The sequence below is a fragment of the Poeciliopsis prolifica genome, unplaced genomic scaffold (genome assembly GCF_027474105.1).
Source record: "Poeciliopsis prolifica strain line A6 unplaced genomic scaffold, Auburn_PproV2 SCAFFOLD061, whole genome shotgun sequence".
NCBI lineage: Eukaryota > Metazoa > Chordata > Actinopteri > Cyprinodontiformes > Poeciliidae > Poeciliopsis > Poeciliopsis prolifica.
The window spans coordinates 1,123,790-1,408,649 of record NW_026562436.1 but is presented as its reverse complement, the minus strand read 5'-3'; the positions used below and the strand labels follow the sequence as shown (position 1 = coordinate 1,408,649).

Below are 284,860 nucleotides of genomic sequence, written 5' to 3'. Positions count from 1 at the left end.
TAAGACAGGGGTCGGATTCCCTGGTAAAACCTTGTTCTACACGTTGCTTCATCCACAGACTCTGGACCCTCGACTGCTGAGTAAACAATTGCTTCCTGGGGGTAACATTTAAAACACTTAAAGTTTTAAATGTTACCCAATCACTAACATTAGCCGTGACATACGTAATGGTCCAGTTTGACGCTATGGCTTTGTTCACCTCTTCTGTTGCCATTGCTAAAACTACAGGCAGACTGCAACAATAAAATAGTGCAGAAAATCAATGTCATTGTTCACGACTCTTCCTGTAGATAATCTACCAGGGAAATCCAAGTTGATGGAAGGAAGCTCACAAAGTCTGTGAAGTGAAAATTGAATTGAGTGGGACTGCACAGGAAGGAAAATGACCAGGCTTAGAATAACTGAGGAATCTTGAATTAGTATCAATTACAGCCTTTATTTTCCCTTTGAGATCAATAAAGTCAATTTGAATTGAACTGAAGATGAAGTTAATATGTTAAGTTAGGGAGCAGCAACCATTTGTCAAGCAGTCTACTCATCCTTCACCTCATCTCTCTCCTCTCCCATCACGCTCATCCTTCTCCCTGTTTCCTCCACTCATCCTTCATCTTTATGCATGAAGCCATAATCTACGATGAGTCTTGTCCTCCCAAACCGTGGTCAGTAAGACTGCCCAGGTTACCATCCTCACACCCAGTCATCTGTCACTTTTGACCCCTTCCATCAACATGCCTTTGAACTACCCATGAAGCACTGCACATTTTAGAACTTTAAAGTCAGAACTCATTGACCAGTTTACCTGATCGGCCTGTCTGCCGTTCAAATCTGTCCCCCGGAGATCGGCCTGTCTGCCGTTCAAATCTGTCCCCCGGAGAAAATACACAAAATATCATGAGAAAGAAAATCAACAGCTGGTGTCAAACTGCGGAGCACCTGAAATGTTCCTATGAAGCATCAGAGGATTCCCAGAGACGTTCAAATGTGTTTATATGAATATCCTACTAACATTAATTTCTACATCATTTCATATTTTCAAACTACAGTGAAGCAGGTCAATAAAGACTTTATGCAGATTTTGTGATGTCTAATGTCTCAGTCTAAGTGTTTTCTGGTTTAAACTGGGTTCCCCTCATTGGAGCTTTTGTTCCATTTCAACGATCAGGACATGCTGGTGGAAACGTTTCCCCTCAGTAGAAATCTGTTCTCAATGCAAAGGGAACTGCTCTGCAGCTGCCAGTTGCACTTCTGCAGCAGCGACTGCCTGGGCCACAGTGCAGAGGGGAAATGTCATTCCAGAAGCGACCAACACGGACAGCAGACAGGAGGCTGGAAGCGAGCGGGGTTAGATTCTCCAAACTGCAGGCCCAACCTTGGACATGCTGTTTTCTCTCTTTATTTTCATTTCTTCAGACCTTATTTTGACGTCCCTCCGTCTACTGCTGTGCCCTTTGTTAGTCATGATTAGTTTGGTGGTTAAACCTGACTGATCATAGTGAAGAATCCTTTGGTCATAAACACACTGATGGTGATAGTTATTATTATTTTTTTTTAGCTTGCTGAACCAAAGGTGTACAGGGAGGAAACGTTATGAGAATTCTGAGGGCCCCTGACCGACAGGTGGCCCTCTGCAATTTATTTATTTTTGTATTTTTTCATAGAAATATTTATTTTGCAAGTAGTTGAGTTGTTATGGAGTCTGATAATTTTGCAACTCTTGCAGTCAGTTACACCATCAGCCCATTTTCCTGATGGAGAGTTTTCCCCTTGTCTCTGAGCTTGCGTAAATAAATTTAAGAATCATCCTGTTTGGTCATCTTTGGCCATGCCGATTCCTCCTCAGCCGCTGATTATCTCAGTCTATCTGAAATGAGCGTCTCTGTGTTTGAGGGTATGAACCAGACAAGGATTTATCAGTGCAGCGATTCAGTCACAGCGGTCAGGAGATTAATCAACTGATGCAGCTCATAAAGATACAAAGTTCTTCCTTCCTGCTGACAGCTTCTAAATTACTGAAACACCAATACATCAGAAAGCTTAACAGCTGCCGAACTGCAGGAAAATCTACTGTAATATGAGAGAAGATGAAAAGAACTCAGAAAGAAACGCCTCATGCTCTGGACTAAAGTAACTTAAACACAGATGAGCAACAACGTTCTGGACGTCGTTTTCTGGATATTCTAATTTCATTTGAAAGGTTTTCAACTAAAAGACATTAACAATTCAATTATAAATTCAATTTTAATAATCCACAATAGACTTGTCCAAAACTCAAGAAAATATTAGGTCCTATAAATGCTCACATATGGATAAGCTGAAATTGTAAGCTGTTTTTTTTTTTTTTTTTTACTTTTGCTTCATATTTTAATTTATGCAAAAGTAAAACTTTTATAAAAAAAAAACAGGGGTTGACAGCAGTGACACCATTTGGTTGAAACAATTATTTATTAACATTATAGGTGCCTGCCTCACCTGAGATCTGTTATTAATTCTCTATTTCTAAATGAAGCCATAAATTTACTAAGTTTTTATCTATAAAAAAATTCTTTCACTACCTTTTTATATAATAAATTGTATTACTTTATGTATTAAATCGAGTCGTTTATTTTTAGTCAGTGTATTCAATAATTAAAACCGGAAATGAAACTGGCATACTGATCATTTAATTTGCATTCCTCTATGTGACAAAGTTCTACAATAAAATCATTTCAAATAATAAAACAAACAACTGAAAACGCTCATTTTAACGGAGGCTTCTGATCTTTTTTATGTCTTTTTTTCCCCTCACCATCAATAGAAAATAAAGTTTTTTTTTTTCCAAGCTCCATCAGAGGCGGGTCAACATGCTCCACCATCTTCCACTGGTCTTGCAGTTTCTCAACTTCACCATTTTGCAGCAGAGTTTTTCCAGCATGTTTTCAATATATTTGTATAATTAACGTTTCATAAGGCAAGTGGAGACAGATTCGCCAGTTTCCAGCAGCAGCAGCAGCAGCAGCAGCAGCAGGTCGGCTGGTCTGAGCGCACATGCTCAGTGGGATTATTATTGTTTTTTTTTTTTCAGAGCGGAGGCTTTAAGAGCGCAGCCGCTGCATGCAGACGGCAGCAGAGAGGCTGAGCTGGAGCTGAGAGAGAGAGAGAGAGAGAGACAGGAGGAGGAGAAGCTGCAGGAGGAGGAGAGCTGAAGCGGACCATCAGCTGCCAGATGAGCCATCCCTGACAGCTGCAGACCCGGCTCCATGCTGGGCACCCGCAGCCCCAGGCTCACAACTTCTCCTCAATAGACTCTTATTTTTTATACACATTTTCCTACATTCTTTTTTCTTTATTTGGATTTTTCAAAGCATTTCCATCATGGTGCTGGGCAAAGTTAAGGCCCTGGCGGTCTACTTCGACTGCCTGAACGAGAACAACCTGCCCGTGTTCTCCGGGGGAGACCTGGTCTCCGGGCGGGTGGTGGTGGAGGTGACCGGGGACGTGCGGGTCAAGAGGCTGGACATCACCGCGCGGGGTCTCGCCAAAGTCCGGTGGACGGAGTCGAGAAACGCCGGGGCCAACACCGCTTACACCCAGAACTACACGGAGGAGGTGGACTACCTGCATCACTGCGACACCCTGATCGGAGAGGAGAGAGGTAGGAGCGAGGATGATGATGATGGTAATGATGATGATGATGAGGTGATGATCACCGCAAAACTTTTGGCATAGAAAACTTTAGGAATACAGAGGGCGCAGCTCATCAGTCACAGTGGTACTGATGCAACAGCTGATGCCCGAGCTGCGGCTCCTCTGCTCGGTGTGTTATGAACCGCTTGACCGCCGCCAGCAGCGGGACGGATGGAGGCTTTCAGCTTCAGAAACCTTCTGATCGCCACTTGATTTTTGTTTTGTTTTGTTTTTCCTTCTTCCTTGCGGAGAGTTGCAGAAAACTAAAAAAGTTGCAAACGCTTCGAATATACAATAAAAGCGACCAAAAAACACAAAGTGATCATCAAGGTTTTGAGTTTGAAACCAACTTTTCCTCAACGACACATGCGGAAAGGCGATTTTCACTGCTGACATCAATGATAAGGACAGATCTGGCTACTCCCTTTGTTAGAAGCGGTTCAAACCTGTTCAGAAACTGCCAGAGACAGGGGGAGGGGAGGGGAGAACCAGGCTGACTCTCAGTCTGAGTGCGTGTGTGAGTGTGTGTGTGGAGGGAATTATGCTTCAGCTGCTGCCTGTAAGCCTGCCTCCACTTTTCACAGTCTTGTTGTTCTGTTGCCCTGGTGATAAATAAAATAAGATGCAAAATAGACCGTTGGATTAAACCTTTATGGAAATACAAGCTGCACTCAGAGATGTGTTGACCTCTGACCCTGAAGCTTGGCTGGACTCAGGCAGTGGAGCATCCAAGAGCCGAGGCTCATGTTGTAGCTGATTATAAGAAACTGATTATTCCACTGCATGAGACCCAATACAGCATCTAAAGAAATATTACTCTATCCCCAACATCTGGAAATGTGTCTGCTGTCAGTGCCGATGGGAATGATTTGTTAATATCTTGCTTGGCAAATGATAAAAATAATATGAATATATCATTTTGTCCCTGACAGTTCTTCAGACTTCAAATATTAGCCTATTTGATGCAAAACCCATAAAAAGTTCCAATTCTGGCGTTTGTTAACGAACACAAACAGAAAGAAGGTGTTTTTACTTTTGAACAAGTTTGAATAAAAAGATTATCAAACCGCATTTGAAAAATCACTCGGTTGTTTTTCAGCTTCCATCTTGAAAATAACCACCCGGTTATTCCATATTTATTTTTTAGAACGCACAATGGTAATACAATAGAGTGTGTTTAAAGTTGGGTTTTTTTTTTCTTTATTGTGTCTTGTCACTTTTATCTTTTTCAAAGTAATTCATTTATTCAAACTGACTGCAACACATAAGGATACTTTATGCAATTAAAACAACTTTTCTGATCTGATTGAAAACAATAAGGTCATATTCTCCAGTATCTGCTGTTGTTTTAGAACATGTTCAGATGAACACAAAGGAAAAACTCAGGGAAACAGGCCGGAAACCAACAACTTCACTGGCTGAAATGAAGCAGACATTAACTCCGGTTCGTGTTCGCGTGAGAACAGCAGGTCCACCTGAAGTTCATCTTTAGAGTAACAACACCCTTCCTCTCCTGCCTCACCCCTTCTTCCCCCTTCTCAGGCCACACACTCCACGGGCTCCGCTCGTGTGGGCGGGTAGCTCGCGGCCCAGCGAGCCAATCGGCGCTCGTCCCTTTAGATCCGTCTCACGCGCTTGGCCAATAGGAGGCCGAGTTGCGATGCGCTCGTCGGAGTTTCCAGCTAGAGTAAGCTGCTCAGTCTGGTTCATACCGGTCTACTCCTGCTTGAGCTGCGCTGCCAGTGAGTGGGGCCGCGCGCACGCACGCACGCGCAGCAAACTCCCCCGCGCTCACAAACACACACACACAAATACACGGTCACACACACATCGAGGAAGTGTCTCGCGTCGCGCTCGCGCGCACATTGCAGAGATGCAGGATGAGGTGGCAGGAAGTGAGCAGCGGCGGGCTGGACTGAGAACTCTTACACAAACTCAACTGATAGATGACACCAGAAATGAGGAAGCGAGGAAGGTCACGATGACGTTTCTCCCTCTGAAGCTTTTCCTTTGACTGCTGTTTAGCTGCGCTACACGTGTTGATAGCTTAGCATGCTGAGGTGCAGGAATACAGCTGTAGGTTGTTCAACCAGGGACAAAGATAGTATAAAAAAAACTCAAACACATTTCTAAATATGATAAATAGTCATGTATAAATAAAAATATGATTTATTTATTTATTTGTTTGTATCTTTTTTATGTGAAAAAAATGAGTATTTTTTTATTCATTGTTTGCTCTCCTTATTTTTCATTCACATCTTTATTTCATATCTTTTCTTACAAGCTGCCACATATTTGACTCTATATTTCCAAATATGTTTCTTACAGATATTTAGAATAGAAACAGAAATGGCTTTCATTGTCCCACACACAACAAAGTTCCAAAGATGTTAAAAAATATATACATACAAAAAACAAGATTAGCAACAATAGTAGTAACAATTATTTAATATACAAGATTATAATATAAATATACTGGACACTTATTGAATTAGAAGTATTGTACTCACTGTTGTGCATCTGTGTGAGATGATTTTTAAAAAATGTCCAAATGTGCATGTGTTTGAACTTTCAGAAACACAACAGATAATGTGCTGTACAGTATCTCAGGTGTGCAAGAACAGACGTGCCATTAAAGATAATTAAAACACAAACAAACAAAACAATGCAAATGATTGTGCCAGCACGGACGTAAACACAGTCTAACCAGTGGCAAGTTTTAAGATATCAAAGCACTGCTTCTTATTCCACGGGTTTTGAAATGGTCAAAATTAATATTATCAAAATCAAAGGTAACATTTTTCATAAACACTGTAAATACTGCAGCAGAGCTGGTGTTTATTTGTGGTTCTCAAGTTTTCTGGCCTTCCAAACAGCAGTGGAAAAATACTCAACTCCAACTATCAGCTGAGTTTACATGCAATCTTTGTATAACAAGCACACAAAATTTTTTTAACTCATTCTTGTGAGTTATGAATTGCTTCATAATCCAAAGTGTGGCAATCAATGACTTATCAGATAATCTCACATCGAAACCAGCGGAAAAAATGCGTATTTTCTGGACTGCCAACAGACATTAAACAGTCAAAACGGGGCAGAAAAAGGCTGATTCATTGTTTCATAACATGACGTTTCACATTTCCCACTGACTTTCACTAGAGCAGTGCAAAAAATAGTCAGAATAGAAAAAAAAGATTAAATATGGACCAAACAAAACATTTATAAGACTGGATGAAACTTTTCCTAAAGGAATTGTTGAACTAACTTTTGGTTCATTTGGATTTGTTCTACAAAGATATGTGAATTGTGTAAACCACAATGCTCTTTGTGATGTGAATCATTTTTTTGATTGGTTTACAACAATCATTCATTTACTGGCTTAGTTAAGGATCAACATTAGTCTCTAATATAGAGACTATTCTTCATGGGTTCCACACCACAAAGTCACAATTTTTACAAACATTACAACAAAAAGAAGATTTTATGATATATGTTAAGACACGAACAAAATCAAAACAAATGTTTAGGATTAATCGCCTCAACTATTTTAACACTTTACAGACATTACAAAAGGAAAACATAAAATACCTACAGCATTACCTGTTGGGGGCCTGTCCGGGAATGCTAGGGAATGTTCTAAGAACAAAATGAAAGATTTCTTAGAAATAAAAAGGAAATATCCTACTGCAAAACCCCCCTAAAATCAGAAGGTGTGAGGCATTTATGCTAAACATAATAGTTAGTAAATATTGACTAAGAGTGAGGAAAATCAATCTAAAAGTTGATGTATTGTTACATATTGTTACATTTTCATAAATTACAGTGGAATTCAAACTCTTGTTCTCTGTGTTTCAGATGAAGATGCTCTGGAGGAGGGCATGACTGTCCTGCACGCCGGCCTGCATGAGTTCGCCTTCAGCTTCAACCTGCCTCAGATGTGAGTGACCTCAGAGTTCATTCAGCACGACGCTCCATCTGCAACAACTGACCCTTTTAAAATCAGCAACGTGCACATAGAGACTGCATAACCTGACGCACAGTTCCATTAGGAGAAAGGTGTTCTTTCATGTTGATCATCTGAAGCTCTATTTGGAGCCTCTGAAGGGGCCCCACACCTCTGCCTGGGGCGCTGAACTAAACTAACTAACCAACCGTGTATGAAGCAATTAAAACTAACTCTGTCTCAAGCAGCTTCAGCTCTTCAGAAAATATGCAGGGTCAGGAAAGTCATTAAAGCTTTGGTCTGAAGGAAAGGCTTGAGTTGGGTTTGACCGGACCACCCACGTTTCTGGGCCTCACTCCGCCTCTCTCCTGCAGGGCCCTGGCCACTTCGTTTGAAGGGAAGCACGGCAGTGTGAGGTACTGGGTGAAAGCCGAGCTGCACCGGCCCTGGCTGCTGCCTGTCAAAGTCAAGAAGGAGTTCATTGTGTTCGAACACATCGACATCAACACGCCTCTCCTGCTGGTAGGAGCTGCTGCTTTATTCATCGACATCTTTAATAGTATCGCCTGCTAAATCAGATGGTGTGTGTGTGTGTGTGAACAGGCCCCCCAGGCCGGGACGAAGGAAAAGACTCTGTGTTGCTGGTTCTGCGCGTCGGGTCCAATCTCCCTCAGTGCCAAAATAGAGCGGAAAGGCTACACGCCAGGTGAGCCACGCCTCTTCTTTTTGTTCATCCTCCTCTTCCTCTCAGTATTCCCCTCTAAAGTTTCACCTGTGTCCCTTCCTCTCTCAGTCTGACAGACTGATCTCTTCTCCGCTCTCTCCCAGGCGAGTCCATCCAGATCTTTGCCGAGGTGGAAAACTGCTCGTCCCGTGTCGTGGTGCCCAAAGCGGCGCTGTACCAGACACAGACCTTCTTCGCCAAGGGCAAGGGCAGGCAGATCCAGCAGTTGGTGTCCAACCTGCGGGGAGAACCTCTGCAGCAAGGGAAGAGCCAAAGCTGGGAGGGCAAGCTGCTCAAGATTCCCCCGGTGTCGCCCTCCATACTGGACTGTCCCATCATCAGAGTGGAGTACGCCCTCATGGTGAGTACAGGGTGACTGTCGGGTGACTGCTAACCCTCCTGCTAGCCACCGGTGTCTAGTGACAAACATGCAGCATTAGGAAATGAAAGATGTGAATGAAGTTGCATTCTGAGACGTACATGAGGTGTGTGAAGGACTCAGTAAGCAATAAATAATGGTAGCTGGCCCTTTATTACATGGAAAGGTAATGATAGTTGAAAACAATAAGAAACAATAAGAAAGTTAGTCTACAAAAAATGGAGACATAAAACGACAACAGCTGACAAACCAGTGAGCATCCATGCTGTGTGTTTTATTAGCTTGTCTGTCATCTCCTGTCTGAATGAGGAGCAAAAACAAACAATGATTGTCAGTAACTCATAAACTAGCAAACTTAGTAAAACATTAAAATCTCATAGCAGCAGAAGCCTGATTACCTTCACTAATCTCCATGCTGATGACTCACTGATAGCATAAACTCATAAAACATTGTTGAGGGCTAGTAAAGCGTTAATCCCAGCATGACCGCTCCTTTGTTTTTACTTCTCTGGCTTCTTGAACTTGGGCTCAGTTGTAATATTTTGGGTAAGGTGATATGAGGGCGCAGTTCAGAGCTCCATTGTTTGATGTTTTTCTGGAGAAAAGGTCAATAACAAGGTTAAGATGTTTGAGGCAGGAGGGGGTTAGAATCCCGGGGTATTTATATTCCTCACATGGACCTATTGCTTTGATTGTGAAGTTGTCTCTTGTTATATTATGTGTGTGTATGTGTGTGTGTGTGTGTGTGTGCAGCTGAATTTCACCAACACATAGATACAAGTGGCTCCTGCTAACTTGAAAGCATGTCTTCCCTCCAGGTGTACGTGGACATTCCCGGCGGGTTGAACCTGTCCCTCTCGTTGCCTCTGGTCATCGGCACCATACCGCTCCACGGCTGCGCCACCCGCACCTCCAGCATCAGCAGCAACTGCAGCTCGGTCAGCTGGATGGGCCTGCCGGAGAGACCCGAGGGTACGTTACACACACGTTTTCTGCCCTGCAGCTCTTTAGGGGACAGAACGATATCTTACACCTGCTTGTTTTCTGCAGCTCCACCGAGCTACAGCGATCTGGCAATATCAGAGGCGCACAGGCGGAACTGTCTGCAGGGCTGTGATAGGTCTGACGGGGAGGGAGAGGACCAAGAATCTGTGCTGACATACATCACAGAGTTCAGATATCTCCCCCCGCCACTCTACTCTGAGGTAAACACACACACACACACACACACACACACACACACACACACACACACACACACACACACACACACACACACACACACACACACACAGAGCATGTCAGCGGTTTAGTGTTAACAGGGTAGTAAACGTAAGAAATGCAGAAAACGTATTTAAAACACACAAAACAGGTTTAATATTACTATTCCGAAAGATGCAAAAAATAAATAAAATATAAAGTAAGTTAGAAACTGTTGCAATAAATGTCCACAAAATGTCCACACTGAAGCATTCATGTCTACAATTCTTCACAAAACTGGACCGAAGAACAGAAACCATGACAATGCCACAAGACAAACCAGACAAGCCAGAAAGATAAAAAAAAAAACTTCAATAAAAAAAATGTGCAAAAACTTTGGTGCACAAACATTGTAAAAGTATGTTGATCAAGAGCAGCAAACCCTTTTCCTGCAACATTGTGCCAAATATCATTGAGAAGGTACCGAAGCTTTAAGACTTCACAATGCCTCGGAATAAAAGTTGATAAAATCCTATAAAAAACTAGAGTAGCTTAACCTAAACATTTGAAATGCAATGAATGCAAATCGCTGAAAAATTCTGTATGAATAAAATATGTCCACAATATTTAATAAAAATTTGCTGAATTAAAATGAATTGAAATCGGAGAAACACCAAGCCAAAGTTTTGTGGATGTTTTCTCATCTCTACTTTTTCTAAAACGTTCTCCCATTTGCATCAAATTTTGATGAGCATTCAGAATATTTTTAAAAGCCTTCCTGCTGCTCATTCAGTTTTTTATACTAGGAATTGGAGTTCTTTATGGCGCTCACACTAAGTGAAAAGCAAAGAAAAGTAGCTGAACCTTCACCTGCTGAGTAGCAACAGGTTCTGACAGGTGATTCAGAGTATTCAGTGTCTCTCTTCCTCCCTCCTTTCCTCAGGTGGACCCCTACCCTGACACCGTAGAGGTCTGTGGCACTGCAGACGTCCGGAGACCCGACATGTGTCCGTCCCGCTGAGGGGGTCCGACCCAGTCTACCCATGCTCAGCCAGAAGTCCCACATGACTTCTCATTAGGATGTCACTGTAGATGTGGCCGGACCACTTCTGACCTGAGGACAGCCAACCGACGGAGTCCACAGTGACTCCTGGACGAGACGGACCAGGGTCACGTTGGACAAACCATTTGCTGTCCTCAAGACAAGGACAAATCCAATGTCCTCTGACAGCAGCGCGAAAAACTGTCTCCCCCTCCCACCACCGCTCAGAAGACGTCTCCTCCCGCCTCAGAGAGGTTTGCACATGCCGTTCCAGCGGGTTCCCTCTCAGAACGCCGCGGGCCGACATGCCTCAGTAGACGGAATGTCCGCAGTGCTTCTAACCGGCACACAGCGGCGAGAGCTGTCTCCAGTAGCACCTGAGCTCAGCGCTCAGGCCCGAAGGTGGAGGTCCGGTGAAACTCCCCCGAGATTCTCCAACTCAAACCAGAAACAAGACGATGGTGACAGAAACGTGTCACATCAACGACCAACTCAAGGGCTTTGAGCTCCAGTTGAGAGTGAATGTGTGTGTGTGTGTGTGTGTGTGTGTGTGTGAAGGCTATAGAGTGTGTGTCGACTTAAATGTTAGGACAAAGCACAACTCGGACCAACCCAGACAGTGTACCACAAGTTGCCTGTTGGTTTCTGCTCTGAGATGAAGCCTGTGTAGCTGCAGATTCTTCCACAACGCGGACGGATGTTAGAACGCAAAAAAAAAAAAAAAAAAGAAAAATAACAGATCAATGTTTACAGAGAATTATGTCAGATTAAGAATGTTCAAACACATTTTCTTCCACCTAAAAGTTCAGATTACCAAGTGCAATATATTTTTTTATATCTGAGGTTTTTTTTGCACTAGTTTTTTCATGTACTCTGTTGCTGTTTATTCCATTTCTGTGCATTTTATGTTATTGTCATGATCTCGTTGCTTTCACGATCAACTTTGGATCAAATAAAAGGTTTATTTTCTAAAATAATCCAACGACTCCAATTGTTTGTTGCTATGGCAACAGGATCCAGGACCTTGGCACGTTTTTCCACAACCTGAACCTATATTGGGGTTTTAATTAGACAATCCAGCATGAAGTATTTGTGAGGAAACAGGAATGTAATATATTGTATTAAGAGGTTGTTTTTTTTTTCAGATAAAAATTTTAGGAAGATCCAACAATCCAGAAAGATGAAGCTCCGCACCAATTTCAAACAGTTTCCAGTCATGACGGGTTTTTGTTCCGGATTGCCCTGAATGCATCGCCTCCCCAGGCAGAGCTGCATGACATGAGAGAAATAACCAGAATACTGTTATCATGTGATGACAGTGTCGGCTGTTATTAGCTTTTATTTTCTATCAAGGGAAGCAAAAATACAATGATAATACTAATTGTGCTTATTTAGATAAGGTAGGTTATTATCTAAAACATAATACTATAATACATAATACAACTACTATTTACATTGAAGCAACTATTTCCAAGTAGCTTAGGTGCTACTTGAAAATAGTTGTACTAGCTCACGGTAGTTCTGTGGCACGGTCTTGCTTCAGATCGTTAATATGGAACCGATCAGATCAGTTCTGCATGTCTCAAACTATAGATGAAATAATGACTGTGTTTTTTTCAAGAAAAAAAAATCAAAAAGGATAAAATGGGCAGGGGCTCAAACCCTCTGTGCCCCCCACTCTGCATGTGACTGGAAACCTGGAAATCACACTGATTTCACTTCTATTTCTGCTTGTAATGCTTATTACTATCCATAACAGGGAGCTTCATATTAATGATCAATATTTGATCAACTGATCAGACATTGATCAAGATGGCGCCACAGCCAATCAGAACGCCAGACCAGAGAGAGAGAGAGAGAAAACCAACAGAAGAGAAAAAGTTAGCAGTTGTGTCATGAGGAAAAGTTTTCAGTTCATCTTGCAGCAGCTTCTGCTTAGAGCAGAGATAACTCAGGATGACCAAACGCTTAGAATGAGGCAGGAGAGGGAAACGTTCAGATCAGAGTGCAGATATGAGGAATGCACCGATCCACTTTTTTCACTTCCGATACCGATACAGATGTCTGAGGTTTGGTATCGGCTGATATCGATCTGATGCAGAGAAACAGCTGAGTTGACCTAAAACCAGAACATCTCACTGAAAGACACCAGGAGCTTCACAAGCTTGTTCAAACATGTAAAAACAACGTTCATAAGTGTTAGGAGTAAAACAGCCAACCTGAAATAAATAATAAACTGCAACAAACCTTCTGTCAAACGAGTCTGACCATGCAGTGAGAAATCCTGAATTGAATGCAGAATAAATAATAAAGCATGTCACTTAGAGCACAAAGCGTGTAATTAGAGACAGGCTGACACAGACATGATCGGAAATATGATCTTTTTTCTCTCCCTCTACTTTTCTCACCCAAATAATCCCAGTTCTGTTTGCTTAGTCTCTCTGTTAAGTTTGACACCAATTTTAGTTTCCATTTTAGCCGAAAGACAAACTTTAGTCGCTGTAATCTACAATGTAAGAATCTGCTGTCCAGAGGAAATCTTTTCAGGGCTTCCTTTGGAAAAGGAAATTGGTTTTAATATACATTCCTGCATCACCAAAGCCGAAACTTTGCCAGGCGAGTGCAGAGCCGTGAAGCTCAGCTGCCAGCAGGCCGGGCCTAAAGCAGGCCGGGCCTAAAGCAGGCCGGGCCTAAAGCAGGCCGGGCCTAAAGCAGGCCGGGCCTAAGCAGGCCGGGCCTAAAGCAGGCCGGGCCTAAAGCAGGCCGGGCCTAAAGCAGGCCGGGCCTAAAGCAGGCCGGGCCTAAAGCAGTTTGAACCGGATCCTTCAGCAACATCTCAGTGGAGATTACCAGCTCACAGACGTTTGTTTCACTTGGTATAGTCTGGTTTCTGGTTTTTCAATACGACTCTTTCCTTTAGAATGTTAATCTGGATTATTGTGGACGTTTGGAAGTGCGCCTCGCAATGGAAGGAAGCAGGTCGTTCTACGCAGATGTTTCCTTCCCTGCGCCGGCTGACACAGCAGGTTTACCGAGGATCAGACAAGGAGCGGCGGAGCGGCAGGGATCAGGACGAGACGCTCACAGCCGCTTCGCAGGAAAACTTGTCCTGCCTGAATCCCATCGGTCTGTTTTAATTTGACTCATAAGAACACATGTACACTCACATTCCAACACACATACACATACACACGCATACACATACACACACACACGCACACGCACAAATGATGAGAGGTCACATGAAAAATGTTTTGGCTCTGTAATACAGGCTGCTTCTGTACGGCTGATAAACAGAAACTGGTTTGAACTGGCTGGTGAAGCAGGGAGAGGCAGCAGAGAGAACAGAAGAGTCTGGCATTGTTGTAGCAGTGAGGGCAGTGTAGCAGACACACACACACACACACACACACACACACACACACACACACACACACACACACACACACACACACACACACACACACACACACACACACACACACACACGCACGCACTCACACACCTGGAAGATGAGGAAACACTGACACTGAAAATAGACAGAAATGTACAAAATGTTATTCATGTCCAAGATTCCTGCATAGACATAAAGAAAAACCTATTGATGCATAAAACAGCCTGCATAACATAATACATGCACTGAGATCAAACAGTGCATGTGACCTCCTTCCTAAAATAATGGTCTAAGGAAATTTCTGCAACAACAACAAAAATCACAGCTTATTTATTCTCAAAAGATATTTTTTTTTTTTGGAGGGGGAATCAGTTTCAGCCAAAAATGACTCAGGCCATTATTGTAGGACGGTTCTGATAGTTGTGGCTCATTCCACAAACTTCAGCATTTTCCATTTGGATTTGTTGAAGTAATAAAGTCGAATTTATGTTTAAAGCAGATTAATAACAACAGCTGTTGACCAAAGCGCTGTGCATTTTAAAAATGATGGAAAAAACAAAGAAAGATATGATTCAATTTAAAAATTCAAGTATAGAGTAAGAAACCTGAGAGAAGAAATAACGCGATCGCGGTGAACAGAACTCGTTCTGATCAAAAAGACGAGTCATAAAATGAGTTTCCTTAAAATGAAATCAGTGCGTTCCTGGAGGGAATCACACCAGGAGCCTGCAGCCACAGATCGCTGCCCAACTGGGAAGTTAAAGGAAAATGAGAGCCCACTTTCAAATGTGTTTTACAAACAACAACCTGAATAGTGTGGAGGGCCTTCATATTCAGCTTCACTGTATCAATACTTTGTAGAGTAAGCAAGTCTGTAACTTCCCGTGTCTCTTTGCACTTTTACAGACGGCAATTTTTGCCTCTGAAATTAGTAAGTAACTGTTTTCAGGTGGAGATCTGTCTGGACTTTGACTAGGCCACTTTAAAAATGAACATCTATTATCTGTATTTCACAATCCATACTGATCAGATTTTTATTTGTGAAAACCATGAAACATTTGAGTTCCACTTTGCACTAATGTGCTTCTTGTGTTTGTCATAGAACATTCTCAACTCCCTAAACTAAATAAACGACGACTGAAAACAAGGTCTTCATAGAATAACATTTCTTCCTTTCTTCTTGTCGCTGACCTTCAGGAGTTCCTCTGCCTACGGAGATAAGAACACAGCTCACTGGTCTGATGTTTAGGAAAACACAGACAACAAGCAGACCAGACCAACGCTTTGGGAACAGGTCTGCATCTTTTTGCAGCACAATAAAAGCCAAACTGTAACCATTTGACTTTTTATAAGTAAGATACGCTATAAAGCAGAGATACACAGAAAAATACAGACTGTCACAGCTGGAAACATGCTGCAGACACAGGAAGCACAAACATACTGGAGTAAAACTGCAAATGAAAAGCAAGTGCAGGAATACGCAGAGAAAAATTCAGAGTCCAAACTTTAATTTGCTGCATTTTTAGAATATATTTTATCTGAATCTGCCGTTTGACAATTTGTTTTTTTTTTTGCAATGGAAATAAAATACACTGTGGAGTATTATTTTTGCACAAATCTATTTCCCATCCACTGCAGCTCAAATAGGAAGTCACACAAAGCAGAAATTGGGCCATCTTTAGGAGCAGATCAACACCAAACGCAGCAGCTTGAACTTTAAAAAATAAAAGAAAATGCAAAAAAATGCTAATTACATGAACATGTTTATGTGTTTGCTCAGCCAGCAGATTCATGCATGTGTACATGCATGAATGTGTTGGGACTCCTGCAAGGTGCCGGGCAGGAATGTGGGCTGCAGGCCAACCACAGCCTGTCCTTGACGGCTTCTAAACAAAGCCCGGGTCGGCGTGCCAAGGAGCTCGGCTCGTTCCCTTCGCCCAACAGTCGGTCCGGTTTACGGCACGCAGACATGACATATATTCTTCTGACTGCATCCTCCTTCATGTGCAGAAATGACAGAATGATAATATTTTGGTGTGCTTCTCTTCAGCAGGCGCTCTGTTGTTATTGCACACACTTCTGCAGACATGCAGGCAGTAAACTGAGACAGCAGGTCGACTGAGAGGCCAATGAGAACCAGAGATCACTCCTCTGTAAATACAGTCAGTCCAACTGAGAAGGCCTCCTGCATGTAATAGTCTGAAAGGCTCCTTTCAGATGAGACAACGACGGAGCAAACGGTGGTGTGAAGATTTGCTGGTTTTATAAATTGAACTTTACCTAATATCTTTTCCATCTAACCACAGAGCAGTTGCTGGGTTTCTGCAGACGTCACCAACTTAAATTTAAGGTTTTTAAAAACCTTTTTAATGCCATTATGACTGAACTTCTCTTTCACACAGAATGCATATAGTATCTTGTAGGTTGGCAACAGAAGTGAGCCAGTTTTGAAGAAGAACGTCATCCAATACTCAGGACACACACAACAAAGCTAGGTAATTAGTTAACAGGGGTATAATGAGCAGCTAGTTAGCGGTAGCCTCAACTGCTTTAAGTCACTGAACGTCATGATGTTTCCACGTCAATCAAATGTTTTGCTTGACAGAAAAGTGAGGAAAAATAAACGACACAGAATATGCAAGATGAAATAGTCCAGCCACTACAAAATTTAAGACTGGTGATTAACATATTTAAGGTCAACTTATTGGTCCTCCATAAATGTGATTTTTTAAAAAAATAATTAATTTTAAACATATTGAGCCCTTAATTTCAATTTTATGAATGTAAGGCTTTTTAAGAAGCCGAAACCTTGAGTTATAATAAACATGACTTACTATGTAATGTGGAATAATTAATTGAAGGAGCATCACATGCAGATGAACACTGGCCTCAGCTGGCCCATGATGCCATCTAGTGTTCAGTTGTTTTAATGCTCTCTGAATGTATCAGTCTTTAAATATATTAGAGGAATCGTTTTTCTGTGAAATGTTTCATCCCTTGGTTTTCACATATGAAGTTGAGAAGTCTCAGTTTGAAGTGGGAGTATTTTAGTTGCTAAAAGATCTGAAAAACAGCCGAACTGGTGACGTAATTTTTCCTGTTTTATCCTTTTGCTCCACCCCACAATAGTATCAGTATTCTATTGATACTGATACCATCGCGATATTTACTGTTAATGATTTATCGTCCAGTCCGAAGTGTAATTGTAACTGCAGGGAGAGAAGAACAAACCACACCAGACATGTGGAACAAAAACATCAGCATTTTTATTTTCTGCAAAATACAAACACTACCACAGTTCTGAGTGAGGGAGTTCTGCGACAGCCCGTGTGCACTTGGTTGGTCGGTGAGTCAGGTGGCGACAAAAGGCCAGCTCATGCCGCTAACAATCTCTCAGTACATCCGGAAGCATGTGATGAGGGGAGAATGCAGGCCAAACTTGAAATTGTTCAGAAAATACTTTTTTTTTTTAAATCAGAGCTTTGTAGGTACCTGACAGAGGTCCAGACAGAAACTGGTTGCAGAATAAAAATAATAATAACAATGATAATAATAATAATAATACAAAGATTTGATTTGAAGCTTTTCACGCTGCTTAGCTTACATTCTCTCTTCGATTTTAAAGCCAGCTTTCTGTTTTCATCTGCAGTCAGCTGGAGTGAGCTCCCCACTTTTTCTTTGCTTTTTCGTCAAACATCTTTTAGTTTTTAGACGACCATCCTGACTTATGGAGATGGAGGAGAGAAGTACCTCAGCCATATGGAGCGATTTGCGTTGCTCCACTGTTTTCTAAGAGAATTCAGGCGCAGAGCAGAAAAAAGTGAAGAGTAGCTGAGGGGTCGAGCTCCAAATATACAGTTTTAAGCCAAAATATTCAAATTTGAACCCTCAGCCACTTCTGTCTTTTCAATCAATTCACAGAAAGAAAAACAACAAGAACAAAAAAAAAAGACGGAAATAAAAACAAAAGGAAAACTCTAACAGGGATGATAGTTACAATCGTATGTCCAGTTTGAACAACCTGGATGTGTGGCTGGTGTCAGACCGGCTGAAACACGGCATCAGGGGAAATTATTGGTGTTTTATTTGGACTTGGAGGTAGAGAATTAAATGAGTTTTAATTTCAAAATCTCTAGTGTCAGTGCAAAGCACCATAACTGAATCCTTCTGGGGGAGAGCCAAGAAATAAACCAGCTGATAAATTGGCTCAGATTTCCTTAACTTTGGGAGAACGGATGATATTTACATATGAAGTCGATCTTATCTACCTCAGAGGTCCAGAAACCAACCAGTGTTTGGCTGACCCGCCCACCATGTCTGCATATTTGCAGTTGACAATAGTCACCCAATTGTTGCCAACTCAGCGACATTCTTGCTACATTTAGCAACTTTTCAGATAAAAAAGATAGATCCTGGCCACAAAGGGAGTCGACAGGTCAGACTTCTTAAAAGATAAAATGGTGCACTCCTGGTCTGCCACATCTAGAAGCAGCTAAAAAACGTTTCTCTGAGTGAGGATGGAAATGTTCAGTTGGGTTTTTTTCATTGGATTTTCTTTTCCATGTTTGGTTTGATCAGCCATCAAAAAGTCAACTAAACTTCATCATCTGTATCTATATCTGACCGTACTGTGCATCAACAATCGAATGAGGCTGCCTGTAACTGAATTTAAATCTTCTTATGATTTGATTGTTCATGTAAGCATTGCTTGGGTTTTATATTTCTATAAATATGAACATGAATTGGACCTGTTTGTGCCATAAAGTGCCTTGAGATGACATTAGTCGTGCTCTGTTTTCATAGAAAAAACAGCACTGAAATGTAACCGTGTGGTTACATTTACAGTTACAGTAGCTGTTACTGTAACAGTACAGTAGTAATGGGATGTTGCTGGAATAAATGACCTGAGTGAATGAAAAAGCCCAGTAAGGTGAGCAGCCGGGTCTGACACCAGCCGTCAAAACCTTGTGCTTCCTGTTGCGTGTGTATATGGAGACGTTCAATAAAACACCCCGTTGCTATAGTAACAAAGGAGCCTTTAGTCTCTTAACACACCAGCAGGTTTGTGCAGTAAAGCATCTCTGTTCTGTACATTATGGCTTTATAGCTCCTGGCTCTGACTCGTCACTCTGACGTCTGACTTCATGTGGACAGAAAACTGAAAACGAACCATGACAGAGGAAATTACACAGCATGGAGCCTGATCCAACACACAGGAAACGGACGATTCAGAACCAGGCTCAAATGACTGGATCATTTAGTGTCTGCAGACCAATTTGTGCATCAGAAGCAGGAAGAACAGGATGGTCATCTGAGTCATGTTGTGCTAAGTAGAAGGGGTGGGTGATGTGAACTTAAAGTTGAATCACAATATTCTGTGATAAAGAAAACTCTTAAGCAATATTGATTCCTTATTTTTTAGGTAACTCTATGTAACCACATTTCATCATATTTTTCAAAATTATTGATACTCTCAATGAACAAACAGCGGAGAAAATTGTAAAACTAACGATCCCAACAACATGAACAGTTTTGGGAGGTTGTAAATATTATTAACTGAATAATAAATTAAATTAATTATTAATGAATACTTATTAAATATCAAGATGACGATGCATGAAAATTTATGATCAACGATACAATAAATGCTCACTCCTGCTTAACCATTGTAAAAAACAAAAAAGAGAGAAAAATATTTCATGTCTACTTTTGATAGAAACATTTTGCTTCTTGTTGGATTTTCTTTGACAACTAAAGCAGAACCGTCAGGAAACAAGCCTGACGGTTCTGCTTCTGTCAGAACTGTCAACTCTGCAAATAGAGAGGCTGCAACTTCTACTACGGCCTCTAGATGTCAGCATATTCAACTTAGCTTGGCTTTCTGTGTTGATCTGTTGTTTTTATTGCTGTTGAAGCTTCTACTGTCTCATTAGCTTTGGTTTCAGCGTCCACCCAGCGGTCAGTAGGGACTAGAGGAAACGTTGTGTGTAAATGTTCTGTAGTGGTTCGTTTTGTTAGCTTCCTGTCAGATCCAACCCAAACTGCTCCTGATGTTTTGACGATCTGGATATGTTTTTTTCGTTTGTTTTTTCTTGCCACCAGACTCAGAAAACTCATCAAAAACTGAGCATCTCAATACTAAATAAAATTAATAAAACATTTTTTCTCTAAGCAACCTGTTGCCTTGACTCCATTAGACCTCTCAGCAGCCATCTCTACACCTCAGCCTGTCCAACAACAGCACCAGCAGCATCTTCCTGTGGTCACTGTTAGTGGAGAATCCCCCGCTCAGCACCTACCCCACTCCTTCACTCTTTTCCTACTTTATTCATCGGCTTCTTTGCCCTTCAGCCTGTTCTCGTTTCCTTGTGCGATACGTTTAGAAGCATTTGTTTGTGTTGAACCTGCAACGCAGCTCGTGTCACAGCCGTGGAGCGAGAGCTTCAGCGCGGATCCACGTTCAAAACCGCCAGTAGCTTCACTGTTCAGAGTACCAGACTTCTTAACTTTGCCCTCTTCTTTAGCTTGCATACATGAGAAACTCACTTATAATCCCCACGCTACCTAAACACACACTGAAAACAAGCAGTAAATGTACACCGTCAAACCTCCCCACGGAAGATGGCCTCTGGCGAAAGTCTCGACGATCAGCGTACATCACAAAAATAAAATACAAAACACAAAAATCCTCAAGACTTACTTATGTGTCAAAAAATTCTGTGCGAAAGTTTGAGCTTTGGGTTCAATAATGGGAAGACTAGATTAGAGTGAGTTTATTATCTAAATAGGCAGAACTGAAAGAAAATTCAGGAGAAAGATAAACTACTGTTATGTTTAGAGCTGAAACAATTAATCAGATGAATTAGATTAATCATGATTAATCTAATTATTGAAATAATAGTCAACTAATCTACTAATTGATTAATTGTTAACTCTAAAAAAGGCCAATTGCTGAAAGAAAAAAAAAAAAACACTAAAGCAGGAACTAAACCAAAAACTGTATGAAGACATCTGCAACTTGGATTTAAGATAGAAAAATCTGATCTACCCAGAACTTACGTAGCATTTTTAGCTTCACATGGTTCAAATTTTGCAAAACAAAACAAATAAAAAAAATTAAAATCTTATGTAGTATTGGCAAGAATAAAGCTATTATGGAACACCAAAAGCTGCATAGATGTATTTTACCAGATTTTGAATAAATAAATGTTTAATATGACTGATGTTCAGAATGTTGTGACACACAGAGAAACTTGAGTTTTGTTCTTCAGGTGATGTGTGCTGATCTCACATCGCAAAACCAGTCGCCTCAACTACAGACCACCATTAAACATAAAGCACATGCATTCAGTACGAGGAGAATATGATAGTGATAATAATAATCATAATAATAATAATAATAACACTATATTGTAACTTTACTCCCCCCTGTTCCTGTGGAGCTGCTCCCTCCCACTATGTGGCCCAGCCTTCTGATAGCCTCATCCGTTTTACTGATGGGCTGTGACGCTCCTCCTGACTGGTCAGCGGCTGCAGCAGGAAGCTCTCGTTGCCGTGGTGATCCTCGCGATCCTCACTGCCTTCGTATGAGCTGCCGCAGCTGGAGGCGCTGTCGCCGGGGGAACTGCCGGATTCGTGGGGCCCCCGGCCGGCGCCGAGGGCGTATCCGGCCGCGTTGACGCCTCCTCTGAGTCCGGCCCCGCCCACGGCCCCGCCCACGCCCAGGATCCGGTCTCTGGGAGGAGAGGCCGGCTCGCACTTAATGTGGAGGTTGTTGTGGACGTCCAGGCTGGAGTTCTGGCACAAGTTTCTGTAAGTAGAGGAGAAGATGTGATGATCATTTTGGTTCTATGTGCGAAGCCACGGCTCGTCATCGGAATGGATTCATCGGAATGGATCGGGTCCGGTTTTCTCACCCCATTTGTCCGAGCGCCGAGTGCTGGAGGTTCTGCAGCTGCTGCTGCTGCCAGTTCGCCACCGATCCCAGACCTGAGCCCCCGAACCCAGTCAGGGAGGACAGGTCGCTGCCCAGGGAAAACTCTGAGGGAGGACAACACAATGTCAGGTTGACCTTTAACCTTTAACCTGTAACAGTGGCCTGTTAGTCCTCACCTGTGCTGTAGGACGAAATGGCAGAGGGATAACCACCAATCCCAGAGGCAGCGATGGACACTGCAGGGGTGGACAGAGTCTGAGCTGTCTGTGAGTGATTTATTCTCTGGTTCTGAAAAAAGACAGAAGTTTGACTATTAGAAATACTAAACAAAGACTGAATCAGATTAGGTGATCTTGGTCATTGGTGAAGTTATGATACTGTTATCACTAAGACATATCAGGTTTACTGCAGGTTGGAATATGAAATTGTGTGTCTTTTTGAAAATTAATACTTCACTTTTTACACGCAAGTTTTTGTTGCATTTACAAAATGACTGTAAGTCCCTGAGTCAAGAGCTATAATATTTTATTTTGAACAGTGATGCCCAAATCTTTTGCCTCGTGAGCCAAAACTGCCATGTTGAAAGTACTTAAAAGAAACTTAATTAATAGCACAAAAATCCTATTACGATTTAAATTTGTTTTTACCTGAACATGCAATATTGCAACAAAATTGCAAATCATGCAATATTGTTTGATTTTTGTTTATCTTTACAGAATCTGAAAACCTGTCAGCCTGCCAGTCTGTTTCTGAGCCCAGAATAATAAAGCTCTGCCCAAGTCTGCTCCAGAGTGAAACCAGGTTCACCAAACTGAAATCATTTTGGTTACACCTGATATTTTTCATTCTGTAGAGATTTTAAATGCCAGTAAAAAAACAAAAATATTCAAATTTAAAGTGTCCATGAGCAGAATGGCCACATAAAGGTCAATGCCCCTGAGCCGCAGTTTGGACATAGCTGAGTTGCAACTAATTAAAAATCTACATAATATAAAATGCTTATTCAGATTAAACACTAAGTGACTGTGTTTGCAGTTCATGTTGGTGTGAGATCCTAAGAACCATTAAAGCTTTTTGATTAAATCAAATAAGTATTAAAGTGTTTCTCTATTTTCTGCAGCAATTACTGCTGGATGTTAAGATGTGCCATTTTAATGCCGGGTCATTTTTGGGCTGAACTGAAGTAGAATGAATTATTGATCATTTGAATGATATACATTTTTTAAAATTACACCTTTAATGATATTGATTCAGGGTAATAAATGATGTATTAGTTTTCTTAGCAGTAAGGATGAATAGATTTGGTGGTAGAAAGACAGTTTAATGATATTTGATGCTGCACATATGTATTAGTCTTTGGTTCATTGGTTTTATCAAATTGCTGCGTTGTTGAGGGGTCTTAGGCAAAAACTCAACTGATTATTAACATCTTTCCTCTAAGAAACTAAATATTTTCTGGACAGAAGAAGAAAACCAGATGAGACAGTGAAGTGTGATAAAAACCGTTGGCATGATGGAGCACTTGTTGGAGGGCGGCATCAGAGTGCGGAGGTCAGGCTTGTGGGTCAAGCCCATGTGAGGAGGACTTTTGTCCTGCATGTTCTTAGAGACGCCGGCTGGGGACATGAGGCCGGGGGAACTGCAGTGGGAGCTGAAGCTGCCATTTCCTGTCAGAGATCATAAAGTTTCAATATTACAGTTAAGCACAAAATGCAGGAGAGCAGATTGGTCTCAGAAGGAGGATGGTTTGGACCACTTGCAATTTGTGGATTTGAGAAAAGTGAAGGCAGCCTTACCCACGCTGGAGACCACGGTGTTGGGAAGGTCAGACGCCATCAACCCTGCAGGGAGATGGAGACATGCAGTCACAAAACCTAACCTTTTAGATTCTTTGTGTGATTATTTTCCTGACCACCAATATTCTTGCCTCAGTGCATAATGATGACACATATGTGTCTTATCACAGTCACATGTTGTCAAATCCAATAATATACATCAATGAAATTTGGTCCCAGGGTTCTGGCTACAGTGCCACTGGCCACTGCCGCCGGGCCCCCGGCCCCTGGCCCCTGGTTTGCTCCAGCCCAAAACCGCCGACGGTAGAAAGTTGCAAGGAATCTTTGGTCTCAGCGCCTCTTGGATTAGGAATCTCACCATCTCGTAACTCGCTAATCTGAGTTTATGTCGAATGAAGATTCCAAGAATTTAATCTACTGTAGTTAAGATATTAACTTCTCATAAACCCAGCTTTGAAAATACTCATCAATCACCTTCATGGAAAACTTCTAGCCTAAAGCTAAAGTGAGTATAAACACACCTGCATTCCCAGCGCTACAGGGTCGTTGGGGGGACATAGTGTTTCTCTGCAAGGACGAGTGTGAGATGGGCAGCAAGTTGTGATTACCCACAGCGCCCCCTATGGCCTGGTGAGAGTACAGCAGCCCACTAGGATTGCTGCCTGGGATGGTCACCCCCATGTCGTAGCCAGAGGGAGGCAGACCCTGTTGGATCAAAGCCAAAAAGTGTTTTAGATCCTCCATGAAATGACACCACACACTCGCTATGCAAAAGAAAGAAGATGTAGACGTACACAGATTCTTTGCCTGTTTATCATCAGATCGATGTCTTCGTTGAGTTTGCAGTACTTGTCGTCTAACTCTGGGCTCTGGCCAGCAGAGTCATCAGCTTCGATGTCGGGGCTTTCACAGCCGTTTAAACCCTTCTTCCGTAGAGTCTGTTGAGAAACAGAAGACAAGAGTGGATAAGTCGACTGGTCTAAACCTTCAAAACCATGATTAAATCAAAATAACCATGGTGATTATAAAAATGCTGTAAATGTTTATATTGTTGTTATAAAAAATGCTATCAAAAAAGACTTTTACAAAATGTGACTTTGTGATTAATCTTTCTCAAATTGGGCTTCTGTCTCTTTAAAACCTCCAGGTCTTTCTGTAACTCACAGTCATCACAACATGGCTCCTCTATTAACCCTTTAACAATGTTTTCACTAGTGTTACACGAAGAAGTAGCTGCTACAATGAGCTCAGCAGATGTGTAGTTCCACCAGGTGTTTGCTAATTGCTGCTGGCTAGTCTGGAGGAGCTGAGTGGGGAAGGACTGCTCTGTGAAACTACAGTTCAGAGAAGAAGAACAGGCATTTTTCACAGCTGAATGGTTGTCAGGGGAGATTAAAGGATTTCTCAAACATGCATGAAACAATCTGGTATGTTTTTGATGAGGAAACAATATTACAGCATATATAGCTGAAAAAAGTCGAGTTCACATAATACTGCCCCTTTAAAATTAATATAGCTGACCACATGAGGGCGCTGTCTGAGCAGATACTGTCACCAGTGAGGCTTGGCTTGCAACAAAAGTTGTCAGCGGTGAACTCCGACCTGATCAACTGTTTCCATGGTAGAAGGATTCACTCTTCACTTTTAAAGACATGTTCTGATGAGGACGGGTCCACTGAGCGGACCACATGTCAGTGTTGTCAAACATCTGTTCAGACTTGGATCAGGTGGTGATAAGTGTGTGTGCGTGTGTGTGTACAGTATGCAGTTTGGCTCGCGGTGGCCTGCTTCAGCACTTCACACCCCATCGCTCCAGCCTGTCAGCAGACGGACACTGCAGGCTCCCCCAGCTGCTGGACCAATCACAGCGTCTGACTCATCCATCCAAGTCCACCTGTTTCCCTTTACAGAGAGAGGGTGGAGTGTGGTGAGGCAGCTCCCACCAATACAAGTGTGGCTGGTGGAGGGATGGCCGTAGAAGGCTATTTTTTGCTCCAGAGTGTGTGGGAGCTTCTTGTTACTCCCACACACACATGCACACGCACACACACACACACCAAGTAAAATCAAACACAACGCAACACCCTTAGCTTGTTTTTCGAAGAAAACTGAACGTCAGAGTGAATCATTCAGATGGAGGGTGGAGCTAAAGCTCAGACTTCCCTTCCAGAAGGATTTTTTGGAACTATATACTGGAAGTATCTGCAAGAGGTCCATCACAAAGTTTTAAAAGTATTAACGGGATAACGAAGAATTCTTAGTTTTCACAAATAAAGTGAAGATTTTCCAAATGATAAATTGATATTAAAGAGCAGAAAAATCTTACGATCAGTTTGTTTTAAATTCTGAACTAAATACCCCCCAAAAACAACCTGATGAGGATGGGCCCCCACAAAAAACAAAAGTACCTCAAATATCAACTAACAGCCTTGAGTCCTGTGGTGTGAATATGTTAAATTGAATACTTTTAATTATCTAAGATCAACTAAATCATGCATGTCTAGATGAAATTCGATTTCTGACAAGATGAAAAACTTGAAAAATGAGCAACTTTATAAGGAAGATTATATGCCTGTTAGTAGCTCTATACTGAGTGTATGTTGATGGGTAAATGTGTGAGGAACAGCAGTAGATCAAAAAATCTCAGATGACATACAGCCACTATCACCTCCTACACCCATTCAAACCTCCATCTTCCTGCTTTTCCATTAATTCCACTTTCTGTTTTTAGTCTCACTCGCGTCCCAGCGCTCTGCGTTTTCGTGGGTGGTCTCCCACTCGTCCACCACCACTTCCACACCAGATAATCCTCTGGACGCATGTCTTTCTGTGTCTGCTGTGATGGAGACAGCGCTCTCAGGGCCGTGACGTTCGGCTTTTACAGCATCCCACTGCTACCAAAATTAGAGCAACTTTATTTGGATACCTAATAAATAGAATTGCTTTGTTTTATGGCATCATATTTTCCTAATAAGTCGCAAAAAACAACATTTTTATTGAAAGAATTCTAAACTTAGCTGCCACCTACCAGCAGGAAAAAAGAGAAAAGTCCACAGGTGTTGTAAGGAACAATCATCAGTCTATTTCCAGTTCAATGAGCGATTCACTCGGTTTGAGTTCGCACACTTGTGCAAACAAACCAGAATAAAAAAGTAAAGTTGGATTGGTTTAAGATGCGACCTTTTCAGCATAAAATCAGAGTTTCTGAAAGGTTGAAACAGTTTCAACGTCCAGCTTTTAAACATCAGCTTTTCATGTCTAAATGTCCACAGAGATCCAGGCGTTGATGTTATTAGTTAAGTCATTTTATACTTTTATGACCAGTTGTTGCTGGATGGCATGCCAGTGTACGCCCACTCATCCTGCTGAGCTGCTATAAACTGTTCTGGTCACAAAAGGAAAAAGGAAGGATGGAAGCAGAGGAAGCTGTGGCAAAATAAAACTCAGCCTGAAGTTGCCTGTCTTTCTTTTCTTTTTCTTGCTATTGCTTACACATTAAATAAGACACACACACGCACAAACACAGACAAAAAAAACCAAAAAACAGTCATTCACAGCAAACCACAGTCACCCACACTTGCAGGCTGTCATGGCTATTCTTAGCCGTGTTCTGGGTTATTTTTAGACCGCTGCCGGTTTCCAGTCATTTAGCAGGGAGGGATCTCAGCCAACACAAAGGAACTGGAAGGTCCTGCGAGCGTCAGTTTCATCTGTTTCTAATCTGAAAACAGCATGGTGTTGAACACACACACACGCATACACACATACACAAACACTGATGAGGCAGAGCTCGCCCAAGCAGAAGAAGGTTAACACAGTTACAGCGAGGAATGCAGAACTCCTCTGGTTTAAAAATAGCAACAAGGTTCCCAGACTAAACGAATACAAAACAATACGCTGATAGTTATCTGGCCCACAGCCTGTTCATACACACCCACACACACACACACACACACACACACACACACACACACACACACACACACACACACACACACACACACACACACACACACACACACACACACCCACACACACACACACACACACACACATAGGCGCATGCCAAGAAGCCACATGAGGGCAGAAAAAGATGACCAAAACAAAGGAGCTTCTCTTTTACTGAATTCCTGTCTAGCTGGGTTTTGATCGGTGCAGAGGCCCAGAAACAACAACCTCTCAAAAAAAGGTTCCCCTTTTTCAACCTTTAAAATGATTTGAAAAATGAGTTTGAAATCAGCTTTGTTGCCCAAAAAGGGGTTTTGATTTTTCTTAAATGGTTCTGTAGCTCCAAAATAAGAGATTTTTCAACAGCAAACTTAAACTAAAGGAATGACCAGATCATTCACACCCGCAACTTTATAAGTACTTCATAGACTTTGATACACTTTGGTGTATTATACTTTATATTAGGGATGCTATTAATGTTTCTGTCATGGTCAATAACTGATAACTGATATGCATAGATATGACATTTATTTCACCACTTTTTCTACATCTTAAAACCTCTCTGATCACACCACTGCTTCTTTGCTTCACTGAAACGCTCCACAATCCACCATCACTGTCACATGACCAACTTACTCTCCTCCCCTCAAGAAACAAATATGGTAAAAATAAAAATGAAAAAATCTGGTACACACAGTGGATACCAAGCTGTAACCACAGACGCTAACATCTGCAGATTTCCTCAATCAGCACTAAGGAAAATAAAAATAAATGCAGCTTCTGGATTGGCTGCCTTGCAGCTAACAGTATGTCAAATAGCAAGAAGATATTTCAGCTTCTCAAACTGCATTTTCTTTCAATTATCTTAGATTCGCTCTATGGAAAAATTCTCTAAGCTGTGTATGCAAAAAAAAAAGAATAAAAAAAGAGAATAAAATATCACTTAAATCCACATCACATGATTAGTCTGTCACGTGAAATTGCATTAACAATAACTTAGTTTTTATATGTTAAATATCTTTTTGTAACTATAAGACAGAACTACACAATTATTATCACTTCATCATCTTGACTGACAAAACAGAGTCATTTCACACACGCACACACACGCACACACACACACACACACACACGCACACACACACACACACAGACGCACACGCGTCTCCATGTGTTTCTTGTTTGCTGGTAGCTTTTGATACTCAGCCAGCTCACGCCGCTTAAGTTTGTTGATCTCTGATTAGATGATGGGAGGGATAAAGGTCACAGAGAGGCATGCGTAACCTTGCAGGTTTAGGTAGAAGTGCCTGGCTCAACATGGTGCAGGGCTGGCTGAGCCAAGGTTGCTCCCGCTGTGCTGAACATGCATGTTGGAGCTCCACTGAGCTGGTGGGATATTACAGGACTGGTTCATCGTGCTGGGAGGTGGACGTGTGTCTCTGAGGTGTGATGAGACCTCACAAAGGCTGCTTTCAGGTCATACCAAAGAGACCTTCCACGTCCAGTTGTCCACTGCGTGCAGGACAGAAAACATGCAGCTACATCTAGGTTTATGACTGGCTGCCATGCTACCATTTTTTAAAACTGGTTGCAAAAAGTTAAAAAGCAGCTTAAAGTTATTTTCATTTAACTTGGCAGTTCCTCTGAGATGAGTGATCTCTTTTATAAAGAAGACCTCACCAAAACAACCGCCATACAAACCAAAACAGTATGAGACATTTATATAATAATAAACACTCAAACAGAATGAGAGTTGCTCAGTTAATATGACTTCTCAAGAAAAAACAGACGTTCCTACGTTGTACTTTATTTAGTGGCAGCCTGGTCAAATTATGTATGCTACAGTGCTTCGCCTATGCTCCATAGCATAGGTGATGATCAGGTCTCTTAATAAGTGTGAGTTCAAATGAATGCGAGTGAGACCAAGATCAATACAGAAAATGACAATTAAACTGGTTTGAGACACAGGAGGCAGCCAAGGAGCAGAGAGGAAGAAAACATATCAAGGAGGTCAAAGGTGATGCAGGTGGAGTGAGAGCAGTGTGTGGCATAAATAATCCAGCCTCTGTGGATGTTCTGCAGAGATGAAGAGGTTGCCTGTGGAGATTACCGTAATGAGCTAAACAGGATTGCTGTAGATTACAGAGGATTTCGGCACGTGTAAGCCGGCCTCTGACAGGGCCACCATGTGGACAGGGAAGCTCAGGTAAATACTGTATGTACTGTACATGAAGCTGGAAGCTGGTTGATGCTTTAGGAAGTTATTCAGGAGATATTTCTGAAGGCAATATCCTTCAGGAACATTGCCTGTGGAAATCTGTCAGGGTCTTTAGGGTATTCAAAGAAGTCTCAGAAACCCAAATAATTATAGTAAATAAATGTTACTATAATGAAAAAAAATGAAAAAAAGAAAATATGCTGTGACAACACTTGTTTCATATAAATCAAAATAACCAGAGAAAAGCTTCTCTGTAATTTAAAGATTTATTGATATTACAGAAAACATTTCATCCAATATAATGGCCTTACTGTGATTTTTTAGAAGAGATAAACAATCAAATAAGCTGCCAGTAGGCAAACTTTGTCCATTTGGGAGTACTCTGTTTTCCTGTCTGAAAACCTTCATTATTACACTGAACAGAAGCGTTTTGATCAGTCTTTCATATTTACATTTGCAGTGAGTGTTTCATCTGTTTACTCCAGATGTAAGTTGTTTCTTTGCTGCCTCTGACAGATTTTTTTCCAGGACTGCTCTGTATTTAGCGCCGTCCCTCTTCCTGTCAGCATTCACAACAAAAAACAAGAGCTCCTTCTTCCACTCCTTCTTCACTGCGTCGTCGTTGGCCCGGGTTCTGGGCCAACTGGAAGCAGGGCTTCTTTTGACACAACAGATGTCCTCTGAAGGTCAGATTTATGGAGCATAAATATATGAAACAGCTTCTTCCACTTGAGTTCTGGATTTTTGCAGCTGCTCCAGAGTTCCAACATGTTGCTTATCTGATTAATGCTCTAAGCTTGAGATATTAACTTCGAACATAATCTCCTTTAAACTTTACTCCCACCTGGTTTCTGAACACAGTTTATTAGGAATTGTGCTTTCTGTTGGATTCTTGAATAAAATCCCAATAATTTTTAGAGATATTTTGTGGTACTGTTATGATTATGATAAAGAATATAATAAAAACACTACTTATTTATAGGCAATAAATAGTCCTGCAGGATGGTAACTGCATGGCACAGCATTAATAGCACCATAATCACAAATATTGTTCTTTAAAAATATCTCCGTTTAGGTTTCTTCATCTACTTAAAAACATGTGATTCATATCATTACACCAAACTTCCCTCAGTAACTGCAATTAATGATACTTTTGAAGTGAGTGATGTTTATTGATGCTCTTGTGGAACAAAAAGAAGAGAAAATAGCAGAAATTGCATTTTCTGATCATTCTGTCAGTTTTTTATTTATTTAATGACAGTAAGTGAAGTTTACAATGGCAACGATAAATCAAAATTCTTACCATGATAAGAAATATTTCACCATAAATAATATATGATAATTGCCCAATTTGTGAACATTTTGCTTGGTGAACAGCTGAACAGCTGAAATATTCCCAAAACACAAAACTTCCCGACTAAGGCACTGTGTTTATGAAATTAGAACTGGTTTGCTAGTAGCTAAAAGAAAAAAAACAACATTAAGTCAGATTTTTGCTGGTGAGGGCAGCAGCTCAGTGTTGCAGCTCTTTGTGTTCAGAAAATAGTGAATAGAATAGTATTGATTAGGAGCTTTAGATAATCGTGCTGTCAGCTGTCAGGTTCAGGAGGTTTGCAGCCTCTGCATCAGAATCCTGTCTGCACCTAAACGTCACCTGGGAGTCACACTTAAGCTAATATCCCCAGGTTGGGGGTGTGTGTTTACGTGTGTGTCAGGGCATATGCTTGTGATTGAGCTCTGTTAACACTGTTACATAAGCCCTTCGTCCAGTACGTACTGTATCACTGAGTTCTGGTGTGGCACCGTCACTAACATTCACCAATACAAACGAGTTAAAGAGACTAAAAACCTTCACCAAGCAGAGAAATTAGCACAATAACACACTCAGACTTTAACACACTCAGACTTTAACACACTCAGACTTTAACTCACAGACGCTTTCTGACATGACACTAAAAAAAGCAGCTGCTATTGCAAACAACCTCAACAGTCACTGATCCTCAGATTTTGAACATGGACATTTGTCACAAAAAATTATTTAATGACAAATCAAGGAGCAGACTGTAATCATGGTTATAACATCATCCTCTCTGGATCAAGTTACTGTCCTGCTTCTGTAGCTCTGACAATCACCTGTGAGCTTCTGTAATCACTTGAATCACCAGCAGTCCTGGGCTTTTGTACAAAGATAAAATGTTAACAGCAGCAGCTTTCACACACAAAAACATAAAGAGGATATAGATTTGGTTGCTGGTCTGTCAGGAACATTTTAATTCTGTACCTTACAAGAAAACCTTTTTTAGTTCGCCATAAATTGCTGAACAGAATCTTAAGATCAGGGAAGAAAATGCAAGTATTCATGTGTTGTTCTAATATCAAATAAGCCCTCAAAGTCCAAAAGAAGAATAAAACAACAAGACACGAGAACAGAGAAAGCAAATCATGGAAAATTCCATATAAAGGGAAAGAAGCTGTTTTTCAGATCATCAAAAATTTAGAACCACATAAATGTCAATATCTCAAATAAATACGGCTTTCATGTCTTTTTCTGTCAGGTGTTCTCTCTGTCGTGATTTGCAAGAGGTAGAAGGAAAACAGGCTGTCCGTGTGTGATTGCTAAGCTGCATAAGCAAGGACGATGTTGCTGAAGATGGACTATGAGAGCATGGATGCATTTTTTTTAAAAACATCTCAAGGATCATTTAAAAAAAAATTTAATGTTGGACCTCAAATGAATTGCACTCGTCCTTTGGCTATGAAAGCTTCAAAACAAAAATTTAAACATGCATCTTCTACATTACAAACTTGATCGCTTGGTAAATGGGAGAGTGTATTTTTTTTATCCTCATAAATACAACAACAAAAGAAACTGTTGAAATCCTAAACCTGTACCTTACAGTTTTTGCTTTAAAGCACATGAACCTCACTAGATAATATTCCATCAAATGTTAAAAGATCTTCTCTTCCACTTCACACTGATTCCACATCATCAGTGTGTGTGTGTGTGTGTGTGCGTGTGAGCATGCATGCGTGTGTGTGTATCGTTTCCTTACATCCACAATGTCCGAGTTGGTCCTACTCTCATGCGGCTCGTTGTACTCGGTGTATTTGAGCAGAACCTTGTCCATGTCGGTGCTGGCGTACTGGAACAGCTTGTTGGTGCTGTTGAAGATGATGAGAGCGATCTCACAGTCACACAGGACGCTCAGCTCGTAGGCTTTCTTCATCAGACCAAACTTGCGCTTTGTAAATGTCACCTAAGGGCCAGAGGAAAGTGAGGACCAGTTTTATATACGAGTTACATTTTTGATAAAAGTAGCCACTTGGCTTTTTTTCCCCCTTTTTTAAATATATATATATATATATATATATATATATATATATATATATATATATATATATATATATATATATATATATATATATATGTGTGTGTGTATTTTTTACAAAAGCACAGCTAGTCTGACACTTTAGTGAGGAAGGTAAAGCAAATGTTCTTTGGTTTACTTGGTTTGTTTTAAATGCAGCTAAGGAATAATTTACGCCGTACTGGTTGGAGTTGTTGCCTCTGATTTTGCATTATTATGATTAGAGGTTAAAATATGTTCATAGCTTCCCCTTATTACAAGTCAGATAGTTGAACAGGTCAAGTCATGATATATTATTTTCAAACAGGTTTTTGCACTTGTACAATGAAAAAGAGACTCTATCGACCGCAGAAGTTCACTGTGATCTGCAAGATGTGCAGTTTTCAGACAGCCGCCCAAATATGGGGAAGTTCCACTTTGTCATAATATATGCCACATGATACAGTGTAGCTTGATGCGCAATCCAAAAAATATATTTCCCATCATCCCAAGTGGTAACTCAGGAGTGGCAGAGCGCACCGTGTCGTCTGCAGAGCTGACGTCTGTTTCTGTGTGATGAAGCTGCCAAAGATCCCGTCGTTCACATGGACACAAAAGCTGTAACTTTTGTTGCAAAATGAGAGTTCATCTATTAAACCAATCCAGGATGAAAATGTAAGCTGAAAACTGGAACTGTCTGCACAGTTTTTTTAGTGACCTGCTGATTAATTATTTTTATTGTATTATATTGAATATAATTTTAGATTTTGTGTAATTTTCTCCAGGTTGATTTAAAAAATGAGCTCTCAATTGAAAGCTAATTTTCTACGCATCAAAAAAAAAAAAAATTGGTAGGGCTCCACTGATAAGAAAATTTGGGCAGATATTGGTATTAAAATATTAATGTCATGGCAGTATTTATAAATATTGTATTTTATCATTTGTTTTTTTCATGCAATTACGTGACTAATCGTCAGAACAATCTGAAAATAATTAGCAACAGCCCTAAACAGGCTGGTGAGTTTTTTATTATTATCCCTTTTAAAAATAGCCTGACTGTAAGTTGCTGCAGCGCTATGCGCACTGTGCTGGATGCCCCATCACACAGTCCAGGGAAAAACTGTGAGGGTAGATCCTGTCTGTTTTGGATCAGGAAGCACATGTGCTTGCACTTCCTGTCAAAACAGGAAGAGAAAAAACGTTCCCTCAAACACGACCTGTGTGCGTGTGTGTGTGTGTGTGCGCACTCTGCTGCGTGTTTACTTGTGTGTAAAAATGAACTCATGCAACAATCCCTTTGACAACAGGGCCTCATTACTCAGAAGTCATGTTGCATTGAGCCAGCTGGTGCATCACAATCAGGCTCATAACCAGTGAGTGCTTGTGAGCATCACATGACAATGAGTCTGTGGATGCTGGAACGTTACTTTGTTTCAACTTTAAAGCATTACTTCCATCAGTTGGTGAAATTTGTAAATTTACTTTTGGATAGTGACAACTGAACTGAGATTAAACACAATCATATAAATGTGACATCACTTCAGGTCTCAGCTTCTAGTTAAAACACTGAGACATCCAGTCTGCACTCAGACTCTGAAACTTGGAGACTGATTTTGACTGAAAGCAGTTTTCTGTTTGTTGCTTACATGTCTGTTCCTTTCATCCATTATTCGTGCAATCTGAATCTTTTTCCTCCCCATCTTTGCGATTTTTCCACTTATGCTTCTTCTTTTCTTTCACAGTCGTTGCTTCTTAATGCCTCCTTCAATCCACGTCCAGCTCCTCAAATGTTTTTTCTTCTCAGTCTCAAAGTGCTGGCTGGAACCTGCAGAGAAACATCCGTAAGCACAAGGTCAGTTTCACAGTAAAAACAATTCAGATTTCAACGAGACAAAATCAAATGGTAATGAAAAGCAGTGTGTCTTTTTATTATCAAATTCTAAACTCTATGAAAGTTGCTGGATGACATGACTGAAAAACTCATCAGGCTATAAGTGTTTCATATCAGTTGATAGCTGTCTATATCAATAATTATTGATTAGTTTCCTGTTTTAAATATTCAAAATACTCCAAAAACGGTCACTGCACATGTTACTCATCAGCTTGTTGCTAAGTAACCAAAGAGTGACTGAGTAAGCTGATGTCACTAATCGAGCTTCACTCACTATGAGACATTGAGCAGCTAAAGCCTTCCCTCTGCCTACATCTCCCAGAATGCTGTGTGGTTCTGGATCAGAGTTCGGTGAATATTCTATATGCTCAATACTGAATATTCTATCATACTAATTATATTAATATTGATCGCGTGTTTATTGCAATATATTTTATTACTGGTTTATTGTGCATGTGTGAAAACTTTAGGCAATAAACAGGAGTTTAATAAGATTGTTTTCTTCCTACACACAACAGGCAACAAACATATGGATAATAAAGTGATTTTTATAGTCCAAACCTCAGACAGACATGTGTGGATGTTGCACCTAATTATAAAAATGAGTTCTGTATGTACTAAATTTAACTGCTGTGCACGCACAGACAGGCAGCATGTCTGCGTGTCGCTGTATCTGGAGCCCCTCAGCAGCCTCCCCCCAGACACGCCCATCACCAGCTTCCTCACGGGGTTCTCTGTGCTCAGGAGGAAGTGAAACAGGCGGCCATGTCAGAATGCAAATCACAGATTGTGAAGTTCAGATGTGCTGCACCATCGCATCTGCGGCTTTTGAAAAGCAAAACTAGAAGGCAGAAATTTCTTCCAAACCACTGAGCTGAGCTCAAACTACCTGTTCCTTTTCACAATCTTTATTATTATTATTATTATTTAATATTAATCAACATGAATACATAAAACAGTTAGTAAAAAACAAAACAAAACACACACACACGCACATCATTTACAATAGGTTATATTAGGTGGAAAATCTAGAAATGAACAAATCACATCAACAAAGAAACACAAAACAATGACTGGTTCAAACACGTTCATTTAAAGCATGAATTCATTGCTTGTTTAAAAGCCCTGGTTTAAACAATTTTATAAAAATGTCTAAAGATGTGATGTTTCCCACTTCTACTGGTACTTAATGATGAAAGTGTGATGCTTGGTCTCACTAAAGAAGGTATTTCTAAATGATATTTGATAATCTCCTTACTAGCTGTTCTCTCTCTCTCTCTCTCTCTCTCTCTCTCTCTCTCTCTCTCCATATATATATATATATATATTATATATATATATATATATATATATATAGATATATATATATATAGATATATATATCTATATATATATATATATATATATATATATATATAGATATATATATATCTATATATATCTATATATATATATATATATATATATATATATATATATATATATATATATATATATATATATATATATATATATTTATAAATAAAACACCCCAATAGATGGAGTTAGAGCAAAACTGACAGGAGATCAGCAAAATAAGAAAGTTGAAGTAATCTCAAACTCTGTCATCTTTCAAAGAAAAAATAATGTTGGTGATAGATGGGACATTAATGATGGAAAGGAAGAACTCATGTATGAATATTACTGAAAGGTATCAGTTCAAAACCAAGTTTGAACTGATTCCTATTCTTTTGGTGTTTTATGCCTCAGACTGACTTGACTGTAAAGAGCCCAGGCCGCCTGTAGTTCCCCAAACCAGATTTCTGTCAGCAACAGGAATTTCTGCTTAGAATTTGAAAGCACTTCTCACTCTGTGCCTCTGCAACTTACTTTTCATTAGTAGCATAATGCATGACCAGAAATATCTAAATTGTCATGTAAAGTGTGCACTAGTTGTATGAAAACATACAAGTGATGTATGGAATTTCTCCTCCACATTCTTCAGTCAGTGTTTGTCTAATAAGGGCGTTATTGCGTTACTCTAAACACAGATGCCGGCTTAGAGCCGCTCGTCTCCATTTTTACACCTCCAACCACCAAGCACCACATTACGGACTTGGATCAGAAGAGACCCAAACTCCACAGAGGATTGTTAAGTAATGGAAACTGTTAAGGAGCTCTGTTTTATTGTTGCAGCTTTTCTGTTTGCCAACAGACATGCTTTGCTTGGAACTCTAAAAGGGCAGTATTATGTGTTTTCCAGGCACAGAGTGCAATTTTATAGCTCAGTCAAGTAACTATGTTAACTTTGGTTGTTGTTAAAATGCTGTATATATCAAATATGACTTAAAGCAAATTTCACTTTGTAATTTAACACATCAAAAATGTGCCTCTGTCACTTTAAAATGTCCTCCTCTTTCTGAAACTACGCCTCCTGGAAGTCTTTTTATAGTATTTAAAAGGGTTAAATCAATGTTAGAAGCTCTAATCTTCAAACTTAAAATAATGATTATTCCTATTTCAAGATGATATCCTTGTTGTATTGTGCTAAAGTAAACAGAGATATTATAATTATACTATCGGTTAGATTCCAGACATGGCTTAGACCTGAGAACTTAGAAAACAGAGTGCAACAGTGTGTGTGTGTGTGTGTGTGTGTGTGTGTGTGTGTGTGTGTGTGTGTGTGTGTGTGTGTGTGTTTAATCTCAGTATAAAGTAGAGGTCAGCAGACAGGTCAGGGAGGAAGCAGTGGAGAAGCTTAAAGCAGGGTTAGAACAACTATCTATCATCTTCTCCACAAATCTGATTTTTTTTTGGAGCAGTTGCATAAAAAGCAATTAAGTAGATTGTGACATAAAAAATTTGAAAAATCCAAGTGGTGTGAATAAGTCTACAAAGCACTATGAACAGAATTAAAATGCAAAGCACTACTTTCCACTACTACTGTGGCAATGAAAAATAAATTGATGAATTGCATGATAAATTACATGAGCGTGATTATTTCCATTTGTTTGTTTTTCTCCTTTCTCTCCCTCTTTCTACCAAAGACTGAATAACAAAAAGTTTCAGTCTAACGCAGTGGCGACCAAAGAGGGTCCTGGAGCACTGGCATCGTGCATGTTTTAGTTCTCTCCCCGGTTTAATGCACCTGGATCAAATGCTGGTTCATTATAAGACCAAAGAAGAATATTGACATGCTGAGAAGATTGTTATTACCACCAGGGAGAGAACTAAGACATGCCGTACGCTGGCCCTCCAGGATCATCTTTGGGGACCACAAGCCTAGTGCATTGGTCTCAAGTAGCTCAAAAATTTTATTTGCAGTGCTTTCAGTATCCATTTAATTTATTTATTTATATTTTATTTTGAATCTTTAAAATATCTTCCAGTTCCAGCGTTAAATATTTGTTAGAAATGACAGTTTATTCATCTTTGAGCAGGTGTATGTGTATTATTATTCCAAAATAACAATATTACAGTTTATCACAAAAAACTTCTGGGACGATTTATCAACCAACAAAGTTTGTTGATCGTGACAGGCCTCGCTACTAACTCTCTCTATCTCCAACCTCTGCGCTGACATATAAAAAATATATACTAATGTCTAACATATAGATTTTCAAGTCACTGAAAACAAAACCTTCCAAATGTGTTTCTATTGTGTGAAGAATGCCGACTGTAGCAGTTTTTGGAAAACATTAGCAAGGTCGACCTTTACAGCAAGTTTCTGTGAAACCGTTAGCTTTTAGAAACGGTCACTTCCCTCCTCGTTTCTGAATAGCTCGTTCTTCACCGATTACCTAAAACGCAGAACTCCATATCCAAGGTACATATTTGGTAAAAACAAGCAGCAATTAAAAATGACTAATGTGATTATCAGTAGGAGCACAACCTCATCACCATATGTTGGTTTTCTGCTGGAAGGAAGCATTACCCAAGTGCTTCTCACACCACGCCATAACTGATGTGTTTTGTCACAACACAACAAGAAGATTAAGCTTTGTATTGTGACAGTAGCACAGAGCTCATCGGCAGCAAGTAGAGACATGCCGATTGAGCATTATGTGAATATCTAGTGCATGAGTCAAAGCGCCTGCAAGCGCTCCTCTCTGCAGGACGGCTCCAGAACGCCGTTTAAATTAGCAGCACTCCCAGACACGCTCACTCAGCACGTTGGAGCTGAAAAGGGAATTTTAGGTCAAGCAAAGATGGGAGACGCTCAGGGAAGGTTGCTTCAAATCACAGAAATCAGCACGAAGGTGTCGCTTCGTGAGGAGTTTGATCATTTCAAGGATGACGGCAAATCTCCAACCAGCTCCCCCTCCTGCGTCTTCACAAACCTCCCTACTATTTATAGACCGTGTAAAACAGAAGGACTCCAAAAATAAAAGAGTGAACTTTTTACCCCAAAGAATAATACGGCTGGGTTCTGGTTGGCAGGAACGAGAGAAAACGTTGAACAGAGAGAGAAATGGAAATCAGCTGTCGAGCAATCTCTCCCAATCCGTCGAACACTCTAAGGCTTGCGGAGTGCTGTGTGTTTTTTCGGGTCCACACATGTGTAGAAAGCACATCGCCCAGAGCAACAGCTAATAGGCGACATGTGGACATGCCCTCGTACTCCCTGCCAGGATGCTGCAGATAAGAAAGATCTGAAGAGAGCTGAGATGGCCTGAGGTTGCAGGATGATTGGTGCGGGTGATGGGTGTGTTTGTGAGGGATCAAACTGTCTTGAGAGAAAGGAACTGTATGAAGAAGTGTGAGCGGTTCTTCATACAGAATCAGCTGCTGCTCATTTCACAACTTTGCCATTTCAAATCTTTGCAATTTAACTCCTTTCATAGGTGATTTTCCTGGATACGCAGTTTTGTACTGACCATCAGTTTGTTATCACAAGAGGTATGTTTAGCATTCGTTTTAACAACCAGCAGTTTGAGATAATTTTCTAGATTCTACTATGGCCTAGCACACACATTGCCAGATATCTGGGAAGACGAATAAGTTTTGATGTGTTTTGTCCTTCCATCCAAACAAAAACTCTGTTTCATATCACTAAAAAAACATAAAAACTCAGACCGAAGTGGAGATTTCAGAAAACTGTTTATGTTTGCATGTGTACATGGAAAAACCAAGATTTAGGGCCTTGCACATTACAGACTGCAACAAAAAATACACCAATATATCGATGTTGTCATCAGATATTGATGTTTTGCATGTGTTTTAATAATGTTACATTCTAATACGCAATTCAAAAGTTATTCAACCTAGATACCTGTACATGTAAACAAAGCTCTTGGCATATTTTGCGAGGTTCATGAGGATGGGAACTTTTCAGGAAAAATGTAACAGAAATATTTGTTTTTATAAAGACTTGGTTATGTGCGCACTTGGCCTAAGACTACTGTCAGGATCTGTGGGTTTTGATTCCCAACAGGTAATGTGTGCTAGTCTCTCCACTTGGAATTACTTTGGTTTGACTGGGGGGTCACATTGAAAGATGTAGGACATGTGCGTATAAAACAGCAAGGGAGTCCTCTAGTTGAAAAGAGGACTCACATGGGCAGTGGAAAGCCTTGGACGGCCCACATGAGTTGGAGGGGAAGCTAGGAAGAGGGATATATGTAGATCTTTGCTGAAGTGTTTACTCCAATTATGAGGCATGTCGACTCTCGAAGACCTCAGCCTTGGTTCATCTAAGCGTTTTGCACAACTGAATGGTTGCCAGGGGAAACAAAAGGATTTTTCAAACATGCATGAAAGAATCAAAGCAACAATAGTGTGTTTTTGATGAGGGAATTATAAAATGATGTAGACTAAAAAAGACTATTTTAAATGATACAGCTCCTTTAGAAAATATAACAAACAAACATAATTTTACAAAATTTACAAACTGCACCTTTAATAATTTCGTGGGCGGGGGTTTTGTTTCCATTTTTTTATTTTGTCGATGTCAGCAGTTGCTGCCCTCGGCAAAACCACTTATCTCAACCTATGCCAAGAACTGACCATGAATTATTGTGCTGTTCAAGTATTGTGTTAATTTTCCTCAAATAAAATGAGGTCAGCCACCTTTGAAAGATTAACCACTGGTAATAAAAATTTTATTACCAATTAGTTTTACAGCTTATAAAAATAAAGCAGGTGCCAATGTCTCGTAGTTGTGTAACCTTGTGATAATTCCGGTGGAGATTTTGTGTGACTTGTGCACAAACCCTCCTCTGTCTGAGTCACTTTGATAGCAGCCTGCAGCGCTTTGCTGGAGACGTGAACGGCCTTGAGGGGTGGGGAGCATGAGGTGAGTAGAAGAAGAACAGTGGTGCTGTCTTTGAAGGCTCTATGGATCTGCTTGTTTCCAACAAACCCTCTGTTTAATCAAGCTCGTCTCTACAGCCTGAAGTTAAAACCAAGGCTAGCAAATATGTGGACTGACATAAAACAGGAGCAAAGAAAAAGAGAGAGAGAGGGGAATATTGTTTGCTAAAGAAAACAACCAATCATGTGCTGTGTTCTTCAAATTATACAGTTTATCACTGAATAAAAAGAAGTTTTCATTCAGTCGAATTGGAGTCACCCTGTGAAGAAAAATTCTCTGCAGCAGCAAAGCTTTGAAAAAAACTTTTTCGCGTGTCAGTAGCAACTTACTTCTGCTGGGGGAAATTTGTGATCATTTTTCTTTTTGCAACACACCTTCACTTTAAAACATGCCACATGTTTTCAATTGGATTTAGGTCTGGCCGTTGAGTAGGTTTGATCAAAATCATTTCATTGTAGGTGTAGGGTCATTATCCTGATGGCAGGTGAAACTCATCCTCTGAGCTCTGGGTGGGGCTGGGCAAAGTGGCTTAAAAATAAAATCAGATTTTTGCTTGTGTTTTTCATTTTTTGAACAAATAACATTTTTTATCCTCACTTTTTTTTTTCTCTTAAAGAAAATTACAAATGAAAAAACAATTACTTTTGTGAGCAGACCTGAATTCAAAGTCAAATAGAAGCTGTCAAACATTTCGTCAGAGAAGGTGGTAGTTCTTGGGCAGGTCAACATCACTCTGGAACTCCAAGAAGTGCATTAGTGAGACCATCCAGATTCCCCGCAAAGTAGATCTTTAAAACCAAAAAAATGGATTAATTGATCAAATCGAAGAATTGGGAGCTGTTGAAAGCTTTAAACTTCTCCAGAACCTTCTCCCTGTCCAGTCTGCTGGGTTTCTCAGGCCTCATGATGCTATCAGGTCAGTAATGTTCTCTAAACAGAACCAACACATTTTTACTGAGATTCAATTACATCGACTATACCTCCTTCACATCACACTCATTGTACTCTTTGTGTTGATCTTGACATAAAATAATAATACAAATGTTTTATGAATAACAGGATAAAATGTGAAAAAAATCACAGAGTGTGAAAACTTGTGAGCTAGGATTGTCAAGTGCTGGTTTCAGCAATCTTGACAACTTGTAACACAGACATTTGCTTGTTGAACTATGGATAGAACATTACAGATAATAAAACCCTGAATGTAAAAACATCTTTTGACTAAAGTCTGAAAGTGTCCAACCACTTTAAGACTGCAGAGATAAACCTGCTTGTCTCTGCAGGGACACCAATGCCTACCTCCAGCGGCCAGTGGAAGAGATGTACAGTCTGGACTGACACACTCACTCATGCCTAGGGGTAATTTAGACTAAGCGGTTAACCTGGCAGGCGTATTTTTGGACTGTGGGAGAGTACCTGGAGAGAACCCACACATCCACAGGCAGAACATGCCAACTCCTTGCTGAAAGACTCCAGGATGAATTTGGACCTCCGTGCAGACCTGCTCTGAGCATGTCAAATAAAAACTTTAGTCACTGCTAAGCCAAGAAGCAATCAATCAATTAATTATTTGATCAATTAAAAAAAGTATGATCATTTCCATTCTGATGATTAATATTTTTTGAAGAGCAAATTAGCTTACAGAAACTTAATAATCAATTTTATTTATGGATTTGGTTATGTGCAGATTTTCATTCCCTTTCTGTAATTGGTATTGGTTGTTGTGTTTTATTTTGGATATTTAAAATATCTTCCAGTTCCAGTGTTAAGTGCTCTTTAATAAAATTTAAGTTTATTGGTCATTGAGCAGGCAATTTTGCCATTATCAATATGGGAATTGAAAATGGTCTCAAAACAACATATTATCATTTATCGCAATACTTTCTGGGACAATTTATCGTCCAGAAAAGCTTGTTATCGTGACAGGCGTAGTCACAACGATGCCGAGTGTTTCTAAAAGTGTGAAGAGTACATTTGTAAAGTTTAAAAGTATGTAATTATACTTTCAAATGCCTTTAATCATGAAAGTATGATTAAAAGCACAGAAGTACCGGGAAGAGGCCCTTCAACGTTCTCAATGCGCGTTTCAGACATAACATGACCCTGAATGTGAGATATGATGAGATACTCCTTCTAATAACCAACTCTTGAGTCACTTTGTGAGACAGATACCGAACCACATGTTCAGCTTATATTATCTCACTCCATGCAAGTGATAGTCAAACAATGCATTGTGTCTGAATGTGATTTTTCTCAGCACTGGAAATCAGAATCCTGCTGAGTCTCAGATCAGAAACAAGATGCTTTCCATCACGGACAATGGATGCTGAAATACCTCTTTTACAAGGCAACAACATTCAGGGGCCCAATAAGTCTTCTCTTTGGGTGAGGTTTGTCACCATATGCTTAAAGCTTTTCCTGTGTGGGGGTACTGCAGGAATATGGGCTGTCAGAATCCTTAAAGAAGGGCCATTTGGTCCCTAAACCTGGTGATGAGACACTTTTGCCCTTAGGGAGAAACAGAGTTGCCACTTCTCTCAGTCAAAGGGAGACAGTTAAGCTGGTTTGGGCTTCTGGTTGGGATGGTTTCTGGATGCCTTCTTAGGGAGGTATTGCAGTTGACCAGATTAAGTCACATGGGTAGTGGAAAGCCTTGGACGGCCCACATGAGTTGGAGGGGAAGCTAGGAAGAGGGATATATGTAGATCTTTGCTGAAGTGTTTAAAAGGGGGCCATTTGTAAAGTTACCCAGTCAAAATTAACAGAAATAATTTGGGAAGACAAAAACAATGAGGGTTAATTTCTCAAAGACATATTTTCATCATTTGTTTATAAATGTCACAGTTTCAGCTAAATGTGTAGTTGTTCATACTTGCTTATTTAATATTATGCTCACAAAGTAAATGTTTACTTTGAAACTGTGACATTTATAAATTAATTTATAAATTTCAGTGATTTGTCGGCTGAAACTCATAAAGTATCTGTGAAATCTGTGAATACTCAAGACCCTCTCTAAAAACATGCATAGCTGCCTATTTTAGTTGTTCAGACACAAAATATACTTCAATGTGCTTTAATATGTGCAGTGGAAACTATCGTAGCAGAAGCTAACATGTAGTTTTCCTTGTTTCTATTCTTGGGCTTACAGCCACAGAAAATGAACCATTTCTGGGTTGGCTGCTTCACAAACACCAGTCAATTTGGTGAGAGATTAAAAGGGAAACTATGAGAGAAGATGCTTTATCACTCATGTGATTTTGTGATTTTTAAACCACTTTTTGACCTTCTATTTGATAAGTGAAACCATGTGGCTCAGCTGGATGATGTCATAACATAGGTAATCTAAAACAAAACAAGAAAAACAAAAACAAAACATTGATGCGTGTTTTAAGAACAATGTGAGGCTCGGATCACTCTCACAATACAACTTTAAATAAATGGAGTCAAACGTCTCTCGCTGCAGCTTTTCACATCAACATTTGTGAGTATGTTACATGACTTTTCAATAAAAGCCATTATTTATGGACTGTAGAGCAGCAAGTGTCAGCAAATATTGAGCAATTCAGACAGTGGTTGGACTAAATGTATCATAAGAACAAGCTTCCATGACTGAACCAAAAGTAACCATTTTGCTTAAAAACTAAGCGCTTAACTATCATTGGGAGAAAAAAAGAGAAAAGTTTGGTTAAATTGGTAAACTGATCCAATGATTTATGGATATTTTTTTAGGTAAAAATCCATAAATCTCAGGAGGTCAAAAATCATATCCACATTCCTAGAATCTTTTCACATTTTACCATGTTATCATCTCAAACTTTAATGCTTTAACAAATTTGGAAAGTACAACATACATTTGTCAACACGCACACTAAGCAAAACAGAAGACAACACTTCAGCTCCACCTCACCTATGTGGTAGAACACGGAGGTGGCAGGTTAATGCTGTGGGATGCTTCCCTTCAGCAGGGACAGAGCCGAGATAGAATTTAGATGGAAGCATGTTGGAATAACCTCGCCAAAGTCCAGAGTTATATGTTTTAGTTCAATCTTAAATGACTTGTGACAAGACTTGACGTCGACAGACACTGACCGTCCAATCTGGACCAGGGCTACAGAGACATTCCCCAAAACTACAGCCAAAAGACTGACAAGAGGAAAAGTTGAAGAGTTTAGGGTGTTTTTCTATCACTTACTTTTTGGAGGAATAAAAAAGAATCTCTCTCCGAGTTCAATGACTCTGGCAGGAAAATGTCCAAAGTATTTCCAAAAGTCCAAGGCTGGAAACTGGACCCGTCCTCGGTTGTGTTTAAAAAGTATTCCGTTCAGCTCCGAGCTCTTACCTACAAGCTCATTGTTGAATAAGAAGCAGCAGCTGACACACCGGGTTGGCAGTGAAACTTCTCCCGCTCCTCCACACACACACACACGCACACACACGCACACACACTTTTGTCCAATGTTTTGAATAAGAAAAAGGCGCAGGAAACGGGAAAACAACCACTTTTCTTGCGACCTGACCCTTCAATGTCCACTCCCGCATCACATTCACCGGACTCTGTCCTCACACAGCCGCTTACCTCCCGCTCAGTCCCGCATGATTCGTCACGCCACGTCCTGCTTACAGCGCGTCTCCGTCCAGCGGTTCACTTCAGTCCATCCAGCGAGCCGTCTCCTCCCGGAGCAGAGCACGCGCTTCCCGGGCTGTCAGTGAGTAAGTAAGCACCTGAACGGACGTCAGGCAGCATCGTCACGCGCCCACACACAGAGGAACGCGCAGGGTGAGACAAATAAAGGAAAATGAATTTAGACAACGGCAGAGCAGCGCAGCACCACTGTCTGGTAAAAACAAACAAACAAACAAACAATTAAAAAATAAAATATAAAGTTTACGAATCCTTATTGAAAATGTTCATTTAATTTAAGTTACGTTTTCAACAGGTATTCAAACTATGAGAGCACAAACAGTTTAAAGACAGACGCAGGACAGGTACAACACTGACCCCAGGTGGACACAGTTGAAAGTGCAACTTTTCTGAAAATCTGTTTTTTAAAAATACATTTAGTTCATTTATATACCTAATAATGACGTATCCGGTATTTCGATTTATAACCTTTGTGTAAAGTATAAATTGGAGATTTTACTACCTCTTTAGGAACCATTAATGAGAACAAAAGCGTGTATTTAGTTTAAATGTATTACATTGAAATACAATCCCCTTTTTGTTTCATGCTTTAACAGAATATATATATGCATATATATATTTAAGATTTGGCTTGATTTCTTTACCCCTGTAATATTTAAATATCAAAAACAATGCACTTCTGACTTGATGTTTTTGGCCCTTTGAACGAAATGTTTGGACTCCCTGACGTCACACAAGCTTCTTGTGTCACAGTTTGACCAGCAGAGGGCGCCCAAACTCCTCTTGTAGCTGGGCTCTCAAACATGGTTAAGTTGTTTACTGAATTGCTCTATTTCAAAAATAAAAATCCAGAATCAGGCAGATCATGATAAAACTAATGTTCCAAAACCTTAGAACAGTAATAACCAGACTGAGTTCAATAAAACAGGTGAAGATCAGCGGCTCCGCAATTTCATTTATTTTTTTTGTCTTTTCCTCCTCCTTCTCTGAATTTCTTTTTTCAGACTACGTGTTACTTTAAGCTTACAGAATCTGCTATCATATTCAAAGAAACCTGAAAATATTAAACTGGCAATTACACCAGAAAATGAGAAAACAACACAATAAATCTAATTGATTATTTTCAGTTTGGACAAATTTCTCTTGCAATTCTGTCATTCTTCTTCAACCTTTGTTTCTAAATTTTATTGTGTTTAATTTGTAAAATATATTTGTATTGGTATAAAGTTGATCTTCGACTTAGCAGGCTTTTGAAAGTCCCGGCTTACCTTTTTTTTACTATTATTTTATTTCATTTTAATAGTTGCTGGTTGAAATTTTGTGAAATGATATAATTCATGTTATTTTGTAGACGAAAACCCTTTTTCATTTTGTTTGGAAGTAAAATAAAGCTGGGCAGTGAGTGGAGGATAAATCTTTCCAATAAGACTGTAGCATTGGCTGATTCTGGGCCCCTGATTCTGTTGACCCTTGATTTCTGACATCTGTAATTAATTTTTTTTTCCCCAAATAAAATTTCTGTCACCTATATTTTTACATCCTTTTATTTATTCTCCACAGCTCCCTGTTTGTTCTAGGATGAGTCTGTGTTGATGTTATCACAATAGAGCATAGATTCAGATTAAGTTCAGATTTTTTGCTTAAGGTTTATTTGCCCAAACTTGAACTTCTCCCAGTCAGTCCTCTGCTCTGTGTTCCTCTGACGTTTTCCTCTCCTGTTCTTCCTCTCACATCCATCAAACCGTCTGCTCACTCACCAGTGCTTTCTGTTTCTGTCTTCACCTGGAAGGACTCCCAGCAGCTCCAGCTGTGGGTTTGCTCACTCAGTCCCTTGTATCAAACAAGATGAGCCGAAACAAAAAGGAAGAAAAGAAAAAGGTGAATAAAAGCAGCGTTGCTAAGCCAGACCAGCTGGCTTTGGAGTGCGGGGCAGCCCGAGCTGGGCAGCGTTTGGGTCTGACTTTTCTGCAAAGTGAGCAGCTGAGGTAGTCCACAGTCCAACACCCCCACTCCATGCCCTCCGACACATACACACAAACACTATCAGACACACACACATTCACACACCCTGTGACCTCCTGCGTCCAGCTCAGTGCATGTCTGTGGAAGAGCGCGCTCACCTGTTGCTGTCACTTGCAATATATTTAGCTGTGAAGTGTCACTGAAGCAGTGTGGCCATGTGTGTGTGTGTGTGTGGGTGTGCATGTGTGTGTGTGGAGGAGAGAAAAATGTGTTGCTGACACTCTGGGGCCCTCTGTGGTCTTGGTGCGAGAGTCCAGGATTACTGCTTCTACACTGTAAATCATAACTTTGTGTTTAATTGAAAACAGATGAGTGAATCTGAGGTTTAACTAAGACTCAGTTAAACTAAGTCTAGTGAACTCTTAGCTGTGTAGTAAATTACAAAGTTGACATTGATTAAATGAATTGAGTGGTTTAACTCTTTTTAATACTAAGTACTTGGTTTAAGCATTGAGGTAAAAAGGTTTTTAAAATGAACTTATTTCATTTGCAGTCATGTGAAAGGGTGACATGAGGATTTGTCTGGAAGGTATCCCATAGTGCATTATGCTACCACCAACAGCAACTAATTTAACTAATATTTTATTTGTCACAAAACTTAGTTTTAAGATGTCTAAGGTAAAAATGTCGACTCCAAAGCTTCATATGCAGTCAGTTCATCCACAGTGAGCCGTTTTCAGAGCAGTGCAGCTTCCACTGCCTAAGTTTGAATACATTAAACAGCATCATGAGATCATGAGATGCTGTTTAATGTGTTCATTTTCATCACCACCTGGCTCTAGGTGAGGGTGCAGCTTTGCATAATAATTATGGTTGTTTTACTGAGAGAAAAAGTGAGCAAACCATCACTGCTTCTTGTGTTTTCTGTTCACTTTTCAGTAGAGAAACAAATAAGAAGCAGGAACTAAGAACTGTTTCAATCAAGTTATAAAAAAAATGGACTTCAGAAAGCTTTTTTTTGTATTTATATGTACAAAAAAAACGTAATTGTTTTAACAACTAAAAAAATCCTCAGGTTAACTAAGTTAATTTAAGTTAAAGTGACTAAAATTGCACAGTTTTGTCAGCTAATTTAGTGAAAGCAAACAAAAAGGAGGCAACGAGTTTGTATATACTTTTTTAAGTAAGGAGAACTCCTGAGGTTTTACAGTGGACATGTTACACACAGACTGAGCCTGCTAGCATGTCAGAGGTATCGGCGCTCTGAGCATCTGCTAGCCGGAGGATTACGCTCAGCTGTCCCGTCCTGTCAGGCCCGGCAGACGGAAAGAAGGAGGCAGGCGGACGGATCGGCTGACTCTGACGGTCTGATTCCAGAATACGTTCAGAGACTTATTTGTAAAGATGAGAAAAAAAAAAACTTTAAATAATCACATTTTTCCACACCAAAAAAAAAAAAAAAAAAAAAAAAAAAAGTAGAGAAATCCGGTCTTCAGTCGGAGTTTCTTATTTCATTTTGGGTGGAAACTTTATCGGCCTTTGTCAGAATTTTTGGTTTCCCCATTCAGTCCATTAAAACGTCTTAGCTGTCCTGAGGACGCCGGTGTCCGCTGACTAAAATATTGTCCATTTAAGTTGTTAAATATGCAACACAAGCCATCTGAGTACATTATAAAATGCCATTTAAGGAAACCTCAGATTTTAACCTCAAGGTCAAAAAGGACAGCAGACCAGCTGTTTTTCCTGGACGTTTGTTGTTGACTGTCGCCCCATGCTTGCTCATTCTGCTTAAGCCTTCCGCATCTTTTTTCATGAAAAGAATAATCTGCCATGGCATTTCAGTTGCATTATTTTGGACTTTTCAATATTGAATTAGTAAAGAGCATTCTCAAGGTTTTTGTCTTTTTAAATGAAACAGTCCCACAGCATCACAGATCCTCCACTGTACATCTTGATGTCAGGCGTTGTCCCCACCTGTTTAGCCACATTCTTTGGAGAGTTTGTTACTGAAAAGCTCAATATTTTTCCATCACAGAGTGAAACTCAATTATTTATATATTTTTTATTGTAGGAATGAACAATTTTTTTTCCAAACAACCTGCTGACATGTAGATAGCGTCGAGTGGAAAAGTCTCAGTCTGTACAGCAAATTTCCAACAGTGAACTTTGGAGATTTTCTACTTTCTCTTCTTGTTTCTTGTCTTGTTCTGCCCCTGCGTCTCACAGTTCCTGTTGCTTTCAACAGAACAGCCCGGTTCAGATATGTATGTCAGATTTTAGTCTAGACTTTGACTTTTTGAGAAATTTCTGAATCTCCTTTGGATTTTCAGCAAGCGAGCTAAATTCATCCTTCCATCGGTTACACACTGCAAAAGCACAAAATCCTCCTGAGTCATTTCCAGTTCTACTTATAAATATCTTAGCACACTTCAAACAGACAAAACTAACTTGCAAGTAACTATCAAGCAAGATGAATTCCATAACTTCTTTATATTGATTAAAAATGATGTGTCCCGTTTTTAAATGATTTCACTTAGAGCGTGAGAAAAATGTCTTGAAGTGAAACGCATTGCAAATGCAGGTAGTAATTTTGATCAACATAAAAAAATTATTGACTTAAAACAAGCTCCTTTATCCCACTGGAGATATGAGTGATTTAGTTTTTATCTCCTTTCAAGACATTTGCAATAGAAACTAGTCCAGCCTCTTTCTAGCCGTTAGTCAGTGACATCTGGGAGGTTTTGATGTTGCTCTGGGTTTTTTGGGAACTCCTCAATAAGTTGTCGATGATTTCTTGGTTCCCCATTGTGGACAGTGGTTCACTGGAGCCCCACAACCTTAGAAATGTAACTTTCTCCAGACTGATAGTTGACTTTGTTTCTGATTTGTTTCTTTTTTTTTTGTTGTTTTGTTGAGTGATTCCACTTTATTTTATCAAGTAGCTTTTTTCTAACAGTTCCATCAGGCTGGCGGTAGGCTGTGAAACTAGACTCAGCTTTCCAAATAATAGGTGGCTGTTCACAGTTAATTCATAGTCCAACAAGAACAGAAATGACTTCACTATACAAATCTTGAATAACTTTTCCCCTTCACTGCAAAAACACAAAATCCTGCCAAGTAATTTTGGTTTAGTTTCATTTGCAAATAATTGAAATAAGACAAAACTAACTTCCAAGTCACTTTTCAGCAAGATGTACATGGAAGTTAGTTTTGATTTATTTTAAATCTCCTGGGAAATTTGCACAAGAAGCAAGACCAAAATTACGTGGCGATATTTTGTGTTTTTTGCAGTGCTCACCTCATCTTCGTCTGACGGAAAAGTGAGGTTAATGACAGAAAAGCTCCAAAAAGAAGAAACGTGTGTTTTTCCATTGTGACCCCTGCCTCATTTGCTTTATGATTCCAACAATAAAACATGGCAGAAGGAACACAATATGTTACGGAAAGGTTTTGTGTTTATTGAGAGGGCCCAGTGCTTTATAGTGCAGGCTGAGTGAAGCTTGCATATCCCAGAGATAGAGTTACTGTGAAAGCCATGACCGAGTGTAAACCAATCCTGCCTCACCCAACTGCCAGGGATGTTCCACAATCCAGCGCATGTCTCGAGGCATTTCCTCTCCATGTCCATCTGCTGGCCTCACAGACCCTCTGATCATGCTTACTGCAGGCTTTAAATCTTATACTACTCCAGGTACGTTTTGAAAAAAAAAACATTCTTATGTACTCTTTTGTTTTTAGCTGTAGGTACAATGCCAAGAGAATTCAAGGGTAAATTAAAGCCCACAGGGTGATAACAGTCCATCGGTTTCCATAGTTGCGTCTCCATTACAAATGTGCTCACAACTTTATTGATGTTCTGCTAACGTCGCAAAGACACAATTTTGCAATTGCGGCGCTTCCATCAAACAAGAAATGCAATTGAAATCACACATGAATAAGTTGCTTCATGCGACAAGTCATTAAAAACGTACCAGTCCATCATCATCCTCCTGTCATCTTCTTGACAACAGTAACATCTGGCTGCTCATCATGTGACTTGTGTGCTGCCAAAAAGTGTTTTCTATCGCAGGTTGGCAAAATACCTGCAAACCACCTGACCCTAGCACAAAAACATATCAAAAAACGTGAGTTTCTTTTCAAAATTGCCATGTTTCTATTAAGCAAATTTATTGTACTTCTAATTTGCATAATTTTATGGTTAAGAGTCACTTGGAATACCTGGTTTTATTGCCATTCTCTCACAGAGTTGCTGCTAAGCTTGCCCTTATTGTCCCCACTTGCTGGATCTTACTTGGACCAAGCTGCAGCTGTCGGACATATGGCCCCAAATGTATCCAAAGTATTCTTTGATCAGAATTCATGCAGAAGCAACATGGTCACAATGCCCAGCGAGGATGTCCTGGATTCAAATCTCCATTAAATGTCAACTTTGTTCTTCCTCTGCATGCATGGATACTTTCTGCTCTCTGGTTTTTGTTCCACAGTGTCAAACTGCTGGGAGAACGTACGCTGCACGTAAAGATCAAATATGATCATGAACGGTTGAATCTTAAACATGTTGACTCTGGAACAGTGATGAACGTTCCTACTGGCCTATCAGTGGACAGGTCAGAACAGAACAACATCTAAACCTTAGTTAATGTTAGTGTTCATGGTTCAACAATAAGACAGATAACCTGAACCAGAGAGCTCCAAGGTGACACACAGTAGCTGCTAATTCAAATGAGCGTGAAGCTCTGTCTCACACTAAACCAGGAAACACCAAGAATATCCTCATTTCACTACATTTGCTGGAAAACTGCCTGTGTATTTCAGAAAAGCGGTGACAGCAAAGTGATTGGCTGGCTCTGCTGCGTTGCTCTTTGTGAGAACCCCTGGAATCTGCTCCCTTGAAGGAAAGAGAAGAGAGTCTGGTCATCAATCTGCAACCTCAACACTGCAAAAAAACAAATTCTTACCAAATAATTTTTGTGTAGTTTCTAATGCAAATATCTTAATACACTTGAAATAAAATTAATTTGCATGTAATTTTTCAGCAAGACATAGGAGCTTGATTTGAGTAATTAATATTGATTAAAAATTACAAGTTGCATTGGCAGATAATTTCACTTAAGACAAATCACAAACATATTCCTTACTACTGGTGAAATTAAATCAAGCTCTTATTTCCTGCTGAAAAGTTACTTCTCGGTTTGTCAATTTCAAGTGTACTAAGATATTTGCATTAGAAACGACACAAAAATGATTTGGTAAGATTTTTGTGCTTTTTCAGTGAACCTCAAGGTTTCCGTCTTTCCTGTGGGGATGAGAGGTGTTGGGAAGTTCAGATGCTCACTGGCAGGAGACAACTGTGAGGAGCTGCTTGAAATGCCAGTCATTTCACAGCGGGGCTTAACTCACAGAAATCAGGCGGTGTGAGGTCATTCTAACGGGAGAGGTCAGAGGTCGGTGCACCTACCTGGACACTGGTGTCACACACGAGTCCAGCTGACACCCGACAGAAAACACCCTGGCAGAGTGAGACGGTTTGTGGGAAATGCAAGACGAAATGCATCGTCTTGCATTTCTAAAGACAGGTGGTCTGCACTGCGGTAGAAACCAGCACCTGGTTCTGCACTTTGCTTCGTTCAGAGGGTCTGGGCCCTTTGTTGCAATTTTAAAGGATTAGATCAGATTTTAGAAAATCGCTAACGTATGGCTGTGAAGTATGTAATGCACCAACTCGATAAAACTAAAGGAAATGACCAAAAGTGTGAACCACGCAGTGGGAAGCAGGGCCATGATATCTTTAGAGCAACAGGATTCTTACACATTCTTGTTTCTGTGACTTTAATCGATCAATATGTTCACTTCCTCTGCTGCCTTCGCTAAAACTAAAGGCAGGCTGCAGACTACAGCTCTAAAACAGTGCAGATTATCAACATCGTTCACAACTCCACCCTAAAATCCAGCTCCCTCTATGCTCTCCATTGGTTTTTTCCCCTTTTTTGTCATTTTTTTTTCTTTCTCTGTATATCTGAAAATAGTTTCCTGTTGAGATCAAACTGAACATGCCTCATGTCCGAGTGTCTCGGTCAGGGTCACAGGTTAAGTGTTGACACATGGCTGACATAGCTGAGCCTAATGACTGACAGCTGAACTCACCAGAAGAAACTCTGACTCTGCTCATCAGTAGCATTGCTCTTTTCCTGCAATAGACCAGGGACTGGGGGCTTCTGGGTAGCTGGAGTATGTGACTATAGTTCTGATTTATTGTTTCAGATGTCAAGATTAATTATCAGCACATCTCATTTGTGTCCAGGGTGACCAGAACACAATTCTGCTTGATGAAAACTTCAAGCAGAAGGTTCTGATCCACGGTGAGAAGCACCTCCTCAGATCTACTGTCTTCACAATGTAACAGAAAAGCAGGGACAATATAACACTAAATTAACAAAGAAGAAAAAAAAAGATGACATGGTGTGAAATGTAGTGGAGCCTGCTGACTAATGACCTGCAGAGTTAGCTGCTGGGTCAGATGTACATGCTGTCACCTTCTCATTTCACTAAGCAGAGGCCGGCATGAGTCTCTGATGGTATGATAACCTCGGAGCAACAGGTGGGGGAGGGGAGAGGTGCACCGCTCTACAATCTGTCTTCACTGCAGCTCTCTGTGAAACAGAGTATAGATTTGAGTAATGAAAAATTGAGTTGTTCCGGCACCACAAAGTTTTAAAACTATTGTTTTCATTAAGAGAGGAATCAGAACCAAAGTTATTAACTAAAACTAACACAACAATGAAAACTGAGAAAAAAAATGGATTTAACTGGAGAAAACAATGACTAAATATTGTGCATTTCTAAAACTAAAACACTGAAATCACAGCTATAACATCCTTCATTTTCATTTTATAAATTCATTTATTTGCCTTGTGAACTGATGTGAAATAGATTTTTTTTTCCATAGCAGTTTATGTCAGCCGTCCATGCATAACAGTTCTCCGTTCTCCTCCAAGTGGCACTGACGCTGATAAGCTCAGCAGTGGCACCAAAAGTCAGAAGAAAACTGCAGAGTCAACGTCAGGTTGAAAAAATCCTCCACTATTTTAATTGTGCCTCCTCACGGTACAGAGAACACGTTTCCAACGGCTTTCAAATGACAATAAAATATCTTTATATGCTGCTTTTCTTCATGTAGTCTGTTTGAAGACATAATTGTACTCCAGACATAATTTTCTGCTGATTGGCATCATAACCTTTTCACACAAACATGCCAAGAGTAGCACTATGAAGTTACTCATTTGCAGTATTGCCTCCCCTTGTTTCCCAGTGTTCACATATTTGATATCTGGGTAGTTCCATGGTTAAGAAATGTATTTATCCTCTTCCAGGTTACTTCTTTCCTTGTGTAATGTGTCCTCATCCATTTTCTTAACTGCTGGAAACAAGTACTGACGGCTCTGTTTGTGTAGATCGGCAGCAGAAAGCAAACAGAGCGGGTGTTGGGGTTGTAACCGGGGAGGAACTGGGTTGAGTTATTTCTGGAGTGTGTGCTGCCCTGGTTCAGGGGCTGACAGTCAGACATGTGCCAGTGCAAGGGCGAGTCATGATCCCCGCAGTAAAGAGCAGATGCTGGCTCTGATTAACACACACTTGTTCTGATCTTCAGCCCGAATGAGCGCATACTGACACACACATGCACACACACGCACACATGTCGTGACAATTTTCTGCTGCCTAACTTTCATTTGAACTCCTCAGAATCTCTTAAATGTTTGCAGGACCAGTAAAAGAAAACAAGAAACAATGCAGTGGTTGGGCTTAGCTCAGCGCTGCCATTGTGTGGTTGAAGGAGGTTTTTGCCAGAAGGAACCGGGGCAGTGAGCCTTCTGGGCTTCAGCAGACAGGAAGAGCAAACGAGCAGCGGCTCTTCAGAGGTCAGGGAGTTCAAATCGAGGCAAGAAATGTCATATAAGGATTTTCATTTGAACAACGGAAAGAGGCAACGAGAATGCTAATTTTAAAGAGATAATTGATAAGGGTCAGTTGTGCTGACTGATGTTTCCCGTCCAGATGGAGCAGATGAAGAATTTGTGTTCGCCACTGCGTGGAATATTTCAAGCCTTTATGTCTTTTCATTTTGATAATTATGGCTCACAGATAATGCAAACCAAAATTCTAAAAAATATAAATCTCATACAAGGTCTACTAAAAAAAGTGTCTTTAAACAGAAGTGTCAGATTTATAAAAATTCTGTCGACGCACTCCAAGCTCGGCTGGGGCTCCTGTTGCATGAATTACTGCAGCAATGCGGCGTAGCATGGAGATCAGCCTGTGGTTCTGTACAGGCTGCTTTGTGTTGACAGCTGCCTTCAACTCGCCTACATTGTTGGTTCTGGATTTTCTCATCTTCCTCTTGAAACAGCCCAGAGATTCTATGTTGAAGGTCAGAAGAGTTTACTGGCCAATCAAAGAACACCACTGTTACTGAAGTGAAGCAGTGAGTATTGGTGCTAAATAAAATCAGCATCTCTATAAAGCTTGTCAGCAGCAGGAAGCATGAGGTGCTTTACAGTTTCCCCAAATTCTAAAATACAATTTGCTTGATAATCCTCTCAAGGCTGCAGCTAACTGTTGCATATTTCCCCACCACACTTTTCCCTTCCACTCAACTTTCTACGAGCTATAATTTTCTGATGTATTGAATCTATATATATATATATATATAAAAAAGAGCGAGGCAAGGAGAGAGAGAGACAGATAGATATCAGTATGCTATTATTGTTTACTGTTTAGGATCCCCATTAGCTGGACTTTACACCCAGCTGGGAACCATCATTAAGACACATCTTAGAGCAGAAATCATTCAAACACATGACGGATGATGAATTTAATATACATAGCAATGCAAAAATGAATTACAGTTGAAAGATTTATAAAGTATACAATAATTAACCATGTAGAGGATGGCAGGTACTGTCTAAAAGGGCAAAGGTCAAAGAGGAGAAACTTCCTTCTGAACAGTTCTCTGTCATTCTATAGCAAACAGCCCCATCTAGTGGACAGCTACAGTAAAGCAAGTTTGTGACAGTCACAACAGAGTCAACAGTTCCACTCTTCACTCTTCACTCGTGCTGGATATGATAAAACAGTGAGTCTGAACATCTAAATCTGTCTGACCAGGTGGGTGAGTTGCCATGTCAACAGCGGTGCTGTGTTCAGGTGGTGTTGGGCCTCATGAATCTGCATCCAACATATTCACTTTTACTGGCTGCTGTTTAATCTGACAGTCAATTTAAAAAAAGACGGAAAAATTAGATTACACAAACAAAAATGAGAAAAGAGTTTCTAACTTCTAAAAAGAATGTTTTACCAACATTAGCTCGAGAACATGGCAACTTAAGCCACTTTTGCAAAATACTGTATAACAATGTTTTTATTGCAATAATGTCAACAAGAATATTTCTACATGTCATTAAGATTTAGTTATAAATGTGATACTTTTTAAATTGCTATAGCAGCTTTGGAGTACGATGATGTATTTGAACCACTGTAGACAGGAGAACAGAAAGAGGAGTACAAAGAACTTACATTTCAGATTTTATATATTTTTATATATATATATATATATATATATATATATATATATATATATATATATATATATATATATATATATATATATATATATATTCAGCTCTGTTTCGCTCCTTGGCCAGCCGCCTAAAGAGATACACAAGGGAGAATGAATTCAGAAGGATTAACCGGCTCTTCTCCACTCAACCAGCTAAGGTGTACTCTCAATGGCAGGGTAATAACAACAGAGCAGACCCACCAAGCTGGAGACTGAACAATACTGGAAAGGCATATGGGAAAGGGAGGCGTCCCACAACAGCAATGCACAGTGGCTGATCTCTCTACGAGAGGACCACAGCAACCTCCCTGAGCAAGCCCCGGTAACCATCACTGTGACAGATGTTCAAGAAAGACTCTCAGGCATGAAAAAACTGGACAGCACCAGGGCCTGACATGATCCATGCCTACTGGCTAAAGAAACTCACTGCTCTCCATGAGCAACTGGCAGCCCAAATGAACCAGCTGCTACAAAGTGGGACTCACCCTGAATGGTTAACTGAAGGGCGGACAATCCTAATCCAGAAGGATCCATCAAAGGGTCCAGTCCCACCCAACTACCGACCAATAACCTGCCTCTCCACAACCTGGAAGCTCATGTCAGGCATCATAGCGGCCAAGATAAGCAAACACATGGATAAACACATGAGCACGGCACAGAAGGGTATCGGTGTAAATACCAGAGGAGCCAAACACCAACTCCTCATAGACCGCACAGTTGCCCGAGACTGCAAAACCCGACACACCTACCTGTGCATGGCTTGGATTGATTACAAGAAAGCCTATGACTCAATGCCGCATACTTGGATCATTGAATGCCTAGAGATGTATAACATCAACAGGATTCTGAGAGCCTTCATTGCAAACTCGATGAGCTGTGGAAAACCACCCTTGAAGCCAACTGCAAACCACTTGCACAAGTGTCCATCAAATGTGGCATATACCAAGGAGATGCTCTGTCCCCGCTACTGTTCTGCATAGGCCTGAACCCCCTCAGCCAAATTATCAACAAGACTGGCTACGGATACCGACTCAAAAATGGGGCCAACATCAGTCACCTCCTCTACATGGATGACATCAAGCTGTATGCCAAGAGTGAGCGAGACATCGACTCACTGATCCACACCACAGGATCTACAGCACTGACATTGGGATGTAATTCGGACTAGAGAAGTGTGGTCGGCTGATCACAAAGAGGGGGAAGGTGATCCGCACAGAAGGAGTCTCACTCCCACAAGGAACAATAGCAGACATAGAGGACAGTTACAAGTACCTAGGTATACCACAAGCAAATGGCAACCTCGATGAGGTCACAAGGAAAGGAGCCACAGCTAAATACCTCCAACGAATAAGGCAAGTCCTGAGAAGCCAGCTCAATGGCAAGAACAAAATCAGTGCGATAAACAGCTATGCCCTGCCAGTAATCAGATACCCTGCTGGAATAATTAGCTGGCCAAAGGAGGAGATAAAAGCCACAGATATTAAGACTAGAAAGCTACTAACCATGCATGGAGGGTTCCATCCCAAATCCAGCACCCAGAGACTGTACACGAGCCGCAAGGAAGGAGGCAGAGGACTAGTGAGTGTGAGAACCACTGTCCAGGACGAAACAACTAAGATCCATAAATACATCAGGGACAAAGCCTCAACAGACAATGTGCTCAGTGAATGTCTCAGACAACAGGGAATGGAGGTTGAGGTGCCAGAGATACCATCATGGGAGGACAAGACCCTACATGGGATGTACCACCAGCAAATAACCCAAGTGGCTGATATCAGTAAATCCTACCAATGGCTGGAAAAAGCTGGACTCAAGGACAGCACAGAGGCCCTCATCCTGGCCGCCCAGGAACAGGCCCTAAACACAGAGCAATAGAGGCCCAGATCTACCACACCAGACAAGACCCAAGGTGTAGGTTGTGCAAGGAGGCCCCTGAGACAGTCCAGCACATCACAGCAGGGTGCAAGATACTGGCAGGGAAAGCGTACATGGAGCGACATAACCAAGTGGCAGGCATAGTGTACAGAAACATCTGTGCAGAATATGGACTGGAAACCCCGAGATCAAAGTGGGAAACACCCCAAAGGTGGTGGAGAACGCCAGAGCTAAGATCCTGTGGGACTTCCAGATCCAGACAGACAAAATGGTAATGGCGAACCAACCAGACATTGTCGTAGTGGACAAACAACAAAGGAAAGCCGTTGTGGTAGATGTAGCAATACCAAGTGATTGCAACATCAGGAGAAACTGGAGAGGGCCTGGAAGGTGAAGACCACAGTGGTGCTTGTGGTCATCGGGGCCCTCGGGGCAGTAACCCCCAAACTGGAGCAGTGGCTACAACAGATCCCAGGAACAACATCAGACATCTCAGTCCAGAAATGTGCAGTCCTTGGCACAGCCAAGATACTGCGCAGAACCCTCAAGCTCCCAGGCCTCTGGTAGAGGACCCGAGCTCAGAGGATAAGAACCACCCGCGGTGGGTGAGAAGGGAATTAATTTTAATTATTATATATATATTTAAACTTTTCAAATGTTCTGAGTTTGAAAACTGAAAAAATTCAGACTTTTGAAACTCAGACATTTATACTTGTTTCTAGAAATTTTCTGAGATTGGTCTTGAAATTTCTGTGATTTTTGTCAAAAATTTACTTTCTTTTTCCGCCTTTGTTGTATTGGGGACATCTGTCCAACGCCCCGGTTCAAAGAAAATCTAAACCCACCAGGGTGTGAAGACTTTTGGGTGTTGCAGTATGTATAGTTTAATACTCTAACAGGTTTTGGCAGATACTTGATAGTTGTTGAATTTTCATCACTTGCCTTGTGAGAGAAAGAGATATATTCTGTACACCTTGTGGTCACTAGGTGGTGATATAAAATTAATTTGAAATATTTTCCCACATCTGGGTTGCCTTTATTTTTTAGTTGAAATATTTAAGTGTAAAAAACATTGATGGGAAATGGAACTTCTCACTAAAATGCGGATGAGCACATTTACAGGAAGGAAAAAAGTCAAACTCAACAAACTATAACTGGACAAATTCAAATCTCACAGCTAGTGGAATACTGCAGGGAGTTATGGGTACTTTTCCAACATTAATCAGTCAATCATTTTCCGGCTCACAAGCAGGATTTCTGGTTTTAAATATGAAGCAGGAAACATTTTCAAAGCAAGTGGGATTTTAGTAAGTCAGGTCTTAACAAAGAAAATGTAAAAAAAACTTACTGTTTAACAAAATAAACAGCAAATCCAAACACTGACATGTTCCTGACAAATATAAGCAGTAACACTAAAATATAAACGCAGCCATTTTTAGAAATGACCTGCTGACTTTTCAATGAACCTTTTCAAAAGTCAGAGGAAACAACAAACCCACAGATCTTAACAGTTCCCTCTTTATATCTTTTTATTTTGCACCAAACGTGATAAAAACGAAGATCATTCCAAATGAGAAAGCAGCGTCATGCATTTGCAGGAGTAACTGATCTTTACCGCCACCACCGCCAGGTAATAAATAAAAATAAATCAAAGCTAAAATAAAAAAAATAAAATAAAAGACTCCAGGTCAATGAATGAGTCCAGTTCACTTCAGAGCCACAACGGAAAAGCAGGATGTCATTTAGCTTCTGTCAGTCAGCGATTCCTCAGGAGTCTCCGGTCATAATGGCGAGGAACTCCTCCTGGTTGACTGAAAAAGTAAAGTCAGCTCATCAACACTTTCCTCAATCAGTTGGTTGAGAATGTAGGAAAACCGGAATCTCACGTACTCTCTCCATCTCCGTCGGTGTCGAACTCGTCGATCATGCTGCGCAGCTCCTCGTCGCTGATGTTTTCGCCAAGTTCCCGAGCGACTCGTCTCAGGTTCCTCAGGCTGATCTTCCCCGACTCATCGTCGTCAAAGAGCCTGAACGCCTTCATGATCTCCTCCTTAGGGTCCCGCTCCAGGATGCGGTCAGTCACTGTGGACAGAACACGTTTAAATTAGTCGCCGAAGCCACTCTGTAGCTGCATTTTCGTTACAAATGTGCATAAGTCTTTGATTGTGCTCATGTTGGGGAAAAAAAACAACAACACCATTTTGCAATAGAATAATAAACTGAAATTAAAATCAGACAAGAATAAGCTTGTTCACGCAATAGGTCATTAAAAACCATGAGATATAGTCATAATTCAGCCAAGGGGCGAGCGCTCATCCATCAGCCATTACAGATGTTGGCGTCTTATTCAGGGCTTGGAGTGACATGCCCCGCCTACTTGGGAGCGGCTACACATTTTGGGGAAATTGTAGTCTGTGATGGATTCAACACATCGGAAAGACACACAACCTTTGAAACAAAAACACAAACCTTTATCCTCCGACTACTTCCTGTCTTCTTCTTTGTTGTTTTAACCAGTAGTAACATCCGGCTGCTGATCACATAATTCGTTTGATGCAAAAAAAAAAGTGTTTCCATAGCAGTTTTACAAAATACATCTATTCTGACACTCGCGAAAAGTGAGATTTTCCAAACATGACATGTTTCCATTAAGCAAATTTATTTTTGGACTTTCAATATGAGCAATTTTATTTTTAATGGAAACGCTGCTACTGTTGCTCCTGTCCCCTTACCCACTTCGCTGAAGTCCTGGAATGTGATCTTGCCGTTGCCCTCCCGATCGTAGTCCTTCAGGATCTTCAGAACATCCACTTTCTTCACTTCAAACCCAAGCGCTCGCATTGCCACCTGGGGATTCCACCTCAGACAATTAATCGGATGAAGTGTTGAATGAAACATGACTGTAATGCTGTGCCAGCACTAGCAGTTGATGCTCAGATTAATAATGTATCAATGACCATTGCAAACATATTACACAAATTAATACAAAACAATGCAATTAAAAATTTGTGCAATAGCTGCTTTTTAACATTTCAGATTAGTGTTTAATAACAATCACATCAATTTTTTATTTACTAATATAACATTTATGAATACAGTGTTTACTCTTAATAAGCATGTGTTCCTCAAACACACTTTTCCTTACAGGCAGCAAGCCCAAATTGTGATAGTGGCGCTTCCTGCCACATTTTCACCATGTTTTTAGAAATAACACGGCTTTGTGACATACGCCATGGATTTTGCAACATAACAGCTTTTGTGATAAATGCTACAACTTTTGAAACATTCCTATGTCATAAAAGCCGTGGAATTTGTCACAAAGGTATTTGTGACAAATGACCATCTTTTGCGAGGTATGCCACGGCCTTTGTGACACACAGTATGGATTTTGTCACTCGGGCCACTGATTATGTGACATATGACTTTTGTAACATAATACAACTTTGTGATATAACACGGCTTTGCCATGTTTTGTGACACAGCATGTCATTAAGGTGTGGTATGTGTCATGAAAACTGAGGCATGTATGACATAGGGCCATGTCTTTTGTGAGATATTCCATAGCTTTCATGACATATTCCACAATTTTTATGACACAGCTTTTACTGTTTTCCCCCCCACTCACCTTCAGCTCATGGTAATCTATTTCTTTATCTTTGTCCGTGTCAAATAAATCAAATGCTTCTTTAATTTCATGCTTCTGATCTTCAGTGAGCTCTCTTCTCTTCTTGCGTTTGGGTTTGTCGTGCTCAGTTCTGTTAAGAAACATGCAATAAATCAAAGATTACCCAAGGAAATGCATGACAGAATATTGCACAAGTGCATCCTTACTATTACTTTATTAGTATTAAAATACTAATATACTTTAGAAATTCAAGTTATGCACTGTGTAGTTTGCATATACAAGCTAGTCATTTAGTTTAAAAAAATAAATGACTTTTGGTGTTATCTTTGTTATTGGAATTTTTAATGACATGTAACTGTCTCCAATGAATTTTCATGATCACAACAAATTAGGATGAATTAAGATTTTATTTTCTCACATAATAAAAGGATAACATTTTCGTTCAAAATTATTTTAATTTATGTTGTGTAGTATTTTTTACTGAACTGAATGATCAGGTTCTAATTCGACCTAAAATAAGAATCGAGTTCTGTTCCAGGTGTTTTGTGACGCACATACATAATCTGTTCTATATTTCTGTTTAAATTTAAACTCTGTTCTAAAACGTATAAAATAAAAACGTATCGGTGGTTCTTTTAAAGAGTCCCTAATAATTCTCAAAGGAAGCGTTCTGATTTCAGTTTAGATATTACTTCTCTAAAAATGTCTGATACCAGATTAAGTAGGAATGGTCACTATCCCCCAACACGCTGCTGAGTGCATTGATCCGAGCCCAGCGGCAGCGGCAGAGCGCTGTCCCTGAACACAAACCTCGGCACAGAGCGATGACTGAAGCCGACATGCTAACTGCTAACCCGGTCAGACCAGGCACCTTTATCGCCTTCAAAGTGACTGTGGCCCGGTAGAGAGCAGGAGTAGAGGGGCGCAGCAGCTTACCTTACAGACAGACTCATTCTGGTTTTAGTTTCAATGTCTAAACACAGAACTTCACTGCCAAACACACAGTTAGCTCTGCTCTAATCAACACAACAATAAATCCTTTTATCCGCGCTCACGTTCATTAATGGCATTGGTCGCTGGTTGCTAGGCAGCAGCCAGGGGCTTCCTGATTGCTCAGTCCTTCTTCTTCTTGCCTCTGTTGCGCCCTTTGTAGTAGCATTAGCCCCATCTTCCGATTTACCCGTTCACTACAGTTCTTTGTGGCATTCTATTGTTCCATTGAATCTACCATACAGAGTAGAGTCCAGCCTGGTCCAGGAGGAAAATGATGGTTATACTTACAAAATATAACACGTAATGTTGTATTTTCCTCTTTCGTGATTCAGTGTTTGTTCATGTCTAAAATCAGAAGTGGACATCAGCACAGGCTTGCATGGCAGAAGCTCTGGGTTCAATAAATTTCTACTTATAAATAAGTGGATGTCTTGTTATTTTTCATTTCAACATGGGATATCAATCTGCAGTTGATACATCCTGAACAACATTGCAGATTGCATGTATGGAGGACATTTAATGTATACGTCTAACTTACTCGGGCCCCACATCCCCCTGAATGCGTCTCTGCTTACAATCCATGCAAACATTTAGACACAAAATGGTGATATTTATGTTAGTGAAGTCAGGATACTTTATTATTTCAGGAACTTTGATGTTGGAATCCCTTTCTCTTGCGTGAAAGAACAAATGGCAATAACAGCTATTCCTTTCTCTGAGATAATGCATGATGAAAGGAGCAAAAATAGCTGCTGATTATTCAAATTAACTCCAGAGGCTCATGCTAGGCCTGATTTTGATCTTTAATCAGCTTTCCTATCGATCCGACTTCTGCCTCTTAATCAGAGCTCCTCTTTCATGCCTCCTCTCTAGGCTAAGTCCATCTACCAGCATGGGGTACTGCTGGGGGAATAAGAGGAAATATTTACCTTCTCCAGCGTCCATAAGCTGTACAGAGGCTGGTTTCTTAGAAAGCCACATGAGAGTGTGCTCCCTGCACGCATGTGGTGCAAAACAGAGCGTTCTATATTCAGCTCATGTTATGTACATGCATACAAGCCAGTACGTGTGGTTGTAATGGAGGTGAGCTGAAGAGAGGGAGAAGAGCAGGGAGGGGGGACAAACAGGAGAAGACCTTTTTGTGCTTTACTTCTGACAGAAGACTGATTCAGTCTTTTCTCAAGCTAGTCTCCACATTGTGTCCAGGACTGAACGACATGGCTCTTTATTCTATGAATCAAATAATGAGTTAAGTTGATCAAATAATGGACACCATTAGCAAATTACTCTGGATTATTACAGTTCCAGGGCAGGTCTCATTAAATCACAACATTTTAAAGCTGCGGTATGTAACTTTCAGTTTTTTACACAGTTGTTAAAACTCTTATGTCGTGACAGTATGGTATGAGACAGGGTTTAACTGGTGCTCACTAAACTTATTTGACAAAGAGCTCACCAGCTTACCATTACCCAGATCATCCACATATTTAAGAACAGCTCCAGAGCCCACATGGCTGGCGTCCACGTAAAGCTGAAATAGGTGTTTAAGATGTGGTGCAACTAAATATTACACTCATACTTTAAATCTTTACATAGCAAATTTATTAAACGCACCACCATTGATGAAACAGTCTGGTTTTGTCATAGCATTACGTTTGTGAAAATCTGAGCAAAAATGAGGGGAACTGTCAGATTTAGGGATCAGAATGCATGGTGATGCCCAACTGGACATATTTGGCTCTGCAATCTCATTATCAAGCACAGAGACCACTTCTCCATCCAAGTACTTGTGCTTCTCCAGATTTACTCTGTAAAAGTTTAGCATAAAGCAAAATCTATACATCAGCATCATATTCTATCAAATGTATACATCCTGATGTGTGGGAAAATAGACGCTCTTGTATCAGCGTGCTGTCCAACCCATCCGTTTTGCTGTCAGGTGAAAGTCTTGCTCCCAGAAATAAAATCAGAAATAAAACAATGACCAATAGTAGGAGAAAATGACCATAATCAATTCTGCCTAATCATTCACAAGGAATGGCATCATTGGCACATCAGTTTGATATGTGTTCAGGAGGTGCTGAAGGTTCTGATGACAGACATGTAGAAGTGAAGTTTTGCAATAAGGGTCTTTTTTCATACTACAAATATTAATTTAACAGCATGAAAAGGTGAAATACATCAACAGTGGTGGATTTCAGTATTCCACTGTGTGTGTGCATGTGTGTGTGTGTGTGTGTGGGTGTGTGTGTGTGTACGTGTGTGTGTGTGTGTGTGTGTAGGTGTGTGTGTGTATACAGTGTAAACTAAAATCAGTAAAATTCCAAAAATGAAGGGTTTAAATATTTCGCTCTTTGTAAATATCTATATATTTGACTTTTATTTTCCAAAATACGTCATAAAAAAACTTTGATCTTTTCACAATATTGTAATTTTTGAGATTTAGACAGAGTCCAGAGTTGAGCACGCAGTTAAATAGCTGACAAAGGAGGAAATAAGACACACATAGAAACCCTGAAATACTTCATGTTCACTGAGCTCTTTCACATCATGAATTGTGAATGGCTACTCGGAGTAATTAAGGTGGGTTTAGGTGGGGCTGCAGCTCGTTGAAGTCGCAGTGTTTGTGTTCGCTCATGTCTTTTTAACCAAATTCCACTGAACTCCACCCTGAACCAGCACAAAGACCCCCTGTCTGACGTCCCTCTGCACATGTGAGAGAGTGCTGTTGCAGCTTCAGTGGCAGGAAGATGTGTAAACAGGCAACGGCTTTGGTTTAACTCACATTCAATGAATCAAAAATATCATGTTTTTTTTTTCCTTTTACTAAATTTTGCATGAATTCTCATGCAAATGTATGCAATACTGATAAATCATACTCACTTATAGCTGATTGTGTAAAGTGTTATAAACAGTAAAGTCAGAGTTTATTACAGTGTCAAAGAACTTCAGACATTCACTTCTTTCCTTATATATCGAACACAAACTGGTGCCTCTAAATCAAAGGAATGTACCAATCAACCAAGTTTTTAGTGAAATATCAAAATGGTTCCATGTCATGTTTCTTATTTGCTCAGTAAAGTTTTCAACTGTTGCTTTCAGACCTTGAAAGGGTTTTGTAGTTCTCACAACATCTGGAGATACTTCTGCTTTCATTCAGCTCGATGGAAATTAGAGCAAGTAATTGTTCATAAAACAGCATGTGTGAGGTCTTTGTTAGCTCCCTATTCAGAACAGGATCCACCTTACTTTATTGACATTTCACAAGAAAGTTTTGCAGTATGATGAATGAGACACCAGCTATGTTGGCTTTTCACAAGTCAACTTCCCAACGGGGGACACTGCCTGGATGACATCGGAGAAGAACCAGTCAGTGTAGGGGAAAGTCAGATTGCATTTTGGAGCCAGTAGTCGTGTGAGGACACCCTGCTGTGAAGAGGAGGCAGCATGTGATGACCACTTGTTTGATATAACAAGTTGATTTCATGCAAGCCCAAAGTCAGCCCCAACCAGTGCTGGTAGCGCTGTGTGAAATAAACAAGAGACCTTCCCTGTTTCCAGGTCACTCTTTTGACTGATTGTCAGAAACTGGAGCTGTTTCAATCACATTCATGATTGTTAATATTTTGTCATTTCTGCCTGTCTTTTGCACATTGTGTATAAAATAAGTCAGTTCTTAAGAAAAACTAAAAAAACTGGGACAGCCAGTACTTTGTCCCCTGACACCCAAAGGTTCCAGTTTCTTGTCACTCAAACTGCTAAAATAACTATGACTGGTCTGCATGTGGACCAAATTATGTCCCAACCATTCTTTTCTCTCAAAGTGTTTAACTGATTTTGACATAAAGTTTATTTCTTTCTCCTCAAAGAAAATGGTGCTGTTAAGTTGAGTTTAAATATCTATTATATTAATACCTATGTGTGCTTCTTTGTGCTCTTGTCATGAAGCACAATCGCTATTTGCAGGTGCTTGAGCCTCACAGCGCTCCTTTTTCTTTAGAAACATTCATCTTCCTTTCAGCTCCCCTGTCATCGTCACCTCTTAAACACACAACAAACACACAAATAGGGTATTTTCCACTGCTGGGATTGTTGGTGAACATCACACTCAAGTACCAGCTATTAGCGTGTCACTGTCATCAGATGCTTTTGGAAGATTCCTGGATGTGACTGCTGTGAAATATTGCCCACATCATGTGGTTTATCTGTAAGGAGACACCCAGGAACTGTTTCTCGTCAGTCTAATGACAGGACTCACACATAAACCACAGATGGGCTCAATCTGGGACCCATTTAAATCAGTCCCATACTGATGGAGTCGTACACGGAAAGGAACTGCGGTGAAGTGTAGAGCCGGTTCTTGGCGTTTCCTAGGAAGCCAACTGCTGGACAGGACACTGCTGCAAGAGGCACAAACACCACTGAATTGCATCTCCATTTGGTGAGGTAAACCCATATGTGTACTTAAAGTTACACAAATGAGGAATGACTGGGCCAAACAACAGAACATGTCACCAGTTGACATGGTGTTCACTTGCATTTCTGTCACAAGACCCTGCTGATGGGGCTCCAAATGGCAGGAATAAACTTGATGTAAATAGTTAAACACTAACCATCTGCTTTAAAAATGAATTTATGATGTAAAATAATCAAAACCAGGTAAAGTTTACATTGGCTACAGATTTGGCTGCTTGGTCTTTCAGTTGCTGTGTACAGCAAGAAGATCTTCAATTCAAATCTGGCGTCTTTCTGCATTATTCTCTTCAAGTAAGAGGATCTTCTCTGGGTACTCAGGCTTCTGGATACAATAATGACCGTTAAATAAATTGTGTATTTATTTAGATGAAATATGGAGGAGACAGTGGAAGAGTCTGAAGGACACATATGGCAAGGAGTCTCCTCTCCTGCCTTGAGCGATTCTGATGCATCTGACCATGTTTATTGACATGCAAAACACATTTGGTGTGACTACACACAGTAGTCAGGAGATCGAGTCCCGCCTCGATGACCTTTGCCATCTGCCCCAAATTAATTTTTGTAATTCCAATTTAGACAATATTAGCAATGGACGAGCAGCTGTGAAATATTGCCCACATCATGTGGTTTATCTGTAAGGATACAGATTAACTAATATCCATCCATCCTTTATCTGTATCAACAATTGTCCTTCTCCCTAACGGGGTCAGGAGTTGCTGGTGCCTCTCCAGCTGCGTTCCGGGCAAGAGGCGGGGTTCACCCTGGACAGGTCGCCAGTCTGTCGCAGGGCAACACAGAAACAAACAGGAGAAACAACCATGCACACAGACACACACACACACACACACACACACACTGACACACACACACACACACACACAGCACAGGGAGAATTTGGGAAGGCCAATTAACCTGACAGGCATGTTTTTGGATTGTGGGAGGAAGCCGGAGAACCCGGAGAGAACCCAGCATGCACAGGGAGAACATGCAAACTCCGTGCAGAAAGACCCCGGGCCGGGAATCGAACCCAGGACCTTCTTGTTGCAAGGTAACAGTTGAAGTGTGCAGCCCTAGATGAACTAATAAACTAATAATAATAATAAATCACATACTGCAGCTTTAATTCTGACGTTTTGAAGCTGATGTATATTCTTGTTTGACGAGTGGGGAGCACTGTTGACACAAGGGCTTTTGGTGGAGGAGGGTGGTGGCGGTGGGGTCTCTAAATCAAGTTAACAGCACATTGAGCAACATCAGGGGCCCCTCCCTTGTTGGTTGAAAAGTGTCACAACACAACAACCAAGAGCCTGAACCCACCTCAGAGCGCGTGGATGCGGATTTCCACGACAGAGAGAGAAATCAAAGCGAGGTGTCGCTCTCACCTGCACGCGCAGCGCAGGCGACTCAACACGCACGCACGCACACACTCACCAGAAAGAGCGCGCGAGCCGCAATTGGACAGGAAACATCCGCACCGCCTGGTTTTCCTGCCCTCACCGGGCGCAGTCGTCCTGCGCCGCCAGTGTTCCTTCTGACCGCCGGAGAGTTTTGACCTGAGCCACAACACAGCGCGAGAGTCCAGGTGAAGTGCTCCTCTTTATTACTCTGATTATTACAACAGAATGAGATGCGCCAAAAAGCATCGGCGTGATGACGGATGTGCGCAAAATTGAACGTCATGAGCAGAATTTTTATTACAAATATAAGGTGCACTGCTGTGTTTTTAAGAAAGGCTGAAAGCAGTTTTCTTTTTTATTGAGTAATATTCACATTATCAAGTTGATTATAAAAGATGTTTGGTGTTAAAGATGACATTAACTTTAACATGTTAGTTTACATTAACATGAACCATTTCTACATAAACCACGTGGTTAATCAGTCAATTCATTGATTTAAAGCATTAGCTGCCAATATTCATTATGTATTACACATTCTGAGTCAAAATGTTCATTGCTGTTGATTGAAACAAACAGAAACTCCTTCCAAAGTATATCAAAGAGATTCAAACTATAATGCTCTATGCCTGTTTTTTCTGGATTAATCCTCAGACGACGTAAATAATAGAATTTCTTAGACGTCTGGAACGTCTTGAGTGTTTGTTTGAGTTCTTGTTGGAAGTGTTCGTGCTCAAAGCAAAATGAGCTGTTCTGTTTGCTTTAGCAGAGTCTTGTTCACAAGGAGCCACTTATCTGGACGTTTCCATCACCTTGCTACCCTGTGAGCATGCAGGGGCGGACTCAGGAGAATACATCTGTGTGACCAGGCATTGTGCTTTGTCCTCTCTCTGAATGACAGCGCTGTAGAGAATGTTTCTGATTCATTTTTTACAACTTCCAGCCATGGCAGTGAAATTAAATGCAAATAAAAATCAACATTAGATGAGTGTTTTCCGCCTGGATGGTTAGCGTTGCACACATGCACCATCGAAAGTATTCAGAGGTGTGTTTTCTTTGTTAGAGTGTTTTCCCTGAGAACAGGAACCTCTGCAGGAAGCACCAGAGAATCGTAGATAATTTTACGCCCCAAGGATCCTGCAGAGGGGGGTTGTGTTATCTCCAGGTCCAGGAGATTTCAGTGGGCTGTTTGTATTGTAGAAAAGGGCTGATAGGTTTGCTAGATTCTTTAAAAACCAGTGGGAGCGAACCAGAAGTTGTTTCTTACTGATGATGCGCAGTATCAAGCAGCTATTCGCATTGTGTGTTGATTTAAAGTGAAATGATTTCTACGTCGAGTAACACATGCTTGGACAAATTTGTTCAATCGAGTTGTTAAAAATGTAAAACAAAGACCTTAAAGGTCAAGTTGTATGGTTGCTGCTGGACATGTGGCTTTCTGAGAGCTGAACTCAGAGGAACTGTAATAAACTGACAAACAGTTCAACTAGATTACTAAAGTTTATCACCTAAAAGGAAAACTATGTAAGTTTGTGGTTTAGATTATTATATTTAGGAACAAGATCTTTACATCATTGTGGCCTTACAAGTTTGGCCTTGGGGTCTCGATCAAGGCATTGTTGAATGATTGAGGTCAGAGCAACTTACTGCATCCATTTACAGTCCCTGTTGTCGCCTTCGGATTAATGTGGTCAGACAACCTGGTGGAACAGATAGGTTCTTCTTGATTGTAAAAAAAACCTTCAATGCCGAAAACAAGTTAATCTGAAAGGAAGTCAGGTGGAGCAACACACTTTAGAGGAAACTCTCAACCTGGTGGTGGACCAGTACCATTCACAACTCCCAGAGTCAAATATTTTACTTCAGCTTTTAAGATTTCAGTTTTTGATGGATGCCTCTGCTTCACTTCATGACACACTTGATAGATTCCACATTAATCAAAAAAAGAACTGTTGTGGATGTCCACCAGACTGCTGGAGCTCACACTGGAGAGCATGAGCATGCAGGAAGGGAGACACAATGGAACCTCTGAATAGGTATGCATCTGAATACAGACTTTTCCAGCTGCAAATGTTTCATGACACAGCAATCTTCCTCAAATAGGAATATAAATTCCTCCGATGTTGTTTGCAAGTGAAGAATCCAGAACCTGAGCCAGATCGCTGCGTTCCTCTCACAGCCCCGGCTTTGTTGTGTCAGAATGTTCTCCATGTGCTGCAGCTACTTGCACAGTTTCCCTGCTTCTTCTGTGAATGCGGTGCAAAGCTCACAATCAAAGTGGAACAATGTTAGAAAAAGTGCAAAGTATCTGTGCACAGCATCACCGAAGGAAAGTTGTCTCTTGCTGTCTCACACTTTGAAGCAAATGCACAAGCAACTCTCACTGAACTGGTTTATTTTCAATTGCAGGTCTGGATTTAGTGATGCAACTTCTCCCTGGAACAAATTATATAAATATTTTCTTTCCGTATGTTTAATAGGAAATTATATTTCTAAATACACATATTCAAGATTAAAATTTTCTAGTTAAACTAATGGAATTTATGTATGGAATTTATATATTTAAGTGATAGTGAATGATGTTGTCGATGGACGATGGCATCGACAGACAATCCCGTCATTGAATGGGAGCTTCAAATTCAGCCCCCATTGCTGAATTTGAAGATATTCAGCAGTGGGAGCCGACAGTATTGACACACAATCATGATGAGACGAACGAAATTCATAAAAAGAAACCATAACTAATAGAAATGGCCTTTTGTGAAACACAGACTACGGCTTTTGAAGAGAAGTCTGTTTGGACGTAGAGTTGGACCAGGAGTGATGGGATTGGGGTTAGGATCGGGATTGGACTGGTATTGAACAGGGATCGGGATGTGATGCACTTCACTTATGCAGACTGCTTTCATAAGTTCACCATTTTAATTTTAATTTTCAGACATTGTTTGCATTTGGATTTACTGGATCTTGTGCAGAATTATGACACGTCTCATGTAAAAAGACGGTAAAAAGACAGAAGTTGAACTTTTCAAAATGAAATGAAAAAGTCAGATATGGGTCACATATGGGTACAAAAATTCGATTTGGGTCACATCAGCCTCATTGTGAATGTAGCCATAGTGAGCATCCCTGGTTATTTGGAGCAACACCAGAACCTTCCTACTTGTTGCTGTTAGCTAGCTAACATTATTTTAGGTTTTCTTCATATGTAAATATTTCAGGTAAAATAAATAAAATAATTATAGGAAAAAAAAAGTCATGGTGTAAAAACTAAAGGAACCCCATCCATGACTGAATAGCTCAGTCTCATAACATGATGTTGATTTTCATAACATTATTGTAGTTGTGGTGTGTTGTGTGAGTGTGTGCTATAAATCTTCTGTCGCTTTTTCTTATCTTGCCACATATATTGTGCAAGAACATGTTTCATATGGGCGTAAACATGAAGAGATGAAACACAGTTTGTGAAACATCAAGTCTCTTCGACTCTGTGAAGTGTGTGAAAAAATATTAATACTTTAAAATTAATACTGAATATTAAGTACTTAATGTGAAATTGATCTAGTTATTACTGAGGGCAGAAGATCTTGATCGTGACATCCCTTACTGTTTCCTTAACTCTTGTCTTCCAATCCTGGATATGTTCAACAGAACAATGTGAAGCTGAATCCAGCTGATTAGCTATCATCTGGAGTGAGCTCTCGAAGCAAAACAATCACACCCAGAAATGGGTAGTGACATCACAGTCACAAGCTCTCACTATTTTGTATGGGATTGCAGCTGAGTGAGGGTTTTCCTTTGATAATAATAAAACATAAAAATAATAATTAAAAAAATGAACAGATGACAGACTGAACAGAACTGACCAAATCTGAGGTTTTATTCTAAAAATTTCTGCAAACAAGCAGGAACTGTTTGTAAGTGCATTTAAAGAGTTTGGAGTGAGGTCATAAAAATGATGTTTTTGTTGTAAAAATGTCCTTAGTCTACCTGTAGCTTAGTTAAAATAATCCCTCGTAAGAATCCCGCTCAACTCGCTTTAGCAGAGTCTGAGGAGTGAGTTTAGAAGCATCATCTCCAAAGCAATACTTTCACACTGGTTTTAACTTCACTTGATTCGACCGGCATTGTTTCATTCTGTCTCACCCTTCCTCATTGGCTTGTTATAGACCACTGCATTTCTTCAAGCATTCCTGTCTTACAAAATCCTCCACATTACGCTCGTTCCTGGTCTGCTGAGTCAGAAGAGATGTCCCATATGGAAATACAAATAGTGTTTGAATCTGTTACACATGGACTTGGGGGCCCATCAAAACTGAATGGAGAATTTTGACATGACATGTTGTGAGATCATCTATTGTGGGTAAAGTCGACCTAGTCCAGACAGAGTTTGAAGCTGGACTCTAACTGACAACTAAAAGACTGATAGCTTTAGAGAACCCAGTCAGAAATTTTGCTTCTGGACCAGTCAGAAAACAAACCACAGCACCAGGCTGTGTTTTAACTTACTTTAAATCTGACCAAAGGAAGCCAGTAAAGCCTGTCTCCACTCCACAGGTAGTGTGGCTTAAACCAGTTCTTTCTCAGTCAGTCCTGGCCAGATTTGTCTTTATTTGCACAATTCTTCACAGTTTCTTGGAACCACCTCAGGGGTGGTACAAGTCCTGAGCATAAGTGATTTGATTGGCAGCAGAATGCATTGATTGACCAAACAACAGTTTTACGTCAACAACACAGTTCAACAACAACACGACCGTAGTAGTTGGTGAGACGATGAGCTGTGAATCGATATTCCATTGGTCAAACCTTGAGGTCCAAGTGTTTTTAACAGTAGTTGCTGAAGATTGAATAAAGCGTTAGCTGGACAAGGCAACGTGTAACGAACAGATATAACAAGAAATTTTGTAGAATCTGATCAAAATCCCACACGCACAAAGTGGCATCATCAGAGTGTCGACCACAGCCACAGTGTGCCACAGCTCCGGCACACTCACAACGAGCGCACGTTTTCACATTCCCACAACACTGCCATGGAGACACACCCGACTCGGCTAGTACCAAACCAGACATTAACCGGCGAGAGTGAGACTTGACAACAGAGAGGATGTCACAAAATGCCAACAGCCCCTTCTTCTACCAGCAGCCGACCACTGTCAATCAGTATTGTGCCACAGACATATTTAGATCTAACTAAAGCAGAGCAATTATTTCCCCAATAGGATGAAGAAATATCAGAACGCACAGTTCTGGAGCAGCGTTGTTTGTACGTTGCTGTGAAAGCCCAGCTTTCATCCGGTCACTCGCCGCCCATGCAGACAATCATATTTGTGAAACTCGTCATATTTGTGGTCGAGCATGTTGTGCACTAAGTGATTTAGAGCTGTGAGCCCTGAGCTCGTGAGAGGCTCTGAGCCCAACAACCCCTCTCTGTTGGCTTAGACTTAACGACTCCACCCTGAACCCCCCACCCATCACTCCTTCCCCCTCACAACACACACACTTATATATAAATATATTTCTATATAAAACACTTAAGCAACCAGTGGGTTGCAGGGGCCCATTTTACCCATTGAAGGAAAAATGGGGTCTTATTCTTTGAAAAGAGAGAAACCGTAAACTTCAGGTTGTGTGAATTATGGGGACCACCGAATGAAAGGTCAAAGGAGTTTATGGCTTTTTTTGCATTTATATACAAAGGTGAATGTGACTTTTTACTCGCTCATGAATTCCTGTTTTTGTCGTGCTGACTAATGTGCTTTCCATTAGTGCTTATGTTTTTGTGCTTGTCTCTGTTTAGCATGCATATAAATAGAGCTAGAACCTTGAAAGTTGAGTTTATTTAAAATTATTTAAAAACTGTGGTTTAAAGTTTATTTAAACCACAGTTAACACATGTGGTTTTTGACAGGCCACAACTCAACCCAGTGGGTTGGTGAAGGTGAAGCACTGCCATCGATACACAGCCTGAATTAACTGGCAGTGTTACATATTCACAGCAGCCTGTTGCCCAAAAAAACTAAACTGGAGGAACTCTACTATTTGCTCTGTTGGGTTCATAGTAGAATTGTCAATATTGTGCACAGGCATGTTAAACACATTCAGGAGAGGACTTATTTCTATGTTGATCAGCCATCTAAAAAAAAAAAAAAAAAACACCATAAAATCTCAGAAACTTTCTAGAAAAACCAGGGAAATTTCTGAGTTTGAAAAGTCAACTGGACTGTTAGCCGTTACATGGAGATTGATGTGGCCATGACCTGTGGTCCAAACTATTGATGATTATCTAGACTTATAAAATGCACACTGTAAATCTTTTGGTGTGACAGCATTCAGTCTAATTACCCTTCAATCCATCTATCTATTGCTGTTATTCAGAGGTTCTATTGTAGTCTTTCTAGTGGATCAGGAGATATACAAAAACTGGTAATATTTTACACATGTTGAATAGAAGCTCTTCGAGAATGCCAAATGTTCATTTACTATTCCTTAGAGGTCAGGTGATTTCTGAATGAAGTCCTACACAGAAAGTATCACCCTCAACCCCCAGTATGGTCCATCTAGTCGTCCCATATTAGTTAAGACAAACAACTTGATCCACTTCAGTAAATTGAATAATTAAACTAAGATGTACTTCTGAAGTATTGACCTAGCTCATATTACAGATATTATACCTCTATGACTAGTGCTGCACTCTGACCTTCTTCCTTCACCAGTAACTCATTCAGAGTATAAAGGAGAAATTGTAGACCACATGAGCAACTGTCTGCTCCTTTAAACCACAGCGGGCTGACAGTATGAAGAACGAGATTATGTTTGAACTGTATGGCCCTCCTCTGCGTCGCAACTGGGACCTGACAGAGATGGAAGACCTGTAAATGATCTCTGCGCTGTAGGGCTGAAGAGAGAGCTGGCAGATCAGAGGAGAAGGAAGATTGGGACTGTCAGCTCCTCATGTATGAAGTAGAGCACTCTGTTTTAGAACCGGAATACCTCTGAAATAAAAATTATGTGCATTCAGATCTTTGGTGTGTTCAGCTTAAGGAAAGTTCGAGTCAGAGATGGTTTGAACCTGTGTTGTGTAGAGACACTTTAGTGACTGTTTCTCTGCTTGTCAAAAAGGCAACAAATACTCATGAGATCATAGACATCAAGGACTGCACTAACTACCACAAGAGTGAGATCTCCAGAAGTAAGTGAGCTTTACTTGAGAGTGATGTTGCAGATTTGCCTCAAACCACCACACAGCTAAGATGCATGTTTTACACATGGCAACGATGGCATTGAAAGAGGTCTGCAAAAGTACTCCTAACATGGCTCATTTAAATACCTGCATTTCATTGTGGGGTGCATTAAAACAATTAACAAGAGAAAAATTTGACATTTTTCAATTTGAAATGAATGAACATGAACATAAAGTCACATCAGATGTAGACTTGATTGTTTTGGCTCTGAACTGTGAGTGTTTGTCTTTGCAATAAGTGCTAACATTAGCTCTGGGCTCTGTGTATGCAGCAACATGTTTTGCATTTAGGTGATAACATAAGACGTATAATTCCAATTCATGACAAAGAGACGTTTAGGGGGTTTAGTGGTAACTGAAAAAGGTGAGATTGAATTCATTTATTTACTGCATTGCTTTTTCTGGAATTAATTGAAACCTTGCAAAATTAATATCTCTCAGAAATGCTGTATATTAAGTAGCAATTTATGCTTAAAACACACAGGACGTGTGCACACACACCTTTACTTATATAAGCAATTTAGGGAGACCGCTGTGCTTTTGGACTGTGGGAGGAAGCAGAAGTACCCAGAGAGAATCCACACATGCAAAGGGAGAACATGCAAACATTATGCAGAGACCCCGGACCAGGATTTGAACCCAACGTGTTCATGCTGCAATACCAACTGTCCCACAGCGCAGTCCAAGCCCGACTCTCTTATTTTGCTTATTTTATTTAAAAGTATAAAGAAAGGTGTTTCTTTGAAAAATGAATTTCAGAAAATACAAATTAGTCTGTGTGTACACACTCATACAATCATTTAAAATATCATTAAAAAGTCTGTTTATTTAATGAATTTTACCACTAAATGAAGCAACTATGCAGATTATTTGTGCACAGATGGATGTTTGAAATCCTTTGTTTCTGTCATTTATGGGGCAGATAAATCGTGACTATAATAATAGCACATCAGACTAATAAAAATAAATATTTTTCATACAGAAATGCGGACTTAGTGAAAAGCATGTTTCCTGCTTAAACATTTTCATTTATAAAAGGAACTTTCATTCTGATTAACCAGTTACATCAGAATGAATACTCTCTTAATTTTTTGAATATGAGGAAAAGTGTTTTCTGATTTTCAACATTAACAGGTGCAAAACAAACCAGTTTCAACTGGAAAGAAGAGATTAAACATGACTTTGACTAATCTGCCTCAACAGAAACTGAAACATCTGTTGTCCCCACTGAGCTCCATGCAGAGAAGTCTGCTTTGCCACCATGTTGGTCCAACAGAGATGTCTGATAAAAAGTTGTGGACTGGTTTGAACCTACATCTGAGTGTCATTAGTGAATGTTCTCATGCTACAGTTCTGTTCAGGAAACTGATGCAAGAATTTATAAATGCATGACAGTTTTATTCTCCCACTCACAGGGAAACACTCAAAGAAACACTCTGGGATGTTGAACCCAACATTGGATGTTGGGTTGAATCATTTTCTGGTGACATGCGAACAACCTGCTGTACAATTCTCTTTTCAGCAGTCTTTGTGGTTCATTAGAAATGGTCGGTGTCCTGGCTTACAGAGCTTTATTTAATCTAAAACCAGATGTTATGTGTTTTTAATCATTTTACTGTTGGGGGAAAAAAAACTTATTCTGTCCAAGTTTCAGTCATCTAGATGTTGATTTGAGATTGAAAGAAAATGTCTTTTTTGTTGTTGTTTGTTGATCAATGCACCACTATAAGATAAACCCTGATGATGCTGGACCCCATATGTGTTTGACAGTTGGTTGATGTTTGAAAGACTAATGTTGATATTTTTTTTTTTTAATTATGGGCCAAAAACTTGACTTTTGTCCAATTTGACCAATACTCATTTTCTCCAGAAGCCATCCATGTGGGCGGCTGCAGACTTTGATGGGATTTGAAGGTGTCAGTTTTGGAGCTTCTTCCTCACTCAGGGACCTCTCTGTCCAGGTTTATGTCAAACTCAGTTTCCTGTGGACAATGTTGTGTGTTTCAACATCTTCCAGTGTAGGATAGACTTGAGCTTTGTTGGTTCTTTACTTGAATACAATGAGTGTGCAGAGGAGTTGATCCAGAGGGCCTTTGGACTGAACAGGAACATCAGAAAAGGATGAGAAATGATCCAGGGGAATGAAAGGCTGATATTTGTAAAGGAGGATGTGATGAGCTTATGGTTTATGAGGGGGGAAGTTGGCCAGATGGGAATGAGCAGACTTGTTGGTGTAGCAAGGAGAGAGTTGGGAGGTTTGGAGGGCAGTCAGATTGGGTTTGGAGGACACTGGAGATAAATTTGCAAAATGTGGTGAGCAACAGGAGAGTTTGGGCAAAGGAACCAGAAAACATTTGAAACAGCAGAAGATCTGCAGAGCTCCACAGGGACAGCTGGTGTTATCACTCAGGTGTTGAATGACTGGCAGGCTGCTCCTCATATCCAGCGATTCATCATGCTGATGAGCATGATAAATCCCAGGTGTGTGTGGACGTCCTGCTTAACTCCGCCCTCCAGGGAAAAACTGCAGCTGCTGTAGAGAGGAAACACACACAGACAGAAACTCCAAACTCTAACTATGGATCTATATGTACAGTCAGGACTTTGCATTAACTCTGATTAACAGCTTGTCATTACATATATTTTAACGTGTTAAAAATGATAACACAACTCATGAAGATGTTTTACATTCAAAGGTTTCCCCTGGAACCAGGGGTGCCATATTGGAGGGAAAGTCTATTCTAAGGGCCCCTGACTGACAGGGGGACCCCACAATTTATTTATTTATTTATTTCAAAGAAAAAAAAATGGGGCCATGTAATTACAAAATGAATCATATTATGATTTTTAAAATAGTTTTTCGCTGTAAAAATCAAATGTTCCCTCTCCCAGACCAAGAACTCACTCCCATATCTGCCCTGAACCCCCCTGGATCTGCGGCATGTGTTTCTTGTACAGCCATAAATGTGACGCAGCAGTGTTTTTTTTTTTTTTAAATCTGAGCTGAGATAAAATGTGATTAATTGTCATTAATTAATGATAGCTCTTGCAATTATCGTTATTAAAATGTTAAATCGAGTCCCACCACTATTTCCATTTGACAAATTCCACATTATTTTTTTATTTTTTAGCTTTTACACCCAATTCTTTTTTTTTTAATTCAGAAATGCTCTTGATAAGTGGATGTGAACTTTTGCCCGCTCCTGCATCCTAAACAGGTTTGACATCTTATTGGCTGACATCATGTTGTTTCTGACATGAATTAGCTTTACAACATGCATGTAATAACAACCACATCTTCCTCACTGTGGCTTCGTGGTCTCCAGTGATGCTTCCATTCCACGGTGTAAAGACGCTCCCACACAGCTTGTCAAGCATCACTTCAGGTCAGCTGCTGCATCACTGCTCTGGGCTGTCTGCAGTATTTATCTGCTAATGTTTTGTTAAGCAAAACCCCACTGGAGATCTGAGTAAACTGACAATGCAACTGATGTTCCACCTGCATTATATGATGGTGAAAATGTCTGGAGCATGTTGTAATATCTCAAAACAAATAAAATATGCATTCGTAGCATTTTTCTTCAGGATTCTCTGTGTTGCCTACAGACTTACTCAAACTTTATACCTTGAGAGTTTTAAACGTGAAAACTTGTGATGTGTCCCAACTTCATATTCTTGGAAAGGTTCTTTTTAAACAGTGTTGATTTTAAATGTCTGCCAGTGAAATTAACATAAACTTTCTGAAAAATGTGGACAACCACAGTTAATGTGTGATCTACTAAAACCAGGCTTGGTGAGATAGTAATCTTGCAATGTCAACTTAAATCATTTCAAAACTACATATTATATTTATGAATTTGTCTTTGACATAAAAAACTATTAAATGATCAAAATAGATAAATGTTAAAAGAAAGCAAAAACAGGAGATATCTGTACAGGTGGGAACATTTTTCTCAGCATAGTACCTTTAATTTGGAGTAAGAAAGGAAGTATTTTGATGTAGTTTGGCCCTTGAGTTAGACAAGTGGTCTAAAGTCTACAAAACTTTTATTCTTCTCACTTTTTCAGCATTTGTAATAGTGCTTATATATCAACTGATCTGGCAGGAATCTGACTGAGGATCCATTAAATAAGTGAAGGGAATTAGCATGTAGCACTGTAAATTAGTGCTAGAATGTTAAACTGAAGTTACACAGAAAATAAATGAATAACCAGCAACAGATTGACCAGGATGTTGACACAGACTCTGCAGAGTTGCATTCATTCACTGCAACTCTGCAGATGTTGCAGTGAATGAATGTGAATGTTCTGACCTGACGTTTGTCAACATCATTTACATACAGGGCCTATTTAAAGTTCCTGGCAGCAGAGTGATGTATGGTGCAGCCTCACAGCGAGATGGTTTCAATTCTCACCTGATTCCTTTCAGTTTGCATTTTACTTTCCTCCCACCGTCCAAAAACAAATGAAATATTAATTGGTCAGTCAAAAGGTTCTAATCGTTGCTCTGCAAACCACAAGGAGTTTAAGTTTTTTCCACCCTGAGACAAGAATAAGTCCTGTTTGAGTTCAACTCTCAAGCTGGTCATTTAATCTAACATGCTAATTAATTACAATCACTCATTGCAACAGAGCAGACCTTCTTTTTCAACGTTGCATAAGCGACGTCAGATTATTAAAATAATGAGCAGAATTATTCATTTAACTGTAATGAACTAGTTGGTTTTATTAGATGTGGTTGTTGCTGTGATTTTCCAGTTTGGATTTATTGACTGTTTTCATGTTCAGGTGCAAAACTAATACTGCATAATGGTAACTCTAACTTGAATTTTAGCACTACAAGGTTAATCTTCTGAGTTTAAAACCCATCTGCAGTCATTTTGGGGGTTTGCATCTGAGTCACTCCTTTCCAGAGTCCAATGATTCAATTTAGATGCAAATCTCTGTTTTTGTGACAACATGAAGCTTTAGTAAAAATGTAAAAGCCAGACAGACCCATATATCCTTTTTTAAATATTTCCTCAGCTCTCTGCCTGTCGATTTCTTGCAGCTCGTTTGTTTTTCCCTCCCAGAGGTTTCATGAGACTCTGGTTACGCTTCAGGATAAAGATGTCAACCACAATGTTAAACATGGGATGGATTTAACTTTATTGGAAAGTAAAAAGCACAAGGTCACTAAGGTCACTGGTACTGATACTACTAATACCTTTTTTCCAAGCTGTTGCAGTTTGCCAAGGAAAAAGTGAGGATGGAATCAGGGTTTGGTTTATCAGTGCTGAGTTTCCTCAAGCTTTGTTTCCTGGAAGTTGCAGAAATTTAAAATAAGTCAAAGTGATTAATATATTATTGACACAATGTTATGGCTCCCAACATTACATATAGTCGACCAAATATCACACAGTAAACATTTCAAACCAATAATAATTCAGCTGTCTGCTCTCATCCAGACCAGTTTATTTATCATTGGACCAGTCTGATCTCTATAATATAATATCACTACACTGCATCAAGGGCTGAAAGTTATGACATGATACAGCAATTATAGCATCATTTATAGCACCTGGAGTTAAAAATGAATTGAAGAAGTTTACATTATTTAAAAATAAAAGCATTGTTGGGATTATTACTCGTGTTGTTTGAAATAATTAGTTTTCCTTCTTGTTTCCATATAGGCATCAATAAACACCAGTATATGAACATATAATCAAAGTTATTGTGTGCTAAAAATAAGGTTGTCCAAAGTGTGTCACCTGTGGCCCTAGAAGTGACTTTGTGCCCCCGACCACAAAAAAAAAAAAATATGAGCAGCACACACACAAGCTTGATTATAGTTACACATGGGAGAAGGCAGAGAAGCTTTATTTTTATTTTATTTTTTTCAGATTATCTGTTTTACACCAAACTGTCACTACATAATAAGACATTCAACAAATATGTAAAAAATATTTTATTTAAATAAAAGTTACATTCTGCCTCATTAGGAAAACATCATTTATAAATACCTATAAATAGATGTGATAATCGCTGCACGAATCCATTAGAGCTTGTTTTTATCTTGAACTCAGCCACCGATCATTCTGAAAACGTAATTACTATCTGATGAACAGCTGGAAATCTCTGCCGTGTTACATTAACTGCTGCTAATTGCATCAATAAAGTCTGGAACTGCATCATTTTTCCTGCTGCAGCGTCCTCCCTGCTTCCTCAACCTCCCTCCCTTCCTGGTTGAGCTGAACCTCAGGTTTCCCTCTCTGTCTTCATGTGCCTGCTCTGTCCCGCACTGACATGTCACACTTTGCCAGCACTCCTTTTGTCCTGGAGTGAACAGTAGGTCTCAAAAGTTTTTACCCTTCTTAGAAGGACGTCTTATCTCCTCCCTCAAATAATCACTCTAGCGGGAAAATGACTTTTTGAGGCAGGGAGGGGTGATAGAGGATGTATTTGTATCGGGTGTAGTGTGTGTGTGTGTGTGTATGCTGCAGTTATTCTGCTGACTGCAGGACGTCCACTTGGCAGGAGTGGGCAGTGCATCAGCAGTTTGCAACTGAATGAATGAAGATAAGGAAAATAGAAGCTAAAAGATCAATGTAATTGATTACTATTGCACACACAGCTGCACTTCAGCACAAGATGAAAAAGACAGTCGCTTCATATATACACACACACTTCATAGTTCGTGTCATTTATTGTTCATGTACCATACTTTGTCTGCGATAAACTTTTAAAAACACATATACAGCATTTAAAATCTCAAATAATAGCCAAAGACTCTTATACCTGCCTATTTTAGTAGTTCAAACAATAAATATATCTTTGTTGTTTGAACTACTAAATTACAACTCTTTGGGCTCCAGCCAATCAGTGACAAGGTAAATGAATGCTGCTTCTGGATTGGCTGTCAATGTCAATTAGTATTGTGCTTCGATATCTCAGATCCCCAAACTGCCTTTTCTTTCAAATATTTTCAATACGCTCTATGAAAATAACTGCAAATAGATACATTTCCAGAGATCCTTTACAGTTACCTTGGCAAAATCTCCACTGAAAAAACATTGAATACTGAACTGTAAATAGATGAGGGGTCAGCTGCACTAATTAGGTGACTTCATTAGTTCTTAGTAACCGCAAATGGTTCTGGTGAATTTTATCCTGGCACGGCAGAATAAAAGAGGATTTAGCTCAAATATACCAATTGCCAGTCATGTCATTGTCATTATTTTATTTTATTTTTTTTGTAAATTTCACAATTTAGGATTTTTTTGGCTGTCATTCTTCAGGTGTGATCTGTGCAGAATGTGAGGGTTATCCTGCATGTGCTCACTAGTCAGGGTTGAGATTGAGAGCAGCTGACTGAGGCAGTCACTCTGCGCTGTGGCAGTCTGCCTGCAATCTGGAGCTGCTGGTGATTAGGACATGCTGCCTCCTCACTCTGCCAGTGTTTCTCACACAGTAGGTACGCTGTCCTTCCTTTACAGTGCATTGTGCTTTTTGTGCTCCTCTGTCCTGATGGGATTCTTGTCTGAAGTTCAGTTTCTGCATCTCAGATTTTTTGATATTTTTTTTTGTTATTCTGCTGAGTCAACTTTGCAGTGAGACTCTGAGACTTTGTGTTTGGCTGTGGAAGTGCTCAAGGCGAGCCGGCAGCGCGCCGCTCTGCTGCCCTGTAGCTGCTGGAGATGCTGCAGGGGAGAGCAATGCAGATAGAGATGCTGTTCTCCAAAGCTGCATGCTTTAACATTAGCTTTCTTTTTATCCTGCAATAATGACACGCTTCTACAGGACAAGTTTGCGAAGCATTAACCCAACGTGTGTGTGTTTGTGCAGTGATCGGACCTGGAGTGCAGTGAGTGAAGATGATTCCTGTGCTGATCTGTGCTTTGGTCTCCCTGAGTGTTGCGGAAACCAATTTAGACGTTCTGTACCCCGAGCTGGAGCACTCCAGAACCATCTATGTCACAGGTAAGTTTTGTTTCCCTGATGTTCGCTCATAGTGTCGTGCTGAGCTCTGCTCTATCAGATGAGATGCAGAGTTGTTTTAGTGTTCTTTGCTGTGTTTCGTTCATGACACTCTCTCTGCAGAATACTCGACTTATCAGTGCGGCTCAGAGACAAGGCTGCAGTCAAACACAGATATTGTTCTAGAGTTTGGGTACTGACAGATGAAAACTTTCTAAATGGCAAAATTCCAAAAGCTGTTTGCAGAGTTCTGATATCAAAACTCTGTGTATGTTTGTGGTATGTTTATTTGTTTTCCCACCTGACAGTCCAGTAGACTCGGTTCGATCAGGGACCAAAATTACAATATTTGTTCCATTTTCAGCTGCTGTAGTTCTCTTTCACACTGCACTGTCAAACCCACCAAACCTTTTAAAAAACTTGTTCCTCTCCTGGCCTGTGGGTGGCGCTGCACAAAAAGCCACTAAAAGAAACTACATGAAAACCTCAGAAGAAGGTTTCATGTAAAGCAGTGCTTCTCAAATAGTGGGGCGGGCCCCCTTTGGGGGGCGCGGTGCGATACCTGGGGGGGCGCGTGTGATCCTGGGGAACAGGCTTTTTTTTTGGCCGTACTAGTAGAAAGTGTAATTGCGCACAGTAGGCGGCAGTGGCGCTCTCATTGTTACTTCTGTCACGTTTGCGACAGTGCAACATTTTACGACTTACAAAGACAACAGGTTTGCCTTGGTTAGCAGTGTTAAGTCAACAAAAAGCTCCGACTGCGTTCTGTCTATGGCTTCTGTTATTCAACAACCCCCAACATGAAAAAGTTTTTAACAGGGATGAAAAGAAAAGCGGAGAGAGACAAAGATAATGAGACAACAGAAAGTCAACCGAAAGCTAAGAAGAGGAAATACGACGAATCTTATTTAGCGCTTGGCTTCACTGTGACTACAGTTGGAGAAGAGGAAAGACCGCTGTGTTTGCTGTGTCTAAAAATGCTCGCAGCGGACAGCATGAAGCCAAATAAATTAGCGCGTCACTTAAATACGTTACATCCCAATCACGCCGATAAGCCGCTAGAGTTTTTTCAGCGAAAACGTGCTGAATATTGCCAACAGTCATCCCGCTTTGTGAAGGCTACTTCAGTAAACCATCGAGCGCTGCTAGCATCATATAAGGTGGCGTACCAAATTGCGCAGTGCAAAAAGCCCCACACCATAGCAGAGGAGCTGATATTGCCTGCAGCAGTAGACATGGATTTATTTATTTTTAATTTCAGGCATTGATGCACTTAAAATCTTTTCTGTTGCAGACTTAAAACACGATTTAATAAAGTTATTCTTTGTAAGTTTGACCATATGTCTTTCTTTTTTTCTTTAATGTTAATGAAAAAATGTTATGCAGAGATGGATAGTCACGGTGGGGAGTGGGGGCGCGAATAGTTTTCTTCTTGCTAGGGGGGGCGTAACGGAAAATAATTGAGAAGCACTGATGTAAAGGCATCAGAATTTAGAGGTTGTAGGATTTCTTTTTTGTTTTTGATAAAAGACACAAGACTTGCACATTTATTTCAGTTGCATTTACCCAGAATGCCCTGCGTTTATAGTTCTCTTCCTCCTTTTGGAGCAGTATCCGGTCCAGTTGGCGTTCATATACACATTCAAACCAAACCAGAGTTCACTTCTACCAAACTGAACCCTAAGTTTGGACCAGAGTTTGCTGTTTTGGTCCTCATCAGACTGAATGCACCCTAAGTCTTCATTGGGTTCTAAAATTCTCATATTAAAATGCAAATGTTCCACATTTTCTAATAACAAAGAAGTCAAATTGTAAAATCTATCTGAAAAGCATATTCATGATGATAAATATGCTGATGTACCATCTTTAGAAACATCCACTTGGCACAGTTGCTCTCTGAATAACTCAACTTGTCTCCACTATGGATACATTTTGACCGACGTCTTTATACTATATCAGTTCAAAGTTTGCATAACCCAGTTTGGAGCGGCACACTGCCTCACACTTCAACCTATAATACTTTGGTATACAAAGCTGATGTTGACTCAGTGATTGCAGGGTGGCTGGGTTCTTGTAGCTGCAAAATGAGGCTTCGTCATCAGCTGTTCATCAAGGTTTCACCAAACATGGACATTGTTCCAGTCTTCTGCTTAATTTAGGAGTATTTTTGCACACTGAGGTCATGCTGTCATTTTCTTCCCGGAGAAAAAAATGCTTTCTTTGGATACACATTTCTAATTGGAACATCATAAGCTTCGACATCCCAGTTTGGGCCTATAGCAGCTGAGATTACGTTTCTATTGAAGTAGTTTCTACAATTTCTCAGCAATGAAATGTCAGAGTGATTTCTAAAAGATTGACTGCTGTCTTAAATGTTTACGACTTCTCAATTTTATTTTTGTCTTTAGAATAATAGACTTTAGTTTGCTCAAAAATGGTCCATACAAACTTCATCAGATTAATGGAGAATTTAGCATGCATTCACACCAGCCCTGTTAAGTTCGCTTTAATCCAACTCCAGTCTGTTTGCCTACAACAGAGTCCAGTTTGTTTGGGAAGTTGTGAATGCATAGTCGAGTTGTGGTCCACCTTCAAACCCCAGCAACTGAAGTGACTCTGGTGTGGTATGAATGCCAAGCAAACCAGATACCTTGCTAAAAGCAGGAAGTGGACTGTCGCACAGGGCATTCTGAGTAAATACCACCGAATCAAGTGCTCAAAATTAGTGCCAGAAAGTAGCAATGGATCAGAGTCTTTTACCAACGACAAAAGAGAAATTCTACAACCGATATAATCTGACACCACTCCATTTTTGTTTACGTTTTGTGAAGAGGAAAGTTTTGCTTCTGAGCTTTTGGTGTTGTTTCCTTCAGTGGTTGTTGGTGCAGCGCCACCACGGGCAGGGTGGAGGGGGGGCATGTTTTTAAAAGGGTTTGACACAGTGCAGTGTGAAGGAGAATCAACAGCAGCTGAAAATGTCCTCAATAGTCCCCAATCAAACCAAGTCTACCTGACTATTACCTGAGAAAACATCCTAACTTGTAAGTCACCTCTGATGTTTGTCCTTTAAGTGGTAAAACAAGGTTATGGAAATGTCACAATATGTGGCGTGTTTCCACCCAGGCTACGAGGCGCAGACTGTTAGCAAGGAGTGTCATGATGAGGCACAGGATCTCACTCTTGCAGTTCCTCAGCACAAGGCATGGAATCAATGTGCCATTTTCTGTTTGGCTAATCTCATTCATGCTTAGGCAGCAACTGGAATGAAACATTTTGAAAGTAAGCTCAGTGAAGGAGGGGAGACTTCACAGGCAAACCCAAACTAGGGCCATCAGTTTGCTCAGAATATTCCCGGATCATTCTGAAGCTGAAGATTTGTCAGAAGGTTTATGGATAGGCCAGATGAAAGGAGATCAGGAGGTGGAGCTTATCTAAAACTGCCTCAGTTAGCTTTAAAGTCACCTCTGACTGACATCCTTTGTAAACATTGTAGTCCAACAGAGAACAATATAAATCTGACCTTTATTTACAGAAATAAATAAAGCAGTGAAGGTCAGGTCTGTGTTATTGAGGTTCATTGAGCTATCTATCAGAGAAACTCAACGAAGCATTAAAATACAGCAACAGTTGTGGCTGTTGCCTCTTTCAGTGTCTCTTCGTGTTACTTTGAAATTTGTTTAAAGAAATTCTAACAAATGTATTTGGGTAGGTCAAAGGGATTTTAGGTATTTAAATTTATTTATTTGTGTTTTTGGAAAAACAGATTTTCGGATTGCAACTCGACTTCTTATTTTATTTGTTTATGCACGGAGAGTACATCAGATTGTTGTCGCCTGTAGGAGTCAAACTGTCCTTAGAGATTCTTCAGCATTGCTGTTGACTTGTTATCTGAAATCTCTCTAATTCATTTGGAAGAAACTGATGATGTCTCTAATGTGCTTTTTATCTCATGATATTGATGAGTCCCTCCAGCTTGCCTTGGTGAATGGATAGCACTGTGGGATTTCCTCTGGCCTTTCTCCTGACTGATACTTTTGTACAATTAGATAATTTTTTTATGAAAAATAACAACAACAACAAATGGACTTCTGCAAACATTACTTCTGTTGTCCTGTTTGGTCTTAAATATCAAAAAGACCAATTATTGATATTACTCATTGTAATTACAATAAATCTCTGTTTTGCAGAAAATGGGCCCAAATTCAATGTGATGGCTGAACAAGCCAAGGTCGTAACGAGGCGAGGGGGAAATGTAACACTACCATGCCTGATCCAGAGAGAGCAACAACTGCCACCCAGTCGCAAGATGAGGATCAAGTGGACCAAACTGACGTCAGACTATCTGAAAGAGGTAACAACTGATCTGAGTTAGATGAAAAAGATTTCTATTTTCTCAGTTATAATGACTAAGGCAGAGACTGAGCGGAAGAGACTGAGCAGCTAAAGAACTTTTCTCTGCCTACATCTCCCAGAATGCTGTGCAGTTCTGGATCAGTTCAGGAAAAGTATTGAACATTGTATCCGACATATTACCTATTGATAAGGTGTCTATCTTGATATGTATTGTTCAAATTGATTTATTGTTTAAATATAATAATGACATTAAAATAATTAAATCCTTCAGTGGAATTACAATACAAATAGGAAATAATTGCTTTGGGTATTCCGTTCAATTTTGAAAGTTTTTTATAAGTATGTGGAAAATACAACCTTCGTTCTTTGACTGTGCTCTAGGTGGACGTGTTTGTCACCATGGGTTACCACAAAAGGAGTTACGGGACTTTCCAAGGACGTGTCCAATTGCAAGGCACCTCCCCGATGGACGCCTCCCTGGTGATGACAGATGTCACTTTGGACGATTATGGGAAATACAAATGTGAAGTGATTGACGGTCTGGAGGATGACACAGTGGTGGTGTCCCTCGAACTCGAAGGTAAAATGATTGGGTGGTCGAGTTTTTTAGAACGGAAAGCAATGAGCTCTTGGAAGGAGGACCCAATGTCAGTGTTGTATTGTATAAATGGGTTCTGTCTAAATTTAGCTCCAGGGTCAAAGACTGCTGGGAGGAATGTCAGCAAATGTGAGCATGGTGTACATTAAGGTCAAAGCATTCTCATTATGTTTGTGAGTAGCTGGGAACACCTGCCATTAGAGCCTGAAGCTAAAAACGCCGGCAGTAGCTGTGCTTCATCTCCTGTCATTCATCAGGCTCAATAAAAACTGAAAAAATTCTAGTTTTGATTCCCATGTACAACAGAATTATTGCATCAAGGCTTTCCTGTTGTTGGCCTCTCCCTGCAGGTGTTGTGTTCCCCTACTTCCCCCGCCTGGGCCGCTACAACCTGAATTTTTATGATGCCGAGCGGGCATGTCGAGACCAGGATGCCGTGGTGGCATCCTTCGACCAGCTGTACGAGGCGTGGCGCGGCGGGATGGACTGGTGCAACGCCGGCTGGCTGAGCGACGGCTCTGTGCAGTACCCTATCACCACCCCCAGGGAACCCTGCGGAGGGAGGAACACGGTGCCGGGCATTCGCAACTATGGCCTGAGAGACAAGGACAAGAGTCACTACGATGTGTTCTGCTTCACTTCCTTCCACAAAGGTGAGGGGTCAGACTTTGGGGGTTTCTCCTCATGACACCTGAATTCACCTTAGGGTTCAACATCTCATAGAGAAATGTTTAAAGCTGCAGTATGCAACTTTCATAAAAAATGTTTGTTTTTATATATATGTTTTAAAACTGTCATTGTCAACCGTGATACGAGAGAGGGAATCTGATCAATCTCCTCCCTGAGCTGTTCTGGTTCTCTTTATGTTTTTGCCCTCCAGGTAAATTCTACTACCTGATCCAGTCGTCCAAGCTCACCTATGACGAGGCTGTGAGGGCTTGTCAAAAAGATGGAGCTCAGATCGCCAAGGTTGGCCAAATGTTCGCTGCCTGGAAGCTGAACAAGTACGACCGCTGTGACGCCGGCTGGTTAGCGGACGCGAGCGTCCGTTACCCCATCTACCATCCAAGGCGCCGCTGCAGTCCCACAGAGGCCGCCGTGAGGTTCAATGGCTTCCCCGACAAGAAGCACAAGCTGTACGGAGTGTACTGCTACAAGGAAAACAACTAATCCTGTGAAGGCCGTCCTGCAAACACCTACACACAGTTCACAAGCATGCACAAACATAAACATCAAAGAACACTCTCAATGGGTTGAAATGCATAGAAAAAAGAATTGTAATGATGAGAGATGCTTTCACTCATGGGAGATTTACAATGTTGCATCATCATTCAGGACCTTAAAATATATTTTCCATATATATTAGATATTATTTAATCAATAATAATCGGTTGGGTGGGCTGACGTGTGTGGGTGAGACTTGGAAATGTAAAATCTGATGCAAAAATGTCATACAAGAAAAAAAAACATGCTAACAAAACTAACAACAGCTGAGTGTGTCACAGTTGGACCAAACGTTGGGCACTTATCCTGTTTTCGGTCCCAACATGAAGAGCAGATGAAAGCTCAGCCTCTGTGAAGCTCGTTAGGCAGGACTCGTTAGCTAACCTGTTCCCTACTGCCCCTCCCCTCTCAACAAGGTGCTATAGCTGCATCCTACCGTCCGCTTTTTTTTATTTTATTTTGTCATGTTTTTTCTACAAATGCATTGGACCAAACTTGGACCAACAGCAAAGACAAAAACAAACAGGAACATTTAGCTGTTAGCAACGTGTTTTCTAAGTATGTGGAATGTGATAAACTTAGAAATGTATTTGTGTTGATATTTTTTATACACTGTAGAAATGTTTGTTGTTGTCTCTCTGGCCAATGTCTTCTTGGTTTACATAAAACATATTGCAGTATTAGCAGGCTGGGCTGGGGGGGTGTTTGCACTGATCACACGACATTCAGGATAGTGGACGACATAAACAGCAATTATTCTCCCAAAATGCTTTGCCTGAGTAGAAGCAGCGTTGCTGGGGTCGCTGGGGTCGCTGTCACTTCTAGAGCGATGCAGGGACTGTAGGCCGTCGCAGTGTTTGGCTTCAGAGCATGGCTCAGCTATAAGAAGCACAGAGCTAAGCAGCTTCCAGAAGATTTACTCTCAACTTCGTGTCAATGCTTTGATAAAGTGCTATTTTTGATACAGTTAGTGGGTTTAAGTTGAAAGAGCAGAACAGGCCTTGTTGATGCTTGTCATTATATTCTTTTGGACTCAATACTTTTAGCACGACCTGTCCTAAAAGTTAAAAACGACTCTTTTATGTCTTCATCAGATGTTTGTTTCTGTAGTTGTAGACTGGATGAAATGGCGTTCGCTGTATTTTACGACTTAATTCGAAGGATTTTCCTTTTTTAATGCTCCATGAAGTGGGGATCTTTGAGTTAGTTGCTACAGTGGTTTAAAATAGTAAAGGAAACATTTTAAGATTTTTAAGTTTAGTACATTTCCAGGATAATCAAAGAAAAAAAACATTCAGAACATGCATTAAAAAAGTATTATGAATTGTTTTGGAGTTTTTGCTTTTTGTCACACCTAGCATGATTTAGATTATTAAATAAATTTGAATTTTAGATAAAGACAAACTAAGTACAAAATTCAAGTATGAAATGTATTTATTAAGGGATTAAAAACTTTCCAAATCAACTAATAATATCTGATTAATTAACTGCTAAAACATATTTTTTGAACATGCACATCCAGACTTTCTGCCAGATGCACCTGCTGTCATGTGAACAAATACTCTTGTTTGTACACGGGCCTGATTGACAACACTAAGACACTCCCCTTGGCTCTGATTGATTGTTTTTAAGATTGTTCAGATATCAACAGTAGTACTGGGAAGAAGCAGAGGAGCTCCATCTCTTCACAGTCTCATATTTCACTCCCACCACAAAAGTTACATGATGTAGCTTGAAGAGAATGAAAACATAAAAAAAGAACCAAAGACCAATCGGCATAATTATTCAGTAATTGGGATTCTGAGGGCTAAACTGGGTAGTTTGGTGAATTTGTAAAGTTCTGGTGTGAGTTAGGCTGGCAGCAAAGCAGGAAGAACAAAAACCTGAAGGATCTGACAGGGAGGTGTGTATGCTGGACAGGTGGCTGCTTAGCAGCAAGCAATAGCTGGAGTGGAGGCAAGGATCTGGAGAGAGCTGAGACAGAAATGACTGATAAACACAAAGCAGAACCAGACTCAGCAGAGAGATGAACACAATGCAAAAATGCACAGAAACAAAAACAGAAACCCTGAAACTCCAAACCAGATCAAACCAAAAATCCCAAGACAGCTGCTGTGTGTTTTTTCAGGACTTTTTGGCTTCATTTATATCACTTTTAGGTTTAAGTTACTTTCAAGGTATGTTTGTCATGTTATTCAAGGTTCAAACAGCAAAAATACATGAACCTCTCTAAACCTGCTTCAACCTTCATTTGAAGCAGAAATAGACTGACATCTTTTCAGCTGTTTTTTTTTTGTTGTCTTTTTTTGGTGCTCATAACAAAGGGAAATAATGTCTTTCCTTTTCCATCAACGGATAAATTCGGATTTCCACTGTAATCAACAGTTTAGAGTTCATAAAATCTAAATCTGTGCTGAAAGTGTGCAGCCCACTCCCTGGGTGGCAGGTGACAATAAAAACAGCCGGATGAAATTTGAAGAGGAAACGCTCGGTGACAAAATGTTGAAGGCACATCGTCAGCTGAGGTCACTCTGGATGACCTCAGGCCTGTGTGTGTGAGCAGGGCAGATGTGCTGGCATTAAGTGGCTTCAGACATGCTGTCTCAGCTCTCAAAGACCCTGTTGGACGTGTCTCTCAGTCTCCCAGCATGCTGAGCAAACCACAGCCAACAGTCATTTCTGTGTGAAAGCAGGAAGGGATTCTTCCATATATGGGCATTATGCGTTCACAGGCACAGAGTTAGGTTTAGGTTACCAAGCTGAAGGCTGGCCTGTTGCTACTGTTTCTGGCTGAATCCCTGACAAATTACTGAACGTTATTTCATTGAGTTTCATGTTTTATTTCTTTCACCCCGTCATAAATATGAATAGCTCATGTACCGACTAAAATAAATCATGAGTGAAGTGAGGCAGAAAGGAATAAAAGCTCATAATGTCTGCACCATATTCACATGAAAATGAAGTGAGATATTTAGATTGTTATAAACTTCTAAATGCACAAAAAATAAACCAAGAATCCACCAAACATTGGCTTATTTGGCGTCAAATCACTTCGTCCTGATTATTTCCTAATTTCTCATTTGTACATAATTTTAAAAGCATTTGACTGAACTCAGAAAATTTCAATATGTTTAAGTGTATAAATATTGCATTGTGGGATCTCCACTCCCTCTCTTCTGTAAAAAGAAAATCAAATCTACATATGTTTTACATTTACTACTCCACACTTCCACACAGTATGTCAGATATGGAACAAAATGTGACTTCTACATATTTACCATGTGAAATATTTATCATTTGAAATATTGTTAAAATAGTTTAGAATAGTTTACTTTTACATGATTACACAGCTGGTGTGTCTTATGACAGCCCAATGTCAGCTCTGATTCATATCTCTGCTCTTTGATGGAGCATTAGGACCATGCTTAGAAAATAAAACTATGAGAATAAAGCCATAGTATTATGAGAATAAATAGCCATAGCATTGTTCTCATAATATTGTGAGAATAAAGTCGAAATAATACGAGAATAAAGTCAGCATATTTTGACAATAAAATCATACAATTACAATTCTCTGATTCTCTTATTTTTATTATACATTTATTTTCTGATAAGGCCCCTAATACTCAGTTGTACAGCCCAACCACAGCGCCTGCAAAGTCAAACCTGTCATTTGTGCTCCTGGAGCCAGGATGCTCTGACCTCCCCAGGATGTTAATGACTATCCATGGCAACAGTGACGGTGATGCCCTGAGTGAGACTGAGGCTCCAGAACAGTCGACAGACCTCATGTTGAAGAAACACAATGATGAGAGATCTACTGTTTCCCAATGTGAAAAATGTATCTCAGGAACAACATTGATCCGGAAACAGCATTGATATTCTGGGTATTTCTTCACTTTGTTCTCTTCTTCTTCTCTTCCTCTTCCTCCATGATGCGCTCAGCGTAATGAAAACCGCAGCTCTCTGAAAGGAACGCAGTTATTGAGCTGAACTATGACATGAACAGGGACACGTTTGTTCATGAGGTCCAAGCATCAGATGTAGAGAGGTTTATCAAAATCTTGACTCACGTTGGTTAATTGTTGGTAATGTTGACCTGTGTGGTGACCTTTATTCACTGTCTGGACTGACTGTTGGTCACTCAGACAATGGTCTGATAAGAGCTTGTGAAGGCCTCACACGGTTGGGGTGAAAGTTGAAGGGTTGATGCAGAGGCACGTGGTTTCGGAACATTCGTTTTCTCACACACTTTTGTTTCTGGGTGAAAAAACTGGAAGTTGAGTATTTGGGGCTGTTGTACACATGAACAAACACACACACATCATTCTGGGCAAACACACTGTATTTTCAAGTGGAGAGAGGGGGCATAAAGTTCACTAGAGGGGCAAGAAAGGGAGGACAACAGGAGGATGAGAACAAAGTGACGCAATTTTTATGACACGACTGCGATGATAACGACTGATATGGGTGGATTGACCCGACAATGCAGAGCCCTTATTAAGACCTGATGCTGTACAGATGTTACGTTTTGCTCCTCTCCTGACTAGAAGCACGCTGCTTTAGCTTCACATCATATTTCTGTGCTTCACTATGTTTATCAGTCACAGTATTTTTTGGGGATTTTCTTTGTTCATTTGGAAACCTGTAAGATCTTGAAATAAAAAGTCGACTAAACGCATCATATTCCATGACACCTTCTGCATGTTCCCACTATCACCACGTCAGAGAACAACTAATGAGGCAGGCTTTACAGCAAATAGGAAAGAAAAACGATGTTGGCCAGAGGGAGGCTGTTTGACTCCACACAGGCCGTCTGCAGACGGACAGTTCCTGAGTGATGCAGTAATGCAGCACGTGTGTTTCCACAGGGAGGGGCTACACTTCCGAACACAGAGCCAATTCACAGAGCTCCCGACAGTCGGCTCTGTAACCGTAGTTCAAGCTTCCTGCCAAAGTAAAGGTTGCTTTTAGGAAGCGAATGAGAGCAGCTTCGGTGACGTCTTGGTTTTCATGTTGACGCACATGAAAACACATGAATCCAGTCTCATTCTGGATTCATGAAGGCTGTTTGTGTAAAACATGAGAAGTCAGCTGCCAGGACTCAGGTTATCTGCTACATTTCTGCCACATTTCCTCACAACAAAGGCATCTACCGTGATTATCCCATACAATGAGTTTTTCTGCTTCATGCACTGTATGTGTGGAAGAAAAACAGCTGAAAATAGCAAACAATACCAGCTTTCTTCACTTCAGGTGCAGCAAAGATTGAAAAAGAAAAAAGACGTCACAGTTCTCAGCTGTTCACTATGATTCATATGTTCCCACAGCGGCTCCTCTGTAACTGAGTTTTGCTGTTTGAGGGAATCACTGATGATAAACCGTTAATCTGACAGGAGTCTCTCAATCTGAAAACCTCAGTTTGATAAAATGACAATGGAAAATATACAGATTACACCAACATGAAAATCCACTTATATCATGTTCTTATTGATTTCTCTTTTATGCATTGGATTAATATATTGTGCCATCTGTGAATCTCTTCTTGTTTTGTTCGCTTTTATTTTTTTCCTTCATTTTTTGGCATTGTAATTTTGTATCACACAATAAAATAAAACTTAAACACAGATTGTTGCAACTTAACTTCTTTCGTTTTTTTTGTTTGAGCTTTTCTTAATATAAAATAAGGTTTAAATAATCTAACAGAGTGATCAGGAAGATAACATGTAGATGTTTTAGTTATGACTGTCTTTAGGTTATGAAATCTGCCTCCCCAAAAAACAGTTCATCATCATCAGTTAAAACCAAAATGATTAAAATTGCTGAAAGATTTAGAGCTGTTTCTAACCAGTTGCAGTAATATTATGCTGCAGTTGCCCAGTTAGAGTCCTGACTTCTGGAATAAAGGGCTTCTAACTCAGAGCTGAAATTCATTTCCAGAGAAAAATCATCAAAATATCAGAGGAAACCTGTAAAAAGCTGGTCAGGAATTATTAGAACATGTTGATTAATGTAATGCATACAAGTGATTTCACTGATTATTGAGAAGAGTGATGATACTTGCAGACATGTCATTTATTTCTAAAATGAAAACAAAACCAGATTTTGTTTTCAAACAGTTCCTGTGTACAGACATTGTACTCCTGTTCATTGTGTTATTTTCATTTTGTGAGATCTCAGTCTGATTTCCTATAGATATAAACTTATTGATTATACAAAATAACTTTCTAATTTAGCCTGGCGGAATGAATGACTCCAAGCTCTACAAAATCCAAAATATAGACACAATATAGGTACTGGTGAATAGGAGAGTAAACAGTGCTTCATCGTGTTTGATGTTTTACAATTTCAGTTAAAAAAAAAAAGAATTTCTCAAGATTTTCAATTATTGATTCATTTTCAATTTGGCAGAAACAGATAGTGCGCTGTGTGTGTGGTCACTACTCAGTCAGGACGCATGGAGGTTTCAGAACATAACATGAAGTCTAAAACATCTGTGGGACGTACTCATCTCTGAGTTTCTAAAGTGAATTTAAACCAAACGTCTACAAATGCACAGACTCAGGATCAGCTTGTTGTTCCACACAGTTTGTAGTGACTTCCAATAGTAACAGCTACAAGAAAAATGAGACTATAACCATAATATCGCTCTGATTTCACTGCTTTTTCACCCTCAAACAGCACTCATGCTTTTTGGAATAAACATTCGAAATGCTTTATGTGGTCTAATTTTATGACTTCCTTATTCATCTGATTCTGCATCAGCAGGTCTGCAGACTGTAGAGCAAGAGTAAGAAATCCCACCAGAACCTTTTTTCATAAAGTTATAAAAGTTTATTACAACATTTCAACTTCAAACACAAATACTATAAAACACCAATAATGAGATGTCGCGCAGTTAAAATGGATGGAACAATGATTACATAAAGATAAGCCTTTTGCACCACAGATATAGCAAGTACAGTAATGACATAATGGAGAAAAATATTTCAAAAGGAGCATGAAAAGGTTTATATCTGTCTGTTACTTCAGAACACAGATCCCAGCTGTGCAGCATGTGGATGAAAAAAAACCTCATGATGGAAGAAACTACAAGAATTTGCACGATCAATTTGTTGCACTGTTTTTGAGTTGCACCACGTCGAAACACATACAGTGTGTATCAAAAGACAAACAAACAAACAAAAAATAACTAGTAATGCACCATAAAAGACTACGTGTCTCAAATTCATATTAATGAGAGGAAAAATCTGTAAACATTAAGAATGATGATAATAAAGGATAAATCACCTCTGGCCCAAAAGCCTTTACTTAATCACAGTCCATTCATAGTAAAACTATGTAATAAGTTATAGTCAGATGGCTTCATAATACATAGCTCTTGAATAACCGGAACAGCACACATTGCAAATTTTGAATATTCCGATTTACCTTTGTCTGCATTAATTTCCCATTTTCACCCCAACAACATAAAAAACTCTAAAGAGAAAACAAATCATAAAAACAACTATGCAATTAGAATACGAAAAGATAAAAAATTTGCTCTATATATTATAATTTTATATTTGAAATGTGATCTACTTTTAATATTTTGGACATGTTTTTGATCTGCATTGGAACTGGCCTGTGAATGTACAGTCTGCATTTGTTTCTGTGCAGGTAAGATAGCAACTACTCACAACCTCTCCGCAAATCTTTCAGATAATCAAAACGCTCCTTCACGATTTAAAGATAAAAAACTGTATAAAAGGATCAAACAGGGTGTTTCTGGCTGATCCAGTACTTGGTGTTTTATGAGTAATTTATCCTATAAGCATTAAATAAGGCACCAGTGCAACAGCTCAGCTAACTGACATGTTGGTTTTGAACACACTCTCTGGTGTGCATCACAGCTCCCTCCATGGTCACACCCAGGCTGCCAAATGCGTGCAGAAAGATTACTTTATGGAACATGCAAACTTTATGTTATTAGTGCACTCCACCTGGTAATTTGTGGTAAATTGCCCCAGCAGCTGCCGGCACCACTGCTTCATAAACTTCTGGAGCTCCAGACAAAGTCAAAACAAGATAGACACATGTTGTTCTTTTCCTGGGCCATAAAACCAGGACTGACAGACCCTCAGTCTGATCACAGTCGCACCTTAATCCTTAAACAGTTAGATCAGTTTATGTCGCATTACTTCATCAAATGATGACAGAACCAATGGCCAAAAAACACATCACATCTCAATCACCAAAAGATAATAAAGCCCTTCCATGTTCAATCATTTGGAATTATATTCCAGTCTAAACTACAGTGTCCAAACAAATGACTAAAGGGGCAGTTCTATGTAAAAATCGACTTTTTTTTTACCTTTCCATTATGTTATAATGTTATTCCCTCATCAAAAACATTCCAGGGGTGTCATTTTGATTCATTATTGCATGATTGAGAATTTAAAAAATCCTTTAATCTTCATTGCAACCATTCAGCTGTGGAAGACGCCTGGGTGGACCTTGCCCCGTCTTTGAGACACAGCTCCTCCTCCGAGCTGCAGTTTCCAAGTTTCCACCTCACAGAGAAGCCCTCCCCGCAACCCTCTGCTCCTTCAGACTAGCCAGCAGAAATTAGCAAACATCTGGTAGAACAGCACATCTGCTGAGCTCATAATAGGGGCTACATCTCAGTGAAACGCAGGTAAAATGTGATCAAAGGATTAACAGAGGAACCATGTTGTGATGACTTCCTGGAGGCGGAGTTTCAGAAAGAGCAGGAGTTTTTTTTTAGACCAAATTTCAAGGCATTAAATCACAAAAGTCAGATTTCGTTTAGGTCTTATTTGATATATTGAGCATTTTTATAAAAACGGAAGGCAACATAGTCACTTGAATGTGCCTGGAAAATACATAATACCACCCTTTAAATGATGATGTACACCAATCTGGCGTAACATTATGACATGCTTGCCTAACAGTGCGTCCGTCGCCCTTTTTCTGACAGAACACCTTCGACCAGAGGAATGTTGGATCCCTCTGCACCACAGAGGTGTCCTGCGATGTCCTGCACACTAGCACTTCTGCACCACCAGAAGTGGAGAACAATCTTTCCATTTGTCCAGCACAACCTGCAGATGCTCAGTTCTATGGAAATTTGGGGAATCTGGAGGCCAAGTCAACAGCATACATTTATTGTTGTGTGACTGAAGCTGTTTTATTGTTGCTGTATGTCAGGGTGCATTGTACCTTGACATACAGCAGGGTACAATGCTGGGTACAATGACTTTGGGTTATTCAACATGCCTGTTGGATTGGACTGAAACACTCCTCATCTGGCCATCACTTTGAATATTAGCGGTTCATATGCTATGCAGTCTGTCTGATACTAGCAATGTAATTTATATTGACCATATTCAAAACTTCATGACAAAAATGGTAGTTTCTTGGTGAGCCTTTACAAAAATTGTGTTTTCTTGCTCTATAAAAGGTAGAACTGGAGAGTCCTCTCATCCACATACAAAACCCTCTGCAAAGTGTTCTCAGCATGAACATTTTCTGAAACTTAAAGCAACAAGAAAGAGTGTCAATGACTCAAGTTTTGCGATGTTGTATAAAAACTAAGACAATCGCTGAGTTAAGAAAAAAATGAATCAGTCCCAAGTGTTACAGTTAATATCCTAGTGTTTTTTTTTTTTTTTTTTTTTTTAAGAAAATACATGTTGGCACATCTCACATGTTGTTCTTGTGAGAGCCATCAATAGACAGGCGATCTAACAACACTGCTTCTGTCTATCAATGCCTGCGGACCAACAAGGCCAGTCTGCATTGATGTGTTGCCGTCACGGCTCTTGAGCAAAACCTCAAACTCATTCAGTGGCCGTCCTGATCCCTGTGGTGAACGTGCTTCTTCTGCCGGAACAGCTGCTGAACTCGGGTCTGGATGGGGCTCCAGAGGCTCTGCAGGATCCCGTAGTTCTGCTCCTGCTCCTGGGTCTGATCAGCCTTCTCTTGGCCGTTGGTGTTATGGACGTGGTTCCTCTTTTGCTCCTCCCTCTGGTTGCCGTAGTGCTCAACAATCATTGACTGGTGGTAGGTCGCAGCTGAGAGAGACAGATATAAAAAAAAAAGTGTCAGCAGGATAACTGCTGCAGGCGTTCAGTCCCATTCAGAGCTCACTTACGACTCATGCAGGTGATTTTGGGCGTTTCCCACTGGCCGCTGGCGCAGCAGCGGACGGTCGGGGTGTGTCGCTGGATGAAGCCCTTTTTGCAGTGATATCGGACCAGCGAGTTGATCTCATAGCGGGGCTTCTTTGCTCCAAACACTTCAGCGTGCTTCACTAAAGGCGGCTGGCTGCAGGCCACTGGAGGGTAAAAACAAAGAGCAGCAAGAGCGACAGACACGTTCTGTCGTCAGCAATGGACGGTGCAGCCACAGGTAAACAGTCCTATATGTAATTTGGAGAGAGATAAAATTAACCAGTATGAACTACTGGGAGTTCAGTCATTCTCCCATTCATGATGGTGAGATACATTGTAAACACAGCTGTGGATACAACAGTATCAAAAGTATCAATATTTTATATCTCGGTATCAGGGGGGAATATCTGGTTTGCAGCGTCTGAGAGCGAAAATAAAGTTTGCTGTCAAATTATAAATATATGCTACATGTTCTCACTTTAGTTTTACTATTTACACAACAAAAACACAAAATCTCTTTTTGTGTTTTTGCACACGCACAAAATAGTCTATTTCTATAAAATCGACTTGCAGACTATTTTCTAGTGCAAATTACTGGTGTTATTTTCATTCACTTAAAATAAGACAGAGCTAACTTCAAAGTAAGAAATAGGAAGTTGTTTTGCATTAATAATTCCTTAATATGGATGAAAAAGTACTTGTTCCACTGACAGGTCATTTCATGTTTAATGACCTGACATTAAAAGTCAATGTCAGGTCATTCAAATGTCTTTGTTATAAAGAAACAAGACATTTGTTTATTTGTGACAAATGTCTTGTCATAAATAAAATGACTTGACTTCTTTTTATCAACATTGGGGAATTACTGGCTTAAAACCGAATCATATTTCCCCCTGAAAAACTATTTAAGGTATTTACTCTAAAAACTAGAACAAAAGTACTAAATACAATTTTGAGTCTTTGTAGTGTGAACTGCGTAACACACTGTGTGCCTGTGCTCAGACAGCAGGGGGCACTACAGAAAGAAAGACATTGAGAGTAGTTCTGAACAATGAGGGAACTGACAGGTTTGACATGCGGGTTGGAGCCTACCTGTTCCCTTCTTGCAGGTGAAGGTCAGGTGGTAGTTGCAGGGCACGTCGTTCCACTGCCCCCCCTCATGCCAGATCATCACCACGCAGTCCTCCCCCGACTGGAAGAAGCTGTCCGGCTGGTTCGGCCTCCAGTTGTCATATTGCTGCAGAACATGTTTCATTTTAGTGATGCAGTCAAATAATAATCAGAAGCTCAAATTTCACTTCAGTTACACTCAGGATTGGACTTTTGAAATTCACATCTTGTGTCTTGTACCTGCTCCTTTTTGAGCAAATGATGGCAAATTGCTTGCAGTGAGCATGGTGACTTGTTTAATTTTATTTGATATTTTTCCTGTTTTTGTTCAAAATCAATAAGTAAAATGTCCAAATATGTAAAAATGTTGATTTTTGAAGTTTCCCTGGCTTTTTTTCTAGACATTTTCAGAAATTAATTAAAAAATTTCAAGTTTTTTTTCTATCAAATTCTCAACTTTTCAAACTCAAACATTTCCAAGTGTCATAGTTAAAAATGTATTAGATTTTGTTGAAAATATATTTCTCCTCTTCTCCATCGGTCCTAATATGCTGTTGCGATTATTTATTTTCCAGTAATTTCTCGCAGGCTCATTTTTCTGAGGACCATCTAACTGGAAAAAGGTCAGCATCTGATTCGTTCCTCGTTCTGCCAACCAGACTTAATGAATGAAAGAAAAAGGGGAACAAAATGTGCCCAGAAGCTTAATGAGTTAATGAAAACTGGAAGTTATTTCATAGTAACTGTTCTCTAACATCTGCAGACTCATGTAGGACTGAAGCTGCAAAACACCAGCAGCTACCTTCACTCTTCTTTTTCCTCACCAGGAGCTGGATGCATTTCACTGAGCTACCAGACGGTGGCGCTGGCGCAATAACCCAGAGATCAGGGGTGGAGAAGCTGAAGCCTCATGTAGGTTGGAGTAAACATCTAAACAAAAAGAGTCCTGAGGTTTGGTTCAGACGGCCTTGGTAGTGAGAAGAAGTGAAGCTGCAGGTTTAACGTCTCTGGGTGTGTCCGCTTCCTCAGCGATGACACATCTAAACAACATTTTCCGTGTTGCTCCCATCAACTAATCTGGCTCACATGCAGCCCAGTTCCCCCAGAACACACACACGAGGAGCACACACACGTGTGCAGCTGTGTGCGGGTTCCATGTCACAGAGACACAGGTCTGCTGTCACGGTGCTGCTAGGTCATCTGTATAACAAATATTTTCCCGTAACTCAGCAGAGGAACGACTCTGTCTGATGGTAAGATAAAAATAAAAAATAAAAAAAAGTGAACGTTTTATGTTCAAATTCTTAAACTGTTGCTGTGGGCAGCAATCTGTAGAACTCTGAAGAAAGAAAATCTCTCCAGAGTCTGTGTGTTTATATGATGGTTAATGTGCAAGCTGCTTATAAAGGTAATTTATGTGTTCCTCCAGCATGTGATTTGTTGGCGTGTGTGTGTGTGTGTGTGTGTGTGTGTGTGTGTGTGTGTGTGTGTGTGTGTGTGGGGGAGGGGGGGGGGTGTGTGTGTGTGTATGTGTGTGTTTTATAGCTGTAATCAGTATATTGAACAATATCTGATCACCTATACCTAAACATCCTCAGGCGCTTTGGATTTCTGGAACAGAAAATCAGTTTTAGATTCAGATTGACTGCCTGTCAGAAACAGAATCAGCTAATTGCTTCAGCCTGCTGCACTATGAACAGTTGATTGTTACGATGTGCTTTCCCTGTATGCAGTGCACCTCAGTCTGCCTGGCTGTCTTGCAACAAAAGGAAAAAAAAAAAAACAAGCACAACTAATGATTAAGAGTATTTATATTAGTGTTAACGGGGCAGTATTATGTATTTACAAGCCACACAGTGTGGCTTTATATCGCAATCAAGTAACTTTGTTACCTTCAGTTGTTATAAAAATGTTGCAAATATAACTTACAAGAAATTTGACTTTGTAATTTAATGTTTTGAAATTGGGCCTCTGTCTCTAAGAAACTCCTGCATTTTCCAACACTCCACCTCCAGGAAGTCATTACAACATGGCTCCTCTATTAACCCGTCAACAATGTTTTCACAGCGTTGCTTTGAGCTGTAGCTCCTACAATGAGTTCAGCAGATGTGCAGTTCTGCTAGGTGTTTACTAATTGCTGCAGACTAGTCTGAAGGAGCTGCTCTGTGAGGAGGAAGGTTGGAAGCTGCAGCTCCAAGGAGGAGTTTTGTCCTCCTAGGCGGGGCTAGGTTCAGCCAGCTGAATGGTTTCCCAGGGAGAGTAAAAGATTTTTCAAACATGCATGAAAAACATATAATAAAATCAAGGCAACACTGCAGGTATGTTTTTGATGAGGGGATCACGTTACAACATGAGAAAAGTTAATTTCACTCAATATAACCTCTTTAAGTTTTTTGTTTCAACTGCTTGATCATTCTACCCTTTTTCACTGCTAATAAAAGCAAATTGGAAGTTTCAAATTTGCTCCCTCCGGTCCACTCTGATCAATGAACTCATCATCGGCTCACCATCGGATTCCCGTCGGTCCACCTGAAGTCTCTCTCAAACATTCGGTCATTCAGGCCGATCCACTGGTAGTCACTGCCCAGACCTGCAGATGGACGGACGGCCTGGTCAGTGAAGCAGAAGAAGCAACGCAGCTCTGCCTGCGACAGACTCACGGTTGACAAAGATCTGCTCCTCCCGCGACAGGATGCTGGTCAGGTGGCCCCCGTGCAGACGACACTCCCTCTCCGCAGCGTCCCACGTCCGCCGGTGTTTGAAGTATTTGTAGCAGTGGGACTGAAACTTGGCCCAGCCGATCCCACACACCTCAGTGTCTGCACACACACAAACACAGCATGCTGAACACTGCTAGCAAAAGGCAACAAATACACACAGTTTTTAGAATTCTAGTAATTCTCCATCTCATGGTGGCATCCTCAATATAGTTTAGATGTGTTTCATCATGTAGTATTGCAATTGGTTGGTTTTCTTCATTTGTATTTGTTTGTCAGTTAGCCACTTGGCTACTGTCTCATACATTCACAAGAAAATGTTCAGTAATATTCATTGTTGCAAGTTTAAGAATAAACTGAACTGAATTACAACACAAGCAGAGGATGCTGCTCACTTTGCATGAATGAAAAAGGTTTTATTCTGTCAAATATTCTGGCAAAAATGTTTGCCAGAATATTTGGCAAATATTGGGGCTGAATCTGTCATTGTCTTCAATTATCACTAATCATCATGATTGGTGATTAGTCTGATTAATCACAGCCCTAGATAGAGGTTAATCAGCTTATTTTTTTAATTGACTGACAACACAAAATAAAATAAAAAGGATTAAAGATATGAAATATAAAAGAGGTGCAACAAAATATTTCATCAACAGAGGAATTTCATTTCTTTCTCTCTCACATAAAGAGATGTGATATTTAACTTATACATATAAATTAAATGTAAATGTATGCTAAACAATTAGCTTTTGAATAAGACCGTTATCAACCATATTTGTGTTTTTTTTCCTTCTTTTTTTTCTGACACAAATATAAAGAATAAATTGACAATCATCCAAGTAATCACTCCATATCTATGAGTTGCCTTAGTTGACAGGCTCAAAGTAGAGTAATGTCATGTCACGAAAAGGAAGTGAATGTAGTGACTCAATCACACAATGCAAGTAACTGTCACTGGAAGTCAATGACTCACTGCAACCTGATGGGTTTCCTTAGATAGAAACTTTTGAAACTTTGAATTATTAGCTGAGCCTGATGTCTGGGATCAACTGGAATATCAGTGTAGTTGAACTGAAATGACTTTTTCATAAAACGCCTGGAGGCAACATTTGTTGTGAATCGCTGCTTTATAAATAAGCTGAACTGAGTGACAAATTTTTTTTTTTTATTTTTTTTTTTACAAAAACTGTTTTTTTCGCAACAGGAAAAGTCAAACATCAGCTCTGCTCACCCATCAATGAAACCAAACTTTGGCGAAACGTTAAACTCCGGCTGAGCACAAATGTGGAGACGTTGCGCAAGAACGCCACCCTGAACGGGCGCAGTGGTCAGAAGCATGGAGGGTCCGACCGAGCGTGTGTGATGGCTTTGTTTTGCTTTTTTCGGTCGGGCTGTGTAAATGAGGGAGTTGAGCTGGAGCCACGCTGCCTTAACAATAACCTCCAGCTGCTCCACAAAAGCTTTCATTTGTTTTCTTCTCATCAGACTCGGTTGTTGCGGCGGCCAGATCGATGCTGAAGGGGAATAACCCTCACACACACAAACACACGCACACACACACACACACACACCCACACACACACACACACCTCACTCCCCAACTCACTGAAGGAGTTCAATAATGCACAGTTGGACTTCATTAACCCTCACAAATAACCCGTTGTGTGCAGGTCAAACACACAGACAGGCACATTTAGCTCCATGTACAATGACTTCAAATCTCAGAGTCAGCGCTCTGCATTGTTGGCCTCAGCAAACAAAGCCTGTTTTGTGTCACTGGCTTCAGGATAATGTGAACACCAATAAAAATCGCAATGGAAAGTTGCTGTCAAGGCTTGGTGGTATTAGCCTTCGTCAGCCCACCTCATCCTAATGGCTCCTCTGTGAGCCACCTGGAGGCTCAGGTGAGGCCTGGAGCGCTGCCCTCTGCTTGAGGCCGTGTGAGATGAGCTTTGCCGCTCTGACGTGTTGCGGCGCGGGGGTCACAGGAGGTCAGCCTAAAACACCTCCTTGTCTCCTGCATCCAGGAAGCGAGGTGGGAGGCACCATGTGGCAGGACTGAGTCAGTGCCAAGCAGCTGCAAAAGTTTTCTGCTAGAATAATAGAGCAATTATCTGTTTTGTTTTGTTTTTTTCTTCCAGATCCTTTCCGCTATGAGAACTCAACAAGAGGACATCTGTGTCCCTGTCGCTGTGTCCACCACCTTCTGGACGCAATGAGGAGGAATTCAGAAGTTTCATCTAACGCTACATGCAGCATGCAGCACATTTATCTTGCAAAAGGATAAACTGTGCAGACAAACAATTTGAGGCTGGGGATTTCTTCCCCCCACGGCTCATAATGAAACGGGAAGCAGTGTAAATAATGAGGGCTTCAACAATAGGCCCGGCTCACGAGACGAGAACATGCTACATGATGTTTGGTTCATGAGAATGAGACGAGACCAGATTTCGCTTTAGTCCCTCTGCTGGAGGCAGAGATGGACATCTGGACAATACAGCAGCACGCTCAGTGAGACTTCTACCCAAGATTCACAAGGATGAAGCAGGTTTTCTGCTGGATCAGGTTGAATTAGCACACTGACCTTCACAGACTGCATGGATGACATTCATCAGTCAAGAAGAGAAGTCTTGTGCAGGGTTACAACAGGTTAGAGTTTGTTATAGTTTAGTTATTGCAAGAAAGTGCATACCTATTAAATCTGAAGGTTTTACATATTTTCCACTTATCTCTGGTTTAGGGGGTTTAAGATGATCTTCAGATAAGCTGCTACATTTTCCACATGCTCTGAACACTGCTGTGCATCTGAAACATGATTTTTACCAATGGGTTTTGAAAAGCTGGACAGCAATGTGATGAAGAGGAGCGGACAAGCCAGGCGTGAGACAAGTGAGTGTGAGGCTGTTCACTTCCGACTCTGACGATGAAACCTTCAGTGGTTTCAGAGCAAAGCGGCAGGAGGAAGATAAACCAGCCAGCAATGGCTTTCATTTCTTCTTAAGGAGCCGTTTCTGTTCAGGACAAGTATTTATGGTAAGTATTCAAGTTACAGCCAGTATGTATTTCATTAAAAGCTTTAAAAATTATTACATTTTTTAAAATACTTTTTTAGAGACAAGTGTGGCCTACAGATAGACAGTTTTGTTGTTTTTGAAGTTAGTGGGTGTGGCTTCAAGTCAGATGACCTCAATAGTCCAGAAATTATAATAATTAGTTTTTCAAAAGCTTTACATTTTAGCTTCAATATTATTGAATAAATAATGACATATTAAAGATCGTGGTTTGTATATTTCTACATGAAGATAAATATTTCAACCTGTTTGTTCAAACAGGCTTGTTGTTTCTTTGTCCCATGACCGCAGTCTAGTTCTGTTAAAGCAAATCTGGAGATACCAGCAACAGCCATTTGCTTCAAAAGATTACATGCCTAACTTTTGAAAAATACATGCACCTTTCCCCCAGATGTGAATCCAGTGACTTTAAGCTCTGCTTTGAAAGTTAGATAACTTCTGGCCTGCAGTTTCACAAATCACTTTAGATTAGAAGTTGTGTGAACAATCCTTTTACCTCGAGATATAATATGCTGGCTCACAAATCGGAAAAAGAATGCAACTGGCCTGCCTGAAATTAGTCCAGTGTTCAACATACTGAAGCTTATCATCTTTTTAAATTTACTCAGTGCTCATTTGAATACAGAATAACTCTTGTGGCTGAAAACCAGCCGTCAGCTCTGGAAAATCAGAATCTCAAGCGCCTCTTGAGACCTCGTCCAAACCTGGATGGGAGGCTGAGTAATGACAGAAGAATTGGACGGCAGGCTGAAACTAATCTGCAGAGGAGTCGACGCCCGGTGCTGGAGATTGTCCAGCTGCACTCACAAATGTGTGCACAGCTCATTCAGACCGATGGACAAGTTGGACTTAAGTGCATGTGCACATCGGCGTGTGGCATAAAGCTGGAAATGAACCCAAAACGTTCAGACTGCAAGACAAATATCTTACCCACTGACTCAATACGTGTATTCTTTGAAGTCACCAGTGGAATGATGAAATATTACTGTACAGTGCCTTCCAACATGGAAGTTAAAGTCCCAATTAGATCCTTCAAAACTTGTGTCTCTCATTCATCCTGTACTTATTTTTGTACATCTCTACAGCATAGAGATGGAGAGAAAAATGGCATCCAATCCAAACACAAAAGTGTTGTGAAATAACATTTACATTTGGTGCTCTGATTAATGTGTGGCTGGATAAAATGAACTGTGATTAAGATGAATGTTTTATGAAAGGGGATAGCAAATCAGTGTTAAGTCCATACATTTGTTCAGCTTTTGTAGCCCCTTGTTCTACACTTTGCTTCATACCGAGGGTCTGGACCCTCCACTATTGAGAGACGATGGCTTGCTCCAGGCATGCACTCTGATTAAAATAAAAATTTAACCCAATATTGTGACATTTTTAATACAGCATGAGCGAATGAGCTTCCTGGAATTTGCATGTGATGTGAACAACCATGCTGCAGTGAAGTGCCTTGCTGAACTAGTGATTGTTAATTGACATTTGGAAGCATTGCCAATGCTTACTGAACAACTTTGTTAACTTCCTCCACTGCCATTGCCAAACTACAAGCAGAACACAATTCTAGAACATGCCGAGAGTTGATGATTGGCCCAGTTGAAATTCTACCGGAGAAAGTCCAGACGGATCACTGAAGTGAGATCAAAATCGCGCGGAATTGTGTAGAATGCAAAGGTAAAAAAAAAAAGTTCTAGTTCCAGGTCTTATAAACCTCACATTTATTGACCTAACACAGAGCAGACAGCAGCATCAAAAAGCTTGTCGAGGTGTTGTACTCCACCTTGTTCGCAGAGCTGTCCTGTGTAGCTGGGTAGACAGAGACAGGTGAAGGAGTTGACCCTGTCCAAGCAGGTGGCTCCATTCAGACACGGATTAGAGTTGCACTCGTCTACATCTGCAGACACACAACACAGGGCATTATTATCACACATCATCAGTCTCTCAGCATGGGGATCGAGTGGTCGGCTCTCTGTGTCTGGGTACCCGTTTCACAGCGCAGTCCGCTGAATCCAGGTGCACAGACGCAGATGTTTACTGGGCCTTTCTCGAAGCAAGAACCTCCATTCAGACAGACGTTGACTGAGCACGGCAGTAGGTCTGCACACATTCAAAAGAACGGATGGAATAGTCAGCTGAGCTGTGATGTCCAGCTTCTGTTTGTATGTAGCTACATGTACTCAATTGGTCCAAACCTCATACCTTGGACATTCACAGGGTTGGGCTCCACAGGAGGCTCTAAGCCAGCCCTGACCTCTGTCTGCTCTGTGATTCCACTCTGTACAGAGCTCTCCGGGCGGGACTCCAGCAAAACAGGGGAGCTTTTACTGTCATAGTCCACAGATTCTTCCTTTGGGAGAGCGTTAGCTGAAGGGTCATGGATTAAAGCCCATTGGGGGGTGGAGAGGGTTGTCTGCTCAGCAGGTGTAAAGGCTGCTGTGGTTGGAGCAGGCTTATCCCTCATGCTGAGAGAGGAGCTTGTGGTGGATGGACCTGAAGTATGGTCAGAAGTTGGAGGTGAAGGCTTGTTGGTGACAGCTGAATGTTTCTTGAGATCCGGAGAAGTAACAGAATAATGCGTAACCCTGCTGGTTTTGGAGTATGTGTCCTGTGTTTCTGTTGTACTTTGGTGTCCAGGAATCAGTGGTGCCACACCTGGTAAAACAGTGGCACTGACCCCTGGAGGCAGGTCAGCCGGACCATCCTGATCCCCAGAGGCCTCACCCTCCCCAGACATCTGCTCTGCACCTGAGCCTGTTTCTTGAGCTCCATCAGCAGTCTCTGTAACTCCATCTGTTTCTTTTATGACTGTTGCGTGTATAGGCTGCTTGGTGTGAAGGGTTGGGTGAATTGATGGGGGTGTCTTGGCAAGGCTGGGGATATCTGGAAGGTAATCATCTTGCCCCGAGGCCTCCTCCTGTCCAGAGGCAGATCCTTCAAAGTTGCTTATCTGGGTGTGTGTGGACGGTTTCTGGGACTTTATACCTGGGCTAAAAGTTGGAGGTTCTCTCCCTCCTATCTCTGCCTCATCCGTCATCACACCAGGCAAAATTGAAGCCAGAGTGGGAACATTTCCATCTTCAGAACGCTCTTGCAAAGCCTCGGCATTATTGTCTACTGTGCCTTCATGGACGATGTTAGGGCCGGTCTGGGAAGCATTATGGACAATAGGAGCTGGCAGTGTTGTAGATGTTATTGATGAGACTGTAGAGGAAGATGTGGTGGTGGTGGCTGCTGCTGCTTTTTCTGGTTCTTCAGATGCAGTGATCTGTTGGTCTACAAAGACTTTGGGGGCTAGTTTGTCATCAAGGACTGGAACAGTAACACCCTGTTGGGCTCTATCTGGGGGAGAGGTGGCCGAATCGCTGGTCTTGTCTGGGTGACTCTGTGAAACACTGTGGTCTGAAGGATGCACACTTAGATCGTGTTTGTCTCCAAAGTCCACCTCCCCAACAGAAACAGGTGAAGCCGTCTCAAACTGATCCCCTCTGGCTTCTTCTGGAGGTTGTGGGCTGAATGACATCTGGATGGACAGAAGCAAATGTATAAGTTCATGAAGAATATTGGTCTGACATCACTGACAGACCCTAACAGGAGTCAAAGAGTCACGTGTGAATAATTTTTCTTCTATCTTGCTGGATGGGAACGAAGACTTTAAATCTTCAAAGTATAAACTGATAGAGTAGTCATTTGTCAAGCAGATGACCTTGCATGTTTTTTTTTTTTTTTTTTTTTTTTTTACAGCCAAAACTGAGGCTGACACAACATTGTGCAGTCTAGTCCTGTCAGAAGACTGGCTGAAGCCACTCCTGGTTCAACAAAGTCAACTAGTGGAGTTCTACTCATTTCATTATGTAGAAAACAATCATAACCAAACCAGCAGACTGCGCCAGCTGATAAATAAATAAATTAAAAAAAGCTTTATGAACATAGAATGTCTTAACTTGACAAGGTCAAGGCCTACTACTTTCTCGGTTAACTGATTCACTCAACCTACTTTCAATTACAGTAGAAATAGTAATTATAGAATTGTTACTGCACATCTACTACAACTGATAGAAAAGGAGAGACAACGTCTGGAATGACAGACTGGCTGAATTATCAGGTGACTAAAGTCTCCTCTGTACCTCATGGGTTCCATTGAGAAAGCGGATCGTCTCAGCGAGGAGGTCAGAGTCTTCATTGTTTGGAACAGCCTCACTGGATATCTGAGTGAGTCCGGACATTTGAGGAAATAGAGGATGGGAGCCATTTGATGGCTTGTTCAGGAAATCCAAGACTCGACTCACTGGAGGCAGAGGAGACAGAACAAGCTTTAACAGAAACAGACACACACTGGTCTGACGTAAAAGCCTTTGTGTACTATTTGTACCAAAGTGTGGGCCATGGTGAATATAATGAACCAGGGGTTAATGACTCATATTCATATTCAATGATATTCATCAATGACTCTCGAGAACTACAGTTCGGAAAAAGATAGTTTAGGGTATTTTTTTCTTCAGCTAAACATAGTAATGGGTCACTTTTGACCCGCAAGACAACACAAGGGTTAAACAGATTTTGATCATCTTAAAATAACTGAAAAAAAAGATGTTTTTCTACTTATGTTGACAAAATCTCACTGGCGCCTTTCAGAAGTTTGTAAGTTCTAGTAAAGAACTTTTTTTGTAAGTTCTAGTAAAGAACCAGATTTGCCCCCAACTGCTCACTTGGAATCATGATATTATGACAATAATCTTTGAAAATCTATTCGTTTGTTTTCTCTTCTCTTTGCCGCAGATTTATTGAGTCTTCTGTTTCCATGCAGACTCCGGATCAGGCCGTCTACTTTGAATCCTGCTGGAGAAACACTGGCTGACGGTTCTCTGAAATTTATGTCCTCTAATTACTGTATGCAAACTGTGATGAGCACAGTTGAAACAAGATATTAACATAAGTTTATAAAAAGAAACCATTTTTTCCTCTGTGAAAAATGGCTCCTCCAAAAAACCATTTGCATCAATCAGGATTACCAAAATATGTCTCTGCTAAATACCATAAAGATGAGAGAAATAACAATGAGAGAAAATGTTTTTTTTCTGTTTGTTTTTTTTTTTTGCTTTCTTAAAAGTCTTGGGGTTACATGCTCTAAATTTATGGTGCGTTAAAACAATTTGTTTAGATCCAGAAGATTATGTCAATCTGATAGATTAAATGACAAATTTGAGCTGTGTTCTGTTTGTACATTGTGTTTTTAAGTGTTTGCTTTTGGACCGTGTCCTTGAGGATCTAGAAAAACGCCAAGAAATAAAACACAGTTGTATTATTATTAAATGCATCTGTGGATGTATTTTAATGGAAGCACCTCAAAGACACGCCGTCTTGAGTGACATCATGTGAAAGAAGAGCAGCAGCTGTGAAGCTCAGTGGTGGCAGCATGATTCAGAGGAGACATTGCTGCAGGAGAGACTGGTGCGCTTCACAAAATATACATCGTCACGAGGGACGAATAATACGTAGAAATATCTCGGAATGTCTGAAGACATCAACCGGGAAGTTGAAGCTTAGGCATAAATGGGACAATGAATGTTATTATGCATGTCAGCATCTGAATTTAAAGAAGCGGAGGTGGAAAAACAAATCCCTAAAAACCTTTCTGTGTCAAATTGTCTTGGTAATCCTAACTGACTTAAAGCAGGAAAGGTTTAGTCTGGATTAATGTTGTCATACAGTGAGGAGGAAAAGATTTCTGTCGTTTTTTACATTTATGGAAATGTGTGGTTTCTGCTGTACTTCTTCTGCAACCAGTGTTGCCCCACAGCAGCTCCTTTCTGATATTGATTTAAAGCAGCCACAGATCATAAACAGTTTCTGGCCTCTGTTTGTTATGATTAAGACCCGCCACTGCCAGCAGCTGCTCTGAAACAATGCATGCTTTTGTCTCCTCATTAGGATTTTATGTTCAAAATGGGAGAAAGGTTGTGGGAAGTTGGGTAAAATCCTGCTAGGAGGGATTCAGACTGACATCGGAAGACGAAAAGAACGCCATGCCTACGACTTTAAGAGGCCAGAAATAGTTTCTTGATAATTCAATGGCTTTAGTTCTGTCAAAGTTTAATGAGATGTAGGCTTTCAAACCCTTATTACTTAAGTGATAAGACAGCTAGAACTACAGAGGAGAAGCTAAATGTTTGTACAGTGAGGTGTATGCAGTGAGTGTTTTTCTCATTGAGAGATACTTTTAGACTTTCTTCAAATGCATGCAACAAAGCTCTTCAAAGTTTCCATAAACACTTTTCACATTAGATTCCTTTTTCTCAGACAGGTACACAAATATAAAATCCTTCAATTTCAAATGACCTTCTGTGAATCAGTGAATCAGTATTTTTTTTATAATTTCTTCAATTGAGCAAGTATGCGGCAAGGTTTATCATATTTCTCACTGAACAGCAAAGATCGGGGTCATGTTCAGTGAGCTGATATTTGGGTGATTTATTTAGTTCAGCCTTGGGACGCGGCGCTCCATCAATCTGCAAAGTCCACGGATCAAGAGTAAAATGTCTCTGAATTGTTGCATGAAGCTGGAGGCGTTTTGATTCCACTCTTTGTTCGTGGCAGAGCTTTCGGGCTGAATTGTGAGGAGGCCCACTTTTGGATGACAAACAATCCCACATGTATTGTATCAGGATATTTTATGTTGCATAATACTGTATTCACTGAAGACCTTTTGTTCTCTGGACAAATGATTTCCCAGATGCCCTCAAAGGACTTGGATCAGTACCTCCTGCAGAATTTCAGTCTGCCCTTGAAGTTTTCCTCGGATAGTAGGAGCGTGCCCTTCTGGCCGAGCGAACAGACCCACTCAGAGTTACCTGCTGCCAAAGCTGAGCAAGCTCTGTGCTGGAGGTTAATAGGGCTGGACAATAAATCAATAACAGTATATATCACGACAGACAAATGATCAATATCAATAGATAACACATCTGATAGAATATTCGATGTATAAAATATTGACAGAAGTCGTGGGAGATTTAGGCAATGGAAAAGTTTTAGCTGCTCAACCTCTGACAGCCAGCAAATCAAAGTGAGTGGCATCAACTAACTAAATCATCCTCCAAAGATCTGCCCCAGATTATTTGTGCATCATCAGCAAACACTGCTGCACACATCGGTGTGGTACATTAATGACATCACTGAAGCCCCGCCCATCGAGAGGAGGGTGACTTCTCCTGGTTCCTCAGCTGTAAAAGTTTAAAACAGTATCCACTAATTCTTGACCATCATATGATATGTTCAGAAGCCTACAGGAAATCTTAGCCAATACTTCACCACAAAACTGGAAGTGGCAATAACTTGGCTTTCAGCAGAACTTGTAAGAATCGCTGCTGAACTCGTACTGAACAGGACTGTAGGGGCTTGGTACTGGTCCATGGACCAATTGGTACCGGGCCGCGGAAGCAGTAATAAAATATTTCCTTTTTATGTATGGTTTGAGTCTGGAGGATCCAAAAGTCCAACAGGTTCGATCGGTTTGTGGGTCCAGGAGCAACACAACAAGAACCGGTTCCACAGAACATCCCGGTTCCAGAAGAACATCCAGTAGAACCCCAACATACCATAGTGAATTTAGAATAATCAAACATGATGGCGATGTAGGAGCAGCAGTGATAGTTTGTGGATCATTTCAAGAGATAAAAGACAAAAAGAAAAAACGTTTGTTAAATTGCTGTTGTTTTTTTTCATAGTTAACATTTTTAGCTGAATAAACATGACATATAATAAACAAATATAAAAATGAAATTTCCACATATCACTGCAGATGTCCACCAGACTATCAGTTGCCATGACGTAAGAACGAATTTCCTCCGTTCTTACGTCATCGCGCTTTCTGATTGGCTGCCTGAAACGTTCAACAGGCAGGGAAAACCCCACAGGCTGAGATAAAAGATAATGTTGACAACATGCACCAAGTCCCCCACCAAACACTGCAGGATGCTGTAAGATTGTTGTAACAACGCCCTATCAGATGCCCCCACCCACCACCATTTTTGCATTTGTTATCTCTGATCTCCATGTAATTTTAGAACTAATGCTTTCAAAATGCTTTCATTGTCTTAACCTTTTCTATTTAAGTTTCATTTTACCAGTCTGGTGGTTTCCAGAGTTGTTTTCATCCACTACAGCATTTTGAAAAGCGTTTCTGCTGAGCATGGAGGTTCTCAGACGTGAGAGAAAAGGTTGCAGCGCTTTCCTCAATAAAACGCGCTTTATTGCGTGATTTCATTCAATTCCTCAACCGCAGCTATTTTAAGGCTGGACTCAAAGCCATGTTCTCCGCTGGCAGTTGTATATCCATCACCCTGGCGCGCTCCAGCTTCCTAACATGGTTTGATTTACTTGTTTATAGGAAGAAGATATCACTTTTTATTTTCCATCTGTGTTTCCTGTTGGAGCGGCTGTGTGCAGCACCTGCCTGCTTGCAGGAAAGCAGCAGTAAAGCGACCCCCAGAGCGGTTAGACCCCGACACAAAGATGGCCAAGGGTCAGCGTGTGATGATGGGATGGGAAATAACAAGCTAATAGGTGCTAATAAAAGCATGGAGTGGAAGCGCTGAGGATTTCTTCGATGACTGATGAGTCTGGACTGTTTCTGCCCACCTCAGCAGCTGAAGGCCTCATGCAGACACTTTATAGCCTCTTTCAACACGGCCCTGCTCTCAGGTGTCATTTCACCTGGAAACAAACATTTCCTCTGCTGTGTCTGCTAATATCTCTGTGTGGATATTAGCACTTTTTCCTGCCCTTGTGGCAACATTTGAGAAAGGGAGGACCGTTTCCTTCAGTCTGTTGCTGTTAAGCAACAGGATCTGGTGCAAGAAGCTGGTGAAATCTAAAGAGCTTTTTTTTTCCATAGAAAATGAAGAAAAATGACAAAAATACAGCAAATCCACAAGAAATGCTAAACAACCGGGAATATAAAATCCAAGATAAAAATAATTACTAATTGTAACAAAAATGTCTGTGCATGCCTCAGCTTGTCCACTGAACAGGTGAAGTGATATTTCTGCATGTCCATGTGACAGTCAGCGGTGGCTTTGTGGTGACAAATCTACGTTTGGCCTCCACACTGTCAGTGATATTTACTAACCTGACAAAACATCCTGCACAGTCGGGCCCTGTTGTCACGACGAGCCAATCTGATTTGTTATTCGTCTCAACATGAAAAGTCATCTTGCTGCGCTGTCCAGCCATGTTGTTATGACTGTGGTGAAGTTATGTCTAAACATTTCAGAGCCTCCAGTTTGAATGATCTTGTGAGTCTAAAGTAATGCGGAAACTGGTTTTAGTGGGCTGGAAAAATCAGAAGCATCCATTTTTATACCGTTTTATGTTTCCATGTTTCATATTTTTGAATTATAGATTTTTTTTTCACCAGTTTGCCATGTAAATTTTTGACTCTAAATTAGTTCTGACTTGTATGCCTCCTCTGAGACAGTACTGCATTATTAATGACATTTTTCTGTTGATATTTTTTAATGTTTTCAAACACTGACTTCAACACGGTCAGAACAACAGAGAGGCAGCTTTACATGGAGACAGTAGAGTCCCAAATCCCAACGGCTCAGCAAGACAACAGACACAAAGACATGAGGAGAGACTGAAAGCACCAGCTCCAATGGAGCACCAGGATGACAGTGGATGTGCAAACATGGAGAAACATTTTGGCCACATTCGGACCCCTATGCAGACAAATCTCTGCAAACCAGAAAACTTGATTTCCATGTGACAGTAGATTACTTGAAGTATTTAAGAAAAACATTTTTTTTGCAGGTTTGAGTAGTTACAATAAGTCATCATTATCTTACCTGCAGCTGACTGGTCATCCTCGTTGTTCCCTGGAAGCACCCAATGATATGAAGTGGAAAAAGAGAAAGAGGACAGAGAGTTGGGTTATCTTCCCTGATGCAACGCTTTACAGTTTCAGTGCAGACATCATTACAGACATGTTCACTGCTGTGCATCATGACGTTCATGAGTGGATCTCACATTATGTTTTATAAACTTTGAACCATGAACCATGGTGTCTTTTCATACAAAGGACTTGAAGTGATCACAGCTCATCCTCGGGTCAGATGATAAGGAATGTGTTTCATGACTGAACATAAGAGTGACAGTTTTCTTCAGTGGCCCACTTTGGATTCTTCATGCAAAAGATTTTGCAGCGGTTTCCCTCATAGTGAGCGCTGAGTGACTGCAGCAATTTTTACATGTTTATGAGGATTAATATCAGCATCACCCTTCACTTGATTATTCAGCTTCATTTTATGCATTGTGTTTTTAACTGCAGTCTCCAACTCTCAAAACTTTAGATTAAACTGAGGTTTTCTCACATTTTTGTTTGTGAGTGAAAGATCTATAATCTATTACACTTATTAGTTTTCTCTTAGACCAACTTATTGGTGAGCATACTTAAAATTACAATATAGATGTTTTTAACTTTCCTGACTCAAGAATTTGTCAGTTAATATGAACAATACAGAAGAATGTAATGAAGTGAGATACTGCTGGTCTATAACTTCAACTTGAAGTATCTGGTAGAGGAAAAACAGTTTAGTAAACAAAACAAAAGAACTCAGCTCAGGTCCTGTCTGCAGCCAGAGGAACGACGACAACAATCAGAGTCAATTTTTGGTGACAAGAGCATCAAAATATGTGAATGGGAGCAGCTGTTTGGGAAACTAAACGGATGAAATCTTTCGCTTGTTATGACCTACATATTCTGTATATTTTTACACTTTATTTCAAACTATGAACAGCGTTGTTCAAGATGGAGCTGTAAACCTCTTGCACCATGTTTCAGTGGGGCATATCAGGGTTAGTGTAGATAGAAAAACAAGGAGTCATTTTCTGGCAAAAATACTCAAAGATTTTCTAGAAAATATATAGACAATTACTGAGCTCCAAAAGTTTACAAATTTCTAGAAATGTTGATATTAATCTGGGACATTTTCTAGAAAAAAAACATGGAAATTTCTGAGTTTCAAAAGTCATAAATCATTGACTTTTGATTTTTTTTTTTTTATTGCAAATTGTTAACTTTTGTAACAGAAGTTTTCTTATTTTTACTTGATTGATTGATCTCAGCATTTCTGAGTTTTTGGCAGAAATGTGCTCTCCTTTTTATCGATCTAAATCTGGCTCAGCTGAATTTACAACTGGCTTATTACAAGGATAAACCGGCACAACACTGACGATGCTAAAGAGCTGAAGGGACAGAGTCTCTGCTCTTGCTGAGAGGATCTGGTGTTTCCCAGGATAAACTGACATGTTTGCTGTATGTTTTGACACACTGCCGACCACACAGTCATGTCTACTTCCAATGAGTCAACATCTGGCTTTGCAGAGCAACTGTGTTCATGTGTATATTTCAGAATGTAAACCTAAAGGTAAGAAGCTGTTACACACCAGAAACACGTCAGAATTGTTTGCAGGATTTTCCTCTGGGATTTCTGACAGCAACTTCTGTCAAACCTTGTGTTAAAAGACAAAAATGTTGCTGGCCAAGAGTTTACAGAAAGAGTTTACACAATGTAAGCTTTGTCATATGTTGTAACGTATGATGAAGTGGACATAAGAGGGAAAAGTTTCTGCCTCTCTAAGCCTTGTGCAGATCTTAGTGATGGTACATGAGCCACCTGAACCGTAAAATACAAGTTTGTCCTTCGTTCTACAACTAAATGTCGAGTCAAGTTTTGAACCAGTTTGTTCCGTATTTCCATGAGAGTTCAATACAACACAAACACATCAGCACCAGATGTAACAATAATGAACAAAAAACAAAACCTTCAGTTATTGTGAAGGGATCTGTGTGGGACAGCCACATAGATATATGCATCCCTGTTACCTGCTGCTGGTTTTGCGCTTGCCTAGAGACAGACACTGCTTTGCTTTTGCTTGAATATTTTGATGATGCCATTTGACAAAAGTCTATTGTTTGTTTCATAATTGGTGACTGTGCGATGTTTTTATGATGCAAAGTTCTTTGGTCTAGTCTGGCCATTGCTTTGCTGTGCAATTCTGCTCGATTTTATTCTCGATTCACGGACAGTCTGGACTTTCTCCCATTGACTTGGATTCCCTCTGGTAGATTTTCTACCAGGCCAACGAGTGAACAGAATTGTTTTAGAATTTTTGTCTCCCTGTAGTTTCAGCAATGGCAGAGGAGGAAGTGGAGGAAGTTTTAAAGATTTCAAATTTTACTTTCTCAACTTTTACAAAAGCCTGAGTTGCATCTAAGAAGAGTTAAAGGGCAAGGAGAGCATTAATCAGAGAAGCAGCCAAGAGGCCCAGGGTTACTGTAGAGGAGGAGCTGCAGCTGGAGTCAGTCATGATGACACTTTCTGGCTAGTCATCTACACCAGAAATGTTGTCTTTATGGAATAGTGGCAAGAAAAACAGTATTACTGAAAGGAAAGCATAGAAGTCCTGTTTGCAATGTACAAACCACAAAGGGGACAGAAAATACATGAAAGAAGGCACCGTGGTCAGTTGAGGCCAAAATGGAAGTTATTTGGTCTGTATGCAATAAACTATGAGACAAAGAGGTTTTTCTAAGCTAAGAAAAAGATGAACAGAGTAAAATACAAGATAAAAACCAGGGAGAGGCTGCAGGACAACGACTCTAAACAATACAGCAAGAGCAACAAGATCTAAATCAGAGCATATCCATGTGTTAAATGGCCCAATCAAAGTCCAAACAAACGCATGTCCATATTGAGAATATGTGACACACTTAAAAACTTTCGTGAACAAACACTTCAATAATTCTGACTGAGCTTCAGATATTTTTTAAAAATGGTAAAAAAATGACTTTTAAATGTAAGTACAGCTAAAATGAGATCTACAACATGTTAACTCATGGAGCAGAGTCAAATCTTTTCACTTTAAGATTTGTGAAACTTTTAGCAACAACCTATTGTTTTTGTCCTCCAACATGATTATCAATCCATCATAGAAGATCCTAAAACTATCCTCTGAATTTAGTGGTTACAATGTGACAAATGGTCAGATTCAAAGGATTTGAAGGTTATGAATCAGCAATGATAACCCATGGCTGACTTATTCACATGCTGCAGGTCCTGCAAACCTGTGCAGACTCACCTGACTGATTTCCCTTCAGCACATTGACTACGAGGATGTGGAGCGTTTTGTCTGATGAGTCTCCCCTTAAAAACGCCTCTCCATTTGGTTTCAGCTCCAGCTCAGTCATTGGGCCTTGGCGGACCTCGTCCTTGAACACCACCGCAGGCTGTTGACCCACTTCTGGCTCGATGAGGAGGGAACTTGGCTTTGATGGGATGGCTTTGGGCGATGAGGTGGTGAATTCTCCAGCCAGTCTTGGTGTCAGGATGCTTTCTGGTTTAACTTCTCCTCCCATACCCACTTTGGAGATCAGGTCAGCACGGACTGGCTCTGCACTGCCATCCGGCTGGGGGGTGTCCAGTGGTGAAAACTGATTGCGGGAGGTGGGTGAAGGAGGCAGCTGATGAGACAAAACATCCCCTCTATTTGGCATTGACTCCAGCTGGCCATGTACCGTAAAATCTCGAATGTCCAACTCGTCCATGGTGGTGGAAAGAGTGGGCATGTCTCTGATGTGAGGGGAGGTGACCAACAGCGGGCTCACTGTGCCGGGCTCTGGCGTTCTGCCTTGAAGTTCAGATCTGTCTGGGTGTGCGGATGATTGAACATGCAAACCGGATGCGGAGGAGTCGGGTTGGGATGCAGCTGGACTCGTTGGAGAGCTGACGGTTGTTTCTGGTAGCTTAGCTGACAGACAGGAGGACATGAGACAAAAACATGTTTAAAAAATGTATTTGCATTTAACAAAGAGCTTCTCATTACTTTCAGTCATCCACTCGCTCACATGCTGATGGCGGTGAGCTACTGGATAGTAGCCACAGCTGCCCTGCAGTCTGACAGAAACATCCTCTGACCTCTAGCAGGCAAGGTGGGTTAAGTGTTTCACCCAAGGACACAATGATGGAGACAGGGCTCGAACCAGCAACCAGTAACTACCATCGCCCACATTAAACATCCTAACCATCAGGCCCTCGTGATGAGGGACCTGTTGATCACCAGAACCCATCATGTCCTCTACAGTGATAAGAATGTAAGATAATGAATGGATGAACTTCACCCGCCTTGCCAGGTGTTGCCGGTTCATGGCAGCCTTCCCTCTTTTTTTCCTAACTGCTGAGGTTAGAAATAACTGCTGATCTGGTAACAGTTTGCGGGGCTATGTTTGAAGTTTTCTTGCTTCTTGCAGCAGAGCTCAGGCTGACGGTGTCCTGCTCTGGGAGGACCCGGCAGACTCTGGATCCTCGTCGTGTTCAGGGATTCTGTTTTGCACTGTGAAAGCAACTCCGGCTGCACGCTGAGCCCAGCCCAGGGATGATGTCATGTTTTTTTGGCGAGCTGTGGACATCTGGCCCAACTGAGCTGCTTTCTCTTTACTCCACATTAACTCTCTCCTGCAGCTCTGCCACCGCTCTGAGAGCCTGGCAGAGGCCGCCATGCAGCCATCAGAAAGTACCTCTGCAGAGCCAGACATGGGAATGTTTGTAATTATACAGTGTGGTAAAGCGTCACGCTGGGAGTGTGTGCTTCTCTCTGCTATACGCTGACCTCTTTATTAACACTCTGTTGTGTCATTGCCTCATGTCCACTTCCTCTGTCTGTCTGTCTGTCTGTGCTGCTTGGGCCGAGGTCCAGCTGTGGAGTTTCTGCTCTATCTGTGTTGGCCTGCGCATGCTGGGTTTTCCCCTCATAAAAGCTGCCCTCTATAAACAGGACAGGAGAGTTATTCTTCTCCTGCTTCGGTCTGAACGCGGTTTGCTTCTTTTCTCTGATATCCCCGTGGTCATTAGGTGGCTTGTTTGTGCTGAAACACGCATCCCCAACTTAACAGCTTGCAGCTGAAGTTAAAAGTTCTGGCAGTTAAGCAAAAGTTGCATTTTGCAAGATTTTCCGTGACAACTTTTTATGACGGTTCATGTTGTTAACAGGCAGACATAATGGATTGATCAGATTCATAGTAAATAACTTCAATTTTTATGCACTTAAAATATTTAGTATGTAATAAAAGCACCATAATTGCTTTGCTTTTGTTTAATTATCTGTGTTTTCAGTATGAACTGTGTTTAGCCCCAACCTTTAAAGCAGAACGCTCCGTGTTTGTCAGAGGGATCTGGGAAGCCGGTTTGGTTGGTGTACTTGTAGAGGCTCCGGACCCCCAGCAGGCCGCCTCCACACTGAGGCAGGGGGACGTTCATGGGGTACCGAACGCTGCCGTCAGACAGCCAGCCGTAGTCGCAGCGGCTAAGCCCCGCCCTCCAGGCTGCAAACAGCTGACCCGGGGACGCCAACACGGCCTCGTGCTTCTCACACTCCGCCTTCGCCTCCTGCCAGGTGATCTTCTCGGTGATGGAGGATGGATAGAAGACTTCACCTGCACACAGACGACAGAAGAGTCTGACGGTTGGGTTTGCAATTTTAGACCCATGAAAGTCGTTTCTGTTAGCTTAAAGTCTTCCATATACAGATCCTCTGATTTCCAATTAACACTGAGTGCTTGAAATGTCAACACTTCCATGGTCACATGTTTTTCTAAACATCAGCTTCCTTCCCAAAAATGAGAGAATATTTGTTAATAAGTAACAAAAATAGAGATGGATACAACTTCTAAAATGTAAAAAAAATATGACTTAAATAAAGCACAGTTATAGATAACTGACTTAAAAAAAAATTGATGGAACATTAAAAAAAAACCCTACAATATAAATAAAGTGAAGAAATCAAATCAAAATGTCAAAATAATATTCAAGTCTGAAACTGTAGAACATAATTATTGGGAAAAAACTAGAAAGATAATATATTCTAACAGAAAATAACTGAACAGTGTTTACCCTGCAGCTCATCTACGAAGCAGTACACATCGAATCTCTCTGTGGGGTCGCGGTGGCCGTATGTTCTCACACCCGGGCGGCGCAGAAGGTCTCCTTCACAGCCAGGACGAGGCTGTGTGATCGGATACCTGTAGCAATAAGAACACCTCTGAACCAGCCTTTCTATTTATTTACTCATTTTATGCACAAGAGGCAGGAATCTGCTGATAGAGAGAAACAGATCCATCCAAAAATACTGATATTATTGACACGAGTCTGTATTGATATTAGCATCAGAAGATCGATTCCTTGGTTTCAGATTCCCTCTTGAATTTTTTATGTTTGTGTTTTAGTTTCTAAGCTCTGCCTACAAATGTTTTGATTTGATTTCTAATGAGAATTTTGTTTTGCATTTATTGATTTAGAAAAGAAAAAGCACACAAATTTGTTTCGTTTTCCTAATTTTTCTGCTTATAGTTTTGTTTTAAAGTGTTTTTTAGACACCTGTGAACTTTGTCCAAAGACTCTCCTGGGTTTTAACAAAATAAATCAAAGAAAAAAACAACAAAATACCAAAAGGTCAGAAGTTTGTTCAAATAACAAACTTATATATTAAAAAAGTAGCAGTTTCTGTATCAGTATCAGTATTGGTATCAGTATCAATATGGGCAATGCCAATATCGCTTTTATGCATGAATTGTAATTGTTTATGCCAGAATTTTTTTTCCATTTTTTCTTTATTTTTCGTAAGGCATAAAGAAAAATAAAGGTTGAATTTTTTTATTTGTTTATTTTTTGGGGGGATGATCACTTAGAATATTCTCCAAATACCAAATTGTTATTTGAAAAATACATCAGTAGTATTGTTCTTTATCAGGGGTTATCTGATGTCACAGTATTTATTTTTACCTGCAAGACTTGTCTGCAGTAGAGGGTCGGCTGGCATGCCTTTTTTTTTTGCCTGTTGGCCATATTGGATTTAACAAAAAATTTTTTTGCATTTGCAGCAAATGCAAAAAAATTATAGTAGTATTACTGCAATATTACTATTACAATAATATTTTATGATGCAATAGTGTCCACTTCGGTGGACTCAATCCACAATAAGCACAAGAAAATGGCTTTTAGAAAGCTGTTCACTGTTGTGACCACTATGCTTTAAGGGATATTATTGGTAATGGATCGACATCAAACTTGCAGTATTACACAAACGGTGGCAAATTTAAAGGTGAAAAATATACAGTAAACACAAAGTACTTTACCCTGTTCCAACATACATATAATACCCACTGTATTAGTTCAAGAAATTTCACATAGAGAAAACTAAATTTGGAAAACTCTTTCTTCTGTCCAAATTTATTTATTTCTTCCATTGTAGCCTTTAAATACCAAATGTTAATGTAACTATATTTTGTCTGTCTGATGATGTCATTTTAAATATTAAATTTTGATCAGTAACTCAGTAATTGCGTAGCTTTTCTACTAAATACCTTTTTAATTTCTTTCATAGCTACTTCTCATTTTGACTTGAGTGAAAACATGTTGAAGTAGTAGTGCTACTCTTACTTGAGTACAGCGTTTATGTACTCTATCCACCTCTGCATTGCACTGACACCTTTCCCCCCTACCAGTAGAAAACTGGAATGGATGTGTGAATGGGAGAAATTAGACATGAACGAACCGGACAGTATAGTCAGTGAGCCATCCTGCGTCGCACTGATCGAAGCCGTCATGAAAGGCAGCAGTCAGCTGGTCAGCTGTGGCCATAGAAGCGTTGACAGACAGACAAGCCTCCTTCGCTTGTTTGAAGTCCAGAGAGTAGCGGCTGGAGTTGGCTCTGTAGTGAAACACCACACCTGGACAGACATCAGCAAGGGTGATGGGAGCAAAAATGAACTGAGTTAATGGGATTTCAATGGTCTGAACTGGAATTCATTTACTGGTAACTGTTCTAAAAAAGTTTTCATAATCTTTAATAGGATTAAAAGTTGTTATTTTCATTCATATATCATTTTATAACACAATCAAGTAGCTCTGTTACCTTCAGTTGTTATAAAAATGCTTCCTATATAAAAAAAATGACTTCATAATATAATGCCTTGAAATCAGGCCTCCTACTCTTTTTAAAACTCCACTTTGAGGAAGTCATTACAACATGGCTGCTCTATTAACATTTTAATATATTTTTCACCAGTGTTGCACTGAGAAGTAGCTTCTATAACGAGATCAGCTGATGCTCAGTTTCTCCAGATGTTTGCTAATAGCGGCTGGCTAGTCTGAAGGAGCTGAATGAAGGGGCTGCAGCTTTGACAGGCAGAAGCTCAGAAACTGCAGCTATGGAGAGGAGCTTTTTTTCATGAAGGTGGGGCTATAAGTCCACCCAAGCGTTTTGCACAGCTGAATGGTTGCCTTGGAGATGAAAGGATTTCTCAAACCTGCATGATAGAATCAAGACTCCAGATACGTTTTTGATGCGGGAATAACATTATAATGTAAAGCTCAAAAAGGTTTATTTGACATAATACTGCCCCACCATAAAGGATGCTCCATGAAAGGAGGAAAATAATAAAGAAAACTGGAAGTGTCTCTCTCCTCCACAGTTATTTATAAGAACAGAAATTTGCTGCTGACAGATGCTGAATCAGATACATGGGAGTACAGAGAGAGAGCATTTCAGCTGTCATCCTGGGACGAAATTATCACTGTATCCCTGTGTCATTAGGTCTGGTGGAACATTTCTCATTGAGGGGAAATCCTGGCAGAGCCACAGGAGGACGTGAAAGGATGTCTGAGCCGTTAAATGGAGAGTTGTGTGTCTGTCATAGGGAGGGCCTTTGTGTGGCTGACCCCCAACAAAGAGTCCTGTTCAGCGTTAATGTGGAATCTGTGGAAATGTCTGAGAGAGAGAGGCTGGATTTGGTCATTGGATGAGCCGTTTCCAGGGGACTGATGGATGCCAGAGAGCTCAGAGTTTCAAAGTGCCTCCAGTGAACGTCGGCTCACCAGCCGCCAGGGTTTATAACAGGGGTCACTTAGTGGCTTTAACGAGGCTGAGCAACAAAAAGAAAACAAATTCAAACCTTACAGGGGATTTTATTCTCACCTGCAGCCATGGAAATAATTGGAACAACTGAATCTAATAATTTTGGATACTTATTGTATTTGTCTGACAACTGAAGCTTAGCATTAACTAGTTTATTCAAGAGGTTCAAAGTGATGCAAAGCAGGAGACTTTGCATCATTGGTTCCTCTCCAGCTGGAGGAACCACTGGAGACTGAACTCCAGGACAGAGGGGGGCAGCAGTCATCTGATCACCACTGGAGATCATATTCTGGTTAAGTTAGTCTGTTGTGATTGTTTTCCAGAGTACTGAAGGTCTAAAGGCATAGAAGGTTCTGTAGTCTATGGAAACTCTAGATTTTCTGCAAAAATGATTAAATTTTTGCACACGATGTTCATACAGTTTGTCTCCAGCTTTACAGGACGAGCGAACAATAAACATTTTAAGATCAAGTGCCTTCCTGCATCCAGCTGACAGGTAAGAATGCAGACAGACTGAACCTGTTGGAGGAAGGGGCTTTGAAGGGGGCAGCATGTGGACAAGTTTTACTTCATGCATTTGTTAACACCTTTAGCTTTGAACTCCACCAGCAGTAAACATCTGGAGGTGGTCAGAGAGTTTGTAGACTCTTAAAGGAGTCTGTTTATTTGCCTGTAAAGAGTATATAGAAGGTTTTACTCACCAGAGACACTGAGGTGGACGACGTTCTGCTTTTCCTCCAGTCCTTGTGTCACTTTGCAAAGGTATGGTCCTGCGTCTCTCACCCGGAGCCTCTTGATGGTCAGTGAGGCGTGCCCCAGTGACAGCGGGTCGCTGGGCACTGACACCCTGCCTATGAACTTGTTCCACACCTTTATCTGCCCGTCCTGGGCCACCAGTACAGGCTCATCCTTCTCCAGCTTCACCCACTGGACTCTGACCTTCTCGTCAAGAAGGGATCCCTGTGTGGAGGTAGCAGAGGGACCGCTGGGAGAAGCTGGCATCGTGGGGAGGTTGCACGGCAACTCCACCTTGCTGCCCAGAGAGCCAGCTACATGCACGCTGCCAGGTATCCTCACTGTGGTTTAGGGGGAGAGCAGGAAAACAAGTTTAGAGTGAGGGCACTGCAGTCCAAACACAAAACATTTCAAAATAATAATAATAAGAAGAAGACAGACGTTAGTAAATAGAGGGGAATTATAAAAAGGAAACCACAAAAAAAATCTGTATTTGCAGTGAAAGGTGGAGCGACAAAGCATCGACTCAAAGGCCTCAACACCAATGTGAAAACAATGCATCATTTTAATTCTCTCTGATAATAATCTATGTGGAATGTGGATTAGTGAATTACATGAAAACTCAATAAAATAAGTAAATATCTGTGGTTGCAAATTAGGAGCATGTGGGAAAGTTCAAGGGCTCATTTGAACTGAGCTGTTCAGCCCTGATTCCTTCAAACATGAATCATTGGTTCAGTCAAACATGGAGAACCAACATTTAGCTTAAAACATTACAATTCTAGAACAAATTAAAACAGTATCATCTACTTAGCAACCCAGAACAACTGGAACCAACATTTAGTTTTAGAATCAAACACGGAGAACCAACGTTTAGTTTTATACTCTCTCACCTTTTTGTTATTCTTTTGGTTTTGTTATTTTGTTTGTTTTTCCGTCTGATTCATGTAAAGCACTTTGAACTGCTTGTTGCTGAGATTGTGCAATATATGTAAAATTACCTTGTCATGCCTTACCTTACTTATCTCTCTTTTTTAGAAGCATATGGTCTAAATAACTATTTTCACCTACTCCACTAACCTTGTCGCAATTATAGTTTTGAAACTACATACAATTATAGGGTGAAAATAAAATGAAGATATATTCAGTTGGACTTTTCTGTGACATGCTGGTGAATGGAAAGGACATTTCAAAAAGTGTCATTGAAAATGTGACACAACACGGGTTGAACACTAACAGGAAGGTTCCTCCTGGAGGACATGATTTACCGTCGTGCTTGAGTCACACGGTTTGTTTCTGGACCAACTCACCTGGCTGAGGATGAGCGGCGCAAAGACACACCAGACAGAGCAGGCGTGTGACGATGTGTCCCGTCATCTCCATCCGGTCTGTAAGAAATGTCTGGAGGTCAGTGTGATGTAAGGTAGTTTGTTTCCTTACTCTGATCTAGTGATGTTTTGCATTCTTTCATTTCATAGTTGGGAATATTCCAAAGATTCACCATAAAAAATAACACAGAGAAAAAGTTAGAAAGGAAAATTATTTTGTGCAGTTTCAACATTTGTGTCCACTGTGACAAGATTTCTCTTGCTTAAAATGTAATATTTTATTTTGCAATCTGATAGTAAGTCAACAGATGGAAGTAAAGATTAGGGTGATGGGAAAGAATCCCTGTCTTCTTAATGTCACTACAAGAAAGGTTGGATAGTTGCACTGCCAACAAAGTTTTTCCACTGATTAATAATACTATTAATACTTTTTGATACATCACTATTTACTAAACCAAAATAAAAGCAGATTCTTTCCTAAACTGTTTATTCTTTGTTAGTTAGCAATACCTTTATTTCACCAGGTAAAACATTGTGAACAATGTCTTATTTACAAAGTAAAACTGAAAGTGATAAAACATGTGAAACATTTTATTTAAAAATTGCGTCTTCTAACAGCTATGTGACAATTGGGTTGCACATGTATATGAATTGGAACCACCAGTTAATGTTAACAGAGGAACATCTACCAGCTTTCTCTGCAACTGGAGTAACAATGATTGGATATACCAACCATACTGATGTCACAAAACAGTAATAGTTGAACCATCGATAAATGCCATACATCATTTTTAAAGTGAAAAATATTTAGTAACTTTTTTGTTTTTTAATGGTCAGAGTAGCAAGGCTCTTTTTTTAAACCGGTTGACTTTGATAAAGGCCTTTATAAATTTAGCGCCCCCTTGAGGAACCACCAAGCAACGACAATAGAAACCTGCAGGTCAGAGATCAGACTTTAAGATGATGTTACTTTATAAATCACTGAACGGATTAAAGCTCTACTGGTGTTGTATCAACCTTCCAGACCTCTCAGGTCTTCTGGTTCTGGTTCTGCTCTGCAACCAGAACCAGAACCAAACATGGAGAAGAAGCATTCAGCTTCTGTATCCCACAAATCTGGAACAAACTTCCAGAAAACTGCAAAGATGCTGAAAGACTAAAACTCCACCTGCTTAAGGCTCTTTGATTCATAGTAATTGGAACATTAATCAGTGTATTTGATGCATATTTGCTGGATGATTTTGATGATGGTGTTAGACAAAATGTAATGTTTACTGCTTGCTTCATAATTGGTTACTGTATTATGATTTTGGTCTGTGCAGCTCTTTGTACTGCATTGTTGCTAAAATATGCTATGCAAATAAATAAACTTCAGCTCGACTAGAAACAGGAACATATTTACAAAAACTTTATTTGCTGAAAGTATAAATATTTGCCTCCATTGCTTTAATCACACTTTTTAGAAAACCACAAGCATCCCAACAGTAAAAAGATTTGTTCCTCTGATACTCTAAAAGACTTGAATGTCCTGCCACCAAAACAGGATTCACTATTATGAAAAACAATCTGCTCTAAATGTTGGTGAATATCCTCACAGCTATGATCTTTTTAAAAATAATTCCAACTATTTGCAAACTTATGAACCGGAGTTGCTTTAATTAAAACAAATTAAAAACTAATCTAGAAGCAAAATTACCCAAACATTTCTGACATTTTCACCAAAAATCTTTCTATAGAAAAATAATATTGGTCTTTGTACATGCTGAAAATAACAGAAAGAGCAGCTGAAGTTGTCTTTGTTGATAACAGCATCAGCAGCTGTGACACAGCCTGGTCATTGTGTTTTACAAAGAGATCAGCTGATAACACTGCCAGTCAATGTAACTGACATAATTGGTCCCCAGTGTCAGTTTCCCTAATGAGCTTCTTATCTCCCTGCTTCATGTTGTCAGCATGGGAAAAAGTCACAGCCACCAGAAATCAGCCTTTTCAATTGAAAAACAGCAAGTAAGCACATTCATTAAACATTATCTTTTGACAAAATCCCTTTGAAAAATGACAGGGTTGAGATGCATTGCATACAAGGCAGTGTTCAAGATAAAATTTCAGTTCAGAGACTCTTCCTCCCTTACCTTGCAGTCCTAAAATTCGGAGGGATTTATCATTTAAGACTTCTCAAGTCAAACTTCCCTGCAAGCCCCAGATGAATGTCTGCGCAGAGCTCCTCTCAAACAGATGTCCTCGCCCACCACGAGTAAGTTCAGATTCACTTTGCAGCCACTTATGAGGTAGAGGAGGAGCCCGCAAGGCAAACTCGCAGAAGGAAAGGAAGAAGAGGGAAGTGAGAGAGGAGTGGGAAGTAAATTTGGGGAGTGGTGGGGGGCTGGGGGTGAGAGGGGAAAGCCAGAGACTGGTCCAAATGGAGAGAGTCGGAGTGACTCACAGCAGAGTGCTGAAATAAAGTAAAATACAAAGAGGGTGACACATTAAGAGGCGAGGTCTGCATGTCAAGAACAAGCAAGAAGTTTATTCGTCCAGAGAAACTTATAGATCAATAGATTCACAACATATCACAGTCCATTTGCATTGCATTTATCTTCTTTACAAGGACCTTATTTGTAGAATATATAAACATAATAAAGTTTTAAAATCTTTGTAATAAACAGAGTTGCTAACATCCATACGTCCATCTCATTTACCCTTCAAGATTCAAGGTCGCCGGTCACCAGGCGAGAGGCCGAGTTCTCCCTGGACGGGTCAAAGGGCAGCACAGACACACACACACACACACACTCATGCCTAAGCACAACTCTAAGAGAATCTGTTTCCATAGTAGGAATAGGATATCTATAACAAACATTGTGTTAGTTGATGTATTTCCTTGTCATTTTAACAGCTAGATGAATCAAATGCTTGGATAAAGAGCATGCAGAGCTCCCAAATGGCCCACATATGTGCTGGACCTGAAGCCATGGAGGACAGACAAAACTGAATGAGTAGTAATGGAACAGAAGAAAACATCTGCTCAGGGCCCTGAAGGATCTTTGACTCGAGGAAAGTTGTCCACACCTTCCTGTAGAGCCGGGTAAGTGGTCTCAGTAAATGTCTTTGTTGCAGGTGTTGATTTGAAAAGCATAGTCTGATTTAGCTTTAGTCGGCCGTTATTTTAATTACATTTTAGGCAACTAATGATTTGTTTGGATTCAGGTAGGAGACAAACTGAACAGAGTTTCCACTGCCAGCTGGATTCTCACTGGGTGGGCGGGGCTAAACCCAAACTCTCCACATGGCAACATGCTAATGTGATGACAAATGTCAATAGAACGCCTCACAAACGGTAACAATTTTCTGATCCCTACTCAGTCGACTGTTATATGACAGACTATCGACTACATCAAAGATGACAGTAGATCCGTCTTAGTCTTATATTTTAGTTGCATTGTGTCATTGTTCTATGTTCTGCAACAGTGATGGTGTGCTCCTGGTGGTCATATTGGCCACTTTTACAATATACAAAATAACATAGCATCAACCCGTGCCATGTTGATCATTGGCAATGAGGAATTGGTCTTACTTGAATTTAATTGGCCAAATTTACTTTCAATCTTGACAACTATAAGTCACAGAGAAATGCTTCATATTTAAAAGCTTCTTACATCTTTACATGTAATCTGAACAAAATGTACATATGAACTGTTACTAATGACAAATTCTCAAAGATGTTAAATAAGAAACATCTTTCATATTATCAGGGATTAATTGGAAAACCTGAAACAGGAAGTGCCATCATTCCAGGGTTACAAATAGTAGCCAAAAATAAAGCAGTTGAGGCAATTTGGTTTCTTAGATTTCAGTTTTTGTATCCAAGCTGTTGAATTGCTCTTCCATTCTCTGTGTTCTGTTGTCAACCATTAGAAGAGGTCTTCTATGACTGATGTCTCTTCAAGCCCACAGCTGGTATATCCACACAGGAAATGTCTTTCTGCAGACTCTTCACAGGAGAAACATAACCTTCAACTAAGAATGGACACATAGACTAAGTCTCATATTTTGGTTCCATAGACAAGTGTATAACAAACTAAGTGTGAGTACTCTGCCACTTTTATTAAATACACACATACACACTCTCTTATTGTGAATGTACCTTGACATGGTGAGGGCAACAAGACCTACATTCTGTTTACCAAAGCTGTCAAGACAGGACCATTGACCCAAAGTCAGACGTTATGGAGCAGCTGGAATATTTGAGTCATTTTCATGAGCAACGGTAAGATAGAGAGTTACAGACCAGTGAATCATGAGGCTCACTAATGAGGGCACTGCATCAGTATGTTCCAATCCTAACTTATGATCATCTTAGTTATGACTCAACCATCTAAATAATTAGTTTAGCAGGTATAAAAATTGGGTTATGTTGGGAAAGCTTGGAGCAAAGCAGTTGCTGCTTCACATAAGTAGACCCAGAACTTACCAAGGTTATACGCGTCTTGAAGATTGACAGACAAGTGTATACCTGAGGTATTTTGCTTGCTTTTCTCTGTTTGTGCCTCTGCAGTGCAAACCGAGTCCTTCTAGTTGTACAACTCACTTCAATAATAATTCTTCTGGAATCTCTTTCTGATCAAGTACCGTTTGCAACTTCACAAAAGTGGTATATCGAAGGTTAAAGACTGAATTTGTAATCTGTAAGTTTGAAACTGATCTGCCTTCAATCCAGCTGGAAGATCTCAGTTCAAGTTTATAATTTTACCTCCACGACTAAAAAAGCCTGGAAATTACAATTGTATCCACTTAGCTCTTCGTCTGAACCTCAACATCTGCCAAGAAATTTAAACAGATCTATCAGAAGTTATAATGTAATCAAACATTTGCAGTAAAACATTTTATTGAGACCAATCAACTCTGGAAACTTGAGTTCTACCTATAGTGAGCATCTTTAACATCTTTATCTTCTCTGCCATTTGGCTCCGCTAAAGAATCTGTTAAAGCAAAAAACAAACCAAGATTCCCTTCAGAAAACCTCTCCAGCTTAACTGAGGAAAATACATCTTGATAGTAGCAGGTGGCAAATCTTCAGACCTGCATGAATTCCTCGTGGCCTAGATTCAACAAGGTGGTGAAAATACCAAAGACAGTTTGTAGCACCACAGGGGGCCCAGAGGGTACAGCTCTAGCTCCATTACTCTTCACTTCACACATATCTGACTTTCAGTTTCACTCTGGGTCTTGACATGTCCAGAAGTACTCAGATGACACTGTCATTATAGCAAGTATCAAATCTAGAACACACTTCCATAAAACTGCAAACAGCTGAAACACTGAGCTCCTCTAAATCAAGACCAAAAATAAGAACATTGACCAACATGTTTGATGTGAATTTCTGATTTTTATCATGGCACTTGACAAAATGTAATTTGTATTATGGGTTTTTATAGGTATTGACTATATGACGTATTTATGATTATGTTTTCACAATGTAAAGCACTTTGAACTGCTGTGTTTCAGAAATGTGCAATATTATTAGACTTACCTGAACCCAGTAACAAATGACCTGGATGATTTTATTGCAATGCTAGTTGGACATTGCAGATCTGTTGCATTCTAGTATAGCTTTATTTTGTGCTTCCTTACTTTTTTATTTTTATTTTTCACTATTTAGACAAAATAATTTTTCTGCAAGGACCAATAAAGTGATACTGAATCAATGAAACTCAACAAAATTATTTTGAAATTACGGTAAAAAAGTGACTCAAAAACAATAGTTATCAAACTTTTGAAAGTTTGATAACTAAAGTTTTGTAACAAAAGTTGTTAGTAATGAGACTATGAAACCCAGTGTAATTGTTTCTTCTATTTAATAACATAAAAAATTCAAAACGTGAAAAAAGGCCAAAAAACACAATGCGTTAATATTTATACATTTTGAAATACGAACTACTCATCAATACAAATAATCCATTAGGCTAGACGTACATATAGCAGGAAAAACATAAATCTTACATTTTATGTACACTGTTGTCTTTTTTATTGTAAGGACACTCAAATTCCAATTTATTGTGATATTTGACAAAAAAAAACATACATATTTGACAAAAATATGTATCTTTTATGAAGGCATTGATTCTCAGCATAGATACAAATATATATGTATATGTTCTTCTGCATTTACAGATAGCTCATTATTAAAGGGTTTAGTGTCATCACCATCACTTATTCACCTTACTTTTAGAAAAAAGCCTTTGAGATGAATACCTGCAGCAGTAATGGAACAGAGGCTGTTTGAAAATCAGAAATCATCAAATAGGTCTTCAGCTTCTGAAGTTCCTGCTGAAGCTGCTTTTGTAGCATCTACAGAGCGCTGGGGAGTCTGCAGCTGACTGGATGCTGCAGAGGAGTGTGTCCTGTTCAGTACACACACACACACACACACACACACACACACACACACACACACACACACACACACACACACACACACACACACACACACACACACACACACACACACACACACACACACACACACACACACACACACACAAAGAAAGAGAGAGGGAGAGAAGATGAGTGGGTTATTGAATATGATCTACAGGAGAGAGAAGAAGTTTGTCATGTGACAAGACAAGGCACAGCCTTTCATGGGAGGGCTGGTGTGTGAATGTGACATAGCTGCGTTTCCATTGATCATATATCAAAAATAAATCTGCTTAATGAAAATATGTCAAGTTTGAAAAAAAGCTTCTTTTTTTTGGGCCATATCAAAATTGGGTTATTTCACAAAATTGCAATGGAAACACTTTTTATGCATCACACGAGTCACGTGAACAATAACCACATGTTACTATAGGTGTAACCCACTAAGAGGAAGACGACAGGAAGTAGTTGAAGGGTCACGGCACGGAATGCTTTCTAATGACTTTTCGCGTGAGCAAGCTTATTCATATATGATTAATTGCGTTTCTTATTTAACAGAAATGCCGCAATTGCAAAATTGTGTTTTTTCGAAATTAGCTGAATACTGACAAAATGTTAAGCACATTTGTAAAGAAAATGCAGCCACTGTCAATATGTTAATAACTTTCCTTAAAACTGTCAGGGGCAGGAAGTTGATTCTGTGTGAAGCAGTCACACCCAAATCTAACAGCCAAGCAAGACTACTGAGAATCTGGAGTCGACTAAGCCTTCTTGAACCTTGCAACTCTTCTCACCTTCCTGAACCTAAGAACCAACCTCAGGGCTGAATACAATCCATCATCAGCCTCATACCTTTTTTTTCCTTCTGAGCTAGCAGTAATGACAAAAAGTTGAACATGAGGAGAAAAATACAGCGTGAGAGAGGGGAAAGAGGCCCAGAGGTAGTTTAAAATCATTACCAACTGTATTTCGGGCACTGCTGGAACCAGTTAAGAACAAACAACAGAAGTGTTTCAGTGGAGAGGGAAGTCTTTGCATGCTGCAGAAGAAGACCACTAAGGGGGGCATGACTAGAGGATTTTTTTCTTTTAGCCCCAAGGGGCGAGGTTAAAATCGGGTGGCGAGTGCGAAGGAGCCCCCACAGAGAGCTGATCTGACGAAGAGTCAGACCAGCAGGATGTACAGAACCATAATAACCGAGAAGCTAAACTCGGTTGCCAAGTTTAGCTTTTCCTTAAGTTTTGACTTAAGGAGAATTTGTTTTGCACAGGAAGAACCAGTCAGTTTTTGCTGATGTATGTAATATTGCCATAAGCACATAAGAATCACATTATACACATAAAACTTTCATTCTTCTGAACCATAGACCTTTTCTTTTTTTGAAGAGTTCTACAAGAAAATGACATTCCTTATAAGAATTGGATCCATTCTCCAAACTAAAATGGTAAATGGACTTTATCAGATGCTGATAAAGCGAAGAAAACGAGACCTCATCACCCCAACTCTTAAATATCTCCACTGGCTCCCCATCTCACTCTAGATATAATACAAGACTTCCCCCCAATTCATCCTTGGCTCCATAACACCTCAAAGAACTGTCTGCTCATTCCACTAACAGTAATGTGGGCAAAACTCTGCACCATGGGTGCTCTGTTGCACCTCGTCTGTGGAATACCCTCCAAACAATCTGAGGAAACCACAAACTCCTAATAAGTTACAGGAAAGGACTGAAGACCTTCTTTTTCAAGAGATTTTAGAGTGTTAAATGCATTTCATTGTTGTTCCTTCATTCTTTTATATTTTCAAGACATCTATATTGTCTTGAAATTTAGACAAGACTATATTGTCTATAGTCTTGCACTTTGAGACTACAAAATGTAAAGTGTTGTACAAATTCATTATCATCACATCAATCAAATTATAAATAGTAGTTTTGCTGGGATCCCAATCTCAATAAACGAAGTCCTCCTCCTCTGAGGAAAAGTCGACGGGACACAGATGAGCTCTAACATGTCCAGCAACTTCTAAGCATGAAAAGCTTCTTATTCTAGCATGCCATTCTCTCAACATGTAAAAGATCACAAAAAGAGTTGAAATACTGTAAAATAATTTGGATTATTAACATGTCCATTAAACAGTTAAGGGCCAATAGATTGGAGACAGAGTGACACAGGGTCAATAGACTACAGGAGCTGAGTGGAAATCTGTACTCTCTTGTGGATTATGACCATAAAACAGCAAAGGTTATATGTCAGGTGTGTCTTTTTACTTTTTTTTTTTGCCATTTAGCTGCTTCAAATTGGAATTGGATTGTTTGAAAATCTTTTGATCCTTTACAAGAGTCTCTCCTCGTTCAGTTGATAGAAAATAATGGTTTATGTATACACAGTGTCTGACTTGAGATTAATTTTGCCGCTGGTCCTGGTCCTATTCACATGATACAGTTCTGTACAAAATGCTTCAACTCTTCTGGTGAAGTGTGCCTTCGAGGATGTAGGCCATGTTTACTGAAACTGTTGTCTGCTCTTATTGGAGTAAATGTGTGACGTCAAGCACTAACGTTGAATGAGAAAGTCAGACTGACCGCCTCTTCTAATTTCATTATGACTTCATTATAATACCACCATCATCTGAATGTGGAATATTTAGGAGTGAGGAGCCTTCCTAACAGCCTTATTGCACAAGTAGCATCCTGTCACAGTACCATGCTGAATGCCTATGTGCTGGATTTTATACACCTGTGTCCATCTGGATTTCATTACCAGCATGAGCGAACCAGTACACTGGAGTATGTCAGGTAAAACAACACAAGACCGATACAATATAATCAGCATCTTCTTGAAGATGCAGTTTATTTGGCCATTATGAATAGAGAATTCATAGTGATTTATAATACAGTAAATTTTGGAGAAATACAGTGTCGTGCTCATAGCAGCTTTGTTTTCAATTTGAACAGATTTTCTTTGAACAGAGCTTTGTGTATTTCTGTCCTCAGAGGTCTTTTTCCTGATTTACAATGAAGAAATACAAATGTTATTTGATGAAAATGGTTGTTTTATTGTTTTCTGCTAGTGACCAAGTATATAAAAAAAAAAAAAAAAAATATTGTGAGTCAAACTGCTTGGATTAGTTTATGTTTGCCCACCCAAAAAAAAAAAACTGTTAGCTGATGATGCTCAAAACATAGAGGTAGTTTTGATGTGGATGCTTTGGGAACAACAAAAGTGTTTATGGAAATTGAATCTCTGATTAAATAGTGATGATGGACAAATACTATTGACATAAAGTCTAAATCTCAGAAACAAAAGAAAAAGGGCATTAACCACACAAGTAAACTGATACAAGATTGGAACTTTGTGTACAACTCTAAAAGCTTTATTAGGCTGGATAACTACAAAAATAAAGCTCCTGTTCAAAACTGCACAAAAAGCTGGTAAAATTTCACAATTTTAAATACTGTGGCACACAGTATTTGATAATATTTAATAGAGTATCAGATCTCAAGGGTGATGAATCCATGTTCTGCAACCCAGAATGGTATATCCTTAACCACTCAACCCTAAAATAGACAAAGTGAGACAATAAGGCTCACCAAAAGTGAGAGCATCATTGTGAAAAAAGCTAAACAAGAGTAGGGAAAATGTGGCTTAATTAACCACAAACACACCCACTGTGAAGGCCACCACCAACGTTTGCAAGCTATAATTTGTCTTGTTGAGAAGTAAAGCAATTGTTCTTTATTGCTGTGGTTTCTCAGTTCATTCTTTTGTTTTTTTTTTCCTTTTATTCTCCAGGTGTAGAAGCACACCAAGGTGTTTTTTCTTGATCCTTTTTTCTCTCCTTACTTATCTACTCCTCATTTGTCACACCTCATTAAGTTGGTTTTATTACCCTCTCTTTTTTATCTCCATTGCTTTTGAAATCCCAAAGCAATTTTGAATTCAGTTTGTTTTTATACATCTTTTGGAGTAGTATCAAGATGGGTTCCACTCTGCTTATCAAGGCAAATATGATGTGTGGTCTATTGTAAGCATTTTTAGAGGGGGTCTCAAGTATTCACAGATTTTAGCTTTTTGTGGGCAACTGTGCTCCTTGACCCCCACTAACACTGCGGGTCAACTGTGGTTCACATGATTTTACAAAAACATCAGGATATAATATGATGGTGTGTGAGAGGTTGTGAGCAGATTTAACCACGTAAATTTTGAAATAATGAACAAACAAAGCTAACAAGTGTTCTTTTCATTATGCTTACCTTTTTATGAACTGAGTTTTGACTGGAGTACACTCAGAAGGAACTTGCTGTTATCATCCTTTTACAGCAACCACTGAAGATTTCCATCAAAGATTATTCAAAAATTGTAATGTCTTAGCTTGTTGTGAGCAGAACACACCCCGCAGTTTATCCCTCCTCAGAGGAAAACGAAGAAGTTATGTTTCTAACAATGTACAGATTCTCCCTTCTGCCTCGTTTTAGTCCCTGTTAACACGTCATTTAGCTTTAAGTGTTTGTGTACTTAAAGGAAAGTTTTCTCACGAAAAGCAGCTAACAGAAAGTCACAGTAAAACACTGGCTGTCCTTGAAGCATGCACTGGTTCTGTAAGTGATCAAATATGGCGTCCAGTAATCATGGATAATCACTACAAGACACAGTGGTACTACTGCGGGTTTGACTTTTGGTTTTAACTAGCATAAATGACCACATTTTATGGTTTGAATGGAAAATGTGCATTACTCTGACAGAACATGAAAAATAGTTGAAAATGAAATATTACTTACCCCACTATTCTAAATTAATGTGTGAACATATTTTTTTGTGACCAGACAGAGTGAGAAGGCATGCAGCAAAGAACTGAACCCTAAAAATAAACTGTTTCTATAGTAACTTTCATTAAGGCAGCCATATTGGACTTTGACATTTGGATTAATGAAAAACATTCATAATAAAAAAAATATTTTACTCTTGGAACTTCAGTTTTCTATGGAGCTTCACATCATTTTTTCCAACTTCAAAATTTGAACATTTCAACTTCTGAGTAAGAGTGGAACACACTTAAGCTGCACCATTTAGTGAAAAGTCCAATGCCAAAAACCATTTTAGATTTAACTTTGATATGAAAAAAATACTGAAGTCTGATTTTGTTTTTTTTTTGTAGATGGAAACAACTGAGTGTGAACTGCTGACCGCTCTATCGGACAGATCAATTCAGTCCTTCTGTCATGGTGACTGAACACTGAGAAGATGCTGAACTGTAAAAGCTTCTAGGTGGAAGTGAACCTTATAATAAAGAGTAGATTTTTGTGGTGACATTAACATGATAACATGAAAACTGGAAAGTTGTGGCTAGAATGCTGAGAAACTTCAAACAAAATGTGCCAGATTGTGTTCAGCATCAACTGACTCACTAAACGAAATTGTAATGCCATAGTTGCAAATAATTTCCGAGATTTCACAAATCCTTAATTACTCATCTCTGTTCCTGTTCTCATATGACCATTTATTCCATTCTGGTTCCTTCAGCCAATAAATGTTCAGTTTCTTTTTCTTTAAATCTCTATTCCAAAATAAAAAAAATAAAAAAAGGGAACGAAAAAGGAGAAAAGTGAAAACTGAAAGTATGACCACCCGTCCACTAACAGCCACCAGAGAGCAATGATCTGTTGCTCAGGCAACAGCAGCTGCTCACTGGCAGGCTGGGAATAAAAAGCAAACTGTGGTGCACAGTTTACAATCAGCTGCGCTTGGGAAAGCTGAGATGCAGCGTATTCACCTATTATTTGATGAAAAAGGACTGCTGCAGGGAAAGTCAGACTGAGACAAATCTTTGGATTACCTTCTAATTCAACAAGTCCAAAAAGAAGTTGGCTCATGAAGTATTTGGCCACCAAATCAGCATCTTTTTAAAGTTTTAAATGAGCAGCAACAGAGCTGGAGCACTGACACAGACGCCATAGAAAAGTTACATAATTGCCTCGTTGAAGTCTGGAATTGACTTTTTAGCTTCAAGTCCTAAAAGTCATTTAGAAATCACACCTGAAAAAAGATCTGAAGAAGAAGCAGAAAACAAAACATATTACTGTGAAACAAGGCCAAGTCATTTCTAAAGTCCTTTTTGCACTGAAGGGTCTGGCCTGGCCCAGCCCAGTTCTGTTCGACCTGGTCATACTGGTCCTATAGCCCTGGTCGTTTTGCATTAAGCGGGATCGTCACGTAAATCGAATTCTTGCTAAAGCTGCCGAGCGGATCTCCACAGCGACCTCAGAATATTTTCCCTCTTGGTTCTCCCGTCCCACTCTTTCTGAATGCCCTCATGAGCGAGGAAGCTAAGGGAAACATTTACCTCAGCTTTACATTTAACGGAAAAAAAAAAAAAACTCATCTGAATGTCGTCTCTGAGCTGGACTCCCAGCCAGCTGAACTACCGCTGCTGCTGGTAGGATTTCCCCGCCAAGTGCGGAAATCCCCTCGTTCACAGCCTTGTCGACTTCTGATCGGTTCAATTGGAGAAATGTTATTTATCCAAGGGTGTAACTTTGTGTTGGTGGGGACAGAGGAGCGGGGAGGGGGAAAATTAGGGTGCTGATGCACCCCCAGGCACTGGAAGGTCTTTTCTTTTCTAGTGCTAAGAATAAAGCCAAAACATACATGTCAAAGCCAGACAGTCTTATTCAATAAAGTATGATATAAGTGTCTTTAATATAGCAAATAATAAAGATGCAAAACCTCTTTTGGGTCTGGTTGGGGCAGTTGGTGAATAGAGTGACTATCGATATCACTGCATTCTATAAAATGTGGCTTAAAGATGAGATGCTGATGTTTGGATAGCATTATAATAACTTGATGTAAAGCTCAAAACAGTCAATTATCCTTCAACAGGACCACAAACACAGACGGGCAGCGTTGAGGAAAACATGGAACACACACTCATACCTTTTCTTCTGTGCTGCCTCTGGATTCTGCTTTTTCACAGCGAGCTCTGGAGGACCAAGATGGCGGAAACGACGCTTGCGACAGGGAGCAACATCGGTGATGTCGCGGAGATTCAAAGGGCTCGGAGTAGCAGAATCTGAGGAGAGAGTGATACGAGGCATAAAACATGTCAAAAGAAACTTCATTGATTACCTACAACGTATGAGGTTTAAAGATTATGAATAAGCTTACATGTTGAATATTAGTAATGATTAGCACTATAGCACCATCAAATGGAATAAAACCCTCAGAAGCCCCATATAAAACAAACTCTGATCCCCCTATGAATTCCTATACATTTTAATCAGAAGGAGAATGAACTTCTTCAAAAGTCTGAGTTCCAGCAGTTTGCATCACTGAGTCATGGCCCCATCACCAGTGTTCCTTCCCTGGCTCACTATTGACAAAGATTGGGAACACCGTACAAGAGCTGCAGTTTTGGAGAAGCTCTGATTCATTTGCCTACTTATCATGAGCTGACTCTGCAATGCTTGCACTGGCAACATTTTTTTTTTATTAGATTTTCCACATAACAATGAGCAACATGCATAGACATTCAGGTCACACTTGAGACAGTACTTTGGAGTGTAAGCATAAACTAATACATGACAAGACAAGAACCAAGAATAAAACAAAGCACATCAACAGAACCCTCCAATCATTTCCATAAGTACTTGAATAGAAAGTAGATGACTAAAAAATAAACAAACAGAGGTAACAGAAAGTAAAAAAAAACTATAAATTAGACAGAAAACAACCAAAACGGGGCACCTAAATGGCTTAATGTAGTCTGTGCTACTAAAATTGTTATAAGACTTAGTAAAAGGGTATATGTCAATACAACTGGGAAGTGAGGGGGAGCAGCACTCATGGGGTCACATCAAGTGACAAGGACATAATATGGGCCAAAAATGGTGACCAGCTTCTTACTATAGAAACAGTTTATTTTTAGGGTTCAGTTCTTTGCTGCATGCCTTCTCACTTGAAAATGTGATTACAGAGCCTCTGAGAGTATGCCTAATTTATTCCAGTTTCATGAACGAAAGGCAGCATTTTTTTTTTAACAAAAATCCACCTGTTAGTGGTCACCCAGCTTAAAATCAAATTAAATGAAAGCAAAAGTCTTTTTTCTCCTGGTTATTACTGGGTGTGAATATCAGAGTACACAAAATTTTACCTACTCTGATCTGTGCTCATTTTTTCCCTTGACAGCAGTTTCTACACAAAACAGACTCATTTTCAGACAAAACAAAACCTAACATTTCCTAACACTTCCTTTATCCCTCTCCCCCTGCTGACCATGTTAGTTAGCACCATGGCAACACAAACAACATAAATCCAGCTAGCTTTTCCTCTTAAAATGGAGGAGGAAGGCCAACCGGGACCAGAAAGTTGGGAAAAAGAATTGAAGGATAAACCTAACCTGGCTGTAATGTTCTGGTATGTAAAAAAAAAATTTTTTTTAAAAACTATGAAACAGTGGGAGTTCTGCCAACTTTTGTAAAGGTTTCTCACAGCTGCCTGAAATGTAAATAATGATCTGTACATCGAATTCACTGGTGATGGCGCGCTACTTGTGTCCAGGACAACAGCGAGTAAAAGTCAGCAGGAAAACAAAACGTAATGTCAACATTAGCGGCTGCTTGTATTTAAGGCTGTGTGGGGATGTTGGTTCACAGAGGTCCAACTCGATGTATTACCCAACCTGTCAGTGACGTCATGACTGCTACAGTAATGGAGCAAAAACATTTGGCTCCAATGACAACAGCAGCCAGAAATATCACATTGAACCAAATATTACAAATCTAAAGGTTTTTCATTACGCTTCCCATGAAGGTTCTCAGTGATGTTGAAGCATATATAGCATTTTATATAGACACCAAAATATGCATCTGCTCACTTCAGATAAAACAAAAAAACGCCTAGTAGACCTAATTGAATGTTGACAAACCTACTTAAATTAACCGACCTGGAACTTAAAAACACTACAGTTGGATTCTATTAACCAGGATTACCACGTTTAGACTCATCATCAATACATCATTTGACATTTCTTTCGTACAAAATAAAGGGAATGAAAAGGTATGCTTAGAAACACATTAAAAACATCAATATTGCTGTGATTAAGACGTAAGAAACCAGATTGACTCCTATCCTCTACAACAATTCATCTCCATCTGCAGCAGAATTATATTTTTAATCTCTTAGATCCAATCTTGGCAGTAGAATTGATTTACAAACTACATTCTTATTCTGTTGGGATTTTATGTAATAGACCAACAAAAACTATCGGTTTTTGTTGGTCTATTACATAAACAACAAAAACAATCACAAATAGCAACTGTACTGTGTTGTGCTACTCACCATGTTCCGTTTAACAACTACTGGTAAGTACTATATGTAATTACATGAGGACTTTGTTCATGAGCGATGGAGACAAGTTGTCCATAAATAAACTGAAATAAACTAATTGAAACTGTTGTACAACTTGTTTTTTGAGAACAAAAACTGTTTAAAATCTGAGCAATGTCCTTCATAACCACATAACATAAATTTAAAGTTTGTCATATTCTCCATAAAGCCCTTGTAACTCCTGCAAAATCACGTTTGTGTACTTCGGAATGATAAGTATTTGATTAACAATAATCTGACCTCGAGATGACATATGAGAAGCTCCTGTTGATTTCTCTTCCTTCAGCTCTTCATCAGTACTGCCTCCATATTCATCGTCCTCGCTGTTGTGACCTGCTGTTTGATCAGATTTTGCAGAATCTTTGTTTTTCTGTTCATCAGAATTCCTACAAGAAAAACAACAGAGTAATAAACTACTTTATTATTTATAGCTCTGTAAGATCTAACATATCAATTTTCAAACACATGCTTCTGAGAACTTTAGTCAAAAACATCAATCCAATAATTCTTTTCTGCCTTCTGATGAATGGTCTGGATCCAAGATGGCAACACTACAAAGTCCTTCTTTTGAAATAATTACAGGGCATAAAATAACACATAAAATTGTTTTTTTTTTGTGTGCGTTATTGTTTTGAATAGGGTCGTAAAAACACGTTACAAAATTGAAATAACTGTGGAGAATGTGCATCTATGTTAATGTCTTAGATTTTCACTCAGTAGTTTCTCCCTTTTGTAAGTATATAAATTAAGGCATATATGCTATGAAAATATAATCGCCACATATGAAGAAAAACTCCAAATACATCATTTGTGTTACAAAAAAAAATCTTTGTTCCTTTTTTAGAATAGAACATTTTCTGACTTATTTCTTTTAAGAAACTTTAAGGGGTTTAAAAATAAGTCTGAGTAAAACCATTGTGTCATATATTGAAATAAAGACACCTAAAGTTTATTTTTCTTGGATGTTGCTCCAAAGAAAATATCTCTGAGAGAAATTTAATGCGAGTTTCATCAAAAAGACAATGTCTCAGCATGCAGAACTCATGGACAGCCTGGTTAATGACAGCCCGGCACCTTGTTTCCTGCAGCTTTGTGAAAGCCTCCTGCAGACTCCGAATCTTTGTTTTCTTCTCATTGAGGAGCAGAACAAACCGAGAGTAGAGCTCTGCCTTCAGGGTCTCTACACCTTCAGCGTAGTGCGTCAGCCTGAAACATACACCAACATAGGTCACATATGTGTCAGACATGGAGCAGCAACTTAACACTACTGCTATCCATCTGTGACAGAGACAGAGGGCACAGAGGAATTTCACCTTAGAGAAAGACAGGTTAGTTAGATTTTTATAAGTACTACTTAAGTGGTACTGATATATCATCAACCTTACTAATGAGAAAGCACATCATATATTAGAGAAGTGTGGACATTCAATTACTGTGTCATTGTAATCTCAAGTTGTTCAACAGTTGTAAAACAGTCTTAGTGCATGGTTTGCAGATTTATAAGAAGTAGTTGCCATGCCCCAAGAATATTAAAATAACATCCCCAAGACTTTATACGAGTCAATAAATTATAAACTGGATCAGCTATAATAAGTGGAGAGCAGCCATTTAATGTGTCAGGTCTGGGGAAGCAAGCTGGCTGCTGACTACTCAGTCTGGTTAGTCCATAGAAGGATTAACCACATCTGGGATGGAACACTCAGATATGGGCCGTTAGAAATCCACAATGGTCTTCTCCAATAAACCAGCCTGGATTTATCAGAAGAGGGTAATATTCTCCAGATTTATAGACCTTCTTACGCCAGGGTGAGAAGGTCCATAAATCTCAGCCTATGATCCAGTGTTAACCTCACAGATGTGGGCAGTTAGTTAGCTGGGAGAGGCTTAGCACTTCAAATAAAAAATAGTGTTGACCTCTCAGTGAAGGGATTTAGAGGTTCAGCAACACAAAACAAGGATGTCACCAGGACACGTTACTATGAAATCTAAACTGCTGCCTAGATATTGAGCTATCATGAGTCTGTTCACAGCAACAGTGTCTTCAGTCAGAGGCCTCAACATTAAGAAATGTTGCAAGACAGACTGCTATCTGAGATACTTCTTCCCCACAGTATCACCAATAATTGATGACCCTTTGATTATACTTGGATGGATGGATGGATGGATGGATGGATGGATGGATGGATGGATGGATGGATGGATGGATGGATGGATGGATGGATGGATGGATGGATGGATGGATGGATGGATGGATGGATGGATGGATGGATGGATGGATGGATGGATGGATGGATGGATGGATGGATGGATGGATGGATGGATGGATGGATGGATGGATATGAGTTACAACAACATTCCTTTGGGATGTTGTTCAAGTGAAACCAAAATAAAAATAGCAATACATTGCTTGTGAAAATGGGACGTTGGCAAACGCAAAAGTTCATTGGTTATAACTGTAGATTTAAAGAATAAGACCGCTATTCTCTGTCTTATTGTTTAAGACAAAGGTAAATCTACTTGGAAATATTTTACAACAATGATCTGCTGCATTAGCTAATATGCATGCTGATGCAGCTTTCAGACTTTTAGTTTCCAAACTCTTAATCCAAACATATGGAGTAGGATCAGGTTTAAGCTGTCTAACCTCTCCTGTACAGATTCTAATGGGTTTTGTTGCTAACAATGAATCATATTTTCTTACACTGATCATGAGCTTTAAATGAAAAGCTGAAACTTTGTCAGGTCAATGCTGTGTTGCCAAAGAAGCATAATTTCTTTAAACATTTTGAAGAACAACTTTGGATACAATGAATATTAAACATTAGCTGAACACCATGACAGTCATCACGAATAAGCTAAAAAAAAAAAAAGCTTTTGAATTTTAAAAGTTTGTTGATTTTTTCTTGGGCTCTACTGATACTAATTTGGAATTTATCCAACATGCCCGCCAACTTCAGCCTTCCAGGAGCAGAACTTATCTGTCTGCAGTGTTTTATATGCACCAAGTGTGTGTTTACTTTTCAGTGATGTATTGGTGTTCCTGCATCAGCCTCTGGTTCTCCTCCTTCAGTTTGTGGTTGTGTTGCTGCAGTGTGTTTCCTCGCTGCAGTGTGTGTATCAGCACCTCTCTCACTGCCTCAGCTGGCTCCTCTACGGCTTCTAGCAAGACGGAGCCAAGTTTGAACTGAGGGAAACAAATTTCATACCATTTAGTTTATTTTGTTTGTAAGGAAGTCAATAAGTCTTATTTCCATTCACAAAGATCTGTTTTTAAATACATGAGTATCAGAGTAAATTCAAAAGACACTTTTATTTTCTGACATTCAAAACCTGCCAATGCATGCTTCTCTAGTCTGTAGTATTTTGTCAATTCACAGACTAGACAGAAAGAAAGCTGACTTCTTTCCTTTCTCCAACCTTAAATTAAATTGAAAACCATTAACTGGCCACCTAATTAGATTAAAATGGTGTGAAATAATTTCACACCATTTGCTTTTAGTTTGATAACAGCCGAGATCAATTAGAACAGAAATTATGGCCCAAATTCCTAACTGTACCTGCTCTCACAGCACAAAATAAGATGATTGTATTGTGGTTATCTGCTTGTACTTTGTTCAGTAGTTCGATATACTGGTTGATCTACTTTACAAGTTATTTTCTTGTCATGATGATCTTCTTATTATTAGCAGATAAAAGCCACACTTGTATAGTGGTGTGGTAATAGTGACAGGTGTCTGTGCAGCAGCCAACTTAAAACCGATAAACAGACATTTCTGTCAGATCCACTGACCATTTTGCAATCAAGTTAAAAGATAAAACGGAAAACAAATGATGGTTGTAATTATTAATGTTTGCCTGAATGCAGTAAATCGATTTTGATGCAAATGAATAAAGAATTCCTTTTTAGTATCAATTATTTTGATGTTTTGGTATAACATCCTGATCAGGATTAGTACTCTAGAATATAGGGGGAAAAATAAAAATAAACCACAAGATTTAGTAACCCTGAAATACATTTTGCCGCGTGAAAAAGTACGGGTATTTTCAACATATATCTTGAATAACACAATAAATCTGCCGTCTTGTTGACAAGTAACATTCACTGATCATGAAACCTTTTCTCAATGTTACAAGTATAGTTTTTGTGACTGTACAACACTCACAAATTTAGCAATGGCTAGATTTTAGTAAAAATTGTGATGACAATATCAGTGGCTTATTCTTATTTAGTTCTTTCCTCCTTCAGTGCTTCCATCACTCTGTGATCTTTAGCATTTTGGGAAATATCATTTGTGTCCACTGTGAGCATCTGCTGGTGTGAGACCAAATATTACTTTAACATTAAAAATGCAAGTTCATAACAATTTGATTATCCAACAATTATTGCATTCCAACCAACCCTTTGTGATATAAATATTGCATACACCAATGTTGCGACGACAATTTAGCCAATATATTTTTTAGACCTAATTAGCATCACAATATTCAGCAATAATACTGAAAATACATAATTTGCAGCTATAATTGCAGCCCTAGTTGTTTGAAGCAGAAATAATTCTTACTTTGAATATACAGAGTTATTACAGAGATGTCTATGCTTGTTACATGAAAGTGACCGTAATAAAAATGCAAGAAAACAACTCAAGGTAGATATGACATAGAATTTAGGGTCGATCAAATTATTTTAAAGGACAAATAATATCTGAAGGCAAAGCTCATAAGTTTGAATTTTTAGGGGTTAGAAATCTGCCTAACTCACAAATGATTGGGAAGAGAAAATAAAGAAAGAGTAAGCACCAAGGATGAAGGAAGGGAGGCTAGAATGGGATTTTTCCAAAGTACTCCTCAGAAGGAAAGTCCTCAGACTACTTACATAACTTAAAGACACATGAGAGACCATCTTTTTTGTTTGTGTTTTAGAGAAAGGAAAATCTCACCTGACTATAAACTTCTGCTAAACTGTCACTTTAATCGTCTCCGTTTCTTGCGAACAGTGATTCATTTCTTCCTTTGCTGCAACACATTTCCATTCTATCACAACATCAAGGACTTTTTGGAGTTTCAGCATAAAGGAGGACGTATACACAGCCGACCCTTAAACTGACCCTTAAACAGGACCAGCTGTTTAAGGGTCAGCTGAATTGTGAAAATGTTTTACAAACTAATACTTATGTACAGGATTTGATGAGCGGAGCAACTCTAGTAGTTAATAAGTTTTATTTATATTTGTTGAGAGAAGAAAATCATACTAAACCAAGACTATTGAAAATTACATCAAATAATCAGTTTTTCCGTCAAACAATAAGACATTACGTTAATCTGTCAAATAGATTTCCTGTTAAGGCTGCACTATGTAATTTTGTTCAACTTTTCTTTATTTGTGAATACACAACATGCTTAAAAAGTAAGCAGCGCTCACGGATATGTCCTTCTGCATCTTCTCATATGTCAGAGTCACAGTGCAGCCACTGGTGGGTGGGTGTGGCTTCAAGGTGAAGCAGTAGGAGTCAGAGGGTTCTGGCTCTGTTAGAGCCTGCTGGAGGTCCTGGATGTACTTCTCCTTCACCATCTCCAGTTCCTCTGCCTCTTCATCCACCACCGCCTCACTCACTGCACACATACCAAACACATATCAATGTTATTAATGGTATAAAATGGTTACCTGCATATAAAATGTTTTTCCTTGTATAACCTTCCTTCATACAGTCAGACAATAAGTGCAGCCTGTAGAACAATCTTTAACAGCCACTGTACTCAGTTATTGTTTTCTGTATGACTTTATGTATGAAGAATTTTGGCTCACTCTTCTTTGCAATGTTGCTTCAGTGAATTGAGGTTTGCGCACATTATTTCCTGCACAGCTCCCTTAAGGTTCCTTCCAAAGCATTCCAAAAAAGCTCAAATCTGGACTTACTCTGTGATTTTGCAACACCTTTATTCCTTCTTTTTGACATTCTGCTGCAGACTGGCCGCTGGGGGTGGGATCATTATCCTGATCATAACTCAGCTTCTCCCCACATCCTGCTTCTGGATAGATAGCTTCACATTTAACTAGAGTATTTCATAATAAATGCATTCTTGACAAACACGCTTCATCGTACAGTGTTATGATGGTTTCATCTGCCAGAGGAAATTCTCAAAGAAAACCTAAATTTCATTTAGATGAAACATTATACATCTAAACCTTGAGCTGCTTATTGTTTTGAAGAGAAAGGTTTTCTCCTGGCAATCCTTCCCAACATGCCATAATTCTTCAGGTTTGTTCCTGTTTTAGGGTGTAGAACATATAACATGCTAAGTGAGGCCTGAAGAATCAGTGAGTATTGTATTAACACACACATTTGTGCTCAAAACCGACAAGCTGCCAACAATTCTATTTTTATAGAGCTTTTCACACCACTAATGATCAATTATTAGTCCTTTAAATAGCAGAATGAGGAACCTATGATTCCTTTAATTTATTGCTGCTACACCAACTCCAATCGTTTACTTTGTTTTTATTGGCACAGAGAACTTAGTCATCTGAGACTTCCAGAGCTGGTAAAGGTCATGAAAATACATTAAATTAATTCTTAAAGGCCGAACCTTTAAGACTGGAGGAGACTCGACTAGCACCTGTAAAACCACCAGGACCGACATGATCTTTACAAAGACCTCCAGGAAATCACTGGGAATCCCTTACAACTGACCCTCCAATTTTTCCCAATGGAGGCAGTGATGTTCAAGAGAAACACAGGTGAAGTGGGAATAGTGTGTACAGTTAAATAACTTTAGCAAAAAAAAAAAGAAATCGGTTGTTTAACATCTTCAGAACATTATCATCAAATTACCCTTTCCTCTCCATGCCTTCTGTCCATCTGTCAAAAGCAACTTGAAGCCGAAGCCTAATCCACGCCCGTCCCAGTCCACTCGTAGAAAGTAGGAGAAGTCAGTCTGAGAGAAGAGTTGGATTTCACGCACTGATGTGTTCATCTCTGAAGAAACACAAAGAAATGCATAAAGAGGTCAACCTACAGCATAGTACTCTGATGCAACTTATTGTAAAGAAGAAGTAGGTGCTCCAACTTTTTAGGAAAAAAGTAAATAAGTAAATTCATTTAGGAAATAAGTAAATAAATAAATACTATTAGAACCTCCAAAATCGCCCTAAAACTGACTGCCCAGTTCCAAAATTCTAAATCATATTTTAAGCATGAATAAATTTTCCACAATATATTTTTTATTATTATTATCTTACAATGTTTATTTTCACATATGGTGGAAATATCACTTGCTGTCACTGGGAGCAATATTAGGTTTTTCTCTCTTCTCAAAAGCCATCAACATGGATGTGGAATAATAGTAGTTAATGATCAACAAGATCATGTTACCTGTAAAGACTGAATGACATGCAGAGAATATCTTTACTGAATCATTATGCAAAATGTTGCCTCATGTCTCCACGCACATGTATTCTTCCTGACAAGTCTCCAACTTTATGTCTTTTCTTAAAAAAAAAAAAAACAGCAATAATTACTGTTGAATTTGCCATTACAATAATAATCTACCATCATCCCTGTCTGCATAGTGGCACAAGTTTTAGCTTTGCTGCCTTTCAACAATTTTGCAGTAACTTTTTTTCTGAAATCACTTTGTTCTTAATTTTCTTCTAGACAGTATAAAAACAAGCTCATGATGGTTTATAAGAAGATTACAGTTATTCATCTGAGCTAAAAAAAAAAAATGAACAGAAATGCATGCATGGTCCAAGTGGCACTTATACATGGACTTACAGAAGTATGTCCAGCCTTTTTAGCTTTTTCAGGTCATGAAAAGAAGCTGCACCTTTGAACTATTTTGTCCCATCATTCTGCATCCAAGTAATACTGAAAGAAAGGGGACGAGGGTGCATTCTGTCAGAGCTATTAGCTGCAAAGTCGTATAAATAAAATGCAATAAGTGTTTTTGTTCAAGACAATTTCACCTTCCTGGTTTTGATCATCGTCTTTTTACTATTACTGCAGATATTTGACTGTGCAATAAGAGCTTAAAAGTCAAACAAAACAAGAAAAAAAATCTGCCAGTAAAGAGTGACTGCAATTACAAGCATTACCTAAATACATTCTTCTGGCAAAAAATATTTTCTGTTGGAAACTCTAAGATACAACTTAATAAAATGGAGTCAGCTGGAGAAACCAACATAATGCTTTTCAATGTCATATTACAAATCTGCTCATTAGAGAATGACGCCAGGAGGCACTGACTATGACGCCATGACATATTCCATGAAAATGTACTGTATTTTAGATGCAGTGAAAAAAAAAATCTAAGTCTACCCTCCCAATATGGCGGCGTCTTTGACGTACAAAAGTGTGTGTTGTCATTCTTTTGCCTATTAATTGTTCCAGTTGAAAACCAAAATGACGGTAAACCCCTCCTGACACATAAAATGTTATGACTGAAAGATGACTTCGTTAGTATCCAGCCTGTACCATATTAAGCTGCAGAAATGGAGGGGTTAGCAGTTAGCTGGTCAGAGCTAGCAGACCGTGGAGCTGTTTGTAAACACAGAGCGGCTCGCGCTAACAAGTCAACAGAAGCGCGAGGAAAAAGCTCGTTACCGCTTCGAAAACAACACATGAGTTCTTGTCTTACCGCAACAGAACAGTGACGGTCTGGCGGCTGAGTTTAGAAGAAACCCGGATGTTTCACTTGTTTGAAACAACCGCTGACTGAAAACGTGAAGCCAGTGTCACTGGAGGCCACACAAGACGAGGCTTATATTGCGTCATCAATAAGCGACAAAATGGAATAATGTAATATACGTTTTTCAGTTTGAAAAAAATGCAGACGAAAGACAAAAAAGCCTTCAAATGGGCGAGCGACGTCTGGGACAAGATCCCTGTGATAATCACCTGGGTTCTCCACTTTATGAACTGCTGACATTCATACTGTCATGACGTCAAAGACAGAGCTTGATTTGCAGGAGAATGGTGAAATACATCATTTCAATGAATAGAAGGAATCAGACCAAATCTTGAGCAGATATCCCGAGGCTCCAGAAGACATCCTAATTGTCAAATGCAGATTATACCTTATAAAGCCGGACATTTTGACTCATTCATTGTTTGTCATAGATACTCTTATGTTGACGTTAGCAGTACTTTATTATTTTAATCTGAAAACACTTACACTGCATTACTTCTATGTTTCTTTTTAATAAGCTGGAAATCAACACGGGGCCAAAGCCCTGCTAATGGAGCCACACTAGCCAGAATTTTTGACTGTATTGTGGATTATTTATCTAATTTTTTTCTCGTCCATTTATGATAGGAACACTGCTCTTCCTTAGTGCTATGATTATGATTTGGGCACCAACAGGTTTATCAGGAGGCAGCATGAAAGCAAGACAAGGCAGTTTTATTTATGATTCTGTTACAATAGCGCATCTCAGCCAAAGGCAATTCCAAGTGCTGGTACATAAAGATAAAAACAACACACAAGGTACGAAGTTACACATCAAACCATCAAGATAATAATAACTTAATTAAAAATAAGAGTTAAGATTGGGCAGAAGCAAATAGAAATGTTTCTAAACTAGTTTTTTTTTTTTTTTTTTTTAATGAATCTTACGACGGCAACCTACCTACAGTCAACTGGAAGCTTATTCTAGATTTTTGCTTCATAGTAACTAATAGTTGCTTTATTTGAACATTTCTAATATTGCATCCAAGCTGCCTGATGTGAAGTTCCTGCTGGTGATGTTGCCATGACTCTGATCCAATAAATTTGTGTTGCTCTAAATTAAGTGTTCAGAGAGAGAACGATTTTTGGCTAAAGTGTAGAGTAACTTGGCAAAAAGCAGATTAATGAGTGAGCAGTTTTGACAATATTTTTTCTTCAACATTTTGTCTGTTTGCTGAGCTCAAATCACTGTCCTCCAGTAATCCTTTCATTTCCTCCTCAGCTCCTGAATCCATTAGATTGTTTCTTTAGTCTCTGAGTAAGGAGACTGAAACAACAGAGAGGAGCAGTTAGATCTGGAGGACTAGTAATAGTTTTCTTTTTTGTCTTTGCTCAAAATATTCTCTGTCTTATATTTAATGTGGCTATGAAGAGACAAGCAACCATAGATATGCTCTCTATCCAGATTCTCAGGTTTCGTCCAGTTTCAGCAGGTTCCTCACTTACCTTGATTTTCTTTTCTGTCGTCATCAAATGTTTCTTTATTTTCCAGGCAAATTTCTACAAATATCTCATCTCTGAGATTCGTTGAGGGATTTTCCATTGCCATTGTCTCAGCCTTTCAGCTAAGTGATGGACAGTAATGGAGTATTTACATGATTACTGTACTTAAGTACGTTTTTTGACTACCTTTTCTTTACTTGAATATTTATTTTTGGGGAACTTATGCCAGTGAGCATGTTGCCAATGACAGCAGATGAACGGTTGTTGTGGAATGGTGAATTGTTTCTCTGCCATTAGCACATTGAGCAGCATTGATTAGCAGCACTAAGCCCCACTCCCGGCTCTGATTGGTTGTTTTTGAACAGATGCAATAGTAACCATCTAACATTATATCGTCACAACATGGTGATAGTTTTAACAAATATGTAAAGAACATATTTTCTAAAAGTTACATACTGCAGCTTTAAGAAGTGTGTGTGAATGAGAGAGACACATGGAGCGGACAGAGTGATTTGTGACAGGATGGTTGTAAAAGTGAAGCACATTGTAAGACTGAAAAAGGATGTTGAATATCGTCACCTTCCTTAAAACAATGGACTATATCTTTTTTTGCCAAAAGGGATTTTTTATATATATATTTCTTTGCCCATATCATCTTTTGGGGGGAAAAAAATGTGATGATTCTTTTTTTATTGCTAAACCTCTTTTGGCATAAAATGACTTAGATCATTATTTTAGGAAGGTGATGGGAGCTGCCAAGGAGAAGGGAAAGAGGAAGGCCACAGATAGTTCATGGATATGGAGGACAGTGTTAGGGTGAGATGAAGGCAGATCATCTACTGTGAAAAAGAACATTTTAAAAAATGTTACATTTTTACCAAAATAAAAGCAAAGCAGGACAATTTATCTTTAGGTATCTTTAATATTTTAGCTTGTACAATAACTTTTAGATATTCTCATAATGAACAAGACTTTTCTAAGACATGGTTGTTCTAAAATGTGTTTATTGATTAAATTGTAACAATCCAAATCCAAAATTGGCATCTGAGGTCTTATTTTTAAATTCTCATTATACGATTGTAAGAAACAAACAAAACAAACAAAAAAAATCTGCGTCACTTAATGGCAAGAAAACCAAAGAGCTGAACAGACGACAGAGATTTATTTTCTCCAGCAGTCTCTACACAGATCCACACGGCGCCTTTGCTTTCTGACCTCTTCTCCTGCGTCATTTGCTGTACCTCACTTTCATCTCTCACTCTGTTCCACTCAGGGATCCTTCCTTCCGCCCTGCATCTAATTGCTTAAGGCTCACATTTGTGCATGACTGTGAGCATGAGTCGAGCTCTTCAGGCTAGATACTGCAGTAATGACTTCCAGCTCAGTCTTTAGGTAATGAGCATTTCCTGGTAGCTGTCGCTGGAGGACGATTTACAAAAAATACACTGACTTTCTGTGGACTAGCTGGGGCTCTGTTTTGGAATCTGAATTACATTACTGTTATAAAAATAAAGCATCCTCTGTCAGTCCTATGTGAAGGTCCTCCATTGTACAATGAAGGTCAGCTTTCCTGTTTGTTTGTTTTTTTTTACAAATAGGTTACAGTTTCACCTGAACAAATAAAAACACAACAAGCTCTGATTAACTGAGTTGCCCATTATATTTTTCGCAGGCTGAGACGTTTGTCTTGGATTTATGGAGAAGAGATCGACGCACCTAACTGGAGAGACCCTTTAGTAATTTTGCTACAAAGCCAGCAAGAACGGTGGTTACAACTGACCTTTAACCTCGTCTTTCACCAGCAACTGTCCTTTCACAAGGAAGGCAGTTTAAACACTTTCCATAAATGGAATCAGTGAAGTTTGTTAGGCTGGGCATACGTCCAGTAGCAATTGCACCAGAGAAGCCATAGATTACAAAGACTGCAGCCTTGGAAAATGGATGAGATTTGGGGCATTTCCTGCTCCGTGGATCTCAGTGAGCTGTTTGCAGGAGAGCCAACAGTCCTGAAATGATCCTGCTTGACGGGATTATAAAACATGGGGTGGTCCGCATCCAAGTCAAAGAAAGCAGCAACGTATTTCAATGCAAACTCTCTAAAACACTGTTATGTTCAGCAAGAGCAGCATTAAAGTAGCACTGATTTTGACTCAAAACAGTGAGTTTACCTTCTATAAAAAGAAAACCTTATAGATAGGAAGAGCCTGGGGCATAGTAGCATAAAGGACTAGGGATATTCCCATTGGGTCAATGGGTAAGTGGGCCAGTGTTTATTATGTGTTAGTAGGCCAGTGTATTAGTGGGGCAGTGTATCAGAAGGCCAGTATGTTAGAGGGCACTCTCCCTGACGTCACGCAGCACACTCTTGTTTTGTAGCACCACAATGCCTGAAACTCTGTAATATTAAAAGCCTTCTCTATCTCTCCTTTGCTCAAGTCAGGCAGGTCCCAGCGCACAGTGGAATTCAGCAGAGAGATGCACAGTGCGGTGGCTCTAGCTTAAATATGATTTAGGGGATTTTCACATCACCAGAACATCACCTCCACTAGCTACAGATTTGGTGGAATCTGGGAGAACGGGCAAAGTTTAATTGGACCCACCGTACGTAGTCTAAAATTAATCACAGAAAACTGATTATTTGCTGAGATCAATTCATGAACAAACCAAGATCAAACATAATTGATTAAGCTTACAGCATCAGATTGTCGCTATTGAAACACAACAGTTAAACAAAGGAGATTAGTGTTTGCACTTTTACGATGTAAAATCCCTAATTAAATCTTTTTCATTATTTATTTCTGAAACTTAAATAAAATTTAAAGGAATCGTCATTGTTGATAAACAAATGTTAAATTTTTGGATCTGTAGTCTGGGTTATGATTCAAGAATAAAAGAGAGGGGAAAAGTAAATATGTCCACATTAGTCATAAAGATGTAGTAGCAAAGACAATATACAAAACATAAAGTAAAGAGAATATAACTGAATTGTTTCTGGGCTGCTTTATGGAAATCAAAATATGGTCACCTTAATAAAAAAAAGTCTCACTGCTCATCAATAGTTAAGTGACTCGCAGTGAGTAGAGTAAGCAGACATTTTGCACAAGAACAGCAGTAATTTATAGTGACATTAAGTACCACTAATAAGTAGGATACTGTGAAACTATTTTGTAAAAGCATATTTTTTGCATAGCTAGTTACAACCCACCTTTCCAATCAACATGTGACTGCCATGACAACATAGATCAAATAAGTAAAACTTGAAGTCCCAGCAATATTCACGAACAAAATCTTGCAAAATGTGGTCCTGGGATATTTAGCTCAAGAGGGGAGAGAGATTTAATGAGGTTAAAACAAGTGAATATTTATTATTATTATTATTATTATTATTATTATTATTATTATTATTATTATTATTATTATTATTATTATTATTATTATTATTATTATTATTATTATTATTATTATTATTATCAGACCAGCAAACTTGTACCTGTGTGTGCATCTGTTTGATATTCTAAACGTGTACCTGTGTGTGCATCTGTTTGATATTCTAAATAAACTGATGTAAGTCGTTATTTTTAGAAAGTCGGTTCTATGTTTATATTCATAAGAATCTGGGTTCATTTTGGTAAACCGAGTCCCAACTTCTGCTACCAGGTGGTGGCGGTATCGGCCTAACCACACCTGGAAAAGGAGGAAGAAGAAGAAGAAGACGGGGCTCTCGCTATAAGCTACACGGGCTCATATCGTCTGAAGGTAACAACGTTTGGTTCTCCTGTGATTCTCAGTGTCTTTACAGCCTAATTTCGACCACATCTTCTTATTTTCCTGGAGATTTTATATCAGAGGCTTTTTCCGGTGGCGCAGCTGGCATGTGCTGAAAACACACAGAACTTGTTGGGTTTATTTTCTGCCCACGTTGCTTTCACTAAAGCTAATGGCCAAAGCTGTTCTGTGAAGCTTATCGAATCCTCTTCAGACAGCGACTCTTCCACTTTTTCAGTCCGTTTCGGTGTTTGAATGGAACTCAGCATTTAATTGAAAGAAAAACAAACTACATCCCAAGATCAAGTTTGGATGTAGGCCTACACATGCTGCATTCATACTGTGTTTATTCATCATTTGCCTGTTTTCCATCCAGTTAGTCCTGGAAAAAGAACAATTTATATATATATATACAGATATAGATCTATTTATATATATATAAATATATATATATCTAGATCTATATAAATAGATATGTACAAACATGTGAAAACATTGTATTGTTGTTTTGATGTCATTTTTAAGTGTTATAATGCTGATGGCATAGTAAAGCAAGAACACATTCTCAGAGATCAATACATTTTAAATTCTAATGAACATTTAGCACTGGAACAGGAAGACATTTTAAATATTAAAAATAAATAAATACAACGACAAAAATAAGAATTATAATAAATTATCAAGTATCTGCAAACAAATTTCTCCTTCATAAAAAAGTGGGTGGTTGAAATCAAAGCACCAGACTGAAGGCCTGTTATCCAGTTTTTGGTAGAAAAACCATAAATATTGCAAATTGAAATTATTCTCATGTGTCATGCAATTAATTGGCTTATTGTGACAGGCCTACATATTGTTAGCTTTCTAAAATAATAGCCTAGGTAAATCACAACCTCTTATTTTAGCCAAAGGATGATTCAGGGGGAAAGGAAAAAGTCAGTGTTGGCAAAATTGACTTTTGCCATTATTTTAGGAAGCTGACAATGTAAAGTCGTTGATCAGTTTTTCATGAGGTTAAAAGGTTTTCCTGCTGTTTCTAGGCCTTCCTTTGAAGTCATGACGAGGTGGGCGAGAGCCAACAATGTCCACAAACACAAACCGGCCGAGGCGACTCCCTGGAATCAGCTCAGATCAGCCGGAAGACAAAAAGATGGAGGTGTGCCTGCTGGGCCATCATGGTCAGATCAGACGGACCCTCTGAGAAAGACCTACGCTTCTGCTGAGAGGAAGCCCAACCGCAAGAAGAAAGAGTACACCAGCGAGGACGTGAACGGGTTCCTGGAGTACCTGAAGCAGAGCGGTCAGGACAGCGGCAGGGAGGCGGAGGCGGAGCTCAAGGAGACGGTGGAGGTGGCCCTGAAGAAAGACAGGAGGAGGGAAGACAGGAGGGTGAAGAGGCAGAAGGACAAGAAGAGTAAGATGGTGAGCTCTGCTGAAACTGAGCCAGGAGACGTGTAAATGTTGGCGTACTCGCTTCTTGTTGCTTGGATTTTAGTAGTTCATCATTGTGAAGCGGAATGATGAACTACTCAAATCAAGCGTGACATGCGTTTGTATTAAGTTCATTCTTGAAGCAGTGCTCTGATCGACCTCTAGGCCTGTCACAATGACAAATGTAGCTGGGCAATACATTGTCCCTGAAGTTATCGCAATAAACAATAATATTATTGTTTTGAGAGCATTTTCAAGTATCATAATGGTAATGGCATAATAATGCAATACCATATTCTTAAACTTTAAATTCTGATGAACATTTAACAAGAGAACTAGAGGACATTTGAAATACCAAAAATAAATTAACAAAATAACAAAAAGAAATAAGATGACGGGTGAAACAAAACTGTCTATCAAAACACTCCCTCCCTTCTCCTCTCTCTCTCTCCTCCTGTCTCTCTCTCTCTCTCTCTCTCTCTCCAGGTGTGCTTTAACTGCAGGAAGCCAGGTCACGGTTTGGCCGACTGTCCAGAAGCCGACAGAGACGAGGAAATGGGACGCGGCATCTGCTTCCGCTGCGGCTCCACGGAGCACGAGATCCAGAAGTGCCGAGCCAAAGTGGACCCAGCACTGGGTGAGGTCTCCCCCCCCCCCCCACCCCCATCCCCCACACCTTCACCAAGCCTGACGACACGTCTGCATGTTCAGCTGTTGTAATTGTTCCTCTCTCCTTCAGGTGAATATCCGTATGCGAAATGCTTCATCTGCAGTCAGACTGGTCACCTGTCGCGCTCCTGCCCTGACAATCCCAAAGGGCTCTATGCTCAAGGTACACACAAACACATGGAAATACCCTCTCTGGTTCCTGCTGGCTGTTCTACATATCGAGACGTGACCGACAGGATCATTGTGTTTGCAGGCGGCTGCTGTCGTGTTTGTGGTTCTGTGGAGCATTTTCAGAAGGATTGTCCAGAGCACCAGACAGCAAGTGAGTTTCAAACTTCTGATTGTTGAAAACAAAATTGTTTCCATGAAATGAGACACATAATTCAAATCAAATATGGATAAGTTTGTTAAAAAACAGTAACAACACAATAAGTAGTTAAAAAACAACATGTCCGCCATCACCTGCCTCCCACTTCTTGTTATTTTCTTCATGATTTGGCCCAATGCCAACATCAGGTTGTTGATCATGTGAAACAATGTTTCTGCTTCAGTGTTGCCAAATAAGCAAAGAACCTCCTAAACCTTTTTTCATATAAACAAGTTTTTTCAAAATGTCCATGCTAAAGAAAATTAATGTTTGAAATGTCAAGGTGCTCTATTACATGGTAAATGGAAATGGCGCAATGTTGCTTTCCTCTGACAACAGTGTTCTCAGGACAAACTGACCAAATGCCTTCCTGGATTCTGGGCTGTTATGACATGTTGATGATCAATTATTTTGTATTTTTATTTTTTTGCTTTTCTTTAGAAGTACTGACCCAAAGTCATTTGCACAATCATCTAACAATGTGAGCTTCCATTAAATCAAATGGAGAAACTCTGCAGTTTGTGAAACATTGAATTTAGTCCATAAATCATCGGGTCACGACCTCAAGGATCGGCGCCAGTTTTGACTCGTCTCATGTTTTACAATCTGTGATTTTGCACAGAGTCAGTTCTAGAGAATCAGCTGCCGTGATGCCACATTATGTAATAACATCACTACAAATGTGGCAGAAAGTATAGCTAAATGTATTCAAAGGTATTATTAAAATGTTATTTATAAAGTGGCAATTCACAACAAATGTCGTCTCCAGGGACATTTTCTACCAATTATTACAAAAATCTTTTTTTTTAATAGAAATGATAATGTCATACTGTGACACATATGTAATGAACAATCACAAAGTGTTTGTGTTCATCCTAATTATTATTTTTCTAAGAGTGATCATGTTGTAGATCCTGTTCGCTTCTTAGTTGAAATAAGTGCTGAACCTTTTCAGAACCTTTGTTATTAACATGTCGTTCAAGACAAAACGATTCAAACTGCGCTCAAGGATTTGATCACATTTCATGTTTATTTCTATGTATTGGGGTTTTAAAGACGTATTGTGACATTTTAATTCTGGTTTTATGACATTATTACATATTGTGGCATCACAACCTTTTGTCCCTGGATTGATGCCGATTTCATTGTGACAATAGGAAACTGGCTGTTTCCCATGTCTAGTTTCTTATGTTTAATGACAACGAGAGGCAGGAGAAAACCTCACCTAAACCTTTACGTTGAGTTAGAATCATGTAAGAGTCTTTTGGGGGTTTCATGTGTTTAATCCGTCACATTTATGTGTTGGTCCTTCCAGCTAACTCAGTGACTCTGGGCTGGTTGTCCAACAACATGAGCGCAGACCTGGAGGACGTTCACGTTCCAGTGAAGAAAGCCAAACCCAAGCAGGCCAAAGTGATAACCTTCTGACCCGAGAGGACGTCAGAGCCTTCAGTCTGTGGACTCTTAGGAACCGGACCAATGGGTCAAAACGTGACTCAGTCAGTGAAGTTTTGTGTGGAATGTTTCCTGCGGCGTTGGCTGACGCAGTCTGCTGGAGGTGAATCATCACTGAACGTCTAAATCCTGGCTGATGTTTCACCAAATGACGGAACTCAGGAAAGCCAGACTGTCCAACCTGAGCTGTGAACCGTTGGTGTTCATGTGTGTTTGCAGAATGTATTAATTATGGACATACGTTTTAATTCACACATCAACTGTGCAGCACTTCTATTACTGACGGAATGAATCTAGGGCTGCAATGTACAATCATATTAGTAACACATTAATCTATCAATTATTCTGATGATTACTCGGATTAAAAAAATTGCCATTTTTTACAGTTTTTTTCTTTAACCAGTGAAGCGTCTTGTATGCAATCCATTAAAAGAAAAACATTAAAAATAAATTCAAATCCTTTTCTAAATAAGAAAATATTTGATTTAACAGCAGCTGCCTAAAATGCGATTCTTTTGTGACTGAACCAGGTGAAGCTAAACCTAAACCACTTGTGGAGTTTTGGCTAAAATACATTTACAGTCACAGATGTTTCTATCTCAAATATTAAATTATTTTCTTCTTTTGTTGCCGTTTTTGCTTAATAACTCCTCTGAATGTGTTTTTTTTTTTTTTTGTTTCTCACTAAAATAACTTTTTGGAATCTGTATATTCCAGTTAACAAGTTAGTTGAGGATTATTTAAATAATCGATAAACAGAGTGTCAGATTCAGAGCGCAGCAAGAGAGCGACTGGTCTTGGTAAGTTGGACTTCACTGGGACTGGGTTGGTGGAGGACTAATCCACGCAGCAGCAAAGAAAGTCTTCCTCCGAGGACATTTTCTCCAGTAGGAGGTGGAAAGACGACAAAAGCTTTTATTTTCTTTTGTGTATCTTCACACAGCTGGCTGCAGCTTGACGTTCTCTCTGGCAGACAGTGAAACTAACCAGGCAGCTGCTGCTGGCTGCCAGCTCACTGATTACGCAATTTCTCCACGAGTTTCATCCACAGTGTGTGTGTGCGCCTTATAATAACATAGAGGACTGAGTTTAACGTCTCCTGGTTCCAATTTAACAGCAGCTGAGAGGACTTTGGACAGAAGATTGTTCTGTTCTTGTTGGGTTGCCCAATATCCCGCCTGCGACCCCCAAACTTTAATTCCATGTGTAAAACTTTGAGGGGGAGCCTTGTGGTAATATTGTCATTATTTTTGACAAGTAGAATAAAAATAGACCCTAGTAACTTCTTACGACAGTTATGCAACTTTTCTCCTCCGTGAATGGAAAAAGAAGTAAAGACGTAAGAAATGCTTCCAAACGTACCAGAAAAGAAAAAAAAAAAAGAACAAAGAGGATGTTGTGTATCAGAAACCAGTACCTTGAATCTAAATCAGACATGGAACTGGATGTTAAAAGGTGACACAAAAACCTTTTAAAATCCTATGTTTTTAGGATGTGTAAAAATGAAACCAAGCTAAATCCCTTCCAAACTCTGGCCACCTTTAACGGGCCACATGTCCAGTACAGTTCATCTGCTGCAGAGAACGACATGAAAAGTGAAAAGGTGCAACAACCTGGTTGTGTAAGTGTGAACACTCTTAAACTAAAACGTTGTTCAAGCCCTTTTTGTCTAAATTGCATTCAGGTTTTGTCAGATTTGATCAAGTTCTCCCACCCTCCCCGCCAAAGGTTCAAGACTCTTTGGACGTCTCCAGCACTCTAATAAAGATCCCACACTTTTTATATTCTGGACTCCAACAACCTCCAGAACTTTGATTTCCTTCTCATGAAGTCATTTTCTGTTCATTTTGTTATATTCATGGTTATGCTGCATATCTTAAATAAAAATTTTTTTAAAAAAACATTATTTTTTCATCTTCAACTCACTGTGGTCATTTTTACTGCTTTTGGCAAAATGTGTACAACCCTCAATATGTTTATTTTTAGTGTATTTTTGTTTTACAAGACAGTATGACCAACAAATGATTTAGACTTTAACTTGGATCTAAAATCTGAGTACGTTGTTCGTGTAGTAGCGCTGTTTCGCCACCAGAGGGCATTCACTGTCAGCTGGAAGACAGAGTCCACACAGTGGAGAGCAAGAAAAGATGCAACGAGCCAATAAAATCCATGGACGTCGCCAGACGACCTTTTTATACATAGAAAGTTCAGTATTATTATCAGAACCTGAAGTTTTTCACCAACATTCACAGATACAACTATGCAAACTTACACACAAAGATGCTTATGAAATTTTACAAATTCAGTAATGCACACACACAGGTGTTAACTATTGCCATATAAAGGATGATTATTATTATTACTATCTGCAGTAGTGTGAGACTCCACTAATTGACAATCGTAGCCAAGTCTTGTGCCGGCAAAACAAAATCGAGCGTACCTACTTGAATCTATAATAATAGGTGGAGGCCTGGGGGTCCCAGTGCTGCTGGGTTTGAACAGCTGCAGCTCCCTGCTGACTCCACTTCATTGGGAGCTTGACTGGAACACAGGACATGATGCTTCAGCTCTTAGTGGCTCTAAGTTTTGCTGCCTATGTGAAAAATGGAAAGAGGTCACCCACCCTTTAATCCTGTATTGTTGTAAATGTCTGCAGAAAGAACCACTTTGTTCCTCACTGCTTTTGAGAAATTGTAATCTCCAGTTCTCTGGGGGAGTTGGGTGTTGTGATCAATGTTTTCCTCAGTTATTCTTTATTTATGGATGGTTGATTGGGTGACTTTTTTTGTTCCTCAGTGCCTATGTTTGACATGAAGGTAGCAGAAAATGTGGCCCATGACCCAGAGACATTGGAAGGTAAGGTCACGTTGTCTGTGATTTCAGTTTCAGCTGATGGTTTGGTCAGTCTTGGCTAGAACGAAAATAAAACATTTTTCACTTTCTGCTGAGTAAGTCATGTGGTTTACCACAGATGTCTTTCCATCCAGACTGGACATTTCCAGTTTTTATTATGATATAATTCCAGCATAAAATACACTTTCAGAACCGCACAGGTTCTGAAAGGAGGTGGTAGAATGGGCCAGAACATCAGAGAGGAGTACTTGAGAAAACTCAGTGTTTTGTTTACAAATGTCTTTCATTTGTTAGAGTGCTTGCTGCCCATAAGTGCTCAAGTCCTGTCACTGATTTAATACATTTTAAATGGCAATTGAGTTGCCATTTATTTTAGAAAGGGAACGATTTTTGCTTCAGTGTCATTAAAAAAAATTCTTTAGCAGGTCAGATTTTTAGAACGCCGCTTTGTCCTCCTGACCGCATGGTGGCAGCGATGCTCCAAGAAACCGGCAGCAATGGAACAAAGCAGAGGAAGACCAGCGGCTTGTTTGTTTACATGGTTGAAGCTAATGCTAATGACGCAGCTATAGCTCCAGTTACAGTGGCTGTCTCTCTCTCTACCTGTCGCCGGTGAGCTGGACTCTGTGGCGGTCTGTGTCTCCTGGTCCAGTTTGTCCAGCGGTTGTGAATAAAGGCGGAGTTCCGGAGGGTGACAGCAGCCATGGCTCAGCAGAGAGGAGTCAACAGCCTCCAGTTCAACCAGGACCAAAGTAAGCTTCACCCTGGTCCCGCTTACTTTACTAAAAAAAAGCTTCGAGGGCTTAATTAGATTTATGTGAAAATGGTAAAAACCACCTTATTTTTGCTTAATCTACCCAGGTCGCTGTAGTTCTCCTTTGTAATCGCAAAGATGAAAAGTGTTTGCAATAATAACAGCCAAATCTTTGGGTAATGCTCTCAGGTAAATACAATATTTTGCTGAAGAAAACAAGATGTCTTCCTAAACATAATTTATTGTTCAGCAAAATGTCTTACTGTGACAGATCTACTAATTCATGTACCTAAACATTGAATTTCTGTTTTTCTACGTTTTTTTTAATGTATTGTGGATATAATCACAAATATTCTCAAACCTAAAGTGCTAACTTTAACTTAACCGTATATATGTATATAATTTTTTTATGATTATATGTTACAACTGTTATATGCAACATTAATGGACAATTCACACAATGACCATGCACAGGCTAATGTCAAACAACTTCATCACATCAAGTCAGTGTCAATGTTATGTGAAAAGTTGCCTATTTTTGACCCTCTTTACCTTCCGTAGAAGTCTGTTTGCTTTAGAATGATGTTGAGTGTTTAGAAACAGTATCAACTTCAACATTTAATGGATCCATTGTGTAAGCAGCTGACAGGAAGCTTTCAGAACTAACAAACAGATGAAGTTTGACCTGTTTGTCGTCTGCAGGCTGTTTCTGCTGTGCGATGGAGACGGGGGTGAAAATCTACAACGTGGAGCCGCTGATGGAGAAGGGCCACCTGGGTGAGTCCTGGTGGAGGTTTCTGATGAGCCGCCTGCCATCACTCCGCCACTTTAATGAGAGTTTTTATCAGCCAGTCAACAAACCTGTTGCCTGTTAGTGACTGGAAATAAATGCTTTGCAGTTGAGGTGGGCGATGCGGCATAGTCTGGTATCATCTGATGCTGATACTTTTTACTACTTAGTTTGATATATCGAAGTTCTGACATTCAGCCATTTTTATGGTTTATCAATTTATTTTCCAGCAAAATTTATGACAGGCCTACATATTAACAACATAAACAAAATCAATAGAAAAACAAAACAAATTTGTCTCCATCGTTTCCTGAATATAGTACAAAAATATAGAATTTGAGAAACAAACACTTTTTTTTCTGCATTAGAGTTGAGGAACTACAACATAGAAATATGAAAGTTTGTTGGTGAATCTGTAACTAAAGTATACATTTTATCTACAACACACTGTCAATGTTATTGATGTTTTCCGTGGCTCCGCCCACCTCTGGTTTCCAGCTCAGGCTCTTGATGAGGCAGAGAGAAAATGAAGACCTCTGTCGTCATGACAACTGTCCCAAATCAGTGTATCGGTGCACATACACTAGTTAGTTTGTCCTGTTTGAGTGTTTGTGTCGTTGCAGACCATGAGCAGGTGGGCAGTGTGGCGCTGTGCTCCATGCTGCATCGCTCCAACCTGCTGGCCTTGGTGGGAGGAGGAGTCAGTCCCAAATTCTCTGAAATCTCCGGTGCGTCGGCTTCTCCAGAATGTTCTTTTATTTTTTATAATCAGCCTGACCTCTCTTTATTTATACTGTACCTGCTGTAGATATTTAGCTTCGTAAAGCAGAGATTGTTCTTTTTGGTTTCCACAGCAAACAATACAATAATTACAGCACAAACTATTTCAGTCGTCCACCCATCATCAGACGCCTTTGTCCCTAGTGGGATCACCTGGAAGACAGACATGTTTTTGGATTGTGGGCGTACCCACACAGGGAGAACATGCAGAAAGACCAGGGCTGGGAATTGAACCCAGGGCCTTCTTGCTGCAAGGCAGCAGTGCTACCAACTGTGCCGCTGTGCATTTTGATGTGGCTACGTCAGCCATATCAGAACTAAAAAAAAGATAAAAATAAAACTACAACAGTTTTGTCTGGTATTACAAGCATGTCTGTTGTAAGTGGGTCACTCCTACAGTGAGAATAGAACATGTGTTTCTCATTCATTGAACTCTTGAGCATCACTTGGATTTGCTCTCCTCTGGTTTAAGTTCTGATCTGGGATGATGCTCGAGAGTCCCGGGACCCCAAGGACAAGCTGGTGCTGGAGTTCACGTTCACCAAACCGGTTCTGGCCGTTCGCATGAGACACGACAAGTGAGTTTCCTCTGACCACTCTTACCCGTCCCCGTCCAGCCGCACAGATCCACTGATCATGAGATCGCCTGTTCTCGTAGGATCATCATCGTGTTGAAGAACAAGATCTTCGTTTACAGTTTCCCTGACAATCCCGTCAAGCTTTTTGAATTCGACACCAGAGACAACCCTAAGGGTGAAACTCTTTCTTATTCTGTAGCTTCTATGTTTCTCCTCTTATTGTCTTACTTCTTAACAGCATTTCTCTCCGTCCTGCAGGTATCTGTGACCTGTGTCCCAGTCTGGAGAAACAGCTGTTGGTATTCCCAGGTCACAAATGCGGCAGCTTGCAGCTGGTTGTAAGTTCCAGACCCGAGGGAGGACGGGTGCGTCTGACTGTTGTTCTGGCCAACAAGCTGGCACGTCTTGTCTCTTTCAGGACTTGTCCAACACCAAGCCCGGCACGTCGTCGGCGCCGTTTACTATCAACGCCCACCAGAGCGAGATCGCCTGCGTGGCGCTGAACCAGCCAGGCAGCGTGGCGGCGTCAGCGTCCCGCAAAGGAACCCTGATCCGACTGTTCGACACCACAACCAGAGACAAACTGGTGGAGCTGCGTAGAGGCACCGACCCGGCCACGCTCTACTGGTACTTACTGCAGATCACATCAGATCAGAGTGGAAGGTGGATGCAGTTTGGATCTTTGGTCCAGACCTTCATTTAGTATTTTTACAGTCAGTGTCCTACTGGAAAGAAACCCAAAACTTGGCTCAAAACATTTGACCCAAGTTATACACTAAAGACATTTATCCCTCATACTGACCAAATGTATCTGAAGAAAGGGGAAAAAAATGTTCTGGCTAAATTTTCTGGCTTTGAGCAAAGAGAAATAATTCTGGTAAAAGAAAAAAACAAGAAAAATTTCGTCTGATTTATCTTCAGACAGTGAGATAAAATAAAATGTTTGTGTTTCATTGGATGTATGTAAATATCTGGTTTTAACTGCATTGACCATTTTCCTGTCCTTGTTGAAGAAAAGTATCCCCACAGCACGATGGTGTGTTCAGGGTCATTTCTGCCAGGACATAAATCAAATTAATTGCAACGTCTTATTCAACTCAAAACTGCTGGATTTGTCCCAGAGGGAAAGAAATCGGTAAAACTCTTATTATTAACCTTGAGAGTTATTGTCAGTTTTGCAGTGAATCTGAAGAGGTTTCTGATTGACAGTTCGTCAACTCGTATTAGGGCCATTGCAGACAGAAAAAAAAATTAATTTCTGCAAAATAATTATAAAATTTTGAGAATTTCACACATTTTCTGAAAAAAAGCCATGGAAATTATTGAGCTTCAAAAGTTTTTTCCTAAATTTTGAGATTAATCTCAAAATTACTCAGTTATCTCTAGCAGTTTTTCCACCTTCCAAGCACATAGACGCCGCCGGCTTCCATCCATTGAAGCGTTCCTCGTTTTCTCTCTTTCAGCATCAACTTCAGCCACGACTCGTCCTTCCTGTGTGCGTCCAGCGACAAAGGCACCGTCCACATCTTCGCTCTGAAGGACACCAAACTCAACCGTCGCTCTGCGTAAGACCTCCGCTTGCTCACGTCCTCTCACTGCTGCTGCCTGCTGAACGCGTCTCTCTCTCCCTGCAGCCTGGCCCGTGTCGGGAAGGTGGGCCCTGTGATCGGTCAGTACGTGGACAGCCAGTGGTCGCTGGCCAGCTTCACCGTGCCCGCTGAGTGCGCCTGCATATGTGCTTTTGGAAAAAACACGTCCAAGAACGTGAACTCGGTCATCGGTGAGGAAACCTGCTGCTGCGCCTTGGCTGCGTGTCGTGACGCCCATAAACGTGCCGTTTCCTGTGTGTGTCATGATGCAGAGAATCAGAATGAAGCTCAGTAAATGTTATTGAAAAAAATGGAGCAGTATTGTAATAAGATATACAATAACATCTTTGTTGGTAGGATCTTATTTATACCAATCAGTGCTGCAAGTAATGATTAGTAATGGACTCAATTAGTATTGATCATTCAAAAGCCAGTCATCTTAGCTTTAACATCATCCTCCTGTACTTCAGCTTCACTTCTACATCCTGACAGAAAAAAAACATGTATTACAAGTCTGTTAACTTCCTTCTCTAAGTTCATATTTCTCCAATAATTTTGAGCATCACCATAGTTTTCTATCCTTGCCTTCTCATGCCGTCTGTAAAGCCACCTCTCTGTTCTGCAGCCATCTGTGTGGATGGGACCTTCCACAAGTACGTCTTCACACCGGATGGAAACTGCAATCGGGAAGCCTTCGACGTGTACCTGGACATCTGTGATGACGATGACTTCTGAGAGGAAGGCAGAGGGTCGAGACTGACCTGAGGAGACCGCTGTGGTCTGGTGATGGAAAAGACCACCGCAGACCAACCTACTCAGCTGCAGCCTGTTTTATCAGCGTTTTAATCAGTTGTATTTACAATGAGCAGCTCAGCTTACCTGGATGATGAGCAACACATGATTAATGTACAGGATTTATGGAAGCTGACAGTGAAGTCTGACTAAAATTTGAGTTTTATGAAAACTCTGTTGCTTTTATTGTAAGTAATAAATGGACCTTTTCTTCATATGTTGCTGCATAAGTTGCTGTTTATCATTTGTTAAGATTTCAGTGTATGTTTTGCATTGTTAGTGCGACACTTAGTTGCGGTGTATCAGAGGAATTGTTTGGATCTGTCAAAGTGAGGTTCTGTAGTGTTTCCATACTATATTGCTACCAGGAAAGAAAAAATAAAACCCAGGAAGTCATAATTATAAGAATGAAAGCTATAACGTTCACTTTCTGAGTCCTAGTTGTGAGATAAGTGTGACCTTGAAAGTCATAACTACAACCCTTATTATTATAATAAATTGGAATTATGACTTCCTTTGGGCTTTCATTTTTTTTTTCTTTCATGGCAGAAATGGACTTCCGTACCAGAGACCTTGTAGTAGCTAGCATGTTCCTGTGCAGGAAATGACTCTCCACAGAGTCACAATCTCACCTGTAGTTAAGTTAAAGGGCATAAAATGATGCTACAATGTTATTCCTTCAGCAAAAACCTTCCTGAAGTGTTGCCTCGATTATTTCTGGCATGTTTGAGAAATCATAAAATCTCCCATGGCAACCATTCGGTGTGTCTAAAGGCTGGGTTTTAGTGAGTGCTGCCTTTTCTACAAAGATCCTCCTCCAGCCAAGCTTCAGCGTCACAGAGTAGCCCAGCCCCACTCAGCTCCTTCAGACTAGCCAGCAGCGATTAGCAAACGCCTACATTTAAACAAACAAGTTTACAGCTCAAGACTTCGACATCAATAACGCAACAATCAGTAAAACATTAATGTAAGAATAACTACTGGTCAGAATCTGTATCTAACAGTGCAGTAGACTACTTAGTTATGGCTTGTTCTGTATTCATTAGTTTGTTATATTTTACAAGAGTTAATGAGCCAAATGGTTTAGATCCCCAAGAATTGGAAAGCAATATAAAGTCTTCAGATAATAAAGAGCAGTGTTATGTTTTTTCCAGGTATAGAGTGCCATTTTATAGCTCAATGAAGTAATGTTAACTTCAGTTGGTATAAAAATGCTACATATATATTAAACATGAAAAAAATAAAAGCTGTCTTTGCAATTTGACATCTTGAAATCTTCTCTTTCATCAAGATGAAATGAACATGTATGAAGTAATAGCAAAACAACATACAGAGAAGACTTTTACTATGATGTTTTATTAGAAAGAATGAAGCAGATAGATTAAGGTGACTCATTGTGTGGCAGAAAACCTGACAAATACTATGCAAGTCCATGTAAATATATTAAACCTAGAAAGATTTCAAACACACCACCTGGCTTAAGTCTTATCATACATACAACTCACATTGTTGTTTTGATAACCTGAATTAAGGGCTGCAGGGACAAGGATACAACGTAAAATCAACTTACAGTCTGGTTATTGTAAACGATAAATGTGGTGTTTTAGATAGAAATAACAACCAACTCAAGAAAATATTTGACACAACCAAATTCATTCAAACTTACTTTCTTTACTGTGTAACTCTGTGGAATTTCACAAAAATATGCTGAACACAATCAGTTCAGAAAAGCACTACAATGAGCAAGAAATATACAGAATAGCGATTAATGTACAGGCGTCTGAATATGAAACGATCCTAAAGTGGTATCTCAACTGCAGTCTGCTGGAGCTGTTGTGAAGAACTGAAAGGCACGTCACATTTATCAAAGCTGACATTTAAACCAGATGTCCTTAAAACGAACAGAGTGTTTGACATGGTACACCGCACTGTGTGAGCTTCAGAACTCTTCATGTCCTCATGTGTCGCCATTGAAAACACAGTCAGCTTAAGGCCACCCTGCTCCTGTTCCAAGATGTCACCTCAGTGACTGACATGGCAACTCTAGTCAGCTACAGACGTTCTCACTGGTGCGATGCCAGCAAAAGCAAAACTGCAATAATCCTGCACTTTTACACATTTACATACATTACAAACGATATCGATGTTATTTTGGTTACTAAAATGTTTTCTTTTCTTTCTTTCTTGGACATCGTCATTTTAGCGTCATGGAGGTTTTTTCTTTTTTTGAAAGAGGCGCTGATCCATTTTTAGCACAAAAGTAACCAATTCACTTCAGTTCTTAGCTGAGCTTCGCCTCCATTAGTTTGTGTTGGTGCAAAAGGTTCTAGAGGAGGACTTGAATGATGAGGAAGAAAAGGGTGAAGACAACATGCTTTGGTCCGTAAATGATCTTTCTTGGCAGTTATATATTTTAGAGAACGTGATGGTAGCTCAGAGGCCAAATGTCCACAGTGTGTCTTCTACGTTTTGCTAACCATTCTCCTTCCATAGAACTAAGTGAATGCTATGGTCGGGCATGCTGGTGGCAAATACCAGTCCAGAGTCATTGCCCCCATCCAGGCCGTTCAGCCAGGAGGTGACGCCTGCAAGGAAGCTGGATCCTCGTTTGGATTTCCTGTATGCTGGAAGAGGCCAGCGGCCTGAGATAGACTCTGTCCTCAGGTCCATGACATACAGGAAGTGGTTATCAAAAAGGAGAGCAAACACCTTGCCGAAGCTTAGCAGGGACAGGTTGGCTGGATCCTCCATCTTTATCACTCTGAGAAAAGGAGAACAGAGTTGTAAGGATTAGAGTGACATTGGCTGAGTGTCCATTGACAACAGAAGTTGAAAATAAATTTGCCAAATTGGAAAAAAACTCAGTTTTCAGTTAAGTTTTTCCGCGAGATTGAGGCGGGTTTTCAGCTGAATTGAAACATAAATATTCAGAAAAACGGCAATGAATGCACTTTTTTTTCACATGTGACAAAAGATGATTTTTGTTTTCTCAGACAATGTGGGTGAATGTGCTCCATCAGAGCTCTCACAGCGTCACAGTTCAGAAAATGTTGTGCTTCATTCCGACATCATGAGTCCAAAACTTTTCTGGAAAATCGCAGTCCACAAAACACCTCATACAATAACTGCTCCCAAGTCACCAGGGCTGTTCACTCCAACACCAAAGATTGGAGCTTCCAAAAAAACCCACCAACACTCAGTACACTAACTTTAATATCAACCATTATAAACTTAGTAAAAACCATAGTACCAGACTGATGTACCTGCTTTTAAAAACTACTGAATATCCATGAGTATTGCAGTACATTTAATCAGTATGAATACTGTTAAACATATTTTTCTGTTTTATGATATTCCTGTTTCTTGCTGTATGATATTCTGTTGTAAAATGTTTTAATGTTTTCTAAACATTAAAACATTCATGCCTCTGCTAAAAGTGAGAATTTGATTTCAATCGATTTAGTTGGATGAATAAAGATAGTCTTGAACTAACATGATGTTCTGAACATTTTACCTCAGAATTTCAAAACTGGCAAAATCCCACTGATAAACTCCCAGGTCAGAGCTGCAGATGATGTAACGTCCATCAAACTGCAGGCGAGGCTGAAGGCTGATGCTGCGGTCCTCCGACACCGACAGCGTCTTCAAACACTTGCAGTTGATTTCTCTTCCTAAAGGCCAAACCTGCAGAGCGAGCAAAACATTCAGTTTCATCCTGTGGAGTGCTTCTCACGAGGACGAGAAAACCTCTAACGAAAAGATGATTTCTAGTAGTGTGAGAACTTTACCTTGATTTCATACTTATCAGCGCTTAGCAGGATATAATCTCCAGGACTGTGTACCATGGATTCTACTTCACTCTTCTGCAAGATCACCTGATGGGAGACCACACCAGAGGGAGAGCAAACAGTGAGTTGGCGTTACCAACAAAAAAACACAATCCGTCACCATGCTGATCCTACCTTAGTGACCCACTCGGTGTGTCCAGTGAGCGTGTTGAGGCAGGCACCGGCAGACAGAGACCAGACCTTCACCGAGAAGTCTGCAGAACCGCTGACCAGCACATCCAGTTCATCGTTGTAGTCCACACTAAAGACTGTACCCACACACAGAGACAGTGACCATGATTGTGCATTACCCTGAGTCTCTTACACATCAATGTAGTGAAAACTGTGGAACATGATTGATGTATGTCAATGTCAGGGCAGGAGAGGTTTCTAAATCACGCAAACATTTTGTGCAAATTCTCAAGTTTCTATTGCATTTTTTAGTAGTTATTTTCTCCCTCAATTTTCTCCCTCAACCACCTCAAAAGTATAAAACTAAACTAACGTCTAAGGCGTTGCAAACTCCAGATGGACATTTGGTCAGCATTCATACTGACCTGCTCCAGTGTGGCCCCGGAACTGCTGGATCTTAGCCCCTGTGCTCCATTCCCAGCATGCAATAGTGTTATCAAAGGACCCGGTCACTAGCTTCTGCTCATCAAATTTCACCGTGGCACATGTGTGTGTCTGAATTCCATAAATACACTGTCCAGTTCTCACGTCCCATAATTTGGCAGAGAGGTCATCAGACCCTGCAACAGGAGACAAGCATGACGACAGCAGGCAGAGTCACGTTCTCCACAGAGTCACACTGAGGAACCAACACAGTCAGAGTCAATGAAAGGTACCTGTACAGAGCAGGCCGTCCTTGTAGTACAGGGCGTAGACTCGGGCACTGTGGCCAATCAGGGACGACGTCTCAAAGGCTTCCTGGTCCTTCAGCTGCATCATACGCAGTTTCGCTTTTAGGTAGACGTCCTTCCAGTGGGCTGCATCCTGAATGGATTCATCGATCCGCCAGCCAAGCTCCCGACACACACTCTGCCATACCTCTGTGCACGAGCTGATCACCTACACACACACACACACACACACACACACACACCACACACACACACACACACACACACACACACACACACACACACACACACACACACACACACACACACCTAAATAGCTTTAATATTTGCTACTGGGAGTTAACTTGCTTCACAGAAAATTCAACTAATAAGATTCATGACAGATTTCATTACAGTTCTATGTAGATATTTACTTTGTATTATCATCACCTGATGATAATAGGTGATGATGCAAGTTCCTGAAGCTATTTCAGGAACTTGCTTTAAAACATGGCAAGTTCTGACACAAAGCTATGCAAGTTCCTCAAGCAATTTTGTCATTGATTAATTTTTATTTTCTGATTAATCGATTTATATTGATGAATAGTCCAGGAGGGAAACTGACACATTCTGTAGATTTTTCTTTGTACCATTTTTTTCTTTGTACCATTTTTGTACAATATTAGAAAGGATGCAAGTAATTTGATTCCTTTTAATAAGAAAACATTTTTTTGCCATATCAGTTTTACTGCAGCTAAAAACAATCCTAACATCAACATGTGAAAAGTTTTTCTGCTGGACTCAACATCAGTATGGTGTAGATGTGATGTGTAGGTTATTTTTAGGATTAACTGAATAATAATCAGAGAGCAAAACCTGGTTAGTAGACGACAGTTATTCACTTTTTTATTTTGATTTAATTATTTATTTATTTTGCAGAATTTGAAGCAAGTAAAGCTAAAACTACCTCTTCAGGAGCTTTGGGTAGAAGAGATTTATAGAAGAAGAAATGTTGGTAATATTTTATTTGACGGGTTGTGAATAAGACCGTCATAAACAAACCCGGATTTTAGCCCAGGGCCCCGGCGCTTCGGGGGCCCTGGGCTAAGAAGCTTAATGAAATCTTTATTGTTGGTCCTACTTGTTTCACTTTATTTCAGGTAGGGGAAATATTTATTGCTGTTTTGACAGTGTAATCTTAATGACATTATTATGATTACTATTATGACATTTGATGATTTAATGTATATTACAGTTCAATGTTATTGCTCCATTTACTGTGATGGACTGCAGCCTGCCTGTTGTATCATGAGCTCAGGACCTTTACCTTATTCCACTGTTTGCAGACCAAGCAGCAGGTGAGCAGGGTCTGAGGATCCAGCCACCGCAGCAGGTAGAAGGCCAGCTCCAGGGGAAGGAGGCGCAGGAAATCCCGTTTCAGCAGCGTCTCCAGGCCGTTGGACAGGTGACGGAGCTGGGCGGCGCCGCTCAGAGAAATGAGCTGATCCAGACACTGGTTACGCTGCTGGTCGTTAAGAGAAAGGAAGGTGGCAGAGACCGACTCCAGCCACCCCTCAAAGGCCGTTTTGTCCATGGGCACATGACCAGCAACACCTGCAAGAGCAATGAGTCCAAAGCATGACTTTCAGTTATGCGTTTACTGAATTAAGGATTTATTTTTGCTCATGTGGAAAAAGCAGATACTGTCTTTAGTATTTAAACTAAAACCAGCAGAATCTGAAATGTAAATGTTCAGTGTTGGAGCTGAGTTCTCAAACTCTCAGTTCCTCTAGCAGAACCTGTCTCAAGTTCTGCTAAAGGTTTCTTCCTGTTAAAGGACAGCTTGCTTTTTTCCCACTGTTGCTACATACATGCTCAGTATGATTATGAAAACCCAATTTTCATTTTCTCTCTGCCATCTCCCAGATTATTTTACATTTTCTACTCACTTCATATTCCAGCAGCAACTCTACATTTTAGTCTGCAAGTAGAACATTTAAACTGCTGGATATCATAGTGTTTACATTCAAATACATAAATAAAAACGACCAACTTCAGAGAAAATATTAAAGGAACCGGGGCCTTCCCCTTTAAGCGTCTCCTTGGATACGAGGTGAGATTAACTCTCTCATTAAAGCCGTTTTAAAAGATATTAGCTGGTAAAGTTAAAATATTTCTCTACATTTTTGTGTTCTGAGAGGGCCCTTCACAAGAAGCAATGAACCAATTCATAATAAATTAAAAGGAGCTTGATCATTTTTATTTGTGAAATGGTTTGTTCTCGTGTTTCTCTCTTTCTACCAAAATCTGAATGAGAAAGGATTCAGTCTGATGCTTTGGCCTCAACTGAACCTGCTAAGAAGGGCAATGTTGACAGAGACAACAGTTTATTGTTGTTATCAAATACTTCATCAGCTGAATACCCGGAGTGTCCAACAGAACTAAACCAATAGTGCCAAAAATGTGAAAAAGGTTGTGACCTCTAACATTAGTTCAACAAACCATGTGATTTTTCTCCTTCTCTTTGCATAAACATGTACTATTTCTTTCTGTAGAGGGGATGTTTTTCTAAATCCACAAAACAGAACCAATCATTATGTTTCTGGATACCCCAGAAACATAATGATCCAAAATTTAAATTTGCTTCAAAAGTTGTTACCAAACAAATAAAAATGCTCTGCCAAAGACAGACAGAGCAAAGTCACGGCTGAACAGTTTAGATAAGAGGAATTATTCTGTGATATTTGACCTTGTATGAGCCAGATTAGATTATCTGAACGAGATCATCGATTTTTCAAAAATTGTATCAGTGGTGAGGTCGACACATTTATCAAAGAAGGACGGCGACAAAATAGCACAATCTTCCAATGACAGGTGCATCTGCGTTTAGCTTTAAATGTGCAAAGTGACAGCCAAGAAGGTTCCGTAAAGTCCTGCTCATACGATGACTTCTGTTGTCATCACAGCCAATAAATTAGATTCCATTTCGCACAAGCTGGGTTCTGCAGCAGCTTGCAGGACACACACCGCTGCAGCTGACAGGTAGCAGCTTGACGTAACTTCATTTCTGAATCAAAAGCTCCTGCTCCTGTCAGAGGAGCAAATTCACTCACCTGGACTGACATGAAGGTGCATCGACAGATACACTCAGTTTGTTCGGATTCTGCACCTGAAACAACTTTATTGTCCATAAACATTCTCAGCAACACTTCACATATAGCAACTTAGCGACGTCTGTTGCCGTCTAACTCACGTTATGTGCAAAATAGTTATCATGGGTCGAATTGCCACTACAGCCAGTTAATTACAACACGCATAGGTTTAACATTTCCACCAACCTGTAAGTTGCAAGAAGCTTTTCTTCGCCCCTTTCCTTGTTTAGTCAGTAGCAGCGTTAGCTTCCATAAGCTAACCTGCCTAACTAATTACACTGTCCACGTAACATAGCCGCCTAGCTTCTGAGCGCGAGCTACCATCCACAGTGCATTTGATTGTTTAATGCTTACATGCAACGGTTTTGACCTAAACGTCTTATTCGCATTTTGAAAGCAGAAAAATCAGCAGGGAGTAGACAAGGATATCAGTATTTGACAGCATGAAAACCAGCCGATAATAGAAACGCGTCATCCGCTCCAAAGTGGTGAATTTGCCCTGCGCAATGTCTTAAAGGAGGTATCTGAAGTAAACTACTCTCTGATAACAGAAATGTGCTTGTAGCTTGTTAACTTTTTAGTAGAGTTTCATTTGATTTTTCATAGTCTAGTGAGAAACCATAGCATCGTTTCATTTTCTTGTAAATTATTTGCCTGTACGACAAAACTACGGACATAATTTAAAATAGTTTGCAGGTATCTGACTTCCGGTGTTACACAAATAGCGTAACGGAGTGAAATATGGATGAAAAATATGACCGGGTTGGGTTTCCTTTTGTTAGGCTCCCACAAGTTGCTTTCTGTTGTGAGACAATCGACGCTTGATTGGGGAAAGCCTGCAAAAGAACAGGGGACAGATATTTCTGACAACAGATTCTATGTTTTAAAAAATCTTGATCTGAAAAATATTGCAACAGGGCCGAGCACAATTTGAGCTTCATGTCTCAGTAAATGGGGCTCAACCAGTCCAGAAATAGTTGAATGAACACCTGCATTATTTTAAAGTTATTCAAAATTCAATTACGTCAGTGCGTTTTTTTCTGTTCTCTGTCTCAACTAGAGGTTTTGAATGAATGTGGAATAAAAAAATCACACTTTTCAATTGATGCTGCTGTACAAATTAATTAATTAATTAAACCAAAAGGTAAATTGCTTGTGCTTGTATGACACTTTATCAAGTCTGTAGGACTCAAAAGCATTTCATTCCACAGTCAGTCATTCAGCAGTTTACATGCCAGTGGTGGCATTGATTACTGGATAGTAGCCACAGCTGCCCTTGGGAAACCAGTAAGGAGTAGACAAGGGGCAGTTTGACAGAGGCTGTCATGCACCAGTGGCACCAGATGAAGTGCCTTGCCCAAGGACACAATAACAAAGCCTGATAGGGTGGGAATTGAACCGATATTCCACCAATCGAGGGATGAACTTCTTCCACCGTCACCATCATTGACAGGAAAAGTAATTTGGTAAATTAGATGTTGAGAATAGTTTTTGTAATATTTCAAAACAGTTAAATGATATATTTAAACATTCTTTTAGATTTGAATTTCTGCTTGACAAGGTCTTCTTTTTAAGTAAGAGAAATCTGTTTACCAGCCTAATAATTTTCTAAGTCGATATTTGGTCTTCTGGCACCTGGAACGCAGCTGGAGAGGCACCAGCAACTCCCAACCCCGTAGTAGGGTGATCAGAAAATGGATGGATGGATGGATATTGGTCTTTTTGTAATTTTTTTTAATTTTTTAATCAAATATATAGATCCTGAAAACAAATTCATTCATTGTATGTTTTTGTGTCATTAGCCATGTGCCATATTTAGACTTCTATTTTTGCTTTCATGTTATAGCTGAACGTTTTAGATAATCCAAAAATGTCAATATCAGACAAAGATAACATGTATGCATACAAAATGCAACTTTCCAAATTATTTCATTAATCCATCAACCCATTCATTTATCTACAACTTATGGCAATCGTTGGGCAAGAGATACACCCTGACAACACAGAAAGACAGAAAAACAACAGTCTTTCTTTCTCTCACTCTTTCTCACACACAAACACACGCGCAAACACACAGCAACACACACACACACACAGCGACACACAGCGACACACACACACACACACACACTCATAGGGGCAATGTAGAGAAACATGATTTCATTCACTAGTTTCTAAGCAAATTTGTTTGTTTCTCTAAAAGAGGGTTTTTGAAGATTTTTTTATTTTTATAATGCATCTCAGAATGTACATTGTGATTTATGAATTTAGACAGATTTTAGGACAACTCTTTTGGTAGCTGAATTACATATCTCTTAAGTGGTGGACCTAACATGGAAAAAGTAAAGAACTGGGTCAAACAGCCCATGTTTTGATGATCTAGTCACAAACCAGGAATAAATTGCTTTGATCCTATGTATAGCCAGTGTAAGAGCTTCGCTAATAACTTATTATAAAGGATTTAAATGAGAATGACATTCTAGTGTGAAACAATAAAGCACTTTAGAAAATTCATTGAAACTACTCGTCTTACTGAAAGTGTTGTTTTTATACATGTTTGTGTCTAACATTTTGATTTGATGGCAAATTCAGTTTATGTGAGATTACGATGTGGGAACAAATGGGGGACTGCAGCGAACAAGCAGATCCTGAGCTGTCAGGTCCAGATTGTGCAGACAATCTGAGCACCTGCTGCTGGTGGAGGAAGGGAGACTGAACAAGTGATAGATATCTGCTAATCTCTGGTGTAGGGAAGCCACTTAAACTTCTGTGGACACTAATGAGCTTGGAAGTAAATCCTGGCCTGGACTCACTGGAATGTATACATTTATTATGTCCAAGTTGTTTGGCTACTTCATGCACAGTCCAGCTGTTTTCTTCAGAACATTTAGGCAAGCCAAGAAAATACTGGTTTAAAATGCATCTGATCAACATGTCTTTTTGGGTGAAATTGCACAAACCATGTTTGGAGAGGAAATAGAGCCCACCAGGCTAAGAATTGTTCTAACCAACCATTGCTGATATTTACTGGTCTACATGCTAAGAACTTCAGCAAATGAAGTGTCATGTCACAAATCAGGGATCAGCAAATATTGGACACTTTAATTAGGATGAAATGACAGAAACAACAGTTTTTTTGTGTTTGCCTTTTTAAGACTCCACACTTGGTGTTTTGTGCTAATAATATCTTCCAACAATACATAAGTAGTCATATTTTCAAATTTCCTGTCAATTAAAAAAAATGCAACTCAAAAACATGGTGGGCAGCAGGATGACCACCACCGTGCTTAGCAGGTTTTCTGAGGGAAACCCTGTGTCATATTCATATGTGTGAAAGTTTACGTGAATATTTTTTTCTTTCAGAAAAAAATAGATCCTTGAATTTCAAAAGTCCAGTGAAAGAGTTTATAGCAGCTGTGGCACAGGAGCAGGTGTTAGTCCACCTCATGTTTTCCTGACTGCTCTCTCTCTGATGCTGATCACTCTCCTTATGACCAGGGAAGGCTGTCTGTGGCCAGGCATGGAGGGTGGCTATGGAGAAAGCCAGCCTCTAGACTGAGGCCAGGCAGGAGCAACATGGCGGGGCTTTAACACTTGCCTTTTTGCTTTTTTATTCAGATTTTTTTTTTTTCTTGGATGCACCTCCATCTCCGGCTTTAGCATGGAGCTGGGAAAAGTTCATTTGAATTTAAAGACACTTTTGCTGACAATGATGATGTTCAAGTGGGGTGAGTAGAAACTTTTAATCCTTCTGTTTAATGTGAATGGCAGACTTCAATAAAGGAAATCAACGCAAAACAACTAAATTAAATCATTATTGTTCTACATGTAACATTTGCAGAAGTGAGAGTTTGTATGAGAAGTGTTGTATGGGAAGGAATGTTGTTGTGCCTCTTGATGATGATGCTTTCCAAACAAGTGGCTTTCACAAAGTTCTGTGATGTAAGACCTCTTCTGAGCCTCAGCTACCAATAAAGAAGATGAAGCAATGAGGAGATGTTGTGTTTTGTCACCCTTAACAATCATTTTGAACTTTAATCATATCCAGTAAAACTGAACAATAGTGAAAAGGCTGCAAGCATGATGAGGACAAATCCTTTCAATCACCAAAGCTGTAAACTTCCTTAGACTGGTAACGTAAAGAGAGCGCTCTGAACTGGTGGGAGTCGAGTTAATCTGTGTCTGATTTGACACATGACTGACTCAGAATGAGACCACTCATTCATGCAGACTCAAATCAGAGCAAACAATGGAGGAGGAGAGAAAGTTGGTTCATATCTTTCCATGCTTGAACGAAGCTGCAGAATGAGGTCACGTAATGTCCCGTTATGTTATTTCATTTTCCACAAAGTTCTGATTTATCACATGATGGTTGTCTAATGTGTCCCCTCCCCAAAATAGGATCCGTTGTTTAAAGGTTCTGCATAAATGCTTATAGTGAACTCACCCTTTAGTGTTAATAAGGCAGTTTCTCTACATGCAACTTTGACATATTATTGATAACTAAGCAATTATCCTCTACTTCAGTGGATATATATATATATATATATATATATATATATATATATATATATATATATATATATATATATATATATATATATATATATATATATATATATATATATATATATATATATATATATATATACAAATGTTATATGTATATATATGTATGTATATTCATATATATGTGTGTGTGCGGGTGTGTGTGTGTGCTTGTGGGGGTGTGTGCGTGTGTGTGTGAGACAAATGATTACATAATGTGACTTTAAAGACTTGAACTTGAAGTCCACCAAACATTTTTACAGGCATTTACTGTTAAAGTTCAATTTTATTATTTTATTACCATGTTATTATTTCAAACTGCTTGTGGGGCTTGTATGTGTTCTACAATGTATGCAAGTTCAAATAAGTTCAATAAAATAAAAGCAGCTGCTGTTTTTTATAACTGAAAAAGATGAATGAGTATAGATTTATAAATACTAACAGAACGTTTTATAAGTAACAAATAGGTGTACTAATTTACTTAAACATAGAAAAGATTAAATAATAAAAAGTATATTTCTGCTATATTATTTATACAGCTCATTTTATTTTCTTTTTGCAGAAACTAATCAGTGCATAAATGTCCTTTGCCAGGTATGAATTTAAACTGTATAAAATGGTTTGTGGCAGATGACATCACAAAGGTATGAAATAGTAGATGGCTTGTACTTGTTATGAAGAGAACCCCAAAGCAATTCACACTCACCTATTCACACACAAACACACACACTCACACGATGATGGTGGCAAGCTACTGGATAGAAGCGATGTTCCCATCAGGCCTCGGACCCCCAGCAGCAGGCAAGGTGGGTGAAGGGTGTTGCCCGAAGGCACAACAACAGAAGCAGATGAAGTGAGGATCGAATCAGCAACCCACTGATTGCAGGGCAAAATAAGCAGCTATCAAATAGATTTTATTGACTTTTATTTTCATTAGGAAATGAGAAAGATATGTTATTGAAGCTGTGTTCCAGTTGATTACACCACATCATAAGGATTCTTTGTTGTGTTTGGAATTACTGAGCTGATATAACAGGAAAGATTGCATTAGGATGTCTGTTAGCCCTCAGTCACTATGAAAACTTTTCAACACTCTCCTGTCACTGTGGAGCAGCTCAGGCCAGAACTCAAGATACGTCTCATTCAGACTTGAGGCGGATTGTAATGTCACAGACACAGACTGGACTGCAATTATCATAACTCCTTATATTTATCTCTAAACACCCAAAGAGTCACAACTCACGAAAGACAGAGGTGAACGGGAAGGATAGATGAAAGAATGAAGATTGAATCTTCTGGACTTAATCTGTCCAGGTATCGTGCCAGGAGATTAGAGGAGCACGGGGGATTGTCCTCAAGACGCCAAAGGGATTACAACATGGAGAGGTTGGGGAGGTCAGGGTGGCTCTCAGAGCCGAGGTGAAGGAAAGAAGGATGGCTTAAAAAGAGGATGTATAAAATATCATCATACAAACAAACAAAAAAGTGAGGTCAAATCAAATAGTTTTTCTTGGTTGAAAAAATACCTAAACTCTGCTGGAAATAATGTTATTTTCTGAAAAAAAAAACAGTAAAATAATAAGAATAATATAGGCTAAACATTAGCTAAGTACATTTTAATGTATTTGGAAAAACAAAGATATTTATTGAACTTAGATTATCATTAATTATCAAATATTTCACAAATTTCTTATCCTCTGAGCTCGGGTCCTCTACCAGAGGCCTGGGGATGTCTGATGTTGTTCCTGGGATCTGTTGTAGCCACTGCTCCAGTTTGGGGGTTACTGCCCCGAGGGCCTCGATGACCACAGGCACCACTGTGGTCTTCACCTTCCAGGCCCTCTCCAGTTCTTCCCTGAGGCCCTGGTATTTCTCCAGTTTCTCGTGTTCCTTTTTCCTGATGTTGCAATCACTTGGTATTGCTACATCTACCACAACGGCTTTCCTCTGATGTTTATCCACTACGACAATGTCTGGTTGGTTCGCCATTATATATATATATATATATATATATATATATATATATATATATATATATATATATATATATATATATATATATATATACTTTCTTATGGAATAAGGATTCCATAAGAAAGTACAGAAAGTTGAAATTTTCTGGGGTTGCTTAGGTTTGATGTGGTGCTGCTCAGTGGCGCGGACACACACACACACACACGCACACACACACACACACACACACACACACACACTCACACACACACACACACACACACACACACACACACACACACACACACACACACACACACACACACCACCTAGTAGCAAATCTTGCAGAGGTTCAATGAACTGGGTTTTGTCAAGATGTTTCCTCCACACAAACAGAATAGTGAGTATTCTGAATTCAAACTGCAGTAGTTTTGGTGCCTGTCATGTTTTCCGTCATGTTTTTGATTCCATTTTGGACTCAGTTATTTTCTGAAAACATTTCATATTTCAGCCTGTCTGACTTGCTCCTTTGTTTTCCACACCATGACTGTCCATGTTTACTGTGACTATAAATATTCCTAAACAATTACGTTTGTCTTTCTTAAGTGGCAGAAAACTGTTGCAGCCTTTTTCAGTTGACTGACTGGAATTGCGAGGCAACACAAGGCGGGAGGGTCCCTGTCCCCATGAGAACATATTTCTGAAGAAAACTGGATTTGAGGGATCTTCATGATTTTTTTCTTTTTAATTATTTTTTTAAACACTTGCATATCAACCCTTGCAATAGATCCCAAACATATGACATGTTTGGGATCTATTATCCCAAACATGTCATATGTAACAACCATCATGTTTGTCCTCGGAATTACAATCCAACAGAGAAAAAGCTCATCTTCATTATCAATCCACACAAAACATTCCATGCGCTCTGTAATGTTTACCATTTTATTCTTGACGTGTTTTTTTTCACATGAAGGCTTTAGGCTCAGGTCCAGGACTCCATGTATAGCAGCACTAGGAGTGATAATTGCATTTTGAGACAATCTCTTGATTCTGTGTTGATGAAAATGTTTCTGGAAACAATCCAATGAAGAAGTCCGTGTTTTTGAAATGTTGCCTTTCCCATCACCTCTGATTAAAAGAACTTTCAACTTCAGGAATCACATGATGGATAATTTTGCTTCATACTGGAAAAAACTCCATGCTTCGTAGACTGGGGACACTTTATTCTGTAGTTCCAGTGAAGCTGTAAATTGAAACGAAACAAAAACTTTCAGGCTGGTAGTTCCTAACTTCTGAGCCAAATCACTTCCTCTCTTAATTGCTAGAAACATTCCTGATAGTCTTCTTACACCTTCTTACATGACTTGGATCTAATCTTAAAACTCCAGACAACCACGTGTGATTCTGTTACTGTGCAGGTGGCTAACCCCCCACCGAAGCCCACAGTAATCTGTGAAATTTCAAACATGGTTAGTGTCTCCACCTTAAACTAGAGGCAGGATGCATCTTAGCCAGAATTGGAAATGACATCATCCCTCTGTCGTGAAGGAAGGCGGGGCTGCAGGGGTCACGCTCTTAAAGCAGATTTACAAGAAATGAATAAAAGTGATAAAATTCAATCAGAAATAAAGAGAGCAGACTGTCTGTTGTTAAAAAGGTGCAGAATACATACTAGCATCCACACAAAGAGAAAAATGCTTTACCAGGACAGTTGGACCACTGACACTGGTTAGAGAGCTACCACCTTATCTTCTGTACAGTCACCCCAGATTACATGGCAGCATGATTAACAAGGTGCTCTAATAATCAGCCTGGTCCTTCATCTGCTGGGTGAGTTGCTGTGCATCACATGCATTCGGTCATGTAAAGGAGACACTATTCTTGTAGGTCCTTTAGTCTTCTTGTATCTGTGCCAAATTAATCAGAAAAGGGAGAATAATCCAAGACAAGTTGGGACAGGTTGGACATCAGAACCGACCCAGTCAAGAATCAGTCACAGCGACAGCTGGTCTGAGTGCTTGGTCTTACTTTGTCGGTTTACTTCGCTCCTTTATGTGAATGCAAGAATTAAAACCAAAAGGAGAACAGAGAGATTAACATCCCATTAGAAAATAAATCTCCTTTCAGTTAAGTCACGCCTTGCAGTAAAAGTCCTCGATTAGGAATGAAGCACATTGAACACTGAAAGGACAATCAAAAGTAAATCTATGTTTTCCTAGTGATTTCTCTCATGTATTTGTAGACTGGTTTTCAGGGTGTGAAAATAAACTCTAAAGTACAATGAAGATTATTATAGGAACAATAACACAGAGTGGAGAAACGCAGCACCCAAAGGAAGGTAAGTTGTTAAAAAACAACCTATAAAGTATGACTTTCCAAAATGATTTGTAACATTTCAGACATGGTTTAACTGTCTTTAAACACATCCTCATAAAAAATCATGGCAACGACAGAAGTAAACAGTTTCATGAGATATATTCATATTCCAGCCATGGTGCTGGTGCTCATCATCTAACAGCCAATCAGAGAAGATGTTTGTATCTTATTAATTTCCCAAAAACCCCACCTCATTCTCGTGCAAAAATGTTTTATTGAAAAAAATTGTTGTTTTTTTTAATTGGCATGTTTCCATTAAGCACATTTATTTTTGAAACACCAAATTGCGCAATTATATGGTCAATAAAAATGGAACTTTGGAGAATGTGAAGAACCTGACCTTTCAAACATTTCAAAGTAATGATGCACTACAATATTTAATATAGTTGTCAAAATTCATCATATTCAGTTTATTTGAGAACATGGCAGTGATGGAAATTATCATCACTGTGGCATCTATCATCTGTGGAGGCCTGGTGGTTGCTGATGCTGCTTCAGACCTGGACGTCTAACAGAATGTAGAAGGAGGAGAATCGAGGAAGGCATGAAACTGTTTGCAGCCTGAAATGGGATCAAACCTCTTTATTAGTCAAACATTTAAAAAATGTTTTTTTCAAATTTTGGATGAAAATCCAGAGCAACACCAAGTCTGAGCAGTTTTCAGAAGATCTGATCACCATCACACGACCCGTATGACAGATAGTTTTCTGAATCTTACATCATTTATTTTTACTTGGCTTTAGGAACTCTCTGCTCGGCCACATCAGAAAAATGCCTGTCTGCGCCTTGCCAGAACGGGGCCACCTGTGTGGACACCATGGATGATTATGCTTGTATCTGTACCAGAGAAGGTGTGCTGTACATGGGCAAAAACTGTAATGAACTTTACGATGGCTGCTCCTTTGTGCCGTGTGACGACTGCACCAGCACCCCGGGGACGAGGGAATACCACTGCATATGCCCGGATGGACTCACAGGAGACAACTGCACCGAGGAGGTGGACGAGTGTCAGAGCAACCCTTGCTCCGAGCCTCGTTCTCTGTGTGTGGACCAGCTGTACGGATACTTCTGCAGGTGTCCGGCTGGATTTGGAGGTCAGGACTGCAGGACGCATGTGACCGACTGCATCGATAAGCCTTGCATGAACAATGGTACCTGCGCGCTCCGGCCAAACGGCTTTGAGTGCCGCTGTGCAGCAGGGTTCAGAGGGAGGACCTGTGAGGAAGACGTGAATGAGTGTTTGTCGGAACCCTGTCAGAACGGCGCCATCTGTATCGACGGAGTGGCAGAGTACCATTGTTTCTGTGTGCCCGGCTTTCAGGGCCACAACTGTGAAATAGACATTAATGAGTGTGCTTCTCACCCATGTGAGAACAATGCAACATGCATCAACGAGAAGGACCACTATGAATGTGAGTGCATGGTGGGCTTCACAGGTAAGGTCCACAGTCGGCCCACACACACTCATGCACACACACCTGGTGTTTGGGGCCGTAAGGCATGCATCCAGAGGCCTGCCATGTTTTTGATGTAAAAAATGTTTAAAGTTAACAAGAAACTTGAAAATAACACATGTGTCATTGGAAGATTAACACCAACTATAAAGTCTTAAAAATGCAAACGTTTAAAAAAAAAAAAAAAACTTAAATAAACAAGCAATGCTTAGTCTGCTGGGGGCACAAGTAAAGCCCGCCAGGCTTATAATACACTGTGGAAACCCTGTACCATGATTCAGAATCTTGGTTGTGTATATGAGTAGGTTATGAAATTGAAGTGTTCATCTAACAGCATTGGTAGTGAAAGAGGCTATGTAGCCCATTGTTACAACAAACTAAAGAATTTAAATGGATTGGATCTCACATTTCTCAGAACTTTGTTGATGTTCTTGAAATGTTAGTTTTACAAATGAAGACATTCATTTTTTTATCTGGCATGAAATTTGGCTGAAGTTGCCTGAATTCCAGAACATTTTCTTAAGATAGAAGCTTTTTAAACTACTTTGAATAACTAGTTGAGCACACAACTGTTTGATAGCTTGAATCCATCAGAATGCATGTGTGTTTGAACTGAAATGATTTTTTGAACTGAATTCAATTGCATCTGAATTGAATTCAGATGCAAAAACATCAATGGGGAAATCTCATTTCCTCATTGATGTCAAGTGAAGCAGCTAAAAGTTTGCGTAAACGTGAATGTGACAATAAAGTCTGGAGACAGGTTTTAAAGTGAACAATCTTCTGGCATGTTTTTAACCACCGTCTGATTCTGTACTGCATTGTCACAAGGGCTGCACCTTCTGATGATCTCCCTGTTGTTACTGAGGTGTTGACCGGCTGTAATTGGCTGTATTACAAGGGGTAATATTAAAGCCTTTATATCTTTTGCTTTCACCTGGATTAAGTAAAACATGTGGATGACCTCAGAGGCGAGACAAAAACCTCTGACGTCATCCATCCAAGGACTGAAATTAGAGATGCATCCTTGAGAGGGTTGTTTGGGTTGTGATGTTGCCTGTCTCACTGAACCATGACCTTTGAACTCGCATGGGCTCAGAAAGAGTTGACTTACAAAACAGCTTAATCGAATTCCAAACACTGACTCCTGTACGTCCCATAGGAGTCAATTGTGAAACTGAATTAGACGAGTGCGACTCCCATCCCTGCCAAAATGGAGCCACCTGCCATGATTTGATTGGAATGTACTCTTGTGAGTGCCTGGCTGGGTTTGACGGCATCAATTGTGAGGTTGATGTAGATGAGTGTGCCAGCCAGCCCTGTCAGAATGGAGCCTTCTGCCATGACCTGGTAAACAGGTAAGTAGTTTCCATAACAATCATTCCCACCTTAAGCAGAAAAACAATGTCATATCCACGTTATTGATATTAGACACTCATTACACAGTTGTAATGTGTGTCAGCCTTTTAATTTAATGGCAATAGATGACTTAATTCCATAGAAAAGTAATATTCCCACATTTACTAAGTAAGCTAGCCTGCTACTAGCCTCTAGATTCTGTGAGGAGCATCACGTGTGCATCATTGACGCAGCATTGGCACAAATCAGACACCAATTTTGTAGTAATAAACCAATAATAGCATTGCTTAATTTAACCATTTTCCATAACTTTTACTCACATCGGGATGCCAGAAGCCTGAAAGTCAAGTAGAAACAAGTCATATATCATCGTAATAATTTGGGTAATTATTATTTACTCACATTGTTACTTTGCAGCAAGAAGGTCATGTGTTTGATTCCTGACCTGGGATCTTTCTGCAAGGAGTTTGCAAACTAACCTTCCTCTAATGATTTCACACTTTTCTGTAAATCTTCCGCGCCTTTCTCATCTGTCACTGATGGACATCTGTTTTAAAGAAACTAGAGTGTCTGAAAAATGAGCTCATGTAATGTCTTGAATGTAATGTCTCTTACTGCTGATCCTCTCCGGTCTAATCACTAGTTTCTGTCTTTACCAGCTATGAATGTGACTGCAGTGACACAGGGTTTGAGGGTGAGCACTGTGAAGTGGATATTCCTGAGTGTGCCTCAAATCCCTGCCAGCACGGTGCCACGTGTATAGAAGAAGTCAACGGATATGTTTGTCTTTGTTGGCCAGGTATGGGAAGACCGTCTGTCCCTTTCTCTGCCAAGACAAGATCCAATATGGCGGACTCACAGGGCCACAGTGTGGCCACTCACTTAGGGCACAGGATGAGCTTGTGATTTGAAGTATTATAAGATGATTTAAACTTACTTAAACAGGCCTCTCCAAGGAGAGACGATTCCCTAAAATAAAAAAAAGTAGGAGTAAGAATGGTTTAGTAAAATAAACATTGTTCAGGATGAGGAAGAAAGATGTACTTAACTGTACTTACTGATAAAAAATTGGAAGGTATCTGAGATTACATAGAGATAATTTGAATATATCCATCTGACTATGATGTGGAGCTGTTTTGTACCTAGGAATTAATGCAGGGAAAAATGTTTTTACAAATTCTACAAACTGTTAGCTTTTTTCAAATGCTGAAAATTACGGATTGTTGCATATCCATCAGTATCCATAGTGAAAAAACTGGCAAATATGTTCATATTTTTTCCTTTCTCTTCAGGTTATGAAGGAGCAAACTGTGAAGTTGACATTGATGAGTGTGCAGAGCAGCCCTGTCAGAACAGTGGCGAGTGTTTTGAGCGCTCAGATCCTTCTCACTGGGAGCTGGACTGGGAGCTCAGGTTTTCAGACGCAGTCGGCTACATCTGCCAGTGCCAGGGAGGTTTCGCAGGTTGGCAAAGAATGAATGAGAAACTAAAAGGTCTCTCACACTTCAGCTTTGACGATGCTGACTGATGTTCTTCTACATTTCAGGAGAAAACTGTTCCATAAATATAGATGAATGTGAATCTGAACCGTGTCAGAACGGAGGCGCTTGTGAGGATAAAGTCAATGGCTATGTCTGTGTGTGTCCTACTGGATTCTTAGGTAAAGTTTCTAAATTACAACCAGCCAATCAGAACCAGGAGGAGGAGCTTAGAGCTTTCAGTTATATCATAAATAATAATGGAGAAGCAGGCAAACTGTTTATTCACTGTCATCGGAGGCTATGCTAACTAGCCTATCATTCATGGCAGGCTCTGCTGTGGGGGAGGAGCTGTAGTAGAGCAGAGGGAAAGGGGGGAAGATTATGAGAGGTGTGTACACAAGCTTGATTGACACTGTCAAGACCCTCCTGGCTCTGATTGGTTGTTTCTGATCAATTAATCAAACTATTTCTGCAGGCAGAAGGCAGAGGAGCTATTTTTTTTCATATACTATCCTTCTCATATTATGCTGTCACAACATAGTGATAATTTTTACAAATATGCCCCAAAAAATGCTACTGCCAAAACTTTAGCTTGTGACTTTGCAACACAGAGCAAATCACCTTATACATGCTGAATGTTGATATTTCATGTGAGTGTATGATTCCTTGTTCACAGCAGAATTCTACTCTATCTTAATAGAGCAGAAACATTAGAATATTTAAATGATTAAATCCCCTCTTGTTACTGTGTGTTAACTTCTACAGAGACCAGCTGCACCGTTTGTCTAACATCCAGTGTTCTCTCTCTCCAGGTGAGCTGTGTGAGTTGAACATTGATGAATGCGCGAGCCAGCCCTGTCAAAATGCCGGCTGGTGTGAAGATGGCAGAGGATCGTACACCTGTCACTGTCCTGAAGCCGAGCCTGGCGACCTTCCATGGGGAGGTGACCACTGTGAGGTTAAACTCTACGGGTGTGTTGGCCACAAATGCCAGAATGGAGCCAGTTGTCTCCCGACTTTGGAAGAGGGAAAGCACAGCCACACATGTCTATGTCCACATGGCTTCTACGATGAACAGTGCTCCACCAGAACAACGTTCTCACTGTCCACCCTTGGGTTCATCCATATCCAGATTGCGCTCAAAGAGAAAGTCCGCAGGGAGGTGGAGCACCGTGGTCACCAAGGTTTGGGGTTGCAGCTTCGCTTCCGGACAACCTTACCCAATATGTTAATCTTCTACAGAGGAGATCTGGATAACTATCTTTTCCTGGAGATTGTTAACGGTGGTCTTCATGCAAAAGCTTTTTCTGAAGAGTCTGAATTGGATGTTACATTTGCTGGCCCGGTGAGTGATGGAGACTGGAGGGATGTTCATGTGTTTTTGGATAACGGAAGTCTATTGTTGACCCTGAAGGGTCCTGACTGTGACAGAGATGGATGCACAGTCACAGATGATGGGGAACCTCCTTTCCAGCCCTCTCAAGCCTTCACTGATGTTTACATAGGGGGAGCACCAAATGACCTTCTGGAACTCTCTTTAAGTGGTGCAGGATTCCTTGGATGTATTGAAGACCTTATGATTGACTCGAAACCTATCCTACCCCAATTGCTTCCAGAGGACCAGGATTTTGAGTTGGGCTGTTCCAAGACGGAGTGGTGTAAACCTGATACCTGTCATGGGCACGGCCACTGTGTGGATCTGTGGACTAGCTACCAGTGTGACTGTTTCCGTCCCTTCCATGGGGAAAGCTGCTCTGAAGGTAACTATTTGCTCCAGCCAAGTTCCAACTTCCCAAACTTGGCACTTTCTTTTTCTTTTTTTTTTTTTTTTACTGTAGTCTAAGGCTGTTTTCTGAGTCATCACATAATAGAGGTAGTATAAGGTAGAAGCCGTACCAGATATGAGAATAAGGGTGTTACCTGATAGTCTGGTACTCGGTTTGATTGGAAACTATAGTTGCAACATTTGTTAGATTTTCAGCTGGTGTAGCAGTTCTCTTCACACTGCACCTGTCAAATAATCCAAACCCTTTGGGAAGCCAGCCTGTGGTGGCGCTGCACCGAGAACCACTGAAGAAAATGACACAAAACTCTCTGATGATATGACCGAAACCTTCTTCACTGCAAAAAGTAAACAAAAATGAATTGCCGTCGAATTTCATTATAGATGTATTTACCCACAATGACCTGCGCTATACTCCGCTTCCTGCTTTTGAAGCTGTCTCAGGTCCACTTGAATCCACATATGCATTCGAACCGCGCCGGCTTTAACTTCAACCGAGACCGAAGTTTGTATGTGGTCTAGACTCTAGAGTTCACTTCTTTGGTCCACATTAGAGTTAAAATACACAGAGGCAAACGGACTGCAGTTCAAGTAAAATGGACCAAACATGATTCACACCAGCCCTCATTGTCTTCTTCAGACTGAAGGAAACTTCCTATAGTGGTTCCTGGTGCAGCGCCCCCACAGGCGAGGGCAGGAACAGGTTTTTGAATGGGTTTGGACTGTTTGACACAGTGCAGTGTGATTTTGTTGAGCTATGTTGTTTGCTGTTTTCAAATATGTAGCTGTTGATTAGCAAATGGCTAACTTTAAATTTGCTAGCTGAAACTACCATTTCACTATGATGGACTAGGAGAGATCCCTGAGGTGGCTTTGTGTGTATTGGCTACTCATTTTCTGACTAGGGAAAGGTGAGGTAAATCTTTACACTAATCGTCTTCTTGTCCCTTGACAGAATATCTTTCATGGACGTACAGCCATGAGGACACAGTGAGTTTTAGCTCCTATGATTTGGAAGAGAGCCATGGAAGTAACTTCAGCGTGTCTTTTTTGCTGAAGTCCCTGAAGCCAGACGGGCTGCTGTTCCAGCTGAGAAGAGCCCATGCAGAAGATGAGGGGGAGGCCTACTTCTCCATCTACCTGAGGATGGGGAGGGTTTTCGTCAGCTCCCTGCCTGACAGCTCCCCGCTGACAGCTCCTGTGTTTGTGACCACCGGGGAGAAGCAGCTTCTCTCTGTGGAAGTCAAACACACACATGTGACGTTCGATCATGCAGGACTGAACTATGGACTAGGAGAGATCCCTGAGGTGGCTGTCCGGAGCGGAGATAAGGCTTATGTTGGAGGGCTTCCAGAAGGCTGGGACGCTGCTGAGTGGGGGGGGCATTTTAAAGGTTGCCTCCAGGACTTTCGTCTTGATGATGCACATTTGGATCCGGGTGGGTGGAGCAGCCCAGATGAAGTGGTTTATGTCTCAAGTGAAGCTGGAAATTGGAAGGAGGGCTGCATCAGTGATGATGCCTGCAAGGTAAGAGACCTTCCTTTTTCACTTTGTTGATGTAATTGACTAACAGAAATTTCTTTGTACACTTTTCCATGAGTAACATCACTTTATTTTACTCTTTCTTATTAGATTGAGAATCTCAATGAAATTAATTCCAGACTTTAATTAAACCACAACAAATCTTTTATCTTGTTTTTCGCTTGGTTTTGGTTTTTCTGTACCTTCAGAAATGGACTTGCTGATATGAGATAGATTCAGATGTAGTTTAGTTTATGATTATGAGCCGAAGGTGGGACATTCTCCTTCAGGGGTTTCCACTCAATATAGAAGTCCATCAGTTACAATAAGCCAAGTGGTGATCGTCAACCCAGCCAACACCATATCAGACAGTCAGGATGAAGTCGTTTTCCTGAAATGCTGTGTTAGTCACAGGTCGGACAGAACACACACTCTGGGCCTGATTGACAAAGATTTTGGCCTCTGGGCTGCAGCTGGGCTTGGTTCCTGTTACAACAGGGAAAATTACAGCACATTAACAGGAAGTCCTATAAATCAGCAGGTATGAATTGATGCATTGTAGGTTTAATAATAGATTTTGTTGTTCCCAACGAAATCTGTTATAAATTCATCATCTTCCAGTGCTTAAATATTGTTCATATTCCTAAAAATCCAGAATATTAATACAGCTCACCAATGAGTTTTATACAAAGTGCAATATTTGAACACGCATTAAAAAAAAAACAGAATAAAAAGAAACATTTTTGGTGTGGTCTCAAAAGTTGGGGCCCTGGGCTACTGCACTGTAAGCCCTTTCTGAAGTCTATTATCCCCAACATTCCTGTGGATCATCAAGATGTCTCCATTTGCTATAGTTGTCCTGATGTGCTGTGATAGTTTGACCTAACCAAGTCAGTCGGCACGTTTCCTGTTACAGACCAAACCGTGTCAGAATGGAGGGGCGTGCACCGTCACCTTCAACGACTTCACCTGTTCTTGTCCGGAGGAATACACGGGGAAGAACTGCCAAACACGAGTTTGGTGTGTCAGCAATCCTTGCGTCCACGGCGGCTTGTGCTTGGACCTTCCTAACGGATATGAATGTAAGAAATATGTGCCAATGTTTTTAAGCAAGTTATTCATCTATTTGTTGGATTAATGCAGCTCCTTGTATTTTGGCCCGGACACGTCTTCTATTCATCGTCTCCAGTCAGTACAAAATGCTGCTGCTTGTCTGATGATTGGCACAAAGTGAAAGAGCATGTTGGCTTTCCTTCTCTGGCTCCTTGTCTGTTTCAGGATCCAAACTAAAGTTTTACTCTTTGTTTTTAAATCATTGCTTGGTATTGCCCCTTCCTACTTGTCAGAGCCATCCTCCATTCATGCTTTTACCTTTTGATGCCTTTCAGCATTTTTTATTTTTATTTTTTTTTTGCCTTTTAAAGCACAAATAAATTTGACGGCTGGGGTTGCATAGAATAATACAGCCATTCAGTTTAGCAAAATGCCTGAGTGGACATAGCCTGGCCTTTGAGACAACATCTCCTCATCAGAGCTGCAGGTTCCAGGCTTCTAAGCTTCCACTTAGCAGCCCTTTCCAGCAACTCCCCAATTCTGCTCCTTCAGACTAGCCAGAGGCAATTAGCAAAGACCTGGTGGAACTGTGGAACTGCTCAACTCACTATAGCAGCTACTTCTCAGTGCAACACTGGTAAAAAATGTTGTTAAAGGTTAATAAAGGAGCCATGGTGTGATGACTTCCTGAAGGCAGTTTAAAAAAGAGATTGAGTTTTTAAAGAAACAGGCACCCTATTACCAGCCAATGAGTTATGAAGTCAACTTTCTTTGAAGTTATATTTAATATATATAGCTTTTTTAGAACAACTGTAGTTATCATAGTTATTTGGTTGTGCTGTAAAATGGCACTCTGTGCCTGGAAACCTGACATTGGTGAAATTTGACTTTGCTACCTAACTTGAATTAAAAGCAACAGGAGAAAAAAAGCTGATGTATTTTTATACGCTTTGAGAAAGAAAAAGTTCACAGCATGACTAGTCATTTGATGAAAACCACATGAACTCTTGAATAATCGCAACATTTCATCCATGTTCACTGCTAGGTTTGCACAACGCCACGTTTGAGAGCAACCCAGTGCAGTACAGTGCTGCAGGCTCTCTGGCTGGACCCATCGCTGACATCTACATGGAGCTGCGGACCCGGTCAGAGAACGCTGTGCTCCTGAGGGCCTCCTGGGGCTCCAATCTGCTGGTTGTGGGCATCCTGGATTCTTCAGTCTGGTTGGAGATCCAGACGGACAGCAGCATCAAGTCGCTGACCCTTAAAGGAATCCGTCACGTGACTGACGGACGCTGGCACCGCGTCAACGTCTCCATGGCAGACTGGAAGCGCAAAGCCTCCCCCTGGGTCATCACTGTCGATGGAATCACAGATGCCACCAGCAAACAGGAGCGCACAGGAAGTCTGAGCTTCCTCAACAAGAAAGGAGCATCGCTGGCTGTTGCAGACAGCTTTACTGGCTGTTTGGGTGCAGTGAGGCTGGGTGGGATTTATCTCCCCTTTACAGATGACCATAAAGCTCCGCAGCCCTCTCAGTTTCACATAGTTGGAAAACCCAAAGTGCATCTGGGCTGCAGCAGCGTGCCGGTTTGTGACTCAGGTCCCTGTCTAAATGGAGCCACGTGTGAAGACTTGTTCAATAAATTTGGTTGTGTGTGTGACACGGGTTGGGAGGGAGAGCTGTGTGACACGGACACAGACGACTGCGCCTCTCAGCCCTGCGTCTACGGCAGCTGCAAGGACTACCTGGCTGGCTATGAGTGCCGCTGTGACCCCGGTTACACCGGAACGCTGTGTGACGAAGATGCTGATGAGTGTGCTCTTCATCCCTGTGAACATGGAGGAATCTGTCAGGATGGGGTCAACATGTTCACCTGTGTGTGTCCCACGGACTACAGTGGCCCCCGCTGCCAGTGAGTGCCGGCTATAGCCATTCTTGTTTCCATACTACATCCCATCTGTTGAGGGTTATGAGGTATTTCTTATCTTTGAAATATAACAAGCCATGAGAGAGATCACCCAAACTGTTGATTTTGTAATGACAAAGTGATATGTAATGGATTTACTATATCATGAAGGCAAGGTGTAGATCCAGTATCCACTTTTGAAATTCCTTTTATAATATTTTCTTCTTCTTTTTTTTTTTTTTTTTTTAGGTGGGACTATCCTCCATTACAATGTGACACAGATGTCCAATGTGCAAATGATGGAATATGCAGAGATGGACTCTGGGGAGCTAACTGCACATGCATGCCAGGTTTCACAGGCAGCAGGTAGAACAACCTGAACATTTGCAAAATCACATTTGACAAAAATGTGATTTTTTTGTTTTTTCTATATTTGTTAAAACTGTCACCATGTGATGACACAGTGTCTCATCACTAAACTAAGCTCTTCCACATGCTCACTGAGCCGCTGTTGCCATCTGCAAACACAATCCACTCCTGGAAAAATAACCCCAACCAATCACAGCCAGGAGGAGGTTCTTAGCGCTGCCAATCAACACGTTCATGCGCTGCTCAATGTGCTAATAGCGGAGAAACAACTTACTGTTACAGAAAAACTGCCTATCTGCTGGTACGAATGCTAGTCATGCTAATTAGCCTTAGCATTCATGAGGATAGTGGTTATGAGCAAATCTGGTGGCATGAAGTCATACAAACCATAATTAACATGTAACACATTAAACAAGTATTGCTTAATGCTGAGATAGGTATTTACAGTAACGTGTCTTTTGGGTGTAACAACATTGCTAACTGTGTGGGGAACCCAACTAAATGGATTAAATGGATTTCACACAAACACACTTCCATCAGCCTGGCCGTCACTGCCTTTCACATGACATCATTTCCTCTTTTCTTTAGGTGTGAACTGGAGCTTGATGAATGTAACTCCAACCCTTGTCGGAATGGCGGCTCCTGTTTGGATCGCTTCAACATGTTTGTATGTGAATGCCCGCCGGGCTACAGCGGCCCGCTCTGTGATGTCAACGTACGTTTCCTCCGTTGGTCTTGTTCTCATATTTTCTGGGTGTCTGGGATGTGTGTAAGCCAAAGACTGCAACTAAACAAACAAAAACAAGACCCCCGGGATTATTGCTAGAGTTTGTTTTCCTGTGTGTTTGCAGAAGGAGGCCCATAAACAGGGAATCCCGTGGCTGATGGTGGTTGTCCCGCTGCTCTGCCTCTGTGTGGTGGTCCTGATCATCGGCGCCACCTTCATGCTGCTCACAGCCAGGAAGAAGCGCCAGTCAGAGGGGGCTTACAGTCCCAGCGCTCAGGAGCTGGCCGGAGCCCGGCTGGAGATGGACAGCATGCTGAAGGTCCCACCAGAGGAGCGATTGATCTGACCGCCGGTTGCTGGCTGGAGGGAGTTCGATCTGATTGGATCGCTGCAGGATGAGCTGGGCGCTCTGACGCATCACAAGGCACAGCCTCCGAGTGGCGGCCGACGCTTCCCAGCCCTGTAAATGTTGTTTATGGCGGAGCCTTAACGCTAGTTTTCTGCCAACTGACACTTATGTGGACTGTGTGTGAGTGTGCAGCGTCACAGTCCTCTGGCTCTGCACCTGCGTTAATGGATTACAGCATGTACTGTACTGGACCTATGACTTAAATCTCTGGCTTAACTTGTTTTCCTTGTGACACTGAGATGCTCAGATCCCTGCCGGAGGGAAACGTCCTGCAGCACCTCTGATCTCTGCAGCTCTTCTCGTGGCAGGGGAAATAGTGGAGAACTGCAGAACAGTTTGATGTCATCAATTGTTTTGTCTCCATTAAATAAAGTGGATTTTTACCCTGATGTTAATTTGTGTACAGTGCCTTGCAAAAGTATTCAAACCCGTCAGCCTTGTAACTCCCCTGAAGGAGTTACAAGAAGGAAACTGGTGTTGAAAGAAAATCAAGAAGTTCTGTCTGCATTTTACCAAAAGTCATGGAGAGGAGGCAGCAGGAAGGCGGCGTGGTAAACACACCGGTTGCTTTACTTCAACACAGCCAGAGAAGTTAGTCAGAAGGTCCAGATCGAAAACATGTTTTCTACAAACATGCCTTGAAACTGAGGCACTGACTCACCTTCCAGCAGGACAACATTCAAATCAAGGATTGGACTAGATCAAATCACATTTGTGTGTTTGAATGGCTGAGTCAAAGTCAGGATCTGAACTAACTACAAGCACTATAGCCATATACGTAGGTTCTATTTCTAGAACCTCTGTTGCCAGTTTTAAGTTTGAGCTTCTCTGCTGCCAGAAAGTTTGAGCCAAACTCTGGAGTTCATAACGGTAGAGATGAGCCCCAGAAAGATGCTCAATGAGTTATGAACTCAGGGAAGTTGAATACAAATGTGTGACATATTTTTAAGACGTTTCATTGCCTTGTATAATTTTCCTTCGACTTGACCATAACGCTTTATTCTCGTTACGAATCCCAATGAACGACAATGAAATTTTATGCTCCAATGTGAGAAACTGGAAAAGGTGCGAGGGATGCAAGTACTTTTGTAAGGCACTGTGACCCGAGACAGGAAGGGTCTGGACTCTCTACACCACGCTCAAGTTTTTATTTATTTAACAAAAATCAGAAACTAAATGTGATGGAAGTAGGGGGGCTTCAAACAGTTCTGTTTTCAGTCTGCATGTTCTGATGCTGTTTAAAACGACGACCAGAACGTCAGACATGCAAGTCATGCACAGCAGAACTCTGTAAAAGCCTTTCGCTGCTGCCTTCTTCATACTGGTGTTGCACTGAATTTTCTACAAAGTTCTGTTTTTCAAACCGGTTCAGATTGTTTATTCAGTATTAATTCACAACATGTCATCTGATGGAGGAAATCCCAATTCAGGTCCAGTTACACACTCCAATCAGTTTCTAATACAGACCCATCCAATCCACTGTAATATCATTCAAATGTCCACAAACAGCTAATGAGAACAAGACCTTTAACATGTTTATGTTCCACATGCTAGGCCATTACTACAGCATCCTGCAGACTGTGCTGTAAATAACTACAGATTACTATGGTAAAGTGTAATACAAAAATGTAAGAGTTTAAGTGTGTATCTCCCATTGTACTTGTTGGGAGTTGTTTGATTTTTTTGTCAAGCTGGGTGAAATGTGTCGTCCACTGTAGGATTACAGGACCAAACTAACACCAACTCAAGAGTCACAGAAATGTATGCAAATAGTTTTAGGTTTACATTGAGACCTTATATTGCAAGACTGTTGTTGTCAAGTGAAGGGCGTCTCTTCCAGTTTCACATTATTTATGAGAAGGAAATTACAACTGTCCAAGTACTGTCCGTCTTATAGGTTTCCGTTTTAGATGATTAAGTACAGCATGCAGTTTGGTTTAAAAAGTAATCTCTCCCTGAACATAATTTGTGGTTGTTCAACTCTTGGCAGCAAAAAGTCATTTGAAAGTGTTGAATCCATAACTCTTCTGTAAAACTTCAAACTATTTTTCCTAAATAGCTTCTCCCAAGTAAAGTAGAAGGGGTTTGATCCTCCAACGCTGCCAGTTTTCAGTAGTTAATCTACCACAGGTCAGCTGCTCCCTGGACAGACAGCTGCACTGCCGGGGGGCAGCAGAGGACACACACCTACACACACACACACCTACACACACACACCAGCACACACACGTCAAGAACATGCAAACACCACATAGAGCAAACCGCTGCAATAGCATGCAAGCTCAATAGCAAGTTTAAAATAAACCTGTACTTACCATGTATTTTTATTAATTCATTTGGTCAAATTTGCTCTGTATGATTTCACGTCTCTTAATATTTTGAGGTATGTTTTGTAGATGTGACAGTTATGCATCCTGTTCCCTGATGCCTACAGGCTTCATTTCCTTTCACACTGCTCACCCATTCAGGTTGATCCTGTTTGGCTGGAATATGCCGTCCATCTATGATGGCATATCGGTGCCGTTGCATGTAGGGGAAAAAAAAAGTTAATTTCTGCCAAAAAACTCAAACATTTTGAAATTCATTTTCAGAAATCTTCTAGAAAACATTAAGGTTTTTTGGCAGAAGCATCTTTTTTTCCGTTTACAACGGCGCTAATACTCCGATGTACCATCATGTTAGAAAGAAACAAAAATCGACCTGAAATCTCTTTCAGCTGTTATTCCAGTTTTGCATTAATACCATGATAGATAAACTGATATTTTTTTTGTTTCTGTTGCGAATATTTTCAGAGTACAGTAATTCTGTGACATTATCTAAGCGGCACAAAAACAATGAAAAAATGGTGCATATGTGAAAAGGAAACAAAGTTTTCTCCTCTTGTTGCACTTGAATTCTTATTGCTGCCAGTGTTTACATTAATGCTGATGCTCGTCTACATGAGAAGTTCATTTGAAAAATAAAATATGGAGTTTTTTAGTGTCGTCAGTCTTCGTCATTCCTTTTAGCTACGAGAGCTTAGAGGTTATTTCAGGAAATGTAGTGAATAAGTCAAAGGTCAATTAGACAAAGTAATCCACAACAAAGTGATGCTTTGCAGACACTTTATTACACAAATACAATAGTTACTGAAAATAGTACTCTTGTACTTAAACCGGTGTCACAGCTAATGCAAGGTAGGCCACATGTGACAGCGTAGCTAAATATCTATGGCATGCGGTTAGGAAAGCCTCTCAAGCTTCATAGCAAACTATAAGCAGCGGCAGAAAACATGGAATACAATATAAGAAATGACAACCCAAAAACTGATCCACTAACGTAAAACTTGACGTTACAGAAAGTGACTCAACAAATTATTGATTTTTTTTTGTTTATTTTTTTTTTTAAAGATGCAATTTACTAAATAATTCACTTGAATTCTGCTGTAATAAAATATCTGAGCAGCGGTTCAATGGAAAATAAATTCTCTTGTCCTGAATACAGTTCTGGATAAATGTGCTGTTTTTAGTGAACTCTGGAAATGAACAGAGGAAATAGTTTAGTGGGCCAGAGAGAGAGAGAACATTAAAAAAAAAAAAGCACAGTGGGTTCAGATTAGCCTTTGACAACAAGCAGAAAGCTGCAGCAGCATGTAGTCTGCTCCCCACATGTTACACAGTTAGCCTACAAGATCTGGACTATTTGCCTTGAAGAAAACAAACCAGCAGAAGGCACAGAATCACAAGTGAAATGATAGTCAACCAAATACAATGATGATGCTGAAATGTCATAAGGAACATCAAATGACTTCTATAATCCCAACTGCAGCAACAAATGTCAGGATTCTCCTCTGAAATCCCCATTCATCTCATCCCTAAACTGACACTGAAACACTGGAGGTTTAATCTGAGCCAACATTCAGATTGAGCATCAGCAACATTTAATAATCTGTGACAGGAGACAAACCCGGCTGACAACAGCCCCACCTGGCGGTAGTCTAGGCACTACAGTCACAGGGCTGCAGGACTTTATGAAAACGATTAAAAAGTGAGAGCTAAGAAATAAAAAGAAAATAATACAATAAAAAAAGATAAATAATAAAAACTACATGCACATATTTTTTCTACATAATAATGCATTTGCAGATTTTCTTGGACTTTTTAAGGCTAAACCTGATAATAGTGGACGGTTGGTTTTGGGGACTGTGCTGATAGTTTTACCATGAAGGCATTTCTTTATATATAAAGAAAAATATAAATATAATCATTTTGTCTCCAAGAGTTTGTCAAGATGACAATAAAATGAATTTTATATACAAGAACACATTTAAATATATACATTAAATAGCAATATTGGCAGCTGACAACAGTTACAAAAACAGTGAATTAGCACATGTGAGAAATCTAAGCTGTGTTTGGAGGGGTGTGGGGGACGGAGGGGCTGCCTAAGAGGAGGACTGAGGAGGAGGAGGGCGAGGAGGAGGAGCAGAGTACTCCTCTGTGTCCGAGTCGCTGCTGTCCTCCACGTTCCTCTCCTGGTCACTGCCCTCAGTGCTCAGCTGGTCGAAGCCCTGGCGACTGTAACCTTTGTGAGACGCAAAGAATTTCCCCAGGTTCAAAGTTCCCACTGCTTTACCTGACGGGGAGGAACAGGAACAGGGGAGTTACCTCCTGCTGGAGTTCAGGATCAATCTATAGGACATGCAACACAGGCACAGTCCAGAAATGCCTTTTTTTTTTTTTTGTCTTACCTCGAATTTTGCCCAAGACTCCTCCCACAGAGCGAGGCTCCATTTTGATCTCATTTCTCTCTGAAAACAGTCAGTAAACAGAAAATGAGTGCAGGCCACACAGCAGGACTAACTTAGTTATGGTTAGCATAGAGCTTCCCTCTAGAACACCCCGTGTGCAGATATTTGTCGGCTCTTAGAGAGAATCTGTGCATAAAGTCAGAGTAGTTGTCCTGTTTGCTCATCATACATACTGTTTTTCATCCAGCACATAAAGACTCCCAGGAAGACGATGACCAGCAGAAGGACGAGGAGCAGCGAGACGACAACAGCAGGGAGGACGCTGTTCTCTTTCTTTGACTTGGGTGAGCTTTTCCTGGGTTCCACTTCCACCAGCGGATGGCTCTTCTCTGACACGGTTTGCTTCTCCTTGACAGCCGCAGCCTTCGAAATGTTGGGATGTGGCTTCAGCTTGGCTTGGACGAACGCCTCCACTTCTAAACAGAGAGCAGGCGGGATGATGCTGGGATCTGACAGAGCAGTCAGGTGTCACAAATGGAATTTAGTCTGCTTACCTTCAAGTTCCTGCACCTCGATTCCGGCTTTCTTCACAGAACGGTGCAACTCTGAAAAGTGGAGACAGAAAAGTTCCAAATAAAAACCAATGTATGCAGTTTGTAATCAACAAATCTGCGACAGAAAAGCCCCACAGACAAAATAAAATATGTTGGATAAGCTGATATTGAACCCAGGTGAACAAGATAAAACACATTTAGTTAGAACATTTAGCATAGTGTTATAATAAACATGAACTTACTTTCTGCAGTAAACTTAAAAACTGAATTGCTTCCTGCGTCTCCGACAAAAACACTTCCATCCTTAGATACCACGATGTCATGAGGCATTTTAAACTCCTGTAGAAAGGAAAATACAAAAGTAACCATGTTATTAACATACTGTGCCTTTCAAAAGTGTTCATACCTTTAACCTTTTCACATTTGTCACTTTATGTTCACAAACGTCAATGAATTTTAGTGGGATTTTATGTGATAGATAACCATAGAGTAATGCAGTGGTTCCCAATCATTTTCTGGGCTCCCTATGGATTACAAATCTCACCCAATAAAGGAAAACAAGAATCAACTGGACACACATACATCCTTCAACCAGACATAAACCTATAAACATATTCTGTTTTCAAACTCCACTGAAGTTTATTTCACATTTCAGGTTGCAACAAAACAAACTACAAACCGTCTTTACAGTGAAACACTTTTGTGTAACTTTTTTTTTTTGTTGTTGTTTTTTTTTCCATTCATCCACACCGCCCCTGCAATGACACTGCGCCCCACACTTTGAGAACCACTGGAGTAATGCATGAATGTAAAGACAAAGAAAAATTACAGATTGTTTTGACTTTTATTTAGGACTAAAAACAGAGATGAACTTATTTTCTCACAACATTTAAACCCAGCCACTATCATAATAAAAATACCAAAAACGTTGATTTTACATAATAACCTTGCCTTATCTCTTAAGTTCTCCACAACAGGGAACTCTAACAAGATATAAGTATCAATTACGTCATCACATCTGAAAAATTATTACTTTAAAAACTGATTGTTATTTAAAATGATTAAATAATCTGGTATTAAATTACAATTGCCCATCCTAATCTAAGAATGTCCATTTGGCAAATCTTTATGAGAGTTTCTCAGAGAGTTTCTAGTGTTAATACAACTCACAGAGGAATCCAGAAATGGATTTAAAAAGTCACAAATATCTAATAATGAAGCTCCAGCTAACACGTTTGTTTCTTGTCTAGCAAGCATCTGTTTTTAAGAAAAGATCCGTCAGTGTATGACAGCATGTTTACCTTCTGGGTGGGACTGAAGGAATCCAGAATTTGTTTGGTTGAATAATCTAGAACAAACCCTCTGAGTGGAGCTGAGTGGTAGGGCGAGTCTCCATTCACTGCAAAGATCAGGCCGTCTTCAGGGCGGGGAAGACAGGAAGGAGATTCATTAAAAACAACTAAAATGACACATATTCACAATTCAAAAAACCTCAGCAGAGATAAGTGAAGATGTTGGGAAAAAAAATCATCTGATGTCTGAAAAGAAGAAGAATATGAACAAAACCTAAGTTTGGGCCAACAGTGCCAGTGTACTCACTTCCCACAGGGCTGTAGGTGATGGCAAACACTTCTCCTCCAAACTCTTCGTTCTTTATCTCTTTGACAAACTCGCCGGTCTCAGCGATGAAGCACTGGATCCGGCCGTTTTCCCTGTCAGCCACACACACTTCCTTCCTTTCAGGAAGGAGAACCAAGCTGTGGGGGATCCGGAACGGAGTGCGCCTCCTTCTGTCTGAAGAACCTTTACCCAAAACGTAAAGATGAGAAGGTGAATTTCTGATCCACAAAGCATCAGTGTTAGTAACGTGTAATAACTGTGAATCATTGTTTCTCTGACTGCATAGAAACTGGGATCCTGAAGAATAAGTCTGGCTACATTGATTAAATTTGCACTCTGATATTTGACACTAAAGTGTAAACAGGAATACCTTGAAGTTTAATGAATTCCTGAACCAAGAAACAATTGGTTTTGTTACAATTCTTTGGAATAAAACTGAAACCTCTTGGTTTTAGGGCTTTAACACTCCATGTCTCTGTGTGTAATGTGAGTTGGCTACCTGCTCCCCACTGAGTTAAGTATGTGCCATCGGCAGCGAACTTCAGGATCCTGGCGTTGCAGTAGCCGTCAGACACAAAGATGTTCCTGGTTTCAGGGTCGACGGCCACGTCTGTCGGCTGGCAGAAGTGCTCGGTGTCGCTACCCGGAGTGAAAGCCTCTCCCAGGACCAGCAGGGTTCTGTCCCTGCCATCACCGCTCACTTTCAACACCTGAGGAACAGCAACGCACAAAACAGTAGAAGGAGACTTCAGTGCCACTGTCAGGGTGGGAATTTATCCTGTTGATAAGAGATTTATTATGATAAATAATAAATTTATTATGATTTATCATTTATTATGATAAATCTCTTATCATAATAAGAATTTTGACTGATCGCTGTCACAATAAATTGCCTGTAAGTTCCTCATACTGTGAGAAACTTACAAAAACACGGCGAGATGGGCAAAAAGTTGGTCGCATTTTATGGATTTTTTTTTTTTGTGTGCAGCTTTTCTGTCTGTAGAGTGAAGCTATGACTGCACTTCACTACAATCACAGCCCAAAAACTGAAATACGACTCTTAACACATTTTTCATGAAGAACAACTCATCACTCCAGACATTAAATGCTGCATTTTTATAACTAAACAGAACTACGTTACGTTTTCAGGGTTTGTATTCATAATCATGTCTGATTGCAAAAACATTTTCACACAATAACAGTAAATTGGTACAATAATTGTCCATCCCTATTCAAAAATTCAGTTTATCTTAGCAAAATATCGTTTCATTTTGAGAAACAAAAGCAATTTTGAAGGTGTGACCTTTATTTCACACACACGAGAAAGAACATGTCAGTGTTTATTACTATTTGATACAAGGTTAGCTTGATGCTACTACAAACTGTGGGTTTGTGTAAAGGCTAGGTAGCTCCAGTGTGGTTAGAGCTCACGCTCCAGCTCACCTGATGCAGAGCCACATCAGTCACCCAGTAGTTATTCTCCTGGTCTGTCGTTATTCCATGAGGCAAATAAAACCTGCAAGGCCAGAAAACAATCTGAAGTTTATAAAAACAGACCCAACTCTGCAGGGCTTCAAATCACATCCCAGCATTACAACGCTTACATTTATAACCAGGAAACATTTTCTCACACTCACATGTTCCGGCCCGAAGCCTTCAGGATTCTGCCGTTGGCCGGGTCCACAACCAGAATAGTAGACTGCTGAATGGGCCCCAGGGACCGCTGCTGGTACCGAGCCTGGCTGTTGAAAGAACTAAGCAAACACACAACAGAGAACATTTACTGTGTGTAACCTGGGAAACTGCAGTTCCGAAGAGGAGCTGTGCCTTGAAGGATTTCTCAATCATGAATGAAAGAATCAAGGCAACACTGTAGGTATGTGTTTGATGAGAAATCAACATTATAACATGATGTAAAGACCTATAAAGTCTATTTGCCCCTTTAAGTTGAGCAGGAAGGACTGGGCGTCACACATGTTGATGTTAGGATTTCTTAGGTGCAGATGAATACGTTGCTACAAATGATCAAATCTCCACCAAAGTGAAGTTGTTGTATTTCAGTGCTGTTACAGACCTGCCAGTGAAGCTCAAATGAAGCAAATATGCTTCATTTGTAAGAATGTACAAAACCGGAGGTGAAAAAGCTGCATGTGAGATCTCCAAACAATTTTAGTACCAGTGGTTTTGGTGAAAACAACAGACATTAAAGTGTTTAGATAGCATTTGTTATTAACATAACTATGTGAAAAGTGAAAGCAACCCACTCTGCCCCCCAGTGGTGGTCGCCTCTGTGAAAAATGACCAGGTTGGAATCAGAGTCCAGGGCGAGTCCTGACACCTGGCCCAGCTGAAGGGAACTCTGCGGCCATGCTGACACCTGCTCCAAATGAGAATCTGCAACCACACCATGTACACACACACACACACACACACACACCCACACCCACACCCACACACACACACACACACACACACACACACACACACACACACCCACACACACACACACTTCCATATGAGCTGAAGAATTCTCCACGCTTCTTCCTCATAAATGTTTATTTTCAAAGCCAATTGGGAAACAATGACCGCTTTTTACTGGAATCCAGTCAACCTTTCCACCTGGCCTATCACACAGTCACTACAGTACAGTCAGGCTTTTATTTCACTGTTTAGTGAATTATATCAGATGGGTATATGAAGTCATAATTCAGAGCAGTATGGTTTATTGTCCAGTTGTATCTTGCAGGAAAAGAAAAATTCAAATGTCAAGAAATATCCAAATGGAATATTGTTAAATACAACAAAGATGATATCAGTCACAGTTAACCCACAATTTCACTTTGGAATTTATATTGTTGAAATTAAGGCCGTGTTTCAATATTATAAAATATAACATACTGCTACTTCCACTAATCAGTTTTTTTTTTTTTAACATTTCATCATCCATTTCAGTACCTATAAGCTGGTCATGTAATGTTATGGACATAGTTCACATTTGATTCATTTTGAACTCACCCTGATCCAGAACCGGCTCTGCTTTGTTGGCAATCATCGGCTGTTTGTCATCTTGATTGATAAATACAGAAAAGAATGAATAAATCAGATGTAACTTTGGGAAGAAAAACAACTAAATGAACTGATAAAGACAATTCTATTCAAAAATAGTTTATGTTACACATCTTTGAGATTTCTAACAAGTCGCCTTTATTAAAACCTTTGCACTTTTTTGGCGTCATTTATGTATATTTTTTTGTATTTTTTGACTCAAACCTGACACTTAAAGACACTTATAAAGACAATTTATTTATGTGACCGGATAGACCCAGTTACATTTACAGCTATTTCTGTTCAAATATAATGTATTTGAATTTGATACAGTATGAAATTAGTTTAATGATTGTTCTGTTTATGTTGTCTTTTCCTTTTGTTCCATAATTCAAACAGAATCTCTAGATGGTTTGAATAGAAAAATTGGTTTCTGAATTAAGAATCATTACTGAATCTAATCACGAGACGGTGAAAGTTTAGCATCTCTACTTTGAAGAGCCTCGTTGCTGAAATGTGAGACACAAATAAACTGGACTGCACTTTTTCAAGTCATGTAGAGATTAAGAAACAGGATGTTGTCTTCAAACAGTTGTCACTTGCTGCCCTGTAAGTTACTTCACTTCAGTTACCATGGAGACTGCTGTATCATCCGCGAACAGAAATGGTAAATGGCCTTTTAAATACAGGCATAAGAGGACGTCTAAGCACTTCACTCTACATTCAGTGTAGAGAAGCAGATCTTTGCAGCTGTATGTTGCTCCTGTCCAAACAAGGTTTCAGGTTACGTCTGAGAAAGCTGTGGAAGACTGTGTTTAGTTTTCTAAAGTATTGATCAACTCAAGAGGGAGTGCTGCTCAATTACTAGGAAAAAAAAAAGAAGCCCCACACACATTAATGGATAACGATTAAATAGAAAGCCTATTATCTGGCTTTTACTTCATGCTGGCTTCACAACAAAGCCTGATGGACTCGCTTTCATTACATCACATTCACACAAAATAAAACAGAATGATAATCTGCAATGAGCCGAGAGATTAGTAAAAGTTTAAGTTCTACATATCTCCTCTCATCTGTCCTCATTCCAGCTGTTTGCTGTCACTCATTTGACACATAAGGACACATACTCAGACTAAAACATTTATTTAGTCAGAGTAAATAAATGAGGGGCAATTTTTACAGAACAATAAGGGAGTAGAAGGCATCATTGAAATAAAGTCAACTGATTTAGAAATCAATTAATCGTTAACTGGAGTGTAAAGACAAGAAAAAAAGGTAATTTACTAAAATACCTCTAGTAATTAAGCAGTAATTAAGTGAAAACTGTATGAACGACAAAAAAAGTATGCACTTAAGATAAATTAAGCCTTTGTCTGCAAATATGTTCTACCTAGATCTCCCATTACGCCTCTTCTGCAAACCAATTAACAATTGGTTAATCAAAATAATAAAGAGATCAGATCACTCTGTTGATGTTAAAGTTGATCAGGAAGGAAGGAATTTTTTACATGTTATTATATCTGCAGATGCATTACCTTCTAAAAATGATCAAGCATTCACTGAAGGAATGTTGTTTTTCACTTTAGGCAGTCAAAATGTTTATTTATTTTAATTATGTGCCTAATTGAATCTTTAATGCATTTCTAATAATGTATAAAAACAGGGTTGAGTGGATAAATGAAAAATTTTTAGAATTTAAATCCAATTAATTGATTAATCATCCAGATAATTGATTACTAAAATAATTGAAAATTGTAATGCTATAAAGGATACAGAAAATAGATGGATAAATTGACAAGCTAACTTTACTGATGCTGTACAAACTTGTTCATGTGTTTGTTTGGCTCTGAGCTTTTCTGTGAGTAGTTTCTGTAGAAATGTTGGTTTACCACAAGCTAAAAGCTGTTATTACGCGAGTACGATAATGCAGCAGCATGGTGTGGACATGACACTGCAGTACTATCACCTTCAAAAGGCACTGAGGTGAAGATGACTCACTTATCTGGCTGAAGTAACACAAAGTACCCGACTAAAACACACAGTCCTCCCTGAAGCCTGAGGACGGTGAGAGAAGCTAGAGTTTTAATTGCTTTGGCTGGCAGAGAGGCCAATGAATACAGAATATATTTATATAGGATATTTATTGGCAATGCTGCTCACTCAGTCAACAGTTTCTTAAAAAAAGAAAAAACATAGGCAACTGATGGAGAGAGGGCTATGGCCCCTTGAATCATCTTCATGTTACAGAAAGTCATACAGATGCATCACAACGTAAATCTAAGGCACAATAAATAAACAGATTTATTTATTTATTTAAATTCTAAATAATAATCAAAATTAAATAAATTCCATTTTACTGGCCTGGTCTGGCCATGCCTATAAAGATTTTTTAATGGCGTCACTGTCACCATGTTTGAACATTTCAGATTAAAATCATTGTTTTCAACTGAATGCTGGTAAAACACACTGTTCTTTATAGTGTAGTGTGTCTGACGGGACATAATTTCTAAATCTGGATTTTATTTTATTTTCCTGGACTATTTAAAAAAAAAAAAAAGAAAACATGCAGAACGCCCCTTTTTACAAGGTTCGGATTTCTTTGGCCAAATTCAAAGTTTATGCCAGACATAAGACAGATGTAGATGAGGTAGATTTTGTACCTGTAGCGTTTCCCATTGGCATCATGGTGTGCATGTGACCTGGACTCACAGCAATGGGAACATTTGCTTCTGCTGGAATATGTCGAAAGAGTTCTTTGGAGCCCGTCTCCATGCAGCTCATGAAGGGAACAGCATGTTTGCTGTCCATGTAGTACATCATGTAGAAGTTGCACATTTCATCAGCTGAAGTACCCCTGCAGACCAAAACAAGGATTCCAATAATTAAAACCACAAGCAGCACTGATCGGTGCTACTACCTCAAAGCCACTTCAGTCTGCATCAACCATCAGATGTTGTGAACCTGATGGTGGACATGGAAACTTTGACAATGCTTCACAAGGTTACTTGTGGGCATAGTCACTAAACTACAAAGGTAGGAAGAGAAATAAGAAGTTCAAAGGAAGTTTAATTGAGGAAATATGCATCATTCTATTTCCTAAATCTTTGAAAAAGTTAAATGAAAATGTGAAATATATTACTTATATTAATTTCATAGTCTAACATTCCACAAACAGATGAATTAGACCAAAATCATCTAAACAGAATCATATAAATAATTCAATGTGTGTTTGGATTATATCTAGTAATCCAAACACACATTGTAATCACTCAGTAATAGTAATCACTCAGCACTAACTGCCAGTGATCTGTGAAACTCACCCAATGAGTGTTTTGGAGGTCCGGCCCTCCCCACTAAAAACACATCTGGCAGCCATGGTGTCACCGTATCGCACTGTCACATCCTTGTTAGCAGGATAGAAAGCCTGGAATGGAAACATTCATTAATGAGCAAAGAACAGTGTGGAAATGTACAGGAGATGAATTAGAAAAGCCATTCATAAATGAGAAATAGAACTGCTTTTCATTATTCACATTCATTACAGCGAGGAGATACAGAAGTACTTCTGTTTATTTAAAATAAACAAGACTGAATTATTAAAAACACAGATTTTGACGATGTTCTAATAGAACATAATAATGTGATGAAAAGTCAAAGAAAAGTACTCTTAAAATAATAACTGTCAAAAACCTAATGGAGATTAAAGCCCCTTCCTGATCATAGTTCCCTAATAAACACACAACCAGGAACCTTTCACATCATTTAAGATCACACACCAACATCAAAGGCTGTGTGTGTGTGTTTTCAGGTTGTGTGTGTAGCTGGGACTGCAGAATCAAAGCTGATTCTCTCAGTCCTCATACAAGCCGACTAAATGCATTCAGGGCTCTGAAAACCAGCAACGTTGTTCTGCACCATCATCACCATGTGACCATCTGCCTCAGGTTGGGCTAATCAATGGATTCCTCAGATTGGACACACATTGGACAACCTGAAAACAATACTGCTGTCTTTGTTTTCACCCCAAACTGATTTAGACTGTTTTTTTACTTTACACACAGAATGGAAGACAGTAGCCATGGTTCCATCAATGTATTTTTATGCACATTTTGAATTATCACACTAGATAAGACTGATTGAAACATCAAAATCTAAAATATCTTCCTCAATTTTGCAAAAAATATTTTATGGTCACTCAAGGTTTTTGGATTTTCTTAATAGAGTTAATGTGCTTAATCGTCCCCACTGGTCCTCAACACAGGCACACCGCAGGGCTGTGTGCTCAGCCCAGCTCTCTTCACCCTGTTCACACACGACTGCGTTGCCATCCACCCCACCAACACAGTCGTCAAGTTCGCGGACGACACAACAGTAGTGGGTCTCATTTCAGACAACAACGAGACCCCCTACAGAGAGGAAATTCAGCAGCTCACTCAGTGGTGTTCAGCCAATAACTTGGTGCTGAACACAGGGAAGACCAAGGAGGTCATTGTGGACTACAGAAGGTCCAGGAGGACGGGTCACACTCCCCTTCTCATAGATGGAGAAGAGGTGGAGCGTGTGGACAACATCAAGTTCCTGGGCCTCCACATCACGTCTGACCTCTCCTGGAATACAAACACCTCCCACCTGGTGAAGAAAGCACAACAAAGGCTCTTCTTCCTCAGGAAACTGAGACGGGCTGGACTTTCCTCAAGGTTGCTCGTGAACTTTTACAGGGCGACGATCGAGAGCGTCCTCTGCCTTAACGTGACTGTGTGGTATGGTGGCTGCACAGCACTGGAGAGGAAACAACTGACACGGGTGGTGAGAACAGCACAAGGCATTGTGGGATGCCCCCTCCCGGACCTGGACTCTATTTACATAGGCCGGGTCAAGAAGAGAGCTGGATCCATAGCCATGGATTCCAGCCACCCGGGCCACAGACTGTTTGTGCCGCTGCCATCAGGCAAGCGGTACAGGAATATACGGACTACAACAGACAGACTGAGAAACAGTTTCTTCCCCACAGCCGTCAGAGCCATTACTCCCTGCCGCCCCCTCCCACACATATCATAACCTCACATACCCCCCACCCCACACACAGCCATTGCACTTGCACTGTCACATCATCTGCACTTTACCATAATTGGACCTGCTGCTTCTTCTTTGGTGTGGTTGAGTGCCTTTAGTTAATTTTAGTTGTATATATTATTATTATTGTGTGTTTGTTTATTTAATATTGTATATTTTGACTTTTTGCACGGGAGTTGCAATAGAAATTTCGTTGAATCCTGTTCAATGACAATAAATGCTATTCTATTCTATTCTATTCTATTCTAATGGGAGATGGAAACACTTATTACATACAAGTCTGATAAAAACACCCTGACATCTTTTTATAAATGCACTGTTCAATGTGGGAATTTTTACATGGAAAGAAAATGAGAAAAATTGTAGTCAACTATCTTCCAATCAAAAAGCAGTGACTTTTGAGAGAAAAATTAAATATCTGTCTCAGAAAAACAACAGTCGTATAGAACTGATGTCACAGTGGTTATCTACCTGTGGTAACTGAGGGGACTGTCTCCCAATCAGACTCCATTTTCCATCACGAATCCTATAACCGCTGACCACTTTGCCTGTGAAAGAAATAATCATCAAGGACTAAGGAGAGACAGGAGACACAGAGGCAGTGAATGACCTGACTCCTCACCGAGGCTGTGTGTGTGGGTCCTGAAGGCAAACGGGTAGATCGGGTAGGAATCATAGTCACAAGCAACATCTGCATTTGTAACTGAAAGAACAAAAACAAAACAATGAACTGTATTTTCTGTCAAGGCATTTTTGCTTTATCTCCTACAAGAGGTGTTATAACATATGTGGCTCTCTCAATTTTTGTTTGTTATTGTTACAGTTTCCGTTCGGGATGATTTTATAAAAATTTAACCTGGAGCCAAAATCTGACTGCATACTTAAGTTACTGAAGTATAACTAGTAGTTACTTAGAATAATAAGGATTAGTGCACTAGTTCTCTTTTTAAAAAAGACCTGCTCAAAGTAAAGCTAATAAAAAAGTCATTGTCATAGTTCCCCATGTGGAACGTCTTATCTCATCATCACACACTCACACATCAACACACTTTATCTGCATGATTAATCTGCTCTCTGCTGCTTCCTTTTTTGTTCGTCTGCACAAATGTGTCACAACTTATAGCCAGCTTTATTTTCCCACATCTATTAGTCATCGGAATTTAGTAAAACCTTTTACTGTTTACTGTGGAGACACAGAACCAGATTGTGTTCTTGTTATACATTGGAGACAATATACTCACTCAGAAAAAAAAATATGTATTTATATATATATGTGTGAGTGTTTCCAATCCCAGAAGTCCTGCCAATAGCTTAGGAGGCTATTAGATCTGTTTTAATTGACAGTCACTACTTGTGAACGCTTCACAATCCTGATCAGCTTTAATCAAATGTGAATGCAGCTGATAAAAGCTGACAGGTGATTTCAGAATAAACTGCATGAAAATTGGTGACATTCTGTTATTCTAATGTTAATCTGACATTTTCAAATTGTTGAAGCATAATGTCTCCTCTTTCCTGTATTGGATCTGAAGCTGGTTTCCTGGGCTGCGGCTGGAGTTTGTCTCAATGGTAACACAAGGAACAATGGCTTAGGAAGCTCCAGCACCAGCTGAGAAAGCTTCAGCTTTCCTCTGATTCTCCATGGTAATACTTGATGGGTTGATTAGTATTTAGGGGTTCTAAAGAATCTTTGTAGAAGGAAACTCAACTTCATAAAAATGTTTCCTCTTAAAGTCACAAATCCTAAATTAAAAACCTAAAACCTTCCAGTCATTTAGAACCCTTCCAGATGAGCAGGCAGTATTTACCAGGCATATAGTCAATGTGCTGAAGGGACAATGGAAACACATATTAACCAAAGTCTGATAAAACATCTGTTACCTTCAATTGTTATAAAAATCCCATATATATTAAACATAACTAAAGAAATCTGACTTTGTAATTTAATGTCTTGAAATTGGGAGTCTGTCTCTTTAAATTCTCCTGCTCTTTCTAAACTTTGCTTTCAAGAAATCATCACAACATTGCTCCTCTATTAACCCTTTAACAATGTTTGTATGAGCATTTAGAAGTAGCTCCTATAATGAGCTCCGCTGATGCTCAATTCCACCAGATGTTTGCTAATTTCTGCTGGCTAGCTCTCAAAAAACATTCTGTTTGCATTATAGTGCACCAGTCACAAAGAAGAGGGATTTTATCCCCAAACTGCTCACAGCAAGCACATTTCATCAGTAGAGTAACACTAACAATACAGTCAGTCTGGGAGAGTTTCAACCAGCATTACTTGGAATTTATCATGACTACAGTAAATCAAAATTCTTATCATGACAAGAAATCTATCACAACAAATGACCACCGCTTACTGGAGCTGCACAGATTAATAATATGGTCTTAGAAACTGTAAGCCATCATCAATGTTACAGGGCTACACATGATTACACTACTTGATAACGTTTATGAGTCAACAACCAGTCAGAGAATAATACAGAGACTTTGAGGTTTACCAAGCTAAAGCTTCAGAAACAACAAATGTACCTTTTTTTCCTGGAGGGATGACCGTGTCCACAGACATTAGCAGGTAGATGCCCGCAATGAAGGGCTGCCTTTAATGGACAAACAAAGAACAAAGGAAGCTCTTACATTCTGTTATTGAAGGGATCACACAGGCAGTACCAGCCAATAGGCCAGACCTTCCTTGATTTCACACACAGCTTTAATGGAAGGTGTTTTATGTTTGTCATCCTAGTTACTGCAGGCAGCTACAGTCTCTTTAATATGGCAACTTAAGAAATGTTTACATTTGATCTCTGCTTTCTTATTCCTTCAAAAATGGCCGACAGTATCTTCACTATCTGCATGTGGCATACTTCCCCCAGCTAAACCAAAATGTTGCAGTATTTTTTAAAATCTTTTTCTTTAAGAAAACAAAAATCGTACTTTATCATTTATCTGAATGTATTGAAGGGTCAGTAATCTGGACTGAATGCTACTGCAGTGTCAGTAAGTGAACTTACGGTTTTAAGGTCATTCTTAAAGTTAGTCCAGAGCAATCTCTGTGATGATCTGGAATAGAGGAGAAAAAAAACGATTATTAATAATGTCACTAACATCATCTAGTCTCCATCGTCTGCTCATGGCCGAGAAAACGTTCAACTGCTAAAGCACTGTTGCTAAAATCCATATGCATTTTTCAGGCTCAGAATAGCTCAAACTGACTGAATGTCTGATAGACAGAGCTAAGCAAAAATCCAACAAGTCTTCAGTGAGGTTTTATGGGCTCTGGAGCAAATTATAAAGATATGGATCCAATTTAAAGCTGATAACATTCACTGGAGATTGAACAAAGCTAAGTTTCTAATTTAAGAGTAATGACCAAAAACATTTTAGTTATTTAACGAATCTCCGTTAGCAATTTTTCTAAATATCCTTTGCTATATTTGACTTTTTGGTCACCTTACTTAAAGGATTGGTTAGCAACACCTTGTACTGCTGCAGAGCAGTGAAATATGGATGCTTTTGCTTGGCTGGAATATTTTCACACATGGCCGTCTGTAGATGTGTTCAAGGTTGTTCAGGCTGTTTCTCAACAGCTCATCCACCAGTTTTTTTCAATATCGTTTCTTTATCACAAGAAAAAGACTCAAAAGTATTTAGCAAGTGAAATGTAAAAACATTTAGTCCCTTTTCGATTTGTGAAGAAATACAAGAAGAAAGCTCAACAAAGTATTGGGAATTGAATGGAAGGTGGATCAGGTGCGTAATGTAATGATGGGGTGACGCCAACGCTCCGATTCAATTCACTTGATTGCAAAACGTAAAACCACAGAAAGAAAGATGTTCTGAAACCACTTACAACCATTTACCCCTTTTTGTTCCTTGCAGTAACTAATAAATTGCAGAAACTTGGATCTTTTCAGAAGTTTTGGGAGTTTGATAGAAAAGTTAAGAAACACAATGGCACTTACCTCTGAAGGCACTGACATCTCCATAATGTATCTGCAGCACAAAGTAGGACATTCCTGAATTTCTTCCGACTTTAAAACCAACATCTGATGGAAGAAGAAGAGGAATACAAATCAGTGAAAAACAGACAGCCAGAAAAACACAAAAACTTTTCTCCTAATAAAATAATTTTAATACCTGTTAAAACAATGCATAACTTGAAACGATGTAAATCGTTTACCTTGAGTGTGTGACTTACCTTTAGGTAATTTTGTTGGAGGAGCGTTTCGAGCCCAGGCGTACATAATGGAAGACTGGTCTTCACAAGTTCCCTGTACACTGCCACAGTCCCTGAACAGAGAAGGGATAAAACCAATGCCATGAAAAGACATACAACCTTTTTTATACTCTTAAATTAAATCCAACTAAACTTTTCCTGTTTGAAGTCATTTAGGATCAGCAAAATTATTTCTATTTACTGAATGCCAGAATGATAGAAGGTTTACAAATATTTTCTTGGCATCTCTCCTGTTCCCAACCAGCTAATGTACATGTCAACTGCAATCTCTCATATCATGATGGGGTGTTTTAACGGATCAGAAGGCTTAAAAATAATGAGAGAAAATACATCATTCAAAACTGAGCTCCAGCTTGTAAAAATAATTCTCTTCATGCTATGACATGCAGGTCTTACCAGTAGCTGCTGGTGGAGACAGGAGTCTGGCAGCCAAAGAGCAGCATGTGGTGAACAGTGTCCATACTGGCATGAGGTAGGAAGTCCACTGAGAGAGGAAACACACTGTGCTTAATGGAAACATTTTCAACAAAATCAAGACAGTTTTACCAATTTTTCAAAATTTCCATATGAATTTAATATTTATGTAAGTAACTTTTATAAAATGTTTTTAAATTATTACTCCTCTCACTATTCCTGACAGTATGAAACAAATAATCTAAAAGAAGATGTTTGATTAAGATCCCCTGCCTCTTTCCTGTTGCCCTACTGCCATCTGCTTCCAGTCAGAGACAACTAATCAGAGCCAGCAGGAGAATCGTAATGCTGTTAATCATTCTTGTGCACGTGTTGCTTTCTCCCTCTCCTGCACAGCATGCATGAGCTCCAGCTGTTCCAGTGGTAGGAAAACAACCTAACGTTACAGGAAAACTGCTATTGGTGGCTGATTGACAGCACTACGACCCTCCCCTGGCTCTGATTTGCTGTTTCTGACAGGAAGCGGTGTATTTCTGCAGACTGCTATAAGACCATATCGAGGAGGCAAAGATTATTCATCTCATATTGTACTCTCCATTTTAACAAATATGTAAAAATCATATTTTTAGAAATGTTGCATACTGAAGCTTTAATTCAAACAGACCATGCTGTCAATCATGGTTAATAAAAACATGGCGTTACCAAACATCTGTTTATTTACAACAACTATTTCATTAAGGGAAAGTGAAGACTTGCTCACCGATATATGAATCACGACTAGTTGGCACAGGAAAGGCCATGCACAGGTAAGTGTCCGACTGAAACAAGAGGATGAGGCTCATCACTTTATTTCAACCAAACACAACTGTTCTCCGTAAAATTTATATGAAGGTGAACCAAAAAACTTATCATTACTGTCTTAAATTAGCAGTAGATAAAAAGACTCACCTCAGTTGGTAAAACCCTAGGCATTCGAAGATCCACTGTGAAATTCTGAGAGTTAAAAAGCTGTGGCGGCCTGACTCTGGACACACAGTCACTGGGATTTAAGACATTTTCCCAAACCCTTAGGAATGACAACAACACACACTCCATTATTAACATATACACTTCTCCTTTATTTATTTAAAGCACATCTGTTCCATTTGTCATTACTGGGAGTACCTTCAGCAGGAAACACAGAATTTAAACTTCAGTCAATATAAACAGCATGTAGATATTTAAGCATGAGTCTTTTAGCAAATAAAAGGTTCTGAGTTGAATTTCAGGAGTTCCTTACCTCTTCGACCCATACAGGGAGGGCTGTAGTTCCACACTGTGACTCTGATGGAGGAACGCTACCACCAAACTGACCACCAGGAGTCCCATCACACCTTCAGGTTTCTCTCTGCCGTTCACTACCAGGCTGCAAATGGGGAAAACAAGCCATAAGAACATAAAAGTTAACTAAAATACACAATACTGAGTTCCTGAATCAGAATGAAAATTCCTTTATTTTCATTATACAACAAAGCACATAGATAATCCTGATCTTATACTAATGCTTTTTCTTTATGTAATTTTACTGTGATGTCCAAACTTTTTTCCCACGGGGGAATAATTGGCAAATTTTAACAACTGGCAGGCCAAAAAATTTATTAAATAAAATTCAAAAATTAGTTCATCATTATTCATTTGTGTGTCATTGTTCCCTCTCTCACCTGGACACTGTCAGCAGCTCTGTGAGAATTATGTTTTATCAGCGTTTCCAGTTTCTTACATCTGACCCACAATTCTGAGAGACAAGCAGGAGAAGAAAGGAGTGGACCACCAGCTCGCCTCATGAGTGCCTGAGTGCTGTGTTTCCGACGGAGCTGCAGCACCACAGGGAATGGTTCTGACAACGCCACAAGCTGCTTTCTGCAAAAGTTTTTGGATGACTCCACAACAGCTGCCTCATCACAGAAGGGGACCATGGAGAACTAATGACAGAGGAGTGGTGCAAGCAGAACTACCTCCAGATAAACAGAGGAGAAACCAAAGACATGATGCATTCTCCACTGCAAAGGTGCATTCTCCCAGGGACAGAAAGAGACTGAACAGGGTGATCTGGATGGCATGCTCTGTTCCAGGATGTCCTCTGGACCCAGTGGAGGTGGAGTGTGAAAGAAGAATGGTGGCTAAGCTGTCACCCCTGTTGAACAATGTCACCCACCCCATGCAGGGAATGTGACAGCACTGAGCAGCTCCTTCAGAAGGTCTGTCCTTCCAGCTGCTATGAGACTCTACAGCAACCCTTGCAGCTGACCATTCACACAACAGGCTGACAAACACACTTCCTCTATGGACTTGGTAGTTTCCTGTTGATCCGCAATATTTCTAGGAGTGTAATTATGTGGGTGCATGTGCATATATGAGTGTATGTACATGTACATGCAACTGCGGTTTTGTAAATGTAAACTTGTGTACATATATTTTTATACATGTATTTTTTTAATATATATTTTTACCGCCATTTTTACATTTATGTTTCCATTTTAGCTTGTATGGTTCCACTCCGTACAGTTCTTTAACTTCTGTTACTCTTTTGTTCTGTCATGACAGTTTAAATTCTCCACTTGTGGGACTAATCAAATAAATAAATTGATTGTTTCAACATATAAATATTAAAAATGTGGGGAACATGCCTACTTAGTGCTACAACAAAGCTCAGTGATAGTCTCCTCTGTGGAAGCAGCTGTCTGTATCATTGAACTTTAAATTGAGAGGATGCTTTTCAGTGTTAAAACTCGCTGAAATGCTCTGCTTTGCTGATGACTCATCGCTGTTGACAGAGCTCGGTGGATCCAACTGAGGAAAGAAGGTTGAAGGTCAGCGCTGTGCTAACACGACAACCCTCTGAGAGCGAAAAGGAAACTATGGAAACGAGACCCTTCCCACACACGGAGTGCGCGATGCACCGTCAACCACATTACATCTCTACGCAGTGTTAATATGAACATTTATACAACTGTGTAGACTCTCAAGAACGAATTTAGAATGATTTTAAATGGCCATTGATGTGGTAAACAGGACTTCTAGGCTTGCGGTGACAGCTGGTCAAGGCCAAGCAGGGATAACAATGTGTTAAATACAGTTCTGACGATTAGCATGTAGGAACTCAACGTTTTCACCTGGTGCCGTTTTTATTTGTTGTGCTAAAATATGTTTGGCTCAAACCATTTCGAACTAAAAGGTAGCGCAAACATATCACCATTATGTTTTCCGACTATCGGCGTGATACACCTAGTCAAAATGGCTAAAATGGAGCTCAGTGTAGCTAACAAGTGCTGGAACGATACACCTTCGCTGTAGAGATGCTCTAACATTGGTAGCTAATGTGGCTAATAGGGATTTAACAGTGATATCTATGAGCTCCGTAGGCTAAAGGTGGTTGTTTGCATTGTAACAGACTTCTATTAAATTGCGACCAAACAAGAGAAGACAATTCGCCAAGATACGGCTGGTATTTTTTATCAAAGGAATACAGTACAATACCTGCTGGTGGTCGCAGCACGTCTTTCCAGATGACGATTGTTTTCCCGTTTTTTTTTTGTTTTTTTTTTTTGTAAGAAGTCACGTCTTCACTTCCCCTTTCAGAGTAAAAGCACTAAATAGCTCATGATTGACCATAATAGTCCGTGGGCGGCACAGACACCATACGTAGACGCCGAAGTGACGTATGACCTTATTGAATCGTTACGTCAGCGCGTCCGACGTTTAGCTATAAAATTAATTGAGCAATTAATAGGAAACTGATGTTCAGTGCTCTGCTCATAAGACAAGTACTACTGTAATAAAAAGAAAACTATCATAATAAAAATTATGAATGCTTTATTTTTCTCCCTACGCTTTTTAAATATATTTCTGTTCTGCATTATAAGCCGGTGTTTTCTTAAACTATAACACGTTAAAGTCCTTTTCATGCAATGACGTCATTCAAAGAATGCAACTGACAGCACTGACATAAAAACTAACATTTTTATGTTTTTTGTTTGTTTGTGATTTACATAACAAACATTTAGTGACTGCTTCTTCCGTCCGACTCTAACGTTTTGTATGCAGCCTGACAAAAAACAAACTAACAAACAAAATACAAGTTGAGTTTTAGCTGAACAGGTTTTCTCTTTCCAGGTTTGCTGTTTCCCTCTCAGGACCTCCTGTGGTTTGCTTTAAACAATGACTTTCTTCTTGCCACTATTTTAGGAAGCCCAATTTTTTTTGGCAAATAGTTGCTTTGCCAAAAATCTCTTCCATAATCAACAGATCTCTGTGCAGTCTTTCATAAATAAAAACAAAATTATTGGAATTAGTTTATCATTTGCCGTCCCCGCTCATGCATTACTTTGTGTACATATAATTTAAAAAATACATTTTAGTTGTGACTGACTTCAAATGTAACCTGGAGCTGTTTTGCAAGATAAACAACTATAGCTTATATCCAATCAGCTGAAACAAAACAAAATGTCAGTTCTTGTGAAGGGAGACTGAAAAATGAGCGAAAAAAAATGCTGAAACACGAACAAATTACTTGATAATAAAAAGTAAGAAAAAAAATGAAATGGATAAATCCACCAGATGGCAGTAATCCAGCTTTGCAGTCGCAAGCTGCGTTAATAAACCACGAGGAAGAAGAAGCAGATCGGGGGGAAAATGAAGACGCTGATTTGTCAAATTACAAGGTACGCACGCAAAAACTGATGGTCAGGATCAGCTGGTGAGATTCTGTGATTGAGGCTGGATTTGACGTGGTGGCTGCGCTAATGCCTGATAAACGGAGAGTAGAGAAATAACACACACAGTGTTCTCGGTTTTTAGCACATTAAACATTTGTGCTTTGTTTACAATAGCATGTTGTGAAAATGAACTGTGTCACAGTGAGAGAGACTGGCATGTTATTAGTCCTGTTCCACTGGAATAAACGGGCATCATAGTCATGTTGCTGACTGGAGGATGAAAAGTTTATGAGGATGAGAAGTTTGGTTCAGTCTGGGTGTCCAAAGTGTGGCCCGGGTTCAACTAAGACTCAAGTAATATTCCAAATGTCCGAGAACCTCTAAACAATAAAAAAAAATATTTCATTTTCAAAATGTTTTCATTTGCTGTAAGCCATTATCATCTCGATAAACAGAAAAAAACATATGTATAGAAATGAATGAATGTGAGTTCCATGGTTTTGAATTGATGGACTGAACTTTTTCCTGTACTGAAGTGTTTTATGTTTCTTACATTTATACTGTATTATTGGCTGTTTATTGAATATAAAAGCGTTAGGAAACGTCTCAACTTTATTTCATTGTAATTTAGAGCTTTTAATGATTTGGACACGTTTTTGGATGGAATTATGAAAACAGAATTTGATGTTTTGAATCTATTCTATACAGTTTATTCTAGATTTCCTCAAATCTGGACAGGATCAAAATTAGTACACAAAGATTTAAATCCACACACATTTAATTATTTCTGGTTAAATGTCCTTTAGTAAGTTGCACTGCAACCACAAATGTATCTTTGGATTCCTTCACCCAGGATATTATGATGCAGATGAAATATACAGTGGGGATGATAATTATTTGATCATCTTTTCACCCATTTTTGATGTGCTTTGTCCTTTACCTGCAGAGTAACATGGGTCACCACAGCAGCAGCTTTAACTCCTTGGTGCTTCCAGTTATGATTGGTTGCCTTGCTGCTTTGATGCTCAGCAGTGCCTTCATATACCTGTACCTGGATGCTGTGTATCAGTCGGAGGAGCAGCTGGTGAACACACACTCCGGCTGTCTCCCTCAACACTTTAAACTGCCGGTCATGAAGAACTGTAGCCCCTGGCTCCAGTGCTCACAGATTGAATCAGAAGTACGCAAGATAAAGGTGATTGGCCTGGGAGCTGTGAAGAAGGTGTGTGTACCTTTAAATTCAGTCTCGGTTTAATAGATGAGTTTAAAGATATGAATGTGAGGCAACTTTTCCCATTAATCTCATGCACTAACACATAAACATTGACAACCATAATTTAAATATAAGGGGAATGTTCTGTGTTTTCTTTCCTCAGGTCTATCTGGCAGAATGGAGAGGTCATAAGGTGGCTCTGTCTGAACTGGCCTCTCTGGAATACCGAGAAGATTTTCTCCATGGACTGTCGATGTTACTGGACCTTCAGGGCCCACAGGTGGTGCAGTTGGTGGGGTTTTGCCTTGAAGACAACATTATAGTTACCCAGCACCATCCACACGGCTCTCTGCTAAACCTAGAAGACGTTCTGGCACAGCAGAAATACCAGCATCTAAACACTTGGCACTTCCGGCTGAGACTGGCCACAGACTACGTCTCCATCCTCCATTACCTTCACAACAGCCCTGCTGGGCGGCGGGTCATGTGTGACTCCAACAGCCTGGAGAAAACCCTTTCACAGGTCCTGCTGACGAATGACTTCCACCTGGTGGTGAACGATCTGGACGCTCTGCCCCAAGTAGACGCATCTAAGGGCGTCCTGGTGAAATGCGGCAGCCGAGAGCTCACTGGAGACTTCGTGGCCCCAGAGCAGCTTTGGCCCTTCAGAGACAGTGGGCAGCCATTTTCAGATGATCTCATGCCAAAGTACGATGAAAAGACAGATATCTGGAAGATTCCAGATTTGACACAGTTCATAATGGGAAGGACTTCAGGTGGAGATTTAGTTCATTTTCATCTTTTTCAGATCCATAAGGAATGCAAAAATGTGGACCCTAAACTCCGGCCTTCTGCTCTTGATGTTTTGAAGGCATATAAATCAGTCTACAGTGCAATTGTACGAGAAACATCTGGACACAGAGACATGCTGTAGGATCACTCTCTGAGCAACGTGTAGCTGAGTAGACAGAAAATACAACATAAAATGTGATGGTTACAAAAATTTCAGACAAAATTTTAGACAAAAGGAAAGGGACTGAAAAAAACCCAGATGATGACTTCTTTTGTTTAGACAAAAGGTATTTTCACAATTTATAGATTCAGTTTGATTGAGAACTAAAATTACAACATTTGTTACAGTTGGTGGGACTGTCCACCTCCTCGCCTGTGTAGCCGCTGCACCAAGAACCGCTGAAGAAGACATTGAGCGCAATTCTTGAAAAAGGAAGTTGCACTCATGTTTTTTCAAAGGTTTTCATGTCATTACTTCAGTGGTTCTTGGTGCAGCAGGGAACAGGGTGGAACAGGTTGATGGATCATTTGACACAATGCAGTGAGAAAGAGAACCACAGCAGCTGGAAATGGAACAAATGTTGCAATTTTTGTCCCCAACTGAAATAAGTATCAGACTATCAGGTGTCAAAACACTCTAAATTTGGATTGGGACTGTGAGTTCAAAACGTTCACTTTTTAATGTATTTTTCTAGCCTGAATAAAGGCATCTGGTAAAAAGATGTTCATGAATGTTCAGTGTTTGGTTCCAGTCAGACCGTCTTTATAAAAATACTCGAGTCAGAAGATGTAGGAAACTGATTTGCTATTAAATGTAACGTTTGAATGCTTACTAAAATAAACTTAAGCAAAACTCATTTCATCTGGGCAGTCATTTTCAACACTCAGCAAGTCGCTGCCACTAAATGGGACTTTATCTGATGTGGACAGAAGTGAGGTTGCAGAAATAGACATTAGCATGCATAATGGAGGAAGTTTCATAAATAGGCTAACAAGAGCTTCCAACAAAACTGCTTTAAGCTAATAGAAAAAGAACTCAATCTTTCTTCTTACTTTGAACACATAATATAAGCTGTGAATCTCTACATGTTTAAGGCATTGCTCACTTTATTGCTATTTTCTGAGCCAAAGAACATAGTGATTTAATCAGCCTCATCAACTAAGAATGATCATCCTGACTATGTTATGTCAGAACAACTAAAATTCAGTAATAGGTGTTGATTCCTACGTCATTCACTACTTCTTATGCTTCAGAAAAATCTGAATTAACACCAACTGTTGTCAAATCGAAGACAAAACTAACAGTATTTTGAGAGCAAAATTGTTGAGGTGAGTCTCACGATGGAGACTATTGTCTCACTGACAGTGATCATTTTATTTCAAGATCATTAAAACTGCAGTATGTAACTTTCAAACAAATATTTTTGTTTTACATGTAAAACAAAAATATTTTTGTTTTACATGTATGCAGCATGAGATGCTACGCTATCTCATGCTGCATAGCGTAGCATGAGATTGAGTGATGTCTAGCTATGTCGTGAGCTAGATAATCTATGAAAAAGTCAAGCTCCTCCGCTTTCACCCAGTGCTCCCAGCAGTAGCTGGAAACAACCAATCAGAGCCAGGAGGCGGGTCTTAGAGCTGCTCAGCACTAAGACCTGCACCCTGACAGCATCTTCCCGACAGCAAAGCCTGTCATGAATGTTAGCACTAGTTGGCATTGGCGGATTAACAATTTTCCTGTAACTGTAAATGTTTCTTCAAGCACATTTAGCAAATACGTGATTGACAACCAATCAAAGCCTCCTGGCCCTGATTGGTTGTTTTTGACCAACAACAATAGCAGCTCTGGGAGGAGATTATTTCACAGATTATTTGTTTCATGCCAAACTATCACAACATGATGACAATTTGAACAAATATGAAGAAAACATGTTTCCTTGTAAAGATTACTTACTGCAGCTTTAAAGTTGTTTCACATTTGAAAAAAAAAGCTTTAGATTTATGTACTGTGATCCAAAGTACTAAACAAAACAGAAGTTTATGTCATAATGCCTTCTTTAAACATGAAATAAAATAAGACCTGGGATGACATGATCAGAGAATGAAAAGTTGTCCCTATATGTTTAAAAGGTACAGACTATTTTTGAAATATCTTTATACATTTATTGCAAATGATTTCAAAATCTTGTGGTTGTATTTAGATTACCAACTGTTTCTACCCTGCAGGAAAGTTTGCAGTGATAAGAAATTAATTGGTTCTGTTAAACAATGCCATTGTTTTTCTTTTTCTCTCAGCACTTCTATAGTATCTACCTTCACCTCTTTTTCATTTTATTTATTTATATATGTAGTATTCACCCGTACATTTACTTTCTACTTGTTATTGCAAAACCAGTTTTTTCAGCATATTTTTCACTGCCAGAAGTCAGGAGAAAACTAAAAGAAGTTATCTTACTTGAGTCCTTACATAGAAAACTAAACTGGAAGCCAAAGATTGGAAACTGCTGTCCTGCTTTCTGTGAGCACAAAGGTACTAAACAGAGGCACTGAAGTTTTTTTCTTCAGGTCTGAGCTGCTTGATGCTGTGTGCTTGTGTCCGGAAAGGGACTGAAAAAAACCCAGATGATGACCTCATTAGGAAATGTGTTTGGATTTCAACTGCAGTAAAAAAAGAAACAAACATAATTATAGCCAGATAAAACTGACTATGGGAAAGTGTGAAGCATCAGTTTAGATTTTACTTGAAGATAACCAAAACGCATACTTTTCTATCTTATTTTCCCTCAGATAAAATGGCATTTGTACTGACTTCTGGAAAAGTACAGCTTGCATAAATACACAGGCAAAAATTAATTAGGAAATAGTGGAGTTGTTTCTTTCTCTTACCCATCATCTTAAAGTTCCAAGAATTTAAAAGTCTCTGCAATGGTTTATTAAGAATGATGTGTTCACTATTCTGTCAATCATTGAAAGCAACTTACATTGGAAATAGATCAGTTAAAACATGTAAGCACGTATTAAAAATCAAATTTAAGGTTTTCATTTTGCAGCATTGTTATTATTCTATTCACTTCAAATTGAAGTACATAGGCTCAAGGAGGACAGCATTTTTTTTCTTTTTTTTGCTGTAATTCATAATAACAGACATGAAGAAGGACATTATCAGATTGTACTTAAATATGTTTTAGAAGTAAACACGTGGGTCATGTTTCAGGATGTTGCTGACTGGCAGTTCGGCCAGGCAAAGTCTCTCTGTAAACTTGAGGAGTGATGCAGAGGAACTGGCTTCGAGAGTGGTACGCCTGCTTCTGGCAAAGCCCCATCCGACTGAACAGCATCAGGATGTCTCTGTGAAACGCCTTGGTTAAGATGGCGTAAAAAAACGGGTGTGCACAAGAGTTCAGCGGGTAGAAGAGCACGAGCAGCACCTGCGGAGAAAATACAAATTTGTTATTATTTTAAGAAAAAGTTAAACATCTGAATTTAAACTATAGTGGATCTCGAGTATTTATGTGGGATAAGAAACACAAGTGTGCACATGGACTGTCTGCAGTCCATGAGCACTTGAGACTTGAGATCTCTTCTAAAAACATTCAAATATTGCTTTTATGAAGTGTAAATATTCACCTCCTTGAATGTTTTGTCCTTTTTATTGCTTATAAAATAGTGAGTAATAGTGATGGGTTCTGTTCAAGAGCATCTGCTCTGAAGAGGGTAAATACTTGTTATTAGCACTGTCTCTGCTTATTGTAATTGTTCAATCACCAAATATACCTCCACATACATTAACACACACGATAGCACAAAAGCTTGTGTCATATTAACTAATGCTATTAGCTAATGCTAGCAGAACTTCCAAACTACTCTTGGGGGTTCAGCCAATCAGTGCTAACGATAATAAATGGGATTTTTGGATTGGGTCCTTTTTTAAACACCAAACAATAGCAGCATTGCTTCTGGGAATTTCAGCTTCCCATGCTGCATTTTCTTTAGAATATTGCAGATGAACTCTATGGAAAAATAATCAGGAGATAGCCAGATTTCCCCTAAATAGCTTGGAGTCACATTCCAGACAGAAATCAAATAAGTTGATCCATGAATATCGAACAGACAGGGGTCGAATAGACAGGGGTCCACTATCCAGAGGAAAATGCAAACCTTGGAATCAGAGATGGTCATCAGTGGCTGGTGGAAGACTGCCACCAATCCATAGAAACAAATAGGAGCCAGACACAGAAAGTTGGTAAAGATAAGAACAGCCATCCGTTTGGCCATGCTGGTGTCACATCGACTGGAATCATGCTGGGGATTGTGCACCATGCAGTAGATGTGCAGGTAACACAGACATACTACTATAAACGCCACTATGTTTAGAATTAGAACAGAAACAATATAAAACTGGGCCACGACTGTCTCGGTGTCCATGGGCAGACAGATGCTCACTCTCTGGTAAGTGTTCACACCAAGTACTGGCAAAAAGGCCACTGTCCCACAAAGTACCCATCCAATGAGCATCAGCGCTGCCGCATGCCGCAGCCTCATCTGTCTGTCCGGCCTCATGGCGTTGGAAATCGCATGCCAGCGCTGGAAGCTGATTGCAGTCAATGTGTACACAGATAATTCACTGGCAAACAATGATAAAACCCCTGCCAGCTGACAGCCACTTCCTGTTTGCCAGGAAATAGCATAATGGTAGTAGTTAGAATGCGTGTAGTAATCGACTGACGCTATCAGCAGCAAGTACATCCCCATACAGCCGTCGGCAAAAGCCAGGTGACCCAAAAGGAAACGGGTGACAGAAAGCTTCTGCTGAGATGTCAACAGGATGAAGAGTACCAACAAGTTAGCTGAGATGGCTAACAAGCTAACGACCCAGACCAACACCCGCAGGAAGCCCTGGCTCATTACGTCCTCACAGGGGTTCAGTGCATCAGTCAGAGGCGTGCACAACGGCCCGGTATCTTGGTGAAGACACAGAGCAAAGTCCAACTCTTCCCCTCTCTCCTCTGAGGATAAATCCACAACAAACAAGCCCTCATCCATAGCCTGTTCGTCCAGACACCCAGTGCCGGGGTTGTTTCGATGGTAAGTTTGGGTCTGGAAGTTGTTTTTCAGATCTTGGGGCAGATCGTTTCCCAGAACTGTGAAGGTTTCCTGAACCTGTGCGACAGCAGCCCTGGTTTGGTTACAGAAATGTTCTTCTCTGTTTGGAGAGACAAAACACAAGAATGTTTTAATTGTTGCAAACAATTAACCCTAACCCTAACCCTAACCCTACCCTCAGGTGTCACGATATGGTTCACGTTCAGTCCCATCTTATTAAAATGTCACTGTCGACATTTTCATAGGATGTCAGTCGCTAGCTAGGTTTGCATTAACCATAAAATTACGCAAAATGAAATTACGAAAATAAATTGGCTTAACAGAAACAAAGCGATTTTGTAAAAACATGTTTTTAATTAAACATTTTTGCGCTAGGATGAGGTGGCTTTTCTGTAGTAACGAATCATATGAGTCACGTGATAAACAACCGGATGTTATTACTGGTGAAAATGACAAAGAAGACAGGAAGCAGTCGGAGGATGATGGTTTGTTTTAGTTTGTTTGTTTTTTTCAGACAATGTGCAGCTGACTCCACCAGAGTTTTATGCATCACAGTTCATAAAATGTTGAACTGTGATCCTGTCATTCCAACAATTTGAATCTGCAGCTCTCCTGCAAAATGGCCGACTACAATTTCTCCAAAATGCTGCACAGAAAGCCCCTCCCAACTAAGCAGGGCTTGTCAAGACGCCAACTTCTCCTCTGATTGGCTGATAGATGACCAGCACTAGCACTATGGCTGAATTATGAATATACCTCATGCAATATTTACATCTTGTCATTGCCATAATTTTTAATGACTTATCATGTGAACAAGCTTATTCGCGTGTGATTTTAATCTAAATTTTTACTTAATTGAAACAGTGCAATGTTTTTTTCACATTTTATTGGAATATAGACATAGATTTGCACATATTTGTAATAGAAATGCAGCAATTGTTCCTATAAAATTTTACATTTACTAAAACATGTTACAATCTGAAACTTAGCAAATAGGTCCAAAATGAAAAATCATAGTTCGTTGGCCAATTTTATCAACCCTATCATTTCTTCAACCAATTTTAAACATCACTGTACCTTTTGCTTTATAAACAGAATATAAAGTCATAAACAAGTCTTGTATTTAAGGAAGAGGATTGGGCCACTGGAAAAAAAATGAAACAAAAAAAAGTTTTCAGAATTCTGACTTTTTTCACAGAATTCTTAGATTAAAGTCAAAACTGTCTTATTTTTTTCCCCCAGTGGCCCTAATCCTCTTCCGTATGTATCATTATTTATCTATAATAAATAATATTCTCACATTGCAACTTGTGTCTTCACATGAACTTGTTGCATTGTGAGAACTGAAGTTGATTGGAATGTGAGGAACGTGGGAACCGTTTCCAGCACTTTTTGTTTTCTTACTCACCTTCTCCATCTTTTGAGCGTTTTAAGGCCACAGCAATGGCTTGCGAAGGTCATGTGAGCACTCTGCAAATGAAGAAAAGCACTAGAAGGAGGCAGAGCTTTGAGTGCCCATGTTTTACGAACTTGAAGGATCTCAATGCTGCTCATGCCTATTGAAGGCAGAGAGCGTACTTTGGTTTCTGAAAGGTCTCTGGAATGATAGAAGAAATGAGAGTAAGGAATTCACTCACACTGGGATTTTATATTTAACTTAGACTTAAAATCATGCAGTGATTTGATGTCAGAATGTTTATGTGAAAAAGCATTTGCCCCCTTTATCAAACATGTGCTGACATCAAAGATCAATGGAGTAAATTCAAAATGTAATTTTTGAACGATGATTTAACTTATTAATTGAAAATAGGCTATAGGAACCACAAGCGCCCTTGATCAATCAGGAATTAAAAATAGTATCATGGTTCATTTGGTCGAACTTATGTGGTGAACCGCATTTTAATGTTTGGTTTCTTTAGCCACACTCAGGCTTGATTACTGCCTGATTACAAAAACATTGAAACAGAAATAAAATATTTAAAAAGGAAATCATCAATTTTTTTGTAGAGAATTATGATAACAGATGATAATTGCTACAAGGTTGACAACATCTATCAATCTGGAAAAGTCTTTGTGAGTCCAGCCAAGCTCGAGTGTCATTATCTACAGACAGAGAAAAGATGGAACAGTGGTGACCTTTCACTGAGGTCATTTAAAGAACCCAGAGCGACATCTGAAGCGCTGCAGGCTTCAACACAAAAAAGAGAGGCTGATGAAAAATCGCATCCATCGGAAGTTTCCAGGATAAAAAACCTGGTGAACTAAAAAAGAAAACAAAGATCGACTTCACACCTGACTGACTCAAAGAAAGGAGGCCTTCTTTCAGTCTGGACTCAAGCGCCATTGAGTTTCTGTGACATGACTGTAAACAGGTCAATGATTCTGGAAGAGACATTCAGCCAGAAGCAGTTTCAAATGAAATCATTTGAAAACTAAATCTGCTTGGGGAATGAATAATTTTGCCCTTGACTGTTATTAAAAAATTTGGGTACAATTAAATAAAGGGTAAACGCACATTCTGCATGTCCGATAACTAAGTTGTGACCACATGAATCAACGCACATTGAGTTATTGATATACTTACAAGTGAGTGGGGCCATGAATCACCCCATAAAATGCATATTCTGCTATATGTTCCAAATCCATATTCCTGTGAAGATATCTGGAATTGCAAAGAGAGAATTTTAAAAAAGTGATCAATCAATAGTTTTTTTTCTTTTTTTCTTTTTTTCTTTTTGAAACAGTACTGCTAATATGCCAGAAAATGTGTGTTTGGCAGAAAAAACAGGGAACTAATTTCTAAACGTGTAACATGAGCTCCCCAAAAAAATCTAAAATGGTGTGTCAATATAACAGTGATGACTTTTACATAGTGTTACTCCTTCGAGTTCTCAATATTTTTATATTTTTTTATTATTGATTCCAAAGGCCTCACACTTCTTCCAGCTGGCTGCCATTGAACGCGTAGTCCTGGATCTCCGTCAAACCGTTTCCATTAAGCATGCTATGAGACAAAGAACGCTGTTCACATGGTGCAACATAAAAACATCTCATAACTCTACGGTGTTTCAGATAAATAATGAAGTGCTCAAAGTCTCATTTATAGCGAGCATGATGTGAACTTCACAGACTGCGACTTCCAAGCTGCCCTGCTTATGTAAATATGTACTTACTGTACTGACAGTAAGCTGTAGCTGTAGCTGTAGCATGGCGACCGATGACAGCGCATAAACACTTTTCCTGTAACAGTCTGTTGTTTCTCCACCATTAGCTCATTGAGCAACGAGTACATGAGCTTAATTGACAGAGCTAAGCCCCTCCTCCTGGCTCTGATTGGCTGTTGTTAGTCAGGAGTGGTGCAATAGCAGCTCAGGGAGGATGTGGAGGCGATGGATTTTTTCACAGATTATTGTGCTGTCACAGCAGGGTGACAGTTTGGAGAAAATATACATTTTTAGGAAAATGACCAACTGTAATTAATGTGTCATGAACTTTTTCTAAAATACCCAAATTAATTGAATGTGACTGTTATGTTTGATGCCTAAAAGGGTTTGCTCAAAGTGCCTAATTAGTTAAGAAAAATGACTGGAAATTACTAATTTGCTATAAATTGTCTTGGCTGACTTCAACTAACTTCAGCTTACACTGTCATAGCGTTCTCAGATACTCCAGTGAAGGAGTTGGCAGGGATCACTCGTAGGAGGACATTTTCCATTATTTCCCTGAATAAACAGACAAAATGAGTTAAATTATTCACACCAGGTGAAACACGTTGAGGTTTCTCCTGTTTAGCAACGTTTTCTTACACCTCTAGAATACATACAAAATGAAATCCTCCTGTCTCGACTGAATGTATTGTAAGGCAGGAAATGATGTCAGACCCGTGTTGGTGATCCCACTGCAATGAGACACATCCACGTCAGTAACTGCAGAATGGGAAAGTAATGAAAAGTTTATAGTGGACCCTCACCTGTCATAGGTTAATATTTTTAGATTTCTCTGTGGAACATTAAATCTAAATTATTTTAGCCAATTTGTGAGTTTTTTCGGAGGACAAATCTAAAATATCTGAGAGAAAATGCGGGTTGGGAATCTGAGCTATGTTGCTTCTAAATCTACTTGACACTCTGGTGTTTTCAAAGCAGCCAATCCAGGAGCACCATTGATTAGTCTATTAGTCTATCAGAGGAGGTGTCAAGTGTTCGAGGATTCTAGTTATTTGCAGGAGGTTGTTGTCCCAAATCTCTTGAATTCCCAGGGATCAGTGTATTCATTTACTCTCTTAAAAAAACAAATACCCTTAAATGCTAAACATATAAACAAAGACTTACAGATATTTTAAGTTGGGAAGTTCCTTGAATGCCTCTGGATCAATGTGTGACAGTGTTTTGATGCTGTGCAGCTCTCTGTTAGACACACAGACACAACCATCATGTGTACACACATCACATGCACACAAGCAGATCTGACACACAGTAAGAAGAAATGATGCTTTTGGTCTTTCCTGCTTTTTTTCTTGAAAATAATCACCCAATGAAGCTTATTTAACTGAATCCTTATGTAATATATTCCAGTCCAATGAGCATTCTCATTTGAATACTAATGAGAAGTTATTAGTATTCAAATTAATTAACTTTTGTGCCCCAGAATGTGAAGACAAACGGAAGACAAGTAAAGCTGTTTGAAGTCGACAGCTCACCTACATGTGCATGATGCTGGACAGATTGTAGAAAGAATATCTCTCAAGAGATCTTAAGGCACTGTCATCAGAGATGTATCTGTAAAAAATATTTTAAAAAGCACAAAAAACAGAACCTTTATTATTCACAGAGTATTTTAACTGATCTGAAAAACAATGCATTTATTTTTGCTTTTTGAAATAATAATTTGAGTGGGCTAGAGCGGTGTCTTGAGTAAATCCTGGTACAAGAAGTTATTCACTCAAACGCTCTTGTAATGTTACTCTTGTTATTAACAGAAGTGAACTTTTGGTTCAGTAGCTGTTCAAGGTAATTACTTTTATCCACTCATATATAGTAAAGTAAACATTATTTATATGGCTCCTTCCAGAGGATAAAACCAACAGATGACTAAGGAACACAGTAATCACAGAAAAATAAAACATCAAAAATAAAACATCAGCTGTTGCATCTGGCTGAGATTAACATGGATGCTCTCATTAGAATTCAAAACCGATTTGGTAACCATGAAAAGACATAATCCTGTTTAATAGTTGGGGTCTTGACCGTGTGGCAGACACTCAAAGGCAAAACAAAACAAGATTAGATGGAGAACAAAATAAAATGTTCAACCAGAAGGCTCTCAAACTTTTCCCTGCCATGGCCTCCCGAACTGTCTTTGCAAACACAAAGACAATGCTACAAAATATGTAAAGAAACATTGAATTTAATTCTTTTTCTCAGTTCGATTTACTTTTAAGTAATTATTACATTCATTTGACATAAATGCTGCCTCATGCCTTCTGATTTTAGTTGCCAGTCAGTTCTGTGATGGAAACTTTCTATCAGGCAACATGACTGCGCCCCCTGGCGGCCACCACTTTCAAAACACTCTCCAACTGTTCTCTTTCTTTAAACACTTTTGTCTCCATCTTTGTGTTGGTCAGACTGACTCATCTCTGCAGCACACACAAGTCACCCTATCTTGATGGCATCAGATGTCCAGAAACCTTATTCTGTCAAAGCTTTTTATGTTTATGTTTCACAGCAATGTCGGCCCTCAAGGCTACCAACATGCACTGAAACAATCCATGCAATGAACAGACTAAATGTGCATTCAGTTCAACATTTGTAACTGGCAGAAGAAGATTGTTTAGTTTAAAGAGCATGTATCTAACTCACATATCACAGTACCACAAGCAGCATTTTTTAAAGGGTCAAGACAAGTTTTGTGAGATTAAAGATTATTTTAGCTCATCATAATGTTGGAATAATAGTTGTATAATAAATCCAGGTGATGAAGAAATGTGTGTGCATATTTATTTGAGTTTGCAAATAAAAGGTCAGTTTTTCTGAACATCTATACTGCAACTATAGTAGAAAAACAGTTGTGTTTTAGTTTAAATGATTTAGCTAATAAATAGGATAATTTTCAGTTTCCTCAATATCATTAAAAGTTGCCTTGAGTTTCACTTTAATCACATTTTGTAAGATACTTCTACATATTTCAAAGAAATTACTGTTAATGAAAATAAAAATCTTACATGTGAGAAATGTTGGGCAAACTGGCAAAAGTATTTTGAGGAATGGAAGCAAGCTTTGTCCTCACGAGCCACCTAAAACACAATGAGAAATGCATCAGCCAACTCCACTGGCTAACTAACATTTGAGTCAAAAACTTCATTACTTACACCTCCTGAAAGGACAAATGGAAAACAGGCACAAGTTCAACTCCAGTGCATGATGCACGTTTGGTTTTCCAATCGCACTTGCAGCTTGGAGGACAGCCGTCCACAGGGAGAGACAGTCCAACGAGGAGGAGGACCACAGAAGGAGGCTTCAGGTCGGGCTTCATTGTGAATGTGGCGAAGCAGCCAGAAGGCTTCAAACCACTGAACTCAGAGTCTTTGCAAAACACAGGATCAAGACCTTCAAAATAACATTTTTAACTCGGACCTTCAAAATAAAAACTATCATTGATTCAATGTATTTGTCTCTGGAAAAGTTTCACAAATACTAGTAGCATGTTATTTGAAAGGGTGTGCACAAGACTGACATGACACTGTCATAAATATGACAACACCGGTTATGAACGTGAAGTCATGAACGTTTATGACTGTTGTTAGTAAATGTCATTCTGCAAATAATAATACTTTTAGTGCAAAGTTGATTCTTTCAATGCAAGTTTCAGTGCATTAAAAGTTCAGCTTTGCAATCAAAATGCCATTATTTACAGAATGACACTTCATGATGTCAGTCATAAATACTTCATGCTTATGACAGTGTCATGTCAGTCTCATGCACACCCTTCAGAGAAAGTTTCAGCCAAATGCTCAATGAGAAATCAGAGAAAACCAGAAGTCAGACTTGATCAACTTTTATTTACATTTCTTAAATCTCATTTGACACCCTGTCAGAATGAGGACAATTTTTAATGGCATGAACATTTACGAGCAAGAATATTTTCATAACTCCAGCACAGTGGGAGCGGTGAAGCTGTCATCATATCGGAAGCTCGTCTCGGTCCTCAGGCTGCTAACAGCGTCCAGCTGTTCCTCACATTCTGGTTTCTTCTGGTGGGAGGCTCATGTAGTCCTGAAGGACCTGGTGAAATGGCCGCCACTTCTTTATGGAGGCTTTGATGGCTAAAATCCATCTAGTAGAGCACAAACAAAACCATCATAAAATCACTGAGAATGCATGTTGGACGTCGAAGCTGATCAGATACATTGATGCCTGTTTTGAAAACTTCAGGTTTTCTGTCGACGTGTCATGTTTTTATCTTGAAATAAAATTATAGGATAAAACTACACATTAGGACGTTTTGTGAGGAGATTTCTCTTTCAGTCTGTTCTGCAGAAGAGCTCTGGCCCAAACAGCAGCTCTACTGGTTTATCACAGATTGAGTTATGCTGACTGTCAGACATGACAGTCAGACCTTGATGTGATGCTGCCTGATGAAGCCTGTAAAGAGCCTCAAAGAGCCAACTCCTTACCGTTTATTTTCAGATGAATTGTCGGCACAGAAGTAGAACGTCTTGAACTCATCAGACGGAGGTTTCAGTTCAATTGTGGACTTTTTGGATCCATAGGCCTGCTCCCGCACCGCGTAGCCCTGGAGGTAAATCCCACCTAAAAGCAGAGACAATGCGGCGGACTGATAAATATATTTCAGAAATTAAAAATTTCAGAAATTAAAAATTCATGACAGCCCAAGTCTTTCATCTCAGTGTAATACACAATTAATTCATTCAGATATAGAAAGCAAATTATAATGTATATGTATAATAAAACAATTAAATATATGACAGCATTTAACACCAACGCTACATTTGCTGGCAAGGCTTCAACGGCTTAACCTGGCATGGATTCCTACCATGTGCGTGGGTGGAGCGGATGCCGCTGTACAAGTAGAGACACGCATCTTTCAGGATGCAGTAGTGCTGGACCCACATGTCTCTACTCCTGTCCAGCTTGTTGAGCAGTCCCAGACACTCCGGGTTTTTCACAGCCAGCGGCGGCATGTTGGAGTTGTGTCTTGTGACGTCAATCCACACATGGTTCTGAAACAGAAAATAATCTCAGTGTTTATGTAAAACATGATATTGTGATAAGTATGAAAGTCAGAGAAATTTGCGATTCAAAGGCTTTACTAATAAAAACAAGGTCATTTTTTGACAGACTTTGGTGTACCTGTGTAATGGGATGAACAGCTCTTTCCATAGCTTCACACCATCTGCAGTCACAAAGGAATCAAGACCAAAAAATTATTCAGTAACATATTGATGGAATATGGATGACACTAAAATATGTCATCAGACTTAAATTCATGCTGCTTCAAATTAGAGTCTGAAGAACGGACTTTATAAACATATTTGATTCATTTGGTCCAATGTTACCTTTTCATTTCCTGATTGGAAGTGGCGCAGAGAGAGTACACCCGACTGCCAAACTGAGGGCGACACTTGAAAACAAACGGCTTGCCCAGGGAATCATCCGGTCCCACCTCAGCACCTTCCAGCTTCACTGAGGATAACGGCTGCCGCTTGCCTTCGTCCTGGATTACAAATGGAGTCATGTCCATTAGAGGCATTTGATTTTTCTACAGATGTTTATCTTCAGAGCAAGCATTCCTCTGCCTATACTCACTCGTTTGTTTTTGAAGTAGTACAGGCAGCAGTCGTGTGTGAGAACAAACCACCTCTTCCTCCAGCCTTTGATTAGACCAGACTGGGTTCGCTTATGGAGGTAACCACGGCATGGTGGTCTGGGTGTGTTAGGACCCCGAGCAATGTCTGATCCAATGGTCAATGTTAGAATATCTGGACCTAGAATAAATATTACAACTTTGATCAGTGTCAAATTTCAGCTTAACCACTTTGACAAAATAATAGCTCAACTAAGATCATGCTTTGCTCTGCAGACGCTTTGTCTGCACTGTTGAAGATTCACTCACCTTGATACATAGATAGATAGATATTTAGATAAATATTTATTTTTTGGTCATTTTTGACCTCTTTATACACAAGTAAAAAAAGAAAAAAGCACATACTGCTGTTTAACCTGGTGTTAAACCTGACAGAACTCCATACCTTGTCTGGCTAAATTAGCTGCCTCCGAATGAGGAATGCTGGTAACGTCAATTCCATTAACAGCAAGGACGTAGTCGCCTACTATTAGCCCCGCTTCCTCTGCAGCTCCATCTGAAAGCAAACAGATCACATGTATGACCCTACGAAGAAAAATAAACACAATATCCTCTGGACAAGAAAATTATATTCTGTCAATTGGCGAGTTTTTGATTTAGAAAATGAATGAGCCATTGTAATAACATCAACTTAGTTTAATTATGTCAGAATACAAAACTACATGTTTGTTCATTTTTCTGCAGGAGAAATACACTCAGCATTCATGTACCCAAAATCTGGAAAAGATCCTGTTTACATTTGACTAATAAATTCTCTATGAGTTGTTCTGCTGACTCAAAAAAGTTAAATCACTTAGAATTACTCATCACTTACTTGTGTCAACTTCAGTGACAACAATGGGTTTGGAAAACTGTATTCGAAAGCCCCAGGGATATTCTCCTGTCCCTTTGCTGATTTGAACAGTCCTCTCTCGAACTGGGGAGAGAATTTAGACAAAACATTCAAACCCGTCCTACATTCATGATACTCAAGGCATTTTGACCACTGTGAAAACCCCAGACTACATACGTTTTCTTATAGAGTTTCAACATTAGCTTACTTGAGACAGCACGCGTTCTGACTGTGAGATTGGGACCGATGGCACCTGAGTTTATGTCGTCTCCTTGGTAAATCCACGCTGAAGAGTGGAATGACTCTGCGTACAACCCTCTGTCTTCATTGTCTTGAACTGTCACATTTGTAGAAAGTGTATCCTCTGATACTAGAAAAAGACATGTGAAATGTCAACACTAAATATGGTAAAGAACCAAAACAGACGATGACGGGCCTGTTGAGTTGTAGTAACAGTGGATTGGCCACCTTACCACTAAGCACAATACAGAGAGACAACCTCTCAGGTTCAGTCAAGATGTGTGTGTTGTTAGTTTCATTAAAATAATATCCTTTTTACGGTGCTATAATGGAGCCCATATTTTGGTACCAGAACTAGGTGGATGCAGCACGTTGGGCTTGAGCTCAGTTCAAATGTGGATAATTGTTCCTCTGAGTCTCTTTCAACATTGCGATAAACTAGCAATCTGTCAAAGACAAGTTCAGTACACATTTTTTCATTTGCATCTAATCTAAATTCTGTGGTAGTGATCAGTCCAGATCAGTGAATCTAACTGTCAGTCAGTCCATTGTCCTCCACTGGTCTGAGAACAGGTTGCAGGTGTAACCAAAACCAAGACATCCTTCTTCCCACAATCCCGGGTCAGAAGGGAAGTATGGTTACGTTGAGCACTTTCTGCCCTAAAGTCATCTTCCTTTGAAACATGAACATAAAAACCTCAAAAACGAGGACCTTAGGAAGATCCCGATTAGATGTAAGAACCAGATAAACGGTCGACTTTCAAAGTGGAGGAGAAGCTGCTTTACTCCAGGCTCTTTCTGGATGATGGAGGCCGTCACCCAGTTTCCAACCGCCTACATCCTGGATCTTGCTATTTTCATCACGATCCATTTCTTTTTCCCACGGGTGACAGTAAAAAATAAATTGTTTGAAGACATTAAATACTACATAAGGACACAGTTTTACTAAGAGCAAAAACAAAATTCCTTCTGGCCAAGACAGAAGAAGCTAGTGAAGTTACTTTACAAAACTTGCAGAAGTTTCGGGAAGACACGACATTTCCCTTCTGTTGCAGGATTTGTGTAGTCAGACCACAAGAAAAACAATCTGTCCATCTTTTGTTTCATGCCACTATCACTTGGGAACACAATTCTTAAATTCCTCCATGGGTTAGACTAATGCCCACTTTGAAAGGAGCATGTTCCCATTTTCTATTAGAAAACTGCAACTTCAGACTTTGAGACTCAGTTTGATCCAATTATAATTAATAGTTACCTGATTCCTCTGTGATGTCACTGGTATTTGAACTTCCACCAGCAGAGCTCCACTGCTTGCTCTCCTTGAAGAGTTTTCTCTTCCTGGCCCAGTGGTCGGTGCCGTCTCTGTCTTTGTGAGATCCAGGCTTCAGATGCTCTCTAGCCTCGGAGTTCGCTGGAGTCATAACGGGTCACACCAGATCAGTTTTATTCTGGACAGTTTTAGTCGACTGATAAAAAAAGATAAAACTGCAACTTACATCTGTACACAGTGGGTTTCTCTGCCTTGCCGACTTTAACAGGCAGCTCCTTTGCATGGAGAATTAGGTCTGTAGATGGTTTTACTACACATAATAAACCGTCTGCTGCTTTGTTGGCGTCTTCTGAAGGCCTATTTTCAACCACCTCCTTATCATTCAGCTCATCAGTAACAAGCAGAAGTGGAAGGCAACTAACTGACTTTGCAGTCGGGTTTGACTCGATTTCCATGGCAACATTGTGTTTATTTAGGGAATCCATGTCTGTCTCCTCAGATGTTGACCTTGACAGGATGTTGTGCTGAACAGCATCAACAGGTGATGTCATGACTGAGCATTCTGGTGAAGTGGAATCAGAATTACTTTGTGTGAAACTTCTGTCATCTTGGTCCTTGGCATCCGTGAGAGTCGTCTGTAGGATTTGTTCCTCTGAACCACTGCAGGATGGAGGGATGACTTGTATAGCAAGGCCTCCTTCAATAATCTCTTCCACATAAAGTTTTGGGCTCATTTCTCTGTCAGGCTCCATGCCTGTAAGTTCTCCGGTAGTTTCTGAACTGTCTGAGCAAGTTTTAGAACTCTCTCTACTTTGTGAAGAAACACATTTTTTTCTCACATATGTAGAAAATATGTCATCCAGCTGCTTGTTTTTTTCCAGCCTCTCAGTTTGGAAAGGAAGACGGCACACGACGAACGAAGAGACTGATTCTTTGTACGGGAGCAGAACATCCTCATGAATCAGTTCTGGATCAAGAGACGTTCCAGGAAACGTCTGCCGTCTTTTCCTCATTAACAGACACTCCTTGTGCTCCACGGTGGCGATGCTGTTGTTTCTGATCCAGGACTTTCTCTTCTGGCAGTAGATGAAATCTTTGACAAAGCTGGACCTGTCTGTAGACACGGAGGGCCGAATGAACATAGGCTCATAGTTATCTGATTCTGATAGCTGATCAAAGGAACGGGTCCTATCTTCTTTTTCCTTCTCCAGTGCAGAAAATGGGAATGCTAATTCTGCTGGACCTCCTATCCTAAAGGAAGCTAGGTTATTTGTCAGGTCTTCCAAAGAGCTGCTGCATTTAATGTCGCCAAAGACTCGGGGTGTTGAGATATTGAAGAGCCGATCCCTGTTCAAAGCGTCTGGCTTCTTTCCCTGAATATTACCATCCAATAGTGATGGTGAACCCAATAAATGTTTAGCCAGGTTCTGTTGGATGTAATCACTGCAACAACGACAGTAATTCGGATCGCCACGTACGTTTGATGAGCAGACTGATCTTGAGTCACTTTGTTGCTTTGTCTGTTCATTTATGCTGCCAAACGTAAACCTATAATTTATCTCCTGGTTGTGACTAGTCACGTTTTTTGGGAGTTGCTCCAACGGCTGATGGTCAGGGATCTGCATCCCCTCATATTCCTGGTTAATGATGACCTCAGAAGCCTTGTTTTCATTCATAAAAACGCAAGTGGTCTTCATCCCATAAGGATTCCCCTGTCGAACTTCTTGGATTTCCACTTTCACATGTGACCCAGTGCAGCTGACATTGAAGATGTTTGTTACGGGTGTAGATGAGTTAGTTGGATCGTCATTTAAAGACTCATGTGACTGTTGGATTTGGACAGTTTGGGATTTTTCCGTGTCATTTTTGGACACTGATGTTACTATCTTCACTCCTTGCTCTTCAAGCTCCGTTGTTTTTGTGTACACACTCCTTTGTTCCTGAAATGCAGCCATGTTAAAGTCTTGTTTCCATCTTTTTTGGCTGGGTGGAGCGTGACCATTTTGTTGATCTTCATATCCGGTCAGAACATTTTCTTTTTGAAGAGAGTTTTCTCCATGCTTTCCAGCTAGGTCCTTCTCGTAGCTGACTGTTGTACTGCTGCTCTGGCTTTGAAAGAGAAAGGCGGAGGAACTTTCTGAAATAAAACAAAAGAGATGTTTGCTAATTTTATGAATTCTTCTGCCCTCTCCCAGTGATGACTAGAAACAACCAATACTCTTATTGGTTGTTAATAAACCTCATTTATTATGAGGTTAATAGATGACTAGAAACAACCAATAAGAGCCACGAGGTGGACCTTAATGCTGTGAATCACAACGTTAAGATACATTGTATTTAGATACAATGTATCTTCAAATACACTGATTAGAACAACACATTTGGGGTTGTAACATAAAGACAAGTTTAAAAAGTTTAAGAGGTGTGAATACCTTTCCACTGTAAGTTTATGACTTTTAAGTGTAAATGTACTTATTGTCATATTCTAAAAATCATGAAACTTAAAAAATGCAAAGAGAAAATAGATTTGTGATCACATAGAATCATTTCTACTAGAGAGTTGATGGATATGTATCAACATTATGAGGTTAATAAATTAAAACTTTCATTTATGTCATTTTTATGGGTTTTATGACAGAAAATTTGGGAGTTAAAATGTCAAAATTTGATTAATGTTTCTGTATGTTACTATGAAGTTGAACATTTTTTTTGTTTAGAATTTGTTAAGTTGACATTCATTTAACACAGAAGAACTTTTATATTTCTACAATGTCAGAAAATCTGTGTCTAACACATCTGGTTTATGATCTTCACATATTAGGAACTACAGACAATTTACAGTAAAACTCTGAACCTGCTGCTGAGCATGACGCATTGAGAGCCAATGAGAGCTCCTGTTACTCCTTTCCAAGATGGAGGAACTCCAGGCAGGAGACTTTTCTGCTCAATTCAAAGCTTGCAGGTGCACAGAAAACGTGAGCGAGTTAAGCCCTTGATTAATCTGATGGAACTGCTCCCACTCACGTTTGCTGCTGCTGGAGCTCTTCCTCCTCCTGCTGTTCCGTCTCCTCCCCCTTTTGCTCATTCTTAAATCCAACAGCCACACGTCAGCTGGAAGATGAATCACAGAAACCGTCAAGCTTTTGGATTATCCCAAGGCTGTAAGTATCTAAAATCCAAAGCCAGGTATTTTGTTGTGATTTGCCACAACAATAAAAAGATAGAAATACAGTTAGGCATGTTACAATAGTTCTTGGCTGTGCTACAAGTTCCACCATCCTTGTGTTCCTCACACAGTATAAACTCATTTCCAGATTTCAAACATCTTTCGAATAAAGGTTGAGTCATTAAATTGAAGAATGATTATATCTGAAGGATCCTGAATGTGTATGGAGACAAGTAAAATGATTACAACACTACTTGTGAAATGCCAACTCAAAATTTTCTTCAACGGAAATTAAAACAAAGTGAGTCTAATGCTGGGGAACCGATAGCAGACAGGACACAGTGTTTCTAATGACGGCACATTTAAATGTACAACATAAAGAAAAGACAGACTTACATGTTATTGTGCAGTCCTGCAGGAGTGAATTAAATGAGAAGGTAGGAGCCGGTCCCAGGCAACGCGGCAGCAGCCTCTCTGTCTGCAGCTCTCAGACTGCTCCACTTATTGTTGCTATTCTCAACATAAAGCAGCTTACTACGTTTAATCTCATCAGTCATTTGCAGGTGATGCTGCTGTGAACCTTGTTTATTCAGCCATTTTCCACTGGCTACCAGCCACTGAGGACGAGCACTTAATGCTCTCTCTGCTCTGCTCATGTGTCTCACTTTAACTGCTGTTCATGATGGGAAAATGGAGGTAGAGTCTTTGTTAGTTGTTGGGTTTTATGTGTCAGGACAAATCACCATCTGTCAAGTTATCTAAATTTAAACTTGAATGTACAAAACCAAAGAACATTTTCAATACCATTAGTATTTTTTGTAAAATAGTAATCAATTAAAAATTTGAACATTATCTCAAAATGATACGTTCCAATCTCTTCTAAAACCCATTTTATTAACAACATCCAAATGATTTGAGTGTCCAGATGTTTCTGAACTCACTGAAGGTCCAACCTCACGTTCAGTTGGGTTGTTCTTCAACAGTCATCAGCCATGTTACAGTATATGGCTCGTGTGTTTGGGAACATCGTCCAGTTGCCTGACCCATTTTGGTCCAGCTTCAGCTGTCGGACAGATGGCCTCATGTCACTCTAGAATAGTCTGGCTTGCATCGCTTTTTGGGCTGAATAAACTTGTTTTCTTGTTTCTCAAAGGTTTTTTTTGGCCACAGATCCATAAGGTTACTTCAGAATGAAAGATTAAAAATGGCTTTTAGTTGGTCATATTGGAAAACAGTTTAAATAACTTAATTCAACCAAGTTCATTAAATAAAAAACTTTTGCTTCTATTTCTCTGTGTATTTAAATATTTGTGCCAAGAGAATATGATAAACCTAACACTCCCACAGAGACGTAGCAAACCAAGGAAAGGACAAAAATCTTATGGCACTTGTCAGACTGCACTCCTGTTGCAATACAATGTAAAAAATAATATTTATATTTATACCTATACCTGGAAAAAACTTTTGTGTCATTTTAAAACAATGCAAAAAGACACAAGGAACTTTTGAACATTTGGAAAGCTAGCTGAGTCATGGCCTGAAACATCTTCTGGCCTGATATATGATGCAACAGAAAAAAAACAAAAACAACCTTTGCAGTATTTTAATAGTTTATCATCTGTTGATGCAGCAAACGCTCTTATAGAAAGAGTGGCTTTAATAGTGGCATTTAGGAGGGGAAGTGAAAAAGAGAAGTTCACTGCGCCCCCCAGTGGCTAATAAAGAGTTCTACAAGAGAGATGAAAGAAAATGGGAATAATGGGGAATAATAATTAAAAAGAATTATAATATCTGCAACAGACTGGCGACCTGCCCAGGGTGTACCCCGCCTCTCGCCCGGAACGCAGCTGGAGACAGGCACCAGCACCTCCTGACCCCGTTAGGGAGAAAGGTGCTCAGAAAATAGACATTAATAAACCATCATCAATATATCCCAGCAGATGAATAGGATCTCTGATCAATCGCTCCCTCTGAATCCGTCTATTGGTGATGTTCTCCATCATAGCCAAAGCGCCCCACAATTACGCGACTCACCTTTATGCATCTACTTAAATACGTGTGAATACATACGCTCCAATTGATCACCTTAAAAATAATCAAACCTGTTTGGAGTTAATCTGCTGATCCAAACATGTTTTATTGATTTATTTTGTGAGAATGAAATGACCCCATATGGATTTCATTCGCTTCGGCGCATGGAACGGTCTCATCTTTACGAGACAAAAACTGAAGAAATATCTTTTACATTCTCGTGAGGTTTTCGCATCCTTTTATATTTTTCTTTCTTTACTTTGTGTGTGTGCGTGTGTGTGCGTGTGTGTGTGGGGGGGTGAGGGGGTGGGGGGGGGGCGTGTGTGTGTGTGTGTGTGTGTGTGTGCGTGTGTGGGGGGGGGGGGGGGGGGAGCGGTCATTGTCTGAGGATAAATGTGGTTTAGTTTCATTGTTGTACTTTAAACAATAAAATATAAAAATCATGGGAAAAAAACAAAAACTTCATGCACGTTGCTTCTTGGTCTAAATAACACTGAATGTATATTTTAGTGTACTTAGGTGAGTTTTGACGCTTTGCAGTTTGATATTGTCCACATAAAAAGTTTGCGTGGCTGCCTCATATTTTCAAGCCAGCGAAAAGGTGTGCGTAAATGTACGCAATCAGTGACGCAAAGTTACATTTTGTACATGCCAACCTGTGCGTAAAATATGGCACCGCTCATTTCCTGTGCGCACGCACGCTTTATGCATGAGGCCGCTGGACTTTTTCTGTGAAAAATTTGGGGAGTTTTCCATTTTGACCTTAAAAAAAAAAACAATCTGTGAACCCTGTAGCTGCTAAAATCCTGCATTTTAGGCAACTGGTTGCTGTTGTTCCTATTAGGCGCTGGTTTGACGTGCGCTCAATCAAGATTCGTTACGCTGATCGTCAATATGACTTATAATCATAAAGTAATTTATTTTCTGTACAATGTCCATTTAGAGCCACACAAATCAGCCACAAACCCAAACCAAGCACAATAGAAGACCATTAGCAACACTTGACCTTAAATAACCCCGACCCCCTTCAGACATACTCAGAACACAAAATAAAATAAGCCCCCTTGTGGCGATAAACACCGGAAAGGATAAACGGCTCCTACAAACACAAGAGTTGCGTGTGAGCTGGATAGACTAAATAAAAGATGGATGGATGGATGGATGGATGGATGGATGGATGGATGGATCCAGGATTTTGATGTGAATGTATTGTTCTGTGTTAGAATAGTTTTGGTTGAATCAAACGGATTAGATTACTATTGGACTTGTTTGTCTTCTTTAGTGCATTGAAAAGAATGTCTTTATTGTCAGTCGAAACTTTTATTTTGAAGGGCCAGGCCGGAGGCGTGGTGTGTGTTGAAACGCACAGGCGCACAGAGCGCTGCGGCTCGCGCTGTGTTGGGTTTCAGGGGTGTGGCGCCACCATCAGCCATCATTTCCTAATTCATCCGCATCGCTGAAGGAGGAAGCGCAGCCATGGCGCAAGGTCTCAAGGAGAGATTTGAGAAGTTCCTTCATGAGAAGAACCTCATGACAGATGCGCTCGCGAAAGTCGAGGCCAGAACTGGAGTAAACCGGACGTATATCGCTGCCGGTGAGTGATTTTAGGAGATGAAGCGTGGAGGAAAAAGACAAAATGGAAACGGAACGTCATCGTGGTTTTGTTACATATTTCATGTCTTCTCGTGTGTTTAGTACAATACAGTCGATACAGTCGCGATATTTATGTCCAACAGTGTTAATTTTGTGAAGACGAGTGTTCGTGGTGTGATGTCTTCCTTCTCCTCTTCCTCCCCTACAGGAGTCATAGCCGTGGTCGCAGTTTACCTCGTCATTGGTTACGGAGCCTCCCTGCTGTGTAACCTCATCGGCTTTCTTTATCCAGCCTACATATCGTAAGGGTTTGATTTCCTAACTACCGTTCTGGCCAGCAGCCCCTCCCAGCATAAACACACCCTGTAAACCCTGAATAAATAGTACCGCTATACGTCATCATATTTCCAGCGCGTTTCTAGACTTGTGGCTCCTCTCTGTGCCCGTTATTGTGAGCGTGACTCCACAAAAACACAACAGCGTGCGAACGACGGCTTATTCTGGCCAAAGTCGATAGAAGGCGACGGAGCAAATTTCTGCCAAAAAATCTCAAAAATGATCTACAATGACCATAGATGGATATCTCAAACTTTTCTGATATTAATCTTGTTTTTGTTGATGTTTTTTTTTTTTACTTTTCAAGCTCAGAAACGTCCTTTTTTTCTAGGAAATGTCAGATTATTTTCAAGCGTTTTGAGTTTATTGGTGGAAATTTACTCTTTTTTTCTACTTAAAATCAGGCCGATTTATTGGCCTGAATTTATCGCAAATATAACACTATATCACACTACATCACAATAGTGCAATACACAGAGTGTGTCACACTATTTGTCTACTAGGCTGTTATAAGAGGAGCAGAGATGGAGTGAAATTTGTGCAAGAAGTTAGATTTCTTAGCATCTCCAATCCTACGCCTGACAAAATCTTTAAACCCCGGTGTATGTATGTACTTTTTCTAAAAACCGCCATATTTTTCAGGAAAGTATGTGGTTTGCAATCTCATGTTGCAAAGTCTCCTAAACATGAAAAGTAGTGATTTCCAAACTTTGAATTTCTCACAGTATTTTATTTTTTTTCATACAACTACAAACACAAAATATACAAACACAGATTTCTATAGAAAAGAGAGCCGTGAGACACATATCATATTGTATGTAGAACATACAATATGATATTTTAATATATATCCTCAATGTTCATGGTTTTTCAGTAGATTTTTTTCTGTATTCTCAGCAGTGAAAACAGAATATGATTTGCTCGTTCTGCAGAAACCTGTGTTTTATCTCGCTGAGTTTATTTAACAGGTTCAACAGTCGACCTTTTGTGTAAAAGTCACCAAATGTTTATTGTGCCCTATAATATGAAGCTGAATTAAAGGGGTAGTATTATGTAAAATTGACTTTTTTAGATATACATCATGTGATGATGTTATTCTCTTATCAAAATCATACCTGGTGTGTTGCCTTGATTCTTTCATCCATGTTTGAGAAATCCTTTCATCTCCATGACAACTGCATCAGTCTCCAACCTTGAGCAGAAAAATCAAGTTTGTGTCATTTTTGTGTTGCGGTCAAAGATAAACACATGGATGAGTTTCTCTAGATCTTGCTGAGTGTTCTTTATCCTGGAAATGTTCTTCAGGTGATAGAAGGCCGACTTTATAACTGTCTTTATCCGACTCTGAAGGTTAAGGTCACTGACCCCTGTACTAGATAGACCTCAACTCCGTTATCAACAGAATGTTTATCAAAAAGCTGCAGTTGAAGTGCAACTGACTGAGAAGTGTTATCATTCTTAATATTGAAAGTTGTTCCCATTTTTTATCTGAGTAATTGCTTCATCTACTCCAAAAGATTCCAATAAATTCTTAGATGCATGTAATTATACTCATGAAATCTGTTAAATGTAGTCTCAGTTCTGTGATGTGGAAATATTACAAAGATTTATCTTCAGCTTGTTAAGACAAACACATTTCCAGTGACCTTTGCCTGAAATATCACGTGAATATGGATGTGTCAGAACTTGTTTCTGAGACATTCAGGTTCAATGTGGCAATGTCGTTTTTTTGAGGAAGGGCACAGGCCCGACCGGTCATATGAGTTCCTCAGCCATAGTACACCAGAACCAAATCATTCTTGGCATCCTCAACCTATTTTAGTCACTTCACTTCAGTTCAGTTCAGTTTTTATTCATATCCCAAGGGGAAACTGGTTTGCATCATATTTGCATCAAGCAGAATTACAAAAGACAGAAAAAAAAACATTCACAAAACACCAAATTAATTTCGTTAGTACCTCATAACTACATATATTAGAAGATTTAACTCATGCCCTTGTGCATAAAAGTACATTAAGCTCTCACAATAACATGAATATAGATTATGTATTTCTGAAACCTAATAAGTGGTCTGGGTATTGCAGTCTAAACCAGGGAGATTAAACTCAGTAATGGGTGCAAGAATGAGAGAAACCCAACTGAGCCGGGTTCTGATCTAAGGAGTCCTAAAGCAGCGGCCAGATGGAACAAGGTCAAACTCTGTAGACTGTATGTTCAGGATGTTTGAGAATCAGTTTGGTCTAGGTCTGACATGCTTGGAGTTTATATGTTGGAGTTGGTCTTGCTTCACTCCAACTATGTTGCTTTCCAAATTAGTGAGCCTCATCAACCTCTTTTTGCTTTAAAATATAAGAAAAGGAAACCACAGCACACCATTCCCTGGGAAAATAAAAAGGCCTTCCTGATGCTGTTCACTTTCCATTATGCAAATATTTAAACGCGACCTCCTAAACTGAGAGACCAGGCAAAGAGAGTATTCATTCAGGATAGTGACATACTAAAGAAACCATGGAGGAGATGCACAGCTATGTTTTAGTCTGGTCGTTATGGAAGAGTGTCGAGATTAAATCCATGAGTAAACCTCTTTGAGGTTTACAACAACTCATGCAGGAGACACTGCAAACAGGCAGAAGGAGTTGAATGTGTGGCCCAGTTAAAGTGCAGACCAGAATCCAAATGACAGTTTTAAGATGAAATTTGGAAACTGATCATCACAGATGTTCTCTATCCAATCTGATGCAGCTTGAGACATTTCACAAAGAAGAATTGGGGTAAAAAAAAAAAATCCTGAATGTCCAAAACTGTTAAAGAAATGCTCTGAAAGACATGTAGCCATAATTCCCACAAGAATTTTCCCCATTAAGATTTGACTCAACTGATGTTTTGTATAAATTTATGCCACATTTTCCAAATTTGTATTTATTAAAAGAAAAATGCTAAACACTTTCTGGCTGCTTTTAAAAAACAATTATGCACCATTTTCTCTTGGTCTATCACATAAAATCCTAAGACAATATATTAAAAGTTTGAGGTTGCACACTGGAAAATGTATAAAAGTTCAACAAATCTGAATTATTTTTCAAGTCACTGCACCTATTGCATTTATATTCATATTTATATATGCACATAAAGCAATTGCAGACACCGTGCTAAACAAACCTTGTTCAGGTTTCTTAGTACTAAGTGATCATGTCATCATGTTATGCTAGTAAGTGATGCATAACATGATGCTCCTGGGTAAAGAATCAGCAAGAAACCAGAGAGATATGTTTCGATATGTAATGGAGGTTAACTGACCACAAATATCACTGTGGTGGAGAGAAACAACTAGAAGAATGTAGTCACAAGTTGTTGATCAGGCAACAGGCTGTAGCCAATGGAGCTCTAACAAATATAATAGCAGAAATACTTGATTATTCAACATTATTATGTATGTAAGCATTTTGACAAATGACTATTTGTCATTAGTAGAATACACACCAAAGGCTCTTTCAGATCATACTTCTGCAATAAACATACAGTCATGGCCAAATGTATTGAGAATGACACAAATATTATATTTTCATATGATCTGCTGCCCTCTGGTTTTCATGTGTGTATGTCAGATGTCATCACATACAGAAATACAATTGCAATCATATTAAGAGTAACAAAAGCTTTTATTGACAGTTAGAATGAGTTTATGGAGCAAGTCAATATTTGTAGTGTTGACCCCTCTTCTTCAGGACCTCTGCAATTCTCCCTGCCATGCTCTCAATCAATTTCTGGACCAAATCCTGACTGATAGCAGTCCATTCTTGCACAATCAATGCTTGCATTTTGTCAGAATTCCTAGGTTTTCGTTTGTCCACCCGTCTCTTGATGATTGACCACAAGTTTTCAATGGGATTAAGATCAGGGGAGTTTCCAGGCCATGGACCCAAAATCTCTGTTTTGTTCCCTGAGCCAGTTAGATATCACCTTTGCTTTACGGCAAGGTGCTCCATCATGCTGGAAAAGGCATTGTTCATCACCAAACTGCTCTTGGACGGTTGGGAGAATTGCTCTCGGAGGACATTCTGGTACCATTCTTTATTCATGGCTGTGTTTTTAGGTAAGACTGTGAGAGAGCCGACTCCCTTGGCTGAGAAGCAACCCCACACATGAATGGTTTCAGGATGCTTTACAGTTGGCATGAGACAAGACTGGTGGCAGCGCTCGCCTCGTCTTCTCCAAACAAGCCGTTTTCCAGATGTCCCAAACAATCGGAAAGGGGATTCATCAGAGAAAATGACTTTACCCCAGTCCTCAGCAGTCCACTCCCTGTACCTTTTGCAGAATATCAGTCTGTCTCTGATGTTTTTCCTGGAGAGAAGTGGCTTCTTTGCTGCCCTCCTTGAGACCAGGCCTTGCTCCAAGAGTCTCCGCCTCACAGTGCATGCAGATGCACTCACACCTGCCTGCTGACATTACTGAGCAAGCTCTGCACTGCTGGCAGTCCGATCCCGCAGCTGGAACACTTTTAAGAGACGGTCCTGGCGCTTGCTGGTCTTTCTTGGGTGCCCTGGAGCCTTTTTGGCAACAATGGAACCTCTCTCCTTGAAGTTCTTGATGATGCGATAGATTGTTGACTGAGGTGCAATCTTTCTAGCTCTTTCCTGTTGGGACATTTTTATGTAGTGCAATGATGACTGCACATGTTTCTTAAGAGATAACCATGGTTTCTTTAGAGAAACAATGATGCCAAGCACCAGCCTCTTTCAAAGTGTCCAGTGGTGTCATTCTTACATAATCATGACAGATTGATCTCCAGTCCTGTCCTCATCACCACCCATACCTGTGTTAATGGAGCAATCACTGAAACAATGTTAGCTGGTCCTTTTAAGGCAGGGCTGCAATGAAGTTGAAATGTGTTTTGGGGGATAAAGTTCATTTTCTAGGCAAATATTGACAATTAATTGCTGTTATGCTGATAACTGTTTTTAAAATTCTGGAGTATATGCAAATTGCTGTTATAAAAACTGAAGCAGTAGACTTTGTAAATAACATTTGAATCATTGTCAAAACTTTTGGCCATGACTGTACAACCATAAACCTCTCTTCACATCATACAAGCTCGTCCACTCAGCCTGTGTTCTTTCAGAGGCGATGTCGAGATTACGGAACCAAAAAGACCAGAGCTTTAGTGGGAAATGTTAGGCACTAATTTCACCAAGGGTTTTAAAAGAATTTTGTAAAAAAAACATTTCAAATAATTTCTTCTGTTCTACCTTGTTTCATTGTTTCTTTTAAAATGTTGTGGATGAAAAGAAACAAAGTAATAATAATCAAAATGCACTTTGAAAAAAATGTGGCTGTCTTCTCTGGTCTTTATTATGTCTGCAGAGTTGAAACTGTTTTTATAATGGAGGTTTTCAAATCCATTCAGTGGTTGAAGTTTTAATTTTATGCAAATCTGTTTAGTGATTTAAAGTACAATATAAACAAGAATCAAACAGATGAGAGAACATTTTGATCTTGAATTGCTTGTTGACATCTCTTGGCAGGATCAAGGCGATTGAAAGTGCGACGAAGGACGATGACACAAAGTGGCTGACGTACTGGGTGGTCTACGGACTCTTCAGTGTGGCAGAGTTCTTTGCTGATATCTTCCTCTCTTGGTTCCCTTTCTACTATATTGGAAAGGTCATTGAATGCCTCCTATTGTTTTGTCTTTTTAGTTACCATCAATGGTTGATAAGATGACCTCTGTCTCTGTTCGCAGTGTGTCTTTCTGGTGTGGTGCATGGCTCCCACTCCTTCTAACGGCTCAATCCTGATCTATCAACGGGTCATTCGACCGCTCTTCCTCAAGAATGAGGCCAAGATTGACGATGCAGTGAAGAACATCAAGGACAAGGCGTCAGAAGCAGCTGACAAATTCAGAGACGAGGGTCAGTATGGAATATTGTTGCTGCTTATTAAACTCTACATAACTCAATTGGCTTTTAACTCTTTTCTTCTGGGTTTTTCTCATCATACCTCAAGTAATAGGTTTTTTTTTTTTTGCATCAAATTTTCTTAATTGCAGTATAAAAGCACCATCTTCTCTATCACATAATCAAACATTTAGATCCTGTACCTTAGCTAATATCTGATAAACATAGGGTTTTATGTCCCTGAATGCTAATGTCAGGGACATGTTTGGTTGCTTGATGGTCATGAGAACCAGCAGTATTTTTACTTCATTTTCTAAAATATTGATACAGTTCTCTGCTGGTGTCTAAATACCCATTGGACTGTTCTACATTTTGTGACGTTACAACCACTGAATGCACTAAATGTATCTGACTGGGACTCTATTGCTGCGTTTCCATTACAATTGTATGGAAATCTTTATCAATCTGCTAATATGAAAAAAACCACACAATTTTGCAGTTAGAGTATTTCAATTAAATAGGAAATAACATTAAAATCACACGTGAACAAGCTTATTCACGTGATAAGTTATTCAAAAACTGCAACAGATGTATACAGTTACATGACATGTATTTATAGTTCAGCCATGTTCTAACATTTTGACAGATTGTCTCTCATTCTGTCACAGCATGGTGACAATTTTAACACATCTGTAAAAAAATAAAAAATCAATTTCATAAAACCTACTTCAAGTTGTTGCTCTATTATTGTATTGAGCTAAAACTCATGATCAATATGAACTCCCCTGACAAGAACTGTGTTGCTTAAATCATGATATTCCCAATTCCTCCACAGCTAAGAAAGCCACAGCAAACCTCATCTTCGAGGAGAAGAAAAACTTCTAAGACTGATGCCTTCGCACACCTCTGGCTCCGGGCCCGACTGTGGTACAGAAGCTAAATGTTTTTTGGTCATCACAATCTACATGCTGGATGTGTCTCATTTAAATCAGTCTTGCATTTATTGAAGAATTAAAGATGTTTCCCACATCCGTTAATCTGTATATGTATTCATTGGCGTGTGCTTCATGACCCAAATAAAAGAGATACATTGAAGTTGTTTCTCATTCTTTGGATTTTTTTGGCTGATTTGTTGTGCAAAGTAGCAAAAGATGAGCAATAAGCAGCCAAGTGTGCTTTTGATTACGGGAGGAAGAAAAAATATCCAGAGAGAACACATGCATGTACTAGGAGAACACAGGCTGCAGGGGAACAGTGCTAACTTCTGCTCCACTCTGAATCCTCATCACTGCTTGATATATTACAGGATTTTAAAGGGCACACTACAGCAAGCTTAAGGCAGGTTGACATACTTAATTTGGCAACAGTGATCATGTTGCCAAATTAAGTACAACTAAATCTGGCATGATTTAGGTAGATGTTTTAGTTTTGTTGCTAAGCATTTACTCTTCTCACAAAAATGAGGAAGTTTACTGATGAGTCATGCATTGTTTAGCAGTAGTAAATGGAAGCAGCTGAAAGTTTCACTTTCCAACCTATAACCGCCACATGTCTACACCACAAGCGCTGAGGCTGAGATGCTTTAAAGAGATGGTTATGCAGAATCAGCTCTTTTTTAGCTTTACATCATGGTATAATGCCATTCCTCCATCACAAATACATCTGGAGTGTTGTCTTGATTCTTTCATGTAAGTTTGAAAAAAAAAAAAAAAAACAATCTGCATGACAACCATGCAGTTTCACGTTTCCAAGCTTCTTCCTCACAGAACAGTTCTTATACACTCTGCTCCTTCAGACTAGCCAGCAGCAATTAGCACCTGATATAACTGTGCATCAGCAGAGCTCATATTTTCCCAGAGCAACGTTGCTAAAGACGTTAAAGGGTTAGTAGAGGAGCCATGTTGTGATGACTTCCTGAAGACAGTTTCAGAAAGAGCAGAAGTTTTTAAAGAGACAGAGGCCTAATCTCAAGTTGTTAAATAAGAAATTAACATTTATTTTAAATCATATTTGTTTTATATATCATTTTTATAAAGACTGAAGTTAGCATGGTTACTTGATTGTGCTATGAAAAACACATAATGCTTCCCGTTTAACATGATAAAAGGTTGCTCATATTTTATTGCAAAGTGGTGACAGTCTTACTCCTCTACACCTACGGACTGTGATGAAATGAGTCTTAATGTTTGTACGTTAGTCTCATTGTTTCGATGTTGTTTTCTATCTGGGTTCAGGTGAATGTATGATAAACATTATTAATGTAAAAAGTACTCCCCCTCCTCTGTTGTTTTATCCTTCTGTTGCTTTTATAAATGATCAACAAGATTGGGCTTTTTTGATAACAAACCAAAGATTACAAAAAAAAAAAACTCTTAAAGTTAAAATGAAAATGTATTTATACAAAATAATATCAAATAATGAAACACAAAATGAGTGATTGCATAAATAACACCCCCTTGTGACTGACCTCATTCAACAGAGGTCTGGCCAGTTGGTGCTAGTTGAAGTTGGACTGTTGCTTTTACCAACATGAGATCTCAAGTGTTTTACATGTTGATATTGTTAGCAGTTAAGAATGTAGCCATTCTAGTACAAAAGTGAGTTGGTCTCCTGTAGGAACAAGTTCCTCTTCATTCCTTCTATCCGGGTTGTGTGCCATCTCACTGAGCTAACGGACTCTCACTGCTGAGAAAAAAAAGCCATGTGATCGCAGCATTGTTTTTTCCCCCCTGAGGGAAGTGATCCTGCCTCATGACCCAGAATGATGGGATAAGAAAAGCATGCAGCATAAGCCACCATATCAAAGCCAGAGTGGTGGAGCAGCATGCAGGCATGGAGCTGGATAAAACCTGTTTAGTGTTAGTTTCTGTTTGGAGAGTTTATTTCAACGGCATGTTTCCCAGACGAAAATGACAAAATGTAAGGAATAAATCAAATTATTCAAAACAACAAACCTCAAAACCTTACAAACTCATAGCCAAACAGTTATAGCAATCTACAGCTAAAATTATTATCATTATTATTATTATTATTATTTACAATAAAAGCCAACACAAAAACAACAGACAAAACAGACAGACAATCATAAACAGCAATGTTGTATAAATGTTTTATTATATGAGCCAAAATCATTAACTTCAAAGGATTTGGGACTCAAAATGAATTATCTTTTTAAAAAACTGAAAAAGAAAACAACCCGTGTTTTAGTTTTGATAAACCAAAAAGTAATAGATCTATTCCCCAACAACAGGCAAGATTTATTATTTTTATTCAACAAATACAGTTATACTTTTTTATTATTGGAAGGGAGTGCTGCAAATATAAAAGCTGAAAAGGGGTTATGCACATTTTCAAACTGTTACATAATTTGCACCCAGTTCACAAATTCTGCAACCCCCATAATAACTTTAGTAGAAGTTATTATGACGAGGACGGAAACCGGACTGGAAGCTTTCCTACCGACTATTGTAGCCGCAACTTTTTGTACACAGCGCCATCTGCTGGCCTTCCACTTTACCACAAGCACAAGACAAATAGATACTTTTTACCATCTCTCTCAGAGAGAATTATATATATATATAATTTTAGCTTTTTACAGCAAAATTGAAGGATTTTACAAAGAAAGACGGATGAAAGTGGATGTTGAATCAGTTTCAATTGACTTCAAGCCACTTTGATCAAACATTATTGCTTTATATTTATCATCTGTAACTTATACCATGACTCAGCGCAGTTTCCAATTTATGATCTGAAGAAGAAAAAGTCCAGTATTAAAACTCACCTCTGAGACAAATCAGAAGGTTTTACTGGACCAGATTTGGACTTTTCAGCTCAGATTAATGAGATTTCAGCTCATTAATCTGAGGTCTGCTGACCTTCCTTCATTATTCCTGGAATAAAAGTGATGTGTTCTAGCTTCCAATGTCTAAATGATAGGTTGGTTCAGATGTAAGGTTTGAACATTACATTGGTTCTAAAATGGGTACAGAGAGTGAAATAAGAAATAAAAGCCTGATAGAACTTTCTCCATCTTTAATGTCATTGCTGATGCTTTGTTCCTCTGTTTAACCAGGAGTTATTGAGAGATGGAACTGAATCAGTCAAAGTATTAGTGTAATGGTAGATTTATTACACCTCTTTTGCAGTTTTATCTGCAGTGAAGGCATTTTCATCAGAGTACCTATCTCCCCTAAGAGAGTTATCATTACAACATTCTACAAGTCATTTTTAGATTTTATTTAGAATCCACAGAATAGAAAATGTTTTTTTTTTTTTTTACAATGTTGACAACATACAACGACACAGGAAGTCTGACCTTTACAAGAAAATAATTCAAGTGACAAATATTCTCCTCAGGTTTCTGCAGCGATTTCTTGTTGAAAGACACATGAAAATAAATACTCCCCGAAAGACTGGTGAATGGTCGAAATTGAAAAACCAGGAGTCAGATTATACAGTTTGCTGTCCTCATGTCTAAAAAATCCCAACAGCGCCATCTCGTGTTTGTGTTCTATCTATCCGTTCCAGAGCCGTGTGTCAAAGGTCAACAGGAGGGCCGAACAGTTCCATGGTCTCCACAACGAGCGACAGGTGGTCGAGGAAGGAGTTGACGGATACTCTGAGGATCCGAGCTTCATCTGCGCTCCACCTCCTGAAACACAGCCACAGACGGTCAGAGAAGAGGCAGCAGGCCAACCGGCGGCTGAACACAAACACAAACACTCCAATCGCTCACACAGACAGCGTGCTGCCAGACACGCTCAGCTGCTTGCTGATGCCGCCTCTCCTCGGCTCCCGGTCCGGGGACAGGGACCTCAGGGCCACGGTGGCCTCACGAGACGACGGGAAGGGGACGTCCAGGAAGCTGCAGGGCGGTCAAGGAAGACTGGCTGAGTATGTCTGCATTGCTACTTGATAAAGTTTAGAGCAAGTACGACAGCATGTTTTTACTCCGAATCATTACTTCTTCCTTTCACTCAACTTTCCATGAACACGCTTAGATACCACACTTTGTAACAATCACCTTCTTTGGCTTTTTTTTTTTACTCATTTCACTTTTTGAAATGGGTAACAAGAATATTATTTTTAGCTGCATCTCATCCCAGGTGTGTGTGCCTCGTGCCAACTAAAATGCTGTGAACTAACCAATCAGAAACCTACAAAGCAAAGACGGATTCCCTCAGTAATCACTGTGTGTGTAATATATATGCTTTCCTCTCTATTATTGGGACATTTCCAAAATATAAATAACTTCAACAGTCCTGACCGACCGAAACCAGGCGTAGTTTAATGCCAGGCAGTGAGAAAAAGCTCCTCCACTCCTAAAGATGCCCAAAGAACCACCGACACCAGAACTCTTCATTAACAGAACCGAACCGAGTTGCAAGCAAGCAGTCCTGAAATCTAAATCCTGACGTTTCAGCGGAAGCACCGCCACTGCAGTCCGCATGTGAAATAAAAGGATACAACTGCAGCTTGCCGGTTTCTTGGTTTGTTGCTGTCGCCATTGTTGTTGGACTGAACTGGGAGAAGAAGAAACGTTTTCCACGTGAATGGCGGTGTGCTACTGCCCCCAGCGGCGAGGCGCAGCAGCGCAACTGCAAATGCGGGAAGAAAACCAACTTACAGCCGAAACATTACAGCAGAAAACGGATGAATTGATCCTTTGTGGGAAAAAATGTCAGAATAATAAAAAGCACCTGTGTCTGAAGCAAAAGGGTACAGATAACACAAAAATGCATGGCAAACTATGTGTGCACCTATAAATACAGCCATGGTATTAAATTCATTACATCATAAAGTTTTTAAATTACTGCTGTGCACAAAACTACATATTGTGATTTGTATATAAAATAAAATTTCACATTTTCAGTTCACAATTAGCGTTTGTTCTACTAATTATAGAAGAATATTTAATGTAAGTGTTTGTGAAGCTCTGGATGTCGGCCTGGTCCTCTGCAGCGCTCTCACTCCTGAATAAGATACAGTGTTCTCTGATGGCTAATAGATGATGAGCCATGATTTTTAATGACATCATGTGACCATACTTACTCTCGTGTAATTTTAATTTTATTTTTTTCAGTTTTATTTCATTTTTAGTTTTTTTTTTTTTTTTTTCGAAATTATGGAATATAGACAAAGATTTGCGGATATTTGTGATGGAGATGCAGCTATTGTTATGAAAGTTGAACACTGACACAAAGTGTCACATTTCAGTACTTCCTATGAAAAGATAAAAAATATATATATTTACAAAAACATGAGAAATGTATGTCACACTTGTGAGATACTCTATATAGTTAATCAAAATTCATTATTCAACAAGGAAGGATTAGTTTTTAAATTGGGATGATAGCGTTTATCCCTTAATAATGACATTTGTACTTAGAAACTTGATTTTGTATGTACTCAGATCATCTGTGATGATAAATCAAAGGTAACAGAAAGTGAAAACAACAGAACTTTTCCCAGCACTGAAAACTGGATCTATCTTGATTAAAAACAGAGCCAGTCTGCGGAAACATCAGAGGCTCTGAACAGTGTTTTTCCGTGGAGCTGGCTGAGGAGATGGGAGTTGAGGGGGTGGATGTGGGTGATGCTTATCAGCGCCCGGTGACCTCTGGGCTTCCTAAGGCTCGCAACTTCCTGTGGTCAAAGCAGGCTGCATGTGGAAACATCAGCTCCTCCGCCAAGTCTCACACTTCACTGATATCTGACCCTCAGATAAGACACACACTGTTTTCCACATCTCACACACAAAAACAGCAGCCCTGCATCAGTTCCTGAAGCAGATTATAGAGGATGTCAAGGGGTCAAATAGGACCTGAGGGGTCTTGATACTCACTTCCAAAAAAAAAACAAAAACAAAACTTGAATAGTCTGAAAAACAGCAATTAAATAGAAATAGTTCTACAGACAGGATTCATAAAGGTAAAAAAAGTTAATCAAGTTAAAGAACAGCCCTTCTACCATCATTAGATCTCCTTCATTGAGGAATATGCCTCAGGATGTTAACTTCCAGCTCACATTGCAGAAACTTATGGATTCATTCAATACATAAAATCATTTAACTGATGAGGAAAATGTTTGTCTGTTTGTCCAAATGGGATTTACATGTTTCTAAATCAAGCCAGTGCAGATGAGGCTGGTGTCATGTTTAAGATCATCAGGAATAGTTCATATATAGCAAACTCAAAGAAACCCAGTAAACAAACCGTTACAGTTTTTGCGAAATAAACCAATTTTGACACGACCAAGTGAAAACTCCACCTCATCCTATGCCAAAACTTTCAGAATTGGGTTCTACTTACAGTTGCAGAGTGACTTACAAAAATAATACATAAATAATACTTTTAGAATTATTTGTACTATGCTGTACATTTTACTTTTACTTACATATGTGTATTCCTGCTGATCGAATGAGATTAAAATTTCTGGATAGTTTATCCACTGTGAGTTACCAAAAATTCACACAAGGGTGGAGTTTTTATAAAAGTTTCATAAGTTTCATATAGAAAGAAATTTCTATAGAAAACTTCTTTTGCCTGGTTTTGTTTTTGATTTACGTCATCGATATGAGTCGTTTTCATTTTGGTCCTTCAAACACCTACATTTCCACAAAACTATTGATCTGATTTTGTTCTTAAATATTGAATGAGTGAAGTTTTGATCAGTTACTCAGTTCTTCTGTAGCCTTTTTACCAAAGCCTTGTTCGGGTAAGAATGTGTGGAAGTAGAGCAGTTCTCATTGGGTCAGATTTCTGGCTCTTCATGACGCACCACGCAGGAAACGCGGAGAACGTGACGGGAATCAGATCCACCAACTGAAGTCAAAAACCTGTTTTATGTAAATGAAGTTCCGTGGCTCACGTGAGATGTATCCGTTTTAATTACGTCCCTGTAGGGATTTTCTTTTCAAATGTCGAAAACATGTTTGTTAAGTATTTGATGAAGCGCAAAGACCGAAGAAAGTTTACCGTAACACGTGCTGCGTGGTGGAAATATCCAATTAACCGCGGGGGTTAATTGCACACATGAATAAACCACGAGCTGACCGCCGCCTGGAAACGGCGCGCTGTGATTGGTTCCCTCAGACCGGGCTCAGTATAAATACCCGCTGTGGAGTTAGAGGAGTCACGAAGACTGAGCATCTGGAATCAGCTGAGAACCAAACACCGCCTCCTCGTCTTTATTTTTATCTTCATCATCAGCAACGTAGAAGAAGATGCTGCGCCGCTCCGCTCCGCTCCTCCTCCTCTGCTCCCTCTGCCTGGCCGCCGGCTTCCAGATGCCGCCGGAGGAGGCCGCTCCCCGCCGGGCGCGCTTCTCCTCCAACAGCCCGAGTGAGTGTCTGCTCGCCCCGCTGCCTCTCACTGCTCCTCCCGTCCTCCTGCAGGCCACGCATGGTTTGACATTTGTTTTAAAGTTTGTGTCACAACCTGGAGAATTCCACCGTTCACTTGTTAATAATTTTAAGAGCATTATTTTCTCATTGTAATTATTTTCTTGAGATAGGCTATATTATAATATATCTTATCTGATAATATAAGAAGTCTACCACATTATCTCTCTGTAGTGCAGCGGAAATAATTTCACGGTCTTATGAGATATAGTATAAAAAAAAGACAAAATAGTTGTAACAACCATAATGAGCCCTTTCAGAATTGCGTCTTATTATTTTTAAGCGCTTCATTGATACTGAATAGAGATAACTTTGAATGATCTGCTCAGTATTAACTTCCACACTGAAAAACATTGGAAGATTTTTTTCCCCATAGGTAAACAGAAAAACAGTGTTTTGCGTTGCTTAATATTTAAGCTCATATGAAAAAAAATGGCGTTTTGAAAATGTAAGCCAAAGAAAAATATTGAATTTCAGTCATAACGTAATGTTTTGTAAGAAATGTAGCAGCAGTTAGCAGTCGAAACGTGAAGCCTGAAGTCTGGAAATGTTTTTATCATGTCCACCTTTACTTGATTAGTCTGCTTATTTAGAATATCCATAGTCACTGTAGGACAACAAAACAACCCACACATTTAAAGAGGAGTGAGTGTTTGTCATGCAGTTTTCCTGTGAAACTTCTCCTCTGAACCTGTCGCTGCAGCCGATGTGGCCAGATGTTTGAACGGCGCCGTGGCAGTGGGCTGTGGATTCTTCTCCTGCCTTGAAAACTCCACCTGCGACACAGACGGGATGCACGAGATCTGCGAGCTCTTCTTTCACGCTGCGGCCACCTTCAACACAGAAGTGAGTCCCTCCACCCGGCCCCCGCCTGGGTCAGGCCCCAGTTCACCCGGCCGGGTCTCAGTCTGACTTGTGTTGCCATTCTTCAGGGCAAAACTTTCGTGAAGAAGAGTCTGCAGTGCATTTCCCAGGGCATCTCTAACAAAGTCTTCCAGACCATCCGTCGCTGTAACATCTTCCAGACGATGATCGCTGAGGTTTGTAGGCCCAGAAATGTTAATGTTGATGTGTGATTGTCCTCTGAAGCAGGATTCTGGTTTTTATAATCACTGGAAGTCATGGCTTATGTTTCTTTTCATTGTGTTCCACTATTTTTATTGCTGGTAAACTACAGGCTGCTGGCTTTACCACATTTGCAAAATATGAACAGCCTGTTTGCTCAGCATGTTAGATTTAAACTGTCACTTTTAAATTTGGATGCTACATCTTAACCTGATTTATAGCGGATATATTATGTCTTCAAATCCCACTGTTTCACATATAAATCATTAATTTATGGTCTACATGAAACAAAACTGCACTGGTGCAGTTTTTAAATATGATTGAGACATTTCATGCACCGACTTGAGATCAAGTCGGTGCTGCCTCCTTATAATGTTAAGGAGGCAGCTAAAAGCTAGCACACAGCGCTAACAGAAGCAGAAGGCTCAATGCTACTGTCATTCTGTGCTAGTTAAAGTTTGAGTGATATTGTGGTCAATTATTCAAACTCATGAATGACATTGAAAGTCCTCAAACTCTGTTGGTGTTGCAACTTCAGTCATGGAATCAGGCCCATTTTTATACTTCTGTACTACAGTGGGGTTTTCAATCACTCTGTTCCCACCTTGTCAAGGTTCAAGAGGAGTGTTACACCAGTCTGGACATCTGCACTGTGGCCCGGACAAACCCAGATGCCATCGGAGAGGTGGTGCAGGTTCCCACTCACTTCCCCAACAGGTGAGTTCTGACATCGTCAATAAGACGTAATGAAGCCACAACTGTAACAATACTGAGCTAAACTTAGTTATCTGATATCTTACCCCAGACTCATGTAGGTCAAACGGATTCCACCTATGAATTTCTTTTATCTTCTTTTGTTACATGACTGTCCGTTTTATTTACATTACGCAGCATTAAGAGTTACAGGAGTTTACATGATTAGAGAGTTCTCTGACTATTCAAATGTGGCTAACTACAAAACTATAATTACACCAACACAAATCTGAGGAGCTCCACTTTGGTTTTAGCCAGTAGGGGTCACTGTTTGCACAGTTTGTCTGAGCGTCATACAACATCCATACAAGCAACAGAACAACTCAGAGAAATATGGCAGGGGGGCGTCAAACTGTGAAAAATGTAATATAATGAACATATTTTCTTCTTTACATATTTGCAAAATACTTTCTGCTGTGTTTTATTTTGATGTTTTTGCTATTTGAGCTCATTAGCAAAAACATTTAAATGTTGTCTTTAAAGATAACATTTAAAGCTGCAGTATGAGGGTTTTATAAAAAAGATATATTATTGTATTTGTTGAAACAAGTATGTTGTGAGACAGATAATCTGTGAAAACATTGAGCTTCTAACTAGAAACAACCAATCAGAGCTAGGTCTTAGCGGTGACAATCACTATCTTGTATGGTGCTGCTCATCCCTTAGCTCCTTGCTCTCTTCTATTTTGCAGCTAGCAGACAATGTTGTGAACTCTCAGGCTGGTTAGCACTACCAACGATGACGGCAGATAAACGGTTAACCTTTAAGTCGTTTCTTCAGCATTTAGCCTTTGCTCAGGCCTAAATCCAGTTGAGTGTTCTGGCGAGTTGTGAAAGCTGATGTGTACGGATGCTTCTCTGTTCGACCTGACTGAGCTTCAGCCAAAACACTTGCTACTGTAATTGTAGCAAACGGCGCCTCTGCAAACTATTGACACAGTATTCATATTTTTAGCTGATTCAAAAATTTTTGAAACCCATGCATTGTTTTAGTTCCACTTCACTATTTTGCTCTACTTTATGTTGGTGTGACTAATAAAACGCCTGATAAAGTGAAGTTCACATTTGCAACCTGACAAACTGTGGAAGAGTTGAATGGACATGAAGACTTTTTGCAAACCACCACATGACCCTGAGTCTGCATTGTCTGCTGAAACCACAGGTACTACAGCACGCTGCTGCAGACGCTGCAGGCCTGCGACGAGCAGACGGTGTCAGCGGTGAGGACCGGGGTCATGACCCGCCTGGGGCCCGACATGGAGAGCTTCCTGCAGCTCGTCCAGAACAAGCCCTGCACCCCCAGCTCCGACTCCGCAGCATTCAGCAACCCGGCCAGCTGGAGGAACATGCCCGTGTTCAACATCCAGCCCGGCTTCAGGGGTCGCGACCCCACCCACTTGTTTGCTAAGAGATCAGCGGACACCCAGGAGAATGAGGGAGGGGCCCAAGCTGACGAGTAGATGGCAAAGATCAGAAAAACAAAGATGGTTGTGTTGTAATTTGGGGGATTTGTTTGGTTCTCTTAGGTCATCCACCAGGTAACTGATGTGATCTTGTCACATCATAATACTCTTATTACAATTGATATTTATTGTCCTAAATTAAATTATTAGGCTGCCATGGTGGTATGTTTAAATTAGCCAGAGGATAAGAAGCAGGGTGAGGCGTTCATGCTGGTCATGGAGCTTTTCACTGCCTCGTTTTACTGCTCTACAAATCACTTTATAAGTTGTTTGTTATGTTGAAAAATGTTTAAATGTCCATCAAAATGTGGGATTCAAGGTGGTTTGTTGGAAAATTAGAAATAAATGCGCTGATATAAATGAATACATTTGACTGGATTATTTCCACTGAATGTTTTTCATAACAAAAAATATATATAGAGGTTCTCATGTAAGGACGTCTGTACATCACAGACTCTGTCAGTCTTTTATTTAAACATTATAACTGCTTTAAAAGTGTCTGCAGCCTGCTGGGAACACCAGAACATCTAAAAAGATTGTGTGAAAGTGAAACGTTACAGACAGAGAAAAGGTCATTTAACAGAGGTCCATTAAAGAGTAAAATAAAGACAAACTCCACATCTAGCACATGGCTGAATACATGACTTACAGGTAAAGAAAACCCAAAAGAAAGTAAGAATATCACATCAGACACAGAAAAATATATGTAGATGAACATTTATAACACTTCTTACAAAGGAGTTTGACCGAATCCATAAAGAAATGCAGCTGCCCTCACAGTGATGTGTGTAAAGAAGAAATATGTGACGCCTCTGTCTGGGCAGGTTTGGTGGCTCACACCTCAAGGTGCAAAGTGGCCCCACGGCGGCTCTCACTCAGCTATCGCTCACCGCAAGCAACAACTGACCCATGATGGTTTCTCACCACCATGTTATGGCCCATTACCCCACGCTCTTCCCTGGGGGGGCGTCCATCTTACCTTCCATCCCTTGGGCCAGGGCTTGCTGACAGGAAGGTTGGCCGCCACGTTTCCAGGAATCCCATCAGTGTAACAGCAGGCGGCTCTGCGTGTTCACTGAAGCGATGGGAGCCACAGCAGCACTAATGAAGCAGAGTTCAGGCTGCGGGGACGCTGAGCTGTTCCAGTTAAAATGTAACTCGGCTCAATAGAATCATGGAGCCAAATAAAGCTCCCTGATTTCACTGGAATCAAAGCGTGGATGAGACATCTCCTATTTCACTCTGACTTCCTCTGGGCAGCTGGCAGGCACAGCTACTTTAAACCTGCAGTATGTAACTTTCACAAAAATATGTTGTTGCTTTTTTCACGTACTGCATCTGTCAAAGCTGATGAACAATCTGTCGAGAGGTCAATGTCCTCCACCTCCTGCCCGAGCTGGTGCTGTCATCTGAAGACCAAACGTCACCAATCAGACCCAGGACGAGGTTAGTGTTGTCAATCAATATCATGTACTAGCTGCTAATGGTGGAGAAACAACTTACTGTTACAGAAAAACCGTCGGCCTCCATGCTAACTAGCCTGACCTTTGGGAGGAGGCAGAGGAGTTTTATTGTTAGCTGCAGTTCTTGTCTTTATTCAGGGATCACTTGCGCTCTGCCATACATGGAAACTTCAGTGCTGTGAAACGTTTTTGTCCACTACTGATTTTTTTTTGTTTCCATTTACCATAAAACTGCACAAAGTCTAGACCTGAATTCAGTTGACGACCCATGGCAAGTGGTTGTGAAAAACCAAACAACAAAACCTACTCTGCTTGCAATGTGATGAAATGTGAAAAAATTCAAAACTTTTTCAGGGGACAAAACGACAAAACACTGTGATTTGTGATATTCCTATGAATAAATTTCCAGATTATGCTAAGACACCTTGCTGTTGCTGGACTGGTATTAAAAAACATGAACATTGCACAAATTTCAGTTGTTAATTTACTATTTTTACTATTTTACTTCTGACTTTTCCATTTTTTTTCTTCACTCTGAATTCCTACCTCTCTCCGTTTTATGGTTTGCTGAGGTTCCTGCCAAAGCACTTCCTCTGGTACTAACTCAGGCTTTCATGGCAGTCTGAGAGCTCTGAGGGATGAAATGGATGCCAGGACAGCAGCAAACAGGAAGAAGAGCTCAGCATGAGGCTGCAGCTTAATACACACAGCAGTGGACTGTCAGGCCGGGAGCTGCAGAGGAAATAAAATGTCACAGACTGGAGCACATGATGGACGCTCTCCCACGTTCCTCGTTATGGGAGAAAAGAAAATGTGGCGCTTCAGAAAGGCTACTTAACAATCTTCAGGGAGAAGAAGCAGAACAGTTAGATGAAAAACGGACCGGGTGACAGATGATGACGAGTCCCAAGTGGAACTCTGCTTCTTGCAATTCACCTTCTTGGGGCCGACACACACATGGAGAGAGTTTCTGTGCCCTCAAAATTTATTCCTGAGAATCACACCCACACTACAAATAGCAGCTTGTGCAACAATCATCAGTTTCCATCACAAAATAATACAACACACACACACACGCCCGCATAAGCTTGTTCACACAAGTCACTAGAAATCATGGCAGTGACAGAAGTAGACTGTTACTTGCAATATCTTCATAATTCAGCCATGGTGCTAGCACTGGAGCAACAAGCCCAGGCTCCTGGAAGCTGCTGCGAACGTGGCACTTTGCGAAAATTTTATTTTTACAGAAGAATTATGGATTCAACAAGTTAGAGTGACACATAGTTTTTTGTGAACTGTGAGATTCTGTCAGGGCTCTGGTGGGACCAACTGAATGTTATCTGAATAATTAAATAAATAAACTGTCACTTTCCTGCCATTCCTCTTTGTAGTTTTCTCCTGTAGTAACATCTGAATGTTGATCATGTGACTCCTGTAATGCAACAGCATTGTTTCCATTGCAGTTTTGCTAAGTACATCTACTTTATTACATATAATAAAACCATCTCCTCCTATCTCAAAATCTATTCTTGAAAAATTCTTTCTTTTAAACTTGATGTGTTTTCATTAACCAAACTGATTTTCATAATGTCAATTTGCACAAATCTATGTCTGCTTTCTGCGTGGAGGAGACACTGACATCATGGAAATCATGGAATCATGTAGCCATGGAAACTGACATGGTAATAAATTTGGTCCAAGAAGAGGACAAAAATTGGCTGAACCTTTTTGCTAAAAGGAAATTTAAGCCAAAACGTACAAAAATATTCAGATGATATTCTGTCCTTATGAAAGATGGACAGGAGACAGAGATCTGGTGGAGCGCTTTGTGTCATGGTGTGGGATCTATCATCGTTCATCTGGACAACAGACTGGACTGGACACCTGTGAAGCATCAACAAGAAGGGACAGAGCAGGCTGTGCTGGGGAAACTTTAGGTGCTTCAGTGTTTGCAGCAGATGGTGTGGCAGCATCAAGCCGGGCACGTTAGGCATGTCAACACCAGCTCTGCTTCGTCTCCTTGAATCCAACTCCAGTCCGTCTGGCTAGATCCTAGACACCATCCTGAACTCTGATGTGCTTCGAATGTGTATGTGAACACCGTGTGATCGGTAGAGGTGGGCAAATTGACCCACAATATCCACAATACCAAGTCGGTATCGGTATCGGTATCAGTATCAGTTCGACCCTTGTGTGGTGAGTTTAATACTTTAGTTCCGGGTTTCTAATTTGTAATTTACTTTATTTTTAGTATTTTTTATCAACTTGACCTAAATAAAGAAATAAAAAAATTGTTTTGATTTATTCTTAAATTATAATTTTTGCACTTTGTTTATTCCAGAAAAGATGCGCACAAGTGTTTTTTTTTTTAAATTGTTTCTGTTTATCATTAATAAAAGTATTTTGTTGATGCCTGTAAATATTGTCCAAATTCTGTCCCAGGTTTTACAAAGCACTTTAAAAGCTAAAACCACAAAAACACCTAAAGGTCAGAAGTTTACTTTTATATCAAACTTTAATAAAAAGTATAAAGAGAGGTGTTATTAGTGTTGGTGACCCTGTATTTACTTGGTATCGGATCGATACCAAAATATGAAGTATCAAACATCTCTAGTGATCACTCAAAAAGCAGGTAAATACAACCAAAAATGACAAACAAGTCTAACAAGAGAAATGGCTCATAGTAAAAGGTTTTGGTTAGTTTGATACAGAAAAGAGGACCAGAGCAGCTGGAAATGGAACAAATGTTGCTCATTTAGTCTCCAGAAGAGCACAGTCCAACGAACCAACTCACTGGAAAAAAAATGTCATGAAATGAAAGAAAAACACGTGTTTGGTATTTGAAAGGAAATGATTCCAATGACTCATATTTAGCTTTAGGTTAAACAAAGAAAAATGAAAAAAGACATGCTTTTCAACATTGGTTTGACATCTTTTTAATATTGTTTTTAATACTGTTCTTTAGTTATTTTACATCCAAGTTAAAGCTATTTGTCTAACAGTAGCAGCCCATGGAGAATAAGTGCAATATGTATTTTTTTTTAAAGAAAAACGAACAGAATAAATCAAAAAGTATGTTTCTGAGATTATTTTATGTGTGATGAGTTATTCTGCTGAGGAGCAGTAATCCAACTGTACAAATAAAGAATAATAACTACATAGATTTATCAAAGCATGTTGCTGTCCTCTTTTTCATCCATTCCACTTCATGTCACTGTAACACAACCAGAAACTCAACATGAAACAATCTAATGTGTACAATATTTACACAAAGTACATTATTACAGACACATGGGACAAATGTCCTCCTTCAGTGTCTGAGATACATCTTCTCCTTCTGTCCAAGCAAAACGCTGCGTTTCCTGTCTGAGGGAGTCCAGTTCAGTCCAGCTGGTCTTTACATCACACAGCAGTGAAACGGTTCGTCTGAGCTCCGTCTGTCACTCTGCCCGGCGGCCTCATCTGAGGCTGGACCGGGCTGCACAGGAAACAGGAAGTAAACGTTCCCAGGACAACGCCGTTGAGGTACGGTGAGCCTAGGCAGAGCCACAGACCGATGTGTACTGGACCAGAGGGACGGCCAGGTCCAGGTACTCCTGCAAGTTTATGGACAAAGAGTTAGAGCTGGTGACACCTTATTATTACACATTGTGTGTTAAGGTGACACATTAAAACCAATTAGCATCATGCAAGTTTAAAGGTTTAAAAACCTTTAAACGGAAAACAAAATGAGCTGGATTACAAACAAACTGACCGATCAGAACAGGCTGTGCTGTAATAGATGAAGTAAAGATGAAGAAACTGAAGGTAAACATTTTAAGTTTTTGTTACCATTTTGTACAGTAATACCTACAGAAGAACAGTCCCACAGCATCATGCTAACACCACCATACACAACAATTGGTTAGGAGTTCTTATGTTTGAAAGCTTAACATTGATTCCAGAACTGTCCACTTGACTCTGGAGTTTTTGTTGTCACCATTTTGTGGACTAACATCAGCGCCGCCAGGAGGAGAATGGAGAAGTGTAATTTATCGACAGTGAACTGCTTGTGTGGGGAAATAAATCTATCAGTTCAAAAAGCTACTAAATATTCATAAACACAAAAACATGTGACATTATAAATATAATTTCAGTATGTTTTAGTTGGTTTTATAAATGCACAATATAGTTTCAGTTAGTTACAGTTTTTCCCCATTAAATACTGTTTTTATTTATTTCACTTATTGACAATGTTTTTTCAATTTTAGTTTTTATTTTGTTAGCTACGATCAACTTCTCCAATTCTAAAAAAAATCTACAGCTCTTTATTATATCATTCCTGTCTTTGGGGCCATTGGTTGTTCTGGTGACTGATATCAAAGGAAAGGGAAACGACCAGTCCCATCCAATCATGATTATTAACCCCAAAGTTAAAAGATCTTTTCCCTTATCAGGTTAAAATGTTCAATAAAACCTTCAGTGGACGCCACAAAACAATTCAGGTGAATATATGTTTGTATTTGAGGCTGCATATGTAATTTTGACTGACTGTTGATTCAATGAAGAAAACTTTTACACCCAAGTGTCAAATTAAGAAATCATTGAAAGTAAATGCTGTGTAATCATTCCCATCCTGGAAAAACAGAGCCATTCAAATAAATTTGACTGCAGCTGAATAGAAACAACAATTCCTCCAAAGTTGCACGTTTGTTACCTGGTTGGCCATATTGGAAAGCGTTCGATCCAAGTCTTCTACAAGCTGCTGGAAGGTTGGCCTCCGTGCTGGAACAGCATGCCAGCAATCCCTCATCATCAGATACCTGAAATATCAAAAATGATAAAGACAGCTGGTTTGGGAAATCTGCAGATGGAGTTAAGGAGGAGGAAAGTCAATGTGTGGATGCACTCACAGCTCCTGAGTGCATGCAGAGGGTTTTTCCATGCGGTGTCCCTCCTTCAGCAGCTTAAAGAGCTCCTCCACGGGGACGCCGGGGTAAGGAGAGCCTCCCAAGGTAAAAATCTCCCACAGCAAGACTCCAAAGGACCACCTGCAGCAGCAGCACATAGAATCAACGTGTGGAATGTGGAGACTGAACTGCAAACTGAAGTTCAGGTTTAGAAAAATGTAACCCTGCAGAGAAACTCTCTGATGGGAAAGTAATTTTAAGTAGTTAGTCTCCTGCTCAATTTTTGAGCTTTAAAAAGCTTGAAAGCACCAATTTCAAAGATGGTATAAAACAAACAAACTGTATATAGTAGATAACTCACACATCACTTTGGTGTGTGTATATCCGATCGAACAACGCTTCAGGAGCCATCCACTTCACAGGTAACCGGCCCTGCAGACACATTAGCACATTAGCATCCGGTCGTACTGCTAATACATCTACAACAAGCTTCCTTAAAACAGTCAGGCTTACGTTAGTGGTCTTCTTGTAGTAGTCAATGTGATGGATGTCTCGGGCCAGGCCAAAGTCGGCAATCTTCATCACATTGTCCTCAGTGACCAGCACATTCCTGGCGGCTAAGTCTCTGTGAATACACTGAAACAAAACAGAACCAGTGAATGAATATTTTATTTGTTTGTTTATGTTGAGTGATTTTCTATTAGCGCTTTTTAGTGGTTAGAGATGTACAATATCTGAAACTTTTCCTGACCTTTTTTGAAGCAAGGTAAGACATTCCTCGAGCCACTTGGTAAGCAGCAGACACCAGCTCCCTGATCTCCAGACTGCCCAGACTCGCCTGCCGCAGGCCGCTCCAGTACTCCAGCCCGGCGGGCCGACGAGCGCGCAAATACTCCCTCAGGTTCCCCTGAGATGCGTACTCCACCACCACATACAGAGGGCCTTTTCCAGGCCACGGTGACACATCCGGGGGAGAACACACACTGGTTAATGAGCAGGACTCTCCCCACACAACCCAGCCACTGAAAGACTTCAGCACTCACCGCCCTGAGTGCAGGCGCCCAGGAGGTTGATGATATTCTTGTGTTTCCCTATCATCTTCATCATCTCCATCTCAGAGATCAGGTCAGACAAGTCCTTCTCTGTGGCGTCCGCTGAACACAACAATGTGTCAATGTTAGAACATCTGCTGCAGCAGGGAGCAGAACAGATCAGCTGCAGGATGTAACTTTTATAAAAAAAAAAAACCCAAAGAATAGCTTCTGTCATCTCTCACCTTTGAGCATCTTTACAGCCACTTTGGTTAGACGTGTGGGTTTGTTCTTGTCGATCCCGATAGCCTCAGCCAGCACCACCTGACCAAAGCAGCCCTCTCCCAAAGGCTTCCCCAGGGTGAGCCTGAAGCAAATGCAGAGTTGCCAATAGCTTAGTAGAAAGACTCCTTCAGATTTGATTTGATTTTGATTTCTGATACTCGGGGATGTAGAATTACGCTGAACTGAAACACAAAACACAACCTGGAAATTAAAGCATAAATCAGATGCTCAACCCTCTGTAGACAATGGGTTGGACACCAATAAGACCTGTTAATACTGCAGTGTTTCGCTGCCTTTAGACTTTTCGCCATACAGGGCCGATGATGAATCTTCTCTAAGGTTGAGGACGAGTCTTAAGGTTTAGGGTTTTAAAGTCTAGTTCTTAAGGAAATTGGCTTTATTAATTACATCAACTTCCTCCTCCATAAGTGGCTCTTCAGCCCATGTCAGTACAAGACTGGATCATTTCTGGATAATGTTTCACTTTCAACACTCAACAACCACATTTTCCAACCACAAAACCTCAATATATTTGTTTTGCTTGAACAGACCAACAGGAAGTAGAGCATGACTGTGAGGGAGAAGAAGACATAATCATTTTAAATTTGGTTTTGTCAAATTGGTCAGTTTCAGGTTGGAACTCCTGAATATCAAGTTTTCCAAGTCTTGCCAAAGATCCTCAAATAGATTTAGGTCTGGAGCAGCAGCGAATCACCTCCTTTCACCTTTTTGTTTAGTCCCACACATGTGACGTTGTAAACTGCTGGTGCTTTTTGTAAAATGAGACTTTTGTGAGGTTTGACTGCTTTTGGAGACATTGGGTAAAGACATACCGTTCACGCGGCAGCTCCCATCCAGGATCGTATGGAAGTTCGTACTCCGACACTCCGGCCAGGATGGTGGTGGCAGCACTGGAAAGACGCGACTGATGCATCAAACACATCCCTGACTGCTGGGAGGTTGAGGATTCAACTGAAACCTGCAGGGTCATGTGAGAGTCTTAGCATCAGATCAGAAAGACAATCTGAACGCTCACTGCCAGCCAGCCTCACCTGTTTCTTCAGAGGAATGCTCTTGGCTAACTTCTGCACTGCCAGCTGGCTGTTAAAGTCCCTTTTCTTCTGGGCGCAGCAGAGCCGACACATGACTGCGGAGACCGTTAGGATGATGATGACGGAAAACCCCAGGCAGTAGATGAAGATCTCCAAGTATGTCTGCGAGGGCACCGGTGAGGGCAGTAACTCTGAGGAGAGGGTCATCATGGTGACCAGAGAGGAGAGAGTCTGAATTGTGGTGTGCGTGGGTTCAGTGTAAACATACCATCGACCACAGTGAGCCACGCCGAGTGGTAAGACACTCCGATGGAGTTCTCCGCCAGGCAGGTGTACTCTCCAGCATCATCCAGGGAGACATTCTTCAGAGTCAAAACCTCCATGTCTTTTTCTGTGGTGTTCAAACCTGCAGTCTGACGCCAACATAGATATTAAGTCCAGATCAGAAACAAACACAGAATGTTCACAACTGGAACCTGAAGCAGACATACAAACAGCAGCATTCACAGGGTATGCAGGTGGATATTAACTCTTTAAATACAAACCTGGATAATGTTACTGCAGTTTACTCAGTAACACAGAAACATTTCTCAGAGTTGGTATAGTTAACTCCATCTGCTAAAAGAGTAGTACAAAGCTCAATCTTCAACTTGACTGGTAAGTAAATCTTCTGTAATTGAAAAAGAGGCTGAAGTGTTTCTCCTCATTATCCCACCACTTCCTACAAAACCAATCTGACTGTCTGCTGACCAGAGAAAGAAAAATGAGACCAGTGCCTGCAGCAGAAACCAGCTCGGAACACCACTGCAGTAAATCATTACAGCCCACTGGCATGCACCGGCCACAAAGCCAACAGATCCTCTTCTGCATACTGACTGTAACAACAGTGTTATGCTCAGCTTCCACAGAGTGGTAGGTCATGGGCCGGTGCGGTTCGGTGCTCTATTTTATGGTCTGGAGTATTCAGGAGAGCGGCTTCAGCAGCAGTTGGACTCTTGCTGGACAGGCAGGATCAAACCCAAAGTCTTTAACTTAGCGTCATTCAAAAGCAACGACAAACGTGATGCATTTATACGCCTCATGTCTGTCGAAAGCAGTGACAATAGAAACTGTTGTGTGACATCAGTGGCTCCACCTTAACCATGCAGTTATCTTATAGACCTGTAGCCAGTGCTGCCAAGTCGACTTATCATCAGCGACTGTGGGCTTGTTTTTTTTTTTTTTTTATAAAGTCATCTGCAAATTTAATGAGGTTGCTGGGTTTTTTATGTTTTGAGGGCTGGAATGTTGCAGTTTATTAACGGCCCCAGGGGGGTTGTCAAGATGACCCCCAACAAGATGCCACCCTGGGCAGTTGCTCATGTCACTCGGTGTAGACTCAGTGGAAAACTGAAAGCTCCAGTTTTCTCTCTTCATCTCAAGAGTCCAGTACAGCTTCACCAAATCCACCAAACGCTTTCATCGATACACTCAGGGTATCAATGTCTTTGCTAAGCTACCAATGAAGCTCAGCCTTAAATTTGCTTAATTTCAATTTATTGAAACTAACTTTACAAAAACACCACCTGTGTGCTTTACGTACCTTGAGAATCATGACGAATGGGTGTCCTTCTGGCCCCTGTTTGCTGCCATTGACGGTTATGTGTTTGAACCACTGGATGTGAGGCTGCGGGTCACTGAACACTTTGCACACAAACTCCACATCGGTTCCAACAACGGCCGTCTGATTGGCCGGCAGGCCTGCCTGCAGTATGGGTCTGTGAGGAGAACGCTCTGCAGTAGAGACGATTGGACAAAGGTCAGATGAAGGTCAAAAGCTACACTTAGTAACACACTTCAAAACATCCAGTGCACTAAAGCATAAAAACTCTATTGGATATAAAAGCAAATATGCTAGGATCAGGAATGTCCTGTGTTGTATTTGCCAAAATTTTTAGAAAGGAAGCCTATTTTCAACCTAACATTTTGGAGGAAGAAAAGTGGATGATCAGAAGAGATTGGATGAAGGACAGGAGGATATTGGTGTGACACAGGAGGCACTCGGTACAGAAGGCTCATTCTGATGCCCACAACATCAACATATCTCACCGATTACGTCCAGAAGGAAGGTGTGTTTCAGGCTGCCATGCACATTCTCCACCACACAGGTGTAGTTCCCTCTGTCAGAAGGAACCACTGACTCCATTATGAGCGTCCCCATGTGTTCTCTGAACTGTTAAAGAGCAGAAGGTTTTATATATCTCTTTAAAACCAGATATACTGTTTGTTCCTTCTCTAGCTGCGTTTCCATTGCCTGAAAAAATTGCTCAATTTGACATTTTGCAAATAAAATTCGCTTAGTTTTTTTTTAAACATGCCAATTAATAAAAAAAAAAATATACAAAATTGATATGTTTTAGTGTTCGGATGAATTTGCGTTTAGGCCACATGAAAATTTGCTTACTTCGCTTTGTGGAAGCATTTTTTTCCCATCACATGAGTCACATGATCAACAACTGGATGTCACCACTGACTCAAAACACAAAGAAGAAGAAGACAGGAAGTAGGTGGTGGGATGATGGCGTGGCATGTTTTTGAAGGACTTACTACTTGAATAAACTTTTATTGACAAAGTTTTGTGCACATTTGCAATGGAAACGCAGCCGCTGATGTCAGACAGACCTTGAACCCTCCGATTCGCTGGTCTTTCCTGAACTCCTTCCCGTTCTTGTACCAGCGCAGGCTGGGTAGTGGGTTCCCGGTTGCTTGACAGCGGAACTTGACGGTCCTGCTGGCAGGCACAGCGTGGAGCTGCTTTTCCATCTTCTCTGGCATCACCCACTGCGGCGCCAGCGCTAACGAGGAGACACCACAGCATAAACACGATAAGATCAGCCATTCATGGCTTAGCTGCTTTCAGGCAAAAGTTTGGGAGACCATTGAGGGATTTACGTTGGAGCTTTTCGTTGCTTGTTGACATTTCACTGGACAGCTTATTTTCCTCTGAGGATGACTCTTCATCTTCTTCGTCTTCAGAAGACTTTGCTGCGTCTGTTTTAAAAGAGATTTAATATAGATTTCTTTAATGTAGGAGAAACAGCCATAAAGATGCATTAAGAGAAATAAAAACAGCTTGAGGGTTCACCTCTGTTCTCTGTACAAAGAAACTGTCAGTGCTTCTGCTCAGGCTGCTGGAGCAGATGGGCGCTATCGCCAAGCACAGTTACACCCCAACCACTTCCCAGACATCCTCCCCATAAATCTGGACCATAACCAACAAGCTTTAAACACACACATCCTGTCGGCCAGGGGACATGGGTGATGTTTTATGTTTAAGATGGTGTCAGTACTCCTTTAAATCACCCTGACGATGTTGCGTGTCAGGAGAAAAGGCAAAAATTGAAAATGGAAGAAGTGTGCAAGGTGATCAACCAATGTAACCACCAAGCAGATTGGCTGCCATGCAGAAAGAATGCAGACTGGAGAACATTATTGCTGAGGTATGTTTTCATTCATTACAGCAATGTCTTCATCATGTGGACATTGCTTCATTGAATGTCTTGGTACATTTTTAATATTAATGAAGTATAGTATTAAGACGTAGATGGAGTCCCTTACACAACAGACTGTGTATCCTGACAGCTTTCAGTCTTAACTCCAGGTATGTTTTTGATGAGGGGATAACATTAAAACATGATGTAAAGCTCCAAAAAGTAGATTTTCCATAACACTGACCTTATAATAGAAATGTTCTTTCTGAGACCACTGTGGTCAATCTCACATTGGTCTCAGCTACAGTCAGCTGGAGCCCAGATGGTCACCAACACTGACCACAGTTACAAATGTGCAGCTGAGGCTCAAACACTGACCACTTTCTAGGCATGACCAGAATTCAGAGAAGTGGTGTGATTTCAGAATGCACGCAGCAGAGCGGAGGGAGCTGGAAAATTGAAAGCAGGCCTTGTTTATAAAAGGGGGCTGGAGCAGAGAGACGAGATCTGATGGATTCTTGACTGAGATGAAAACAAGAGTTTACAATGGAGCTACAGACAGTCAGCTGGAGCCCAGATGGTTGGTGAAACACAGCCAAATACACACAGGCACGCTAGATGTATACATGCATATTCATAAACAAAGGGAGAGAGGAAGGAGCATAAATGGTGCCTGAAAGTGCAGCTTTATGCAAAGCCGGTTGGCATACAGTGAGCCCATAACAGAGAGCGACAGGGTGCATGTGTTCCTGAGTTCCTGTGTCTGGACGGATTCTACAGACCATAACCAGAACCCACAGAGCCAAACCATGGTTACGCCATAAAAAAGAGAAGAAAAACAAAAGAAAGAAAAATCCCTTCGACCATTTTCAGACGCCTCTGAGCCAAAATTGGCTAAACCTAGAAAAAGTCACCATCCTGTTAACGAATTAACTCCTTTGGAAGTTTTTTTTTTTAGCCCTTTATATAAGAGCACAAACAGAAATGCATGCAACCACAGCTCAGATCAGACATGAAAACAAAAGAGAGCAGGAGGGACCTCCGAACAAGAGTCAAACAGTTCGTAAAGAAGCGAGACCACTTTCAAAAAGAGCTGACTTCAGGACTTTAGTGAGCAGAGGAGCATGGGAAATCAGTTTCAGTGGTGTGAATCCAGAACATGAGGAGATGATTACATTCAATTTGAATTTGATTTTGTCAGACAGCAGAAAGCCGATTCAGCTTTTGTCTCAGATTAGTTTAATTGTCCGTCTCTTCCTACAGACAGGTTGAATGGTCAATAAGGTTCAGCAAAGTAGCTGAGCAGTTGGTCCTGAAATGATTATATTTACTGGTAAGTTTTGAAAATCATTTATGTTGTGACGCCACTCAGTTCCTTCAGGCAGTTGTGACGTCAACTATTAATGCAAATTCACTCATCAGTCGCAAATTTTGTGCAAACTTACAATTTTCATCAGTCATGACAGCTTTTTCCGTTTATCTGAGCAATCACCTTGACGTTTTCAGTAGTTCTTTATTTTCTGACCAATCACTGAAACTCAGCTGAATTTTGACCAATTCCTTTCTTCTAAATTAACTTCCTGTTTCACAACATTTCTTGAAAACCTGAGATGAAAGCATGAGTGACACTAAAGAGCAACATTAATCTTTATAGCATTTATCTGAGATGTTCTGAAGGATTTGCTTCGACTGTGTCTACAGTTCATATTAACCTGAATAAAACAATATGGAATTATTATTTTGCACTTTGACCTCTCCTCGGGACAGGATTTGGTTTGTATAAAACTGCTAAATCAAGAAGGACCCTGAAAATGTTTAATAACAAACCATGTTAAAACCCTGTGTCTTTTTTGGGAAGATTATATGCAGCGATTTGAACTTTTTGAAAGACGACGAAAGTAAGACTTTAAATAATTCACAACTTTGGCAAGTCGGTAGTTTTAGGCAACAACAATCACAAAAAAACCATCCCGACATCCTGGAGGGCCTGAGTAAGACTAACTGTTGCTCAGCTCTGAGCCTTTATGGAGAACAGAGAAGCCATGCAAAACAACTCAATTGAGACTGAATGGTTCATGAAAAAAAACACAATCCTCAATGGTTTACTGGTCAAGGTTTGGGACACAGTGAGCTCTGTAATGTGATGCATTTCTGCACCAGTTCCATAGTGAGAGCAGGGCAGCAGGCAGGGCAGCAGGCAGGCCGGTCATGGGAATGCTAAGCAGTAAACACAAAGTGGCCTCAGCAGCAGCCTGCTTCAGTCTGCTGTCTGCCAGCGTTTCAGATACTCTAGTACCGACGTGTGCCTTCAAACACATTTCCTCCCCTGTTGCTTTTTATGTTGCGCTGAAATGTCTCAGAGCTTTAAACACGTGTTAAATCAGACAAAGATAAGCTGAGTAAATGCAAAATTTGGTTTAAATGCTGAATGCTCTTATGAAGGACTGAAGCCTCTCCAGCCAGCTCAGCCCTGTGCACAGCGTCTATATCAGATTTAATTCCAGACTTTGACTTGGCCAATCCATAACCTCCATCTTAGTTTTTGAATTTTTATATATCTGTAAAAGTGACCTACTGCAGCTCTGACAATAGTAAGAAAGCTGAATGAGACTCTGACCATGTGCAAACACATGTGGTACACATGTGGTTTATGCTAGCAGCAACGGATCCAACATGTTGTCTCATCTATCAAAACATCCCTGCAAAAGTGTTCAACAGCCTGTTAGAAAAATAAGCAGGACCTCCCAGTTACTGTTGTTTACAGAGCAGAACAAACCCGAAAACCACGAGCCTGGAACTAAGAACCAAACAGAACTGTGGTTTTTATGGCCAGCTTTTCTTTTCTATGAGTTTTTCCCCCCAATCTTTAACTGAACTCCATCACATGTCAAACAGACAGCTGAGTTACTTTGTCAAAGGCTCTGACCTGTGTCCGTGTCTTCTGTGGCTGGTCTGGACTGGACCTGAACCAGCAGCAGGACCAGGACACACGGAAGCAGGAAGCAGCGCAGGGAACCCATCACATACGACTGCATCAACTTACTGGGACTTTTGTGCTGCAGAGAGAGGAAAGAGATGATAAAATTAGATCACATTGAGATTAAATGTTCCTACTTTCTGCGGATATTTCCAGTCTTGAGGCGCAGTGGGGTTTTTCAAAGCAAGTTTGACAAACTTTAGGGTCTCTCATTGTTTTATGGAGCAATGAAAATCTAATTTAGGTTGTGCAGCACATAGACTTCTTCTGATTCTTTCAAGAAACACACAAATGCTCAGAAGTCTCTGAGTCAATTCCCGGCAAAACCATTAAAACCAGAAGGTCTGCGTCCGGTAGCTCAGCTGGTGCTGGTCAAGTATAAACTAATACTGCATCAGCTATTCATTTAGAATTTAAGTGCAAACATTTAATGTCATTATTCATCTGGTGACCACAGTCAGCGGGTTTTGTCCCTATGGAGATAAAGTTAGTTATCATTTAGTTAGTTAGAGTTTATTTGTTTGGCGTCATTCATCATAAAAGCAGTGAGCTTATAGGACACAAACAAACAAATAAGATCCTTCACACATAAAGTGTCCTCTCTGGAAGAGCTTCTGAAACATAGCGAGCGATCTGAAACACACAATCCTTAAATAAATACTGTAGTTTGTCTTCATCACCAAAAATAACAGAAATCTGAATAAACATCAAGAACTTTACCAAGCAATTATTTAATAAAACATATCTGTTATAGAAGTCCCAACAGAAAATGGGTTTTGTGAATCTGTGATCCAACATTTTAATAAACCTGTTCCAAAATCTTACCATATCTCCAAAATATCTGACCTCACATGGTTCCCATCCACATCTCCACATGAGGTTTGGGAATGTTTCTGGTCATGCTTAGGAAACTGGACTTTCTCACTGTAGGGTTGTTGACAATGACCCCACCCTCTAGAACTGGATCGGTCCAGGTTTCTAACCCAGGTCACAACAGAAATTTACTTTATTCATATCCTAATTCTCCATCCGCTAAATCTAACTGGACTTTTATTCATTCTTCAAATTTAAGATGTTCATCCACAATAAATCCCAAATATTCATATTATTTTTGGAAATAAGCAAAATAATAGGCCCAAAATAAAAGGTAAATGTTAGTGTGTGACTCAGCTTTCAAAAATGAACAACTTCAGTTTTATCACAATTTGTCTTCAGCCTCATTTTGTTACGCCAAAAATAAACAGCACTCAGCAGTTTCTGAAGATCAGGTGCATTCTGAGCACGAAGCACAACATCATCTGCATGCAGTCACAAACAGAGTTTCAGGTCACTTACACTGTAAAGAATACATCTTTAATTTACCAGAAGCTGTGGTTGACAGAATTTTACCATTTATATTTTGCCATATTTTGTCATATTTAGTGAGATGCACAATCTCTCCCACATTCACCTCTTCACCGTTACCAGATCATTTATTTATAAAGCAAAGAGTAGCAGAGAGGACATCACATGAACACATTATGAGAACCAGCCCGATCTGAAGTCAATCAGATGAACACAAAAACCTGTAAATGTATTAATAATTAATTTAACTCAATGAAAATTAAATGCAGTTGAATACCTTAACATTTTGACGGGTATAATTAGATTAGAAGTCCAGGTGAACCTGAGGCCTCAGCATACATCTGAACCAACAGCAGAATGATTTGATGAGAAGATGCAACAATGCATTGTGGGACATCCAGGAAAGTCTGCCGGGGCCACCTCTTCAGATGACCTTCATAATCTAAAAGATTATGAGACCCGGGTTTTTCTTTTCTGGCTGGCAAGCGGAGCGTCCAACAGGATGTAGCGTGACGAGACGTCGTGTTGCCAGGCTCTCCACCATGTTTTTTAAG

The 284,860-nt window shown here is 40.0% G+C and overlaps 18 protein-coding genes across 26 annotated transcripts in view; 8 read left to right on the top strand and 10 right to left on the bottom strand.

Annotated features, from left to right (window-relative positions):
* The first annotated feature begins 3,117 nt into the window (after window positions 1-3,117).
* On the top strand, window positions 3,118-11,928 carry arrdc3b (arrestin domain containing 3b). The gene is made up of 8 exons (XM_055060761.1): window positions 3,118-3,631; window positions 7,519-7,600; window positions 7,981-8,128; window positions 8,210-8,312; window positions 8,435-8,691; window positions 9,528-9,681; window positions 9,760-9,914; window positions 10,853-11,928. The coding sequence occupies exons 1-8, from the start codon at window positions 3,352-3,354 to the stop codon at window positions 10,928-10,930; spliced, it is 1,257 nt and encodes a 418-aa protein (XP_054916736.1). The 5' UTR covers window positions 3,118-3,351; the 3' UTR covers window positions 10,931-11,928.
* Window positions 11,929-17,587: 5,659 nt separating this feature from the next.
* LOC129379735 (myocyte-specific enhancer factor 2C-like) lies at window positions 17,588-48,398 on the bottom strand. Of its 3 annotated transcripts, XM_055060560.1 has the most exons (11): window positions 48,173-48,398; window positions 46,350-46,495; window positions 35,237-35,415; window positions 33,297-33,500; window positions 24,872-25,015; window positions 24,599-24,782; window positions 24,078-24,122; window positions 23,785-23,948; window positions 22,458-22,569; window positions 22,262-22,385; window positions 17,588-22,155 (listed from the first exon to the last, which is right to left on the bottom strand). In XM_055060560.1, exons 3-11 carry the CDS (start codon window positions 35,288-35,290, stop codon window positions 21,801-21,803), a joined length of 1,386 nt encoding a protein of 461 aa, XP_054916535.1. In that variant the 5' UTR covers window positions 35,291-35,415; window positions 46,350-46,495; window positions 48,173-48,398; the 3' UTR covers window positions 17,588-21,800. The 3 variants fall into 3 exon arrangements, with proteins under 3 accessions (XP_054916535.1, XP_054916536.1, XP_054916537.1); XM_055060561.1 differs by lacking the exons at window positions 46,350-46,495; window positions 48,173-48,398 and adding an exon at window positions 45,966-46,306; XM_055060562.1 differs by lacking the exons at window positions 46,350-46,495; window positions 48,173-48,398 and adding an exon at window positions 42,430-42,547.
* A 12,479-nt stretch (window positions 48,399-60,877) lies between these two features.
* cetn3 (centrin 3) lies at window positions 60,878-64,575 on the bottom strand. The gene is made up of 5 exons (XM_055060565.1): window positions 64,427-64,575; window positions 63,491-63,620; window positions 62,598-62,712; window positions 61,756-61,947; window positions 60,878-61,676 (listed from the first exon to the last, which is right to left on the bottom strand). The coding sequence occupies exons 1-5, from the start codon at window positions 64,441-64,443 to the stop codon at window positions 61,633-61,635; spliced, it is 498 nt and encodes a 165-aa protein (XP_054916540.1). The 5' UTR covers window positions 64,444-64,575; the 3' UTR covers window positions 60,878-61,632.
* A 5,706-nt stretch (window positions 64,576-70,281) lies between these two features.
* Window positions 70,282-97,351, top strand: LOC129379736 (hyaluronan and proteoglycan link protein 1-like). Of its 2 annotated transcripts, none has more exons than XM_055060563.1 (6): window positions 70,282-70,541; window positions 85,418-85,552; window positions 89,737-89,900; window positions 90,284-90,482; window positions 90,851-91,153; window positions 91,381-97,351. In XM_055060563.1, exons 2-6 carry the CDS (start codon window positions 85,447-85,449, stop codon window positions 91,668-91,670), a joined length of 1,062 nt encoding a protein of 353 aa, XP_054916538.1. In that variant the 5' UTR covers window positions 70,282-70,541; window positions 85,418-85,446; the 3' UTR covers window positions 91,671-97,351. The 2 variants fall into 2 exon arrangements, with proteins under 2 accessions (XP_054916538.1, XP_054916539.1); XM_055060564.1 differs by lacking the exon at window positions 70,282-70,541 and adding an exon at window positions 84,951-85,046.
* A 4,029-nt stretch (window positions 97,352-101,380) lies between these two features.
* vcanb (versican b) lies at window positions 101,381-132,076 on the bottom strand. 2 transcript variants are annotated; one of them, XM_055060751.1, is made up of 18 exons: window positions 131,965-132,076; window positions 129,815-129,892; window positions 128,471-128,845; window positions 126,408-126,582; window positions 124,748-124,875; window positions 123,994-124,290; window positions 122,377-122,609; window positions 121,941-122,292; window positions 118,646-118,675; window positions 112,928-113,088; window positions 111,003-112,323; window positions 110,787-110,900; window positions 110,584-110,697; window positions 105,670-105,828; window positions 105,517-105,599; window positions 102,992-103,136; window positions 101,881-102,063; window positions 101,381-101,800 (listed from the first exon to the last, which is right to left on the bottom strand). In XM_055060751.1, the coding sequence occupies exons 2-18, from the start codon at window positions 129,885-129,887 to the stop codon at window positions 101,571-101,573; spliced, it is 4,173 nt and encodes a 1,390-aa protein (XP_054916726.1). In that variant the 5' UTR covers window positions 129,888-129,892; window positions 131,965-132,076; the 3' UTR covers window positions 101,381-101,570. The 2 variants fall into 2 exon arrangements, with proteins under 2 accessions (XP_054916726.1, XP_054916725.1); XM_055060750.1 differs by having other exon boundaries at window positions 121,941-122,609.
* Window positions 132,077-135,670: 3,594 nt separating this feature from the next.
* Window positions 135,671-154,370, bottom strand: xrcc4 (X-ray repair complementing defective repair in Chinese hamster cells 4). 2 transcript variants are annotated; one of them, XM_055060780.1, is made up of 9 exons: window positions 154,264-154,370; window positions 153,402-153,494; window positions 152,460-152,603; window positions 151,049-151,239; window positions 148,647-148,813; window positions 146,704-146,835; window positions 145,870-146,015; window positions 143,179-143,314; window positions 135,671-136,233 (listed from the first exon to the last, which is right to left on the bottom strand). In XM_055060780.1, exons 3-9 carry the CDS (start codon window positions 152,599-152,601, stop codon window positions 136,119-136,121), a joined length of 1,029 nt encoding a protein of 342 aa, XP_054916755.1. In that variant the 5' UTR covers window positions 152,602-152,603; window positions 153,402-153,494; window positions 154,264-154,370; the 3' UTR covers window positions 135,671-136,118. The 2 variants fall into 2 exon arrangements, with proteins under 2 accessions (XP_054916755.1, XP_054916754.1); XM_055060779.1 differs by lacking the exon at window positions 153,402-153,494.
* Window positions 154,371-159,475: 5,105 nt separating this feature from the next.
* On the top strand, window positions 159,476-164,106 carry zcchc9 (zinc finger, CCHC domain containing 9). Its single transcript, XM_055060653.1, has 6 exons — window positions 159,476-159,552; window positions 160,599-160,980; window positions 161,476-161,626; window positions 161,729-161,821; window positions 161,912-161,980; window positions 163,341-164,106. The coding sequence occupies exons 2-6, from the start codon at window positions 160,615-160,617 to the stop codon at window positions 163,451-163,453; spliced, it is 792 nt and encodes a 263-aa protein (XP_054916628.1). The 5' UTR covers window positions 159,476-159,552; window positions 160,599-160,614; the 3' UTR covers window positions 163,454-164,106.
* A 2,736-nt stretch (window positions 164,107-166,842) lies between these two features.
* wdr45 (WD repeat domain 45) lies at window positions 166,843-172,880 on the top strand. The gene is made up of 10 exons (XM_055060652.1): window positions 166,843-167,085; window positions 167,790-167,864; window positions 168,501-168,605; window positions 169,130-169,235; window positions 169,316-169,410; window positions 169,494-169,573; window positions 169,654-169,862; window positions 170,699-170,800; window positions 170,870-171,015; window positions 171,450-172,880. The coding sequence occupies exons 1-10, from the start codon at window positions 167,037-167,039 to the stop codon at window positions 171,557-171,559; spliced, it is 1,077 nt and encodes a 358-aa protein (XP_054916627.1). The 5' UTR covers window positions 166,843-167,036; the 3' UTR covers window positions 171,560-172,880.
* Window positions 172,881-172,951: 71 nt separating this feature from the next.
* Window positions 172,952-179,902, bottom strand: fbxw2 (F-box and WD repeat domain containing 2). Of its 2 annotated transcripts, none has more exons than XM_055060650.1 (8): window positions 179,624-179,902; window positions 177,613-177,899; window positions 176,292-176,514; window positions 176,001-176,195; window positions 175,579-175,712; window positions 175,405-175,491; window positions 175,131-175,300; window positions 172,952-174,377 (listed from the first exon to the last, which is right to left on the bottom strand). In XM_055060650.1, exons 2-8 carry the CDS (start codon window positions 177,877-177,879, stop codon window positions 174,089-174,091), a joined length of 1,365 nt encoding a protein of 454 aa, XP_054916625.1. In that variant the 5' UTR covers window positions 177,880-177,899; window positions 179,624-179,902; the 3' UTR covers window positions 172,952-174,088. The 2 variants fall into 2 exon arrangements, with proteins under 2 accessions (XP_054916625.1, XP_054916626.1); XM_055060651.1 differs by lacking the exon at window positions 179,624-179,902 and adding an exon at window positions 178,235-178,851.
* A 3,103-nt stretch (window positions 179,903-183,005) lies between these two features.
* On the top strand, window positions 183,006-203,362 carry crb2a (crumbs cell polarity complex component 2a). Its single transcript, XM_055060642.1, has 13 exons — window positions 183,006-183,165; window positions 189,061-189,753; window positions 190,934-191,129; window positions 191,790-191,929; window positions 192,423-192,593; window positions 192,677-192,790; window positions 193,424-194,371; window positions 195,350-195,921; window positions 196,832-196,997; window positions 198,014-198,884; window positions 199,128-199,244; window positions 199,836-199,962; window positions 200,099-203,362. Exons 1-13 carry the CDS (start codon window positions 183,099-183,101, stop codon window positions 200,318-200,320), a joined length of 4,404 nt encoding a protein of 1,467 aa, XP_054916617.1. The 5' UTR covers window positions 183,006-183,098; the 3' UTR covers window positions 200,321-203,362.
* Window positions 203,363-203,470: 108 nt separating this feature from the next.
* Window positions 203,471-223,663, bottom strand: pam (peptidylglycine alpha-amidating monooxygenase). The gene is made up of 25 exons (XM_055060643.1): window positions 223,575-223,663; window positions 221,338-221,463; window positions 221,007-221,124; window positions 220,819-220,876; window positions 220,041-220,128; window positions 219,606-219,697; window positions 219,370-219,453; window positions 218,419-218,467; window positions 217,940-218,007; window positions 216,027-216,107; window positions 215,876-215,952; window positions 213,652-213,755; window positions 212,992-213,185; window positions 210,302-210,352; window positions 209,551-209,680; window positions 208,924-209,040; window positions 208,730-208,802; window positions 207,786-207,996; window positions 207,266-207,469; window positions 206,968-207,083; window positions 205,909-206,005; window positions 205,667-205,717; window positions 205,346-205,588; window positions 205,113-205,172; window positions 203,471-204,997 (listed from the first exon to the last, which is right to left on the bottom strand). Exons 2-25 carry the CDS (start codon window positions 221,424-221,426, stop codon window positions 204,807-204,809), a joined length of 2,646 nt encoding a protein of 881 aa, XP_054916618.1. The 5' UTR covers window positions 221,427-221,463; window positions 223,575-223,663; the 3' UTR covers window positions 203,471-204,806.
* Window positions 223,664-224,697: 1,034 nt separating this feature from the next.
* pomk (protein O-mannose kinase) lies at window positions 224,698-227,614 on the top strand. 2 transcript variants are annotated; one of them, XM_055060639.1, is made up of 3 exons: window positions 224,698-224,758; window positions 225,699-225,974; window positions 226,129-227,614. In XM_055060639.1, exons 2-3 carry the CDS (start codon window positions 225,705-225,707, stop codon window positions 226,897-226,899), a joined length of 1,041 nt encoding a protein of 346 aa, XP_054916614.1. In that variant the 5' UTR covers window positions 224,698-224,758; window positions 225,699-225,704; the 3' UTR covers window positions 226,900-227,614. The 2 variants fall into 2 exon arrangements, with proteins under 2 accessions (XP_054916614.1, XP_054916613.1); XM_055060638.1 differs by having other exon boundaries at window positions 224,743-224,793.
* Window positions 227,615-229,723: 2,109 nt separating this feature from the next.
* Window positions 229,724-238,397, bottom strand: LOC129379757 (thyrotropin receptor-like). Its single transcript, XM_055060612.1, has 11 exons — window positions 238,234-238,397; window positions 238,087-238,158; window positions 236,567-236,641; window positions 236,195-236,269; window positions 235,687-235,761; window positions 235,508-235,585; window positions 234,799-234,867; window positions 234,448-234,525; window positions 233,272-233,460; window positions 230,919-231,963; window positions 229,724-230,188 (listed from the first exon to the last, which is right to left on the bottom strand). The coding sequence occupies exons 1-11, from the start codon at window positions 238,395-238,397 to the stop codon at window positions 229,964-229,966; spliced, it is 2,145 nt and encodes a 714-aa protein (XP_054916587.1). The 3' UTR covers window positions 229,724-229,963.
* A 519-nt stretch (window positions 238,398-238,916) lies between these two features.
* On the bottom strand, window positions 238,917-246,728 carry pdzph1 (PDZ and pleckstrin homology domains 1). The gene is made up of 13 exons (XM_055060637.1): window positions 246,654-246,728; window positions 246,116-246,202; window positions 243,318-245,228; window positions 243,077-243,232; window positions 241,790-241,951; window positions 241,564-241,665; window positions 241,135-241,245; window positions 240,692-240,870; window positions 240,442-240,599; window positions 240,236-240,278; window positions 239,919-240,105; window positions 239,539-239,674; window positions 238,917-239,198 (listed from the first exon to the last, which is right to left on the bottom strand). The coding sequence occupies exons 2-13, from the start codon at window positions 246,174-246,176 to the stop codon at window positions 239,099-239,101; spliced, it is 3,306 nt and encodes a 1,101-aa protein (XP_054916612.1). The 5' UTR covers window positions 246,177-246,202; window positions 246,654-246,728; the 3' UTR covers window positions 238,917-239,098.
* Window positions 246,729-249,681: 2,953 nt separating this feature from the next.
* reep5 (receptor accessory protein 5) lies at window positions 249,682-257,209 on the top strand. Its single transcript, XM_055060640.1, has 5 exons — window positions 249,682-249,882; window positions 250,090-250,183; window positions 255,743-255,881; window positions 255,961-256,129; window positions 256,950-257,209. The coding sequence occupies exons 1-5, from the start codon at window positions 249,765-249,767 to the stop codon at window positions 256,997-256,999; spliced, it is 570 nt and encodes a 189-aa protein (XP_054916615.1). The 5' UTR covers window positions 249,682-249,764; the 3' UTR covers window positions 257,000-257,209.
* Window positions 257,210-260,131: 2,922 nt separating this feature from the next.
* Window positions 260,132-261,676, bottom strand: LOC129379823 (EKC/KEOPS complex subunit Lage3). Its single transcript, XM_055060719.1, has 3 exons — window positions 261,581-261,676; window positions 260,850-260,978; window positions 260,132-260,765 (listed from the first exon to the last, which is right to left on the bottom strand). The coding sequence occupies exons 1-3, from the start codon at window positions 261,619-261,621 to the stop codon at window positions 260,651-260,653; spliced, it is 285 nt and encodes a 94-aa protein (XP_054916694.1). The 5' UTR covers window positions 261,622-261,676; the 3' UTR covers window positions 260,132-260,650.
* A 2,580-nt stretch (window positions 261,677-264,256) lies between these two features.
* Window positions 264,257-268,159, top strand: stc1l (stanniocalcin 1, like). Its single transcript, XM_055060700.1, has 5 exons — window positions 264,257-264,456; window positions 265,219-265,361; window positions 265,448-265,555; window positions 266,194-266,297; window positions 267,495-268,159. The coding sequence occupies exons 1-5, from the start codon at window positions 264,339-264,341 to the stop codon at window positions 267,790-267,792; spliced, it is 771 nt and encodes a 256-aa protein (XP_054916675.1). The 5' UTR covers window positions 264,257-264,338; the 3' UTR covers window positions 267,793-268,159.
* Window positions 268,160-272,178: 4,019 nt separating this feature from the next.
* The window catches only part of fgfr1b (fibroblast growth factor receptor 1b), an 18,673-nt gene continuing 5,991 nt past the window's right edge, over window positions 272,179-284,860 (bottom strand). Inside the window, exons 2-17 of one of the 2 annotated variants that reach the window (XM_055060685.1) lie at window positions 282,912-283,041; window positions 279,447-279,545; window positions 279,177-279,349; window positions 278,604-278,727; window positions 278,098-278,288; window positions 276,784-276,928; window positions 276,516-276,706; window positions 276,297-276,442; window positions 275,424-275,545; window positions 275,191-275,301; window positions 274,899-275,089; window positions 274,661-274,783; window positions 274,509-274,579; window positions 274,151-274,288; window positions 273,955-274,060; window positions 272,179-272,854 (exon numbers count right to left, since the gene is read on the bottom strand). In XM_055060685.1, coding sequence (XP_054916660.1) covers window positions 272,795-272,854; window positions 273,955-274,060; window positions 274,151-274,288; window positions 274,509-274,579; window positions 274,661-274,783; window positions 274,899-275,089; window positions 275,191-275,301; window positions 275,424-275,545; window positions 276,297-276,442; window positions 276,516-276,706; window positions 276,784-276,928; window positions 278,098-278,288; window positions 278,604-278,727; window positions 279,177-279,349; window positions 279,447-279,545; window positions 282,912-283,020 — 2,100 coding nt within the window. In that variant the 5' untranslated portion in view covers window positions 283,021-283,041 and the 3' untranslated portion in view covers window positions 272,179-272,794. Of the gene's footprint in view, window positions 272,855-273,954; window positions 274,061-274,150; window positions 274,289-274,508; window positions 274,580-274,660; window positions 274,784-274,898; window positions 275,090-275,190; window positions 275,302-275,423; window positions 275,546-276,296; window positions 276,443-276,515; window positions 276,707-276,783; window positions 276,929-278,097; window positions 278,289-278,603; window positions 278,728-278,958; window positions 279,047-279,176; window positions 279,350-279,446; window positions 279,546-282,911; window positions 283,042-284,860 lie in introns of those variants that run through there. The other variant, XM_055060686.1, reaches the window with a different exon arrangement.

Bases quoted from the DNA above. Each gene is read 5' to 3' on its own strand.
- pomk (XM_055060639.1), top strand. From the start codon at position 225,705: ATGGGTCACCACAGCAGCAGCTTTAACTCCTTGGTGCTTCCAGTTATG. The intron at 225,975-226,128 runs GTGTGTGTACCT...TTCTTTCCTCAG, and splicing joins GCCTGGGAGCTGTGAAGAAG to GTCTATCTGGCAGAATGGAG.
- LOC129379736 (XM_055060563.1), top strand. From the start codon at position 85,447: ATGATTCCTGTGCTGATCTGTGCTTTGGTCTCCCTGAGTGTTGCGGAA. The intron at 85,553-89,736 runs GTAAGTTTTGTT...TCTGTTTTGCAG, and splicing joins CAGAACCATCTATGTCACAG to AAAATGGGCCCAAATTCAAT. The intron at 89,901-90,283 runs GTAACAACTGAT...ACTGTGCTCTAG, and splicing joins CGTCAGACTATCTGAAAGAG to GTGGACGTGTTTGTCACCAT.
- LOC129379823 (XM_055060719.1), bottom strand. From the start codon at position 261,621: ATGGCGACAGCAACAAACCAAGAAACCGGCAAGCTGCAGTT. The intron at 260,979-261,580 runs GTATCCTTTTAT...ACCGCCCTGCAG, and splicing joins GAAACCGGCAAGCTGCAGTT to CTTCCTGGACGTCCCCTTCC. The intron at 260,766-260,849 runs GTGAGCGATTGG...GCTGTGTTTCAG, and splicing joins TCTGGCAGCACGCTGTCTGT to GAGGTGGAGCGCAGATGAAG.
- reep5 (XM_055060640.1), top strand. From the start codon at position 249,765: ATGGCGCAAGGTCTCAAGGAGAGATTTGAGAAGTTCCTTCATGAGAAG. The intron at 255,882-255,960 runs GTCATTGAATGC...CTCTGTTCGCAG, and splicing joins CTTTCTACTATATTGGAAAG to TGTGTCTTTCTGGTGTGGTG. The intron at 256,130-256,949 runs GTCAGTATGGAA...ATTCCTCCACAG, and splicing joins TGACAAATTCAGAGACGAGG to CTAAGAAAGCCACAGCAAAC.
- stc1l (XM_055060700.1), top strand. From the start codon at position 264,339: ATGCTGCGCCGCTCCGCTCCGCTCCTCCTCCTCTGCTCCCTCTGCCTG. The intron at 265,362-265,447 runs GTGAGTCCCTCC...GCCATTCTTCAG, and splicing joins CGGCCACCTTCAACACAGAA to GGCAAAACTTTCGTGAAGAA. The intron at 265,556-266,193 runs GTTTGTAGGCCC...CACCTTGTCAAG, and splicing joins TCCAGACGATGATCGCTGAG to GTTCAAGAGGAGTGTTACAC.
- fbxw2 (XM_055060650.1), bottom strand. From the start codon at position 177,879: ATGGACAAAACGGCCTTTGAGGGGTGGCTGGAGTCGGTCTCTGCCACC. The intron at 175,713-176,000 runs GTCAGTATGAAT...GTGTGGGTACAG, and splicing joins CCGGGGCCACACTGGAGCAG to TCTTTAGTGTGGACTACAAC. The intron at 174,378-175,130 runs GTAAAATGTTCA...TCCTTTTCTCAG, and splicing joins GCCAGTTTTGAAATTCTGAG to AGTGATAAAGATGGAGGATC.
- zcchc9 (XM_055060653.1), top strand. From the start codon at position 160,615: ATGACGAGGTGGGCGAGAGCCAACAATGTCCACAAACACAAACCGGCC. The intron at 160,981-161,475 runs GTGAGCTCTGCT...CTCTCTCTCCAG, and splicing joins AGGACAAGAAGAGTAAGATG to GTGTGCTTTAACTGCAGGAA. The intron at 161,627-161,728 runs GTGAGGTCTCCC...TCTCTCCTTCAG, and splicing joins CAAAGTGGACCCAGCACTGG to GTGAATATCCGTATGCGAAA.
- arrdc3b (XM_055060761.1), top strand. From the start codon at position 3,352: ATGGTGCTGGGCAAAGTTAAGGCCCTGGCGGTCTACTTCGACTGCCTG. The intron at 8,313-8,434 runs GTGAGCCACGCC...GCTCTCTCCCAG, and splicing joins GCGGAAAGGCTACACGCCAG to GCGAGTCCATCCAGATCTTT. The intron at 9,682-9,759 runs GTACGTTACACA...TGTTTTCTGCAG, and splicing joins CCTGCCGGAGAGACCCGAGG to CTCCACCGAGCTACAGCGAT.
- xrcc4 (XM_055060780.1), bottom strand. From the start codon at position 152,601: ATGAACACATCAGTGCGTGAAATCCAACTCTTCTCTCAGACTGACTTC. The intron at 146,836-148,646 runs GTAAACACACAC...TGTATGTTTCAG, and splicing joins CACCAATACATCACTGAAAA to GCTGACGCACTACGCTGAAG. The intron at 143,315-145,869 runs GTCAGATTATTG...CTCTCTCCTCAG, and splicing joins TTCTCATATGTCATCTCGAG to ATTCTGCTACTCCGAGCCCT.
- pdzph1 (XM_055060637.1), bottom strand. From the start codon at position 246,176: ATGAGCAAAAGGGGGAGGAGACGGAACAGCAGGAGGAGGAAGAGCTCC. The intron at 241,952-243,076 runs GTAACTATTAAT...GTCTTTTTCTAG, and splicing joins TGACATCACAGAGGAATCAG to TATCAGAGGATACACTTTCT. The intron at 241,246-241,563 runs GTAAGTGATGAG...GTTTGCTTTCAG, and splicing joins TGTCACTGAAGTTGACACAA to ATGGAGCTGCAGAGGAAGCG.
- vcanb (XM_055060750.1), bottom strand. From the start codon at position 129,887: ATGGAGATGACGGGACACATCGTCACACGCCTGCTCTGTCTGGTGTGT. The intron at 113,089-118,645 runs GTAAGATAATGA...CTCTGCCTCCAG, and splicing joins GGATGACCAGTCAGCTGCAG to TGAGTCGAGTCTTGGATTTC. The intron at 110,698-110,786 runs GTACCCAGACAC...GTGTGTCTGCAG, and splicing joins CGGACTGCGCTGTGAAACGG to ATGTAGACGAGTGCAACTCT.
- LOC129379757 (XM_055060612.1), bottom strand. From the start codon at position 238,397: ATGAAGCCCGACCTGAAGCCTCCTTCTGTGGTCCTCCTCCTCGTTGGA. The intron at 236,270-236,566 runs GTAGGTGAGCTG...TGTGTCTAACAG, and splicing joins CTGTCCAGCATCATGCACAT to AGAGCTGCACAGCATCAAAA. The intron at 234,868-235,507 runs GTAAGCTGAAGT...TTTGTCTCATAG, and splicing joins TCTGAGAACGCTATGACAGT to CATGCTTAATGGAAACGGTT.
- wdr45 (XM_055060652.1), top strand. From the start codon at position 167,037: ATGGCTCAGCAGAGAGGAGTCAACAGCCTCCAGTTCAACCAGGACCAA. The intron at 168,606-169,129 runs GTGCGTCGGCTT...CTCTGGTTTAAG, and splicing joins CAAATTCTCTGAAATCTCCG to TTCTGATCTGGGATGATGCT. The intron at 169,863-170,698 runs GTACTTACTGCA...TCTCTCTTTCAG, and splicing joins GACCCGGCCACGCTCTACTG to CATCAACTTCAGCCACGACT.
- cetn3 (XM_055060565.1), bottom strand. The intron at 62,713-63,490 runs GTGAGTGGGGGG...TGGAATCCCCAG, and splicing joins TAGATTACCATGAGCTGAAG to GTGGCAATGCGAGCGCTTGG. The intron at 61,948-62,597 runs GTAAGGGGACAG...TTCTGTCCACAG, and splicing joins CCAGGACTTCAGCGAAGTGG to TGACTGACCGCATCCTGGAG.
- LOC129379735 (XM_055060560.1), bottom strand. From the start codon at position 35,290: ATGGGGAGGAAAAAGATTCAGATTGCACGAATAATGGATGAAAGGAAC. The intron at 25,016-33,296 runs GTAAGGAAACGA...GTTTCTCAACAG, and splicing joins CCAACTCGGACATTGTGGAT to ACTCTACGGAAGAAGGGTTT. The intron at 24,123-24,598 runs GTGTGTTTATAC...ATCTCCCTGCAG, and splicing joins CTGTAGCGCTGGGAATGCAG to GGTTGATGGCGTCTGACCTT.
- pam (XM_055060643.1), bottom strand. From the start codon at position 221,426: ATGGGACTCCTGGTGGTCAGTTTGGTGGTAGCGTTCCTCCATCAGAGT. The intron at 220,129-220,818 runs GTGAGCAAGTCT...TTCCTCTCTCAG, and splicing joins TAGTCGTGATTCATATATCG to TGGACTTCCTACCTCATGCC. The intron at 206,006-206,967 runs GTAAACATGCTG...TCCTTTCTACAG, and splicing joins CCTTCAGTCCCACCCAGAAG to GAGTTTAAAATGCCTCATGA.
- crb2a (XM_055060642.1), top strand. From the start codon at position 183,099: ATGGAGCTGGGAAAAGTTCATTTGAATTTAAAGACACTTTTGCTGACA. The intron at 194,372-195,349 runs GTAACTATTTGC...GTCCCTTGACAG, and splicing joins TGGGGAAAGCTGCTCTGAAG to AATATCTTTCATGGACGTAC. The intron at 195,922-196,831 runs GTAAGAGACCTT...TTCCTGTTACAG, and splicing joins TCAGTGATGATGCCTGCAAG to ACCAAACCGTGTCAGAATGG.